Source organism: Hyperolius riggenbachi, chromosome 10, assembly GCF_040937935.1.
Source record: "Hyperolius riggenbachi isolate aHypRig1 chromosome 10, aHypRig1.pri, whole genome shotgun sequence".
In the NCBI taxonomy this organism is placed as follows: Eukaryota; Metazoa; Chordata; class Amphibia; order Anura; family Hyperoliidae; genus Hyperolius; species Hyperolius riggenbachi.
Window position 1 is genome coordinate 262,289,866 of NC_090655.1, and position 207,965 is coordinate 262,497,830.

Sequence of the window (207,965 nt, forward strand, 5' to 3'; positions counted from 1 at the left end):
AAAACAATAAAAGGCTTGAACTATTTCAGTTGTGTGTATTTGAATCTAAAATATATGAAAGTCTAATGTTTATCAGTACATTACAAAAAATAATGAACTTTATCACAATATGCTAATTTTTTGAGAAGATCCTGTATAACCCTGGTTATGAAAAGAGAAGGGTGAAAAGCATGCACTGAAATGCTCATAGGCTTGAAGGAGTGTTTATTTATCTTTGTATGTGTCAGAGTGGTGCAACTAAATATTTTAAATTAAAAAAATGTTTGGTTTGGGTCTGTTTTAAGTGATACAGCCATAGAAATATTATAGTAAGAACAAAGTAGCCAGGCATGTTGACAGAACACAAGCTAAAACAGACCATCTTAGATTATAACTAGCTTCGCTATGTCACCAGAAAAGTCCAGACATTCTCAATACAAAGGAAATCTACCAGGGCTCAGAGAGTATCAGAAGAGGTATATCGGGCATCAACCAAGGCCTAGCTCAGGCATGGGCAAACTTGGCCCTCCAGCTGTTATGGAACTACAAGTCCCACAATGCATTGCAGGAGTCTGACAGTCACAGTCACATGCATTGAGGGACTTGTAGTTCCTAAACAGCTGGAGGGCCAAGTTTGCCCATGCCTGGCCTAGAGTATTGAAATGATCTCATATAGAGGTATATGTGCACAGAGCAATTAAAAAAACAACCAGAAATGAAAGATGGCTATGAGCTAATTGTTACAAAAAGAAGTTCATGTTCTCCTTTTTCAGTCAAATTTAGTAATTCAGCTATTTTTACGCATCCCTATACGGCGTACGTTTTTCCGCATGGCAGCATACATGTACGCTTTCTTAAGCGTACTCTCGCGAGATGATCTCTTGCAATCCAGCATGGTTACGTGATGTGTTTGAGGCTTTTGATCTTTTCCGGCCTCTGTACATTAGTCGTTCCACCCTGATACTCTAACCCTTTGGTCACCTGACACAATCTACCTATCAGGGACCTTTGTTTTGTAACAATTAGCTCACAGCCAGCGTTTTTAAACCCTCTGGCTGCCATTTTTCATTGCACACTGTGTTTGCAGCTGATGAGTCATAACTGACGAAGGAGCTTATCAGGATGGGAGATGCTGGATTTTACTATATGCACATTTTTTTATGGAATTTGCAAGTGCACTACTTGTTTAAGCTTACTATGACTAAACAGTATTCCACTATGAGAGTGAAATCACTTGAACTGATAGAAAGCTGGCGGGTTCACAACTATAATGTGAGAGACGACACTATCTCCTCCCCTAGACATGAGGCATCCTCAAGGCTAGATTAGGGTTTGATATCACAGAACAAACATGTTGAAAGTAATAGTATCTAAAATCCTCCCAATAACATACTCGGATCATGCCCCAATTTGGGTGACATTAAGGTATAAACAACGTGAAATGCAGCACAGAATATGAAGGTTAGAATCTAGTATTCTATAATATCGAGGAGTTAAGGAATACATTTTCATGCCATTGATTTTTTTGTTGTTTGTATGGGATTCAAAGAAATGTGTCATAAGAAGGGTACTAATAGTAATTAAAAGTAGGAGAAAATAATGAAAAAAAAGACAAAAAAACCAAACAGAATTAGTAAACAAGGAAGAAAAAAAACAGTCAAAAGTGATCCCTACACAAAGGACACCAGACAATTACATCCCATCAGATTAGAACGAAACCAACTGCTTCATAAAAGCCGTGAACAGGACTTCTAAAAAACTAGATCCTTTTAGAAAAAAAGAAGACAGGAAAAAAAAATATTCGAAAAAAAAGTCAGATACAAAAGAGAATTTTTACAAGAAAGGATAAATGTTCACTTAACTATCTATGAAAAACTATATAACATAAAGAGGAATTGTACTGAAAAAAATTAGTAAGGGAAAAATAAATCAATGCCTTACAAAGTGAAAAGCTAAAAAATTGAAAAAAGATCAAGAAACAATTAAATGATTTGTCGTGTAATTTGTTTGTGTTATTTGACCCACAATGAACTTGTAGATCATGATCTTTATTACTGACAGACAAGAAGAAACAACAGCAAAGACAAAATGACTGGGTCTCCACCTGGATTTGTGCAAAAATGCTGGTTTATTGTACCATAGTTATAGAAAAAACACACGACGTTTCGGCCAGCGGCCTTTATCAAGTGTTACACACACTGAGTGAAAACTCACATATAAATCACAAATTTTATCCTAAAACACACCCCTAAGGGCGGGCACCTACTTAATTAGAGAGATTTAAAGCAACAGCACATGGAATACAGTAGGTCACAAAAAACATCTTAAATTCCAATCCTCATTAAGTCCATCTGGGACCAAAGTGTTCAAAGTGAACCTCCAGACTAAAAATTGACTCAGCAGCACTGGAAAGGCCTGGTGTTTCTTTAACAGTTTCACAGCATCAGAACTTTTTTTCTCTTATACAAGCCTCATTTTTAGCTGCACAGAAAAAAACTGCCCGGGCATTTTTCCCCTAATGCTGTGCAAAGCATGATGGGATTTCTGATGTTGTTGTTCTCGTTCAACTGTTTTGGTGCATTTTTTTTTTTTTTTACATTTTGAATTTGACATTTGAAGCCTAGGATGCGCAGCTGGGAGGGGTGATCAGGACACAGGACAGTTGGAACTGGGTCTCCTGCTCCTTGTCACCTGCTTTCAACCAAAAAGATGGCTGCCCCCATGACAAAGATGGCAGCCCCCATGAATCACAATCATTTGCCTGTTCTTTTAAAACAGGGTGTGTAAGAGATTATATTACCTATCTATTCTAATTAACATAACTAATGTAACTTAATGACAGTATGTTTGTTTAGGCTGAAGTTCCCCTTTAACCTACTGATCCATCTACTTTCCCTTCTTAGGAGGGTTGTTTCATTGTCCATTCCTTCTCCAGCTTTGACTTTCTCCAATACACACCATCTTAATTCGCTCACCATGTGGTTGCAATCATAAAAATGTTTACCTACAGGGGAATAACAATTCTTTTCAGGATCATTGATGTACTTCCTGTACAATCTTATGTCACTTCTATGCTCATTGATCCTTACTCTGATGGGTCTGGCTGGATGTTTGTCCAACATAGCCCATCCCACACGGGCACAACATAGCCCATCCCACACGGGCACAACATAGCCCATCCCACACGGGCACAACATAGCCCATCCCACATGGGCACAACATAGCCCATCCCACATGGGCACAACATAGCCCATCCCACACGGGCACAACATAGCCCATCCCACACGGGCACAACATAGCCCATCCCACACGCAGGGCCGGATTTGTACTTTTTACCACCCTAGGCCCGTTGTCAACTCCCCCCCCCCCCTTCCCTTTTCCTTCTGCTCATCCTAACTTCCTAAAGCATTTAGGCCGGTCATGGGACGTTTCTATCCCATCCCAAAGGTCCCCTCCAGTGCTGCCCTGTAGCCGCAGCTCAGATAAAACTTCAGAGTAGCACAGCAGAGCAATTTTAAAGGAAACCTGTAGCGAAAAAAATCTGCCATTGGGATAGATTTACCTCGGGGGAGGGGGGGTTGAGGGTGAAGCCTCTAGAATCTAATGAAGCTTCCCCTGTCCTTCTCTGCTGCCCCGATTCAGCACTGCCACCCCCACCCCCATCCCCTTTCCCAGTGAAATTAACAATATATTTACACTGTGAGCTTCATGCAGGCGCAGTGTCAGCTCCTTGCTCAGGCTCTGGCGTAAATAGCCGAGCCCGATTGGATCTGCTTTACAGCACAGACGCAAGCCGACCACAAGGGGGCACAGTACAGCAGACCTGATCGGACTACACTATTTCTGCCGGAGTCCAAGCGGAAAGCAGCTACTGCACCTGCACTAGGTGCACTATTCAGGGCGAACCAGCGGTGGAAGCTGTAGTGTACCTGGGCGGAGTTTCCAGGGGGCCAGAGCTGAATCAGGGGTTCTAAGGAGGATGATGGAAGCCTCAGTGTCTAGAAGCTTCCCCCTCCAGAGTAATATAACTCCCGGGGCACTTTTTTCATTACAGATACTCTTTAATGCAGTGGGGTGCTATGCAACAGCACACTTCTATACAGCACTTGACATGTCACATGATATGCAAGAACACCTGGGAGCTGTACAGAAGTATGCAGCATAAGGCCTGGTTCACATTGGAACTAAAAACCGCACTGTTAGTGGATGGTGACGGAACAGATTCTAACAGATCCAATTAACCTATTAATCCGTTCCCATTGCTCCGTTAGAATGGATCCGTTCCTCCGAACATACTGAAAACTTGTGTCTACAATTTTTCTGGATCAAAGGACACACATTGACCATGTGCTAACGGAACAGATAAATTATTGATACCTTTAAAAAACGTATCCGTTTTAGGCCTCTTGCACACTACATGCAATTACAATTTTTTATACAATCCAATTTTTGATTCTGATTAAAAACATAGCAGCACGCAGTACTTTTTTTAATCGGATTCATAAATTGGATCGTATAAGAAGAAAAAAAATCAGAATCACATGTAGTATACAAGAGGCCTGAGACGGATACATTTTTACAGGGATCAGTTTTTATCTACAGTGTGAGCCGAGCCTTAAAGTGACCAGAGATGAGTCATGTGGCTGTTTTTTTACTTACCCGGGGCTTCCTCCAGCCTCAGAAGCACGGATGCGTCCCTCGCCGTCCTCACGCGTGCCTCCCGCAGTCTGCCCGGAATCCTCGTTCAGCTGCAATAAACTGGTAGAAGGCTCAGTCTGACTGAGTGACGTCAGCCGCAGAAGGTCCGCGCATGCACAGAAGGCCTCCTGCTGACGTCACACAGCCGCTTACTGGAGAAGATTGCGGCTTAACGGAGGACCGCAGGAGGATGGCGAAGGACGCATCCATGCTTATGGAACTGGAGGCAGCCCCGGGTAAGTAAAAAAAAAACCAGCCACATGACTCATCTCTGGGTCACTTTAAAGTGTCTAGGTGTAATGAACAGAGGAGAGTTTGGATCTGCCATTCGAGTAGGTAGAATACCATGCTGTGCTGGATAGGGTGTCAGTGGTAAGGGATTTCACACACTGGTTTCTAGTTGTACAGCAATGTGCTGTAGTTGTACAGAAATGTGCTGCCTGGCTGTGAGCCTCCCCTCCTGCCCAGAGGAACGTAAACTTACTTTTCTTTCAAGGTCTGCACCTCTGCCCTGGGAGTCTATACATCACTCCCAGCGGCATAACAAACCCTCCCCACCACTATTCCTTAGGATGGAGTGCTGGGGAAGAGCAGACGTCATATCAACGAATGCAGCAGATGCTGCTCTAACAGTGTAGAAGCAGAAGGAACATGGCAGCGAGACACAGAACAGGAAGGGGGAGAAGCAGGGGGAGTGCAGCTATACATTACAGTCAGCTAGGTGTAGATTGCAGAGCTAGTTACCGTACACATGGTTAAGCTGAATTATTTTCCTGCACAATCTCCTGTATCCCCGCCCCTCCGAATTTCTGATAGGCAGGAGCAAGCAGGAGGGTGGGGAAACAAAGGGCTGGAAGCTGAAGTTTTTTTCTAAAGCCTCTTCTATGACTTCTATAGGCTGATTCTGAAGGGGGGCGGAGAGACAACCATTGAATGACAGCGGGCAGAGCTGCAATGATGCGGCCACTGCTCCTGTCATATTAGCAAAGCTACCCGCTCTGTCCCTGTCTGTAGCCACCGCTGCTGCACAAACAGATATGCTACTAGGTGCAAAGGAAAGCAGCAGGCGGCTGCAGACAAATTAACACTGCAGCATCATTGTAGGGAATAGCATGGGCGGCTATTAGGACACTGCTGTCTGTTTTTAACCCGCCCCTTCCTTGGCTCCGCCCTAGTCCCGAGCCTATTCGGCCTGCCCACAAATCCGGCCCTGCCCACACAGGCACAACATAGCCCATCCCACACGGGCACAACATAGCCCATCCCACACGGGCACAACATAGCCCATCCCACTCGGGCACAACATAGCCCATCCCACACGGGCACAACATAGCCCATCCCACACGGGCACAACATAGCCCATCCCACACCGGCACTTGAGAAAATATATGTCGTAATATGTCGGCGCTATAGAAATACTAAATAATAATACTAATAATTTGGAGTCACACAGGAAAAATTTCCATTGACCTTAATGGGCGTGCCCTTTGTGGGATGAGCTATGTGGTCCCCTCTAATGATACTCCCACAATTTTGACAACTCAAACATGGGAATGTTTTCTGACTGCAGACAAGAAGAAACAATACAGCACCACCCGTCCGTTATAAATAACCCCACCCACTATTACCATATTTTATCTAATACAACACTGTACAGGTTAAGGGCTCTGCCTCCGACACGGGAGGCCAGGGTTCAAATCTCGGCTCTTCCTGCTCAGTAAGCCATCACCTATTAAGTGAGGAGACCTTGTTCAAGACTTCCTAACACTGCTACTGCCTATAAGTGCGTCCTTGTGGCTGCAGCTCAGGCTGCAATATGTCACATGTGAACTCCTTGTGTACATCCCGAGTCCCAACCAGGGAATGCTTCATTCAGGAAAACTCTGTCTAATACTTCTGTGCAAAACCAAAGATCCTTAGTGACATTTACTGCAGTAACCAAGTAAGCTAACCAACCATTCATCAATGTGACCCCCTTATCTGGTGACTCCTCTACCTGGTAAAATGCCTCTGTACCTGTGCCAGGTACCATGCTCAGACCGGGCAACTAATGTCAGTTAGGGCGTGACAGGAGGCTGGTGTGGCCAAGAAAAGCAGTCCATGGAGCTCGACGGTATTAGTAAATCCAATTAAGCCAGGGAGTCAACCAGTCCACACCCAGATCCTTCAGGGTGCAATGATCCACAACAGCAAAAGAAAAAACGACTGGGTCTCTACCTGGATAAATGCAGTTATAGCACTGATTTTTATTGCACCATAGTGATAAAACAACACAACGTTTCGGCCGATGGGCCTTTATCAAGTGTTACAGCACAAAATCAATACTCACAAATATATCACACACCATGGATAAAAAACACGGGCACAGACTTAAAGAATACTTAAAGAACACTTGGCCAAAATTTTTAAAGGGGGCAGTACACTTCATGCAACGAATGTTCATAAAAGTTCATAAAAAGCATTTTAAATTGAATTCATTGTTCAGTCCATTAGGTGCTAAAGTACTTAGCTTATTAATCCATCTATGTTCTCGTCTCAATAACGATATCTCTCCATCCATTCCTTCTGCAGTAACGACTTTTTCAAGAACGAACCAGCGTAGTTCTCCCACCATATGATTACAATCATAAAAATGTTTCCCTATGGGAGAAACAAGTTTCCTGTTAGGATCATCATGGTACTTTCTATACAGCCGGATGTTATTCCGATGTTCATTGATTCTCACTTTCACCTCTCGGGAAGTTTGGCCCACATAGCCCATCCCACAGGGGCATTTTAAAAAGTAGATGACATTAGATGTAACACAAGAAAAATGACCGTTGATATTGATTTTATAGCCCCTGGTGGGATGTCTAATGTGGTCGCCTTTTATGGTGCTGGAACAGTTTTGGCAACAGGAAACAGTACCCATCTTTTTTGGCAGAAAGGTCCTCTGCTGAGCAATGTGTTTTTTAATATCAGCTTTCACTAGTCTGTCGCAAACATTTACCTTTACAATAAACAAAAGATGGAGGGAGGAGAATACTTTAGACAACAGAGGGTCTGCTTCAATAAGTGACCAATTTTCTGGTCACTTAGGCTGGTGTGGAGCTGCAAGCTCCGGGCATAGTACATAGGCATGCTGCCAGCTAGTGTAGGATTGTCCAGGTTAGGTGTCACACTGACATTCCATTGGTTAGCTTACCAAGTTACTGCAGTGAACAGCTAGGAATCCCTGATTTATAACAGAAGAGTATTGACAATCCCTGTATTTATGCAGAGGCAGCCGAGAGCATAATTTGGATTGCTTGTGATATTGTAACGATCGGTGAAGCACAGAGAGTATCTGATTACCGGTGATCTGCAGTATCACTGAGAATACAGATATATACCAGATTATAAGTGATCTGCAGTATCACCGATAATCCGATATACTAACTAACCTCTGTTCACCTGAGTAGAGTGTAGTGTTTGGTGTAACAGTAACACTTTGAGGACTAGGCCTCAGTGCAGCAAGGAGTACTGCACAGATTCCTTCTGCAGACCTGAGCTCTCCAAGACGGGAGAAGTCAGACTGACAGTAGGAAGGATGTCTGAAAGTGACCCTCAGGAGGAAGGGTCGCTAACAGAGCGAGGAACCGCCTCTAACGGTAAGGTCGGTTCTCGAGGTCTGACAAGCCAGGTCGTACACACACGGACAGATACAGTACAGGATCAGAAGACAAACGCGGAGTCTAAGTACAGGCAGGGTTCGGCAACGGGGTATCAGATATATCGAGGTACAGAATCAGGAGTCTGAGGCGGAGTCTAGGAACGAGCCGGGGATCGGCAACAGAGTATCAGAAATATCGAGGTACAAGATCAGAGTTCAGGAGGGTAGTCAAGGCAGGCAAAAGGTCATAACAGATAATCACAATCAAACTAGTACTTTAGCTATCAACAGAATCTAGCTAAGTGTAGGATTACAGCTCCAGCTGGTCCCGGCACACTTGCGGATCTGACTACGGATCTGGGTGCTCCCACATATGTGATCGCAACGCCAGACAAAGAGCAAGTGAACAGCCTGCAGTATATATACACAAGGACCTTTCCAGGACTTCCCTGATTGCTGGACCAATGAGAGTTGTGGAAAATGTCAGCTGACCCGCCTGGTCAGCTGACTCACTTTTGGCTGTTATTTAAACTCAGCCTCTGTGCGCGCGCGCGTGTCACTCTGAGCCTTGGTGGACTATCAGTCCCAGCCATACCAGTACTGTCTAGCAATGTATTTTGTGAACCGCTTGCGGGGGCCTTCTCCAATGCGGATTCCGCCGTTCTCAATGCGGATTCCGCAGTTCCCAATGCGGATTCCGCCGCTCTGCCTAAACGGCATGCGGCGGTTATTCCGCGTTGTGACGCCCTGCTGGACGCGGAAACAGCCGCCTCACTATGAGAGACGGTGGCTCTTCCGCGTTTCCTCACAGATATACCGTATTTTCCGCTGTATAAGACACACTTTTTCTCCCCAATAATGGGGAGAAAAAGTCCCTGCTTCTTGTTCAGCAATTGCAGAGAATCAGCGACTTACTAATGCCCGCTCATATGACCCGCCACAACGACGGGGATTCCCTGAATCGGCCCCCCATGGGATCTGCTCACCCCTGCCTTCACTTCCTCCCGCTGTCTCCTGCCCCCCGTAGAGATAATTTTAATGGCACAGACCCTTCTTGTTTCATGCGGCTCCCCCTAGTAACGGCTTGTGCTGATGATGCAATCAGCTGAAAGTGTAACTGTCGGGCATAAAATTAAAAATCAATTCTTTATTTTTATCTGGTAAACAAGTAAAATGGATGCTAACCAGGCAATCCAAAAGGTAAAAATCAGTATTACTTTTTTTGTTGATAAATGATCATTCCCCAAGTTACCTGACTCATATTTGGTACATTGCCGCACAAAGCAAGTTGCTGGGTTTTTTTTTTTTTTTTGCTTTTTTACCTTCCTCTCAGACTTGAAGAGACTCCGTAACAAAAATTGCATCCTGTTTTTTATCATCCTACAAGTTCCAAAAGCTATTCTAATGTGTTCTGGCTTACTGCAGCACTTTATACTATCACTGTCTCTGTAATAAATCAATGTATCTTTCCCCTGTCAGACTTGTCGGCATGTGTCTGGAAGGCTGCCAACTTCTTCAGTGTTGTGGTTCTGCTATGAACTCCCCCTTCCAGGCCCCTCTCTGCCCACTGCCTGTGTGTTATTTAGATTAGAGCAGCTTCTCTCTTCTCTCTTATCTTTTACAAGCTGGATAAATCGTCCTCTGAGCTGGCTGGGCTTTCACATACTGAGGAATTACAAACAAAGGCAAAGCTGTTTGCAGGAAGAAAAGAGCAGCCTGAAATTTCAGTGCATGAGAACAGGGGGAAAGAAACACACAGATGATCTCTTGAGATTCAAAAGGAATGCTGTATACAGCCTGCTTGTGTATGGATGTATTTTTTTATGTGTGGACATACTGTACATCAACCTACTTCCTGTTTTGGTGGCCATTTTGTTTGTTTACAAACAAAGTTTTTAAAACTGTTTTTAACCACTTTTAATGTGGCGGGGAGCACCGAAATTGTGACAGAGGGTAATAGGAGATATCCCCTAACGCACTTGTATGTTTACTTTTGAGCGATTTTAACAATACAGATTCTCTTTAACTAATGCAGCCTGATTGGCTGAAGCCTCTTTCCCTCCTTTTATCCCCTCCCACACCTCTGTTCCTCTCTGATTTGCCAATATTTCTCATGCTGAGACAATGCACTTTCTATTGCTTAGCTGGGTGGGAGTGCCTGAAGACTGGGAGGAGGGTGGGCAATGCCTACACAATCAGGCAGAGGAGAGTAAGGAAGGAAATTACATTAGGATTGGCTTCAAGATAGACACAGTTAAAATGAAGAAGCCTAAGAAGGCTTTTGTCTTTTTGTCTATAGAAAAATCACTAAAATCAAAAGGTGGACAGTACAATACATATGTTATGTAAGTAGAGCAAGTATTTATCTATTTATATATGTGATTTTGTTTTCTGAGATAGTATGGCTGACAGCTCCTCTTTAAGGCGTTAACTAGGGGGAGCCGTGCGGAAGGGAAGAGGTCTATGGTCCCTGAGGGCACCATAGATTAGGTAAGACACTGCCCCTATACACTTCTACTCACAGGGGAAGTGGAGACATGGGGGAGCGGAGACAGAGCGGTGGGGACAGAAGGGGACAGCCACTCTGGATTTACGATGTCTCCCCATCACGTAGAGTAGTCTGTGATGTGATGTATTAGCAGACTAGTGGTCTTATCTATTCTTCAATTCACTTTATTGTCATTGTGTAACACAACGAAATTACTTTTCATGACAACCCCACGGTGCATATAGGGAACATAGTGACAGTAACCAGGAAGAGAAGAAATTATACACATATGCCAGGTATTGCAGATATTTAAACAATTTGTACACAGTGTTAATTATTTCAGAGATGATTCAGAGTTCATCAAGTTTATGGCAGATGGGAAAAAGCTGTCTTTCAGTCTGTTTGTGTGTGTGCGGATTGATCTAAAACTAGGGGTGGGACGGCGAATCCGGCGAATCCACGAATCCCTCGAATATTGAGAAATATTCGAGATTCGTGGATTCGAATCCCGACGACATTTCCCCCTTAACTAATCCGCCGAATCCCGCTGCATCCCTGCGCGCAGCCGCCGATCCCCCGCTCGTCCTCTTCCGACCCCCCCCCCCCCCGCGCCTCCTCTGCTCGCCCCTTGCATAGATGTGAGCATCGGCTCACCTAACACCTGCCCTGGATTCTCTACCTGCCACCAGCGCAGAGCCGCAGACCTCTTGTTTCCTCCTCTGTTCCCTCTAGTAACCGCCCGGCGCTTCAGTGATGACGCGTATGCAAATGCCGATCACTAGGGGGAACAGAGGAGGAAGCAAGAGGTCTGCGGCTCTGCGCTGGCGGCAGGTAGGGAATCCAGGGCAGGTGTTAGGTGAGCCAATGCTCACATCTATGCAAGGGGCGAGCGGAGGAGGCGCGGGGGGGGGGTCGGAAGAGGACGAGCGGGGGATCGGCGGTTGTGCGGGGATGCAGTGGGATTCGGCGCTGGATCCCCTTGTTAGGTGAGCCGATGCTATTTTTTTATAAGTAGGGGGTGAGCAGAGGAGGCGCACAGAGGGAGGGGTACCCTGGCTAGCTATACTCAAGGCGCCTATACCTAACTAGCTACACTGAATGCGCCTATACCTAACTAACTACACTGAATGCGCCTATACCTAACTAACTACACTGAATGCGCCTATACCTAACTAGCTACACTGAATGCGCCTATACCTAACTAACTACACTGAATGCCCCTATACCTAACTAGCTATACTGAGGGTCCCTATACCTAACCAGCTATACTGAGGGTCCCTATACCAAACTAGCTATACTGAGGGTCCCTATACCTAACTAGCTACACTGAATGCCCCTATACCTAACTAGCTATACTGAGGGTCCCTATACCTAACTAGCTACACTAAATGCCCCTATACCTAACTAGCTATACTGAGGGTCCCTATACCTAACTAGCTACACTGAATGCCTCTATACTTAACTAGCTATACTGAGGGCCCCTATACCAAACTAGCTATACTGAATCCCCTTATACCTAGCTATACTGAATGCCCTTTTACCTAACTAGCTATACTGAATGCCCCTATACCTAACTAGCTATACTGAATGCCCCTATACCTAACTAGCTATACTGAATGCCCTTATATCTAGCTATACTGAATGCCCCTATACCTAGCTATACTGAATGCCCCTATACCTAGCTATACTGAATGCCCCTATACCTAGCTGTACTGAATTCCCTTATACCTAACTAGCTATACTGAGGGCCCCTATACCTAACTAGCTATACTGAGGGCCCCTATACCTAACTAACTTTACAGAAGGCCCCTATACCTTGCTAGCTATACTAAAGGCCCCTATGCTTTGCTAGCTTTATTAAAGGCATCTATACCTAACTAGCTATACTGAAGGCACCTATACCTAACTAGCTATACTGAAGGCACCTATACCTAACTAGCTATACTGAAGGCACCTATGCCTAGCTAGCTATACTGAAGGCACCTATGCCTAGCTAGCTATACTGAAGGCACCTATGCCTAGCTAGCTATACTGAAGGCACCTATGCCTAGCTAGCTATACTGAAGGCACCTATGCCTAGCTAGCTATACTGAAGGCACCTTTACCTAGCTACCTATAGTGTGAGCACCTAGCCTGCCTACCTATACTGTGGGCAACTATTCCATGGATCGCAGGATTCGTTAGATTCGGGATTCGAAAAGTTCGAGATATTCGAGAACCTTTTTAGATTCGGATTCGAAGAAATTGTGGATTCGTCCCATCCCTATCTAAAACGTTTACCTGATGGAAGGAGCTCAAACAAGGCATTTCCAGGGTAAGTGTTGTCCTTGATAATGTTTTTGGCCCTTCTCACGCTGCGAGTATTATACAAAAGTTCCAGTGATGGTAGTTCAGTGCCAATAATGGCTTCTGCTATTTTAACAACTCGCTGCAGGGCTTCTCTAGTAGCCTTCGTGCAGCTGTTGTACCAGGCCGTCATGCAATTGGCCAGAATGCTTTCTATAGTGCATCTGTAGAAATTAACCAGTAGCTTCTGTGGGAGGTTAGCGCTCCTTAGTTTTCTCAGAAAGTAGAAGCGTTGTTGTGCTTTGCCAGTTAGAGCTAAAGCATTGTCAGCCCAGGACAGGTTCTCTGTGATGGTGACTCCCAAAAATTTGAAGCTGGAAACTCTCTCCACAGCCTCTACATTGGTAGGTGAGTGGTCTTTTTGGTGGTCCTAAAGTCCTGAATAATTTCTTTGGTCTTCTTTGTATTTAATAACAGGTTGTTAATGTCGCACCATGCAGTCAGGTTCCTGACTTCTTCTCTGTATGCAGCTTCCTCATTGTCTGATATAAGCCCAATGACAGTCGTATCATCTGCAAACTTATTTGTAATACATTAGCTAGCATCTCTATGAGATCCTCCTGAAGTGGCAATTATCACATCTAATTACATTTATTTATGTTTGCAAAAAAAAGTTTCTTCTCTGAAAGTCCTTTGTTTATAAGCTGCGCTTTTTTTTAACATCTTGTCAACTTTCTGTCCAGATCACACCCCCTGATTCCATTGGACCATTTCTGTATTCCCCAAAAGGAAATGTTGAATCTGTAACTACCATGACACAAATTCATATGTTCTGCAATAGAGGTTTCCCTCTTATGTTTTATATCTCCAATGTTGATGTTTGGTGTATGCCAATACCTGTTGGTCACTGGGGACCAGGGAATAGTGACACCCCATCCCAGACTCATGAACATAGGGATGGTGGGGGATCGACCATGACCTCTCTGGTTATATCCCCTTAAACATCACTGGACACTGGATCTAAAACTCTAATGGGGGGACCCCCTCATGTCCCTATATTGGTTTGAGAACCAGGTGGTTCTCCTTTTATAGCACATGTGAATAAAGTTATAACTTTTAATTTGTATCATAGGGCTTGTCCAATTGGACACGTTTGTTGCTCTGACCTTTGATACTGGGGCAATCCTCTGCAAGTTTTGGTGAATAATATCAATTGTTATGTATAGAGTGCTTGGGGGGCCCAATGTAAAACTTGCACTGGAGCCCAGAGCTCCTTAGCTACCCCACTGTCACTACCCCCACTTTGATCTGCCTTAGAAAGTCTCTAGATGCATATACATAACTCAGGGCCTACATATGAATTGGCCGCCGGGAGACTTGGGAGCAGGATACAGCCGGTATATGGCTTATTCTGCTGCTGCACAAGTTCCCAGTGGTGTTAAATACTATTCCCCCTCTAGGTCGACGTGGATAGTGGGGAATAATGTAATTCGGCTTCCAGCTATTGCTGGAGGCCGAATTACAGTGTTTTAAACTTAACTTCTGCTCGGTCTTCTCATTGGCGCCAAAGTTATAGCCATAATTCCTATAATGGCCTATGGTGGCGCTGACTGCGCCCAAATCTCCTGCACTGTTATTACTGTGCTCGAACTCAGAAGCAATGGTCACTGCTTAGCTGAGCTCCCTGGGGCTTTCAGGCACATACAGTGGTGTGAAAAACTATTTGCCCCCTTCCTGATTTCTTATTCTTTTGCATGTTTGTCACACTTAAATGTTTCTGCTCATCAAAAACCATTAACTTTTAGTTAAAGATAACATAATTGAACACAAAATGCAGTTTTAAATGATGGTTTTTATTATTTAGTGAGAAAAAAAACTCAGAACCTACATGGCCCTGTGTGAAAAAGAAATTGCCCCCTGAGCCTAATAACTGGTTGGGCCACCCTTAACAGCAATAACTGCAATCAAGCGTTTGCGATAACTTGCAACTAGTGTTGGGCGAACATCTAGATGTTCGGGTTCGGGCCGAACAGGCCGAACATGGCCGCGATGTTCGGGTGTTCGACCCGAACTCCGAACATAATGGAAGTCAATGGGGACCCGAACTTTTGTGGTTTGTAAAGCCTCCTTACATGCTACATACCCCAAATTTACAGGGTATGTGCACCTTGGGAGTGGGTACAAGAGGGAAAAAAAATTTAGCAAAAAGAGCTTATAGTTTTTGAGAAAATCGATTTTAAAGTTTCAAAGGGAAAACTGTCTTTTAAATGCGGGAAATGTCTGTTTTCTTTGCACAGGTAACATGCTTTTTGTCGGCATGCAGTCATAAATGTAATACATATAAGAGGTTCCAGGAAAAGGGACCGGTAATGCTAACCCAGCAGCAGCACACGTGATGGAACAGGAGGAGGGTGGCGCAGGAGGAGAAGGCCACGCTTTGAGACACAACAACCCAGGCCTTGCATGAGGACAAGAAGCGTGCGGATAGCATGCTTTGTACCACCATGCAGTCATAAATGTAATAAAGATAAGTGGTTCAATAAACAGGGACCACGCGGCAACGCTAACCCAGCAGCAGCACACGTGATGGAACAGGAGGAGGCGCAGGAGGAGAAGGCCACGCTTTGTGAGACACAACAACCCAGGCCTTGCATGAGGACAAAAAGCGTGCGGATAGCATGCTTTGTACCGCCATGTAGTCATAAATGTAATAAAGATAAGAGGTTCAATAAACAGGGACCACGCGGCAACGCTAACCCAGCAGCAGCAGCACACGTGATGGAACAGGAGGAGGCGCAGGAGGAGAAGGCCACGCTTTGTGAGACACAACAACCCAGGCCTTGCATGAGGACAAAAAGCGTGCGGATAGCATGCTTTGTACCGCCATGTAGTCATAAATGTAATAAAGATAAGAGGTTCCATAAACAGGGACCGGCAACGGTAACCCAGCAGCAGCAGCAGCAGCAGCACACGTGATGGAACAGGAGGAGGCGCAGGAGGAGAAGGCCACGCTTTGTGAGACACAACAACCCAGGCCTTGCATGAGGACAAAAAGCGTGCGGATAGCATGCTTTGTACCGCCATGTAGTCATAAATGTAATAAAGATAAGAGGTTCCATAAACAGGGACCGGCAACGGTAACCCAGCAGCAGCAGCAGCAGCAGCAGCACACGTGATGGAACAGGAGGAGGCGCAGGAGGAGAAGGCCACGCTTTGTGAGACACAACAACCCAGGCCTTGCATGAGGACAAAAAGCGTGCGGATAGCATGCTTTGTACCGCCATGTAGTCATAAATGTAATAAAGATAAGAGGTTCCATAAACAGGGACCGGCAACGGTAACCCAGCAGCAGCAGCAGCAGCACACGTGATGGAACAGGAGGAGGCGCAGGAGGAGAAGGCCACGCTTTGTGAGACACAACAACCCAGGCCTTGCATGAGGACAAAAAGCGTGCGGATATAGCAGCAATGCTTTTTGCCGCCATGCAGTCATAAATGTAATACAGATGAGAGGTTCAATAAACAGGGACCGGAAACGCTAAACCATCCCAGATGTTCATCGGTCATGTTACTTGGTTGGGGTCCAGGAGTGTTGCGTAGTCGTTTCCAATCCAGGATTGATTCATTTTAATTTGAGTCAGACGGTCTGCATTTTCTGTGGAGAGGCGGATACGCCGATCTGTGATGATGCCTCCGGCAGCACTGAAACAGCGTTCCGACATAACGCTGGCTGCCGGGCAAGCCAGCACCTCTATTGCGTACATTGCCAGTTCGTGCCAGGTGTCTAGCTTCATGCCCGGTTTCAGGTCCAGCGGTGCCAGCCACAAATCCGTCTGTTCCTTTATTCCCCTCCAAATTTCCTCCCCTGTGTGCTGCTTATCCCCAAGGCAGATCAGCTTCAGCAACGCTTGCTGACGCATGCCAACAGCTGTGCTGCACTGCTTCCACGATCCTACTGCTGCTGGTGCTGGGTTAGCGTTTCCGGATGAGGTACAGCTTTGAGATGCGTTGGAGGAGAAGGAGTCAGAGAGGTAGGTGCTGCTGTTGTTATCCAGTGGGAGGGACGGCGGTGCAGCTGTTTGCGGCGTGGGCAACACCCGCGCCGTAGCAGGTGAGGAATCGCTGCCAGGCTCCACAAGGTTCACCCAGTGCGCGGTAAGGGAGATGTATCGACCCTGGCCGAACGCACTCGTCCAGGTGTCAGTGGTGAGGTGAACCTTGCAGGCAACGGCATTCTTCAAGCTTCGGGTTATTTAGCTGACCACGTGCTCATGCAACTCAGGCACTGCAGAGCGCGCAAAGTGGTAGCGGCTGGGAACCACGTAACGTGGGATGGCCACTGACATCATGCCCTTGAAGCTGTTTGTCTCCACCACTCGATATGGCAGCATTTCGCAGGCCAGAAGCTTGGCTATGCTGGCTGGCTGTTACTGCCACGGCCCGGGGGTCATTTGCTGGCAATTTCCTCTTGTGCTCAAACATCTCAGAGACAGACAACTCAACCGTAGCGCTGCACACCGAAGGGCTGTTGGTTGTTGTGTTTGATGAACACTGGGAGACCTCAAGAGCACTAGTCCGGAAAGTGACAGTGTCAGCATCGTCTGATGTTTGTGAATGTTGTGAACCACGCAATGGCTGGGCTACTGCTGCTGCTGAGGCGGGTCTGGTGGTGAGTCTGGTGAACCCAAGGGAGGCAGTGTTGCTGGTGGTACGGTGGTACCCTGTCCTGCCGCGTTTGCCCACAGAGTGGGATGTTTGGATAGAATGTGGCGGCTCATGCTGGTGGTGGAGAGGTTGTTAATACTTTTCCCCCTGCTCAGGCGGGTCTTGCACACCTTGCAAATCGCCATGGTAACATCCTCAGTGCAGTCTTCAAAGAAAGCCCAGACTTTAACTGGCTGAGGACTCGGACCTCGTGCGTGATGTGCTGGTGCTGCTTAACCCACTGCTGGACGCTTGAGAGGTCATCCAAGTAATTATCTGGTCCTGTTCTTTTGGATCTGTGAGGGTTGTTGTCCTGGACAACATGGGCAGTATTGAGTGGGTTTTCTTGGGTGCTCCCCTGTGGCCTGTACGTGAACCGTCAGGGGAAACACCTCTTCCCTTGCCCCTCCCTCTTTCACCGGATTTCTTCCTCATTTCACTTATCCTTAAAGTACACGCTGACTGGCAGCAGTACAGTGGCAGTACAGAAATGCTATACAGTGGTGGGTGAGCGGTGTACCACTATTGTCAGCAGTGACACAGAGCACAATGCTATACAGTGGCGGGTGAGCGGTGTACTACTGTTCCCAGCAGACACAGAGTGGAAGTAAACACAATGCTATATAGTGTGGCTGAGCCGTGTACACAGAGTGGCATTAAACACAATGCTATATAGTCTGCTATATAGTCACCCCGAACAGGGTGATGTTCTGCAGAACCCGAACAGTGGCAAACACTGTTCGCCCAACACTACTGGGAGGGAACGCAGATTTTAGTACCTAAACACACGATACAACATGTTTTCCGGGGTCGGACTCTGAGGCACATACAGATGGTCCCGATCATCATCCTCATCATACAACTCTTCTCCTGAGTCTGACCCACCCACCACCTCTGCCACCCCAACATCCCCAGACACAGACCCCTCATCGTCCTCAACATTAACTTGGGATGCTGGCCTGAGCCAGACCTCCTCCTCCACATCAGGCCCCATCATCTCCTCAATGGCAGCCCTCATTAATCGCTCTGGCGACGGACTGATGGACACAACGTTCTCCTCCGGGGAGGGCTGCTGCTGACCACTGGCTGCTGGGGTGGATGTTATAGCTTGCGTGGGGCGTTGGCTGTTGCTGTTGTTGGGAGTGCTGCTCACAGCGGAGGTCTCTGGGGAACTCATGTTGAGCTCATATAGTGGTTGACGGTGAGTGGAGTATTACTGATCCCAGCAATATACACACTGACTGGCAGAGTACGCAATGCTATATAGTGTGGCTGAGCGGTGTACACAGAGTGGCAGTAAACACAATGCTATATAGTCTGGCTGAGCGAGCGGTGTACTACTGTTCCCAGCAGAATCAGAGTGGCAGTAAACAATGGTATATAGTCTGGCTGAGCGGTGTACACAGAGTGTCAGTAAACAATGGTATATAGTCTGGCTGAGCGAGCGGTGTACTACTGTTCCCAGCAGAATCAGAGTGGCAGTAAACAATGGTATATAGTCTGGCTGAGCGGTGTACACAGAGTGTCAGTAAACAATGGTATATAGTCTGGCTGAGCGGTGTACACACAATGCTATATAGTCTGCTATATAGTGTCAGTAAACAATGGTATATAGTCTGGCTGAGCGAGCGGTGTACTACTGTTCCCAGCAGAATCAGAGTGGCAGTAAACAATGGTATATAGTCTGGCTGAGCGGTGTACACAGAGTGTCAGTAAACAATGGTATATAGTCTGGCTGAGCGGTGTACACACAATGCTATATAGTCTGCTATATAGTGTCAGTAAACAATGCTATATAGTGTGGCTGAACGAGCGGTGTACTACTGTTCCCAGCAGACACAGAACAGTACACAGAATGCTATATAGTGTGGCTGAACGAGCGGTGTACTACTGTTCCCAGCAGACACAGAACAGTACACAGAATGCTATATAGTGTGGCTGAACGAGCGGTGTACCACTGTTCCCAGCAGACACAGAACAGTACACAGAATGCTATATAGTGTGGCTGAACGAGCGGTGTACTACTGTTCCCAGCAGACACAGAACAGTACACAGAATGCTATATAGTGTGGCTGAACGAGCGGTGTACTACTGTTCCCAGCAGACACAGAACAGTACACAGAATGCTATATAGTGTGGCTGAACGAGCGGTGTACTACTGTTCCCAGCAGACACAGAACAGTACACAGAATGCTATATAGTGTGGCTGAACGAGCGGTGTACCACTGTTCCCAGCAGACACAGAACAGTACACAGAATGCTATATAGTGTGGCTGAACGAGCGGTGTACTACTGTTCCCAGCAGACACAGAACAGTACACAGAATGCTATATAGTGTGGCTGAACGAGCGGTGTACTACTGTTCCCAGCAGACACAGAACAGTACACAGAATGCTATATAGTGTGGCTGAACGAGCGGTGTACTACTGTTCCCAGCAGACACAGAACAGTACACAGAATGCTATATAGTGTGGCTGAACGAGCGGTGTACCACTGTTCCCAGCAGACACAGAACAGTACACAGAATGCTATATAGTGTGGCTGAACGAGCGGTGTACTACTGTTCCCAGCAGTGACACACAATGACTGGGGGGGACCCTGGCTAGCGTGGCTGGAGCGCGAACTACCCTGCCTGCCTACCCAAAGCTAAACCCACAGACAAATGGCGGAGATATGACGTGGTTCGGGTATTTATTTACCCGAACCACGTGACAGTTCGGCCAATCAGAGCGCGTTCGGGTCCGAACCACGTGACCCGTTCGGCCAATCACAGCGCTAGCCGAACGTTCGGGGAACGTTCGGCCATGCGCTCTTAGTTCGGCCATATGGCCGAACGGTTTGGCCGAGCACCGTCAGGTGTTCGGCCGAACTCGAACATCACCCGAACAGGGTGATGTTCTGCAGAACCCGAACAGTGGCGAACACTGTTCGCCCAACACTACTTGCAACGAGTCTTTTACAGCGCTCTGGAGGAATTTTGGCCCACTCATCTTTGCAGAATTGTTGTAATTCAGCTTTATTTGAGGGTTTTCTAGCATTAACCGCCTTTTTAAGGTCATGCCACAACATCTCAATAGGATTCAGGTGAGGACTTTGACTAGGCCACTCCAAAGTCTTCATTTTGTTTTTCTTCAGCCATTCAGAGGTGGATTTGCTGGGTCATTGTCCTGCTGCAGCACCCAAGATCGCTTCAGCTTGAGTTGACAAACAGATGGCCGGACATTCTCCTTCAGGATTTTTTGGTAGACAGTAGAATTCATGGTTCCATCTATCACAGCAAGCCTTCCAGGTCCTGAAGCAGCAAAACAACCCCAGACCATCACACTACCACCACCATATTTTACTGTTGGTATGATGTTCTTTTGCTGAAATGCTGTGTTACTTCTACGCCAGATGTAACGGGACCCGCACCTTCCAAAAAGTTCAACTTTTGTCTCATCGGTCCACAAGGTATTTTCTAAAAGTCTTGGCAATCATTGAGATGTTTTTTTTAGCAAAATTGAGACGAGCCTTAATGTTCTTTTTGCTTAAAAGTGGTTTGCGCCTTGGATATCTGTCATGCAGGCCGTTTTTGCCCAGTCTCTTTCTTATGGTGGAATCGTGAACACTGACCTTAATTGAGGCAAGTGAGGCCTGCAGTTCTTTAGATGTTGTCCTGGGGTCTTTTGTGGCCTCTCGGATGAGTTTTCTCTGCGCTCTTGGGGTAATTTTGGTCAGTCGGCTACTCCTGGGAAGGTTCATCACTGTTCCATGTTTTTGCCATTTGTGGATAACGGCTCTCACTGTAATTCGCTGGAGTCCCAAAGCTTTAGAAATGGCTTTATAACCTTTACCAGACTGATAGATCTCAATTACAGTACTTTTGTTCTCATTTGTTCCTGAATTTCTTTGGATCTTGGCATGTCTAGCTTTTGAGGTGCTTTTGGTCTACTTCTCTGTGTCAGAAAGCTCCTATTTAAGTGATTTCTTGATTGAAACAGGTGTGGCAGTAATCAGGCCTGGGGGTGACTACAGAAATTGAACTCAGGTGTGATAAACCACAGTTAAGTTATATTTTACCAAGGGAGGCAATCACTTTTTCACACAGGGCCATGTAGATTTGGAGTTTTTTTTCTCACTAAATAATAAAAACCATAATTTAAAACTGCATTTTGTGTTCAATTACGTTATCTTTAACTAATAGTTAACGGTTTTTGATGAGCAGAAACATTTAAGTGTGACAAACATGCAAAAGAATAAGAAATCAGGAAGGGGGCAAATAGTTTTTCACACCACTGTATGGTAATGGTTTTACCACATTCCTTTTTGTTAAAAGCATTTGTTTATTGTTAATTCAGACCACTGTGGGGAAGGGGCTGTGATCTATATGAATTCATATTATTCAAACTCTCAATCGCCTGAAGACCAAGAGGTCAATAAAATATAGTTAACTGGGGGGGGGGGGGGGCCCTTACCAGTTGCACAGTCATCTACCAAGTACATCATTTTTATCATTTCAATGACATCTCAAATCCTGAAACACATATAACACTAGCAATCACATGTGTATGTTTATAACACAAGATTAAATTTCCGGAGGTGTGAAAAAAATAGTTCTGCTTCATGGAGATTATTTGCATGAGTTTGTATGTTCTCTCTGTGTTTGCATGGGTTTCATCTGGGGAATCCAGTTCCCTCCCAGTCCCACATCCCATAAACAGACACAGATAGGTTTGTATTCTCCTCACCCCTTCAAAAAATAAAATAAGCGCTATAAAGACTACACTGGGAACATAAGTGGACATCTCAGGGTAGACAATTTCTCCGGTAATTCTGCCGCTTCCAGAAACTGACACTTGAAGTCCTATAACTATGCTACATCCAAATGGCAGCTACAACCTTTCTACCACCTATCAGGGGACTAATAATAATAATTAATGTTATTAATCATAAGGACATGGGATGCATATCTAGATGAAGATGTTGTTCTGTGAAAAATAATTATACTAATAGTATTAGATGGTTGAGTGCAGGTGATTCCTCAAACTAAGGCTGCAGTAAGTCTATTCACCACAAGATGGCGATCACACAGACAGGAAGTAATGAAACCACAGACAGGAAGTTATTTAACAAAGCAGGAAGAAAAGTTGGAGGAAGTGGAGAGAGCACGTTGCTGGAAAAGGTAATTGTGTGATTGTTGTTATATATTGAGCAGAGGAGAGGTCGGGGTGGACATACTTTGTTACAGAGGAGGTCATAGTACTCCTGTCACTATCCTGATCATCTACCTTCAAGTAATTGCTATACAAGAGACTTTTATATCACTGCTGTGACTTGTTTGCCAGTTTTCTAGTGGCCACCCTACATGTGCCATAGATTATGTCTGTCATCTCACCTCCCTAGTAATAATTCAGTCACATCACAGAGACAAGAGAAGATGTATATGGACTATAGCCATGTCCCTCCAGTGCCGGCATCTCACCTCCCTAGTAATAATTCAGTCACATCACAGAGACAAGAGAAGATGTATATGGAATATAGCCATGTCCCTCCAGTGCTGGCATCTCACCTTCCTAGTAATAATTCAGTCACATCACAGAGACAAGAGAAGATGTATATGGTATATAGCCATGTCCCTCCAGTGCCGGTGCTCCAACACTTTATCCTACACATCGAACTAACCTACATCCCATAGACTTTTCCTATCCCTTCCCCTCCCCCAACCCTAACCCTCCTGGTATACGTTTGATAGTGGATGTAGGCAATTTCGACGTGTAGATTATCACGTCGGAACACCGGCATCTCACCTTCCTAGTAATAATTCAGTCAAATCACAGAGACGAGGGAAGATGTATATGGAATATAGCCATGTCCTTCCAGTGCTGGCTTCTCACCTTCCTAGTAATAATTCAGTCACATCACAGAGACGAGGGAAGATGTATATGGAATATAGCCATGTCCTTCCAGTGCTGGCTTCTCACCTTCCTAGTAATAATTCAGTCACATCACAGAGACAAGAGTAGATGTATATGGAATATAGCCATGTCCCTCCAGTGCCGGCATCTCACCTTCCTAGTAATAATTCAGTCACATCACAGAGACAAGAGAAGATGTATATGGAATATAGCCATGTCCCTCCAGTGCTGGCATCTCACCTTCCTAGTAATAATTCACATCACAGAGACAAGAGAAGATGTATATGGAATATAGCCATGTCCTTCCAGTGCTGGCATCTCACCTTCCTAGTAATAATTCAGTCACATCACAAAGACAAGAGATGATGTATATGGTATATAGCCATGTCCCTCCAGTGCCAGCATCTCACCTTCCTAGTAATAATTCAGTCACATCACAGAGACAAGAGAAGATGTATATGGAATATAGCCATGTCCCTCCAGTGCCGGCATCTCACCTTCCTAGTAATAATTCAGTCACATCACAAAGACAAGAGAAGATGTATATGGAATATAGCCATGTCCCTCCAGTGCCGGCATCTCACCTTCCTAGTAATAATACACATCACAGAGACAAGAGAAGATGTATATGGAATATAGCCATGTCCCTCCAGTGCTGGCATCTCACCTTCCTAGTAATAATTCACATCACAGAGACAAGAGAAGATGTATATGGAATATAGCCATGTCCCTCCAGTGCCGGCATCTCACCTTCCTAATAATAATTCAGTCACATCACAAAGACAAAAGAAGATGTAAATGGAATATAGCCATGTCCCTCCAGTGCTGGCATCTCACCTTCCTAGTAATAATTCAGTCACATCGCAGAGACAAGAGAAGATGTATATGGAATATAGCCATGTCCCTCCAGTGCCAGCATCTCACCTTCCTAGTAATAACTCACATCACAGAGACAAGAGAAGATGTATATGGAATATAGCCATGTCCCTCCGGTGCTGGCATCTCACCTTCCTAGCAATAACTCACATCATAGAGACAAGAGAAGATGTATATGGAATATAGCCATGTCCCTCCAGTGCCGGCATCTCACCTTCCTAGTAATAATTCACATCACAGAGACAAGAGAAGATGTATATGGAATATAGCCATGTCCCTCCAGTGCCGGCATCTCACGTTCCTAGTAATAATTCAGTCACATCACAGAGACAAGAGAAGATGTATATGGAATATAGCCATGTCCCTCCAGTGCCGGCATCTCACCTTCCTAGTAATAATTCAGTCACATCACAGAGACAGGAGGAGATGTATATGGAATATAGCCATGTCCCTCCAGTGCTGGCATCTCACCTTCCTAGTAATAATTCAGTCACATCACAGAGACAGGAGAAGATGTATATGCAATATAGCCATGTCCCTCCAGTGCCGGAATCTCACCTTCCTAGTAATAATTCAGTCACATCACAGAGACAAGAGAAGATGTATATGGAATATAGCCATGTCCCTCCAGTGCCGGCATCTCACCTTCCTAGTAATAATTCAGTCACATCACAGAGACAAGAGAAGATGTATATGGAATATAGCCATGTCCCTCCAGTGCCGGCATCTCACCTTCCTAGTAATAATTCAGTCACATCACAGACAAGAGAAGATGTATATGGAATATAGCCATGTCCCTCCAGTGCTGGCATCTCACCTTCCTAGTAATAATTCAGTCACATCACAGACAAGAGAAGATGTATATGGAATATAGCCATGTCCCCCCAGTGCTGGCATCTCACCTTCCTAGTAATAATTCAGTCACATCACAGAGACAAGAGAAGATGTATATGGAATATAGCCATGTCCCTCAGGTGCCGGCATCTCACCTTCCTAGTAATAATTCAGCTACATCACAGAGACAAGAGAAGAGGTATATGGAATATAGCCATATCCCTCCAGTGCTGGCATCTCACATTCCTAGTAATTATTCACATCACAGAGACAAGAGAAGATGTATATGGAATATAGCCATGTCCCTCCAGTGCTGGCATCTCACCTTCCTAGTAATGACTCAGTCACATCACTGAGACAAGAGGAGATGTATATGGAATATAGCCATGTCCCTCCAGTGCAGACATCTCACCTTCCTAGTAATAATTCAGTCACATCACAGAGACAAGAGAAGAGGTATATGGAATATAGCCATGTCCCTCCAGTGCCGGCATCTCACCTTCCTAGTAATAATTCAGTCACATCACAGAGACAAGAGATGATGTATATGGAATATAGCCATGTCCCTCCAGTGCCGACATCTCACCTTCCTAGTAATAATTCAGTCACATCACAGAGACAAGAGAAGATGTATATGGAATATAGCCATGTCCCTCCAGTGCTGGCATCTCACCTTCCTAGTAATAACTCACATCACAGAGACAAGAGAAGATGTATGTGGAATATAGCCATGTCCCCCCAGTGCCGGCATCTCACCTTCCTAGTAATAATTCACATTACAGAGACAAGAGAAGATGTATGTGGAATATAGCCATGTCCCTCCAGTGCCGGCATCTCACCTTCCTAGTAATAATTCAGTCACATCACAGAGACAAGAGAAGATGTATATGGAATATAGCCATGTCCCTCCAGTGCTGGCATCTCACCTTCCTAGTAATAATTCAGTCACATCACAGAGACAAGAGAAGATGTATATGGAATATAGCCATGTCCCTCCAGTGCTGGCATCTCACCTTCCTAGTAATAATTCAGTCACATCACAGAGACAAGAGAAGATGTATATGGAATATAGCCATGTCCCTCCAGTGCTGGCATCTTACCTTCCTAGTAATAATTCAGTCACATCACAGAGACAAGAGAAGATGTATATGGAATATAGCCATGTCCCTCCAGTGCTGGCATCTCACCTTCCTAGTAATAATTCAGTCACATCACAGAGACAAGAGAAGATGTATATGAAATATAGCCATGTCCCTCCAGTGCCGGCATCTCACCTTCCTAGTAATAATTCAGTCACATCACAGAGGTAAGAGAAGATGTATATGGAATATAGCCATGTCCCTCCAGTGCTGGCATCTCACCTTCCTAGTAATAATTCAGTCACATCACAGAGACAAGAGAAGATGTATATGGAATATAGCCATGTCCCCCCAGTGCTGGCATCTCACCTTCCTAGTAATAATTCAGTCACATCACAGAGACAAGAGAAGATGTATATGGAATATAGCCATGTCCCTCCAGTGCTGGCATCTCACCTTCCTAGTAATAATTCAGTCACATCACAGAGGTAAGAGAAGATGTATATGGAATATAGCCATGTCCCTCCAGTGCCGGCATCTCACCTTCCTAGTAATAATTCAGTCACATCACAGAGGTAAGAGAAGATGTATATGGAATATAGCCATGTCCCTCCAGTGCTGGCATCTCACATTCCTAGTAATAATTCAGTCACATCACAGAGACAAGAAGATGTATATGGAATATAGCCATGTCCCTCCAGTGCTGGCATCTCACCTTCCTAGTAATAATTCACATCACAGAGACAAGAGAAGATGTATATGGAATATAGCCATGTCCCTCCAGTGCTGGCATCTCACCTTCCTAGTAATCATTATAATCCAGAAGTAATAAGATCCAGAAGTCTGTGGATCTTATGCGTCTCATTGCTGTCATACACGACCTGTGGGATGCGTAACACCACTCACTACCACACTGCGCACTTCCTCTTTTCGACAAAAGGAGGACGTGCGGTAGTGAGTTGTGCAACGCGTCCCATAGATCGCATATGACACCAATGAGATGGAAAATCATACAGGAAAATCATGACGATTCACAAGGTTGCCCAAACTTTTGCACCCCACTGTAGGTGCCCGCAGTATAGATATCCAGGTGGGGGAGTGGGTAACAGCAGCGAGGGTTAACAAATACTGAATTGCCGGGGGGTCCTGCATGTGTGTATTTACTTCTTTCTTCTTCCTGTTCTTGCATTCCATCTTGTGTCATGCACAGTCAAACCGCTATATAGCCCGGCAACCCTACTGCCGTATAACCATGTCCATTGTATCTCTGATGGGAAGAAGCCAATGTGGAGTCAGGAGCCACTGGTGTTGGGTAGTCCCACAGTGGGAGAGGGTGGAGTCTGCAGAAACATGATGGATGGTGGGTCACAGCTAGGGGTGGAGCCAGGTAACAGGGGGCGTGGCTGGTAGGGCAGGCAGAGGAGATGGAGGCTGCAGCTGGAGAGTGGTTGGGTGGCTTCTGCTGCTCTGGTCCTGGTATAGGCACTGCCACAGCTGGGAGGTTTGTTGCTATGGCTCTTGGAGGGTTTGGGGTTAGTAGGTGATGGACAGGTGGGCTCAGGTATGGTCAGGATATGGAGCTGCAGTCCCATCTGTCTAGTTCATCAGGTGCCAGGGGCATAAGTAATGATAATTTATAGCTAATCAGCTGCAGGCCTCTGCTCCTATCTTCCTCTGTCTCCAGCTGTTCTCTCCTCACATCCTCATCCATCTAACGCTGCCGGCACTGCTGTAACCTCCCAGGAATGTGTGCATGGAGAGGAGGAGAGAAGCAGCAGATGATGAGCAAGGCACACTGGGAGAGAGGACGGTGGTACTGAATGTGCAGGATACCACAGCTTATGGGATATTATAGTCCCCTAGCAAATTACGGTATGTTCTTTTCTGTGCTCTGTTTATTACTGCTAATATCTTACTGCTATAATTTATTCTTTTCAGAACTGAGAACTGAGCTCAAACAACAAGAGACATATATATGGAGTGATCAACAGTCTATTGAGGAGGACAAAAGGATGAGGACAATGAAAGCTGAAGAAGAGACATGTGAGGAGTGATCAGCAGTCTATGGAGGAGGGTGACATGATGGGGACAATTAAACAGGAAAAATCAGTCATTTGTGAGGAGTGATCAGCAGCCTATGGAAGAGGGTACATTATGAAAGTGATTAAAGAGGAAGAAGAAGAGATATATGTGAGGATTGATCAGAAGTCTATAGAGGAGGGTGACATGATGAGGGTGATTAAAAAGGAAGAAGAGACATTTGTGAGGAATAATCAGTTTATGGAGGAAGGTGATATGATGAGGACAAATAAAGAGAAAGAAGAGATGTATGTAAGGCGTGATCACCAGCCTGTGGAGGAGAATGACATGATGGGGACAATTGAAGAGAAATATGTGAGGAGTGATCAGCAGTCTATGGAGGAGGGTGACATGATGGGGACAATTAAAGAAGAAGAAGAAGAGACATATGTGAGGAGTGATCAGCAGTCTATGGGGGAGGGTGACATGATGAGGACAATTAAAGAGGAAGAAGAAGAGACATATGTGAGGAGTGATCAGCAGTCTTCAGAGAAGTGTGACATGAGGAGGACAAATAAAGAGGAAGAAGAAGAGACATATGTGAGGAGTGATCAACAATCTGTGGAGGAGGATGACATGATGAGGACAAATAAAGAGGAAGAAGAAGAGACATGTGTGAGGAGTGATCAACAATCTGTGGAGGAGGGTGACATGATGAGGACAAATAAAGAGGAAGAAGAAGAGACATATGTGAGGAGTGATCAGCAGTCTATGGAGGAGGTTGACATGATGGGGACGATTAAAGAGGAAGAAACATATGAGAGGGGTGATCAGCGGTTTATTAAGGAGGGTGACATAATGAGGACATTTAAAAAGGAAGAAGAGACATATGTGAGGATTGATCAGAAGTCTATGGAGGATGGGGGCATGATGGAGACAAATAAAGAGGAGGACCCACTTTTAGATGACAGAACAGGTGAGTAATCAAAATTACATGTTGACTATGTCATTAGTTGATATGATTGTGTCACTGCTCACACACTGGCCACATTAGGGGTTATCCTATGTAGGGATGATCAATGAGGTACAAAGTATTTTTTAGCGCATTTAAATTTCATGTAAATTATAAGCAGCTTGACATTGGACCAATCAGAATAACCTGTCATTCTTAATTGGTCCAAGTATAAGATGCATAACATTTACATGAAATTTGAATGCAAGGAGAGATTATTTGCACCTGATTAATCATCTCTAATCATACATACTGCTATTAGATCTCTCTCATATAAATCTATCATCCTTGATTGTATTTGGTGACAGCTTACTAACAACAGTGCAGACACCCTGATGGTTGGAGTATGTTCTGTTCTGTGGAGAGGGGATGGGTGAGTGAGAAGCATCCAGCTACATGTCACAGCAGAAGTACAATGCTGATCAGATGAGGACCTCTGGGAAAGAGCTTCCTCCTCTAAACCTGCAGTGCATCCGGAAAGTATTCACAGAGCAGCACTTCTTCCACATTTTATGTTACAGCCTTATTCCAAAATGGGTTAAATGTATTTTTTTCTTCAGAATTCTACACACAACACCCCATAGTGACAACATGAAAAAAGTTTACTTGAGGTTTCAGCAAATTTATTAAAGGGAAGGTTCAGGGACTATCCCAAAAAAATAAAAATCCCCATCCACTTACCTGGGGCTTCCTCCAGCCCGTGGCAGGCAGGAGGTGCCCTCGGCGCCGCTCCACAGGCTCCCGGTGGTCACCGGTGGCGCGCCCGACCTGGCCAGGCTGGCGTCCAGGTCAGGCTGCTTGTGCGCTCCAAAATGCGCCTCGCGGCGGCGCGCTGACGTCATCGGACGTCCTCTGGGCTGTACTGCGCAGGCTTAGTAGTCTTTGTAAGCACTCTGGCTCCCGAAGACCGGCAGCTCTGAACTGCACGAGTATGCGAGAGAGGGCGCTCGTGCGTGCGCAGTACGGAGTGGCCCGGCTTCGGAAGCCTAAGTGCTTCCAAAGACCGCCAAGGTCTCTCCAACCCGGAAGAGATTTGCAAAGAGAAGCAGGCACACTATTAATTGCTGGGTGTTTGATGCTGTGATGAAGGCAACATCACGTTCAATCATAAGTAACCAAGGCATCAGCACACCAGCCATAGTTTTCAATGCAACGCACACTTTATTGTGCACAATAAAGTGTGCGTTGCATTGAAAACTATGGTTGGTGTGCTGATGACCTTGGTTACTGAACCCTGAAGAGAGAAGTCCACGACCAATTGGTCATGGACCACCAATGGGGGGAGCCTGCGGGGGAACGTGGAGACTGGCAGAAGAAAGGGAAGGCTCTATAGGACCCAGAGCCATCCCTCTCCTTAGGTGAGTATTTTTTTTTTAATTCGCATCAGACTCCCTTTAAAAGCAAGAAGTAACAATAGTGCTCAAACAACAAATAGCAGCACAGAGCACCCACATCCCTGTCCCCGTCTGTTTTAGGCTGCTCCCCATCTAAATGTGCAGCTCCATCTTCTGAAAGTAAAGCTCGGTGGAAGGGTTGCCCCTGCACACTGGGAGATGTAGTTCATTAAAGAGAATCTGTATTGTTAAAATCGCACAAAAATAAACATACCAGTGCGTTAGGGGACATCTCCTATTCCCCTCTGTCACAATTTCGCCACTCCCCGCCGCATTAAAAGTGGTTAAAAACAGCTTTAAAAAGTTTGTTTATAAACAAACAAAATGGCCACCAAAACAGGAAGTAGGTTGATGTACAGTATGTCCACACATAGAAAATACATCCATACACAAGCAGGCTGTATACAGCCTTCCTTTTGAATCTCAAGAGATCATTTGTGTGTTTCTTTCCCCCCTGAGGGGGGAGTGCATAGCAGAACCACAACACTGAAGAACTTGGCAGCCTTCCAGACACAGGCTGACAAGTCTGACAAGGGAAAGATACATTGATTTTTTACAGAGACTGTGATAGTACAAAGTGCTGCAGTAAGCCAGAACACATTAGAATAGCTTTTGGAACTTGTAGGATGATAAAAAACAGAATGCAATTTTTGTTACGGAGTCTCTTTAATGTGATCACAGGAGATGTAGTCACATTAATATACTACATCTCCCAGCATGCATTGTGGTGGCCAGGGTGACACTTCCGCGGCTGTAGCTATAAGCTGCAAAGAATAGACTGTGGGGGGAGATTTATCAACACATTACAGACAGTTTTTTCTTCTTAGTCTGTTCTAACCAGCAGGGAGAACAGTTCTGCATGATAATAAGAACCTTCTTAAATCCTAGGTAATAGTGGCAATTTAGCATGAATTTCTAGAGCTACACTAGTTAAGAAAAGTGTAAATCCATCCCTAAACTGGTGCAGATTAAGACGTGCTTAATAGCAGTTCTACAGGCGTGGAACTGTAGGATAGATATGATTGCAGAGTGCAGGCTAGACATGATTTGTGATGTGCTCCTCCCCCCTGCTGAATTCCTCCTCCGAGCCTGCTGCTATCAATACAGCAGGTGTGTTGGTTACCTCAGCAAGAGCAATTCCCCTCACACACTGCACTGTCTGAGAGACCTTCCTAGCTCCTCCTATTATACAACAGTTTTAGAAGGAATCTGCACTACCTGTATCTAGTGATTTCTTAAGATGCCTGAGACAGTTCTGCATGGATTTCTAAAAACTTACCAATATTTGGTCTCAGACACTCTTGATAAATGTCCCCCACTGAGTCCAGGCTCATAAAGAATTTTCAGATGTAAGGGTGCATACACACACAATCTTGATTGGTTCATTGTACCCCTTCCATGTTACATAGTTACATAGTTATTTTGGTTGAAAAAAGACATACGTCCATCGAGTTCAACCAGTACAAAGTACAACTCCAGCCTGCTCCCTCACATATCCCTGTTGATCCAGAGGAAGGCGAAAAAACCCTTACAAGGCATGGTCCAATTAGCCCCAAAAGGGAAAAATTCCTTCCTGACTCCAGATGGCAATCAGATGTCATATGAGAGCCAACAGATTTTGAATATTTCCAACAGGTTGTGTAGGTAAGCTCTCATACTAAATCGATGTGGTCAAATTGGTCATTTGAGTGTGTGTATGCACCCTAAGAGCAATTGCTTCTGTTAGAACCTTCATTTGTTAGTGATGAGCTACTGCTGAGTGAAGGTGTTTGACGGATCTTCCTGTGCAAAAACGTGTAGGCTTGAGAAGAAACATTATGTGCCAAAATGAACTCGTCTTTCCAGCTTTGGATTATTTCTTGCTTACATACATCCTTGATCTAGCAAACAATTGATATTTCCATCAGGGAGAAACAGTTTGTCTCACCAAGTCTATAACCACAGCACAAATGTATGGGCAGCATTTAAAGGAAACCTTAACTGAGATGGAGATGTATGTTTCCTTTTAAACAATACCAGTTGCTAGGCAGTCCTGCTGATCTCTTTGGCTGCAGTAGTGGCTGAATCCAGTCTAACTTCAGTCAGACACCCGATCTGCATGCTTGTTCAGGGGCTGTGGTTAAAAGTATTAGAGACACGGGATCAGCAGGAGAGTCAGGCAACTGGGATTATTTTAAAAGGAAAAATCCACATCTTGCTCAGTTTAGGTTCCCTTTAAATCTGAACTTGCACATAAGGGTGCATACACACATCCAATTATGTTTGGCCAATGTACAACCTCCATGAAGCATGAAACTATGAGATAATTTCATGGTACATGGGAGATGTAAAATTGGGAGATAATTGGTCAATCCAAATTGGATGTGTGTACCCACCCTAAGCAGCTAAGCTATCTATGCTTCTTTACAGCAGCTCAGCAGCAAAATAAACAGTGTAATTCAATAAAAAAAATCAGAATTGTATAAGAGTGCAACAAGGCTTTTTTAGCAGGGAGAACAAATATACTTAATACGCACACCTACTCAGGACTTACCAAGCTGAATCAAAGTTAACTGAAGCAGATTTATCACAACCAAACGAAAAAAAAAACAGCACAAACATCTATTATTTAATGTCTCCAATAGTTTTCCCTCCATTCTGCATGCACTTGTGTTCATAAATCTGCCCCATTGTTCTGTACCTGTCTGTTATTAAAAGCCTGTCTTTAATTATTTTTGTCATATGCAGCAAACACATACCTGTGTGTGTTAGATGGCTGTGGGTGCAGCTAAACAATATGTGGGCAGATCTTGTCCTATGTGGCCTGAGCTTCTCTGCCTGCCATGTGCTTCTCTGCCTCCATGCCTGTGCGTGTTAGATGGCTATGGATGCAGCTACACTGTCTGTCAGCAGATCTTGCCCCATGTGCCTCTCTGCCTGCCATTGTGCTTCTGTGCTCCTTCCTCCAGCTTAGAGAACATGCCAGAATATTCTCTAGCTCTTGTCCAATCAAATATCCCCAGTCACTAACAGACCACGCTTTCCTCCTACACCTTCCCTTCTAACAGAGCATGGCCCAGTGATTTCTGGCCATCCATGAAAAACACATCTTCAGTCTCACACTGGCATGTTCCCAGTTATATGTACTTTTATGGGGGGAGGGGAGGTTTCAGCTTGAGAGCAGGAAGTAGTCTGCTAAGCAGCAGCAAACAAGTCAGCAAGTATTCTGGTCCCAGCATTTCTCACAGATTTTGGAAAGCAAAAAACACAGAATTGTCTTATGCTTGCTTATCTGCCCGCAACCCATTTAGAATCAATTCGGGTACCCGGACCGGACCAGCATTTCAGGTAACTCCCAGGTACTCGACCTGATGCAGGCCTCTAGATAACTGTACATTACAACAGACATATGAGTGACACGAGGATACAGGGGTAATAAGAATGTGTAAGTGACACCACACTGCTCTACAAACATAACACAGATCTCTTGCTATAAGTACATATAGGTCTGTTGTCACAGGAGTAACACATTGCTTCCACTGTCTCATCAAGCTCCACAACTTACTGCGTTCCCATGTATGGCCAATGCTTTAGCTGCAGGGATAGTCAATGAGATGCAAATAACTCTGACTTGTATGTAAATGTAATGCAAATTGTATCCAGTTAATCACAATTGTCAGGAAATGCATTTAACTGGCTGAATTCCAAGTTTTATAACATTTGCATGCAAGCCAAAGGTATAGTCATGTGATTGGCCGCCTGTAATGAGCCCAACCTTCTGCAGTTCTCTGTCAGGCTGATAACTAGTGATGCTCAGTAAAATGCCATTAACTCTGAGCTGGTGCAAATTGTATGCTAATTATTTGCAAAGTCATGCAGCTGCAACATTTCTTCTATTTCCAATCTGCATAAACTTTACATCAACTTGGAATTATCAGCAGCTCACTGACCATCCCTAATGATAATTCTTCCTTCCCTCAGAATTCTCTAACAGGAAGTGATGATATTTATCTATTTGCAGGGCGGAGTCCCGGCATCAGGAACCTCTCAGAGACTCGTCTCTCTGTATCCACAGACTGTACAGCGGATGATGATGTCACTGGACAACAGCCTCCTGCAGATATCCTGGTTACCCCAAATATTCCCCCTCACCTTTCTAATCCTGAGGGACCTCGTGCCCAGCACAGCTCTGCCCCTGCTGGATGGTCTCATTCCTGTTCTACATGTGGGAAATGTTTTTGTTGGAAATCACATCTTGTCATACATGAGAGATCTCACACTGGTGAGAAGCCCCATGCATGCGCTGAGTGTGGGAAATGTTTTATACGGAAATCACAGCTTGTCATACACAAGATATCTCACACTGGTGAGAAGCCCTATTCATGTGCTAAATGTGAGAAATGTTTTGGGCTTAAATCACATCTTGTCAGACATAAGAAAGCTCACATGGTCAGAAAGCCGTATTCATGTGCTGAGTGTGGGAAATGTTTTGTACAGAAATCATATCTTGCCATTCATGAGAGAACTCACACCGGTGTGAAGCCTTATTCATGTGCTGAGTGTGGGAAATGTTTTCAATTCAAATCAGAACTAGCCATACATGAGAGAGTTCACACTGGTGAGAAGCCCTATTTATGTACTGAGTGTGGGAAATGTTTCAGAATTAAAGCAGGCCTTGTCACACATAAGAGAGCTCACACTGGGGAGAAGCCCTATTCATGTTCTGAGTGTGGGAAATGGTTCAGGTATAAAGCAAGCCTTTTCACACATAAGAGAGCTCACACTGGGGAGAAGCCCTATTCATGTGCTGAGTGTGGGAAATGTTTCCAAAGAAAAGCAGACCTTGTCAAACATGAGACAGCTCACACTGGTGAGAAGCCGTATTCATGTGCTGAGTGTGGGAAATGTTTTTTAGATAAATCAAATCTTGTCAATCATGAGAGATCTCACACTGGTGAGAAGCCCTATTCATGTACTGAGTGTGGGAAATGTTTTATACGGAAATCACAGCTTGTCATACATGAGAGATCTCACACTGGTGAGAAGCCCTTTTCATGTGCTGAGTGTGGGAAAGGTTTTGGGCGTAAATCACTGCTTGTCATGCATGAGAGATCTCACACTGGTGAGAAATCCTATTCGTGTGCTGAGTGTGGGAAATGTTTTGTACGTAAATCAGAGCTCGTCATACATGAGAGATCTCACACTGGTGAGAAGCCCTTTTCATGTGCTGAGTGTGGGAAAGGTTTTGGGCGTAAATCACTGCTTGTCATGCATGAGAGATCTCACACTGGTGAAAAGTCCTATCTGTGTGCTGAGTGTGGGAAATGTTTTGTAAGTAAATCAGAGCTCGTCCTACATGAGAGATCTCACACTGGTGAGAAGCCATATTCATGTGCTGAGTGTGGGAAACGTTTTATAAAGAAATCATATCTTGTCAGTCATGAGAAATCTCATACTGGTGAGAAGCCCTTTTCATGTGCTGAGTGTGGGAAAGGTTTTGGGCATAAATCGCTGCTTGTCATGCATGAGAGATCTCACACTGGTGAGAAGCCCTTTTCATGTGCTGAGTGTGGGAAAGGTTTTGCAGGGAAATCACATCTTGTCAGACATGCGAGAGTTCACACTGGTGAGAAGCCCTATTCATGTGCTGAGTGTGGGAAATGTTTTGCACAGAGACCACATCTTGTCAGACATGAGAGAACTCACACCGGTGGTCAGTAAGGGTCAGTGAAACATAGCTCCGCCTTCAGTGAACCTGAACTGGCCACAACACACTGCTCTCCATCTCCCCAGCATAGCCGGAAGTAGGGAGGATGGAGAGTGGAGTCCAGCAGCCAATAACAGGCGTGTTTAGTTCTGCTTATCCGTCTCTCATCACTGGTGAGAAGCTCTATTACTGTGGAGTAGTTCACCAGCCTCAGGTTATTACCATGCAGATACAGGGGAGTCCTACTGGGATGAGGGGTCCATCACACCTCTCAATTTAAAGTCCACAGTCATACGAATTTCCCATCCAGGACTCGACCCACAGACTGTTGTGATGTACATCACAACAGTCTGTGGGTCGAGTCCTGGATGGGAAATTCGTATGACTGTAAGCTCTATTACTGCACTGAGGGTGGGGAATGTTTTGCCATAAATATTAAGGTGCCCATACACTCATGATTTTCTTATTTGATTTCTTGCAGATTTGATTTATCTGCTGGGAATTGATTCTCCAAAATGTCAGATAAATCAAATTTTGATCCATTTTGAACAATTAGTTTAAAGCATCAATTGGACAGCATGGAAAGTGTAAAACAATCGGGGGCGGGGCAACAGCATTGGCAGATTAAGGCCTTTAGCTTTGCACTGCATCGAATAGTGCAACTCTGCAGTTCGATCGATTTTCAATACACTCCCTGCTGGAATCTATTGGGGATTGATGTGCAGTGTATGGTAGGAATGGATTCCTTCTGAATTGAAACAATCATTTTGGAACATTGCGTGGAAATGTATAAGTGTATGGCCATTTCCAATGTTGTTTTTATATCTTGCTAGATGCACATGGCAGCATATTTACACAGAATCCTGAGGACTCTCTCATGCTGCTCAGTGCATTGGTTTGTAAAGCATTAAAGTCCCTGAACTGAGGTGACACGATGAGATAAACGTGGGTACATATAGTACTAAGGTACAGCAGCAGTGGTGTCACTGTGGGCCCACCTGCTGTCAGTCTGGTCAGCATTGCGTGTGTGAGGCTGAGTGAGTGAGCGGAGTGTTTGCATAACAGCGCTGTTATACTAATATGTGTTGTTGTCACTGGCATGCCACCATTTTTAATATTTTTGTATTCTGCAAAGATTTTTCACTGATCCATAAAAGTCCATGTTGTTCCACCTATAGCTGGCTTACACACTTTTATGTAGGCAAGGTCCGTGTACACTTAGCGTGCCAGCAGTTTTAATGGGTACCTTTGGGTGACAACTTGATCCTTTTGTATATGAGTTTTGTTCCCATTTATCCAAAATCCTCTTTTCCCCGTATACGTTTAATTTTAAGCTTAGTTAGCACTTGCCCGAGTTCACTTTTATATTTCTCATTGTAAGGGTTAATGAACAAGGTGCTTTGTCTATGCAAGTGAGGCAGGATTCTGGCTGAAAACGCCCTTCTGATAGCAAGAGAGTGCTGAAAAAATATTTTTTTGTTTTTTGTTGGAAGCTGAATGACCCAGATATTATGTCTCACTGACATGCCTGCTGTACACAATGCTGCCGCCTGCTGGACAATGCTGCCGCCGGCCGAATTGCTTGCCTTACCAATTCAGCTGACATTGCATCATTTTTCCTTGCGGGTGGCAGCGAATCCCATAGCCATGCATGGCATGGCTTCTGGGATTCATCTGTGTAGTTGCAGCACATGAAGTGCCACCGTGTGTCTCGCAGCCATGTGCGGCAGCCAGTGGAAACGAGTCCTAAAGATCCCTGAGCTGGAAAATGAACCTAGATTTTTTTTTTTTTTACAGAAGATACAATAACAAATCAACAAAAGAAAATAAAGAAAACCCTGACAATCTCCCATGAGGAGATGGGCTAGTCCAAAACCTGTCAGTAATGTCAGATTTCTACTACCTACTGTAAGTGACAGCAACATAGGAGAAATGTATGGTTCATTTTACTCTGGGAAAAATGTACTTCTTACTTGTATATATTCACATTAGGCCTAAACGATTTTAGGAAAAAATTGAATCACGTGATTTCTGTCTGAAATCGTGATTTCAATTCGATTCATGATTTCCTTTAAATCAAGCTTTGTTCCCCTCCTCTGTGCGCCTCTGTCCCTGTGTCTCTTTATGCACCATCTGTGCCCCCAAGCTGCGGTAGCGATGGACATAGCTTTCAGCAAGAGTCCAACGATGCCCATCTATCCACTTCGCCTCCTTCAGGCTCTAATCCATGGCATACTTCCTGTATGTCATGTGACATACAGGAACCAGGAAGTATGCTGTGCACAAGAGTCAGCAGATGACAAGAGAGGACGGACAGCGTTGGACTCATGCTTATTCAAACTCCCCCATGTGGAAATGACGTCATCACAGAAATTTTGACGATTCTGAAATTGTGATCTTGGTGATCGCGATTTTTGGTTTAAATTCCATTTATCTTTCAGGCCTAATTCACATTTACTTTAAAGGGGAACTGAAGAGAGAGGTATATGGAGGCTGCCATGTTTTTTTCCTTTTAAGCAATACCAGTTGCCTGGCATCCAGCTGATCCTCTGCCTCTAATACTATTAGCCATAGCCCCTGAACAAGCATGCAGCAGATCAGGTGTTTCAGACTTTAAAGTCAGACCTGACAAGACTAGCTGCATGCTTGTTTCTGGTGTTATTCAGATACTACTGCAGAGAAATAGACCAGCAGGGCTGCCAGGCAACTGGTATTGATTAAAAGGAAATAAATATGTCAGCCTTCGTATACCTCTTACTTCAGTTCCCCTTTAAATGTTATGATTTTAGTGATAGTTGTCCTTTAACCACTTAATGACAAGCAGACTTATAAAAACGTCCTGCTAGAGCCTCTTAATGGCTCCAGGACGTTTTTGTAAGTCAGACAGTGCTGCTGCCGATGTGCGTTTGCATTCCCGTGAACGGGAAAATAGTGAAAAAAAACCCACCAAAGAAAAAATACACCTTTATTTCCAAATACTATATTGTCACCATACTTTGTACTAGGGACATAATTAAAATCTTGTGACAACCAGGACAAATAGGCAGATAAAATGGGTGGGTTTTATGTACAGTAGCCATGTTTATATTAAAACTATCGGGGATAAAATTGGAGAAATGGTGTATTTTTTCCTTGTTTTTCCCTTTAAAATGCATAGAAAATTAGGTAATAACTGAAAACAAATATCAAACCCCAAAAGCCCAATTTGTGGGGAAAAACAAGATATAGATCATTTCATTGTGATTAATAGTGATTAACCACTTGATGACCCACCCTTTACCCCCCCTTAAGGACCAGCGCTGTTTTTACTGATCTGTGCTGGGTGGGCTCTGCAGCCCCCAGCACAGATCAGGTAGCAGGCAGAGAGATCAGATTGCCCCCCCCCTTTTTTCCCCCTATGGGGATGATGTGCTGGGGGGGTCTGATCTCTTCTGCCTGCTGGGTGTTGCGGGGGGGGGGGGGCACCTCAAAGCCCCCCTCCGCGGCGAAAATTCCCCCCTCCCTCTCCTACCTGCTGCCCCCCGGCGATTGAGGCTGCACAGGACGCTATCCGTCCTGTGCAGCCAGTGACAGGACGTCCCCTATCACATGGAGGCGATCCCCGGCCGCTGATTGGCCGGGGATCGCCGATCTGCCTTACGGCGCTGCTGCGCAGCAGCGCCGTGCAAATGTAAACAAAGCGGATTATTTCCGCTTGTGTTTACATTTAGCCTGCGAGCCGCCATCGGCGGCCGGCAGGCTATTTACGGAGCCCCCCGCCGTGAATTGACAGGAAGCAGCCGCTCGCGCGAGCGGCTGCTTCCTGATTAATTAGCCTGCAGCTGGCGACGCAGTACTGCGTCGCTGGTCCTGCAGCTGCCACTTTGCCGACGCACGGTATAAGCGTGCGGTCGGCAAGTGGTTAAGCTATTGGCAAATGAAAGGAATGAGCACTGAAAGGTAAAAATCGCTCTTGTCCGTTAGGGTAAAAAGCGCTTTGGGATGAAGTGGTTAATGAATAGGTGCAGCTTACTGAATCACTATTCAGCCACACTATTCGTTTAAATATAGACTCGGGATATCCCATATTGTGTTTGCAGGCAGACAGGAATGCCACAGATGTTCCCTCCATACAGGTGATTTTGGCTCTGGCTAATGACAACTTAAAGACGCTGAAGCGGAAAAAAAAATTATGATATAATGAATTGGTTGTGTAGTACAGATAATTACTAGAACATTAGTAGCAAAGAAAATACTTATATTTTTATTTTCAGTTAGTGTTGTTTTATAACATTGCATCATTCTCTAATATTTGCAGTTTACACACTACTCAGCATTCTAAATGATTTTACAGAGCAGTCCAGTGAACTATTGAACCCTTCTCTGCAGAGGAAAAGAAAATACGGTGACTGACAGGTGAGATAACAAGCTTCAGAAGACAGAGCTCTCTGCGACTTTGAAAGTCGTGGAGCTTAATGGCTTTTTTACATAGATAACTACTCGAGTTTCTTAACTCTTCCTGTACTGGAATCAATATTAGACTTATGTCTCTACTCCTAATGTTTTATTTCTTAGCTGTACTACACATTCAAATCATTAGGTCATAATTTTTTTTTTCTTTTTAGCTTCAGTGATTCTTTAAGCATGGAGCAGATCCCCACAGGGCGACTTTATAGTAGGGCAATTTCTATAACTGTGATCACGTAAGAAGGCAACTTGTCCTGTCTTACTTTGTCACATGATGTGTCCTCATCCAAGCTAGCCCTGAGCCCTCTATATTTATTGGAATATACTTGGAAACATTAACAGGTAATAAGGTATGTCTCTCTAGAAGATAACATTTCTTGGTTATTTAATTTACACCTCTCTCTGTTACCATGTTATTGTCTACTGCTTGTTATTTTAACCAGTTCCCCACTTCTGGTACGTGTAACTACGCTCATGGAAACTTCACTTAGCAACCTGGGACGTACAAACTCTTACCTGTTTGTTTACTTCTTTATCTCCCAGTCACCACCTAGCCGAGCAACTGTTTAGCCAGAGACTTGTTTTTCAGTGATCAGGGAATGAGAACAGCTTGTTCTCAAACCCGATCACAGTGCCTGTAATGAATGACAGCCAGCGGCAATGAGACGCAGGCTCTCATACACAAATCCCAAACAACACAGTTCAGTGTAGTGCCATCTTGTGGCCAAAAAGTAAAATGCAGCCTAACACACCATTACATTCATAAAATACATTTACATACATACATTTTTATTAATTATTTAACCCCATAAACCCCTACCCTATAGTTCCCAAAATAAAACACTTGTAAAATAAAAAATAAAAAAAGACACCATTAAAAAAAAACATAGTTACCTTATGGACGTTTTTTTTTTTTTTTTTACTATGTATGAATACACACTGATCCTGATTATTTGTTCTACACTGAGGGAGTTCCCGTTTATCTTTATTATGTCCATGTATGCTTGGATGAAAGATGAATCATAGCTACAGTGTGGAGAGGAGGAGGAATCTCCCAGGATTAGTGTGTATAAATATCAAGATAGATGGTGGAGCGCTTGTGCAGCAGAATAAATACTACTAACGTGTCAAGACTTTATCTGGGATTTGGTCTACCTGTGTGCAGCTGGTCAGTCTGATCACCATTGGAGGATGCCTATGCTCGTATTCTCTTCAAACTGTTTTTACTGTATATGTCATGAGGTTATATTACTGTTCATTTTGCAAATAAAGGCTTGTAGTTATTGTGATAGTATTATAAATTACAAAATGGAAAAAAATACACCTTTATTTTCAGATAAAATATTATCGCGATACGTTGTGCTAGAGGCACAATTGAAATGTTGTAATAAGCAGGGCAAATGGGAAATTAAAATGAGTGGGTTTTATGTATCGAAGCACATTTTATTTTAAAACTATAATGGCTGAAAACTGAGAAATACTGATTTTTTTTTTCGTTTTTGTTCTTATTATTCCCTTTAAAATGCATATAAAATAATTCTTTGCAAAAAGTGCCACTCAAAGAAATCCTAATTTGTGGTGAATAAAACAAGATATAGGTCATTTCGATGTGATAAGTAACAATAAACTTATTGGGGAATGAATGTAAGGAGCGAGATGTAAAAATTGCTCTGGTTTTTATGGGGAAAAAAACTGTGGTTGGGAAAGTGGTTAATATACAGCTGTAACTTATGACGGGTTTGCTAAGCTTCTAATAATAAACGCAGTCCTATTCTATTTGTTTATCCTATACTGAATTCCTGATGCAGCCTTGGTTGTTACTATGATGCAGTAATATCATATGCACTTTTCTTGCCTCTGGGGTTAATTCATAAAAGGCTGTGCGGTAAAGAAATCTGGTCGGGAAAATACCGCATTCGGTATTTTAGACTTTTGTGTGCTAATTTACAAACAATTTTTACAGCTGCGATAGAAATGCAGTGTTTTACCGAACTAAACTGTCGGTAACATGAGAAGAGTAGCTGGCTGAGTTGTTACATTCCTGTTCTCAGTGCAGAGACAGCATTACAATAAAAGAGGCATCCCCAACATCAATTTAGATGTGCATGTTTTGTTATACTGCCTCTGCTTGCTCTGAATCTGTCTATTAGTCTTTCTAAAGAATATATTTAATTGCCACAGCGTAGAAGAACTTCAAAAAACATGCCAGGATTTGTGATGTTCACCTCTAGCAAATACACATCTGAAAAACAGGTGCCGAAGAAGTTAAAAACACAGCCTAGGGTATTCAGGGAAAGTGTGATGATTTGCTCAGCTGCCTGTGCAGGCAGCCAGCCTTTTGACCATTGTGTAGGTTTGCATGTTGCAGGACTCTGGAAAGAAGAGCTTCTGTCAGTTTTGCAGCTTGTGCTTGCAGAGGAATTTGCATACGTTGTCATGCAAATTGCCTGGCCACATTCATTGGAGGCGTGTACTATAAGTACTATGTCTTTCCCACAATGCTTCGCTGTTCATAAGGATTTCGTCCTATGTAACACTCCTGGTGGGGTGTCAGCCTTGCTCTCTGTTTGAACATCAGCTTAGAGTAATTCCTAAATCTGCGCTAGGCAGATTTCCCTAGTGCTGTTAGGATTGTATTATCTGTATTGCCTGTTCTGTCTTGTCTTGCCTGTTTGCCATTGTCCTGTCCCTATGGTGGTTGACAGGAAATGGTTCTGATCTCTGTTCTTGGAGTATAGCTGGTGCAGCGGTTGCTACCAGCTATCTCTTCTGTTCTGTCTCCTGGGATCACACTAGCTACTTTTTGCTAGCGCTGGGGATCCTTCTGTTCTGTCTCCTGGGATCGCACTAGCTACTTTTCGCTAGCGCTGGGGATCCTTCTGTTCTGTCTTCTGGGATCGCGCTAGCCACTTTTCGCTAGCGCTGGGGATCCTTCTGTTCTGCTACTCTGTACTTGGATCGCGCTAGCCACTTTTCTCTAGTGCTGTGGATCCTATCTCTCGCTTGTCCCTGTTTTCGTGTGTTTGTCTGCTATGCTTGCTGGAGGCTCGGTGAGGTAACCGTTAAGCAAGCGCTCGCGTCCTCTGTTTCATGTTTGTCTGTAAATGGTTAGTTAGGCGTGCTTGTCTCTATTGTGCTTATCACGTGGAGACCGCGCATAACCGCGTGCACTGTTGCGAATGAGTGCGGTGTTCGCGGTTAGCTAGCATTTGTTATTTTCTGTATCTCCTCATTGTATTATTTGCTGTGCCTTTGCTAACCTCGTATTCTGTTCTGATCTGCCTTGTGTCTCGTCTGGCGATCGCACCTCTCGCGATCGCGTTCCTATTTCATATCTGCTGTTGTGTGTATGCGGTTGCGGGGTGGCGACTGGATTGGCACACACACATACAACCTGTCCCTTTGCTCATTCTCATTCGCAATCGCCTCTCTTGCGATTGCGTTCTGCGCTTCGTACAATTCCTGTCTGGCATTTGTGGAGGTACAGAGGATTGGTTCCTCTGCACTCCCCAGCGCCATCTGCCGACAGGAATTTTCCCTCTACGGGTGCGTAGCACCTTTTGCTGGGTTCCTGCAAATTATACGCTTGTGGAGGATTTCCGCCGTGTCAGCGCTCGCGTTGTGCGCTGATCACGGGGAAAGTTCCACAATCGTTACAGAAAGCCTTGTTTATTCCGATCGCTCTGCTGCTGGCTTGGGGTAGATCTCACTGCTTCTGCTTGTCAGTCTTCATTAACATCACACAGTCCTGAGCTCTTATCACTCTCCTATCACCACTTCAAAGCAGGCGGTATGTTCAGTGCCATTACTGCCTGCTCTAATCTTTATGAATTGACATTTACTGACATGTGTTGAGGTAATTTACCACACAAGTCGGTAATTTACCTCACTGCTCAGGAATTTCAGCTTTACATGCGGTAACAGCATTTATGAATTGACATTTTCCTAAGTGTTTGGTAAATTACAGCAAGTAGATAGGGCTGCGCTGCCTGTAAATATTGCTCAAACCAAAGCATACAGGAAAAAGAGAAGAGAAAAATTGCTGCAGCACAGTCAGACCTTACTGCAGTCCCCAGTCTGCACAATGATGTTTACAATAATAAGTCAATTCAAAACACTTCTCTCCATTCTATCAGACCTTACTGCAGCCAATGTATTATAGCAATGCAGTTCTCTCAATTATATTAGACCTTACTGCAGTCAGATCAATGCTCTCATACAGTTTGTGGCCAACTACACAACAGTCATTAAAGTTACTCCTTGTTTGGGATTGCTTCACTTTGCCAGATTTTGAGATAATGTCAATTGCTGAGCTGCGCTCACCAGAAAATCCTAAAAAACATAAATGTACTGCACATAGCGTAATTCCGTTATCAACTAGCAGACACCCAGGTGATAGTGCGTAGTGTGACACTCGTGAATCCACTCCCCAAAGTAGATTGCGCTCACCAAATTGCAGCCACCTCAAACATCATGTGGATCTAGCGTTTTTATGTTAAATCATCCCACTGGCAATTTCACTCTTGAACTTTGCTTTAATATACGAGTAAAAGTTTTCCTTCACATAAAAACATATAGAGCCATCATAGTGTGATACTGTTTGAACATTGCACATAGCTCCGCGGAGCTACGGCCAGCGCGTCTGACATCACTGCTTGCGGAGGGAAGCCGGCACTGTTAAGTATATCGACTGAGCGGGGACGGTAGCCTAGGCGGACGGAGTGAGGGGATACGGGACGCCGGATCCATCCTGAGGCCAGGGAAGACCCCATTACTGAGGCTGACATGATGTGCATTGAATCAAGTCTCCATACGTGAGTACTTTGGGGAGTGGATTCACAAGTGTCACACTACGCACTATCACCTGGGTGTCTGCTAGTTGATAATGGAATTATGCTATGTGCAGTACATTTATGTTTTTTAGGATTTTCTGGTGAGAGCAGCTCAGCAATTGACATTAAGTGCTTGGTAAAGTCAGCTGTTTTCAGCATTACTGCATGTGGTAATGCTTTATGAATTTGTGGTTATATTAGTAAGTTTGTTTATTTCATAGCTAAAGGACAACTGAAGTGAGAAAAATATGGGGGCTGCCATATTTATTTCCTTTTAAACAATACCAGTTGCCTGGCAGCCCTGGTGATCTATTTAGCCGAAGTGTGTTTCAATAACACCAGAAACAAGCATGCAGCTAATCTTGACATATCTGACAATAATGTCAGAAACACCTGATCTGCTGCATGCTTGTTCAGGGTCTATGGCTAAAAGTATAACAGGCAGAGGATCAGCAGGGCTTCCAGGAAACTAGTATTGCTTAAAAGAAAATACATATGTCAGCATCCATATCCCTCTCGCTTCAGTTATCCTTTAAATGCTTATTGATATTTTACAGATTAGCAATATCTGGAAAATGATCTATGCTTTTTTAGGTAGTTTTTTTTTGTGTGTGTGATTATTCTTGTTTAAATCATTATTGTTTGTACCAGATTGTATTTCTATTTTACTGTATTTTCCGCCGTATAAGACACACTTTTTCTCCCCCCAAAATGGGGAGAAAAGGTCCCTGCATCTTATATGGCAAATGCAGGGAATCCCCGACTTACGAACGGCCGCCGATACGAACCACGACCCGCCGCCATGTCAGGGATTCCCTGCATTAGCTTGCTGTGTGGTCCGCTCACCCTTCCCCATGTAATTAGTGTGGTGGCAGCATGTATGTATCAGAGTTGTTGCCGGTATCACTGCCTGGCTCCCTGTGCAGTCAGCTTGCCCAATCTCCCCTCCCCACATATGTGCGCCCCCCCTTGTGTGTCCGCTCTCCCTTGGGTGTCAGCATAGCAGCAGTCATACGTACTCCAGCCGCTCTCCGGGAATGCAGACCTGGTCTCCTCTCTGTCACTCCTCTAGTGATGGCTTCTGTAATACACGTCATTGATGAAGCCATAACTAGAGGGGCGACGAGAGAGGAGACTAGGTCTGCATTCCTGGAGAGCGGCTGGAGTAAGTAAGACTGCTGCTATGCTGACACCTGGGGGGAGCAGACACACAAGCGGGGGGAACGCGAACACCAGCAGGGGGAGCGCACATATACGGGGAGGGGAGATTGGGCAAGCTGACTGCGCGGGGAGCCAGGCAGTGATACCGGTGGCAACTCTGATACATACATGCTACCGCCACACTAATTACACAGTTGGGGATGCCTAAAGGCACATGGGGGGGGGGGCATCTGAGGGCACATGGGGAACACCTGGGGGCAACACAGGGAACACCTATGGACTCATGGGGGACACCTGGGGGCCACACTGGGAACACCTAAGGGCTCATGGGGGACACCTGAGGACTACACTGAGGACACCTACGTGCACATGGGGGATACTGAGGGCACACGTGGGATACCTGGGGGCAACACTGGGAACACCTAGGGGCACATGGGGGACACAGAGGGCACATGTGAGACACCTGGGGGCCACACTGGAAAGACCTAAGGGCACATGGGGGCCACACTGGGAACACCCAAGGGCCCATGGGGGACACCTGAGGACTACACTGAGGACACCTACGTGCACATGGAGGATACTGAGGGCACATGTGGGATACCTGGGGGCAACACTAGAAACACCTAAGGGCACATGGGGACACTGAGGGCACATGGGGGACTCCTGAGGACAAATGGGTACACCTGAGGGCACATGGGGGACTCCTGAGGACAAATAGGGACACCTGAGGGCACATGAGGGAATCCTGAGGACATTAATTGGGGTAGGTAGAACACCTACAAGACGCTCCTGGAATATAGACGCACCAGGTTTAGTCTCTATTCTTTTTTTCCCCTGGTTTTTGCCCTCAAAACCTGGGTGCGTCTTATATTCCGGAGCGTGTTATACGGCGAAAAATACGGTATTCCTTAGAGCCGGTTCACACGAACGCTTGGCGTCCGGGACTCGTTGGCTAAACGTTCCCATTCAAGTGAATGTGAACATGGAACATTGCACGGTTACCGTAGATTACCGCCGATTGCGCAAATGTGGCATTCCGATCCCGTCGTTTCAGCATGCGGCTTCTAGGGTCGCCTAGCCTCTGCGGGGACGAAGAACACTAATTGCGATGGGACGCTGACGATCGCCGCAGTGCCGCCCCCTGAACGAGACGTCACAGGACGGCGCTGGAAGCCACTTGCCGTCTGTGTAAACGAGCCCTTTAAACCATAAAAATTATTGAAAGATACATTTTATGATGGATTTTCTAGACAAGGTAAATAAGGTAGCATAAGAAACATTAATAATTGCACTTAGCCTATTTACCACAAGATGGCGACCTCACTCCTCCCAGGTGGGACGCACAGATGGGAAGAAATTAAGCCAAGGACAGGAAATGATGTAACAGCAGGAGGAGAAGTTGAAGGAGGTGGGGAGAGTACACGGCTGGAAGAGGTAATTGTGTTTATTGTTATGCAGCTTATTATACAGCAGAGCAGAGGTCCGGGTGGACATACTTTGTTACAGAGGAGGTCATAGTACTCCTGTCACTATCCTGATTATCCCCCTTGTAGTAATTGCCATACAAGAGACTTTTATAACTGCTGAGACTTGTTTGCCAGTTTTTTAGTGCCTCCCCCCCTATATGTGCCATAGATTATGGCTGGCATCTCACCTTCCTAGTAATAATTCACACTACAGAGACAAGAGAAGATGTATATGGAATATAGTCATGTCCCCCAGTGCTGGCATCTCACCTTCCTAGTAATAATTCACATCACAGAGACAAGAGAAGATGTATATGGAATATAGCCATGTCCCTCCAGTGCTGGCATCTCACCTTCCTAGTAATAATTCAGTCACATCACAGAGACAAGAGAGGATGTATATGGACTATAGCCATGTCCCTCCAGTGCTGGCATCTCACCTTCCTAGTAATAATTCAGTCACATCACAGAGACAAGAGAAGATGTATATGGAATATAGCCATGTCTCTCCAGTGCCGGCATCTCACCTTCCTAGTAATAATTCAGTCACATCACAGAGACAAGAGAAGATGTTTATGGAATATAGCCATGTCCCTCCAGTGCTGGCATCTCACCTTCCTAGTAATAATTCAGTCACATCACAGAGACAAGAGAAGATGTATATGGAATATAACCATGTCCCCCCAGTGCTGGCATCTCACCTTCCTAGTAATAATTCAGTCCCATCACAGAGACAAGAGAAGATGTATATGGAATATAGCCATGTCCCTCCAGTGCTGGTATTTACCCTGTATAGCCTCTTCTGCCCCTAGCATTGCCATTTTACCCCACAGTGTAGCCATATGACCTCCACAATATAACCCCCCTGGTATTGCAGCCCCCTCCTGAGGCCTCGGGTAGTTGTCATCTCTCTTCCCCTACATAATAGCTCAGTTAAGAGGTTTTCATATGTAATGTTGTTATGCTAAATGGGAGGGACTGAAGTGGATAAAGAATGAGGGTATGTACACACATTCAATTTAGATTTGCCAATCTTAACACTTCCATGTAGTATGAGAGCTCTCCTGCAATAGTCTCTTGCCCCCCCTGTACATGGAGGTGTTAAAATTATCCAGTTGTTTCACATCCTACGTCTTCCACATATTGAAACGAACAAGTAAGATCACCCGTTGAGCTACATTGCTATGTTATGAATGGCTGGAGTGACCCAGGTTATATGGCCGAGAGACGGGTGCTAGTCTAGTGTAGGGGACCCAGCAGGAAACCTCATAGGGAACGGTTATCCAATCACAGCACCCTCTACAGCATAGTTTACTACAACCTATTTCCACCCGAGTGGGAAGCCACTAGTGCACATGCCGACAAGGAGATCTCCGTGGGGTCACAGCACTGGATCCCCTCTTTATGATTCAGAGGCTTCCCACTCCTGAGGTAAGTACCCCCTAGGGGCAATTATTTAATTACAGATTTACTTGATCCACTTCCTTACTCTGCGTCTCTGGCCCTTAACCTCCTAATGACCACGGGCTTAAACCCCCCTAAAGACCAGGCCAATTTTTAAAAATTAGGCCACTGCAGCTTTAAGGGATATTATTGCGATACATTGTACTAGAGGCACAATTTAAATGGTGTAATAAGCAGGGCAAATGGGAAAATAAAATGTGTGGGTTTTATGTATGGAAGCACATTTCGCCGTCGTTTAACAGTCTCCTAGCGGTGATCGCTGCTGGGAGACTGATGGTGGAGCTCCATCATCCAAGATCTCCTGCAAAACACGCCCCATGGACTTTACGCCAATCGGCATTAGGAGGTCCTGGGGCTGGCGCCGTGTGCACGCCCATTGGCGTGACGCGGTCGCCTACTGGTTAAGGACCAGAGAGTTTATTTTCACAAATACGAGCTATGATCTCAGTGATTGGGTCACATATATTGGGGGTCAGGCGGCAATGAAATTGGCTCCTTCCCGAGATAAGGAGCTCTACTGTCAGTGTGACAGCAGAGCGGGCAGGTTGCAGGGGATTAGTATTAGCACAGACGATGGGAACGGCAAATACAAGCTAACCCGGAAGGTGAAATCTACGCCCTGGCAGTGATAAGCGGACATAAACAAGGCATAGATTTCAACTAGCCCGCTCCAGAAGAGGTTAAGGAAAGAATTTGCAGGGAGTAGTAGAATTACATTTTTAGAGTAGTAGGCCTGTAGTTCTGAGAATGGTACAAAGCATCTATATGGGGGATTAGGTTAGATAATTGCTCCTCAGGGATGGAGACATAGAGAGGAATATAATCTGTGAATAGTGCGGAGTGGAGCTGTGACTGGCTGATCTTGTATGCCATGGAATACTGAGCCCATAAGATCCTTGTGGAGCAGCTACCGCCTCACACGTATGCACACTCTCTGTATTACCTTATCTCTGGATTTCTATTACTTCTTATGCTATAAATCCAGGGCCAGCTCAGGTATGGTCAGGATATAGAGCTGCAGTCCCCTCTGCCTAGTTCATCAGGTGCCAGAGCCATGAGTAATGATAATTTATAGCTAATCAGCTGCAGGCCTCTACTCCTATCTTCCTCTGTCTCTAGCTGTTCTCTCTTCCCATCCTCATCCATCTACCGCTGCCGGCACTGCTGTAACCTCCCAGCAATGTGTGCATGGAGAGGAGGAGAGAAGCACCAGATGATGAGCAAGGCACACTGGGAGAGAGGACTGTGGTAGTGAATGTGCAGGATACCACAGCTTATGGGAGGTTATCACCCTTAGCAAATTATGTTCTTTTCTGTGCTCTGTCTATTACTGCTAATATCTTAAAGTTATAATTTATCCTTTTCAGAACTAAGATCTGAGCTCAAGAGAACAAGAGAAGGTTTGCAAGGGGTGATCAGTAGTCTGCAGAAGAGATTGTCATGATGGGGACAGTTAAAGAGGAAGAAGAAGAGACTTATGTGAGGAGTGATCAGCAGTCTATGGAGGAGGGTGACATGATGAGGACCATTAAAGAGGAAGAAGAAGAGACATATGTGAGGAAAGATAAGCAGTCTATGGAGGAGGGTGACATGATGAGGACAATTAAAGAGGAAGAAGAAGAGAAATATTTGAGGAGTGATCAGCGCTCTGTGGAGGAGGGTGACATGATGAGAGCATTTAAGGAGGAAGACATTATTACAAGGATGAGCACTGGTGAGTGAAAAACATTAGATATTCTAAAGACTTAATAATCTGACTAAGAAATATGTCCCATCTGGGCACAGTATTGGTCACATGATCCCTATAATTGGGCTAGGGACTATAAGAATGTGAGAGATGTTTGGGGGGAGGGGAGACTGAAGTGAAAAGTAGCTAAAATATCCCTCTAGGAAACAACTATGCCAAGTGCAACTATGCTAAACAAGTATTCATAAGAGTAAGAAGTTACCACCCATACTGCATGGATTTCAGACAGGGAGTGAATAGTGAAATGACAGATCTGGCAAGGGGGATAATTACCACAGCACAAAGTGGGGCAACTGATGTCATTTGAGGCATCTTATCCTGATAAAAGTGTGGCTCACATTAATAGCAAAACAAATGTGAGCAGTAATATGGATGCCATGTGTATACTGGCTACACAGCTACTATAATAATGCATTTTGTCAGGACAGTCAGTAACCATGCAAATAATTTCCTAATTTCTCTGACAATCCAGACACACATCCAGAAACACTGAGGTATAAAACATCAGCAGCTTATTCATGTTATAGAATCCTATAGAACAGCTGGGAAGAATTTCTTGTGTTTGGCTTTGTTGGTGTCGGCCAGATGCCCAACAGAGACTCTGACCAGGAGGGAGTGACACCCTCATAGCTGCAATAACCAGCAGTGTACAGATTGCTGCACAAATCACCAGAGCTGCCCAACAGAGACTCTGACCAGGACAGAGTGACACCCTCATAGCTGCAATAACCAGCAGTGTGTACAGATCACTGCTCCAATCACTAGAGCTGCCCAACAGAGACTCTGACCAGGAGGGAGTGACACCCTCATAGCTGCAATAACCAGCAGTGTGTACACATTGCTGCACAAATCGCTAGAGCTGCCCAGCAGAGACTCTGACCAGGAGGGAGTGACACCCTCATAGCTGCAATAACCAGCAGTGTACAGATTGCTGCACAAATCACTAGAGCTTCCCAACAGAGACTCTGACCAGGAGGGAGTGACGCCCTCATAGCTGCAATAACCAGCAGTGTACAGATTGCTGCACAAATCACTAGAGCTTCCCAACAGAGACTCTGACCAGGAGAGAGTGATTCCCTCATAGCTGCAATAACCAGCAGTGTGTACAGATTGCTGCACTATTCACTAGAGCTGCCCAACAGAGAGTCTGACCAGGGGGGAGTGACACCATCATAGCTGCAATATCTAGCAGTGTGTACAGATCGCTGCACAAATCACTAGAGCTGCCCAACAAAGACTCGGACCAGGAGGCAGTGACACCTTCATAATGGCAATAACCAGCAGTGTGTACAGATCACTGCTCCAATCACTAGAGCTGCCCAACAGAGACTCTGACCAGGAGGGAGTGACACCCTCATAGCTGCAATAACCAGCAGTGTGTACAGATTGTTGCACAAATCACTAGAGCTGCCCAACAGAGACTCTGACCAGGAGGGAGTGACACCCTCATAGCTGCAATAACCAGCAGTGTACAGATTGCTGCACAAATCACTAGAGCTTCCCAACAGAGACTCTGACCAGGAGAGAGTGATTCCCTCATAGCTGCAATAACCAGCAGTGTGTACAGATTGCTGCACTATTCACTAGAGCTGCCCAACAGAGAGTCTGACCAGGGGGGAGTGACACCATCATAGCTGCAATATCTAGCAGTGTGTACAGATCGCTGCACAAATCACTAGAGCTGCCCAACAAAGACTCGGACCAGGAGGCAGTGACACCTTCATAATGGCAATAACCAGCAGTGTGTACAGATTACTGCTCCAATCACTAGAGCTGCCCAACAGAGACTCAGACCAGGAGGGAGTGACACCCTCATAGCTGCAATAACCAGCAGTGTGTACAGATTGTTGCACAAATCACTAGAGCTGCCCAACAGAGACTCTGACCAGGAGGGAGTGACACCCTCATAGCTGCAATAACCAGCAGTGTGTACACATTGCTGCACAAATCACTAGAGCTGCCCAAAAGAGACTCTGACCAGGAGGGAGAGAGGCCCTCATAGCTCCAATAACCAGTAGTGTGCACAGATTGCTGCACAAATCACTAGAGCTGCCCTAAAGAGACTCTGACCATAAGGGAGAGAGGCCCTCATAGCTGCAATAACCAGAAGTGTGTACAGATCGCTGCACAGATCACTAGAGCTGCCCAACAGAGACTCTAACCAGGAGGGAGTGACACCCTCATAGCTGCAATAACCAGCAGTGTGTACAGATCACTGCACAAATCACTGGAGCTGCCCAACAGAGACTCTGACCAGGAGGGAGTGACACCCTCATAGCTGCAATAACCAGCAGTGTGTACAGATTGCTGCACAAATCACTAGAGCTGCCCAACAGAGACTCTGACCAGGAGGGAGTGACACCCTCATAGCTGCAATAACCAGCAGTGTGTACAGATCGCTACACAAATCACTAGAGCTGCCCAACAGAGACTCAGACCAGGAGGGAGTGACACCCTCATAGCTGCAATAATCAGCAGTGTGTACGGATCGCTGCACAAATCACTAGAGCTGCCAAACAGAGACTCTGACCAGGAGGGAGTGACACCCTCATAGCTGCAATAACCAGCAGTGTGTACAGATCGCTGCACAAATCACTAGAGCTGCCCAGCAGAGACTCTGACCAGGAGGGAGTGACACCCTCATAGCTGCAATAACCAGCAGTGTGTACAGATCGCTGCACAGATCACTTGAGCTGCCCAACAGAGACTCTGACCAGGAGGGAGTGACACCCTCATAGCTGCAATAACCAGCAGTGTACAGATTGCTGCACAAATCACTAGAGCTGCCCAACAGAGACTCTGACCAGGAGAGAGTGACTCCCTCATAGCTGCAATAACCAGCAGTGTGTACAGATCGCTGCACAAATCACTAGAGCTGCCCAGCAGAGACTCTGACCAGGAGGGAGTGACACCCTCATAGCTGCAATAACCAGCAGTGTGTACAGATCGCTGCACAGATCACTTGAGCTGCCCAACAGAGACTCTGACCAGGAGGGAGTGACACCCTCATAGCTGCAATAACCAGCAGTGTACAGATCGCTGCACAAATCACTAGAGCTGCCCAACAGAGACTCTGACCAGGAGGGAGTTAAGCCCTCATAGCTGCAATAACCAGCAGCGTGTACAGATTGCTGCACAAATCACTAGAGCTGCCCAACAGAGACTCTAACCAAGAGGGAGTGACACCCTCATAGCTGCAATAACCAGCAGTGTGTACAGATCGCTGCACAGATCACTAGAGCTGCCCAACAGAGACTCTGACCAGGAGGGAGTGACACCCTCATAGCTGCAATAACCAGCAGTGTGTACAGATCGCTGCACAAATCACTAGAGCTGCCCAACAGAGACTCTGACCAGGGCGGAGTGAGACCCTCATAGCTGCAATAACCAGCAGTGTGTACAGATTGCTGCATCAATCACTAGAGCTGCCCAACAGAGACTCTGACCAGGAGGGAGTGACACCCTCATAGCTGCAATAACCAGCAGTGTGTACAGATCGCTGCACAAATCACTAGAGCTGCCCAGCAGAGACTCTGACCAGGAGGGAGTGACACCCTCATAGCTGCAATAACCAGCAGAGTGTACAGATCGCTGCACAAATCACTAGAGCTGCCCAACAGAGACTCTGACCAGGAGGGAGTGACACCCTCATAGCTGCAATAACCAGCAGTGTGTACAGATCGCTGCACAAATCACTAGAGCTGCCCAACAGAGACTCTGACCAGGAGGGAGTGACACCCTCATAGCTGCAATAATCAGCAGAGTGTACAGATCGCTGCACAAATCACTAGAGCTGCCCAACAAAGACTCGAACCAGGAGGCAGTGACACCCTCATAATGGCAATAACCAGCAGTGTGTACAGATCACTGCTCCAATCACTAGAGCTGCCCAACAGAGACTCTGACCAGGAGGGAGTGACACCCTCATAGCTGCAATAACCAGCAGTGTGTACAGATCGCTGCACAAATCACTAGAGCTGCCCAACAGAGACTCTGACCAGGAGGGAGTGACACCCTCATAGCTGCAATAACCAGCAGTGTGTACAGATCACTTCACAAATCACTAGAGCTGCCCAACAGAGACTCTGACCAGGAGGAGTGACACCCTCATAGCTGCAATAACCAGCAGTGTGTACAGATTGCTGCACAAGTCACTAGAACTGCCCAAAAGAGACTCTGACCAGTAGGGAGTGACACCCTCATAGCTGCAATAACCAGCAGTGTGTACAGATCGCTGCACAAATCACTGGAGCTGCCCAACAGAGACTCTGACCAGGAGGGAGTGACACCCTCATAGCTGCAATAACCAGCAGTGTGTACAGATCGCTACACAAATCACTAGAGCTGCCCAACAGAGACTCAGACCAGGAGGGAGTGACACCCTCATAGCTGCAATAACCAGCAGTGTGTACGGATCGCTGCACAAATCACTAGAGCTGCCCAACAGAGACTCAGACCAGGAGGGAGTGACACCCTCATAGCTGCAATAACCAGCAGTGTGTACAGATTGCTGCACAGATCACTAGAGCTGCCCAACAGAGACTCAGACCAGGAGGGAGTGACACCCTCATAGCTGCAATAACCAGCAGTGTGTACAGATTGCTGCACAGATCACTAGAGCTGCCCAACAGAGACTCAGACCAGGAGGGAGTGACACCCTCATAGCTGCAATAACCAGCAGTGTGTACAGATTGCTGCACAAATCACTAGAGCTGCCCAACAGAGACTCTGACCAGGAGGGAGTGACACCCTCATAGCTGCAATAACCAGCAGTGTGTACAGATTGCTGCACAGATCACTAGAGCTGCCCAACAGAGACTCTGACCAGGAGGGAGTGACACCTTCATAGCTGCAATAACCAGCAGTGTGTACAGATCGCTGCACAGATCACTTGAGCTGCCCAACAGAGACTCTGACCAGGAGGGAGTGACACCCTCATAGCTGCAATAACCAGCAGTGTGTACAGATCGCTGCACAAATCACTAGAGCTGCCCAACAGAGACTCTGACCGGGAGGGAGGGAGACCCTCATAGCTGCAATAATCAGCAATGTGTACAGAGTGAATGCAAGTTCTTGCAGCGCTGAACAGCAACATCTCACCTTCCAAATGGTTCTAAGTCAATTGGAAGCTCAACTATCATGTTACGCCACCTTTTAAAACCACTTGTCAATGACAGTTTTTGCTATTCAGGGGTCTTCTCTGAAATACACCTCAGAACAAATGAAAAATGATACATATAACTGTTAAGGATATCAAATTATCTCCCCATGGTTGGCAATCTTGTGTACTTCCACCATACACAATACAATCTGTAATGCGCTCACTGATGTTTGTGGCTGATTCATCAACAGGTCAAAAATAGGCTTATTGATATAGCAAGATGGCTTCTGTCTCCCATCATTGGTATTGCACAAAGGTTCCCAAGGTATCACAGCAATAAAAACTGCGCCTCCACCGACATACATATATGGTAAATGCTCACCTGCATCAGTCACTGACCAATCACAGACCTGCTCTCCTCACTTATTTAAATTACTCTCCACACAGCAAAACAGCAGTATTCTGACCACCTTTAAACACAGCCACAGGGACAGTCTCCTCCTCTGTAATGCTTAAAGTGTAACCAAGGATTGAATTTCATCCCAATCAGTAGCCGATATCGCCTTTACCAGGGGAAATAACAGCTGTTTCCAACAACTAAAAAAGCACCATCTCCTTCCACAGAGATTACCTGCCAGCAGTAAAGATGTCCCCATGTGATACATTTCAGAATTAAAATCAGAGGAAAGAATTTACAATGGGCAAGCACTGACTAAATCATTCATAAATAATAATTGTAAAAACACCCATTCATTCATCTCTCCTCTGACGGTGGTGAGAACGGGAACGAGCATCCGCTGCAATAGACGAATATCTACTTCCTTGGGCGGGAACTGACGTCCTGCAGGGCGTAGATATACCGTCTTCAACCACATAAGTGGTTAAGCTCTCTGCAACCAAACATGCCAGACCCTGAATCTATAAAACTTGCAAGTGTAATAACGCTTTATTATAAAAATATAAAAGCAGTAGTGCACTCGCATGTAAATGAAAGTCAGAAAATTTGTACTTACCTTTGTAATTTTCCTTTCCTGATTCAACTCCACGTCTCCATACTTCCTGGGTTAGCTCCTCCCCTCTAACCCCTATAGGACCCGTTCTAAAACTATAAATAAAGGTCACGATCCCACACACCTCATTCTTGTTACTAGTACTCAGACACGTTCAACAAATAAGGGAGGGTCGTATGTCGACGTGGAGTTGTATCAGGAAAGGAAAATTACAAAGGTAAGTACAAATTTTCTGACTTTCCTGATACCTCCACGTCTCCATACTTCCTGGGATATAACTAGTAAAAAATAAACCAGACGGGTGGGTATAATGCAAAACACTCATTTATATAAATAGAATAATAGATCATTTATCTACAGCAGACAACACTTTTTCCCCAAAATTTACAGAGGTTAACACAGATGGGTCAATTCTGTAATGTTTAATGAACGTATTAGGAGATGCCCAGTTCGCTGCCTTGCATATCGTTGTGAGGGAGACCCCAGCAGAGGCTGCCCAGGAGGTTGACACGCTCCTAGTTGAGTGAGCTGAAGTTGCTGGAATTTCCATCGTTCCCTTAGCTCTGTATGTTGCCTTTATAAGCCTGACTATCCAAGTGGCTATAGTTCTAGCCGAAACGTCCTTTCCTTTCCTAGGCCCTGAAGGACAAATGAATAAGTGGTCAGAGTCTCTGAAGGATTCTGTAGCATCTACGTAGACTCTCAGGATTCTGGCAATGTCTAATTGATGACTTGCTGAACCTTCCTCCGCATTAGGAAAGGCTGGTAAGGTCCATTCTTGATTCAAGTGTCTCGTTGAGATTACTTTGGGCAGAAAATCCATTACTGGTCTCAAAACTACCCTATCAGGATAGAAAATTATGTATGGATCATAAACTCCCAGCGCTTGGATTTCTGAAACTCTTCGGCCAGAAGAAATTGCCACTAAAAAGGTTGTTTTTAGCGTTAGATTCCAGATGGAGCAGAATTCAATTGGCTCGAATGGTTCCGCTGACAGATACTCTAAGACGAGAGGTAAGTCCCAGGAAGGAAGCATCTTTTTAACAGGGGGTCTGATCTTCATTAATGCTTGAAATAATAATTGGATCAATCTATCCGCTGATAGTCTTTGACCTACTAGACTTGATATAGCAGAAACCTGACATCTCAGGGTACTAACACTCAAGCCAAGATCCACCCCGGTTTGCAAAAAGTCCAGTACATGAGAAATGGATGGAAATAGAAAGTTCACTTCCTTCAGAGATGAAAACTCTATAAATTTCTTCCATACTCTTTGATATGATTTATTCGTGGATATCTTTCTGGCTCTCAGTAATGTATTTATCACTGGCTGAGAAAAACCTGCTTCCGTTAAAATCCTCCTTTCAATTTCCATGCCGTTAGAGACAATATTTCCGGATTCTGATGAAACATTTGCCTCTGAGACAGTATGTCCTGCGTCATGTGTAGTTTCAGAGGAGGACAAAGCGACATGCTGATCAATAGCCGAAACCAAGGCCTCTTGGGCCAGTAAGGAGTCACCACTATTGCCGTCACTTGTTCTGTCTTCAGCCTCTTGAGAAATCTCAATATTAATGGAACCGGAGGGAATGCATATATCAGAGATGCCTTCCATGGGGCTATCAAGGCGTCTATTCCACTCGTCCCCGGTACCCAGCTTCTGGAAAGAAAAATCGGCAACTGGTTGTTGAGATCTGTCGCAAATAAATCTATCTGAGGAAGTCCCCATATCTGGATTATTTGCTTGAAAACCGCAGAATTCAATTTCCATTCGTTGTTGTCTATAACTTCCCGGGATAAAAAGTCTGCTTTCGTGTTCAATCTTCCCGGGAGATAAACTGCTCTGATGGCCAGAAGGTTCTTCTCCGCCCAATTCATTAATGGAGTAAGTTCCTTGATCAATGATAAGCTCCTTGCTTCTGGATGTATGCAACTGCAGCTCGGTTGTCCAGTTGTAGGCATAGAGCTGAATCCTTTACTATCTGTGCAAAGGCCTGAGTTGCCTGAAATGCCGCTCTTAGTTCCAATATATTGGATACTGTCCCCTGCTGATTCGATGGCCAACGGCCCTGTGCCCAATTTTGGAGACAATGGGCTCCCCAGCCAATCTGACTTGCGTCTGACGTAATCATGATCCAATTGTAAGGTATCAGGGAAAAGCCTTGACTCGGATTCTTCTGATCTATTCACCATAGGAGAGATACTCTGCATGACATTGATAACCTGATCCTTTGGTGCATCGATAACTGATCCCACTGCTTCAGAAAGTTCCACTGAAAGGTCCTCATACGCCATCTGGCCCATCTGACCATTGGAATTACTGACGACATCCATCCCAGTATTTGTAGACACTGTTTTGACGATATTTGTGACCGACGTATGGTCTTCTGTATTGATATCGAGAGATTCTCCACTTTCTCTTGTGGTAAGGATACTGTGTTGCTTACTGTGTTGAACAACGCTCCTAAGTAAGTTAAATCCTTGGTTGGAGTCATCTGGCTCTTTTTCCAGTTGATAATCCACCCCAGCTCTTCCAGGAATTTTATCGCCATGTCCCTGTGACTGATCAGCCTCTGTTCTGAATCTTCCAGTATCAAGATGTCGTCCAGATAATGGTGTATTCTGATACCCTTCAGTCTCAATTCTGCTATTGCAGCCACCAAGATCTTTGTGAATGTCCGAGGTGCTGTGGAAAGGCCAAAAGGTAGTGACGTGAATTGTAGATGTATGTCGTCTACACAGAATCTTAGGAACCTTTGGAACCTCTGGTCTATGGGTATATGGAGGTACGCATCTTGTAAATCAATCCACATCATCCAGTCGTTGGGCATGATTACCAGAATAATTGATTGAATTGATTCCATCTTGAAATTTCGGAATTACTATTGCCTTGTCCAGATACTTCAGGTCTATAACTGGACGAAATCCCCCACTCTTCTTCTGGACGAGAAATAGTTGAGAGTAAACACCCTCTCCCTTTTCTCCTGGAGGTACTAAACGTACTGCCTCTAGCTCTTGTAAGGAACTCACATATTCTCTTAATGTGTCCGCTTTCCGCTGATTTTTTTGAAATGTAAGTTCAAATAAATCTGTCTTTGGGGGTCCATCGACATTTCCACTTGTGACCGTTCGAAATTGTTGAGATTACCCAATTGTCCTTTATTCTTTCCACCCAAACATCCTTGTAGATCATCAGACGAGAGCCCACTTTGGACGTTAGGGTGGGCGTATCTTCAAAAGGACTGCTTTGCTTGTCCTTTGCTCTGAATATTAGTTTTGAGTGACCTTGCGAACGATGCCCGTGAGCTTTTCCAGTTATTTCTAAATGGTTTTCCCGGTGTGATGATTTGCTCAGCTACCTGTGCAGGCAGGCAGCTTTTTGACCATTGTGTAGGTTTGCATCGTGCAGGACTCTGGAAAGAAGAGCTTCTGTCTGTAATGATCGCTGCTGCAGCAGCTATTCCTGGAAGTAGTAGTGCTGCAGCTCAGGCAGTTCTGATCTATTTCCATGCAAGCTGCATAGCTTTGTCTGTCTTTCCCTGCTGTCAGCTTGTGACTGATTATCATTCACCTGTGTGGAAATCTGCATGTCTGCTCCCATTGGATGACCTCAGTATAAAGATCTGCTTCCTGCAGGGTTTCCTTGGGTTTTCATAGCTTCAGTTTAAGCCCGTCTTGCTGTCGCTTCAGCCCCCGATCGTGTTTCTTGTTCTAAAGATACTTTGCTGGTTTTGCATCATATATTGGTTCATTGCCAATATATATGCATACCAGCACGTTTATTATTTTCCTTGTATTCGTGTTACGTTGATACATCAGTGTCGCTGATATATACGTACACGAACTGTTTATTTCCTGTGTTCAGTTAGTCAGTTTTCCAGCACGTTTTGGTAGTTTGCGCGTACCGTGAGCACCCGTGCTGAGCTAATTATCCTGTTCCTGGTCCTGTTTGTGGATTGCGTTCATCTCTGCGAAGAGATAACGAATCCTTCTGAATCCTGTTCTGTTACTGTTTGTGGATTGCGTTCATCTCTGCGAAGAGATAGCGAATCCTTCTGAGTCCTGTTCCCTGTATTACTCCAGTCCTAGTCAGCGTTCCTGCTTATGTCATATATCGGTTCATTGCCGATATATACATATGTTAGTCAGACGTTACAAATAGTTTCATTGATAGCTGTAATTGTAATACGCTAGGAAAACATACTTATTGTATATTTATCTGTGTTACGTTCATCTATCTTGATCCTGCTATTTCCTGACTATCCTGTCCTGTCTTTGTGAGGCACGCCATCGCCGCAACGCATTGGCTGCCTCATTCCAGTCTGTCTGGTTTTGGACGCTTGCTGTCGCTAAGTAGCTGCTAGCTAGCAAGCGTTCATTCTGTCTACCTGTCCTGATCTCCTCAGTTCTGGTTTATGCGCTCAGCGCTACTTTGCGCTGAGACGTTATAACGAAAGCATTGTTTGTGGCTGTCAGATCTGCACCGGCTCTGTGCGCCACAATCTCCTATTGGAGTCAGTCCTCCCCTCCACTATACTAGGGATAGCCTGTTTCTTTGTGCTAGTGTGTGTACCTCCTCCACGTCAGCTCATGCGTTGCATGCTGACTGTGGAGAATACACCACCAAGCCTTACATTATGAAAACCCCCTTACCAATCCCCATTGTGGGGGGGATTCCCAGAAAGTATGACACAGTTAATTATGGTTCCTGTTCCTTTAAGAAATTTGAAGAACTTAACCCTGAAACAGAAAATGAGTTTTTCTCTGAATGTGCCAGGTTCCTGGCCAATCCCGATCTCCAAGCGACTCCTGTTTCAACCTGGGCACTCCAGCTAGTTTATATTTTGTTTAAAGGGCAATTGCTTCAGTGGGCATGTGATGTTCTCAATCATTCCGATTTGAATGAGAGACCGCTGGAATTTCTAGCGTTTGTGATCCATAACTGGTTACGCATAGATCCATTGCCTTTTCCTCTAAATGAACTCCTGGCAGCAGGCCAATCAGCTGCTCCTTCAATTGTTTGCAAAAATGATCAGCAAGCAGAGAGTGTTCCTGATAATTTTCCTGCAGCCTTGAATAAATCACCAAAAACAGCAGGGTCTAAGGCAAAACGCAAACGTTCTAAGAAACGTGTCCGATCTGCAGAGTCGTTATCCTTAGCGACTGAGACCTATAATGAGATTCTGCCATTAACAGATAATGAAATGCAATTGTCTTTCAGGGGAGTTAAATGGACTTATGAAACTACTAATGAACTTTCATCACTGGCTAGGGAAAATAAAGATTTTTGTTTAAAAGAATTATCTGAGTATGATTATGAGGAGATATTACAGAGTATTGAACAAATCAACTTATTTGTGAAGCAAGGAAAGTTTGCATACACTACAGTTAAACACTTGCTACAGGTATTAGAGATTCTTAAGAATAAGGAATCTGTCAATCACCTGCTAATTAACCCAATATATGTCCCTGCCACAATCATATCTGCAAACTGTGATCTGCCTGTTAAGTATGCTTGGAATCCTCCATTTGAGAAAGGAGAGATGGAAGCTCTGGTCAATGAATGGAAGAATGATTCAAGTTCATTTTGTCAATTTTACAGTGCAAAAAGTGAATTAGTATTGAATGCATGCATTAAGTCTGCCTATAACCTAATAAAAACTGGTGTGTGTGGGTATGACTTTGTGGCTCCATTGATCGATGTGTGGAAAATGATTTTGGATGATTTTTATGCGATTCAATCCGTTGATACCAGGGAAGACACACTGTCAATTGGAGAATGTCCCACTTCTCCAGTTACTGAGTCCCTGCCATGTCTTGTGAATGTTCCTGTAACTCCACCCTGTACCATGGATAACTCAGTGTTACTTCCCAGTAAAACAGAAGCCACTGATACTTTCTTAACTTTGCCCTGCACAAATTTCTCAGCAGAGAATCCAGAGGTCCTGCTGACTTCCGAGTCCAGCCTAGCCAGTACTCATGAGTCTTTGTTCAGTGAAACAGACACCAGAAAAATCTTGCCTGCCTCTGCAAACACTTCTGTAGAATTTACCTGTGTTAATAAAGTTCAACTCCTGTCTGATCCAGCAGATGCCAATAGATGCACTACATCAGTTTCCGAGTCCCAGCAATCCTGTCCAGAAACCTCAGAACCCCAGCATCTGAATTTTCCAATTTTCCAATTGAATGGTGATTCAGATGCGCAAACATTGTGTCTTGATCTTCCTGTTTCTACACCTCACTCTAGTTTCGTGAATAGCTCAGAGCATCTGCTCTGTGAACCTGAAATCGCAGAATTATTACCTTGTTCAGAAAATGTTCCAATAAATTTGTCCTGTACCATGAATTGTGCAGTAGATCTCTTCAATGAAACTCAGGTCACAGAATCATTATGCTGTCCAGCAGGTGCTTCCATGGTTTTGCCCTGCAATATGGACTGTTCAGTGATCCTGTCCAGTGAAGCTGTGGTCGCAGAGTCTTATGCTTCACCCAGTACTTTGGATATTTCAAACCCTCTAGCAGAGGAGTCTGAGGCACTGCTTACCTCAGTTGGTGTTGCAGTAATATTCACTTGTCTAGCAGCTGTTTTGGAATTACAGTCTGCTCTAATAAAACTTGATGAATTTCTGCCCAGCAAAGCAGAAGCCATTGAAATATTGTCCTCGTCAGCAAGTGTGTTAGATACCTTGCCCTGTACACAGTCTGATTTAACCAATGTTGTTGAGTCCCTCTCCAGTGTTGTAGCAGCCAAGGAACTCCAGCCCTGTCCTCTGAATGTTTCAGAAGTCTTGCCCTGTAACATGGATAATTCTGATTCTCTGGTCAAAATAATAGAAATCTCAGAATTTCAGTCCGGTCTGATGAGTGTTCCTGAAACCCAGCCCTGTATCCTGAAAGATTCTGGTTCTCTGGCCGCTGTGGCAGAGGTTCCAGAGTCCCCTTCCTGTCCAGGGAATTCCTCAGTTTTGCCTAGTCCAGTGGGGGCTGCTGCAATACTGACTTGTTCTGCAGCGCCTCATGAGCTCCAATCCAGTGTATTAAATGAGTCTCTGTCCAGTCCAGAGGTAGTTGTGGAGTCCCTATCTGGTTCAGTGCATACATCAGAAGATTTGTCCTGTCTTGTTAGTGCCCCTGAATCTGATTTGTTACTGACTTTGCTGGAATCAGCGACATCTAAGTCTGATCCAGCATTCTCGTGTAAAAGTCCAGTAGTTGCGAAGTTTAGTCATGATGATTTTTTTTTTGGCTGGTCCTGGTTTTGGTCCTGTCTTGGCTGACCCTGAGGCTCGCAGTTCCTTGACATGCCCAGAGGTTTCTCTTGTGCCGGTGTGCCCAGATGTTCTTTGTGTGCCAGAATGCCCAAGTGTGTCTAAGGTGTTAGCGTGCTCTGATGCTTCCTTAGTGGAAACACGTTCTGATGTTGCCAGTCTGCCTGCATGCCCAGAGATGGTTCTGGTCCCTGAAAGCCCTGATATTGATGTTTGTCCTTGTGGCCCTGACTCAGGAATTGCCCTAGGTTCCATAGGGGTTCTTGATAGTTCTCCATGTGAGCCTAAGGGGCATTCTGACCTATGGGGATCTCTTTGGAGCTTCAAGGTGTTCTGGGAGGTCTCTGAGAAAACTTGTCCTGGTGCCTTGGACTGGTTCAACAGTGGGTTTTGTGTTGGTAAAGACAGTACCGGTGGGCATTGCAAAGGCTTTGGCGTTTCTGAACGGTTCCTGGAAGGTGGTGGGTATCGCTCAGGGAATTTCGGAGGGCTTTCTTCTGGAAATCATGGTTCTGATGGGTGTCGCGCTGGGGCTTGTAGTGCTGATGGGCATGGTTCTGTAGGTTCTGATGGGTCCAGTCTTGTGGGGACTGATTCTGGAATTCGGTCTTGCCGGGCTGTCCCGGTCATCATGAATTATCAGTCAGACTGTTTTGTTGGGAATTTCAGTTTTGAAAAGCGTCTGGAATCCGCTTTTAAGGGCGGGGGTACTGTAATGATCGCTGCTGCAGCAGCTATTCCTGGAAGTAGTAGTGCTGCAGCTCAGGCAGTTCTGATCTATTTCCATGCAAGCTGCATAGCTTTGTCTGTCTTTCCCTGCTGTCAGCTTGTGACTGATTATCATTCACCTGTGTGGAAATCTGCATGTCTGCTCCCATTGGATGACCTCAGTATAAAGATCTGCTTCCTGCAGGGTTTCCTTGGGTTTTCATAGCTTCAGTTTAAGCCCGTCTTGCTGTCGCTTCAGCCCCCGATCGTGTTTCTTGTTCTAAAGATACTTTGCTGGTTTTGCATCATATATTGGTTCATTGCCAATATATATGCATACCAGCACGTTTATTATTTTCCTTGTATTCGTGTTACGTTGATACATCAGTGTCGCTGATATATACTTACACGAACTGTTTATTTCCTGTGTTCAGTTAGTCAGTTTTCCAGCACGTTTTGGTAGTTTGCGCGTACCGTGAGCACCCGTGCTGAGCTAGTTATCCTGTTCCTGGTCCTGTTTGTGGATTGCGTTCATCTCTGCGAAGAGATAACGAATCCTTCTGAATCCTGTTCTGTTACTGTTTGTGGATTGCGTTCATCTCTGCGAAGAGATAGCGAATCCTTCTGAGTCCTGTTCCCTGTATTACTCCAGTCCTAGTCAGCGTTCCTGCTTATGTATATATCGGCAATTATGTCATATATCGGTTCATTGCCGATATATACATATGTTAGTCAGACGTTACAAATAGTTTCATTGATAGCTGTAATTGTAATACGCTAGGAAAACATACTTATTGTATATTTATCTGTGTTACGTTCATCTATCTTGATCCTGCTATTTCCTGACTATCCTGTCCTGTCTTTGTGAGGCACGCCATCGCCGCAACGCATTGGCTGCCTCATTCCAGTCTGTCTGGTTTTGGACGCTTGCTGTCGCTAAGTAGCCGCTAGCTAGCAAGCGTTCATTCTGTCTACCTGTCCTGATCTCCTCAGTTCTGGTTTATGCGCTCAGCGCTACTTTGCGCTGAGACGTTATAATGAAAGCATTGTTTGTGGCTGTCAGATCTGCACCGGCTCTGTGCGCCACAATCTCCTATTGGAGTCAGTCCTCCCCTCCACTATACTAGGGATAGCCTGTTTCTTTGTGCTAGTGTGTGTACCTCCTCCACGTCAGCTCATGCGTTGCATGCTGACTGTGGAGAATACACCACCAAGCCTTACACTGTCAGTTTTGCAGCTTGTGCTTGCTGAGGAATTTGCATACGTTGTCATGCAAATTGCCTGGCCACATTCATTGGAGGCGTGTACTATAAGTACTATGTCTTTCCCACAATGCTTGGCTGGTCATAAGGAGTCTTCCTGTGAAACACTCTGGAGAGTGTCAGCCATGCTCTTGGTTTGAAGATTAGCTTAGAGTAATTCCTGGAAACTGTGCTAGGCAGATTCCCTAAGTGCAGTTAGGATTGTTTATCTGTTTGTTTGTTCTGTTGCTGTTGTCCTGTCCCAGCGGTGGTCGACAGGAAATGGTTCTGATCTCTGTTCTTGGAGTATAGCTGGTGCAGCGGTTGCTCCTGGGATCGCGCTAGCCACTTTTCGCTAGCGCTGTGGATCCTTCTGTTCTGTCTCCTGGGATCGCGCTAGCCACTTTTCGCTAGCGCTGTGGATCCTTCTGTTCTGTCTCCTGGGATCGCACTAGCCACTTTTCGCTAGCGCTGTGGATCCTTCTGTTCTGTCTCCTGGGATCGCGCTAGCCACTTTTTGCTAGCGCTGTGGATCCTTCTGTTCTGTCTCCTGGGATCGCGCTAGCCACTTTTCGCTAGTGCTGTGGATCCTTCTGTTCTGCTACTCTGTACCTGGATCGCACTCGCTTTTCGCTAGCGCTGTGGATCCTTCTGTTCTGCTACTCTGTACCTGGATCGCGCTAGCCACTTTTCGCTAGTGCTGTGGATCCTATCTCTCGCTTGTCCCTGTTTTCGTGTGTCTGTCTTGTCTGCTACGACCGTTTGCTGGAGGCTCGGTGAGGTAACCGTTAAGCAAGCGTTCGCGTCCTCTGTTTCATGTTTGTCTGTCGATGGTTAGTTAGGCGTGCTCGTCTCTATTGTGCTTATCACGTGGAGACCGCGCATAACCGCGTGCACTGTTGCGAATGAGTGCGGTGTTCGCGGTTAGCTAGCGTTTGTTATTTTCCGCATCTTCTCATTGTATTATTTGCTGTGCCTTTGCTACCCTCGTATTCTGTTCTGATCTGCCTTGTGTCACGTCTGGCGATCGCACCTCTCGCGATTGCGTTCCTATTCCGTATCTGCTGTTGTGTGTGCGCGGTCGCGGGGTGGCGACTGGATTGGCGCACACACATACAACCTGTCCCTTTGCTCGTTCTCATTCGCAATCGCCTCTCTTGCGATTGCGTTCTGCGCTTCGTACAATTCCTGTCTGGCATTTGTGGAGCTACAGAGGATTGGTTCCTCTGCACTCCCCAGCGCCATCTGCCGACAGGAATTTCCCTCTACAGGTGCGTAGCACCTTTTGCTGGGTGCCTGCAATTACACGCTTGTGGAGGATTTCCGCCGTGTCAGCACACGCGTTGTGCGCTGATCACGGAGAAAGTTCCACAATCGTTACACCCGGTCTGTATGCTCTTGAATCTTTGAAACGGATATTGTGTTGCTTTTTGGCGGCTGCAAAATCCCTCTTTTGTGGTCTATCCTGTGGGATTAGCCCCGATTTGCCGCCTGTCACTCTAGAAATGGCTTTATCCATCTCACTTCCGAAGAGCGATATTCCATCGTAAGGGATCTTCACCCAACCTTGTTTCGAGCCTAAATCCGCTCTCCACGGTTTCAACCACATCGCCCACTTGGCAGTGACTGAGTTTACCATGATTCTGGATAGGGACCTCAGAATGTCCATAGACGCTTCACCTATAAAATCGGCTGTGATCTTTAAATCTTCCATGGCTGATATGATTTCCGTCATCAGAATCAGAATCAGGTTTATTTCGCCAAGCATGACTGGGTCATGCCCGGAATTGGGTTCGGTACAAAAAACAGAGAACTCAGCGGCACGAAAAGGCAATAACAAAGACATTAAAAACAACCATGACAACTTACAACAAAAACAGTAGGAAGATGTACGCTAAAAGAGTGTAGCTTTACAGAAGTATGGCACTAATAAAGGCACTAATAATGACAGGGGTGGCAGGAAAACAAAAAGACACACAGTCAGTGGATGACCTATCGCTGATATCAATGGACCATATGATCTGGCAGCTGGCCTGAGCGAGGGAGCCTGTGAATGGAGTTCAAGAGTTTAACGGCAGCAGGGAAGAAGGAGTTCATATGTCTGGTTGTTTTGGTGGAAATGGTCTGTAGCCTTCTTCCGGATGGGAGCACATTAAAGTAACGGTTGCCTGGGTGTGAGCGGTCATTTGCGATCCTTTGTGCTCTGGAACGAAGTCTGGAGTTGTAGAGGAGGTCAAGCTATGGGAGTGATTTCCCAATGATTCTCTCCGCTGACCTGATGACCCTCTGAAGCTTGTATTTGTCCCTGTTTGAGGATCCAGCATACCACACCAGGATAGAGGTGCAGATGACGGATTCTATAGTGGCAGAGTAGAAGTTTGACATAAGCTCCTGTGCCATCCCGAACTTCCTCAGTTGGCGAAGAAAGAAGAGTCTCTGTTGGGCCTTTCTCTGTGTGGTGCTCGTGTGAGTCTTCCAGCTCAGGTCCCTGGAGATCTGGGTACCAAGGAGGCGGACACTAGATACCCTTTCCACCTGGGTGCCTTCAATGAAGATTGGAGGTGGGGTGGGGGCCTGCTTCCTGAAGTCAATAACCATCTCGACGGTTTTGGCTGTGTTGAGGACCAGCCTGTTTTCCTTGCACCAACGGCAGACTCTGTCGACTTGTTGACGATAGTCTTGCTCATCATTGTTGGTCACAAGACCAATGATGGTGGTGTCGTCCGCGAATTTGACGACCTTGACTGAGTCTGCTGTGGATCTGCAGTTGTTGGTGTAGAGGGAAAACAGGATTGGCGACAGGACGCAGCCCTGTGGGGCACCTGTGTTAGTAGACCTTGCATGGGAGGAGATCTTCCCAAGCTTGACGACTTGTGATCTGTTGGTCAGGAAGTCCGTGATCCAGTGGCGTAGGGACGAGTGGACGTCAAGTGCCTCCAGGTTGTTCTGGAGGATGCGAGGGCAGATTGTATTAAATGCCGAGCTGAAGTCGAGTAGGAGGATTCTGGTGTATGAGTCAGGTTTATCCAGGTGGTCACTGATGAGCTCTAGGCAGATGTTGATGGCATCGTCAGTGGACCTGTTTGCTCTGTACGCGAACTGAAACGGGTCTAGTCTTGTCTCTATCTTCAAGAATTGCTTGCTCTATATTTGATGTCCATACCTTTAGTGCCTTTGCCACTGAGGTAAGGGCGATAGCTGGCTTGCATGTGGCTCCAGCTCCCAGATACGACTTTCTTAGATCGTTATCTATTCGTCGTTCCAATACATCCTTAAAGATGGCTGAATCTTCCTTGGGTAATGTCACGTGTTTTACCAATCTGGATAGTGAAGCATCTATTGATGGTGGATTCTGCAGGAAAGGGACCTCTTAATCCCTCAAAGGATATAACTTTGAGAAACGATTTTGGAGCGAGGCTTTATTTTCCACCTTTTTAAATTCTTCCAATATTATATTTTTAATCTCTTTCATAATTGGAAAAGTAATCGATTTCTTCGTCAAGTAAGAATAATATTCTTTATTCTGTTCCTCTTCTCCCGGGGGATCTGTCCACTCCAGTTCCCTTTTTTATGGCCGTTATGAAGGGACCTGTGAGCTTAAAACCAAACAAACCAGGTGCATCGTCTTCTTCCCCTCGTTCCGTATCCACCATATCCTGATCTTGAGCGAATTGTTGAGATGTTGAGGAATGAGCCAAAACTTCCTTCCTTACCACCTTTCTTTTAATGTCTGATATATCTTCCGCCTTGTTCTCTTGTGATTTTGACAACTGACCAAAGCATGCTTCGCAAACAGTCTTATCCGCCATTGCCGGGTTAGGACATGCCCAACACTGATCCCTATTAGGAACATGTCTATGGGTAGGAGAACGAGATCTGCTTCTATACTGGCGGTAATGACTTGATCTGGATGAATGCCTCCTTCTTCTGGAGTGCGATCTTGACCGGGAAGACCTGGTGTTTTTTTGACTTATGCTTCCTTGGTCGTGACTTTGATCGTGAGCAAGGTCTACTTGATCTTTGACTTTCCTTTTGAGTTCTACAAGACATAAGCAATAATTTCATTGCTTTAGTAGTAGAAAGGAAAACCTCCTATCTAGATATATTTCTACCGTTTTTCTTACCCAGAAGTTCATGGAACAGAGTTATCAACTGGCTGAACTGTGGAGCGCAGTCTGTTGGATCTCGAAACTCCCTCTCCTGCATTATGATCTCTTCGGGATATAAGCAATAATTTAATTGCTTCTTAATAAATAGTTTTTTTGTTTTTTTTTAAATACACATGGCCCCTTTAAGAATATACAAAACAATGCCTTACCCCGACGGGCCAGGATCAATATTGTCGGCGGGATTCAATGTGGGGAATATCAAATACCTTTAATTACTAAACTTCTTCAATATCCAAAATTACATATAATTAAAACATGCATCCATATATAAGCATTATATATACATACAGAAATGCACCAACAAACTCATCTTATCGAGCCAAACCCTCATTAGGGGTTTATACACTTACTGGATAATGAGCCAGATAGGACTTGTAACTTAAACGGTGGCTGAAGTATCTGCAACGGCAGTCGCAGTAATCCACTCCTCTCTCCCTGAGGAGCGGATCTTACTGCGCTTAAATAGGCCACCCAGCGTGCGTACTGTACGCACAGTCGCATGCAAGGGCACGTTCGCCCATAACAAACATGGCCGCCGCCCGACCCGACCGAGTCTTTGTGTTCGGCCCATACTTCCGCATGCGCAGATACCACTTCCGGACGCGCGACCAGAAGTGAAGAAACCACGCCATAACTCACGATCCTAGCATCTCCGGCAGACATGTGGCGAGTCACACACAGCAGCTACGCTGACAACATACACAGAGCCCACAGGTAGGCTACAGCGCGCCCTGAAATGGGCACACAGCAATCCCTCCAAGCATTTAGCTTGGGTGAAGCGCCTCATTGATCCTTAGGAGGTCTATAAAGGCACATTTAGTAGCCGCAAACTGTGAGAATCCGCTCAGCTGCCTGCGCAGGCAGGCAGCCTTTTGACCATTGTTTAGGTTTGCTTTCTGCAGGACTCTGGAAAGGAGACCTTCTGTCAGTTGTGCAGCTTGTGTTGCTGAGGGATTTGCATACATTAGTCATGCAAATCCGTTACCTGCCTTCTTTTGATGACTGGCACTATAAAAGCATTCTGCTCCCAGAATGCTTTGCTGGACATTTCCCTTCCATGGTCTGTTCCTGATGGACACTGCTGGAGTGTCAGCCGTTGCTATGTAGTATACACTCCTAGTGAGTGTCAGCCATGCTACTTCTCGTTGAAGATTAGTTTAGAGTTATTCGTGGGACTGCGCTAGGCAGATTCCCTAGTCTAGTTAGGATTGTATTATTTGTATTGCCTGTTCTGTCTGTCTGTGGGGTGCTAACCAGAGCAGCGGTTGCTACTGGTAGGCCCTTCTGTTCTGTTATTATCTTCTCTGGATCACACTAGTCTCTTTGCGCTAGTGCTGGGGATCCTTCTGTTCTGTCTCCTGGGATCGCGCTAGCTACTTTTCGCTAGCGCTGGGGATCCTTCTGTTCTGTCTTCTGGGATCGCGCTAGCCACTTTTCGCTAGCGCTGGGGATCCTTCTGTTCTGCTACTCTGTACCTGGATCGCGCTAGCCACTTTTCGCTAGTGCTGAGGATCCTTCTGATCTGTCTTCCTGAATCGCACTAACCACTAGCGGTAGCGGCTGTGGATCGTTCTGATCTGTGTTTCTGCTTGGATCACACTTGCGCTGACGGAAGAGCGGTGGATCCTTTCTGCCTAGTTCCTGTTTCACGTTTGTCTGTCTTGTCTGATTCGAAACGCTTGCTGTAGGCTCGGTGAGGTAACCGTTAAGCAAGCACTCACGTTCTCTGTTTCGTGTTTGTCTGTCTTTGGTTAGTTAGGCGTGCTTGTCTCTGTTGTGCGTAACACGCGGAGACCGCGCACGAACGCGTGCACTGTTGCGAATGAGTGCAGTGTTCGCGTTCAGCTAGCGTTTGTTATTTTCTTTATCTTTCTCTTTGTATGATTTGCTGTGCCTTTGCTACCCTTGTGCTCTGTCCTGCTCAGTCTTGTGTCGCTATTGGCAATCGCCATTCTTGCAATTGCGTTTCCTACTTCGTTTCCGCCGTTGTGTGTTCGCCGTCGCTGGGTGGCGACTAATTTGGTGGGCACACATTGGTTCTGTCCCTTTGCTCTGTTCCCTGTAGGCTATCCAACCCTGCCTGATTGTACCTTGTCCCGGATCTGTACAATTCCCATTGGCATCTGTGGCTGTGCAGTGGCTGTGTTCGCCTGCACTCCACAGCGCCATCTGCCGGTGGGAATTGCCCTCTGCGGGTGCATAGCACCTAGCCTGGGTGTCCGCAATATACGCTTGTGGAGGAAATCCGCCGCGTCAGCGCACGTCTGGTGCGCTGACCACGGAGACGATTCCACAACCGTTACACAAACCCTACACAAAACACTTTATAGTGAAAAAACCTGGTATGGGGTAAGGTGCTCAATGAGCGAACAGTAAAAGATGTAAAAAGAGTATAAGAACAATGTAAGAAAATTATATCTACCAATCCACGGATCCTATAGTGTCTGAGGACAAAAAAGAGAATGAGGTCTGTGGGATCATGACCTTTATTTATAGTTTTAGAACGGGTCCTATAGGGGTTAGAGGGGAGGAGCTAACCCAGGAAGTATGGAGACGTGGAGGTATCAGGAAAGATAATGCGCATGCAAAATGTTTTTCCTCCGGACGTCCATGTGTAGGCTCTTCTCTACTGCCGCACTCAGGCTCGCCCTACCGGTTCCATCAATGATGACTCATCAGGGGCCTGTCTGAGGCGGGCCATAGGGATGCTATTATTGAATGCAAAATGCAAATAACCTCCGAATTGCAGTGGACGAGTCACCACTATGTAAAACTATAAGTGCTCTTAATGCCACTTGCGGTTACTGTATTACACATAGTTGAGAACCGCTAAAGACAGCAAAATAAACTTAAACAAAATCTGAGATTAATAAAGCACAATCATTTATACTCACCTGGGGCTTCCTCCAGCCCGCTGTAGTCCATCAGCTCGATCATCAGACATCCTGTGCCCGCGCAGCCACTCACCGATGCTCCGGCCCCGCCTCCAGTTCACTTCTGGAATTTCTGACTTTAAAGTCAGAAAACCACTGCGCCTGCATTGCCGTGTCCTCGCTCCCGCTGATGGCACCAGGAGCATACTGCGCAGACCAAAGACTATACTGGGCTTGTGCAATACTCTCCTGGTGACATCAGCGGGAGCAAGGATGCAGCTGCGCAGGCGCAGTGGTTTTCAGACTTTAAAGTCTGAAATTCCAGAAGTGAACCAGAGGCGGGGCTGGAGCACCGGTGAGTGGCTGCGCGGGCACAGGATGTCTGTGGGGGGCCATTAGAAGCCCCGGGTAAGTTCAGCTCATTTTCCCCCGACCCCCCCCTACAGTATCCCTTTAAGTCATAACTCACCAAAATATTTCAGAATAAAAGCCTGGTAGACATTCTGCATATAAATAAAAGACTAGAACACAAATTTGTTGAATTAATACATTTATGAATAAACTTAAAAATTGTGAAACTGTACAAATAAGGCAGGCAGAGTTGTCAAAATCCAAGCAGAGGTCAGTGCAGGCGGCAGGCAGAGAATAGTCAAAATCCATTCAGATGTTGGTGCAGGCGCAGGAAGAGAGTAGTCAAAATCCAGACAAAAATCGATAACAGTAAGGCAGAAGCACTTAGTGCAGAAGCATGTGGGAACCAAATGGCTATAACATCCTGTGCTTTCAAATGAGCTTATCTGCCATGGCAGTCAGGTGACACAGGAGAGAGATCAAATTATAAACGTTTAGACAATTGAAAAAGAATTAGATAAGCAAAACCCGCTAACTAAGCTAAAAGAAATACACACTGTATGTATATCTATATACATGAGATCATGTGTGTGTGTATGTATGTATTTATATATATATATATATATATATATATATATATATATATTTATATATATTTATATATATATATATATATTATATTTACACACATATGATCTCATTTATATAGATATGCATACAGGGCGCATCTCTCCAATGAATTGATTTATATCTTGTTTTTTCCACCACCAATTGGGCTTTCTTTGGGTGGTACCCTTTGCTAAGAATTATTTTTTTCTAAATGCATTTTCACAGGAATATTTAGAAAAAAATTAAAAAAATTCATTATTTCTGTTTTCGGCCATTATAGCTTTAAATTAATACATGCTACCATAATTAAAACCAATGTATTTTATTTGCCCATTTGTCCCGGTTATTACACCATTTAAATGTCCCTATCACAATGTATGGCGCCAATATTTTATTTGGAAATAAAGGTGCATTTTTTCAGTTTTGCATCCATCACTATTTACAAGCTTATAATTTAAAAAATGTTTGTGATATACCCTCTTCACATGCATATTAAAAAAGTTCAGACCATTAGGTAACTATTTTCTTTCTTTTTTTAACCACTTCAGCCCTCAGTCGTTTTCACTTTATGCATGCGAGCAATGTTCGCCTCCCATTCATTAGCCTATAACTTTATCACTACTTATCACAATGAATTAGGCTTTCTTTGGAGGGTACATTTTGCTAAGAGCCACTTTACTGTAAATGCATTATAACAGGAAGAATAAGAAAAAAATCATTATTTCTCATTTTTGGGCCATTATAGTTTTAAAATAATACATGCCTCCATAATTAAAACTCGCGTATTGTATTTGCCCCGATTATTACACCGTTTAAATTATGTCTCTATCACAATGTATGGCGACAATATTTTATTTGGAAATAAAAGTGCATTCTTTTCCGTTTTGCATCCATTACTATTTACTATTATTTTATAATAAAAAAATAGAAGTATTTAATCTTTACATTGATATTTAAAAAGTTTACCCTTAGGTAAATATTTACGTGTTTTTTTTTTGTTTGTTTGTTTTATTGTAATGCTTCTTGTTTTTTTTTTTTTTTTTAATTAAACATTTTATGTGGGTATTTTTGGGAGGGTGAGATGTAAATAGTATTTTTTTATGTAAATATATGTGTATTTTTATTTATTTTTTACATTTAGATGTAGTTTTACTTTTTGGCCGCAAGATGAGTTTGTTTACATGACGTCACTCTAACCGTAACATGTACACTTAGAGGGACGTAGGGGGACGCAAGAGGCAGAAAAAGCGAGGCTTCCAAGAGAAGCAGCCGCTTTTTTTGCATGGGAGAGGAATCAATCATCGGTCCCGAAATATTGATTCCTAGGCTAACAATCCGTGGACAGGAGCACACGTGCACGCGCGCGATCGGCCGCGGGAGTGCACATGGCCTCCTGGATGTAGCTTCTACGTCCAGGAGGCTTAAATGGTTAATTGTAATTCTTTTTTTTTTCATTAATTTTATTTGGGTAATTTTTGGTGTGGGAGGTAAACAGTTAATCTTAAATGTAATAAGATGGGTCTCTTTTATTAAAAAATGTATGTAGATATAGTTTTAATATTTTGCCACAAGATGGCCACTGTGTTTTTTTTTGTTTTTGTTTTTTTGCATATGGAGGACAGGAAACTTATTTTTGTCAGAAAGACTGCGGCTTCTGATGAGAAGCCGTCGGTCTTTCTAGCGGGGACTTACTATGTTCCATTCATTGATCTCCGGGACAATGGGGGGCGGCACGGGAGTGTTTGGGCGCGTGCACAACAGCACAGCAGCAGTCACGTCCAGGCGGCTTAAATGGTTAAGCAATATCAGCTGCATGGAAGCCCTGCTGATCTGTTTGGCTGCAGTAGTGTTTGAATAACACCAGAAACAAGCATGCAGCTAATCTTGTCAGATCTGACAATAGTTTCAGAAACACCTGACCTGCTGCATGCTTGTTCATGGTCTATGGCTAAAAATATTAGAGGCAAAGGATCAGCAGGAGAGCCAGGCAACTAGTATTGCTTACATGTATATAAATATGGCAGCCTCCATAACCCTCTCATTACAGTTGTCCTTTAAAGTGCACCTGAACCCAGAACTTCATCTCAGCTCTAAAAGATAAGCACCAGCATAAAATCCTTTAAAGAAAAACATGTCTTTGTTACAGCTGATACAAAGCCTATAAATAAATCTGCAGTGTATCTACTTCCTGCTTTCATGGAAGCAGACATATCCTATATTAACAAATAAGATCTCTGCTATAGCAGTCAGCTGATACAGCTAAGGGATCAAATTACAACTTGTGATTAGACCCAGATGAGGGGGAATTAGACAGGCTAAACTCTCTAAATGCACACAGGGTGCATTTCTATATGTTTTCCTCTGTCCAGTGCAAGAGTTCAGGTCCATTTTAAAGTGACTGATTGCATGGTAAACAATAGGGCATCATTGGTTTTAAAGTGCTAGGTGCATAGTTTTCATGTAGTTATTATAGCGTTAGGATTTGCTTTTTTTTTTTTTTTTTTTTTTTTTTTTTTTTTTTTTTTAAAGCTCATTGTCTTTTTTTTTGTAGCAAAAATTAACCAGGTCATAGAAAGGCTGAGACTGCACTGAATACTGTAGGTTGCAGAGTGTTTGTATAGTAATAATACTTCTAATAGTGTCATTGCTTATAATGCATAATACAATCAGTATTTCCAGTAGGATAAGCATACCGTCTTACCTTTGCCACAAGACTGTAAAGAGCGTGAGCACCTCTGTATGGGCCACTCCCACGCTCTCTGCTCGGTATGGGCCACTCCCACGCTCTCTGCTCTGTATGGGCCACTCCCACGCTGTCTCCTCTGTATGGGCCACTCCCACACTCTCTGCTCTGTATGGGCCACTTCCATGATCTCTGCTCTGTATGGGCTGCTCCCACTCTCTCTGCTCTGTATGGGCCACTCCCACGCTCTCTGCTCTGTATGGACCACTCCCACGCTCTCTGCTCTGTATGGGCCACTCCCACGCTCTCTGCTCTGTATGGGCCACTCCCACGCTCTCTGCTCTGTATGGGCCGCTCCCACGCTCTCTGCTCTGTATGGGCCGCTCCCACGCTCTCTGCTCTGTATGGGCCACTCCCACGATCTCTGCTCTGTATGGGCCGCTCCCACTCTCCCTGCTCTGTATGGGCCACTCCCACGCTCTCTGCTCTGTATGGGCTGCTCCCATGCTCTCTGCTCTGTATGGGCCACTCCCACGCTTTCTGCTTTGTATGGGCCGCTCCCACACTCTCTGCTCTGTATGGGCTGCTCCCACTCTCCCTGCTCTGTATGGGCCACTCCCACGCTCTCTGCTTCGTATGGGCCGATCCCACTCTCCCTGCTCTGTATGGTCCGCTCCAACGCTCTCTGTCCTGTATGGGCTGCTCCGACGCTCTCTGTCCTGTATGGGCCACTCCCACGTTCTCTTCTCTGTATGGGCCGCTCCCACGCTCTCTGCTCTGTATGGGCTGCTCCCATGCTCTCTGCTCTGTATGGGCCGCTCCCACGCTCTCTGCTCTGTAAGGGCTGCTCCCACGCTCTCTGCTCTGTATGGGCCGCTCCCACTCTCCCTGCTCTGTATGGGCTGCTCCCACCCTCTGCTCTGTATGGGCCACTCCCACGCTCTCTGCTCTGTATGGGCCACTCCCATACTCTTTGCCCTTTTAAACCATGTCCTAAATCAATCCCACACGTCCTACCTGCTACTTCTGGTTGACTATATCAGCCAGATTTTCTGCTCTACATGGCCTGACCTATATTCATCATGGGATATTATGTTAGTGGCTTGTATAATTAGCTGCTGCAGCAGGACTTGTAATTCCATTAGGAATAGTGGCCGTGTTGTTTGGCCTCGCTCTCCCTGACCTCCCCACACTGTAATCTTGGATTGCAGGTTACTTTTAGCAGTAAGCACTTTCTCCAACTAGAGTGGATAAAGCCATAGCCCCACCCCCTTGTCATAGTCTCTAAAGAAGCACTTGTGTGTAAAACTGCCATCAGGCTCCTAGCAACCAGCACCCACCATTATCCACCCCCGCAATGGTACGTGTTTAACCACTTGAGGACTGCAGTGTTAAACCCCCCTAAAGACCAGTCTAATTATTGCTAAATTGGCCACTGCAGCTTTAAGGCCAAGCTGCAGGGTCGCACAACACAGCACACGTGATCCCCCCCCCCTTTCCCCCCACCAACAGAGCTCTCTGTTGGTGGGGTCGGATTGCTCCACAGTTTATTTATTTATTTTTATAAATATTTATTTTATTTATTTTTAATAAATGTTTCTTTTTTTTTTTTTTTTTTTTTTAAATTTGTCCTCCCCTGCTCCCTCCCTCCCTCCCCCGCCAGCCAATCAGGGTGATCAGCTGTCATAGGCTTCTGCCTATGACAGCCGATCACACCCCAGCCTCAGGAGGGACAGCCGTGTCACACGGCTGTCCCCAGTACAGCGCTGCTGCCGATCGCAGCACTGTACATGTAAATAGACGGCGATCACTCTGTCTAACAGTCTCCCGAGCGGCGATTGCCGCTCAGAGACTAAAGAGGGGGTAGAGCTCCGCCCCCGAGCAGGAGATGCGCACGCAGCCTGCACGCAATCTCCTGCAAAATGCAGCCCCAGGACTTGACGCCAATTGGCATTAGGCGGTCCTGGGGCTGCCGCCGCAGTCCCCCCCTTTGGTGTGAGGCAGTCCTAAAGTAGTTAATAATAATAATAATAATAGTAATAATAATAATTCCTTTTTTGTATAGCGTTTTTTTTCCTGTCGGACTCAAAGCGCTTGTGAGGCAGCCACAAGAGCGTAGGCAGTAGCAGTATTAGGGAGTCTCACCCAAAGAACTCTTACTGAATAGGTGCTGGCTTACTGAACAGGCAGAGCCGAGATTCAAACCCAGGTGTCAGAGGCAGAGCCCTTAACCATTACACTATCCAGCCATCAAGTCTTCTTCTTGCCAAATAAAGGAAGTTGTACAGCAGTGCCGACCATCCTCTCTCCTTTCATCCCTAATGATAATTGTTCCTCCCCTCAGAATTCTCTAACAGGAAGTGATGATGTTTCTCTATTTGCAGGGTGGAGTCCCGGCATCAGGAACCTCTCAGAGACTCATCTCTCTGAATCCACAGACTGTACAACGGATGATGATGTCACTGGACAAGAGTCTCCTGCAGATATCCTGATTACCCCAAATATTCCCCCAGACTCCCCTCACCTGTCTAACCCTGAGGGGCCTCGTGCCCAGCACAGCTCTCCCCATGCTGGAGGGTCTTATTCATGTTCCCTGTGTGGGAAATGTTTTGTTTACAAATCAAATCTTATCAAACATGAGAGATTTCACACTGAAGAGAAGCCCTATTCATGTGCTGAGTGTGGGAAATGTTTTGGGTGTAAATCACTGCTTATCAGACATTATAGATCTCACACTGGTGAGAAACCCTATTCATGTGCTGAGTGTAGGAAATGCTTTCTTCAGAAATCACATCTTGTCATGCATGAAAGATCTCATACTGGTGAGAAGCCCTATTCATGTGCTGAGTGTGGGAAATGCTTTGGGCGTAAACCCCATCTTAATAGACATGTGAAATATCACACTGGTGAGAAACCATACTCATGTGCTGAGTGTGGGAAATGTTTTGGGAATAAATCTCATCTTTTCACACATGAGAGATCTCACACTGGTGAGAAGCCCTATCCATGTGGTAAGTGTGGAAAATGTTTTGGGAGTAAATCAAACCTTGCAATGCATGAGAGATCTCACACTGGTGTGAAGCCATATTCATGTGCTGAGTGTGGGAAATGTTTTGGACTTAAATCACATCTTGTCGATCATGAGAGATCTCACACTGGTGAGAAGCCCTATTCGTGTACTGAGTGTGCAAAATGTTTTGGAAGTAAATCACTGCTTATCAGACATTATAGAACTCACACTGGTGAGAAACCCTATTCATGTGCTGAGTGTGGGGAATGTTTTGTTCAGAAATCACAACTTGTCTTGCATGAGAGATCTCACACTGGTGAGAAGCCCTATCCGTGTGCTGAGTGTGGGAAATGTTTTGCACAGAAATCAACTCTTATTACTCATAAACAATCTCACACTGGAGAGAAGCCCTACTCGTGTGCTGAGTGTGAAAAATGTTTTGGAGAGAAAGGAAAACTTGTCAGACATGTGAGATCTCATACTGGTGTGAAGCCCTATTCATGTGCTGAATGTGAGAAATGTTTTGTTCAGAAATCACAGCTTGTCAGACATTTGAGATCTCACACTGGGGAGAAGCCCTATTCATGTGCTGAGTGTGGGAAATGTTTTGGGCAGCATTCAAGCCTTCTCAGACATGAGAGATCTCACACTGGTGAGAAACCCTATTCATGTGCTGAGTGTGGAAAATGTTTTGTTCAGAAACCACACCTTGTCCGACATGAGAGATCTCACACTGGTGAGAAGCCCTATTCATGTGCTGGGTGTGGGAAATGTTTTGTTCAGAAATCACAGCTTGTCAGACATTTGTGTTAAGTCAGGCAGGGGTCACACTTATTTGAATCGCATGCGTTTTGCCACAGAGTAAAAAATGCATGTAATGTTAGTTTATGGCTCGCACAAAAAACACATTGGTATATGATTTTCAATGCGTTTTAAGGTGCATGAAAAAAATGATCCACAATTTTGTTCTTTCTGCAAACTGTGTGCAAATCACATGCGTTCTACTGTACACACAATGGTTTCCTAGGTGAAATAAAAAATGCACATGTTTTTGAAAACAGAATTTTGTCACACTGAAATGGCTGTTTTGTACAATTCAGAGTCAGAATTTAACCCCTTAAAGTGAAAATAAGAATTTGAGGCTCCCGGAAAGTTTTATATAACCTTGTTATTATTTACCTCCTGTGATCTGCACATGTGGGAATATCAGAAGCTCCCATTCATTCAGACTGAACTGAGAAAAGGAGATTTCTCTCTCACTGTGTCTTCGTTTTGCAGTCATGTATACAGTAAAAGTATGAAAACCCGTCTTATTTATTTTTTTGTGTATTATTAGCTGGGCCTTTACACATGGTTAAAACTGAGAAAAAATGTTATAACAATAGTCAAAATAATCCATGTAACCCCCTTTCCTGAATAAATAGATCCTTATTTGTTCCCTATAGATAGCTTTTGTGCCCCAGCTTGTTGCTGTGCAGTAGGAAGCTAGCTCAGCCAGAGGCATTGTGGGTATTTGTATTATTCTGTCAGCCTGGTGGGAAAGTATGGGGAGAATTAGCAGTGGAGGAGAGAGAATCGCTGCTGGTCACCAGAGATCTGGGCATGTGCAGAGAGATGCACCCCTCATTCATTACATTTCATGCTAAATATCCCCCCAGCCAGGCCTCCTACAATCCCCCCATTTGTAGGGTACAGAGGGGACCCCCGTGCCACTTCTGTATCATAATGCAGACCTCCAGCACTGCTTGTTCCCGAGATATCACATACATACTGAACTAGGAATCTGCAGTTTGGTATAGCAGCAGCCCGGTGGTCCCCTTCTTACCCTCCACATTTGGGGATTGTAGGAGCCATGGTGGCAGAGATCCTGTGGCTGAAATGTAATACATTTAGGGTACCTATTTATTGTAACACTGAAGCCCCCCATTAGAAGCAGAGGCTTGCTTAGACAGTAATGTGGGGGGTTTAGACTTACTGTGAAAATTAGGAGACCCAGGAACCCTCCGGGCTCCTCAGGAACTCCTATAAAGTCTCCCCCTCCCCCCACCAGCACCAACACCTGCACAAGCAGAGGACAATGGCCTCAATTCACTAAGCTTATCTCCTGTCTTTAATAACGTTTCTAGAGTGGTCACCATGGTGATGAGGAATGTCGTATTCAGGAAACATTTCACCTCAGGCAAACCTAAAGTTAACTCTTCTGTCTTTAAGTTAACGCTTCAATCCTGAAAATAACTCCACTGTTAAAGACAGGCTGTTTATTAACTGCGTGTGAAAATAACTACAGAGGAGTTAAATTAACTACAGAGGAGGTAACTTAAAGGGATACTGTAGGGGGGTCGGGAGAAAATGAGCTGAACTTACCTGGGGCTTCTAATGGTCCCCCCCAGACATCCTGTGTTGGCGCAGCCACTCACCGATGCTCCGGCCCCGCCTCCAGTTCACTTCTGGAATTTCTGACTTTAAAGTCAGAAAACCACTGCGCCTGCACGCCCGTGTCCTCGCTCCCGCTGATGTCACCAGGAGTGTACTGCGCAGATGTAGACCATACTGGGCCTGTGCTGTGCGCTCTTGATGACATCAGCGGGATCGAGGACACGGCAACGCAGGCGCAGTGGTTTTCAGACTTTAAAGTCTGAAATTCCAGAAGTGAACCGGAGGCGGGGCCGGAGCATCGGTGAGCGGCTGCGCCAACACAAGATGTCTGCGGGGGACCGTTAGAAGCCCCGGGTAAGTTCAACTCATTTTCCCCTGACCCCCCTACAGTATCCCTTTAAGGAATGAAGAGATAAGATAACTCTCTTACTGTGTGGAGGTAAGTTTTCTCTTGCCTTATTATCTCCAGCATGATCTTAGTGAATTGAGGCCAATGTCCTTACTGTGCATGTATCTGCTTACACCGCCTCCTGTGTGCTGGTAACTCTCACCTGACCTGCTCAGGAGTGACTCTCCCTGTTCCCTAGGCAACATGTCATCACCTTCTACCCTGGGTGAGACATAAATTATGCAAGGAGGGAGGGAACAGAAACAAAGATCATGAACAACAAAAAAAGGGAGGAAGTGATGTCAGTTTTAGGCCTAGTTCACAGTGCTCAGTTACATTGCAGAATAATTCTGCATGTCAGCTCACAGACCATACAATGTATGGGCCTGTTCACAGTACTGCGCTGTAACTGATCACGTTATTCGAACTCGCTGCATGCAGGCTTTGTATTAAAGTCTATGTCCAGTCTCTATTGCAGTTCACACTCGTAACGTTTGTGTTATGTGACTACAGCCTCAGCCTCACTGGGGAGCAGTCAAGATAGAAAAATAAACAAAAAATTATTACATTTTATTGATCTTCTAAATGTGCCAGAGAAAAACACTGAAGAGTGGATAGGAAAGGGAGACAATTCATTTTTTATTGCATCTGATTACTATTTTGTATTTTCCTTTTAATTTATGTAACACCATATGGTAATAATATTTTTGCAGAGAAATGGAGTGTATTGATTTAACAGAAAATAGTATGCAATATACATCATAACAAAATAAGGGGCATAAATGTGGGCACCCCAACAGAGATATTATTTGGCAGCATCCTCCCCCACCTTCCCCCCGAAAAACACATATTTCTCCAGTGTTTTCCCACAAAATACACATTATTAGGCAGCAGTTAACCCCAAAATATGTATAAGTAGGCAACATTTCCCCCTGTAAGAACACATAAGGCAGCAATAACCCCCTATAAGAACACATAAGGTGGCACTTCCCCCCCCCCCCCTTAAAGGGAACCTTAACTGAGAGGGATATGGATGTTTCCTTTTAAACAATACCAGTTGCTTGGTAGTCCTGCTGATCTCTTTGGCTGCAGTAGTGGCTGAATCACACACCTAAATCAAACATGCAGCTAATGCAGTCTGAATTCTGTCAGAGCACCCAATCTGCAGGCTTGTTGAGGGGCTGTGGCTAAAAGTATTAGAGACACGGGATCAGCAGGAGAGTCAGGCAACTGGTATTATTTTGAAAGGAAAAATCTATATCCTTCTCAGTTTAGGTTCCTTTTAAACTCATTTAGACAATGTTTCCTCATAAAACATATTAGGCAGAGTTCCCCTTTCTGATTCCCCCCCCCCCCCCCCAATAAGTACCCGCTAATATCCCTGGTGTCAGTGGCAGCACCTGAAAATAAAAATAATGTACTTACCTGGCAGGTGACTCCTCTCCTGTCCTCCAGCGCTGCTCCCCAATCTTCATTGCAGCAGCTCCAGCTGCACACCTCCTGCACTATGCTGACAGGCAGGGCTGGGCTACAGGAAAATGGTGGTCACTGCTATAGACAAAGTCTACATCTCCAATTAAAGCTGCTAATAAAGTTATTCCTCTGGATAATGTGCTGAATATCAGCTGTATATTGTTCCCACAGTGTGACGTGTTCTGTTTCTCTGCATGGAATGTAAGATGTACTGTTACCTGCATCACTCAGATTTACTGTAATAAATAAAAGTATATAGCTGATGCACTCCCATACCACAAGCCCTGCACCCAGGCCACATCCACCCACCCCCTCATCTACTACCAGCTCTACCAGCACTAGACCACACCTACCACTTCCTTCTCTTCTACCAGCACCAGGCCACACCCACCACCTCCTCTACTACCAGCTTTACCATAACCAGGCCACACCCACCACCTCCTCCTCTACTACCAGTTCTACCAGCACCAGGCCACACCCACCACCTCCTCCTCTTCTACCAGCTTTACCAGTACCAAGCCACACATCTCCCACTATTGGCCAAGGTGGAGGGATATTATGGATGCCCTGATAAATCTACTGTGATGACCTAAATCACTGGGTTATATCTAACAACAATAACTAGACTAGTGGCACACAATCTAGGTTACATTGTTGCTGGTGATGAGGCATGTCTGGGCAGTGGGGAACCCATACTGTTTTGGGCAGTGCAGTTTCTAGGCTAAAATGCACCCAGGTAGGTTAGCTAGGTCTAGTTTCACTCAGTTTAGGTCCCCCAGTATAGGTAGCCAGGAATAGGTACCCCGGTATAGGTAGGCAGCTATAGGTGTGTGTCCCCCCCAGTATAGGTGGCCAGGCATAGGTGAGCCAGTAAAGTTGCCCCCAGTATAGGTTAGCCAGGTAGGTGCCTCAGGTATAGGTAGCCAGTATAGTTGCCCTCAGTATATGTTAGATAGGCAAGCACCCCCCGGTATAAGTTAGATAGGTAGGTGCCCCCAGTACGGGTTAGCTAGGTAGGTGCCTCCAATATAGGTAGCCAGTATAGTTGCCCCCAGCATAGGTTAGATAGGTAGGTGCCCCCAGTATAGGTTAGTTAGGTAGGTGCCTCCAATATAGGTAGCCGGTATAGTTGCCACCTGTATAGGCTAGCTAGGTAGGTAGGTGCCCCCAATACAGGTTAGATAAGTAAGTGCCCCCAGTATAGGTTAGAGAGGTAGCTGCCCCCCAGTATAGATTAGATTGGTAGCTGCCCCCAGTATAGGTTAGATAGGTAGCTGCCCTCCAGTACAGGTTAGATTAGGTAGGTGCCCCCAGTATCGGTTAGATTAGGTAGGTGCCCCCAGTATAGGTTAGATAGGTAGCTTCCCCCAGTATAGGTTAGATAGGTAGCTGCCCCCCAGTACAGGTTAGATTAGGTAGGTGCCCCCCAGTACAGGTTAGATTAGGTAGCTGCCTCCCCAGTATAGGTTAGATTAGCTAGCTGCCCCCAGTATAGGTTAGATAGGTAGCTGCCCCCGAGTACAGGTTAGATTAGGTAGGTGCCCCCAGTATAGTTTAGATAGGTAGCCTCCCCAGTATAGGTTAAGTAGGTAGGTGCCCCCTCATAATGGAGGGGGGAGCCAGAGCCGCGCAGAGGGCAGCCCGACCTCTCCCTCACTCTTCCCGGGCCGCCCTCCATGCTCCCCCCTTGGACTGCGCAGGGAAGCGCTGCTATACACAGTTACTCACCTCCCTGGTTCCGATCGCCGCTCCCGCCCTGCTGGTCTCCTCTCTGCATAGCCGCTGATACACACGCTGCTTCCTGTCAGGAAGCAGCATGTGTATCAGCGGCTATGCAGAGGAGGAGACCAGCAGGGCGGGAGGAGGAGGAGGAGACCAGCAGGGTTGCTGGTGATGAGGCATGTCTGGGCAGTGGGGAACCCATGCCGTTTTGGGCAGTGCAGTTTCTAGGCTAAAATGCACCCAGGGCGAGGGTGTAAAAATTGCGCCACACCCACCACCTCCTCCTCTACTACCAGCTCTACCAACACCAGGCCACACCCACCACCTCCTCTTCTACCAGCTCTACTAGCACTAGGTCACACCCACCACCTCCTCCTCTACTACCAGCTCTACCAACACCAGGCCACATCCACCACCTCTTCCTCTTACCAGCGCTACAACCACCAGGTCACACCCACCACCTCCTCCTCTACTACCAGCACCAGGAAACATACACCACCTCTTCCTCTACTACCAGCAACAGGCCACACCCACCACCTCCTCCTCTACTACAAGCTCTTCCAACCACCAGACCACATCCACCACCTCTTCCTCTTACCAGCGCTACAACCACCAGGCCACACCCACCACCACCTACTCTACTACCAGCGCCACCTCCTCTAGTACTAGCTGTACCAGCACCAGGCCACACCCACTACCTCCTTTTCTAGTACTAGCTGTATCAGCACCAGGCCACACCCACAACCCGCTCCTCTGGTACCAGCTCTACTAGGACCAGGCCACACCCACCACCTCCTCCTCTACTACCAGCACTAGGTCAAACCCACCACCTCCTCTACTAGCACTAGGCCACACCCACCACTCCATCCTCTACTACCAGGACCAGGCCACACCCACCACCCCCTCCTCTACTACCAGCACCAGGCCACACCCACCACCTCCTCCTCCTCTACTACCAGCACCAGGCCACACCCACCACCTCCTTCTTTACTACTAGTCCACACCCACTACCTCCTCCTCTAGTACTAGCTGTACCAGCACCAGGCCACGCCCACCTCCTCCTCTACTACCAGCTCTACTAGCTCCAGGCCACACCCACCACCTCCTCCTTTACTACCAGCACTAGGTCACACCTACCACCTCCTCTACTAGCACTAGTCCACACCCACTACCTCCTCCTCTAGTACTAGCTGTATCAGCACCAGACCACACCCACCCACCCCTCATCTACTACCAGCACTAGGCCACACCCACCACCTCCTTCTCTTCTACCAGCACCAGGCCACACCCACCGCCGCCTCTACTACCAGCTTTACAAGCACCAGGCCACACCCACCACCTCCTCCTCTACTACCAGTTCTACCAGCACCAGGCCACACCCACCACCACCTCCTCTACTTCCAGCTTTACCAGCACCACACCCACCACCTCCTCCTCTACTTCCAGCTTTACCAGTACCAAGCCACACATCTCCCACTATTGGCCAAGGTGGAGGGATATTATGGATGCCCGGATAAATCTACTGTGATGACCTAAATCACTGGGTTATATCTAACAACAATAACTAGACTAGTGGCACACAATCTAGGTTACATTGTTGCTGGTGATGAGACATGTCTGGGCAGTGGGGAACCCATACCGTTTTGGGCAGTGCAGTTTCTAAGCTAAAATGCACCCAGGTATGTTAGCTAGGTCTAGTTGCACTCAGTTTAGGTCCCCCAGTATAGGTAGCCAGGAATAGGTGAGCCAGTAAAGTTGCCCCCAGTATAGGTTAGCCAGGTAGGTGCCTCCAGTATAGGTAGCCAGTATAGTTGCCCCCAGTATATGTTAGATAGGCAAGCACCCCCCGGTATAAGTTAGATAGGTAGGTGTCCCCAGTACAGGTTAGCTAGGTAGGTGCCTCCAATATAGGTAGCCAGTATAGTTGCCCCCAGCATAGGTTAGATAGGTAGGTGCCCCCAGTATAGGTTAGTTAGGTAGGTGCCTCCAATATAGGTAGCCGGTATAGTTGCCACCTGTATAGGCTAGCTAGATAGGTAGGTGCCCCCAATACAGGTTAGATAAGTAAGTGCCCCCAGTATAGGTTAGAGAGGTAGCTGCCCCCCAGTATAGATTAGATTGGTAGCTGCCCCCAGTATAGGTTAGATAGGTAGCTGCCCTCCAGTACAGGTTAGATTAGGTAGGTGCCCCCAGTATCGGTTAGATTAGGTAGGTGCCCCCAGTATCGGTTAGATAGGTAGTTGCCCCCCAGTATAGGTTAGATAGGTAGCTGCCCCCAGTATAGGTTAGATAGGTAGCTGGTTAGATTAGGTAGGTGCCCCCCAGTACTGGTTAGATTAGCTAGCTGCCCCCAGTATAGGTTAGATTAGCTAGCTGCCCCCAGTATAGGTTAGATAGATAGCTGCCCCCAGTACAGGTTAGATAGGTAGCTGCCCCCGAGTACAGGTTAGATTAGGTAGGTGCCCCCAGCATAGGTTAGATAGGTAGCTGCCCCCCCAGTATAGTTTAGATAGGTAGCCTCCCCAGTATAGGTTAAGTAGGTAGGTGCCCCCTACCTCTCCCTCACTCTCCCCGGGCCACCCTCCATGCTCCCCCCTTGGACTGCAGCAGAGTTAGCGTGCAGGGAAGCGCTGCTATACACAGTTACTCACCTCCCTGGTTCCGATCGCCGCTCCCGCCCTGCTGGTCTCCTCTCTGCATAGCCGCTGATACACACGCTGCTTCCTGTTTAACATGTATGGCTATGCAGAGGAGGAGACTGGCGGCCAGTGAGCGGCGATCGGAACCAGGGAGGTGAGTAACTGTGTATAGCAGCGCTTTCCTGCGCGCTAACTCTGCTGCAGTCCGAGGGGGGAGCATGGAGGGCGGCCCGGGGAGAGGGAGGGAGAGGTCGGGCTGCCCTCCCCGTGGCTTCAGCTCCCCCCTCCATCACAGCCCCCCCCCCTCCCTCTGCGCTCAGGGCAGCTACACGGGCCGCACGCAGGGTCGGACTGGGACACCAAGGGCCCACCAAGGAAGTTTCAGCCTGGGGCCCGCCCCCCTCTCCTCTTCCCCCCCTCTCCTCTCCCCCCCCCCCCCCTTCCCAATTTGGGCTCACATACACATGTACTCTAGAAATTTTGCATGACTTTATGGTAGGGAATACATTGTGAGCAATTCTGAGGACAGTCTCCAATAGGGATATGTCTAAATGCGGCGCGCCGCAGCGAAACTAAATGGGTGTCACCACGCACTGGAACATTGGCGTGGTCATGATGAGTCATGGGCAGCCTTAAAAAAAAAAATACAAAACACAAAATAAGTAGCGGTGTTATTCACAGAGATTAGGTCTGACCAGATACATTTTAGATAAAATATTCAAGTAGTTACATGCCTCATGATAATTCATACAGTAGTCAAATGGCAGCAGATACCCCCACAAAATGCAATCAGGTTGCCGACAGATGCCCCCACAAAATGTAATCAGGTTGACGGCAGATTGCCCCACAAAATGCAATCAGCTTGGCGGCAGATACCCCCACAAAATGCAATCAGGTTGGCGGCAGATACCCCCACAAAATGCAATCAGGTTGCCGACAGATGCCCCCACAAAATGTAATCAGGTTGACGGCAGATTGCCCCACAAAATGCAATCAGCTTGGCAGCAGATACCCCCACAAAATGCAATCAGGTTGGCGGCAGATACCCCCACAAAATGCAATCAGGTTGACGGCAGATACCCCCACAAAATGCAATCAGGTTGATGGCAGATACCCCCACAAAATGCAATCAGGTTGGCTGCAGATACCCCCACACAATGCAATCAGGTTGGCTGCAGATACCCCCACAAAATGCAATCAGGTTGGCTGCAGATACCCCCACACAATGCAATCAGGTTGGCTATAGATACCCCCACAAAATGCAATCAGGTTGGCTGCAGATACCCCCACACAATGCAATCAGGTTGGCTGCAGATACCCCCACACAATGCAATCAGGTTGGCTGCAGATACCCCCACAAAATGCAATCAGGTTGGCTGCAGATACCCCCACACAATGCAATCAGGTTGGCTATAGATACCCCCACAAAATGCAATCAGGTTGGCTGCAGATACCCCCACACAATGCAATCAGGTTGGCTGCAGATACCCCCACACAATGCAATCAGGTTGGCTGCAGATACCCCCACAAAATGCAAACAGGTTGGCTGCAGACACCCCCACAAAATGCAAACAGGTTGGCTGCAGATACCCCCACAAAATGCAATCAGGTTGGCTGCAGATACCCCCACAAAATGCAATCAGGTTGGCTGCAGATACCCCCACACAATGCAATTAGGTTGGTGGCAGATACCCCCACAAAATGCAAGTGACCCCCAGCTTGGAAGGGTGGTCAGCGGGCACAGATCAGCGGGGAAGCCTCCCCCCCTCCCTCACCTAGGGCCCCCCGCTTCCGCGCACCCCCCTCCTCCAGAAGTGCAGCGACCGGAGAATAGCTTACCGAGCTTCAGATGATGCTAGCTCCGCTCCGCATTGGTGTTGTCCGGATCATGGACGATTCGGATCTTTGATCCGAATCTATTTTGTGAGTCGAATCATCCGAATCATCAAAATGAGTGATTCGGATCGCAAAGGGGGCGGGGCCAGGAGCGACACGCCCCCTCTCAGCGGGCAGCGGGGTCCTGGAAGCAGAGCAGAGATGGATCGCTCTGTTGAAGGGGAGGCACAAAATGCAATCAGGTTGGCTGCAGATACCCCCACAAAATGCAATCAGGTTGATGGCAGATACCCCCACAAAATGCAATCAGGTTGGCTGCAGATACCCCCACACAATACAATCAGGTTGGTTACAGATACCCCCACACAATGCAATCAGGTTGGCTGCAGATACCCCCACACAATGCAATCAGGCTAGCTGCAGATACCCCCACACAATGCAATCAGGTTGGCTGCAGATACCCCCACACAATGCAATCAGGTTGGCTGCAGATACCCCCACACAATGCAATCAGGTTGGCTGCAGATACCCTCACAAAATGCAAACAGGTTGGCTGCAGACACCCCCACAAAATGCAAACAGGTTGGCTGCAGATACCCCCTCAAAATGCAATCAGGTTGGCTGCAGATACCCCCACAAAATGCAATCAGGTTGGCTGCAGATACCCCCACACAATGCAATCAGGTTGGTGGCAGATACCCCCACAAAATGCAATCAGGTTAGTGGCAGATACCCACACAAAATGCAATCAGGTTGGCTGCAGATACCCCCACAAAATGCAATCAGGTTGGCTGCAGATACCCCCACACAATGCAATCAGGTTGGTGGCAGATACCCCCACAAAATGCAAGTGACCCCCCAGCTTGGAAGGGGGGTCAGCGGGCACAGATCAGCGGGGAAGCCTCCCCCCCTCCCTCACCTAGGGCCCCCCCCTTCCGCGCACCCCCCTCCTCCAGAAGTGCAGCCAGCAGCGAGCGGAGAATAGCTTACCGAGCTTCAGATGATGCTAGCTCCGCTCCGCATTAGTGTTGTCCGGATCATGAACGATTCGGATCTTTGATCCGAATCTATTTTGTGAGTCGAATCATCCGAATCATCAAAATGAGTGATTCGGATCGCAAAGGGGGCGGGGCCAGGAGCGACACGCCCCCCTCTCAGCGGGCAGCGGGGTTCTGGAAGCAGAGCAGAGATGGATCGCTCTGTTGAAGGGGAGGCAGCCTTGCACAGCCACAGGTAGATGAGAGAGAGGGGACATTGGTGCCACTGCCAGATATGTGTAGAGCACACATACTGGCTGAAATGTGCTGCTCATTATAGGCTGTCTGTTCCGCAGTTGTGCACAGTGAACACATTGGAAACTTTTGGCACAGCTCAGTAACGTTACAGGCAGTGTGCTGGGCTAGGACAGGGCAGGCACTGTGATTGCTGTGCAATATGATCCTCCTGCACTGCTCTAAACAGCTGCACTTTACTTCTGGGAATGCTTTGGGGAATGGGAGTTGGGAATATACAGATGCACATAGAGGTGAAATATATCTAAAGCATATGATTGCAACATGTGGGTATTGTGTTCAAACAAACATTTCTGCTCTCTGCTCGTTCCTCCTCCCTTCTCTGTCCACTCCCTGCCCTCTGTCCATCTTCTCCCCTTCTCTGTGTGTCCACCCCCTCCCCTTCTTCTGTCCTGCTAGTCATTTCACCCCCGAATGCTTCCCTTGTAAAATGATCCGACATTCGGATCAAAGATCCGGATCTTTTCAATGATCCGATTCGAATCATCCGGATCATTGAAAAGATCCGAACTTCGCATCTCTACTCCGCATGCCGCTGCTGCTGCCCTGCTGGTCTCTGTCTCCTGTAGTGACGCTGTCCAATCACGCTCTCGCAGGAAGTGCTGCGAGAGCATGATTGGACAGCGTCACTGTAGGAGACAGAGACCAGCAGGGCAGCAGAAGCATGCGGAGCGGAGCTAGCATCATCTGAAGCTCTGTAGCTATTCTCCACTTGCTGCTGGCTGCACTTCTGGAGGAGGGGGGTGCGCGGAAGGGGGGGCCCCTAGGTGAGGGGGGGGGGCTTCCCCCCCTCCCCGCCGCTCTGTGCCCAATTTCCCCCCTTCCAAGCTGTGCCCCCCTCCCTCTTAGCTCTGGGGCCCACCGATGGGACCATCGGTGGTTCGGTGGCTCAGTCCGAGCCGGGCTGCACGGCCCTAGAAACGGCCATGGTTTTGGGTGAATGGTCCTGACATCTGCCCACAATTGGCACAGAATGCTATTCAAGTTCCTTCTTGCCCGGCATCCAGTGATCTATCTGAGGACTCTTCAGTGTTGCTGGGGGTGTGGACACAGACTACTGAATCACCACTTTGACCAGATAATGTCAATCTCATTTTCCAAAAATGAATAAGGTGGGTCACTAACAGCTACCAGCTTCCCTCCACGGATGTCACAGACAGATGCCAATTCATGCTGCTTCAGTTCTCCCAGACACTGGCTGCCAACACAACCTCCACAGTCTCAGGTGCTGCTGCATTGGTGGAATGTTTCCGCTGTCCGCTATTTAGCGTCAGACTTTTTTTCTGCCGTTTCTGTTGTCATAAGTCAAACTAATATTCTAAAAATAAATAAAAATGGAATCCTCTTCCTCCTCCTCATTATAATTATTATTATTATTATTCATTATGGAATGGGATGCAACTGTAGATGAAAATGTTATTCAGTGAAAAAGAAAATTGTAATATTAATTGCATTAGATGGCTGAGTGCAGGAGATTCCACTAACAGAGGTTGCAGTTACCCTAATTAACACAAGATGGCGACATCACACCTCCTAGGTGAAACGCACAGATAGGAAGAAATGAAGCCAAAGACAGGAAATGATGTAACACAGTAGGATGAGAAGGTGCAGAACGTGGAGAGGAGACGTTGTTGGAAGAGGTAATTGTGTGATTGTTGTTGTATATTGAGCAGAGTGGAGGTCGGGGTGGACATACTTTGTTACAGAGTAGGTCATAGTACCCCTGTCACTATCCTGATCATCCCCCTTGAAGTAATTGCAGGGCGGATTGCTCAAACTCAGTCCTATCACGCGAACAACAGTCTGTACACACGCCCGATTTAGCGGGCGAACGACGGGACGTTCAAACGACCCGTCGTTCGCAAAAATCAGACGTGTATGGGCCTTAAGTCTCCCAGATAATGAAATTGACAAGATGACCCCTTGAGCTACATTGCTATGTTATGAATGGCTAAAGTGACACAGGTTATATGGCTGAGAGCTGGGTGCTAGTCTAGTTTGGGGGACCTAGCATGAAACCTCATAGGGAGCCGTTATCCAATCACAGCAGCCTCTACAGCACAAAGCATTGTGATTGGCTGAATAGTGTGGGCATACTTTACCACAACCTATCTGAAACCTAGCAGTTTGAGAGAGTGCTGTCCACCCAAAATAAGTTAGCAGAATTTCTCTATGAGGTTTCCTGCTGAGTCCCCTAAACTAGACTAGCGCTGAGAGCTGTCTGATTGGAATTTTATACCAGGTAATAGGTGAATGTTTAGTGATATGAAGGCTGTGAGCAGGAATCCAGGGACATACATCTATAAAGTAAACCTGTAGGTAGTAAAAAAAAACCCTGGGGGGGGGGATACTTACCTCGGGAGGGTGAAGCCTCTGGATCTTAATAAGGCTTCCTCTGTCCTCCTGAGTGTCCCCGATACAGCGCTGGGGGGAAAAAACAATAACAATCCTAGTTGCTGCTGCGCGCATGTGCGTTAGTGGCTCCTGGCTTCAGCAGAAATAACGGAAAATTGTTATGTACCTATCGGTAATTTTCCTTTCCCAATGCTTACATGTCACAAACACTTGGGTAGATGTCCCGCCCACTTCTACCCCATAGGACCTTGTAATTATAGATTCTAATCGTTCACGCCCCCCCCAGTCTACGTCCGCCTCCAGCTCACCGAGGCGAACATAGAAGGGAGGGCTAGTGTTGTGACATGTAAGCATCGGGAACGGAGAATTACCGATAGGTAAGTAACAATTTTCCGTTTTCCCTATGCTTCCATGTCACAAACACTTGGGATCTAACTAGGAAGAATGAAGGGAAGGCACAATATTTGCAGAATATACAATTTTTAATTTAGGAATTTGTAGTAGTCAGTACAGCTTTCCCAAATACCAGTGAGGATTGCGCCGCCACATCAACTCTGTAGTGGCGCATAAATGTATGAATGTTCGACCAATTCGCAGCTTGGCATATTTTGTCTGCAGGAACCTTATTATAGGCTGCCCATGAAGTAGCCATTCCACGTGTGGAATGGGCTCTGATTTGTTCCGGTGGTTCCAATTTGAGAATTTTATAGGCAGTTTGGATAGTTTTAACTAGCCATGAGGCTATGGTTCTGGCCGTGGCTGCCTGCCCCTTTCTGTAGCCAGATGGTATAACCCACAATCTCTCTGTGGCCCTGAATTGTGACGTTATTTCTAAGTAAGTTTTGAGTGCTTGAACCACATCCAGGGGGTGTGGCTCATTGGAATCCTCAATTGTAAAGGAAGGTAGAGTCCAGTCCTGATTGAGGTGGAAAGTTGAAGTCACCTTTGGGATAAATTCCTGTATTGGTCTCAATACCACTCTATCTAGGAAAAAGGAGAGATATGGTTCCTTTGAACCTAGGACCTGGATTTCTGAAACTCTCCTAGCCGAGGAAATCGCTACTAGGAAAACCGTTTTAGGAGTCAGATGCCACACGCTACACTGTTGTGCTGGGTGAAATGGTTGTTTTGTAAGTGCCTCCAATACAAGAGGTAAATCCCATTTAGGGAATAAGTTCTTTATTGGCGGTCTCAGTTTTAGTACCCCCTTGGTAAATTGCTTTATTAGTGGGTGAGTAGACCAGGAAATTCCAGTGAGAGCTGTAAGAGCTGATATGTGACTCTTCACGGTATGGTAACCGAGTCCCTTTGAAAGGCCATTCTGTAGGATATCCAGGACTGAATTTGGTTCCGGTTTTAGAGGGTCAAACTGTCTTTCATTAGCGAAGAGTTGGAATCTTTTCCATACTCTACTATATGTGACATTCGTAGTTGGTTTTCTAGCACTTAATAGTGTTTGTATTACTTCTTCTGAACACCCGGATTGTTTTAGCCTTTCCCTTTCAACACCCATACCATGAGTCTCAATTTCTCTGGATTCTGATGATGTACCTTGAGTCAGCAGGTGTTTGTGGTATGGGAGAGGAACTGGAAACTGTAATTTCAATTCCCACAGGAGGGGGAACCACGGTCGTTTCGGCCAGTATGGAATAACTGCTATAATCGTCACTTTTTCTTGGTAAAGCCTGAGAAGTAGAGGCCGGATTATAGGTGTCGGAGGATAAACATATGCTATCGGAAAAATTCCATGGGATGGACAGCACATCCACTCCTGCCGACTGCTAGCATTGGAACCTGGAGTAGAAAGTCCTGCATTTCGTATTCTCCGGGGTAGCCATGAGATCCACCTCCGGCATACCAAATTGGCTGCAGATCCATTATTATTATTATTATTATTATTTTTTATTTATATAGCGCCAACATCTTCCGTAGCGCTGTACATAGTACAAACAAATAATGGGGAACAAATATACATAAGAAATACAAGACACTGTACAGTCATGACATTGAATAGAATAAATACAGATACATACATCGTTGATATGTAGTTGGTACATATACATATGTTAAAATTACAGCAGTATGAGAAACACTAGGAGGAGGTCCCTGCCCTTGCGAGCTTACAATCTAGAGGGTAGTGGGGAGGAAACAAAAGGGAAGGAAACACAAGGATTAGTGGGTGAGCCAGTGTGCCTTCAGTGCTGCCTATAGCAAATTATAGGCTTTTCTGAACAGGTGTGTTTTCCGTGATCCATTGGAACGTCTCCTGGGATAAACTCCATTCGTTGTTGTTGAATTCCCGTCTGCTCAGATAGTCTGCTGTTTGGTTCTGTTTGCCCGGTATATATAAGGCTTTGATGTTCCACAGGTTCGTCTCTGAGAACTGAAAGACTGCTGCTGCTTCCTGCAGCAATGACATACTCCTGGTGCTGCCTTGTCTCTTTATGTAGGATACTGCGGTTTTGTTGTCCATCTTCATGAGTACAGTTTTCCCCTGTAATAAGTGCTGGAAACTGATAAGTGCATGATATGCTGCTCTCAGCTCTAGGGTGTTTGCTGGTATCCGATAGGTTGAGTGAGTCCACTGACCCTGAGCGTACCGGCCCTCGCAGTGGGCTCCCCATCCTCTTTGACTGGCATCCGAGGTAATGATGGTCATTACATTGTCCTGAATTAAATGATACTTGCTGAGGTTGTCCTTTGACGTCCACCATGTTAGGCTGTTTTTCATGAGTGGTGTAAGTATGATCTGTTGATTGAACGATTTTTTGTTCCACTGGTTTAGAAACCCCCATTGTAATGGCCTCATGTGCCAGTGTGCCCAGCGCACCATTGGTATGGTAAATGTCATCAAGCCTATCAAACTGAGGCATTGTCGTGCTCGCATCCTCGACCTGGTCAGTGTTAGTTAGACCCTCTATATTAGGTTCTGTGCCTTCTGTAGTGGTAAGGCTAGTGAGTTTTGGACTGTATCGAATAAGGCTCCTAGGAAGATCATTGTTTGCGTAGGTTTCAGCTGGCTCTCGCGATAGTTTATTTTCCATCCGAAATGTATTAATGTTTCTATTAGTATCTTTCTGTGTTGCAACAGCGTTTGTCTGTCTGACGCTAGAAGGAGTAGGTTGTCTAGGTAATGATACAACCTTAGTCCTTTCTCTCGTAATAATGATACCACAGCCTGTAGACCTTGGAGAACGTCCTTGGCGCTGTGGAGATTCCGAAAGGTAGGCAGGTAAACTGGAAGTGGTCTTCCGCAATCGCAAATCTTAGATACTTCTGGGACCTCGAGTGTACTGGGATATGCAAGTATGCGTCCTCGAGGTCCACAGAAAGCATCCAGTCTGACTTCCTTATGGCTTGACGAATTGATTCTAGGGTCTTCATCTTGAATCTCATGAGTCTGATTCTTTTGTTCAGTTTCCTGAGATCCAACACTGGACGCCATTGTCCCGTTTTTTTTAACACGAAAAATAATGGGGAATATACCCCCTTGCTCCTTTCTTTCATAGGTACTGGTATTATTGGTTCTTTCATTATCAGTTCTTGGATGTATTGTTCCAGGATCAATCTCTTGTCTACTTGTGTTGGAATGTTCGTAATCTGGAAACAGTGTCGGGCCGCCGATGTAAAGCTCCATCGATGACCCCGAGAGATTGTCTTTAATACCCATTGGTTCTTTATGTATTCTGCCCAAACTTGCCTGAAGTGACAAACTTTCCCTCCGACTGGGTAAGCTTGGACGGGTTTCCCGTCAAAAGGGCTTCTGTTGTGTTGTTTAGGAAGTGGTTGTTCTCTGTTTGTTCAGACGTAAATTAGATTGCGAACTTTGCCAACTTCTTTTGAACTCCTTGCCAGGTCGATAGGATCTTGCATTTCTGTATCTAGCTTGTTGCAGGCGGTTAGTCTGTTGATTAAAAGGTTTTCTTGGTTTCCTGTCTTGTGGTATTAACCCCGACCTTCCGCCGGTTACTCTTTTAATCGCGTCATCCATTTCTCTGCCGAAGAGATTAGTGCCATCATATGGTATCCTGCACTAATCCTGTTTTGATGCGGGATCGGCTGCCCAGGATTTTAGCCATAAAGCCCGTTTGGTGACGGCGGAGGAAGCCATTGCTCTGGAGCTGCATCTGATTACATCTACTGCGATCTCTCCAACGAAGTCAGCCGTGAGGTTGAAGTCATCTAATGCGGCTATTATCGCATCCCTGTCTGTTCCCACTCTTAGTGCTTCCTCTATATTCGATGTCCAAGCTCTCAATGCTCTAGAAATGGACGTTAAAGCAATAGCTGGTTTGAGTGCGTTACCAGTAATTGTATAAATTTTCTTTAATTCCGCATCCATTCTCTTTTCCAATACATCTCTGAATGATGTGGCGTTTTCCCTCGGTAACGTCATTGGTCTTGCAAGGCGTACTACTGAGGCATCCACAATTGGTGGGTTATCTAAGGATTTAGTTTCCTCCGCTTTGAGTGGGTATAATTTTAAGATTCTATTGTTTATAGGTGCTCTTTAGTCTAGCTTTTCCCATTCTTCTTCCTTGATTATATCCGCGATTTCATTCATCACTGGAAAAGTGGTTGTCTTCTTCTTTAAGTGTGTAAAGTATTCTTTATGCTTAGTGCCACTGGTGGACGGCTCTTCTGTATCCTCAGCGTCCCATTCTATTGCTTCTCGCATAGATTGAATATACGGTTGTACCAGTGCGAAATCGAAACCGCCAGCGATGTCGTTGGGTTCTGTCGCTGTTTGTGTTTGGTTCTGTTCGACTGATTGCGAAGGTATTCTGGGCAATGTTGCTAAATACTCCTTCATGGAGTCTTGAACTGCCTGTGTAATCATCTGTGAAATGTCCATGGGAGTTTGTTCTCTGTCTCTAGCCATTTCACTGAAACATCTTCCGCAGATCAGGAAGAGCTTTTCTGTGGCAAGCCCAACATTTTTTATAGCGAGGTGGAGATCTTGATCTGCTCCTGTATCTAGGAGTAGGGCTTTTTCTTCGAGATCTTGACCTCGAGCGATTACTCTTTTTCTTCCGATGTTTCCTAGGACTAAACAATTGTTCAGCTCCTGAGCGAAACATAGGAATCGGGTAAGAACCTACCTTGTTGCCCATACCTTTCAACCCGACGCTGGTCTACTGGTGGCGCAGTGGGAGGAATAGAAGCAGCAGAAGTGGCTGACGGAATGAAGAAAGAAAGATAATAAGCCCCCCTGATATGGATAGCTACCTCAAGCAATAACTATAAGTTACTTATGACAGTTTATAATCAAAATTTGCACTTACTCTGTCTGGGAGCATCCGGAGGTGCTATATCTGGACCAGTCTCGCTGGGAGCATCAAGCCCGGGGTCAACATCCATACTGTACTGCCAGGTAACTACAGAAAATTTGGCAAAGGCAATGTGGTAACGCACAGATACCACGCTATGGCCGCCGGACGCCATCCCGAACGGCATTAAATGCCTGCACCAAGTGTAGCTCCACCCCCTGCCACTGCTCTCGAACAGGGAGCCAATCGGAGAGAGGCAACGCGCTGCTCCGCCCATTCAGAAAACGCCCGGAACCCAATCCGAATAGGGGATCGCTGGGCGGAAGTGCGCGAGTGGAAGTGACGGATGCGCTCCAAATCCGGCTGGACGAGATACGCATTACCCGGAACTAATGCAGAGGAAGGAAAAGGTATTAAACTCCCACCGCGCAGATACAGTGGCATATTTAATGCTTACACAAAGCAAAGTCGGCACATGATACGCAGCATAAGATGCCTTTAGACTACCGCTGCGGAAAGCCGCCCTCCGAGACCAGCAGATACGAGGGGGACCCATGCTAATTTATAGCTTAAAAGGTCATGCATAATAACAAAAATAAATACGGCTGCTATTTAAGTAGCCAGGTAGGGCGTATAAAATTAAAAATTGATAGGCAAATCGTGCCCCTCTAGCGATGGTCCTGTGAGGTGAGGTGAGGTGGAGGACAAAAAAAAGACTGGGGGGGGGGGGGAAGCTGGAACGATTAGGATTTATAATTACAAGGTCTTATGGGGTAGAAGTGGGCGGGACATCTACCCAAGTGTTTGTGACATGGAAGCATAGGGAAATCTGAGCCTTATTGGGTCTGCTCTACTGTGCAGGTGCGAGACATTTGTGCCTATGCAGTAGAGAGGATCCGATCAGGCTCGGCTAATTCTGCCAGAGTGGGAAGCAGCAAGCGGCTGACGAGATCTTTGGAGGTCCCAGCACCAGGCCACACCCACCACCTCCTCCTCTACTAACAGCTCTACCAACACCAGGCCACACCCACCACCTCCTCCTCTACTACCTGCTCCACCAGCACCAGGCCACACCCACCACCTCCTCCTCTGCTACCAACTCTACCAGCACCAGGCCACATCCACCACCAAGGTCTTATGGGGTAGAAGTGGGCGGGACATCTACCCAAGTGTTTGTGACATGGAAGCATAGGGAAATCTGAGCCTTATTGGGTCTGCTCTACTGTGCAGGTGCGAGACATTTGTGCCTATGCAGTAGAGAGGATCCGATCAGGCTCGGCTAATTCTGCCAGAGTGGGAAGCAGCAAGCGGCTGACGAGATCTTTGGGGGTCCCAGCACCAGGCCACACCCACCACCTCCTCCTCTACTAACAGCTCTACCAACACCAGGCCACACCCACCACCTCCTCCTCTACTACCTGCTCCACCAGCACCAGGCCACACCCACCACCTCCTCCTCTGCTACCAACTCTACCAGCACCAGGCCACACCCACCACCTCCTCCTCTACTACCAGCTCTACCAACACCAGGCCACACCCACCGCCTCCTACTCTACTATTAGCTCCACCAGCACTAGGCCACACCCACCACCTCCTCCTCTACTACCAGCACCTGGCCACACCCACCACCTCCTCCTCTACTACCAACTCTACCAGCATCAGGCCACACCCACCACCTCCTCCTCTACTACCAGCTCTACCAGCACTAGGCCACACCCACCACCTCCTCTTCTACTACCAGTTCTACCAGCACCAGGCCACACCCACTACCACCTTCTCTAGTACTAGCTGTACAAGCACCAGGCCACACCCACCACCTCCTTCTCTAGTACTAGCTGTACCAGCACCAGGGCACAACCCTCTCCTCTACTACCAGCCCTACCAGCACCAGGCCACACCCACCACCTCCTCCTCTAGTACTAGCTGTACCATCACCAGGCCACACCCACAACCCTTCCCCCTCTGGAGGTAGGTACCTCCAGGGGCACTTTTTTAATTACAGATTTACTTGAACCACTTCTTTACTCTACGCCTCTTGCCCTTAAAGTGTACTCAAGGCGACATATGACATAATGAGATACACATGTGTATGTACAGTACTAAACATATTAATAACCGGGGTGTTTTACTTGTTTTATTTTGCTGCCTGAAAGAGTTAATTTTTAAGGATGGAAGTGGCAGCTTTTGTCTTGTCAGCACCTTGTCAGGAATATAGTAAACATCACTGATAAGCAAATCACAGCCATAAATGTTTTCCTGGCAAAATACATTTTTCTACATACAGTATTTTTGAGAGCAGAGGGAGAGAAAGGGTCAATAGTAGTTCATGTATTTTCATTTAGGGACACTTAATAGACTGCAACTGAGCAGAGACAACAAAACATTCAATCTACTTTCTAAATGTCTAAATATAAAATAAAAACCTGGGATGTCTAAAAAAAAAGTCATTTTTGGGAGTAGGAGGATAAATATAATTGTTTATCTAATCAGTTTATTTTCACCTCGGGTTCACTTTAAAGCAGGAGGATTAGCCATACTATGCCAGGGAAAAAAACACATATATAAGTAGATAAATACTTGCTCTACTATTGTACTGTCCCCATTTTAATTTCAGTGAATGTTATATAGTAAATGAAGAGAATTCCGTTCCTGGTGGAGACAATGTAATTTTTCCTACAGTTTGAGGCTAAATCCTGATGTACCGTAATTTCTTCCGTTAACTTGTTTTTCTTTTCTCTTCATATCGCTAAGTCACCTCAGCCTTTCTTGTAAACACGAGTGAGCAGAGGATCATGTTTCAGCTAGGCAGCTTCACACTGCAGTCTGCTCAGCCAATAAGTGAGAAGCAGGAAGGCGGGAGGGAAGACGACAAGCTTCCCTTCTCTCACTGTCCTTGGCGATGGTATAGAAAAGAGCCTGGGGACTTAGAGAACATAATAACAGCACAGAGATTCCTGAATAGATTGGAGAGCTTGTACTGCAGGGTGAGATTTCTTGGCAGGGATAAGTGGACATAAACGGCATAGATTTCGCCTAGCCTGGACTGGAAGCAGTAAAAGGACAACTGTAGTGAGAAGAATATGGAGGCTGCCATATTTATTTCCCTTAAAATAATGCCAGTTGCCTGGCAGCCCTGCTGATATATTTGGCTGCAGTAGTGTTTGAATAATACCAGAAACAAGCATGCAGCTAATCTTGTCAGATTTCATAATAATGTCAGAAATACCTGATCTGCTGCATGCTTGTTCAGGGTATACGGCTAAAAGGATTAGAGGATCAGCAGGAAAGCCAGGCAACTGGTATTGTTTAAAATGAAATAAATATGTCAGCCTCCATATTCCTCTTGCTACAGTTGTCCTTTAAGGAAAGAACTTGCAGGGAGTAGTATAATTGTATTTTTAGGGTAGTAGGCCTTTATTCCTGAGAATGGTACAAAGTATCTATGTGGTGGGTTAGGTTAGATAATTGCTCCTTAGGGATGGAGACATATGGCCTCAATTCATAAAGCATTACCGCATGCGGTGATGCTGAAAACAGCAGACTTTCCCGAGCACTTGGCAAAGTGTCAATTCATAAAGGCTGTTACCGCATAAAAAACTGAAATTACTGAGCAGTGAGGAAAATTACCGACTTGGCTGTAGTTACCTCCAACACATGTCAGTAAATTGTCAGAAAATGTCAATTCATAAAGCCTTCAACAAGCGGTAAGCCAGACGATAATTACCGACACCTCTGGTGAGGTCTTAACAATGCACAGTGCAGGGAGCCAAAAGTCTGAGCAGGGAGCTGAAGTCTGTGTGAGTCATCTGTGCAGGGAAAGTCTGTGTGAGTCATCTGTGCAGGCAAAGTCTGTGTGAGTCATCTGTGCAGGCAAAGTCTGTGTGAGTCATCTGTGTAGGGAAAGTCTGTGTGAGTCATCTGTGCAAGGAAAGTCTGTGTGAGTCATCTGTGCAGGGAAAATCTGTGTGAGTCATCTGTGCAGGGAAAGTCTGTGTGAGTCATCTGTGCAGGGAAAGTCTGTGTGAGTCATCTGTGCAGGGAAAGTCTGTGTGAGTCATCTGTGCAGGGAAAGTCTGTGTGAGTCATCTGTGCAGGGAAAGTCTGTGTGAGTCATCTGTGCAGGGAGCCATCTGTGAGTAATTTGTGCAGGGAGCTGTCTGTGAGTCATCTGTGCAGGGAGCCAAAGTCTGTGTGAGTCATCTGTGCAGGGAGCCGTAATTATAGCTTGTAACAAAAGAGAGATATTGCCACACTTCTGCTCTACCGCTCAATGGGCTGTGGTAATTTATCGAAGTTCAAAGGCAGCTGTGAAAATCTTTCTGAATTAGCACACAAAGGTCTAAAATACAGAATGCATTATTTTCCCTCCCATATTTTTTTATCGCACTGCTTTTATGAATCAAGGCCTTAGAGAAGAATATAATCTGTGAACAGTGTGGGGTGGAGCTGTGACTGGCCGATCTTGTATGCCATGGAATACTGATCCCATAAGATCCTCGTGGAGCAGCTACCACCTCCAGCTGGTGCCTCACACGTATGCACACTCTCTGTATTACCTTATCTCTGGATTTATATTACTTCTTATGCTATAAATCCAGGGCCGGCTCAGGTATGGTCAGGATATAGAGCTGCAGTCCCATCTGCCTAGTTCATCAGGTGCCAGAGCCATAAGTAATGATAATGTATAGCTAATAAGCTGCAGGCCTCTGCTTCTATCTTCCTCTGTCTCCAGCTGTTCTCTCCTCACATCCTCATCCATCTACCGCTGCCGGCACTGCTGTAACCTCCCAGGAATGTGTGTATGGAGAGGAGGAGAGAAGCACCAGATGATGAGCAAGGCACACTGGAAGAGAGGACTGTGGTACTGAATGTGCAGGAGACCACAGCTTATGGGAGATTATCACCCCTAGCAAATTATGTTCTTTTCTATGCTCTGTTTATTACTGCTGATATCTTACAATCATGTGTTTTTCTTTTCAGAACCGAGATCTGAGCTCAAACAAGAGACGTATGTGAGGAGTGATCAGCAGTCTATGGAGGAGGGTGACATGAGGAAGACAAATAAAGAGGAAGAAGAAGAAGAGACATATGTGAGGAGTGATCAGCAGTCTATGGAGGAGGGTGAAATGATGCGGACAATTAAAGAGGAAGAAGAAGAGACATATGTGAGGAGTGATCAGCAGTCTGCAGAGGAGGGTGACATGATGCGGACAATTAAAGAGGAAGAAAAAGAGACATATGTGAGGAGTGATCAGCAGTCTATGGAGGAGGGTGATATGATAAGAACAGTTAAAGAGGAAGAAGAAGAGATGTATGTGAGGAGTGATCAGCAGTCTATGGAGGAGGGTGATATGATAAGAACAGTTAAAGAGGAAGAACAGGCATGTGTGAGAAGTGATCAGCAGTCCATGGAGGAGTGTGACATGATGGGGACAATTAAAGGAAAAGAGAAGTATGTGAGGAGTGATCAGCAGTCTATGGAGGAGTGTGACATGATGAGGACAATTAAAGAAGAAGAAGAAGAGATGTTCGTGAGGAGTGATCAGCAGTCTATGGAGGCAGGTGACGTGATGGGGACAATTAAAAAGGAGGAGGAAGAGACATATATGAGGAGTGATCAGCAGTCTATGGAGAAGGGTGACATGATAAGGAAAATTAAAGAAGAAGAAGAGACATGTGTGAAGAGTGACCAGCAGTCTATTAAGGCTGAGGATGATACGATGAGGACAATTAAAGAGGAAAAAGAGACGTATGTGAGGAGTGATCAGCAGACTGTGGAGGAGGGAGACATGATGGGGACAATTAAGGAGGAACAAGAGACATATGTGAGGAGTGATCAGCAGTCGATGGAGGAGGAGGACATGGGTACAATAAAAGATGAAGTAGACATGAATGTGAGGAGTGATCAGCAATATTCAGAGAAAAATGACATGATGGGGACAATTAAAGGGGAAGAAGATACGGAAGTGAGGAGTAATCAGCAGTCTTTGAAGGCGGGTGACATGATGGGGACAATTAAAAATGAAGAAGAAGAGACATATGTGAGGAGAGATCAGTCTATGGAGGAGGGTGACATGATGAGGACAACAAAAGAGGAAGAAGAGGAGACATATGTGAGGAGTGATCACATAAAGGAGGAGGGTGACATGATGAGAGCATCTAAGGAGGAAGACATTATTACAGGGATGAGCATTGGTGAGTGATAAACATTAGATATTCAAAAGATTTATTGAGTTGACTAAGAAATATGCCCCAGTTGGGCACAGTGTAGATCACACGATGCCAATATTTGGGGGAGGGACTATAAGAATGTGAGTGATGTTTGGGGGGGAGGGGAGACTGAAGGGAAAATTAGCTAAAATATCCCTCTAGTAAACAACTATGCCAAGTGCAATTATGCTAAACAAGTATTCACATTCACAAGAGCAGGAAGTTGCCCCCATACTTCAGGAATATCAGGCAGGGAGTGAGAAGTGAAATGACAGATCTGGCAAGGGTGATAATTACCGCAGCACAAAGTGGGGCAACTGGTGTCATTTGGGGAAACTCTGCCTGATCAAAGTGTGGCTCACATCAACAGCAACACAAATGTGAGCAGTAATATGGAAGCCATGTGTATACTGGCTGCACAGCTAGTATAATAGTAGTGGCTGAATAGTGTAATGGTTAAGGGCTCTGCCTCTGACGCAGGAGACCTGGGTTCGAATCTCGGCTCTGCCTGTTCAGTAAGCCAGCACCTATTCAGTAGGAGACCTTTGGCAAGTCTCCCTAACACTGCTACTGCCTATAGAGCGCGCCCTAGTGGCTGCTGCTCTGGCGCTTTGAGTCTGCCAGGAGAAAAGCGTGATATAAATGTTATTTGTCTTGTCTTGTCTTGTCTAATAATGCATTATGTCAGGACAGTCAGTAACCATGGAAATAATTCCCTCATTTCTCTGACAATCCAGACACACATCTAGTGTACTGGTTAAGGGCTCTGCCTTTGACATGGGAGACCAGGGTTCGAATCCTGGCTAGGTCAAGTACCTATTCAGTAGGGAGTTCAAGGCAAGACTCCTTAACACTGCAGGGTGGCCTCTTGAGTGCGTCCCAGTGGCTGCAGCTCTTGAGCGCTTTGAGTCCGACAGGAGAAAAGCGCTATACAAATGTTCAGATTATTATTATTATTATTATCTAGAAACACTGAATTATACTTGCCTCCACAACAGGTCCACCAGGAGATTACCCCGCTCATCCCTGGGACAGGAAAAACAGAACAAATTTAAACGCCACCTCCTACTACCTACTTCAGTGTTCTCCCTGTCCCCTGGACAGACAGACGTAATTCCTGGCCTGCCGGGGAGGCCAGAGGGTGAGCGATGGGAGTCCTGCTGCCTGCCCGGGTGAACCTGAGTCTGGGGATCCCAGCGGCTACTGAAGGGCGTAGTAGTAAAGAAGAAAGCACTGTGCACCAAAGCGTTTGCTTACAACTTTATTCCAGCAGGATCACATACAGACAGCAATAGCAGAGGGGGTAACTGATGGCCTAACAGCCGTTTTGTGGGATAAGCAGCCCGCTTCCTCAGAGTCTCGCGAAACAGCTGTTAGGCCATCAGTTACCCCTTCTGCTATTACTTTCTTCCTTACTACTATGATGTAAATCTGTATGAAAGTGGAGACATGTTTTTTTTTTTAAAAGAGAATTTTTATTAAAGTTTTGTGCATACCAAACATAACAACATTCCCATCCCAAATCCCACCCTTTCCCTCCCACTAAGAGAGACCCCAGGGCCCATACAATACATCACAGTACACTTTTCGCCATTTAGGCTCATTTATCACAAACAGCTACATCATAAGAAAAACCAGACATGTTAAATTACCCACTACGGTTAGACACTCTTAGAGGATTGAGAATTATAGATATAGGTCTGATACACTGACTGTAATATCCAGGTTGGAGACAACAGAAGCACCATTCTTAACCCAGCTGCCCCATACTTTATCAAATTTTTTTGGATGGCCCCTGGTCTGATAAGTAAGACAATATAAGGGCAGATTTTGATTAATTAGGTTTTTAAAGTCCTCCAGTGATGGAGCAACGGCAGACTTCCATTTAAATAAGATGCATTTCCTAGCATAGAAGAAGGCTATCCTGAGAAATAATTGCTTATATTTACCGCATGTTACATTATCAATTATACTCAGCATGGATGCTTTAAATGAGATATCAACGGGTCTTTGCAGGATTTGGGCAAGAAGCTGTGCCACGTTATTCCAGAATTTCTGAATAAGAACACAGCTCCAGACACAGTGGATAAAGTCTGCCTCCGGACATCCGCATTTATTACACCTCGAACTGATATCCCGTCCCATTTTAGAGAGTTTTAAAGGAGTATAGTATATTTGGTATAGCCATTTGATCTGGATTAATTTATCATTGGCGCTAATCACGCTGGACATATAATGCCCTTCTACTTCAGCCCAGTCTGCTGCTGTGAGTTCGCAGATGTCCGTCTGCCATTTTGATTTGGCCATCTCAAATCTTTGGAAACCCATTTTTTGTGATAGTGCTGAATAGTAGCTGGATATTTGTTTGGCAGTGTCTTTCTTTAATACGAGTAGTTCTAACTCGGAGGGTATAATGCGGATGCCCGATGTGCCCATCTGAGCCCGTATAGCATCACGGAGTTGAAAGTAGCGGAATAGAGAGTGACGTGGAATACCACATTCAGATTTAAGGATGGTAAAAGATTTAAATTCACCCTCTACAAAAAGATGATTAAGATATTTGATCCCATGATGAGTCCAGAAATGACTATCTTCCATTTTGAGTAGCTCAGGTAAGCGGGGATTTGCCCATAGAGGAGTGCTAGGTGAAATTATTTCTTTTGATTCTCGGAACATTTTAGAGGTGGAGGTATATATTTTTAAAGATGTTTTTAGAAGCAAAGATCCCTGTTTGGATGGAACCTCCCCTCTGTAAATAATGTTGGCTAAAGCTTCGTATGAGGTGGCTATGTCTGCGTCAAGATTCATGGCGGCGTCGTTTCTGTCTGCGCTCATCCATTTTTGTATATAGGTAAGTTGTGCAGACAGGTAATAGAGGCGAAAATGCGGAAGTGCAAGACCTCCCAGCGTAGTTGGCAGGCGGAGGGTAGAGAGAGCTAAGCGAGCTGGAGAACTACCCCACAGAAAACTAGATACCATAGAGTCTAATTTATTGAATAAGCGCTTGGGAATATAGCTAGGTGATGCCTGGAAGATATATAAAAGTTTCGGGGCACATATCATTTTGACTATTGTAGCTTTGCCTACCAGATTAAGCGGGAGTTTACCCCATAACTTAAACTTTCCTCCCAGGGAGCCCATTAGTGGCATCAAGTTATATTGAATAAAATCTTCTACTTTCCTTGTCACATTTATCCCCAGGTATTTAAAATTCTCTGCCACCATTAGTTGAGAAGTAGGATGTATTGCATGAGTTGCCATTGGATCTAAGGGAAACAGGACTGACTTAGACCAGTTCACTTTTAGACCCGAAATCTTTTGGAATGAGTTATAAATCTTGAATACCTCCACCAGCGAGGGGCCAGGGTCTGCTAAATACAAAAGAACGTCGTCGGCATACAATGAGATGCGTTCCTCCAATCTGTGGACCCGAAGTCCCTTGATAGCCGAGGACGATCTAATGTGTTCCGCAAGGGGCTCCATTGCTAACGCAAACAAGAGAGGGGATAAAGGGCACCCCTGCCTTGTGCCTCTGTAAATCTTGAAAGGCTCCGAGATATAGGAGTTGACCCTTATTCTTGCACTGGGAGAAGCATACAGAATGTCAAACCATCTCCTGAATACCTCACCAAAGCCCATTTTGCACAAAACCGCCCTCAAATAAGGCCATTCGACCGAGTCAAAGGCCTTATGTGTATCTAGGGATAATATGACTCTAGTTCCTGAGTTGCTATGTGGAAATTGGACATTTGAAAAGAGACGTCTGATATTAGATTTGGTGGATCTGCCAGGAATAAACCCCGTTTGGTCTTCATGAACCAATGAGGGGATATATTGATTCAATCTGTTGGCGAGAACTTTTGCTAGAATTTTTGCGTCCGTATTTATTAAAGATATAGGCCTGTAGGATTCACATAAATCTAGGTCTTTGTTAGGTTTTGGCAGTAAGATAATCAGGGCTTCATAAAGTGACTCAGGAAATGATCCAACCTCCAACGCATGAGAAAACATAACAGCCAAATTAGAAATAGAGGAAGCTTTGCTTTTGAGGTACCATTCCATTGGAATGCCATCTGGGCCTGGTGTTTTCCCTTTTTTAAAGGATTCAATGGCTATCAGAATTTCGGACTCTGAAATGGGCAAATCCAGCGCCAACCTGGCCGTCTCATCCAAGCAAGGCAAGTCTACCTCGTCCAAAAAAGCGACAGTGGCAGAGGTGCATTCTCCAGTAGTACTTGTATATAAATTTGAATAGAAAGTAAAAAATTCTTTAGCTATATCAGATGAAATTGTGCAAAATGTTCCGGAGTTTGTCATAATTCTTGGGATGGCGTTTGTAGAATCATTTGATCTCAGCATGTACGATAAAAGCTTACTGCATTTATTGCCGAACTCAAATGATTTTTGCCTGTGAATAATTTCTTTACGCTTTGCCCGCCTCACCAATTCTAGCTCGAGTGATCTCCTGGCCAAAGCCCAAGCCTCATAGGTTTCTGTGCTAGGGGCAGATATTAACTGTGCTTGTGCTTCTTTAGCTTTTCTTTCTATAAATTCTTGGGAGGCCTGATCATTCTGTCTGATAGTTGCCATGGATGCTCTAAAAGCCCCCCTCAGTACTGCCTTGCTGGCATCCCAACATATACTCGGATCAGCCGAGCCAGTATTTTCTATCCAGTAGTGCTCCATTGCCTCTTTACATGGCGTTAGTACCAGTGGATCCTCCAGCCACCAGGGGCCCATTCTCCAATGGCCTGATTGCCGCGCATCAAGGTAGCGTAGATCACAGACCATCGGAGCATGGTCCGATATACCATGAGGGAGATATCGGATGTCTTCCACAAGTGGTAACAAATCCTTGGTGCCTAGACACATATCTATCCGCGACATAGATTTGAATTGATCCGAATAGCATGAATATTCTGAACTAGTGGGAAAACGCCACCTCCAAATATCTGTTAAGTTTAATCTGGTCATCCATTCTATAAGGTGCGGATAAGCACGAGAGGTTTTAGACAGTTTATCTAGTTGTGGGTCAATAACTGCGTTGAAATCACCAGCTATCAGAATTGGGTTGTCAAGTAGATCGCGGATTTTAGTAGTCAGGGCATCAAGGACTGAAACAGAAAAGGGGGGTGGAACATATAAAGACACTATAGTGAATTTGTTCCCCTCTATAACTACCGTGACTGCCGTAAATCTTCCTGCAGTATCTACCCGGACTGCGCATACTGACCCAGGGAAATTTTTACTGATTAAGACTGCTGTGCCTCTCGAGAAGGAAGAGAAGTGTGATACATGATAGCCTGCTATCCATGGTTTCTTTAAGGAGAGTACTCTGCCACCTGTCAGGTGCGTCTCCTGTAAACAGATGATGTGGGGTGAAAGCTTTTTAAGGTAGTCGAATACCAGTCTACGTTTTATAACATTATTCAATCCTCTAGTGTTCCACGAGATTATGCGCAAATTAACCATGGTCGAGTAGTGGTATAAATTTAAGAGCTTCTGTGCTGCTAATTCTTAAAGCCAGAAATGTGGTAATGTATGTAAAGTAAAGTAGGGCCCTACCCCAAACTAGTCTACCCATCCCAACATCCCCTAGCCCACCCCACTTCCTGATTTGAACTCCAGGTAGTTTCATTCCCCGAACTTACTTAGCTTGGGTACTTACGGTGGCCAGCCCTCCCCACCCGCGCTAAGTAGGATATACATAAACTAGCATTTAGTAAACTGAACTTAGGTTGTAAATGGCTGTAAAGCCTATAGATTAGAGCTGTTGAGATGGCCTGCACTACCAGTGCGTTAGGTTGAGTCATTGGAGGCCCATGACCTGGAATAAATCGGTTGCATAAACACACATAATAATTGACAAATGATTAACATCTGCTCGAACTGGTGATAATAAACATAACGAGCGCATCATGTGAGCAGTAACTTAAATAACTGTGGCACAATATTCAAGGTATAAACAATCTTGTATGATAGGTTGGTGGAAAAAAATAGATAGTTCCAGTGAACCATGTGTGGGGTGCACACCACCATCCGAAAAAGGAAAAATATATAGTCTCGTATATTTTCCTGAGGTGGATTGCTTATAGCTGTAGCTAGGATTTACACTTCGTGTGGTGTGTTCAGTAATGAAGCAGATATGTATGTGCCCCAAACACAGTAGTATTAACTATTAATGTCCCAGTCCCTATTGCATATATTACCAAAGTCACGTGCTCTCAAATAAAAGCATATATAGCCAGCACTGGCACTAACCCGGTCATCATGAAATTCAAGGTTATTCTCTCCTCACATCGGAATTCCTTTGCCGTCTAGCCATTGTGAAACTTCGTCAGCTGTGAAAAAGAAATGAGCCCTGCCCTCATGCATGACTTTCAACTTAACAGGGAACAACATGCTGTATTGTAGCTGATTGTCACGCAGACGCTTTTTAACATTGAAAAAGGTGGCCCTTTTTTTCTGAATTTCCAGCGAAAAGTCTTGGTAAATTGAGACTTTAACTCCATTTATAGTGAGGTCAGGGATATTTCTGGCTTCACGCAAAATTGCTACTTTATCTCTGTAGTTAAGGAACTTCATCACGATGGGACGCGGAGCGGCTCCTGGCTTTGGTGGGCCTCCTGGCACTCTATGTGCCCTCTCTATAGCATAGGCATGTGAGACGGATAAATCAGGTAGGGCCTCTTTAAACCAGTTTTCAAAGAACATTTCAGGATCAGGGCCTTCCGCTTTTTCAGGGACCCCTACTAATCTGAGATTACATCTGCGGGCCCTATTTTCTAGGTCGTCAAGTTTAGCTGAATGTGTGGAAGAAGTACCCGTTATCCTCTGGACGTCCTGCCTTAGGGGAGCGACAGAGACTTCTAGGTCACTGACTCTGCGTTCCACCTCAGTGGTGCGGTCTTTGACCTTGGATAGGTCATGTTTAACAAAAGACAAGTCAGCTTGTATGGAGTCCAATCGTGTGGTCAAGGATGTATGAAGAAATTTTATGGCCTCCATAATTTCAGCTCTGGATGGCTCCTCAGTGACCTGTGCCTCCTCATCCATGGCCTCTGTATTATCTTCCTCTCCTGCCTGCCCATTCTGAGCACCATTAACGACCCCCCTGTTGGGTGACTGTGAAAGGGCAGAGTTTGTGGCAGACTGTGAGTGAGGAGAGTCCCACACTGACTCCTGCTGCGGCTGTGAGCCGGCGCTGTCTGTCTCCCCTGTAGTCTGCGTCACTCCCTCCATGTTTTCCTCCTTGTGCTTTCCCTCCTCCTGTGTGGCTTTCTTCCCCTTAGTTTTGTCCCGCTTGGGGAGAGGTGTGTGTGCGGGGTGCTGCTTACCGGAGGGACTTGCGGGGCTTGTAGGAGCTGTATCGGGCGCATGAAAGGCGCTTGTACCTGGGGATGCATCTGCCGGGTCCTCCGCTCTCTCTCTCACTGTTACAGGGCCGCCGGCGCCATCTTGGCCAGACCCACGAGCGAATCTCGCTAGCCTGTCTGCCGGCCCAGCTAGTTTCTGGGTGTTTTTTGAGGCCATCCCTCCGCTCTGCCGTGTCTCCCTCAGCCTTAGGGACCAGACCGAGGACGGTTTGGCTAGTTTGGATAGCAGGATCTTGCCGGATTCAGCGCGGGTAAGGGAGAGCTGGGGATTCTTGCTTCCTCACAGCTCCATGGCCGGCCACGCCCCCACAAGTGGAGACATGTTTAACCACTTGAGGACCGTAGGCCTACACCAGCCTAGTGACCAGGCTATTTTTTTACCAATTAGGCTACTGCAGCTTTAAGGCCTCGCTACAGGGCCGTACAACTCAGCACACAAGTGATGCCGCCCCTTTCTGCCAGAGCATTCTGTTGGGCTCTGATCTCTACTGGGATGTTTGTTTATTTTTTTTACAAATATTTATTTCCTTTTTTTAGTAAATATATCCCTTTTTTTCTTATTTTTATTTCCCTCCCCCCACCATCCAATCACAGGGATCGGCTCTCATAGACATCAGCCTATGAGAGCCGATCGCTCTCTGTGCCTCCAAAAATCGCAGCGCTGTACCATGTAAATAGACTGCGATTGCCGCTGAGAGACTGGTGGCGGAGTGGAGGTCTCCTGCGATCTCTTGCAAAACTCCGCCCCAGGACTTGACACCAATTGGCGTTAGGTGGTCCTGGGGCTGCCGCCGCGTTCATGCCCATCGCGTGATGTGGTCGTTAAGTAGTTAAAGACATGTTGTCTGAATTTCAAGATCAGCTGGCTGAAAAGTTTTTCACTGCCGATGTTCCTTCTGCTTTACCGTCCCCCTCTGCGGTATCTCAGCCTATTGAGGCTAGCGGTATTCCTAGAGTATTTCAGGTTCCAAGGGTTTCGGGATCCTCCTTGCAGGAAGTGGAGCCAGCTGGGGGGGTGGGGGGGGAGGGGTCCTCTGGTCAGGAAGATGAGAAATCCAGAAACTCCTCAAAGGGGGAATTTAAATTGCTCCCTGATCAATCAGAGGAATTGTTAAAATGTGTATGCTCTGCATCAAATATTCAGACGGGGTTCCGAAACCCTCTACACTAGAGGAGGAGATGTTATCGGAACAGATGGCTGCTAAAGGGTTAGTGTTTCCAGTTCATAAATCCATGCATGAATTGATTGAATCTGAATGAAAAGAGCCGGATAAAAAGTTGTTTGTTTATAAATCTTTCAAAAGATGATATCCCTTTAACCTCCTGAGTGGTATGTCCTACACTGTGTCAGGCAGGTTTTGACAGCCTTGAAGTGCGTACACACATGCGACTATAGTCGTTTGTAACGATCGTTCCCCGATCTTTACCAACCACGATCGTTACAAAAAACAAACCACCGACTATTAAGGCAAACGACGAACGAGCCAAATCGTTACAAAAGAAAGTTCTGTCTCGGCGGATTTTAACCAACGACGATCGTTTGCAAAAGTAGTACATCATTGGAAACGGTCGTTCGTACTAGGCTTGACATGCGCGTTTCACTATTTCTCTGTGAATCTTCTCATTTTTATGCGCAGGCGCAATAGTTGCTTTACGTGATGTAACGTTCGTTCTAACGATCAGATCGTTACACACCTTTTAAAACTATCTTTACTTAGGTCGTTCTTTCATCAATTAAAAGTTCGTTTGTCGTTCTTAACGAACGATCGTTGTTGCATGTGTGTACGTAGCATTGGGAGTCCCCCAGGAGAAATCTATTAGATTTAATGCCTGCCGAATATGTTAGCTAGCACTAGGCTAGCTAGTGTAGGTGGCCAGCCCCCACCGATTGCCCTCCCCCCCCCCCCCCCCCCCGAGCTTATACATTACCAAGCCTGGCTCCAGCGATCGCCGCAGCCTCCCTGCACAGCTCCTTTCTTCTCTATGGTCATGACTTCCTGAGTGGCATAACGCTCAGCAGGTTAATGAAGAGAAAGTGTCTAAATTCCCTAAATTAGACTTAGCCATTTCAAATTTATCCAAAGATTCACCAATCCCATGTGAGGACACAGGAACAGAGATTTATCGGATAGGAAAATAGAGGCACTACTTAAAAATTTATGGGAGGCTGTTTCAGCCTCGTTTGCACCTAATCTAGCAGCCACCTGCCCGGGTATGTGTATAATTATCTGGTTACAGGAGCTACAAGCTCTGTTGAAAAGTGGGTCTCCAATAGAGACTATATCCCAGACAGTTGTGCATGTTTTTTTTTGTGTGTGTTTTTAGTGCGTGTTTTGTAGGTTTGCATTTTTTTCCACACATGCGTTTTTCTAGCATTTTGCTTGCGTTTTTACGCATTTGCGGTTCACATATACAAAACGCATATACGTTTTGCATGCGTTTTACAATTGCGTTTTATGCAAATCACTAGAGAGACAACAGGAAGCGGAAATACATCAGCAAACATTTTTTCTTTAAAAGAACGCATGCAGAACGCAATACATTGCGTTCCCATTGACTTTCATTATGTGTTTTTGAATATTATTATGCAGTGGTTTTAAAAACGCATGTTTCAAAACACATATAAACGCTAGCGTTTCTGCTAACTGTGCACCTAGCCTAAGACTTGCAGCAAAGTTTCTTGCTGATGCTTCTAGTGAAGCCGTTAGAATCTCTGCGCAGAGTTTGGGATTAATTAACTCGGTTAGAAGGTTTCTGTGGCTAAAGAAGTGGGATGGGGATGCTACGGCCAAAAATAAACTTTGTGGCCTCCTGTTTGAAGGGAATTTGCTTTTTGTCTCTGCTCTGGAAACAGCGTTAGAAAGAGCAGCAGAAAAGAAGAAATTATTTTCCAGCCAGTAAGAAAAAAATGAGAATTTTCATTTCTTTGGGAAAAAACAGAAACATAAAGAATCTGGAAAGAAATGGCAAGGCAAGAAAAGGTGTTAATGCAAAAGGTTTCCTTGTCAACCCAAAATCCTCTGACACCCCTAACCAACCCCAGCCTCAACAATGACTATGTTCAGGTGGGAGGCAGGTTAAAAAACATGTTTCCAGCATTGCAAAAAAATTCAAAAAACAGGTACATCTGCCAGAGCATCAAAAATGGTTACAAAATTCAATTTACTTGAGTTCCCCTGAGATCATTCAAAGTAACGAGTTCTCTTCAGTCTTCAGTTCAGCAAACAGCAATGGGAAAAGCTGTGGGGTCTCTGTCCCAGTAGCGAGTTGGGGAGGAAGTTCCTTTGCAGGAGAGAGAGAAAGAATTCTATTCCACTTGAAGAGGGATAGATCGGTACCAGATGCTGGACTGACAGGCCTCTGGGGGTCAGGTGGAATACTCACTGTGCCTCCAGAGAGTAGACAATGGTATGTATTGAAGAGAAACAGGAAGATCCGGGCACCAGATGAGTATGCAAAGATTCCACCACTTTATTTCATCCCCAGACAAGACAAGATATACATGATAGCAACGATCTGACAGCTGTTTTGCAAGCTGAACGCTTGCTTCCTCAGAGATCAAGTGCCACTGACACAAACATACATATATATAGCCATATTAAACGTAATCAGAGGACTCAACGCTACCACGCACAGCCCATTACCGAGTGTACGTTCCCAAACGAACACCGCTCCAAGCCACCCAAGCAGGAAACGAGAGGAGGATCCGCCCCTTTCGGGGACAGACCAGGCAGGAGTTTCCTCCAATCACCATCACGGTCGTCCAGACACGTGAATGTATCAACTCTCACGTAACTTTGCTGCTGGGGGCATCAATGGACAGTCTTCCGCGCTCCAGTGTGGCTAGTTGCCATGGTAGCGTGCATGGCATTGTGAAAGTCCGGATCTATAACCTGCACGTAAAGAGGAAAAAGAAAAAAACATATACAGTATATATATATATAAAGCCATAAGATTAAAACCAACATTAGTTGAGTATACATCACATCTAATTACGAACTATGGAAGTTACAAAAGCTACATAATCGGCACCAGCCTATCAGTAAAACAGACCACAATTCCCACATAAGCAATTAAAGGGAGAGTCACATATAGTTTCATCAGCTCTACAAAACTGGTCTTAAAGAGGAGCTGGCAGCCATAAGATCTCAGAAAAAAAAACACATGTATAAGTAGATAAAGACTTGTTCTACTTACATAACACATGTATTGCACTGTCCACATTTTGATTCTAGTGCTTTTTCTACAGTAAAAAAGAGAAAATCCTTCTTAGCATTTCCCATTTGAAGTGTGGCTATTTTGAAGCCAATTCTTATGTCATTTCCTCCCTTAGTCTCCTCTGCCTGATTTGTCTGCCTTTCACTATAGAAAGTGCATTGTCTCAGCATGAGAAATATTGGCCAATCAGAGAGAAACAAAGGTGTGGGAGGGGAAAACAGGAGGGACAGATGCTTCAGCCAATCAGGCTGCATTAGTTAAGTCTGAGGGGAAGTACAGAAGCAAAAAAGGACATCCCAGCATGCCCTGCAACTTCCTTTGTGTGTAGCACATTTTGTGTGTACCAAATAAGAGCCAGGTAAACCGGAGAATGATAATTTATCAACAGGAAAAGTAATAGTGATTGTAACTTTTGGATTGCCTGGTTAGCATCCTTATTACTTGTTACCAGATAAAAATAAAGAATTGATTTTATGCCCGACTCTTTTAACCACTTAAGTACCAGCGTTCTCTGCCCCCTGCGAAGGGTTAATTGATTTTTGCTGTTTTCTGGCCACACCCCCTTCAGCACCTCCCTTTCCTTAATAACTTATATAATGTCTGTAATGGATTGCGGAGATGCCGCCGCGCGGTCTAGCGGCGGGGCGGCTATCTCCGCGTTCAGACCGGCAGTTTCCGCACAGCAGCATGCGTCTGGTTTGTCTGAGCCTTCTAGTGCACACAGATGGAGAGCTACGTGCGCGCGCGCGCGCTGGGAGGCAGGACCTTTATGCCAGTAGGAGAGGGATCAGCTGATCAGGTTGATCAGCTGATCCCAGCGCAGTCCGTGATTGGCTGAGTGGCGCTGGGGACCGCTGCACTATATATAGATCTCGCTGGTCAGTCTCAGGTTGTCTGCCGTTGCGAATACTTACGTGTGAGCACTCAGACCTCAGTCAGATCCCACAGTGTGTAAGAACCAGGTGGACCTGGGAATTCACACTTAGCCAGATTACTGTGTTATTACTGTGTTATACTTTAGACCAGTTCTGGGGTGTTGAGACCAAGGACCTCACACCCAAGCTTAGGATTACTGTGTCACTGTTGTGTTATACTTTAGACCAGTTCCGGGGTGTTGAGACCAAGGACCTCACACCCAAGCTTAGGATTACTGTGTCACTGCTGTGTTATACTTTAGACCAGTTCCGGGGTGTTGAGACCAAGGACCTCACACCCAAGCTTAGGATCACTGCGTCATTACTGTGTTATACTTTAGACTAGTTCCTGGGTGTCGAGACCACGGACCTCACATCCCAGACTAGGATTCTTCTCGTTGTGACTATTTGCTCTGTCGACTTCTCTATTGCTTTCTGATTCGGTACCTCTGCATATCTGCCTACCTGTTGCCAAACCCTGCCTGTACCCGGTTACCGAATCAGTCTTCTGTCTCTGTACCTTATCTGCCCGTGTGTTGCCGACCTGGCCTGCCCGACCCTCCTGGCTGTCACTCATTCCGAGAGTGTACAGTCTCTCTATACTACTTGTGATACTATTCCACCAAGTGTCTGTTAGCTGCTGGGACCCCCTGCTCCTCAGGGAGTCTTCCCGCAGTACAGCCGGGGCCTCTATTCCCTAGGAGTCTCCTGGCTGCAGTATAGTCTGATTCCCCATTCTCTAGGGAATCACGGGTTGCCAGATTATCTCTACCTCCTCTCCTAGGAGATGGTTCTCACACAGCCAAGTGCCACCTGCACCTCAGGAGGTACTTGCTCACCTGTGTCTCCCGCCCCTCGGGAGATAGCCTACAGTTGCACTAAACACTTACTCACTATTAGGTGTCCAGAGGTTAGTCATACTTGTATTATTAGTGATTCTGCAGATCATCAATAATCAGGTATTCATCTGTATTGTTGGTGATACTGCAGATCACCAATAATCAGATTCTCTCTGTGTGCTGACACCAATCGTTACAGAACGGCAGACCTGAAAAACAAAATGGACGCACTTCACAGCCGTCTTGATGCACTCACCACCTCGGTGGAGAATTTCATCAGAGTGCTGGACGGTCATCAGACCCAGATCACTGCCTTGTCTGGGTCCATACAAGTCCTTCAGACAGCTGTGAATTCAGTGCGATCTCCTCCAGTTACAGACTTGCGTATGTCTGTACCCGAAAGGTTTTCTGGTCATAGATCTGACTTTCAGAACTTTAAAAATCGAGTAATGTCATATTTTGAGTTAAGACCTAATTTATCTGGAACTGAGGCACAGAGAGTTACATTTATTAAGACCCTTTTGTCAGGAGTCATTCTCAGTCATGGGCGTATAGCCTTCAGGCAGGGCATGAGGCTTTGACGTCAGTTGAGGATTTTTTTAAGGCCATGGCCATAATTTATGATGATCCGGACATTGCCTCCACTGCTGAGCGGAAGCTCAAGACTTTGCGGCAAGGCAAGGATCCGGTAGAAGTCTATGCAGCAGAGTTCAGGAAGTGGTCTGTGTCAGCTAGGTGGGGGACATTTGCATTGCTGGACTGTTTTTTATCAGGGTTGTCAGACGCTGTCTCTGATTTGATGCTGGGACACCCTGAGCCAAAAACTGTTGACGAGGCAATCGCCTTAGCAGTACGGGTTGACCGTCGCCTCCGCTATCAGAGGCAAACCCGGGGTAAAAACACTGTAAGATATGTCTCTTACGCCTCTCCTCCACCCGTTCCACCTCCACCAGAGCCAATGCAAATTGGGCAGTCTAAATTGGCACGTGTGGAGAGGAATCGCAGGAAAACAGAACAGCTCTGTTTATACTGTGCAGAGGAGGGTCATCGGGTGCTGAATTGTCCCAAGAAGTCGGGAAACGCTGCCACCTAGGTGTAGTCAGAGGTAATACCCTAGGCGTGCAGTCATTACCTCTTAACGATAATCGTCTGCTCCTTCCCTGTTCTGTCACATGGGAGGGTCAGACTGTCTCCACTGAAGCTTTCGGAGACTCTGGCTCAGCGGCTAACTTTATGAATTACGAATTTGCAAAGAAATTGGGGGTTCCCATACTTCCATTAGACCAACAGGTTTTGGTCACTGCAATAGATGACTCTCCTCTGCAAAGTACTCATCCCCTGTCTCGGACCCCTGAGTTAAGATTCAGTGTTGGGGTACTACATAGAGAGAGTCTACAGTTTTTGGTTCTGCGTATGGCAACCTCCACCATCATTCTTGGCATGCCATGGTTACAACTTCACTCACCTCAGATAGATTGGGTTTCAGGTCAGCTAACGAGCTGGTCTAACCAATGTTATCATCACTGTTTAGCGAAAGTAACCGTGGGAAACACCAAGGTTCAGGTTAAAGGTGTGCCAAACCAATACGCAGAATTTGCTGACGTTTTTGTCCCAAATCAGCAGATAAACTTCCCCCTCACCGTACCTTCGACTGTCCCATCGATTTACGATCTGGTTGTATGCCTCCTAGGGGTCACCTCTATAATCTATCTGGGCCAGAGAAACTGGCAATGCAGGAATATATTAAAGAAAATTTGGCAAAGGGTTTCATCTGCCCGTCCCGTTCACCAGCAGGGGCCGGATTCTTTTTTGTAAAAAAAAAAAAAAAAAAGATGGAGGCCTTCGTCCCTGCATTGATTATCGGGGCTTAAACAAGATTACAGTGAAAAATTGGTATCCTTTACCCTTGATTGACGATTTGTTCACTCAGGTTACCAAAGCCAAGATTTTCTCAAAACTAGATTTGAGAGGTGCGTACAACCTAGTTCGAATTAGGGATGGTGACGAATGGAAGACGGCCTTTAACACACCCGACGGCACTACGAGTACCTGGTGATGCCCTTCGGGTTGTGTAACGCCCCGGCCGTCTTCCAGGAGTTGATTAATGAGGTGTTCAGGGAGGTGTTGGGGAAGTTCGTCGTAGTATATTTGGACGATATACTGATCTTCTCGTCCAGTCTCTCGGAACATCGGAAGCATGTCAGGTTAGTCCTAGGGAAGCTAAGACAGAATCTGCTTTACGCCAAACTAGAGAAATGTCTTTTTGAAGTAACCGCTGTTGCCTTCTTGGGGTACATTATCTCTACGTCTGGCCTCTCTATGGATCCTGGGAAGGTTTCTGCTGTCTTGGAGTGGCCTCAGCCTGTGGGACTGAAGGCACTCCAAAGATTTTTGGGCTTTGCCAACTACTACAGGAGGTTTATAAAGGGGTACTCTACAGTGGTCTCGCCCCTCACCAGTCTCACCAAAAAAGGGGCTGATACTTACCACTGGACAGCAGAAGCACATACTGCCTTTTCCACATTGAAGAAACTGTTCTGTTCTGCACCCATATTGAGACATGTGGATGTCACATTCCCCTTCATCGTGGAGGTTGATGCCTCAGAGGTGGGGGTGGGGGCTGTATTGTCTCAGCGGTCAGGTTTACAGGGTAGACTCCACCCATGCGCCTACTTCTCTCGTAGGTTTTCACCCACAGAGAAAAACTACGACATAGGCTTTCAGCTATCAAGTTGGCCTTTGAGGAATGGCGACATTGGCTAGAAGGTGCAGAACATACTATCACAGTTTATACAGATCATAAAAATCTGGAGTACATAGAGGGCGCCAAGAGACTTAGCCCCCGTCAGGCTCGGTGGTCTTTGTTCTTTTCTAGATTCAGATTTGTGATTGCGTACACCCCTGGTAGTAAAAACATCAAGGCCGACGCCTTGTCCAGGTGTTTCGAGCCCGAGACAATACAGCCTTCAGCCCCTGAGACCATTTTGCCTCAGAGGATAGTTCTGGCAGCCACTGAGACCTGGAAGGATTGGACAGTCACTCTGACTCCTTACCAACAGGATGTTCCAGAAGGTAAGCCTGATGGGGTTATGTTTGTGCCACTACCTTTCCGGCTACAACTTTTACAACTGTTTCATTCCCACAAGAATGCTGGTCATCCTGGGGCCACCAGAACCCACTAGCCAGATGTGCCTGGTGGCCTGCGTTGGCAACAGACTGTAAAGAGTTTGTAAGAGAGTGTGCAGTGTGTGCTATAAGTAAACCTTCTCGTCAGGCTCCTGTTGCTACTTTACAACCCTTGCCAGTCCCAAGTGAACCATGGACCCACCCGTCCATGGATTTTGTGGGAGAACTCCCCAGGTCTGAAGGGAAGACGGTCATTTGGGTGGTAGTAGATAGATTTAGTAAGATGGCTCATTTTGTTCCTTTGAAAGGACTCCCCTCGGCCCAGGAATTGGCTGATCTCTTCATCCAGCACATTTTCCGGCTGCATGGCATTCCGGAAAATGTAGTGTCAGATCGGGGAGTCCAATTTGTATCTAAGTTTTGGAGAGCCTTTTGCCATCAGCTGGACATGGACCTTGCGTTCTTATCAGGCTACCACCCACAGACCAATGGCCAGACCGAGAGAGTTAACCAGTCCCTGGAACAATTCCTTAAATGTTATGTTGCAGATGCGCAGTCTGATTGGGTAAAGTTTTTGCCGTTCGCAGAATTTGCGCACAACAATCTGAAAAGTTCATCTTCAGGGTTTTCCCCATTCCAGGTGGTGTCGGGAAGATCACCCAAGTTTGCCCCATTACCAGTGGCATCTACACCATTCCCGGCCCTGGAAGATTGGCAGAGGGCGTTGAAGGAGATTTGGGGCATGGTTAAGAGAAACTTGGGAAAAGCTTTTCAGACCCAGAAAAAACAGGCAGACAAAAGGCGCTCTGTAGAGTGGAAATTCGCTCCAGGGGACTTGGTGTGGGTGTCCACTCGGCATTTGGCCCTGAAGCAACCGTCACCCAAACTGGGCCCTAGATTCATTGGACCATTCCCAGTGACCAGAAAGATTAATAATGTCACTTATGCGATTTATCTCCCGGCCAGCATGCGTGGTGTGAGATCATTCCATGTGTCTCTGTTGAAGCCGGCAGTGCACGTGGATTCCTCCCCCCCCCCCTGTGATGGTTGAGGATCAACCTGAATATGAGATTGAAAAGATTCTGGACTCGATTAGTTCAGAATTCTGTGCAGTATCTGGTTCACTGGAAGGGATATGGTGTGGAGGAAAGAACTTGGGTGCCAGATTGTCGCATGCATGCGGAAGAATTGAAGAAAGAATTTCATGACTGACATCCTGGGAAGCCTGGTGGGAAGTGTCCGGAGTCCACTCCTCAGGGGGGGTACTGTAATGGATTGCGGAGATGCCGCCGCGCGGTCTAGCGGCGGGGCGGCTATCTCCGCGTTCAGACCGGCGGTTTCCGCACAGCAGCATGCGTCTGGTTTGTTTGAGCCTTCTAGTGCACACAGATGGAGAGCTACACGCGCGCGCGCTGGGAGGCAGGACCTTTATGCCAGTAGGAGAGGGATCAGCTGATCAGGTTAGCTGATCAGGTTGATCAGCTGATCCCAGCGCAGTCCGTGATTGGCTGGCTGGCTGATTTTTCTACAGTAAAAAAAGAGAAAATCTTTCTTAGCATTTCCCATTTGAAGTGTGGCTATTTTGAAGCCAATTCTTATGTCATTTCCTCCCTTAGTCTCCTCTGCCTGATTTGTCTGCCTTTCAATATAGAAAGTGTATTGTCTCAGCATGAGAAATATTGGCCAATCAGAGAGAAACAAAGGTGTGGGAGGGGAAAACAGGAGGGACAGATGCTTCAGCCAATCAGGCTGCATTAGTTAAGTCTGAGGGGAAGTACAGAAGCAAAAAAGGACATCCCAGCATGCCCTGCAACTTCCTTTGTGTGTAGCACATTTTGTGTGTACCAAATAAGAGCCAGGTAAACCGGAGAATGATAATTTATCAACAGGAAAAGTAATAGTGATTGTAACTTTTGGATTGCCTGGTTAGCATCCTTATTACTTGTTACCAGATAAAAATAAAGAATTGATTTTATGCCCGACTCTTTTAACCACTTAAGTACCAGCGTTCTCTGCCCCCTGCGAAGGGTTAATTGATTTTTGCTGTTTTCTGGCCACACCCCCTTCAGCACCTCCCTTTCCTTAATAACTTATATAATGTCTGTAATGGATTGCGGAGATGCCGCCGCGCGGTCTAGCGGCGGGGCGGCTATCTCCGCGTTCAGACCGGCGGTTTCCGCACAGCAGCATGCGTCTGGTTTGTCTGAGCCTTCTAGTGCACACAGGTGAAGAGCTACGTGCGCGCGTGCTGGGAGGCAGGACCTTTATGCCAGTAGGAGAGGGATCAGCTGATCAGGTTGATCAGCTGATCCCAGCGCAGTCCGTGATTGGCTGAGTGGCGCTGAAGAGTGCTGCACTATATATAGATCTCGCTGGTCAGTCTCAGGTTGTCTGCCGTTGCGAATACTTACGTGTGAGCACTCAGACCTCAGTCAGATCTCTCAGTGTGTAAGAACCAGGTGGACCTGGGAATTCACACTTAGCCAGATTACTGTGTTATTACTGTGTTATACTTTAGACCAGTTCCGGGGTGTTGAGACCAAGGACCTCACACCCAAGCTTAGGATTACTGTGTCACTGTTGTGTTATACTTTAGACCAGTTCCGGGGTGTTGAGACCAAGGACCTCACACCCAAGCTTAGGATTACTGTGTCACTGCTATGTTATTCTTTACACCAGTTCCGGGGTGTTGAGACCAAGGACCTCACACCCAAGCTTAGGATCACTGCGTCATTACTGTGTTATACTTTAGACTAGTTCCTGGGTGTCGAGACCACGGACCTCACACCCCAGACTAGGATTCTTCTCGTTGTGACTATTTGCTCTGTCGACCTCTCTATTGCTTTCTGATTCGGTACCTCTGCATATCTGCCTACCTGTTGCCAAACCCTGCCTGTACCCGGTTACCGAATCAGTCTTCTGTCTCTGTACCTTATCTGCCCGTGTGTTGCCGACCTGGCCTGCCCGACCCTCCTGGCTGTCACTCATTCCAAGAGTGTACAGTCTCTCTATACTACTTGTGCTACTATTCCACCAAGTGTCTGTTAGCTGCTGGGACCCCCTGCTCCTCAGGGAGTCTTCCCGCAGTACAGCCGGGGCCTCTATTCCCTAGGAGTCTCCTGGCTGCAGTATAGTCTGATTCCCCATTCTCTAGGGAATCACGTGCTGCCAGATTATCTCTACCTCCTCTCCTAGGAGATAGTTCTCACACAGCCAAGGGCCACCTGCTCCTCAGGAGGTACTTGCTCACCTGTGTCTCCCGCCCCTCGGGAGATAGCCTACAGTTGCACTAAACACTTACTCACTATTAGGTGTCCAGAGGTTAGTCATACTTGTATTATTGGTGATTCTGCAGATCATCAATAATCAGGTATTCATCTGTATTGTTGGTGATACTGCAGATCACCAATAATCAGATTCTCTCTATGTGCTGACACCAATCGTTACAATGTCCTAACTAGAGGCGATGTGCCTAGATATATGTGTTTTTTTTCAAGAATTGATTTTATGCCCGACAGTTACTCTTTAACCACTTAAGTACCAGTGGTCTCTGCCCCTTTAAGGACCAGAGACCACTGGTACAGAAACGGTGGAATCCCGACGAATCGCCGCGCTTACCCACCACAACTGCCGTCACCTCCGCACGCTGGGATCCTCCAGACATAGACTCTGCCATCTCTATGACGGCAGAGTCATGTGAGCCGGTCAGGAGCCGCTTTCATTGGCTCCTGACCATGTCTATCAATGCCCATAGGGCTAGACCAATATGTACAAAATGTGATCACCAAATGGGACCCGTGTCATGTGCGTGACGTAGTCTCACTTAAACACACGAACGATTTACTGTTTATAAAGATGAGGACATAAGGATCTTAATGATGTGGTCTATATAGTGTTAACAGTAGCCAGGAGATGAGGGTCTTTGCTGATCCCCCCCCACTGGAAGGTACAGGCAGTGGGGTGTAGCTATCTCATCCCTGGTCTGCTCACTGAAGACCTATGAATTGATCCTATTTGCCTCAAATGATAATTACACACTTAAAGGGGAACTGAAGAGAGAGGTATATGGAGGCTGCCATGTTTATTTCCTTTTAAGCAATACCAGTTGCCTGGCAGCCCTGCTGATCCTCTGCCTCTAATACTATTAGCCATAGCCCCTGAACAAGCATGCAACAGATCAGGTGTTTCAGACTTGAAAGTCAGATCTGATAAGATTAGCTGCATGCTTGTTTCTGGTGTTATTCAGATACTACTGCAGAGAAATAGACCAGCAGGGCTGCCAGGCAACTGGTATTGATTAAAAGGAAATAAACATGGCAGCCTCTGTATACCTCATACTTCAGTTCCCCTTTAATATGTAGCGGCAAGACTGAGTGTGCGTCGCCCTGATTTCAGGGCATAAATGTCTCGCACACACCTCTATGTAGAGTAGACCGCATGAAAGAGGACCCCATAGGGGTCATGAAGAAGATAATACCCCTTCACGGAAGGGAACTGGGGTCTATGGTACACAGTGAGTGATATGGTGCCTATATATACAGTGCTCTCAACAATTGTTTCACCCTTGAAGCAGGGCGTCGTCAGGAGAAATTAGTGCACAACATAAATACAGTAAAGGCAATCCCCACACCAAGTGTCAAAATGTCCCCCAGCAACAGCCCAAGTCAGAGCTGCCCGACTGTTCAACTCCCTGAGTTTAAATAGCTGTCTGCATCATCCGCCCCCACAGCCAGCTCCACCCCTGGGGTATGGCTAATTCAGGTTACCTGTGAATGGGTGGAATCCTATCCCCATCGGTAGCCAGCCTTATCTGCCCCCTCATCTGTGTATACGAACGGCAGCACTTTGTCTCCCTGCCGCTCGTCCGACCTCCTTGCGGCCACCGACGTCACGTCCTGTGACGTCAGTTCCTCCTTGTTGCTAAGCGTCCCTGGCAACACACACTCAGCCATGGACGGGAGTGCGTGATGATCAAAGACGCATTCCTCGCTTCCACCAGCGTGGTATCACCATGGCAACCGCGCTGGCTGGTCTCGCAAAAGGATTTTACATCATAGTTCGCAGCATATGCTCACATATGCCCACTGAGACACGTAGAGTCCATGCAATAGTCGTGCTTCCAATGCGCCCCTTGTGTACGTATCCCTATCAATAGTTTGGTCCTGTTAGCACACATGAGAAGGGGGGCAGCATCTGGGCGACACTATTGATGCATTAAACATCACTGTACATGATCATGTCCCCAGTGAGCTGGTGAGGGACTTTGTCTTGATGCATAAAACCTAGTGATGCATCTATCCATAGGTATATGTGTGATGGGACTGGAGGGGGAAGGGGCGGGGAGGGGGGAGGGGGGGGGGAAGCCAGGATGGGGATGGGAGATGAGACCAGCTCACGGAAGGGAACTAAAATATAGAGGCATACTGGTATTGAGGCAATCTAAGCCCATAACACAAAATAATGATAATGGAGGGTAAGTATGAGGAATGATTCAGTTTGTCATTATAAAAAGCTTTTTACTGAAAAGTCCTCATTTAGTCCCTTTGGGGCCAGAGTGTCTAAACGAAAGATCCATCCTACTTCTAGCTGAAGCAGTTTTTTATCCAGGTCACCCCTCCGGGCTCCACACTTCCACTGTTGCAGACCCCAGAATGAAATAGCAAACGGGTCAGCAGCATGTTGTGAATTCATATGTCTCGAGATGGGAGTATCCCTCTTATGTTTAATATCTCCCATATGTTCGAGGATTCTATCTTTCAAAGCCCTAGTGGTTTTCCCCACATACAATAAATCACATCTACACCCGGCCACGTATACTAGGCCCTTAGTATTACAGTTAAAAAAGGATCTTATCGAGAAGCTTCTGTTCACAGTTTTAGAGATGAAAGTCTTCACTGTGGGCATATGACTGCAGGCCTTGCAATGGCCGCATTTGGATGACCCATTTGGCTTCGGGGGTAACCATGTGAGGTGAGTATTGTTCACTTTTTTCTCTGTATACGTGCTATGCACCAGAATGTCCCTAAGATTCTCACTGCGTCTGTATGTCACTGATGGTTTGAATCTTAGATTCTTTGTCAGGTCCTTGTCCTGATGTAAGATCGGCCAATACCTTTCTAGTATAGTGAAGATTTGATGGGATTGATTAGAGAATGTACCTATCAATCTGACCGTCTGTCTCTCACTGCTGGGGATTTTATTTTGATTTTTTGATACTAAAGTCTCAGTCCGATTCGTGTTCTTGGCCCTCTTGTATGCTCTTTCGATTACATTTTTGGGATACCCCCTCTGGGCAAATCTCTTGTCCAGTAGGGCACTCTCCTCCTCAAACATATCCTCTGTGGAGCAGTTCCTCCTCGCTCTGAGAAACTGCCCCACTGGGATCCCTGCTTTCAGGGATCTGGGATGCGCACTATTCCAGTGCAGGAGTGAGTTTGTTGCAGTACTTTTGCGAAAATTTTTTATATCCAGGCCCCCACTCGAGTTCTTTCTAATCTCAAGATCCAAGAACATAATTGTTTGCAGGTTGATCTCAAAAGTGAAGTGCATCCCAATGTTGTTATTATTTAATATATCGACAAAGGCTATAAATAGATCTCTAAGGCCCTCCCACAGTATCAAGATGTCATCTATAAATCTTCCCCAAAATGTGATGTGGGATGTGAAAAACACAAGGTCATCAGTGAACACTCTGGTGTCCTCCCACCAGCCCAGGAACAGGTTGGCATATGAAGGGGCACACGATGTCCCCATGGCACTGCCCCTGAGCTGGTGGTAGCACCCATCTCCAAAAATGAACGTGTTGTGTGTCAAGATGAATTGCAAGGCCTTGATCAGAAAGTTTGAATGTGCTGTCAAATGTATTCCTCGCGATCGGAGAAAATATTCGACTGCCTGGATCCCAAAATCATGTCGTATGTTACTGTAGAGATATTCTACATCCAGGCTCACTAGAAATGTTGTCTCAGAGACATGGACATCCTGTAATCTGCAGAGCACGTCTTTGGTGTCCTGCAAATATGATGGTAGGGCTTCCACAAACGGCTTTAAAAAAGAATCAACATACTGGCTAAGGAGATCTGTTAGATTTCCCCTCCCGGATACCAGGGCTGTGGAGTCGGTCCAAAAATCCACCGACTCCGACTCCTCAGTTTAGGATTCCACCGACTCCGACTCCACGACTCCGACTCCTCTAATTTGCATATTACAATTTTGTTGATTAAAAGTATGTAACATGAAATTCGTCTCATAACTGCCAACGCTTAGGAATTTTACAAGACAACTCAAGTGAGAAGGATATGTAGAATACTATATTTATTCCCTTTAGACTAAAACTAGTCCTTGGTAAGAGTACTTGTAAAAGGTACAAACCGGAACAAAGAACATCTATCAGGCCCTAGGCAATGTAAGTGTGGGTACATGTAAGAATGATGTGCAGGTACTCTGCAAGGGAATGAGGAGATTGTAAACAGACAACACCTCTGTGTTCAATGTGCACAGCATTTTCAGTGGATTCCCTGCAGCTCTGTGGGGAGTGCATATGTAGAGTATAGTACTACTGTGTAACAAAGTAAACCTGAGACAGATGAAATTAAAGTTTTATACATACCTGGGGTAACCTCCAGCCCCCTTCAGGCTAATCAGTCCCTCGTTGTCCTCCTCCACCACCTGGATCTTCTGCTATGAGTCCAGGTACTTGAGCCAGTCAGGCGTAGTGCGCATGCACACACTCCGCCGCCAGGAGCATACTACACCTGTGCAGCACTATTGCGCAGGTGCAGAATGTTCCTGGCTGTGGGAGCCGCTGACTGACTGAATTACCGGGACTCATAGCAGAAGATCCGGGTGGTGGAGGACAGTGAGGGACTGATTAGCATGAAGGGGGCTGGAGGAAGCCCCAGGTATGTATAAAACTTTACTTTTCATCCGTCTCAGTTACCCTTTAATTTGTAGTCACCAAACCAAATTTTAATAACATATCAAATTATTTTATTTCATCAGCAAAGGGAGTGCATACATTTGCATAAATCAGCATCAATGCAGAATTATTTCCATCTTGTTGACCATCTCTATTAGTGACACAGCTACACATCAGGCTTTATTCTTACAGCATAGATGTTATTTAGTATATATAAGAGATTCCTGTGTACACATCATATATACAGTCACAATCAGATATGTATATCTGACCTTAAAAATACGTGGACTGCTTTATTGAAGCAGCACAAGGAACTAATTTTGATTGGTTTATTTCATTTTTGTATACTAAGCACAGCTATTACTGTATATATACTGTATATATACATTATTTTTAATGACTATTATCTGAGAAATAGAACATTTTATCATATTTTCTATTTTAATTACAGTTACAAATTCATTAGGAGTCGGAGTCGGTGCATTTTTTCCCGACTCCGACTCCGACTCCAGGCACCCAAAATTGCCCGACTCCACGACTCCGACTCCACGACTCCGACTCCACAGCCCTGCCGGATACAATCGGTCTACCCGGAGGGTCAACCTGGTTCTTATGAATTTTTGGTAGTGCATAAAAAGCCGATATGATCGGATGTTTACTTGAATTCTTAAGCATTTCAAAGTCATCTTTGTCTAGAGCTCCTGTGACCAATCCCTCTTGTAACAGTGTCTCTAATTCGTTCCTATGAGTGTTCAACGGGTTTGATCTCAGCAACCTGTATTGTCCATGTGTATCCAATATTTTCCTGCACATGGTCACATATTTCTCTGTGTCCATCACAACAATATTTCCCCCTTTATCAGCGGGTTTTATTATGATATTTTTGTTTTGTGTCAAATTTTTGAGGGCCGCCCGTTCTTCCATTGTCAGATTACTATGTTCAATCTCGTTTTTCTGATGTATTTTTTCCCCCAATTCACGTAAGTCCCTAGTTACCATATTTACAAATGTTTGTATATGGGTAAACTGTGAGAAGGAAGGACAATATGTGCTTTTGTTATACAGGCTGCTCATAGAGGTCATTTCCCTTTCACCCGCATTCTCTGATAGAAGTTCATTGAGAGCATCCAGGGCTGCCCTGTCCAACCGGTCAGATTTTCTATCCCTGGATGCTTGTGTTTCATGTGTTTTGATTAACGCCAGTTTCCTGGCAAACAGGTGTACGTCTTTTACCCATTCAAAGGTTGAAAAATTATTGGTTGGCACAAATGACAGACCTTTCGTCAGCACAGCAATCTGAGTCTCACTTAACGTTTCCTTAGATAAATTGATGACTTTCAAAACATTGCTCGGGTCCCCCTCTTTATTTACCATTGATGTGTGATTTTCTCCCTCCTCCTCCCTGTGTAACCCCATTTGTCCCTGTTTCTCAGTACCGGTTTCCGAGTCTGATCGGATGTTATAATTGCACTGTCTAGGGCGTCCACAGTTTGTTCTAAAAAACTCGCCCCCTGATTCTCTACAGGGCGGGGTTGGGAGTTCGGGGGATTTTTCTTGTTTTTATTCTTATTTTTGTATCTATTATTCGGGGTGCCTCGGCCTACTGGAGTAGGGTGCTTTTTGTTTGGATGTTTACGTTTGTTTACTGATGAGTCAGATTCGGTTTCTGATTGTATTTCACTCTCAGACTGTGATTCCTCCCTGTCCGGTGTGGGATCTTTTTTCACAGCCCAGGAGTAAACTTTGTTTTGTTTAAAATCCTCGCGGTCTCTTTGTATCTTACGTTGCTTCCTAGATTTAATCTCTTCCCTGTATAAATTAATTTTTGACTCCAGTTTGGCCTCTAGCCGGTCAAAATCAGGGTGCCCGGAGGCCTCAAGTATCAGTCTTTGTTGTTGTTTCAATTTTGTTTTAGTTTTCTCTAAAAATTTATTTTCAAAGTCCCTCAGAAATTGCATTTGCTCAAGTGTCTGTTTTGTTTTTAGTTCCTCCCACCCCTTCATAAAATCAGTCTCTTCTGTATGTGAGTGGGGTTTTGTGAGGTTCCTCAGACCTCTCACAGTGATATGTTCATCAAGGTAAACATCAAATGTGGCAACTTCCCAGGATGATCATCACGCACTCCCGTCCATGGCTGAGTGTGTGTTGCCAGGGACGCTTAGCAACAAGGAGGAACTGACGTCACAGGACGTGACGTCGGTGGCCGCAAGGAGGTCGGACGAGCGGCGGGGAGACAAAGTGCTGCCGTTCGTATACACAGATGAGGGGGCAGATAAGGCTGGCTACCGATGGGGATAGGATTACACCCATTCACAGGTAACCTGAATTAGCTATACCCCAGGGGTGGAGCTGGCTGTGGGGGCGGATGATGCAGACAGCTATTTAAACTCAGGGAGTTGAACAGTCGGGAAGCTCTGACTTGGGCTGTTGCTGGGGGACATTTTGACACTTGGTGTGGGGATTGCCTTTACTGTATTTATGTTGTGCACTAATTTCTCCTGACGACGCCCTGCTTCAAGGGTGAAACAATTGTTGAGAGCACTGTATATATAGGCACCATATCACTCACTGTGTACCATAGACCCCAGTTCCCTTCCGTGAAGGGGTATTATCTTCTTCATGACCCCTATGGGGTCCTCTTTCATGCGGTCTACTCTACATAGAGGTGTGTGTGAGACATTTATGCCCTGAAATCAGGGCGACGCACACTCAGTCTTGCCGCTACATATTAAGTGTGTAATTATCATTTGAGGCAAATAGGATCAATTCATAGGTCTTCAGTGAGCAGACCAGGGATGAGATAGCTACACCCCACTGCCTGTACCTTCCAGTGGGGGGGATCAGCAAAGACCCTCATCTCCTGGCTACTGTTAACACTATATAGACCACATCATTAAGATCCTTATGTCCTCATCTTTATAAACAGTAAATCGTTCGTGTGTTTAAGTGAGACTACGTCACGCACATGACACGGGTCCCATTTGGTGATCAAATTTTGTACATATTGGTCTAGCCCTATGGGCATTGTGTAACAGATTATTTATTACCAGTACTCCTAATTCGGTAGTGAGACAGCATGTCTATCAATGTAAGACAATGGGAGCGGCTTACATTGATAGACACGGCCAGGAGCCAATGAAATCGGCTCCTGACCGGCTCACATGGCTCTGCCTGTCTCTATGACGGCAGTGAGCTGTGGCGAGAGACGTTGGGTTTGAGCGGCGCGATTGGCGGGTAGCGACGGAAACGGCAGATGCGTGCTGCGGGCGGGGAATGAAATCTACGTCCTGCCAGCCAGGAGCCCACCAAAACAGGGCGTAGATTTCAATCACCTCGGTCCTAAAGTAGTTAAGTAGTCAAAAATCTAGATTATTCTCCAACCAAGTTACAGGCAAGCCCTGCGGTCTATATAAGCTGGCCTACAGGACTAAAAGACGGGAGAAAAAGAAGAAGAGAGGATTGTGATGAGAATAACAGGGATTGGTTCAGAGGAAGGGGCAGGAGAGGAAAGGAGAGAGGAAGGAGAGGGGGATGACAAATGGGGGGATGGAAAACAGGGAGTGGGACCCCAAAAATAGAGGGGAAGAGGGGAACTAAAAGTCAAAAAAAGGACATTACATACTGGAAGTTATTCATCAAATCCATAACGATCCAGGAAACAATGTACCTCCTTGCGTTAGTTGAGTCCTAATTTTCCACATGCCTCTGTGATGGAGATCAGTTTTGCCTCCTCTCTTCGTAAACATTTGTCCCCATCTTCTCCCCTGTGTGGGACGTGAACACTTTTCAACCCCATTAAACATAATACATCAGCATCTCCACCATGCTCATCCCTTATATGTGCTATTAGTCTTGCTGCCCCCTTACCTCTTTCTATCAAGTGGTAATGTTCCTGAAGATGAGTACCTAACGGTCTGGTTGTTTTTCCAATATAAAATCGGTTGCATGGGCAGACCACTGCATGCACGACGAATTTTAATTTACAGTGCATGAACTTGCGTTTCATCAAATTGACTCCACCTAGGCAAACCCTCTTGCCTGGGATGAACTGGTTGTAATGTGTACAGTTGAAACATTTAAAATTGCCCACAGGGCGCATTTGTTCCAACCAGTTCATAGTCCTTGGAGTCTGGAACTCGCTCTGCACCAAGACGTCGCCTATTGTATGCGGTGTGCGAAAGGACACCAGTGGTCTATCTCCTACAATCGACCTCAGATCAGCACTCTCACTCAAGTCAGGCCAATTTTTGTGGACACTACAGCATATTTCACATGCATGGGTGAATAGTTAAACACAAAGGGGACATTTTGATTCTCCCCCAACTGTTATATGGGTAACTGGCTAGTTTTTTTTCCTTTTCACGAGAGATTCCCATGACAGGTCATTTGCACTGTTGTAGGCCTCTACCAACAAGGGACGCGGGTAGCCTCTTGCCAACAGTCTGTAACAGCCTTTCTCAATCTTTTTACCCTGGAGGAACCCTGCAAATAATTTTTTGATCTCAAGGAACCCTTGCAAATAATTTTGTGATCTTGAGGAACCCCTGCATTTATTTTTGCAGCAGGCATGGTCTTTAAAAGTAGGTGAGGCTTTTTATTTCACTACCCTTTATTACACTGCCACACACTGTACTGTCTCCTTATCCGAGTGCTTTTTTATTAATGTGCTCATTATTATTCTGACCCCCGATTTAGTGATACTTGTTACAGTACCCCCTATTATAATGTGCTCTATTATACTTCCTCCACAATGCCAAGGAACCCCTGCAGAGTACTCAAGGAACCCTGGTTGAGAAAGCCTGGTCTATAACCTAGTTCCCCACCTTGTGACTCAAAATCCTCCTGTTTGCTATTATTCCTTTTAAGCCTAAGGAACTGGCTATAAGGAATGGAATCCGGAACATGATGTGGGTGGAAGCTGGAATATAGTCAAATAGAATTGGTAGCTGTTGCTTTCCTGTACCCCCTACTCAGCAGTTTGCCATCCTCTGCATAAATCACCAAATCTAAGAACTCGAGCTGTTTTCCACCCCACACACCAGTATATAGATGGTTGGTGCAGAGCCAATCCACGAACTCCAGGAACTGAGCCTTACTCCCCGCCCAGACCAATAGGATGTCGTCCATATGTAGTGTACTGGTTAAGGACTCTGCCTCTGATACAGGAGACCAGGGTTCAAATCTCGGCTCTTCCTGTTCATTAAGCCAGCACCTATTCAGTAAGGAGACATTGGGCAATTCTCCCTAACACTTCTACTGACTATAGGGCGTATCCTAGTGGCTGCAGCCACTAGGATACTCCCAGGAGAAAAGCGCGATATAAATGTTCTGTGTCTTATCTATCAGCTCAATCACCCTCCTCCCGGGCCATTCCATCGTCCCGCAGTGTGGCCCGGTAAATTCCCTGACTGGCCCAGTCACGCTGCACTGCGTATGCATGGTCCCGGCAATATGCGGCACTGCATCGCAATTCTGTAGCTGGGAGCGTTCTGCAGTTACAGTGTTAGTGAGCTGTGCATGTGCAGAATGCTTGCAGCTATGGGAACGTGATTGTGGTGCATTCAGGCAACGTATCCGGGCCACACTGCGGGAGAATGGAGCGGCCCTGGAGGATGGTAATCGAGCTGATGGACTAGAGGGGGCTGGAGGAAGCCTCAGGTGAGTATAACTGCTTGTGCTTTATTAATCTCAGGAACCACTTAAAATTCAAGGGAATTCTTGTGAGACTGCCAAAGGCGTCCGAGCTCATCCTGACATATGAGTATGAGGTGGTCTCTGCACCCCTCTCACTGGAAAGGGAGCTCTAATCACAGCCCCTCCCCCTCTGTGTCGGGCTGTCAAGAGGAGGGAGGGGCTGTTATAGGCTCGGGGGGGGGGGGGGGGGGGGGTTACAGGATTGGGGAAGCAGAAGTATTACTTATATATGTTGTGGAGATATAAAACCACTAATATTCTTGTAACTGGCTAAAAAAGCTTCTCAGTAGAAATAATGCAAAGCACAATTTCCTCTCCCTAATACAGAGCATATTCCCAAGTGTTCAGCTTCATGTGAGCAGGACGTCACCCCACAATGCATCATGGGTGACTATGCAAATCATCTGGCCCCTACAAAATCCTAGTGGTTCTAGCCCTCTGTGACATTACTGGGTACTTTAACTCCTCCCCCTTTTGTATAAGTAGTGGTCAGGCATGATTACCATTGCCCAACACAGGGGACACTGGTTTCATTCCACACAACTTTCCCCTAGAATAAAACATTGCTTCCATTGTCTCATCAAGCTCTACAGTTTACTGCATTTCCATGTGTGGCCATGCTTAGATGTAGGGAAAGTCAATGAGATGCAAATAACTCCGATTTGAATGTAAATGTAATGCAAACTGTATGCAGCTAATCACAATAGTCAGGGAATGAATTTGATTGTCCAATTTTGAAGATGCATAACATTTGCATGCAAGCTATTGACATGTAGTTGGCCGCCTGTAATGAGCACAACTTAACATAGTTTGGTTGCGAAAATAACAATAGGGGGTGGAGGCGCCCGGTATATAAATAATTTAGCTGAAAAACTTTTATATCAAACAGGAGAGGCGATTTTTACCTCTCCAGATCAAAAGGGAACTCCAGATCAAAAGGGTTATTGCTCGCTTCCTTTGGGTCCATAAACATTATATACTAAAATACTAATGTATGTCTCTTTACAAACTCATATCTAGATATAACGTAGATATAACCGTTTCATAAAATCATTAAATCATTTCGTTACAATTTAATATTAACTTCGAAAACTTCAGAAAACTTTTTCATTAACCTATTAATACCTAAAAACTACCATGAATGCAGGATAATAGTCCTAGAAAATTAGAGGTGAACAAGGATGAATCATAATGTTTTGTTTCATGGTGAATGTTAATCGTGCTTACAGATGTATCCTGATAGCCCTTATCACTTGTATCCTGATAGCCCTTATCACTTGTATCCTGATAGCCCTTATCACTTGTATCCTGATAGCCCTTATCACTTGTATCCTGATAGCCCTTATCCCTTGTATCCTGATAGCCCTTATCACTTGTATCCTGATAGCCCTTATCCCTTGTATCCTGATAGCCCTTATCACTTGTATCCTGATAGCCCTTATCACTTGTATCCTGATATCCCTTATCACTTGTATCCCGATAGCCCTTATCATTTGTATCCTGATATCCCTTATCACTTGTATCCCGATAGCCCTTATCATTTGTATCCTCATAGCCCTTATCACTTGTATCCTGATAGCCCTTATCACTTGTATCCTGATAGCCCTTATCACTTGTATCCTGATAGCCTTTATCCCTTGTATCCTGATAGCCCTTATCCCTTGTATCCTGATAGCCCTTATCACTTGTATCCTGATAGCCCTTATCACTTGTATCCTGATAGCCCTTATCACTTGTATCCTGATAGCCCTTATCCCTTGTATCCTGATAGCCCTTATCACTTGTATCCTGATAGCCCTTATCCCTTGTATCCTGATAGCCCTTATCACTTGTATCCTGATAGCCCTTATCACTTGTATCCTGATATCCCTTATCACTTGTATCCCGATAGCCCTTATCATTTGTATCCTGATATCCCTTATCACTTGTATCCCGATAGCCCTTATCATTTGTATCCTCATAGCCCTTATCACTTGTATCCTCATAGCCCTTATCACTTGTATCCTGATAGCCCTTATCACTTGTATCCTGATAGCCCTTATCACTTGTATCCTGATAGCCTTTATCCCTTGTATCCTGATAGCCCTTATCCCTTGTATCCTGATAGCCCTTATCACTTGTATCCTGATAGCCCTTATCACTTGTATGGGGATAACCTTTGAGTGCTTATTGCTTCTTGCCCATTAGTTAAAGTGACTGATTGTTTGGTTGAACAACAGTGCATCATTGGTATTAAAGTGCTTTGTTTTGTTTTTTAATAGGTCACTATTTTATTTTGTGCCAAAAATTAACCAGTGCATAAAAAGGTATATAAATTGCTACCCTGAGACACCCCTGTATAGGTTGCAGTCTGTCCATATAGGGAAATAAACTCCTAATAGTGTCACTGCTTTCTTTAAGTGCATAATACAATCAGTATTTTCAGACTGTGAAGAGCGTGAGCACCTCTGTATGGGCCACTCCCACGCTCTCTGCTCTGTATAGGCCACTCCCACGCTCTCTGCTCTGTATGGGCCGCTCCCACTCTCCCTGCTCTGTATGGGCCACTCCCACGCTCTCTGCTCTGTACGGGCCACTCCCACGCTCTCTGCTCTGTATGGGCCGCTCCCACTCTCCCTGCTCTGTATGGGCCACTCCCACGCTCTCTGCTCTGTACGGGCCACTCCCACGCTCTCTGCTCTGTGTGGGCCACTCCCACACTCTCTGCTCTGTATGGGCCACTCCCACGCTCTCTGCTCTGTATGGGCCACTCCCACGCTCTCTGCTCTGTATGGGCCACTCCCATGCTCTCTGCTCAGTATGGGCCGCTCCCACGCTCTCTGCTCTGTATGGGCCACTCCCATGCTCTCTGCTCTGTATGGGCTGCTCCCACTCTCTCTGCTCTGTATGGGCTGCTCCCACTCTCTCTGCTCTGTATGGGCCACTCCCACTCTCCCTGCTCTGTATGGGCCACTCCCACGCTCTCTGCTCTCCACCTGGATTTATGCAATTATAGTTTGGTTTATTTGTAACACAGCCACTAAACAGCACAACGTTTCAGCACGCAAGCGTTTATCAAATGCATTGAATGAAGGCCTGCGTGCCGAAACGTTGTGCTGTTTAGTGGCTGTGTTACAAATAAACCAAACTATAACTGCATAAATCCAGGTGGAGACCCAGTCGTTTGTATCTTCTTCATTGGATTTGACAACTTGTGCTGGGATTTGGGTGTTGGCTGGTTGACTACCTGGTGGTAAAAAGGTTGGTGGTTTGAACGATTGGGACAAATGTTTTGCTGTCCCAGCAACCAGCACCCACCATTACCCACCCCCGCACCGGTACGTGTTTAGTCTCTTCTTATGGACTGTGAGGTGATGATGTAACACACAGCCTACTTGTCTGCACATTGCCAAATAAAGGAAGTTGTACAGCAGTGCCGACCATCCTCTTTCCTTTCATCCCTAATGATAATTGTTCCTCCCCTCAGAATTCTCTAACAGGAAGTGATGATGTTTCTCTATTTGCAGGGCGGAGTCCCGGCATCAGGAACCTCTCAGAGACTCGTCTCTCTGTATCCACAGACTGTACAACGGATGATGACGACATTGGACAAGAGTCTCCTGCAGATATCCTGGTTACTCCAAGTATTCCCCCAGACTCCCCTCACCTGTCTAACCCCGAGGGGCCTCCTACCCAGCACAGCTCTCCCCCTCCTGGAGGATCTCATTCCTGTTCCACGTGTGGGAAATGTTTTGTGTGGAAATCAAGTCTTGTCAGACATGAGAGATCTCACACTGGTGAGAAGTCGTATTCATGTGCTGAGTGTGGAAAATGTTTTGCCGAGAAATCAATACTTGTCACACATGAGAGATCTCACACTGGCGTAAAGCCCTATTTATGTGCTGAGTGTGGGAAATGTTTTGTTCGGAAATCACACCTTGACATTCATAAGAGATGTCACACTGGTGAGAAGCCCTATTCATGTGCTGAGTGTGGGAAATGTTTTGCTGAGAAATCAAAACTTGTCAGACATGAGAGATCTCACGCTGGTGAGACGCCCTATTCATGTGCTGAGTGTGGGAAAGGTTTTGTTAAGAAATCACACCTTGACATTCATAAGAGATGTCACACTGGTGATAAGCCCTATTCATGTGCTGAGTGTGGGAAATGTTTTGCTCAGAAATCAAAACTTGTCACACATGAGAGATCTCACACTGGTGAGAAGCCCTATTCATGTGCTGAGTGTGGGAAATGTTTTGTTCAGAAATCACACCTTGTCAGCCATAAGAGATCTCACACTGGTGATAGGCCATATTCATGTGTTGAGTGTGGGAAATGTTTTGCTGAGAAATCAATACTTGTCACACATGAGAGATCTCACACTGGTGAGAAGCCCTATTTATGTGCTGAGTGTGGGAAATGTTTTGTTCAGAGATCACACCTTGTCATTCATAAGAGATCTCACACTGGTGAGAAACCCTACTCATGTGCTGAGTGTGGGAAAAGTTTTGCTGAGAAATCAATACTTGTCAAACATGAGAGATCTCACACTGGTGAGAAGCCCTATTTATGTGCTGAGTGTGGAAAATGTTTTGTTCAGAAATCACACCTTGTCATTCATAAGAGATCTCACACTGGTGAGAAACCCTACTCATGTGCTGAGTGTGGGAAATGTTTTGCTGTGAAATCAAAACTTGTCACACATGAGAACTCTCACACTGGGGAGAAGCCATATTTGTGTGCTGAGTGTGGGAAATGTTTTGTTCAGAAATCACACCTTGTCATTCATAAGAGATGTCACACTGGGGAGAAGCCCTACTCATGTGCTGAGTGTGGGAAATGTTTTGCTGCAAAATCAAAACTTGTCACACATGGGAACTCTCACACTGGTGAGAAATCCTATTCATGTGCTGAGTGTGGGAAAAGTTTTGCACAGAAATCACATCTTGTCACACACGAGAGATCTCACACTGGTGAGAAACCCTATAAATGTGCTGAGTGTGGCAAATGTTTCGGGCATAAATCACTGCTTGTCAGACATTTGTGTTAAGTGAGGGGTCACACTTAGATGAATCGCATGCGTTTTGCCGTAGAGTGGAAAACGCACGTAATGTTAGTTTATGGATCACACAAAAAAACATATTGGTGTATGTTTTTCACTGTGTTTTAAGGTGCAAAAAAAAAAAGGTCAACAACTTTATTCTTTTTTTACATGCAATGGTTTTCTGTGGAAATACAAATTGTATGCGTTTTGCATGTGTTTTTTGAAAACATGAGGAAAAATTATCTTAAAGTACAGTTAAGTGAATTAATTGAGTAACTTAACAAATTATGAATATTAATGAGAAACGCAAATAAAAAAACACAAACACAAGAAAAAACGCTGAAATGCTCATGGAAGAAAAATGTTGCTTTTCTGCATGGACAAGTGTGACCCGGCCTGAGGGCAATGTCTTGGCCAGAAGTGTTTCTTTACAATGTTTCTTATTTCTTGCAAACTGAACAAGGTAGCACATTTACACAGAATCCCGAGGACTCTTTCATGCTACTCAGTGCATTCGTTTGTTAAAGCATTAAAGGCCTTAATGGGAACCAGAGGCCCCAGGAAAAAGATTCTATACATACCTGGGGCTTCCTCCAGCCCCATACGCACGGATTGCTCCAACGCCGCCGTCCTCCGCTACCTGGATCCGCCGGTACCGGGTCCCGTCATGGCCGGCAGACGCGGGCAATTGTCCGCATCAAACGGGGCTCCCTCCATATACGTACGCGTGAGGCTGCTTACTGCGCAGCCGCATGCGTACTGGTATGGAGGGAGCCCCTGTGATGCAGACAATTGGCCGCGTCCGCCGGCCGACTGGCGGCCATGACGGGACCCGGTACCGCTGATCCAGGAAGCGGAGGATGGCGGCATGGGAGCGATCCAGGCTTATGGGGCTTGAAGAAGCCCCAGGTAAGAATAAAAGCTTTTTCTTTTCTTTTTTTACGTTCCTCTCTGGTTCCCTTTAAACTGAGGTGGCTTCATGAGATAAACGTGGGTACATATAGTACTAAGCCTACACAGGGGCATGTTTTCTGCCTCATGACATGCCTCTGTGTCCCCACACCGCCACTTTCTGCCCCCCTACCGCTGTACTATAGCCCCCTGAGATTAGTGACAATATTTGTCGCTATCTCAGAGGTAAACACAGGGGAGAGGAATTCCCTGTTCAAAACGCCCACCAGGGCGTTTCTGCAGGGTTTCCAGAGCTGCCATTGGGCAGCTCTCTCTCCTTGACCACGCCCCCTGCTTCTCCTCTGCCTCCCTGTACACAGCGAGAGACACACAATATCTCCTTGCAGCGTCATGACCTATAGGTCACGGAATTGAAAGTGGGCTAGTGTTGCCTACAGGAGCGGCAGGGAGATGCGTTTTTTGGGGCTACCTGATTCCCTCAGCCCCCCGGATCGGGTAACCTACTTTTTTTTTCTTTGAGCCCACCTCGTGCTCTCTTTAACCACTTACTGACAAGCTGACACATTAAAATGTCCTAAAAGAGCCTGTTAACAGCTCCAGGACATTTTAATGCGTTGCTTGCTCCCGCTGCGACTGTGCATGTGTGTGCGCCTCCCCCGCCACCATAAATAGTTGCCTTAGGGACTTAGCTTTTATTTTATGAGGATATATTATTATTACTTTACTACATAGGGGCTTATAATTATGGATCAGACAAAAAAGACAGAAAAAATTACACCTACTGTATATTTCCCAATAATATATTGTCGCCATACATTGTCATAGGGACATAATTTAAATGGACTAATAATTGGGACGAATGGGCAAATAAAATCTGTGGGTTTTATCCACAGGATGTTTTATTTTAAAAGCTATAATGGCCAAAACCTGAGAAATAATGATTTTTTTCCATTTTTTTTAATTTTCCCGTTAAAATTCATTTAGAAAAAAATTCTTAGCAAAATGTACTACCCACAGAAAGCCTAATTGTGGCAAAAAAACAAGATATACATCATTTTGTTGTGATAAATAGTAATAAAGTTATTGGCGAATAAAAGGGAGGAGCTCTGACAGGTGAAAATTTGCTCTTGTCCGGTAGGGTAAAAACCGCTATGGGGTGAAGTGGTTAAGGCGACAGGAAATGTCTATATACCATTGTAATTTACCTTCTGTGAGCTGCACGTGTGGGAATATTAGAAGCTCCCATTCATCCAGACTGACCTGAGGAAAGGAGATTTCCCTCTCTCTGGTGAAACTCAGAAAATTAGAAGATCGTGCAAACATTCATTTATATCATTAAAGTGGATCCGAGATGAAAAACTAACTATAACAATTAACTTGTCTTATATATCTTATCTAAAGTTTAGATAGTTTACACAGCAAATCTATCTGCAAACAGTTTTAATAGAATATGATTATTTCTTCCTATGATACAACGACAGCAGCCATGTTGTTTGTAAACATTACACAGAGGGAGGCTTATCTGCATCTTGAGCAAAAATGCCTAATCCCCCCTCCTCCTCCCTCCTCCCCTCTGCCTCTGAAATCTCTGGCTAGTAATACCTCCTCCTGCCCAGACTGAGCTCCCATGAGCCCTTGCTACTGTCTGAAAGTGCCTTGGATCTCTGAAAACCTGTGGGTGTGGCTTGTTTAGTTTATAGGGAATTAGAGTATTAAAACAAAAACAAAAAAGTATTTGGCTTGAGGAATGCCCTATAAACAATAGGAAAGGAACACAATTATGCAATGAGTAAAAGTTCATCTCGGATTCACTTTAATTCAACTTTAAAGGTAAAACTAACATATGAAATAGACTTAATGCATGCAAAGCAAGCTATTTCAAGCCTTTATTTGTTATAATGTTGATGATTACAGCTTACAGCTTATGCGAACACCAACATCAAAATCTCAGAGCTTTAGAATATTGTGAAAATCGTCGCCTCAAAGTGTCAGACTCTAATCAGCTAATTTATCCACAACTCCTGCAAAGGTTCCTATTTCATATATCAGTTTCATCTTTTAAGTTGAATCACTGAAACTTTTGCACGATATTGTAATTTCTTGGAGTCTTACCTGTATAAATATATATTTTTTTGTGTGTGTCATTAGCTGAGCCTTTACACAGGGTTAAAACTGAGAAATAAATGTAATAGTCAAAATAATAAATGTAATCCACTTTCCTGAATAAATAGATGCCTACTTGTGCCCCTAAAGTTAGCTTTTGTACCCCAGCTGTTATGGATTTTGTTGCTGTGTAGCAGCAAGCTAGCTCAGCCAGAGGCATTGTGGGTATTTGTTAAAAATGTTCTACTTGTACCCTTATATATTTCATGTTATACCAAAAGCTGTACACTTACTTTAATGAAAATTCAATAAAAATGATTGAAAATAAAAATGAGAATCCACAATTTCTTCGAATCCTAGTCTATAAGGTTCTCAAATATCTTGAACACATTAGACACTGTTTCCCCATAAAACATATTAGTCAGAGTTCCCTTTAGGGCCCTTTTCCACTAGAGCGATTGTGATTGCTGAATCGCAAAATCGCAAATCGCTAGTGATTTTTACATCGCTAGAGTTGTTACTTTATCATAGAAATCACGAGAAGTATTTTCCACTACAGTGATTCGATTTGGAAATCGCTAATCGCAAATCGCAATAGGCTTGCTGGAGCGATTTTTACAATGATAATGCAATGCAAATGAAAATCACAAATCGCAATCGCATAACAGAATTAATGAAAAATCGCAATCGCTGGCGTTTGTGATTTGTGATTGCGATTGCTAGTGGAAAAGGGCCCTTAAAGTTGTTATTTCTGTTTCCCCCCCAGTTAGTGCCCCCCTAATATCCCTGGTGTCAGTGGCAGCACCTGAAAATAAGAATAATGTACGTACCTGGCAGGTGACTCCTCTCCTGTCCTCCAGCGCTGCTCCTCGAACTACATTGCATCAGCTCCGGCTGCACACCTCCCGCACTATGCTGACTGGGCTACAGGAAAATGGTGGCCGGAGCCCAGCAATGGAGACACAAATAGACTCCAGTGCTGGGCTTCAGATGCCATTTTCCCATAGCCCTCCTGTCAGACTGCCGCTGATACTCCTGCAGCCGTGCCGGACACCTCCTGCACATCCTGGAGGCCAGATCTACCATTTTCTCGGTGGCCCCTGGGGGACCCCTGACAGCTACCAATGTACCCCCAGGTGTCTGCAGAGCCAGGATCAGAATCGCTGCTATAGACAAATGTGAAAAAACGTTGCTGGAAACAATTTTGTGTTATGTAACAGAATAAATCTTATTAGAATGGAAATCTGATGCATCTCCAAGTATCTCTGTGCTGCAGGGGGGGGGGGAGGGGAGATCTGGAGGGGCTGTACTGTATGTTCATTGTCTTGTTTGTTCTCATTCCTACATCTGCGAGTGTTTGGAATGTGGTTTGCTTCTTTTGTTACTTGCAAAAATCAATATAAAGAAACTTAAAAAAAAAAATGAAGAATGACTCAACTTCATATACAGAATCAGAGAGAGAAGTGGCGCTGTCACTGGTAGCACAAAAAGTACATTATTTTTTTATGATTTTGTATTGCAATCTTTATAGGTATGATAAAACATATCCAACTCAAAGGCTCCAATCTTTCCTGACAGGCCTTCAGCTTCCCAGGTCACCTGCCGAGTCTGTAAACCTGTTAATAGCAACGTTCCACACAGGACTCAACCTCAGTCCTGCACATTACTCCCCCAACAAGCTTGACAAGAGGTGACATATTTACCTACCGTGATCCTGCGCAGGTGCACTAGCAGCTCTTAGTTCGGGCTAGGCGAAATTAGCAGAACCCGATCGTATCTGCTCTACTGTGCAGGCGCAAACGACTCGTGCCTGCGCAGTAGAGCAGATACGATCAGGTTTTGGCTATTTCCTCCTTACACTAATGAAGACCCCCTAGTGCGCCTGCACAGGATTGTGGTAGGTAAATATTTACCTCGCTGCACATTGGAGGGTCCCGGCGCATGAAGGTCGGGCCTGCTTGGATTACTAAGATGGGAGGTTCTGATGTTCAGTCTGCGCTAGCCAGTTACAATGTTTTGCTAAAAGCTATCCATAACTGAGTACTACAACTCTGTAGGTCACTCTGTCCATATCATATTTTATTAGCCAATTTTAATGTTTACTTTTTCAAGTTCTCTTGTGTTTAGTCATTTGTTGTGACTGTTATATGTACTTTCTGGAAACCCCCTCTACTAAGTGGAGCTGTGTTGTAACTTTTAAGTGTGCCTTTTTTACAAACCAATAAAAACCTTTGAAACTAAAATATCGTATATGATTATATTAAGCAAGCAGATTTTTAAAATGCCAGCTATCGGGAAATTGCGGAAGAGTAATTTGAAGTGAAACAGCCTCACCTGACCAGAGTACTCTGTGACCGGCTGTGTGAGGGTTCCCCCACCACAATCTACACAGGGCAGACTCCGCCTTCTCTACTACCAGCTCTAACAGAATCAGGCCACACCCATCACCCCCTCATCTACTACCAGCTCTGCCAGCACCAGGTCACACCCACCACTTCCTCCTCTACTACCAGCACCAGGCCACACCCACCACTTCCTCTTCTACTACCAGCTCTACCAGCACCAGGCCACACCCACCACCTCCTCCTCTACTACCAGGACCAGGCCACACCCACCGCCTACTCTACTACCAGCACCCGGCCACACCTACCACATCCTCCTCTACTACCAGCTGTACGAGCACCAGGCCACACACATTTCCCACTATTGGCTAAGGGGAAGGGATCTTATGGATTCCTGGAAAAATCTTGTGAGACCATTTGAATCATGGGGCCATATCCACCAACAACGGCTAAACAAATGCCACACAATCTATTTCTTTGTTGCTTGGGGTGATAATAACGAGGCATGTTTGGGTAGGTATAACCGCATACAGTTTTGGGTAAAAGGGCTTGATATCTGCCCACAATTAACACAGAATGCCATTCAAGCTCTTTCTTGCCCAATATCCAGTGATCTGTTTGAAGACCCTTCAGATCTGCTAGTGGTGTGGTCCCAAACAGCTGGATTGTGACTGTTGCCAGATAATGTTAATTTAATCCTCAAGTAAAAAAAAATGAATGAGAGGTGGTGGTTACTAATGCTGGGTACACAAGTTGCGATTTCCCGCTCGATCCGCGGGATCGATTCCATTATTTCCAACATGTTCGATCGGATTTCGATCGATACAGCCGTCGATTTTGCATATTAAGTATGCAAAATCAACGGCTGTATCGATCGGAACCCGATCGAACATGTTGGAAATAATCGAATCGATCCAATAGATCCCGCGGATCGAGCGGGAAATCGCAAAGTGTGTACCCAGCATAAGAGCTACCAGCCGCCAGGGCAGTCTCTAGGCTAACTTGCACACAAGTCGAGAGTGCAAAAATGCCCCCCCCCCCGCAGTCTCACAAATGTTATTTGCGGTGTGGCGTTTAGCCCACCCAGTATAGGTAGCCAGGCATAGGTGCCCCCAGTATAGGTAGCCAATTATAAGTGCTCTCAGTATAGGTAGCCAAGTATAGGTGCCCCCAGTATAGGCAGCTAAGCATAAGTGCCCCCAGAAAAAGATAGCCAGGCATAGGTGCCCCCATAATAGGTTAATCAGGTATAGGTGCCCCCAGTATAGGTAAGCCAGGTATAGGTGGACCCAGTATGGGTAGCCAAGTATAGGTGTTTCCAGTATACAGTAGGTAGCCAGGCAGAGGTGCCCCCAGAATAGGTGGTCAGGCTTAGGTGCCCTCAGTATACATAGCCAGGCTTAGGTACCCACAGTATAGGTAGCAAGGCATAGGTGGCCCCAGCATAGGTAGCCAGGCAGAGGTGCCCCCAGAATAGGTGGTCAGGCATAGGTGCCCTCAGTATACATAGCCAGGCTTAGGTACCCACAGTATAGGTAGCAAGGCATAGGTTCCCCCACTATAGGGGGCACCTATGCCTGGCTGTGCTCTGTCTGGGTGGACATCTGCCTCTCTTGCCCCTAGAACCTAAGCTGCCAGCACGCTACCATAGATGTCTAGTGATGTAGCGAACGTCAAATTTTGAGTTTATGAATTTACCACAAATATTTGCAAACCAGTTGTTTGCAGCGGGCTCCATAGCCTTAAATGGTAGGCCAATAGCTGCCTACCTTAGCGGTTATTAGCAAAGCCCTGTATGTGCTAGAAACACCAAATTTGCAGGTATGTTAGAAGAGTATAAACAAGTGGGAAAAAAATTCAAAAAGACTATATATAGTTTTTGAGAAAATCAATTTTAAAGTTTTTGTTCTGAGTGTGGGAAATGTTTCAATGGCCGCTGATTTTAGCGGTTAATAGCAAAGTCCCCGAACATGCTAGAAACATCAAATTTACAGAGTATTTTAAGAATGGCAATAGGAACAAGACAAAAAGTATTTTCAAAAACACCTTATAGTTTTTGAGAAAATAGATGTTAAAGTTAGAGGAAAAAAGTAGCAACGTTACTGCGGTAAAATGACAGATAATGTATAATAAAAGTATTTATTTTACTTTTGTGTATATATGTTCAGTGTGTGGGAAATATATAAATAACTCCCTAGTCTTTTTAACCCCTTGTCCCCCATGCAGGCTGGGATTGCCAGAATGAAGAGCCCCAGCCGCCTGGGGCTTCACACACTGAGCTATACCAGCCCGCATGGCCCTCTCCCCCAGAGCCCTTGTCCAATTCATGGACAAGGGGCTCTTCCTCACATCTAGTGCCCCAGGAGGAGGTAGGGGCAGACGAAATTTCATAGTGGCATCTGGGAGTCCCTTTTAAAGAGGAGCTGTTAGGTATAGGGTCTCAGAGAAAAAAAAACATATATCAGTAGCTAAATATTGGCTGTACTTACATTACATATGCATTTCACTGTCCACATTTGGCTTTCACAGAATTTGTATATAGTCTTTGCAGAGAATGGTGCTCCTGACAGCTCATGGCAGGTTCCATGTTTGTCTGTCTTGTATGAAGCAAATTGTGATGTCATATCCTCCCTCACCCTGCTTCCTGATGGTTTGAATCACAAAAAAGATCCAGATCAAAGATCCTAAATGGTTCATGATCCGGACAACACAGAGGTGCAGTGAATATTAATTAGCCATGTGGCTAGGAACAATACCGGACTGGTGCAGTATACTCTAACTGTCTAACAGAACATGTGCCCTGTGAACAACACTTGATTTTTTAGAGCTGTGAGCTTGGCTGCAAGATACAGGCTGCTGTAACATGAGCCTGTAACTGCTCACTGTGAAAACAGCCTTAGGGCGGGGTAGGGAAATTAAGGGGAGGACCAGGGAGAAGAAGCAGCCCCAGAATGCTAGGCAGTATCATGCGGCCTCCTTAGGAGCTTGGGAATAAACAGGTTTGCTATTAATCCAACAACAAAGTAAGAGAGATTTTTAACTTCAGTATTGCCTTTTTGGCTTCCTTGTAAACTGTTTAACACAGGAGAATAGAGGTTTAAATTTGCTTTTTTAGCCTGACAGTTACTCTTTAAGAAGGGGACCCCCAGATATCAACCCCCTCCCCAGGAGAAATGAGTATAGGGGTACAAAGTACCCCTTACCCATATCCACAAAGGGCGGAATGAAAAAAAAAAAAGTCCCCATGCCAATATCCTCTGATTACCTTGATCGAAGATCTCCGCTGGCCACAGCCACACGCGATGTTTCCCGGCTGCAGCTCTCAGCTGTACTGTATAGTTGAGATCCCTGTCCTGTGCGGAGGCTGCACTGTGGGCTCCCGCTGTCCTCCCCGCCCCCACACCTATCACCCCCACTCATGCTGGCACTTTGTTTCTACTCTCTCCCTTAACATACCCTGCAAATGTGGGGTTTCTAGCACATACAGGGGTTTTGCTATTAAGAGCTAAAATTGACTTTAATGAAAAATGTGAACAGTGAACAGCCCAAGTTCACCATGAACTGTCTGCCGGTGGGATGTTCGCGCCATCTCTACTGATGTCACAGACTGATGCCTGAACAGATGCCAATTCCTGCTGCTTCAGTTCCCCCAGAAACTGGCGGCCAACACAACTGCCACAGTCTCAGGTGCTGCTGCATTGGTGGAATGTTTCCGCTGTTAGTGTCACATGTTTGGGTGGCATTCATGTCATCCTCATCAAGCTGCCATCTATATGTCTCTCATGCACAATACATGGAAGTGTAATAATCTGTTATTACTCAGCAGTGCATTACACAGAGCTCTGTTATTATGGTGTGATGATGCAGCGTGCTGACCATTCATGCTGTGTGACATTTCTCTGCTAGTTACTGTCAGAAGTCTCTGCCATTCATGTTGTCACAAGGCAAACTAGCAATAACACAACATTCTATGAATAAAAGTATTATTAATAATAATCAGTATGGAATGGTATACAACTGTAGATGAAGATGTTGTTCAGTGACAGAGAAAAATGGTAATACTAATAGTATTAGAAGGCAAACTCGTGAGTAAACAGAGGGGCCAGCAGGGTAAAAACAATCGTTACAAGTTTAAAAATATGCTGGGAGGTAGTGGTGGACTTACCTCCAAAAGCAGACTAGATAACTGTCTGACATAAATAAATACTTTATTGGAACCCCAATAGATGCTGTATCTAGCTATGTAGCATCTATTGGGGCACCAATAAAGTATTTATTTATGTCAGACAGTTGTCTAGTCTGCTTTTGGAGGTAAGTCCACCACTACCTCCCAGCATATTTTTAAACTTGTAACGATTGTTTTTACCCTGCTGGCTCCTCTGTTTACTCACGAGTTTACTAGTATTCACCCTTGGTGGAAGGGGGACCCACCCCTACCTTTCTTCCTTTCTACAGAGAGCGACATCTTAATCCTGAGTGAGGACAGGTCTAATCTCCTCACCTGCATCTACAGTGGTTGCCTAAGAGGTGACCCTTGTTTGTGAGTATAAACTTCTCACATTATACTTTACCAACTTACCCTCCGTATACTACACTATATTGGGCTCTCTGTGTCTCCTTATTTTAGTATTAGAATGCAGGTGGTTCCACAGAGGCTGCAGTTAGCCTACTCCCCACAAGATGGCGAAATCACATCTCCCAGGTGGAACGCACAGATAGGAGGAAATAAAGCCAAAGAAAGGAAATGATGTAACAGCAGAAGTTGCAGGAGGTGGAGGGAAAGCACGGCTGGAAGAGGTAATTGTGTGATTGTTGTTATATATTGAGCAGAGCAGAGGTCGGGATGGACATACTTTGTTACAGAGGAGGTCATAGTACTCCTGTCACTATCCTGATCATCCACTTAAAGTAATTGCCATACAAGAGACTTTTATATGACTGCTGTGACTTGTTTGCCAGTTTTTTAGTGCCCCCCCTCCCCCCCACGTGTGCCATAGATTATGGCTGGCATCTCACCTTCCAAGTGATAATTCAGTCACATCACAGAGACAAGAGATGATGTATATGGAATATAGCCATGTCCCCCCAGTGCTGGCATCTCACCTTCCTAGTAATAATTCAGTCACATCACAGAGACAAGAGATGATGTATATGGAATATAGCCATGTCCCCCCAGTGCCGGCATCTCACCTTCCTAGTAATAATTCAGTCACATCACAGAGACAAGAGAAGATGTATATGGAATATAGCCATGTCCCTCCAGTGCCGGCATCTCACCTTCCTAGTAATAATTCAGTCACATCACAGAGATAAGAGAAGATGTATATGGAATATAGCCATGTCCCTCCAGTGCTGGCATCTCACCTTCCTAGTAATAATTCAGTCACATCACAGAGATAAGAGAAGATGTATATGGAATATAGCCATGTCCCTCCAGTGCTGGCATCTCACCTTCCTAGTAATAATTCAGTCACATCACAGAGACAAGAGAAGATGTATATGGAATATAGCCATGTCCCTCCAGTGCTGGCATCTCACCTTCCTAGTAATAATTCAGTCACATCACAGAGATAAGAGAAGATGTATATGGAATATAGCCATGTCCCTCCAGTGCCGGCATGTGAGTATTCCTAGTAATAACTCAGTCACATCACAGAGACAAGAGAAGATGTATATGGAATATAGCCATGTCCCTCCAGTGCCGGCATCTCACCTTCCTAGTAATAACTCACATCACAGAGACAAGAGAAGATGTATATGGAATATAGCCATGTCCCTCCAGTGCCAGCATCTCACCTTCCTAGTAATAACTCACATCACAGAGACAAGAGAAGATGTATATGGAATATAGCCATGTCCCTCCAGTGCTGGCGTCTCACCTTCCTAGTAATAATTCAGTCACATCACAGAGACAAGAGAAGATGTATATGGAATATAGCCATGTCCCTCCAGTGCTGGCATCTCACCTTCCTAGTAATAATTCAGTCACATCACAGAGACAGGAGAAGATGTATATGGAATATAGCCATGTCCCTCCAGTGCCGGCATCTCACCTTCCTAGTAATAATTCAGTCACATCACAGAGACAAGAGAAGATGTATATGGAATATAGCCATGTCCCTCCAGTGCTGGCATCTCACCTCCCTAGTAATAATTCAGTCACATCACAGAGACAAGAGAAGATGTATATGGAATATAGCCATGCCCTTCCAGTGCCGGCATCTCACCTTCCTAGTAATAATTCAGTCACATCACAGAGACAAGAGGAGATGTATATGGAATATAGCCATTTCCCTCCAGTGCTGGCATCTCACCTTCCTAGTAATAATTCAGTCACATCACAGAGACAAGAGAAGATGTATATGTAATATAGCCATGCCCTTCCAGTGCCGGCATCTCACCTTCCTAGTAATAATTCAGTCACATCACAGAGACAAGAGAAGATGTATATGGAATATAGCCATGTCCCTCCAGTGCCGGCATCTCACCTTCCTAGTAATAATTCAGTCACATCACAGAGACAAGAGAAGATGTATATGGAATATAGCCATGTCCCTCCAGTGCCGGCATCTCACCTTCCTAGTAATAATTCAGTCACATCACAGAGACAAGAGAAGATGTATATGGAATATAGCCATGTCCCTCCAGTGCTGGCATCTCACCTTCCTAGTAATAACTCACATAACAGAGACAAGAGAAGATGTATATGGAATATAGCTATATTCCCCTGTGTAGCCTCTTCTGCTCCTAGCATTGCCATATTACTGCGCAGTGTAGCCATGTGCCCTCCACAATATCGCCCCCTCCCGGGTATTGCAGCACCCTACTGAGGTCTCGGGTAATTGTTATTTCTCTTCCCCCTCCACAACAGCTCAGTTAGGAGGTTTTCATATGTGATGTTCTTATGCTAAATGGGAGGGACTGAAGTGGGTAGAGGGGAGGGGGTAAAGATCCCACTGTATAAAGCATTAGGGTGTGTACACATATCCAATTTTAATTGGCCAGTATTTCCACTTCCTTGTAGTATGTGAGCTCTCCTACACATTCTGTTCATAGTATTCAAAATGTGCTAGCCCTTGAGGTGGTAAAATTGGCCAATCAAAACTGGATATGTGTGTTCACCTAGTCTTCCAGATATTGAAACTTGACAAGTAAGATCACCCCTTGAGCTACATTGCTATGTTATGAATGGCTGGAGTGACACAGGTTATATGGCTGAGAGCCGGGTGCTAGTCTAGTGTAGGGGACCCAGTAGGAAACCTCACAGGGAACAGTTATCCAATCACAGCACCTTCTACAGCACAAAGCATTGTGATTGGCTGAATAGTGTGGGCGTAGTTTACTATATATACATGTATACATACCTGAAACCTAGCAGTTCAATAGGGTGCTGTCCACCCAAACAAGTTATCAGTTATATTCTATAAGGTTTATTTCTGAGTCCACTAAACTAGACTAGTGCTGAGAGCTGTCTGATGGAATTTTGTACTGAGGTAATGGGTGAATTTTTATATATATCAAGGTTGTGAGCAGGAATCCATTCACATACATCTCTAAGGAAGGAACTTGCAGGGAGTAGTAAAATTGTATTTTTAGGGTAGTAGGCCTGTATTCCTGAGAATGGTACAAAGCATCTATATGGTAGATTAGGTTAGATTATTACCCCTCAGGGATGGAGACATAGAGAAGAATATAATCTGTGAATAGTGCGGGGTGGAGCTGTGACTGGCTGATCTTGTATGCCATGGAATACTGAGCCCATAAGATCCTCGTGGAGCAGCTACCACCTCCAGCTGGTGCCTCACACGTATGCACACTCTCTGTATTACCTTATCTCTGGATTTCTATTACTTCTTATGCTATAAATCATGCAGCTAAATACATCTGTTATCTGTGTATTTTACACAGGAGGTTTATGTCCCGCAGTGGGAGAGGTTGGAGTCTGCACAAACGTGATGGCTGGTGGGTCACAGCTAGGGGGTGGAGCCAGGTAACAGGGGGCGTGGCTGGTAGGACAGGCAGGGAAGATGGAGGCTGCAGCTGGAGAGGGGTAGGGTGGCCTCTGCTGCTTTGGTACTGGTATTGGCACTGTCTCAGCTGGGAGGTTTGTTGCTACGGCTCTTGGAGGGTTTGGGGTTAGTAGGTGATGGACAGATGGGCTCAGGTATGGTCATGATATGGAGCTGCAGTCCCCTCTGCCTAGTTCATCAGGTGCCAGAGCCATAAGTAATGATAATTTATAGCTAATTAGCTGCAGGCCTCTGCTCCTATCTTCCTCTGTCTCCAGCTGTTCTCTCTTCCCATCCTCATCCATCTACCGCTGCCGGCACTGCTGTAACCTCCCAGGAATGTGTTCATGGAGAGGAGGAGAGAAGCACCAGATGATGAGCAAGGCACACTGGAAGAGAGGACTGTGGTACTGAATGTGCAGGAGACCACAGCTTATGGGATATTATCACCCCCTAGCAAATTATGTGCTTTTCTGTGCTCTGTTTATTACTGCTGATATCTTGCAATCATGTGTTTTTCTTTTCAGAACTGAGATCTGTGCTCAAACAAGAGACATATGTGAGGAGTGATCAGCAGTCTATGGAGGAGGGTGACATGATGAAGACAAATAAAGAGGAGGAAGAAGAGACATATGTGAGGAGTGATCAGCAGTCTATGGAGGAGGGTGACATGATGGGGACAATTAAAGAGGAAGAAGAAGAGACATATATGAGGAGTGATCAGCAGTCTATGGAGGAGGGTGATATGATAAGAACAGTTAAAGAGGAAGAAGAGGTGTGTGTGAGAAGTGATCAGCAGTCTATGGAGGAGTGTGACATGATGAGGACAATTAAATAGGAAGAAGAAGAGATGTTCGTGAGGAGTGATCAGCAGTCTATGGAGGAGGGTGACATGATGAGGAAAATTAAAGAAAAAGAAGAGACATGCGTGAAGAGTGACCAGCAGTCTATTAAGGCGGAGGATGATGATACGATGAGGACAATTAAAGAGGAAAAAGAGACGTATGTGAGGAGTGATCAGCAGTCTATGGAGGAGGAGGACATGGGTACAATAAAAGATGAAGTAGACATGAATGTGAGGAGTGATCAGCAATATTCAGAGAAAAATGACATGATGGGGACAATTAAAGGGGAAGAAGAGACGGAAGTGAGGAGTGATCAGCAGTCTTTGAAGGCGGGTGACATAATGGGGACAATTAAAAATGAAGAAGAAGAGACGTATGTGAGGAGAGATCAGTCTATGGAGGAGGGTGGCATGATGAGGACAAGAAAAGAGGAAGAAGAAGAGACATATGTGAGGAGTGATCAGCAGCCTATGGAGGAGGATGACATGATGAGAGCATCTAAGGAGGAAGACATTGTTACAGGGATGAGCACAGGTAAGTGATAAACATTAGATATTCAAAAGATTTATTGAGTTGACTAAGAAACATGCCCCAGCTGGGCACAGTGTAGATCACACGTTGCCAATATTTGGGGGAGGGACTATAAGAATGTGAGTGATGTTTGGGGGGGAGGGGAGACTGAAGTGAAAATTAGCTAAAATATCCCTCTAGTAAACAACTATGCCAAGTGCAATTATGCTAAAGTAGTATTCACATGAGCAGGAAGTTGCCCGCATACTGCATGAATTCCATGCAGGGAATGAGTAGTGAAATGACAGATCTGGCAAGGGTGATAATTACCACAGCACAAAGTAGGGGAACTGGTGTCATTTGGGGAACTCTTCCTGATCAAAGTGCGGCTCACATCAACAGTAACACAAATGTGAGCAGTAATATGGAAGCCATGTGTATACTGGCTACACAGCTACTATAATAATGCATTATGTCAGGACAGTCAGTAACCATGCAAATAATTCCTTCATTTCTCTAACATTCTAGAAACACTGAATTATACTTGCCTCCACAACAGGTCCACCAGGAGATTACCCCGCTCATCCCTGGAAAAACAGAACAAATTTAAACGCCACCTCCTACTACCTACTTCAGTGTTCTCCTTGTCCCCTGGACAGACAGACGTAATTCCTGGCCTGCCGGGAGGCCAGAGGGTGAGTGATGGGAGTCCTGCTGCCTGCCCGGGTGAACCTGAGTCTGTGGATCCCAGCGGCTACTGAAGAGCGTAGTAGTAAAGAAGAAAGCACTGTGCACCAAAGTGTTTGCTTACAACTTTATTCCAGCAGGATCACATACAGACAGCAATAGCAGAGGGGGTAACTGATGGCCTTACAGCCGTTTTGCGGGATAAGCAGCCCGCTTCCTCAGAGTTTCGCGAAACGGCTGTTAGGCCATCAGTTACCCCTTCTGCTATTACTTTCTTTTTTACTACTATGCTGGAAATCTGCATGAAAGTGGAGACATGTTTAACCACTTGAGGACCGTAGGCTTACACCAGCCTAGTGACCAGGCTATTTTTTTTACCAATTAGGCCACTGCAGCTTTAAGGCCTCGCTGCAGGGCCGTACAACTCCACACACAAGTGATTTCCTCCTCCCCTTTTCTGCCCAGCAACAGAGCATTCTGTTGGTGGGCTCTGATCTCTACTGGGTTGTTTGTTTATTTTTTTTACAAATATTTATTTCCTTTTTTTTATAAATATATCCCTTTTTTTCTTATTTTTATTTCCCTCCCCCCACCAGCCAATCACAGGGATCGGCTCTCATAGACATCAGCCTATGAGAGCCGATCGCTCTCTGTGCCTCCAGAGATCGCAGCGCTGTACCATGTAAATAGACGGCGATCGCCGCTGGGAGACTGATGGCGGAGTGGAGGTCCGTCATTCAAGCAGAGATGCGCGCGATCTACTGCAAAACCCCAATCTACTGCCGCCGCGTTCATGCCTATCGGCGTGATGTGGTCGTTAAGTAGTTAAAGACATGTTGTCTGAATTTCAAGATCAGCTGGCTGAAAAGTTTTTCACTGCCGATGTTCCTTCTGCTTTACCGTCCACCTCTGCGGTATCTCAGCCTATTGAGGCTAGCAGTATTCCTAGAGTATTTCAGGTTCCAAGGGTTTCGGGATCCTCCTTGCAGGAAGTGGAGCCAGCTGGGGGGGTGGGCGGGGAGGGGTCCTCTGGTCAGGAAGATGAGAAACTCAGAAACTCCGCAAAAGGGGAATTTAAATTGCTCCCTGATCAATCAGAGGAATTGTTAAAGGAGTTATCCGGGAAATTTGAATAAAATAAACGCTACTTACCGGGGGCTTCCTCCAGCCCCAAGCTCCCAGGACCTCCCTCGCCGCATCTCCGCCCACAGCCGTTTGCCGGAGCTCCGACCCGGTCCCCGGCGATGACGTCAGAGCGACCTGGAGGTGGGCCGGAGCGGACTGCGCGTGGCGGCGATTGACAGCGCCGATCGTGCAGGCGCAGTACAGAGTGACCTCCAGCGTTTATTTTATTCAAATTTCCCGGATAACTCCTTTAATATGTGTATGCTCTGCATCAAATATTCAGACGGGGTTCCGAAACCCTCTACAGTTGAGGAAGAGATGTTATCGGAACAGATGGCTGCTAAAGAGTTAGTGTTTCCAGTTCATAAATCCATGCATGAATTGATTGAATCTGAATGGAAAGAGCCGGATAAAAAGTTGTTTGTTCATAAATCTTTCAAAAGATGATATACCTTTCACCTCCTGAGCGGTATGTCCGACACTGTGTCAGGCAGGTTTTAACCAGGGCTGTGGAGTCGGTCAAAAAATCCACCGACTCCGACTCCTCAGTTTAGGATTCCACCGACTCTGACTCCGACTCCTCTAATTTGCATATTACAATTTTGTTGATTAAAAGTATGTAACATGAAATTCGTCTCTTAACTGCCAATGCTTAGGAATTTAACAAGACAACTGAAGTGAAAAGGATATGTAGACTACTATATTTATTCCCTTTAGACTAAAACTAGTCCTTGGTAAGAGTACTTGTAAAAGGTACAAACCGGAACAAAGAACACCTATCAGGCCCTAGGCAATGTAAGTGTGGGTACATGTAAGAATGATGTGCAGGTATTCTGCAGGGGAATGAGGAGATTGTAAACAGACAACACCTCTGTGTTCAATGTGCACAGCATTCTCAGTGGATTCCCTGCAGCTCTGTGGGGAGTGCATATGTAGAGTATAGTACTACTGTGTAACAAAGTAAACCTGAGACAGATGAAATTAAAGTTTTATACATAACTGGGGCTTCCTCCAGCCGCCTTCAGGATAATCAGTCCCTCGTTGTCCTCCTCCACCACCTAGATCTTCTGCTATGAGTCCAGGTATTTGAGCCAGTCAGGCGTAGTGCGCATGCACACACTCCGCCGCCAGGAGCATACTACACCTGTGCAGCATTATTGCGCAGGTGCAGAATGTTCCTGGCTGTGGGAGCGGCATGCGGCCGGACAGCGCTGACTGGCTGAATTACCAGGACTCATAGCAGAAGATCCGGGTGGTGGAAGACAGTGAGGGACTGATTAGCCTGAAGGGGGCTGGAGGAAGCCCCAGGTATGTATAAAACTTTACTTTTCACCCATCTCAGTTTCCCTTTAATTTGTAGTCATCAAACCAAATTTTAATAACATATCAAATTATTTGATTTCATCAGCAAAGGGAGTGCATACATTTGCATAAATCAGCATCAATGCAGAATTATTTCCATCTCGTTGACCATCTCTATTAGTGACACAGCTACACATCAGGCTTTATACTTACAGCATAGATGTTATTTAGTGTATATAAGAGATTCCTGTGTACACATCATATATACAGTCACAATCAGATATGTATATCTGACTTTAAAAATACGGGGACTGCTTTATTGAAGCAGCACAAGTAACTAATTTTGATTGGTTTATTTCATTTTTGTAGACTAAGCACAGCTATTACTGTATATATACTGTATATATACATTATTTTTAATGACTATTATCTGAGAAATAGAACATTTTATCATATTTTCTATTTTAATTACAGTTACAAATTCATTAGGAGTCGGAGTCGGTGCATTTTTTTCCGACTCCGACTCCAGGCACCCAAAATTGCCCGACTCCACGACTCCGACTCCACAGCCCTGGTTTTGACAGCCTTAAGTCACACATGATACAATAAAATGATCCGATTTTACGGCAATTCATTTAAAAACGATCGGATCTCCCAAAAAAATTTGAAAGCTTTTTTTTCTTTCGACTGAAAAATCCGATCGGATTTCCCGTTTTTTTTCGATTTTTAATGCCAGATATTTTTCTTCAATTTCTCTAAAGATTGTATGGTGTGTGTTAGATTGTCTATTTATTAATATACACACCCATGCAATTTTCTCAGTTTCCAATCATTTTTATCATAATTGGGGAAAAATTGAACATAGGTGTGTGGTACATTGGTCATATTTTTGAAATGTTACAATCAGTCAGAAAAAAATTGATTGCAATTCTTAAATTGAACCGATATTTAAAAAATTGTATGGTGTGTGGCCACCTTTAGGAGTCCCCCAGGAGAAATTAGATTTTATGCCTGCCAAATATGTTAGCTAGCACTAGGCTAGCTAGTATAGGTGGCCAGCTCCCACCGATATAATTATCTAGTTACAGGAGCTACAAGCTCTGTTGAAAACTGGGTCTCCAATTGAGAATATATCTCAGACAGTTGTGCATGTTTTTTTGTGTGTGTGTTTTTAGTGCGTTTTTTGTGGGTTTGCATTTTTTTCCACATATGCGGCTTTCTAGCGTTTTGCTTGCATTTTTACACGTTTGCGGTTCGCATATACAAAACGCATATGCATTTTGTATGCGTTTTTGAATTGCGTTTTATGCAAATCACTAGTAAGACAACAGGAAGCGGAAATACTTCAGCAAACTTTTTTTTTTTAAAGGAACGCATACAAAACGCAATACATTGTGTTCCCATTGACTTTTATTAACCCTCCTGGCGGTCTATTAAAAACCGCCAGGGGGCAGCGCAGCCATTTTATTTGTGATTTTTTTATTTTAAATCATGTAGCGAGCCTAGGGCTCAGATAGCGCTGAATCGGCTGCGGATATTGCTGAATCGGAGCGGAGCGGCGGCGATCGGTGTGCTGGTGCAGCTAGCAAAGTGCTAGCTGCGTGCAGCAAAAGAATAATTTGTGCAAATCGGTCCAGCGGGGCCTGAGAAATCTTCCTGCGCGGCCAGGAAGGTTAAGTGTGTTTTTGATGTGTTTTTGAATATCATGCAACAAAACCAGCGTTTTTAAAAACGCATATTTAGTAGTAGTGCATTGTGGGTAACCACAAATGTTCATTTATAACTGAATTATTGCAAATTTCCTTCTGTTTTAAGAAGGCAATTACACCAAGCTTTGCTTTTTTAGTAGGAGGGCTTTTTGGTTCCTTTTATCCCCCTATACATTCCTAGTAGTTTGGGTCACCCTGAGCTGCTTGGTTACTCTGTTGTACTGGTCCAAGCCCTATTTCATACAGCCTTATCAATCCCTGCCATGTACTGATGAGGACCAAAAGTCCGAAACAGGCTGTCTACATGTGGGTTTGATATGGCTGTGTAAAACTTAAAGCTATAGGCTTGCTATACACCAGCGGTTCTGGATGCTTGCTTGGCTTAACAAGGGCGAAAAGGGATAATTTGCATATTTAGTAGTAGTGCATTGTGGGTAACCACAAATGTTCATTTATAACTGAATTATTGCAAATTTCCTTCTGTTTTAAGAAGGCAATTACACCAAGCTTTGCTTTATTTTAGTAAGAGGGCTTTTTGGTTCCTTTTATTCCCCTATACATTCCTAGTAGTTGGGGTCACCCTGAGCTGCTTGGTTACTCTGTCAAAACGCATACAAAATGCACATGTTTTTTTTTATATGCATTTTGTCATGCTGCCCATAGACTTCCATTAGCGGCAAAAATGCAGCGTTTTCCGCACCGCTAGCGTTTCTGCTAAGTGTGCACCTAGCCTAAGACTTGCAGCAAAGTTTCTTGCTGATGCTTCTAGTGAAGCCGTTAGAATCTCTGCGCAGAGTTTGCCATTAATTAATTCGGCTAGAAGGTTTCTGTGGCTAAAGAACTGGGATGGGGATGTTACGGCCAAAAATAAACTTTGTGGCCTCCCGTTTGAAGGCAATTTGCTTTTTGTCTCTGCTCTGGAAACAGCGTTAGAAAGAGCAGCAGAAAATAAGAGAATCTTTTCCAGCCAGTAAGAAAAAAATAAGATTTTTCATTTTATGGGAAAAAACAGCAAAATAAAGAATCTGGAAAGAAATGGCAAGGCAAAAAAAGGTGTTAATGCAAAAGGTTTCCTTGTCAACCCAAAATCCACTGACACCCCTAACCAACCCCAGCCTCAACAATGACTATGTTCAGGTGGGAGGCAGGTTAAAAAAACTTTTTCCAGCATTGCAAAAAAATTAAAAAAACAGGTACATCTGCCAGAGCATCAAAAATGGTTACAAAATTCAATTTACTCGAGTTCCCCTGAGATCATTCAAAGTAACGAGTTCTCTTCAGTCTTCAGTTCAGTTCAGCAAACAGCAATGGGAAAAGCTGTGGGGTCTCTGTCCCAGTAGCGAGTTGGGGAGGAAGTTCTTTTGCAGGAAAGAGAGAAAGGATTCTATTCCACTTGAAGAGGGAAAGATCGTTACCAGATGCTGGACTGACAGCCCTCTGGGGGTCAGGTGGAATACTCACTGTGCCTCCAGAGAGTAGACAATGGTATGTATTGAAGAGAAACAGGAAGATCCGGGCACCAGATGAGTATGCAAAGATTGCACCACTTTATTTCATCCCCAGAAAAGACAAAATATACATGATAGCAACGATCTGACAGCTGTTTTGCAAGCTGAATGCTTGCTTCCTCAGAGATCAAGTGCCACTGACACAAACATACATATATATAGCCATATTAAACGTAATCGGAGGACTTACCGCTACCACGCCCAGCCCATTACCGAGTGTACGTTCCCAAACGAACACCGCTCCAAGCCACCCAACCAGGAAACGAGAGGAGGATCCGCCCCTTTGGGGGACAGACCAGGCAGGAGTTTCCTCCAATCACCATCACGGTCGTCCAGACACGTGAATGTATCAACTCTCACGTAACTTTGCTTCTGGGGGTATCAATGGACTGTCTTCTGCGCTCCAGTGTAGCTAGTTGCCATGGTAGCGTGCCTGGCATTGCGGAAGTCCGGATCAATAACCTGCACGTAAAGAAGAAAAAGAAAAAAACATGCAGTATATATAAAGCCATAAGATTAAAACCAACATACATCACTTCTAATAACGACCTATGGAAGTTACAAAAGCTACAAAATCAGCACCAGCCTATCAGTAAAACAGACCACAATTCCCACATAAACAATTAAAGGGAGAGTCACATATAGTTTCATCAGCTCTACAAAATTGGTCTTAAAGAGGAGCTGTCAGCCATACGATCTCAGAAAAAAAACACGTGTAAGAAGATAAATATTTGCTCTACATACATAACACATGTATTGCACTGTCCACATTTTGAGTCTAGTGATTTTTCTACAGTAAAAAAAGAGAAGATCCTTCTTAGCATTTCCCATTTGAAGTGTGGCTATTTTGAAGCCAATTCTTATGTAATTTCCTCCCTTAGTCTCCTGTGCCTGATTTGTCTGCCTTTCACTATAGCATTGTCTCAGCATGAGAAATATTGGCCAATCAGAGAGGAACAGAGGTGTGGGAGGGGAAAACAGGAGGTAAAGATGCTTCAGCCAATCAGGCTGCATTAGTTAAGTCTGAGGGGGAAGTACAGAAGCAAAAAAGGACATCCCAGCATGCCCTGCAACTTCCTTTGTGTGTAGCAAATTTTGTGTGTACCAAATAAGAGCCAGGTAAACTGGTGAATGATCATTTATCAACAGGAAAAGTAATAGAGGTTTTAACTTTTGGATTGCCTGGTTAGCATCCTTATTACTTGTTTACCGGATAAACATAAAGAATTGATTTTATGCCCGACTCTTTTAACCACTTAAGTACCAGCGTTCTCTGCCCCCTGCGAAGGGTTAATTGATTTTTGCTGTTTTCTGGCCACACCCCCTTCAGCACCTCCCTTTCCTTAATAACTTATATAATGTCCTAACTAGAGGCGATGTGCCTGGATATGTTTTTTTTTTGTTACTGACCCCTGTGGCTAGGGTTTTAATTCAGTGCACTCCCTCCTTCCCCTGTATGTTTTTTTTTGTCAGCATGCACACAGCTTACGCTGGTGTATGTGCATGGTGCGCATGGATACATTATGTTAGCTCCCTTGTGCGATTGGTAAGATGCACTATCTGTCCGAGGAGAGGACGTCAGGATGTGTGCTCCTAATCCCTAGATAGGTTTGATGCAATGAATGTTTGCATGTCTGCACTATGCATGTTACAGGGCCAGAGTTAGGACACCTATGTTTACCTGGGTACTTCTGCGCAGTATAGGTGACTAAGCATGAGAATGCATTCTTCTGTGAACTAAGACCCCGGCTTTTAACTTAGCTGTAGGGATAACTGTGGTGCCTGGATGAGTGAATCTGTGAATGCATTTGTTTGAACATTTGCATGCGAGAGTGCGAAGGGTTAATTGATTTTTGCTGTTTTCTGGCCACACCCCCTTCAGCATCTCCCTTTCTTTAATAACTTATATAATGTTCTAACTAGAGGCGATGTGCCTGGATATATGTATTTTTTTTCAAGAATTGATTTTATGCCCGACAATTACTCTTTTTAACTACTTAAGTACCAGCGGTCTCTGCCCCCTTAAGGACCAGAGACCACTGGTATAGAAACAGCGGAATCCCGACGAATCGCCGCGCATACCCACCGCATGCCATCACCGCTGCACACCGGGATCCTCCTGACATAGACTCTGCCATCTCTATGACAGCAGCTCATGTGAGCCGGTCAGGAGCCACTTTCATTGGCTCCTGACGGTGTCTATCAATATAAGCCAATGGGAGTGGCTTACATTGATAGACACGGCCAGGAGCCAATGAGTCATAGAGACAGGCAGAGCCAGTGAGCTGTGGTGAGAGACGTCGGGTTTGAGCGGCGCGATCGGCGGGGAGCGACAGAAATAGCAGATGTGCGCTGCGGGCAGTGATTGAAATCTACGTCCTGCCAGCCAATATCCCGCCAATACAGGGCATAGATTTCAATCACCTCGGTCCTAAAGTAGTTAAGTAGTCAAAAAATCTAGATTATTCTCCAACCAAGTTACAGGCCAGCCCTGCGGTCTGTATAAGCAGGCCTACAGGACTAAAAGATGCGAGAAAAAGAAGAGAGGATCGTGGTGAGAATAAAAGGGATTGGTTCAGAGGAAGGGGCAGGAGAGGAAAGGAGAGAGGAAAGAGAGGGAGGAAGGAGAAGGGGATGACAAATGGGGGGATGGAAAACAGGGAGTGGGACCCCAAAAATAGAGGGGAAGAGGGCAACTAAAAGTCAAAAAAAGAACATTGCATACTGGAAGTTATTCATCAAATCCGTAACGATCCAGGAAACAATGTAACTCATTGCGTTCGTTGAGTCCTAATTTTTCACACGCCTCTGTGATGGAGATCAGTTTTGCCTCCTCTCTCCATAAACATTTGTCCCCATCTCCTCCCCTGTGTGGGATGTCAACACTTTTCAACCCCATTAAACATAATACATCAGCATCTCCACCATGCTCATCCCTTATATGTGCTATTAGTCTTGCTGCCCCCTTACCTGTTTCTATCGAGTGGTTCCTGAAGATGAGTACCTAACGGTCTGGATGTTTTTCCAATATAAAATCGGTTGCATGGGCAGACCACTGCATGCACGACAAATTTTGATTTACAGTGCATGATCTTGCGTATCATCAAATTGACTCCACCTAGGCAAACCCTCTTGCCTGGGATGAACTGGTTGCAATGTGTGCAGTTGAAACATTTAAAATTGGCCACAGGGCACATTTGTTCCAACCAGTTCATAGTCCTTGGAGTCTGGAACTCGCTCTGCACCAAGACATCGCCTATTGTACGCGGTGTGCGAAAGGACACCAGTGGTCTATCTCCTACAATCGACCTCAGATCAGCACTCTCACTCAAGTCAGGCCAATTTTTGTGGACACTACAGCGTATTTCAGCTGCCATGGGTGAATAGTTAAACACAAAGGGGACATTTTGCTTCTCCCCCAACTGTTTGGGTACCTGGATAGTTTTTTTTTCCTTTTCACGGGAGATCCCCATCACGTCATTTGCCGTGTTGTAGGCCTTTACCGACAAGGGAAGCGGGTAGCCTCTTGCCAACAGTCTGTAACAGCCTTTCTCAATCTTTGTACCCTGGAGGAACCCTGCAAATAATTTTTCGATCACAAGGAACCCTGCAAACAATTTTGTGATCTTGAGGAACCCCTGCATTTATTTTTGCAGGAGGCAAGTAAGTAGGTGATGCTGTTTGTTTCACTACGCTTTATTACATTGCCATGCACTGTACTGTCTCCTTATCCGATTGCTTTTTATTAATGTCCAAGGACTATTAACCGATTTGGTGATACTTTTTACAGTACCCCCTATTATAATGTGTTTCCTCCACGATGGGGGGGGGATGCCAAAGAACCCCTGCAGAGTACTCAAGGAACCCTGGTTGAGAAAGCCTGATCTATAACAAGACAAATAGACAAGACAAATAACATTTATATAGCACTTTTCTCCTGGCAGACTCAAAGCGCCAGAGCAGCAGCCACTAGGGCGCGCTCTATAGGCAGTAGCAGTGTTAGGGAGACTTGCCTAAGGTCTCCTACTGAATAGGTGATGGCTTACTGAACAGGCAGAGCCAAGATTCGAACCCTGGTCTCCTGTGTCAGAGGCAGAGCCCTTAACCATTCCACCATCCAGCCATCCACTAGTTCCCTACCTTGTGACTCAAAAATCCTCCTGTTTGCTATTATTCCTTTTAAGCCTAAGGAACTGGCTATAAGGAATGGAATCCAGAACATGATGTGGGTGGAAGCTGGAATATAGTCAAATAAAATTGGTAGCTGTTGCTTTCCTGTACTCAGCAGTTTGCTATCCTCTGCATAAATCACCAAATCTAAGAACTCAAGCTGTTTTTCACCCCACACACCAGTAAACCTCATATATAGATTGTTGGTGCAGAGCAAATCCACGAACTCCAGGAACTGAGCCTCACTCCCCGCCCAGACCAATAGGATGTCGTCCATATGTAGTGTACTGGTTAAGGGCTCTGCCTCTGACACAGGAGACCAGGGTTCAAATCTTGGCTCTTCCTGTTCATTAAGCCAGCACCTATTCAGTAAGGAGACCTTGGGCAAGTCTCCCTAACACTGCTACTGCCTACAGAGCGCGTCCTAGTGGCTGCAGCTCTGGCGCTTTGAGTCCCCCAGGAGAAAAGTTCAATGTTCTGTGTCTTGTCTATCAGCTCAATCACCCTCCTCCCGGGCCGGTCCATTCTCCTGCAGTGTGGCCCGGTAAATTCCCCCGACTGGCCCAGTCATGCTGCACTGCGTATGCATGGTCCCTCCTCCCGTGCCGTTCCATTCTCCCGCAGTGTGGCCTGGTAAATTCCCCCGACTGGCCCAGTCACGCTGCACTGCGTATGCATAGTCCCGGCCATATGCGGCACTTTATCGCACTTCTGTAGCTGGGAGCGTTCTGCAGTTACAGTGTTAGTGAGCTGTGCATGTGCAGAATGCTTGCAGCTATGGGAACGTGATTGTGGTGCATTCAGGCAACGTATCCGGGCCACACTGCGGGAGAATGGAGCGGCCCTGGAGGATGGTAATCGAGCTGATGGACTAGAGGGGGCTGGAGGAAGCCTCAGGTGCGTATAACTGTGTGTGCTTTATTAATCTCAGGAACCACCCAAAATTCAAGGGAATTCTTGTGAGACTGCCAAAGGCATCCGGGCTCATCCTGACATATGAGTATGAGTTTGTCTCTGCACCCCTCTCACTGGAAAGGGAGCTCTAATCACAGCCCTCCCCCTCTGTGCCGGGCTGTCAGGAGGAGGAAGGGGCTGTTATAGCTTCGGGGGGGTTACAGGATTGGGTAAGCAGAGGTATTACTTATATATGTTATGGAGATATAAAACCACTAATATTCTTGTAACTGGCTAAAAAAGCTTCTCAGTAGAAATAATGCAAAGCAAAATTTCCCCTCCCTAATACAGAGGATATTCCCAAGTGTTCAGCTTCATGTGAGCAGGACGTCACCCCACAATGCATCATGGGTGACTATGCAAATCATCTGGCCCCCTACAAAATCCTAGTGGTTCTAGCCCTCTGTGACATTACTGGGTACTTTAACTCCTCCCCCTTTTGTATAAGTAGTGGTCAGGCATGAATACCATTGCCCAACACAGGGGACACTGGTTTCATTCCACACAACTTTCCCTAGAATAAAACATTGCTTTCATTGTCTCATCAAGCTCTACAGTTTAGTGCTTTTCCATGTGTGGCCAATGCTTAGATGTAGAGAAAGTCAATGAGATGCAAATAACTCTGATTTGAATGTAAATGTAATGCAAACTGTATGCAGCTAATCACAATAGTCAGGGAATGAATTTGATTGGCCAATTTTGAAGATGCATAATATTTGCATGCAAGCTATTGACATGTAGTTGGCCGCCTGTAATGAGCACAACGTAATATAGTTTGGTTGCGAAAATAACAATAGGGAGTGGAGGCGCCCAGTATATGAATAATTTCGCTGAAAAACTTTTATATCAAACAGGAGAGGCAATTTTTACCTCTCCAGATGAAAAGGGAACTCCTGTACTGTAAATAGATTTTATTTAGCACAATGCAAGACGACAACACGTTTCACAGGTTATTGCCCGCTTCCTTTGGGTCCATAAACATTATATACTAAAATACTAATGTATGTCTCTTTACAAACTCATATCTAGATATAACGTAGATATAACAGTTTCATAAAATCATTGAGGCACAGACTAACCAGCAAGCTCATGGTGACCCAGAACTCATTGGAGTGTGTAAGGGACTACAATGGTCCTAAAAGCCCACTTACTAAGATGTTAATAAAAACAAAAGTTTGCTTTCCTAAAACAGAAAGAATTTGCGATAATTCAGGTTGGAGTGAGCTCGAGATGTCTCCCAGGCACCACTGCTGAATATATGCAAATTAACCATTGTACCCTTAGAAGCTAAACACACCTCCAGAACCGCTGGAATGCAATGATGTGTCAGCTTGTTAACGTGTACAGAGCCATGATAATCCAACATGCATACAGACTGTTTCGGATTGTTTGATCCTCATCAGTGCATGGCATGGATTAATTTGGCTCTATGGAGTAGGGCTTGCATTCCAGCGGTTCTGGAGGTGTGTTTAGCTTCTAAGGGTACAATGGTTAATTTGCATATATTCAGCAGTGGTGCCTGGGAGACATCTCGAGCTCACTCTAACCTGAATTATCGCAAATTCTTTCTGTTTTAGGAAAGCAAACTTTTGTTTTTCTTAACATCTTAGTAAGGGGGCTTTTAGGACCATTGTAGTCCCTTACACACCCCAATGAGTTCTGGGTCACCATGAGCTTGCTGGTTAGTCTGTGCCTCTCGGATTTACAAGCCCTACTCCATAGAGCCAAATTAATCCATGCCATGCACTGATGAGGATCAAACAATCCGAAACAGCCTGTATGCATGTTGGATTATTATGGCTCTGTACACGTTAACAAGCTGACACATCATTGCATTCCAGCGGTTCTGGAGGTGTGTTTAGCTTCTAAGGGTACAATGGTTAATTTGCATATATTCAGCAGTGGTGCCTGGGAGACATCTCGAGCTCACTCTAACCTGAATTATCGCAAATTCTTTCTGTTTTAGGAAAGCAAACTTTTGTTTTTCATAAAATCATTAAATCACATTTCGTGAAAACTTTTTCATTCCTATTACTACCTAAAAACTACCATGAATGCAGGATGATAAATTAGAGGTAAACAAGGATGAATCATAATGTTCTGTTCCATGGTGACTATTAATCATGCTTACAGATGTATCCTGATAGCCCTTATCACTTGTATTCTTTTTTTTTTTTTTTTTCACAAATCAATTTTTATTTTGAGAAGAACAAAAAGAAATACATTACAAGACATGGCACTCTGCACCCACCACAGGGAGTCCAGAGCCAGTTATCACGGTACATAGCATTACCACAGGGGAGGTTATTATACATGCCTTATACATAGGTATATATGTAAACAATCATTGTGATAATTAAGATGAGCATAGACCAATAACCTAAACTACCTGTGCCGCCATATGTATACTCCACGCAGTCGGAGCATTGCGCCATAGAAGCGGAAGGAAGAGAAAGGTGGAGCAGAGGAAAGAAGAAAAGAGGAGGAGCTATAGACAGAAGGAGTAAGAAAGAGCAAGAGAAAAGGGGAGAAGAGAGAGAGAGAGAGACTCCAGGCTCAATCCCCAGCCAGCACCCACAGCACCACAACATCAAGGCACTGATAACCAATATAAGAATTGGATCAGGGTTCAAGATCCGAACCAGACGTCATGATATTATTATACCAAGGTGCCCAAATTTTATTGAACCGTTGTGGACAGTTACGATTTTTGTATGTCAGTTGGTATAATGGAAGGGCAATATTGATTGTGCGCTTCCAATGGTTCACAGAAGGCTTAGTGTTCCCTTTCCAGACTCTTAGGATTTCTTTTCTAGCATAAAAGCATAGTATGCGAATTAAATACTGAGTATGCTTACTGCATGTTTGTTCATCAAATAAACCCAAAAGGGCTAGTTTAGGTGTGCAGTCAAAGTGAGAATCTAAAATCTCATTGATGATGGCAAAGATGTCTGCCCAGTACGTCTGGATTTTAATACAACTCCAGAACATATGTAAGAATGTGCCTTCTTCAGCCGTGCATTTCTGACAGGTTGCACTATTGGAGGAACTGATTTTATGCATCCGAGACGGTGTGAGATATGTTCTATGTAAAAATTTGACCTGGATTAGCCTATCTTTGGCTGAGATGGGAGTCCTAACGAAATCCTCTAATATGTCTTCCCAATCTGTGTTATCTATACCCTGAACATCTGCATTCCATTTTTCTTGTGACCGGGTGAGTTTTTCGTTGTTTTTGGCTAGTAGCACCGAATAAATAACTGAGAGAGGTTTATCAAGATGTTGTGTTAGAAGTGTTTTTTCAAGATCACCGACGGTCAGATCCGGTGCCCCCTCAGGGAACTGTGCATAGAATGCGTGGCGGAGTTGTAAATAGCGAAAGAACATCTTGTTCACAATGGAAAAAGTTTGTTTAAGTTCGTTAAATGTTAAGAGTGAGCCATTGTGAACAATGTGTTGTAGATTTTTAATTCCGGAAGAGGCCCAGAGTCTGGGGTCAGGGATCTGAGTGAAGTGCAATAGCTTAGGATTATCCCAAATAGGAGTATATGGGGAGGTTAGATTACCCACACCCAAATATTTCCCTGCCTCCACCCAAACTTTGCAGACTGTTTGCATTGGGACAGTACAGCGGTCGTCGTTTGACGTGCCTCTGTATGGCAGCAGTGTAAGCCTCTCATACGATCCCAGACGGGCTGCCTCAGACACAACAGCAGGGTTATACCTGTCTTGTGCAAACCACCAACGGGCAGTAACTAGGATTGCAGCGTAGTAATATAGTTGCATATTTGGGAGAGCCAGACCTCCTTGATCTATAGAAAGTTGCAAAGTATTCAAAGCTATTTTAGGAGTCTGACCCGACCAAATAAAGGTAGAGATTAGAGAATGGAGGATTTTAAAGAATTTTTTTGAGATTACCGCTGGTGAATTACGAAAAACATACAAAAATTTTGGTAGAAATATCATTTTAAATATATTAATTTTCCCAATGAGCGAAAGAGGCAATTGTTTCCACGTCTGGGATCTGCTGCGGAAGGCATCCATCACCGGCTGAACATTTAACTTGAAATAGTCATGTATACAGTTAGTAATCATAATACCCAAGTACTTGAATCGGGAGACCCATTGCAATGGATGGGACGTCCCATGAGGCTGAGAGTTGTCCAGGGGCATGATGACAGACTTATCATGATTGATCTGAAGGCCAGAAAATGATCCAAATGTTGTAATAATATCAAGTGCAGCTGTTAGAGAATTTTCTGGATCATTTAGGTAGAGAAGTGTATCATCTGCATATAATGAAATTCTTTCTTCTATGCAACCCACTGGGATTCCTTGGATTTGAGTAGATTCTCGTATCAGGATGGCCATGGGCTCAATTGCAAGGGCAAAGATGTATGGAGAGAGCGAGCAACCCTGGCGTGTGCCTCTACCCAATTGAAAGGGCTGTGAAATATTATTTCTAGTGCGAACTCTAGCCGTGGGGTTTTTATAAAGAGCTTGTAGCCACGTGACAAATTTAGGGCCGAAGCCATATCACCGCAGTATCTCCCACAAGTAGAGCCACTCAATCGAATCAAATGCCTTCTCGGTGTCCAGCGAGGCAACTACCCTACGACCGGACACCGAGGAGGCCACGGAAATGTTGGTGAAGAGTCTACGCAGATTAATGTCTGTCCCTTTATTGGGCATAAAGCCTGACTGGTCCCCATGTATTAAGGAAGTAATAATTGGCTTAACCCTGTTTGCTAGAATTTTAGCCAGGATTTTAGCATCTGTGTTAAGTAAAGAGATTGGTCTAAATGACCCGCATAGTGTAGGATCCTTCCCGGGCTTGAGAATTAGGATAATTATTGCTTCTGAGAAGGACACAGGTAGGGGGTTACCCTCCAATACATCGTTAAATAATGAGCATAGTTTAGGAGCCAAAATATCGGAATAGCATTGATAAAACTCAGAAGGAAGGCCGTCTGACCCAGGAGTTTTATTGGGTTTAAGTTCTCCAATGGCGTCCTGGACCTCCTCAATGGATATTGGTTGATCAAGGATCGTCTTATTACGCTCAGAGAGAGCAGGTATATCAATGTCATCAAGATATTGATTTAAATCATTGGGGGTGTATTTAATTCTAGAGGAGTATAATGTTTTATAAAACACTCTAAAAGCAGTATTGATTTGTTCAGGGTCAACCAGAGGGAGGTTGGCGTGGTCAAGGACAGTTGGTATAGTTGTAGGGATCGTAAAGTCCCTAGATAGCCAAGCTAGCAGTTTACTGTTTTTATCACCATATTCAAAAATGCGTTGTGTTTGATGTAGTAGGGCATTTTTAGTTATAGAAACTTGGGCAAGTTTCCATTGTCTAATTAATTGCTGCCAGTTTCTCCAGTTTTCAGGAGTAGCGGCCTGTGCAAAGATTTTTTCAGCCTCTGCAGCCTGCCTCTCCAGATTGGCTATATGCATTCTAGTATTTGTTTTGAAGGCCTTAAGTTCAGTCATATACTGCCCTCTGACCACCGCCTTGCCAGCATCCCAGACAATTGTTCGGGAGGCAGATCCGGTGTTTTCCTCCCAGTAGTTACCTATGGCCCGTGAGATTTGAGACTGGATATGGGGCTCATTAATATGGTAGCGAGAGATTCTCCATAGTTTGTCTTTAGCCTTAGTTGTAATTACCAGTTTAAGTGAAATAGGAGCGTGGTCAGATATACCTGATGGCAATATGCTTACAGACTGCACCTGAGACAGCACCGGGGGTGAAGCAAAGGCTATATCGATTCTGGACATAGAGCGATGTGCTGAAGAAAAGCACGTATAAACCTTCTCCCTAGGGTTTTTCCATCTCCATAGATCTTGCAATTGATATCCCTCTGCCCAGGTTTTGAGATCACGGCCATCCCTAGTAGAGCTTCCAGTCCTATCCAACAAGGGATCCATTGTAAGATTAAAGTCACCCATTACTATAAGTCTGTCACCATGCCACCTGGAGGATTTAGCCATAATATCATACAGCAGTTGTTTATTGGCCGGAGGGGGGACATATACACCCGCCATGATATATTCAAGTCCGTGAAGTTCAAAGTTGAGCAAAACAAATCGTCCCTGGTCGTCACAGCATGAATCAAGGATTTTAATCGGAACAGATTTATGAATGAGTATGGAGACTCCTCTTGAGTAGGAGGAGTACGTAGAGTGATAGTGCTGTGATACCCAAGGGCGCCTAAGTGATAGTATTTTATTACCTAATAAATGTGTTTCAAGTAGGATACATATATGTGGGGTATATTGCTTTAAGAAATTAAAAACCATAGACCTCTTGATTTTAGATCCTAAACCTCTTGTGTTCCAACAGATACAATCAAGTGTCTCCATTGTAAATTACTAGTAAGAATAACAGCAGTATTGCAGCGTATACAAAAGGAGCCAAGCATAGGGCTGGTAGTACCGCAGGGCACGGCCGGGAAAGAAGCCCAGAGTCAAGAAAGAGAAAGGAGAAAGAGACAGAGAGAAAGAACAAAACCCCAACAACCCCCCGCCCTACACCTCTTACCAGAACCAAGGGAAAGAGCATGTCTGCACCCTAACTATTAACTTCTGTTGCAGAGGCAAAGTGACAGCAGCTAACTTGCTTGCTGAAGAGTGCTACTAAAGAAATGCCTCTGAGGGGAAGCAGACAGCGTGAGGAACCCCACTGCCCGAACACCCACCTCGAATGAGGAGGGGGTACAATCTTATAGTGTTGAACAACGTATTAAACATATAACCCATGTTGGTATAGCCATACATATTACAGATGTGCCCCGTCCAAGGAGCAAGACTTGGAATATTGACAGAAGTCTATCCCACTGCCCACTGTATAATTGTCTGGACCATCGCTGCGGATGGGAGAAGAGAGATCAACATTATTAAGACTATGCAGCAGGGAGATCCGTAGTGTGTTGTAAAAGGTCCTGAGACACTGTGTATTCTCACAATAGCTGGATAATCGTAGAGTAATATCTTTATTATCTGATGCCTTAGATATTGGCTGAGGAGGTTATCATATGAGATAAAGAACGTAGAGAGGGAAGTATTCCCTCCACCTCAAGTTCTATTAATAAATTTGTATGAGGTAAAGGAGAACGGATGGTCACCATGTCCTCCCAGTTTATAATAGTAAAGAGGTTTACACAGTGTGCTCGTATATTAGGCAACAGTGACCCCTACTGGATATACCTGGCTGCATAAGATCATTTTGACGTACATTTGTATCACACAGCGATGTAAGAGAGGGCATAGTGCCACTCCTTTAATTAGTGTTTTGTCCCCATCCGTTATATGTCTTGCCATCAAAGGTCTGCGTGACCATCCGCATCTCCAGAGCAACAGAAGGCCTTGAGATATATTTACGCAGCAGAGTCTGCGCATAACTAAATAGTTTAAAAGAGGCATAGTATTTATTCTGTGAAGGGTTCTAGCACTTCCAGAGACGCAGACGACAACACAGACCTCACTAAAACGTGATACATAAGCGGATAAACTACCAATACACAGTATTGACCCATATGCGTTTGGAGTTCCCCATAGGGGATATAGCCTGCAATAGAGAGCCCCAGGGAAAGGGCATCACAATGCCAACACACCTTACTGTATTGATTAAGGGATCAAGGGGGGAGAAAGCCCACCACCATCCCCCCCAGGAGACCAGCACATCACACAGGAGGATTTAGGCACAGTATAAATATAGAACGCGCGGGGCCCCAGGAGGAGAGCAGCAGCAGGCCCATCCCCGAAATCAACGTCAAGGACACAGTGACCAATAATCCCCCTGCGGTATAACCAACTATCCCATCTCGGAGGCACCAAGCTAAAAGTATCGGGGAATGACATATAGTATATAACATTTGCTGCCCGTTAGAACTTAGTGACAACCCCTCCCTGGGCAGTATGATAACACGCTGTTTGGTATAAATGCAATGGGGTATACGTTTAAAGGAAGTATAACAGTCTGGGTCGATCCCGGAGGGCCGCTCTCCGCCTGTGACCATGTGGCAGGGGAAGGAACATGCGTGAGTCAGATGCGCACAGTGTGTACAGCCGTTAGGGTAAAATGGCGCGGGCGCGCTTCTTGAAGCATTAGCGGCAGATTCAAATATAAACGACTTTCTATAACATATCTTACCCCATATATTAAAATATATAATAACAATGTGCATCAACTGAACTAATAGATCATGGTAAGCGATCCACGGGGAGCATTAGCTTAACATATAGAGGGATACAGAGCACAACTACCGATATAAATGCAGTATACAGCATGCATAATAGATATGAGACTTTATGATGAGGAGTTACAGCTAAGTTCACTTAAGGGTGAGACTACAGAGCAGTATTCGTCAGCGTGATAGGAGTCTCTTAACCCCGGACAGGGGCACATCCTCCGTCTTGTAGAACATAGGCCATTACCAACATAACAGTAACAATCCCAGAACAGTAGGTTAACCACCAGACAATAAAGAACATCAAATGATCTTGAGTAGGCTTTGTTAAAGCAAAAATGAAAATTAACAGAGTTTATTTTAGCAGGTATCGGACCATTTAAGTCTCCACAAAGGTATGTAGTAAGATATCGTGGCAGTGGCCTCATTTCGAGCTTCATTTATTAGGATAGTGGAGGCAGCCATAGAAGAATGGGGAAAAGACGCCAGTCTTGGGACCGATGCCATGGAAACATATTAAGCACAGTTACTTACAGTTTGAAGGGATATTTAATCGGGCACTTAACTTGAAGTTGCAGGTAGCGCTTCTATCCAGGACATTGCGGCCCCGGGTGTATCAAAAAACAGAGTTTCTTCACCGGACTGGACTCTGAGCTTTGCCGGGAAGAGCATTGCGTATGTAATGTTGCGTTCCCGTAGCTTGGTTTTGACTTGAATAAAGGAGCGACGTTGTTTTTTGCGTCTCCGCAGTAAAGTCCAGGAACAGCATCAGGCGCTGGTTTTCATAAAATAGATCGCCCACTTTCCTTGCAGCTGCGAGGATGTTGTCCCGTTCCTTAAAGTTTAAGATCTTGAATATTAAGGCACGAGGCGGCGCTCCGGGCGGGTTCCTCTTGGCGGTGATCCTATGGGCCCGCTCGATAACAAAAATTGGGGAGAAGGTATCCTCCGGGAGCAGGCGCCTCAGCAGCTTTTCCACAAACTCGGGCACATCTTTCCCCTCACTGCCTTCCGGAACACCAAGAAGGCGCAGGTTATTGCGCCGGTTTCTATTTTCGGAGTCTACCGACTTATCTTCTAGGCTTTTGATCTGTCTCTTCAGTGCTGGTATATCTTCGCCATGTGCTCGCACTGTGTCCTCCAAGTCTAAAGTGCGCCTCTCCACCCCCGACACTCTCTCGCGGACAACAGCCATATCCTGTCGCAGCAGACCCATACCAGCGTCCACATGGTCGATCTTTAAGGTGAGCGTACTTTGGCAGGTCTTTATAGCTTCCATGATGGTGTGTACATAAGGCGGGAGAGGCTCTTGTTCTTCCTCCGCCATGTTGGGAACCAACTCTTTATCGGTTTGAGACTTTGATTTTGAGGTGGACGGAGTTGACCCCGGCTGTTCAAGTAGTTTAGCCTTGTCTCCCTTCTCTTTTTCTTTATTTTGCTTGCTACGCTGAGACATGTCTGGAGTCACGTACGGGTGGTAGCGTGCAGAAGGTTGTCCGACTCGGGCAGGGCCCGCGGTATCGTCCCAGTCAGGAGAAGCCGGATCAATTACTTCAGATCCCTCCGGTGGAGAATTACACCCGTCCTCCAGTTTGTGAACAGTGGTGTAGCCGACACTTTAGAAGCCTTTCTGGGAGGTTTTCACTCGTGTTCAAGCAGCAAACACTAGGTATAGCAGATTCAGGCAGCAGAGCTCCTCTCACCACGTCTGCTCAGGTCGCCATGTTGACCACACCCCCTTATCACTTGTATTCTAATAGTACTTATCACTTGTATTCTGATAGCCCTTATCACTTGTATTCTGATAGCCCTTATCACTTATATCCCGATAGCCCTCATCACTTGTTTCCCGATAGCCCTCATCTCTTGTTTCCCGATAGCCCTCATCACTTGTTTCCCGATAGCCCTCATCCCTTGTATCCAGATAGCCCTTATCGCTTGTATCCTGATAGCCCTTATCCCTTGTATCCTGATAGCCCTTATCCCTTGTATCCTGATAGCCCTTATCCCTTGTATCCTGATAGCCCTTATCCCTTGTATCCTGATAGCCCTTATCCCTTGTATCCTGATAGCCCTTATCCCTTGTATCCTGATAGCCCTTATCCCTTGTATCCTGATAGCCCTTATCCCTTGTAGCCTGATAGCCCTTATCCCTTGTAGCCTGATAGCCCTTAACCCTTGTAGCCTGATAGCCCTTAACCCTTGTAGCCTGATAGCCCTTAACCCTTGTATCCTGATAGCCCTTATTCCTTGTATCCTGATAGCCCTTATCCCTTGTATCCTGATAGCCCTTATCCCTTGTATCCTGATAGCCCTTATCACTTGTATGGCGATAACCTTTGAGTGCTTATTGCTTCTTGCCCATTAGTTAAAGTGATTGATTGTTTGGTTGAACAACAGTGCATCCTTGGTATTAAAGTGCTAAAGTACATAGTTCTTCCGTAGTTATTATAAGGCTATTTTTTATTTTTTTTAATAATTTTTTTAAATAGCTCACTATCTTATTTTGTGCCAAAAATTAACCAGTGCATAAAAAGGTATATAATTGCTACCCTGAGACACCCCTGTATAGGTTGCAGACTGTCCATATAGGGAAATAAACTCCTAATAGTGTCACTGCTTTCTTTAAGTGCGCACCTCGGTATGGGCCACTCCCACGCTCTCTGCTCTGTATAGGCCACTCCCACGCTCTCTGCTCTGTATGGGCCGCTCCCACTCTCCCTGCTCTGTATGGTCCACTCCCACACTCTCTGCTCTGTATGGGCCACTCCCATGCTCTCTGCTCTGTATGGGCCACTCCCATGCTCTCTGCTCTGTATGGGCCACTCCCACGCTCTCTGCTCTGTATGGGCCACTCCCACGCTCTCTGCTCTGTATGGGCCACTCCCACGCTCTCTGCTCTGTATGGGCCACTCCCACGCTCTCTGCTCTGTATGGGCCACTCCCACTCTCCCTGCTCTGTATGGGCTACTCCCCCGCTCTCTGCTCTGTATGGGCCACTCCCACGCTCTGCTCTGTATGGGCCGCTCCCACGCTCTCTGCTCTGTATGGGCCGCTCCCACGCTCTCTGCTCTGTATGGGCCACTCCCACTCTTTCTGCTCTGTATGGGCCACCACCACGCTTTCTGCTCTGTATGGGCCACTCCCACGCTCACTGCTCTGTATGTGCCACTCCCACGCTCTCTGCTCTGTATGTGCCACTCCCACGCTGTCTGCTCTGTATGGACCACTCCCACGCTCTCTGCTCTGTATGGGCCACTCCCACGCTCTCTGCTCTGTATGGGCTGCTCCCACTCTCTCTGCTTTGTATGGGCTGCTCCCACTCTCTCTGCTTTGTATGGGCTGCTCCCACTCTCTCTGCTTTGTATGGGCCGCTCCCACGTTCTCTGCTCTGTATGGGCCACTCCCACGCTCTCTGCTCTGTATGGGCCACTCCCACGCTCTCTGCTCTGTATGGGCCGCTCCCACGCTCTCTGCTCTGTATGGGCCGCTTCCACGCTCTCTGCTCTGTACGGGCCGCTCCCACGCTCTCTGTTCTGTATGGGCCACTCCCACGTTCTCTGCTCTGCATGGGCCGCTCCCATGCTCTCTGCTCTGTATGGGCCGCTCCCACTCTCTCTGCTTTGTATGGGCCGCTCCCACTCTCTCTGCTCTGTATGGGCTGCTCCCACGCTCTCTGCTCTGTATGGGCTGCTCCCACGCTCTCTGCTCTGTATGGGCCGCCCCCACGCTCTCTGCTCTGTATGGGCCACTCCCACGCTCTTTGCTCTGTATGGGCTGCTCCCACTCCCTCTACTTTGTATGGGCTTCTCCCACGCTCTCTGATCTGTATGGGCCACTCCCACGCTCTCTGCTCTGTATGGGCCGCTCCCACGCTATCTGCTCTGTATGGGCCACTCCCACGCTCTCTGCTCTGTATGGGCCACTCCCACGCTCTCTGCTCTGTTTGGGCCACTCCCACGCTCTCTGCTCTGTATGGGCCACTCCCACTCTCCCTGCTCTGTATGGGCCGCTCCCACTCTCCCTGCTCTGTATGGGCTGCTCCCACGCTCTCTGCTCTCCACCTGGATTTATGCAATTATAGTTTTGTTTATTTGTAACACAGCCACTAAACAGCACAACGTTTCAGCACGCAAGCGTTTATCAAATGCATTTAATGAAGGCCTGCTTGCCGAAACGTTGTGCTGCTTAGTGGCTGTGTTACAAATAAACCAAGCTATAAGGTCATAAATCCAGGTGGAGACCCAGTCATTTGTATCTTCTTCATTGGATTTGACAACTTGTGCTGGGATTTGGGTGTTGGCTGGTTGACTACCTGGTGGTAAAAAGGTTGGTGGTTTGAACGATTGGGACAAATGTTTTGCTGTCCCAGCAACCAGCACCCCCCATTATCCACCCCCGCACCGGTACGTGTTTAGTCTCTTCTTATGGACTGTGAACTCACAGCCTACTTGTCTGCACATTGCCAAATAAAGGAAGTTGTACAGCAGCATCATCCCTAATGATAATTGTTCCTCCCCTCAGAATTCTCTAACAGGAAGTGATGATGTTTCTCTATTTGCAGGGCGGAGTCCCGGAATCAGGAACCTCTCAGAGACTCATCTCTCTGTATCCACATACTGTACAGCGGATAGTGATGTCACTGGACAAGAGTCTCCTGCAGATGTCCTGGCTACCCCAAATATACCTCCAGACTCCCCTCACCTGTCTAACCCCGAGGAGACTCATACCCAGCACAGCTCTGCCCCTGCTGGAGGGTCTTATTCCTGTTCCACGTGTGGGAAATGTTTTGTGTGGAAATCAAGTCTTGTCAGACATGAGAGATCTCACACTGGTGAGAAGTCGTATTCATGTGCTAAGTGTGGAAAATGTTTTGCCGAGAAATCAATACTTGTCACACATGAGAGATCTCACACTGGCGTAAAGCCCTATTCATGTGCTGAGTGTGGGAAATGTTTTGTTAGGAAATCACACCTTGACATTCATAAGAGATGTCACACTGGTGAGAAGCCCTATTCATGTGCTGAGTGTGGGAAATGTTTTGCTGAGAAATCAAAACTTGTCAGACATGAGAGATCTCACGCTGGTGAGACGCCCTATTCATGTGCTGAGTGTGGGAAAGGTTTTGTTAAGAAATCACACCTTGACATTCATAAGAGATCTCACACCGGTGATAAGCCCTATTCATGTGCTGAGTGTGGGAAATGTTTTGCTGAGAAATCAAAACTTGTCACACATGAGAGATCTCACACTGGTGAGAAGCCCTATTCATGTGCTGAGTGTGGGAAATGTTTTGTTCAGAAATCACACCTTGTCAGTCATAAGAGATATCACACTGGTGATAGGCCATATTCATGTGTTGAGTGTGGGAAATGTTTTGCTGAGAAATCAATACTTGTCACACATGAGAGATCTCACACTGGTGAGAAGCCCTATTTATGTGCCGAGTGTGGGAAATGTTTTGTTCAGAGATCACACCTTGTCATTCATAAGAGATCTCACACTGGTGAGAAACCCTACTCATGTGCTGAGTGTGGGAAATGTTTTGCTGAGAAATCAAAACTTGTCAAACATGAGAGATGCCACACTGGTGAGAAGCCCCATTCATGTGCTGAGTGTGGAAAATGTTTTGTTCAGAAATCGCACCTTGTCATTCATAAGAGATCTCACACTGGTGAGAAGCCCTATTCATGTGCTGAGTGTGGGAAATGTTTTGCTGCGAAATCAAAACTTGTCACACATGAGAACTCTCACACTGGGGAGAAGCCCTATTTGTGTGCTGAGTGTGGGAAATGTTTTGTTCAGAAATCACACCTTGACATTCATAAGAGATGTCACACTGGGGAGAAGCCCTACTCATGTGCTGAGTGTGGAAAATGTTTTGCTGCAAAATCAAAACTTGTCACACATGAGAACTCTCACACTGGTGAGAAATCCTATTCATGTGCTAAGTGTGGGAAATGTTTTGCACAGAAATCACACCTTGTCACACATGAGAGATCTCACACTGGTGAGAAACCCTATAAATGTGCTGAGTGTGGGAAATGTTTCGGGCGTAAATCCCTGCTTGTCAGACATTTGTGTTAAGTGAGGGGTCACGCTTATTTGAATCGCATGCGTTTTGCTGCAGAGTGGAAAACGCACATAATGTTAGTGTATGGCTCACACAAAAAACATTATTGGTGTATGTTTTTCAATGTGTTTTAAGGTGCAGAAAAATAGGTCAACAACTTTATTCTTTTTTAAATGCAATGGTTTTCTGTGGGAAATACGAATTCTATGCATTTTGCATGTGTTTTTTGAAAACATGAGGAAAAATTATCTTAAAGTACGGTTAAGTTAATTAGTTGAGTAACTTAACAAATTATGAATATTAATGAGAAACGCAAATAAAAAAACCACAAACACAAGAAAAATCGCTGAAATGCTCATGGGAGAAAATGTTTGATTTTCTGCATGGACAAGTGTGACCCGGCCTGAGGGCAATGTCTTGGCCAGAAGTGTTTCTTTACATTGTTTCTTATTTCTTGCAAACTGAACAAGGTAGCACATTTACACAGAATCCCGAGGACTCTTTCATGCTACTCAGTGCATTCGTTTGTTAAAGCATTAAAGGCCTTAAACTGAGGTGACTTCATGAGGTAAACAAGGGTACATATAGTACTAAGCCTAGTTAGAATTTGCCTGTGATCACTTTAGTATATTTCTCATTTTAAGGATTAATAAAAGAGGCGCTCTATCTATGTAAATGAGGTAGTATGTGCAGTCACATGCAGCCACGGCTCTCCTGATAAGTAAATAGAAGCCAAAACAATTTTACCTGGCTGACCAAACATCCCTGATGAGAAAAAAAGTGCTGAAAAGATAATATTATGTCTCACTGAGATGGCTGCTTTGTACAACTCAGTCAGAATGTAACCCCTTAAAGTGAAAATAAAATTTTAAAGAGAACTTAAGGATGGCAGATGGGACACAAGGGCATTTTTTCTGCCTCATGACATGCCTCTGTGTCCCCACACCGCCGCTTTCTGCCCCCTCCGCTGTGCTATAGCCCCCCGAGATTAGTGACAATATTTGTCGCTATCTTAGAGGTAAACACGGGAGAGGAATTCCCTGTTCAAATCGCCCACCAGGGGCGTTCCTGCAGGGTTTCCAGAGCTGCCATTGGGCAGCTCTCTCTCCTTGGCCACGCCCCCCTGTTGCTCCCCTACACAGCAAGAGACACACAATATCTCCTTGCAGCGTCATGAAAGTGAAAGTGGGCCAGTGTGGCCTACAGGAGCGGCAGGGAGCTGCATTTTTTGGGGGGCTACCTGATTCCCTCAGCCCCCCGGATTGGGTAACCTACTTTATTTTTTCTTTGAGCCCACCTCATGCTCTCTTTAACCACTTACTGACAAGCTGACACATATTAAAATGTCCTAAAAGAGCCTGTGAACAGCTCCAGGACATTTTAATGCGTCGCTTGCTCCCGCCGCCACTGTGCATGTGTGTGCACCTCCCCCGCCACCATAAATAGTTGCCTAAGGGACTTAGCTTTTATTTTATGAGGGTATATTGCTATTTCTTTACTACATAGGGGCTTATAATTATGGATCAGACAAAAAAGACAGAAAAATTACACCTACTGTATATTTCCCAATAATATATTGTCGCCATACATTGTCATAGGGACATAATTTAAACGGACTAATAATTGGGACAAATGGGCAAATACAATCTGTGGGTTTTATCCACAGGATAATTTTTTATTTTAAAAACTATAATGGCCAAAACCTGAGAAATAATGATTTTTTTTCCCATTTTTTTTTCATTTTCCCGTTAAAATTCATTTAGAATAAAAAAATTCTTAGCAAAATTTACTACCCACAGAAAGCCTAATTGTGGCAAAAAAAAACCAAGATATAGATCATTTTGTTGCGATAAATAGTAATAAAGTTATTGGCGAATAAAAGGGAGGAGCTCTGACAGGTGAAAATTTGCTCTTGTCCGGTAGGGTAAAAACCGCTATGGGGTGAAGTGGTTAAGGCGACAGGAAATGTCTATATACCATTGTAATTTACCTTCTGTGAGCTGCACGTGTGGGAATATTAGAAGCTCCCATTCATCCAGACTGACCTGAGGAAAGGAGATTTCCCTCTCTCTAGTGAAACTCAGAAAATTAGAAGATCGTGCAAACATTCATTTATATCATTAAAGCGGATCCGAGATGAAAAACTAACTATAACAAGTAACTTGTCTTATATATCTTATCTAAAGTTTAGATAGTTTACACAGCAAATCTATCTGCAAACAGTTTTAATAGAATATGATTATTTCTTCCTATGATACAACGACAGCAGCCATGTTGTTTGTAAACATTACACAGAGGGAGGCTTATCTGCATCTTGAGCAGAAATACCTAATCCCCCCTCCTCCTCCCCTCTGCCTCTGAAATCTCTGGCTAGTAATACCTCCTCCTGCCCAGACTGAGCTCCCATGAGCCCTTGCTACTGTCTGAAAGTGCCTTGGATCTCTGAAAACCTGTGGGTGTGGCTTGTTTAGTTTATTGGGAATTAGAGTATTAAAACAAAAACAAAAAAGTATTTGGCTTGAGGAATGCCCTATAAACAATAGGAAAGGAACACAATTATGCAATGAGTAAAAGTTCATCTCGGATTCACTTTAATTCAACTTTAAAGGTAAAACTAACTTATGAAATAGACTTAATGCATGCAAAGCGAGATATTTCAAGCCTTTATTTATTATAATGTTGATGATTACAGCTTGCAGCTTATGCAAACACCAACATCAAAATCTCAGAGCTTTAGAATATTGTGAAAATCGTCGCCTCTAAGTGTCAGACTCTAATCAGCTAATTTATCCACAACTCCTGCAAAGGTTCCTATTTCATATATCAGTTTCACCTTTTACGTTTAATCACTGAAACTTTTGCACGATATTGTAATTTCTTGGAGTCTTACCTGTATAAATATATTTTTTGTGTGTGTGTCATTAGCTGAGCCTTTACACAGGGTTAAAACTGAGAAATAAATGTAATAGTCAAAATAATAAATGTAATCCACTTTCCTGAATAAATAGATGCCTACTTGTGCCCCTATAGATAGCTTTTGTACCCCAGCTGTTATGGATTTTGTTGCTGTGTAGCAGCAAGCTAGCTCAGCCAGAGGAATTGTGGGTATTTGTTAAAAATGGGACCAATCCACAATTTCTTCGAATCCGAGTCTAAAAGGTTCTCAAATATCTTGAACACATTAGACACTGTTTCCCCATAAAACATATTAGACAGAGTTCCCTTTAAAGTTGTTATTTCTGTTTGCCCCCAGTTAGTGCCCCCTAATATCCCTGGTGTCAGTGGTGGCGCCTGAAAATAAAAATAATGTACTTACCTGGCAGGTGACTCCTCTCCTGTCCTCCAGCGCTGCTCCCCGATCTTCATTGCAGCAGCTCCGGCTGCACACCTCCCGCACTATGCTGGCAGGCAGGGCTGGGCTACAGGAAAATGGTGGCTGGAGCCCAGCACTGGAGACACAAATAGACTCCAGTGCTGGGCTTCAGATGCCATTTTACCATAGCCCTTCTGTCAGACTGCTGCTAATACTCCTGCAGTTGTCGGACACCTCACATCCTGGGGGCCCGATCTGCCATTTTCTCTGAGGCTCCTGGGGTACCCCTGACAGCTACTAATGTACCCCCAGGTGTCTGCAGAGCCAGGATCAGAATCACTGCTATAGACAAATGTGGGAAGCTGCTGCTGGAAACAATTCTGTGTTATGTAACAAAATAACTCCTATTAGAATGGAAATCTGATGCATTGCCAAGTATCACGGTGCTGCAGGGGGGGCGGGGGGGGGGGGGAGATCTGGACGGGCTGTACTGTATGTTCATTGTCTTGTTTGTTCTCATTCCTACATCTGCGAGTGTTTGGAATGTGGTTTGCTTCTTTTGTTACTTGCAAAAATCAATAAAGAGAAACTTAAAAAGAAAATGAAGAATGACTCAACTTCATATACAGAATCAGAGAGAGAAGTGGCGCTGTCACTGGTAACACAAAAAGTACATTATTTTTTATGATTTTCTATTGCAATCTTTATAGGTATGATAGAACATATCCAACTCAAAGGCTCCAATCTTTCCTGACAGGCCTTCAGCTTCCCAGGTCGCCTGCCGAGTCTGTAAACCTGTTAATAGCAACGTTCCACACAGGACTCAACCCTCTGAAGTGTGATATACAGCAACATATTTATTTGTGCATAGCGGTCATACAGCACACTGAACAGCACAACGTTTCTGGCTGAGGCCCTTTCTCAAGTGCTTCTCAAGTGGGCAACCTGCTGTTCAGTGTGCTGTATGACCGCTATGCACAAATATGTTGCTGTATATCACACTTCAGAGGGTTGAGTCCTGTGTGGAACGTTGCTATTGACTGGACTTTGTCGTGAGGTGTGATGGGCCTCCAACCACACTAGACTCCCCGTGTGTCATTAACAGTCTCTGTGGCCGGCAGGTTCACACTACGTTGCATTGAGTCTATAAACCTCCCTGGCGGTATAATTATTTTCAGATTTTAGGATCTAAAAGCGGTGCAATTTTTTCACATGCTTTTAGACCCTAAACCTCATAACGCTAGATAGATCTTGCGCAGTTTTGCACATTACTCCCCCGAAACCTCCCCCAACAAGCTTGACAAGAGGTGATATATTTTTCGGGCTAGGCGAAAATAGCAGAACCCGATCGTATCCGCTCTACTGCGCAGGCGCAAACGACTCGTGCCTGCGCAGTAGAGCAGATACGATCAGGTTTTGGCTATTTCCTCCTTACACTAATGAAGACCCCCTAGTGCGCCTGCACAGGATTGCGGTAGGTAAATATTTACCTTGCTGCACATTGGAGAGTCCCGGCGCATGAAGGTCGGGCCTGCTCTGATTACTAAGATGGGAGGTTCTGATGTTCAGTCTGCGCTAGCCAGTTACAATGTTTTGCTAAAAGCTATCCATAACTGAGTACTACAACTCTGTAGGCCACTCTGTCCATATCATATTTTATTAGCCAATTTTACTGTTTACTTTTTCATGTTCTCTTGTGTTTAGTCATTTGTTGTGACTTATGTACTTTCTGGAAAACCCCTCTACTAAGTGCAGCTGTGTTTTAACTTTTAAGTGTGCCTTTTTTCAAACCAATAAAAACCATTGAAACCAAAATATCGTATGTAATTATATTAACCTTCCTGGCGGTAAGCCCGGGCTGAGCTCGGGCTATGCCGCGCAGGAGGATTTCCCAGGCCCTGCTGGGCCGATTTTACTCACTTTTTTTTTTTTTTGCAACACGCAGCTAGCACTTTGCTAGCTGCGTGTGCATTCCAATCGCCGCCGCCCCGCACTTGATCGCCGCGCCGTGCCACTCCCCCCCCCAAGATCCGGTGAGCTGCCTGGCCAATCAGTGCCAGGAAGCGCGGAGGGGTGGATCGGGACTCCCTTAGACGTCACGACGTCCATGACGTCAGTGGCGTCATCCCGCCCCATTGCCATGGCGGCAGGGGAAGCCCTTCAGGAAATCCCGTTCTTTGAAGCGGGGGGTATGCCGCTGTACAGCGGCTATCATGGCTCGCTACATGATTTAAAAAAAAAAAAAATTAAATAGTGCTGCGCTGCCCCCTGGCGGTTTCTAATAGACCGCCAGGAGGGTTAAGCAAGCAGGTTTTTAAAATGCCAGCTATCGGGAAATTGCGAAAGAGTAATTTGATGTGAAACAGCCTCACCTGACCAGAGTCCTCTGTGGCCGGCTGTGTGAGGGTTCCCCCACCACAATCTACACAGGGCAGACTCCGCCTACTCCTCTACTTCCAGCTCTACCAGCATCAGGCAACACCCAACATCTCCTCCTCTACTACCAGCTCTACCAACACCAGGCCACACCCACCGCCTCCTCCTCTACTACCAGCTGTACCAGCACCAGGCCACACCCACCGCCTCCTCCTCTACTACCAGCTGTACCAGCACCAGGCCACACACATTTCCCACTATTGGCTAAGGTGAAGGGATCTTATGGATTCCTGGATAAATCTTGTGAGACCATTTGAATCATGGGGCCATATCCACCAACAATGGCTAAACAAATGCCACACAATCTGTCAGAATTCTAGCGGTTTTATTTATGCAGGAAAAGATGTCATAAGTATATGGTTTAAGCTTTAATGTTCTATGCAAAATTTCAATGTGAACTGTAAAGTTATAGTACTTCTTTAATATTGCTAAGTGACTGAGCATATTCCAGGCTCTAAAGCTTAGAAGATTTTAACTTGCAAGCTGGAAGATTGTTGATGTACTGGTTACAAGAAGCCAAAACATTCTTTGTTAATGTCAAGGTTAGACTGCACAGTATGTGTTAGACAGAATGCTAGTTTAAAACTCACATTACTGCAGCAATTATAAATGCACATAATTATTACACATAGATATTAATCTAAATATTAATGATCAATACAGTCCTTCTAAAGAAAAGAATAGTTATTGTTAAACCCTATATAATAGAATCTATTACTCTGGAAGATATTTAAAATCTGTAGTCTACCCGTGGAAGATTAGAAAGTAAAACTTTTATAAGATTGTTTCAACTTGTAAGCTAGACAATTGTTGACGTGCTCTAGTCTCAGAAAGCTGATAACACATGATGTTTTGGGAACAAGTTATATAAATATTAAACAAAGAAGTTGTTTTCCCAATTAGTTAAAGATCATTCCATGATGCCACCTGGCGGTCTTATGAAATCAACATTATTAATACTGTTTGTTATTTGTTATGAAAGCCTGACCTCTGCCGGTTGAAATTAGATATTTATTTCTTCATCAGAAAGACAAATATATGGAAAAGGATTTTATATTATCAAGATTTAATATGCAATTATTTCTTATATGATTAATTGTTTTAAGAAGAATTATATAATAAGCTTTATATTTAAATAAGTATATTAGAAGCCCTGTATGTTTCAATAAGCCTTAAATTGCTGAAGGCTCTCACAGGTCTGGTTACAGTGTCAACCTGACCAATCTCATGTCTGGGGAAGTACCAAGACATTCCAACATAATTAGCAGCGAACACTTTATCAGAAATGCGTCATGAATGACATTGTTTAGTCTCCATGTCTGGGTCAGCCAACAGACAAGATGGCTGTTGACGTCCATTTTTAATTACGTGCGTCAGAAATGACCTAAACAAAATGTCAAGCACTCCAAATGACGTTAATTCCCACAAGATAAGGTGATTAAGAATTTATAAACAATAATATTGTGACTTAGGTAATCAAAACATGATAAAGCATTGACGCACGAAAGCTTTAGCCAATCAGAGCCTGGGATTCAGGGAAAGTCCAGATTAGGCAGCCATATTGCCTCCAACCCCTATAAAGGTAGAAGCGGAAAGCTCATAGTTTGCAGAAGCCCAGCAATCTCCTGAGAAGACACATGAGGCAAAAGCTACCTTCCCACAAGTGGTTCTAGATGCTGAAGAGATGACAGAGAAGGGGTAATATGCTTAATATTCTGGTGATTTACTTTATTAATTTTTCAGCATTAAGTTTTATTAAGATGTTAGCAAGAAGTTTTTTTAGAAGCTATTTTTTATGCTATTTCTTTAAGAAGATTACTACAAGTTTTACACAGCTACTAGATACACAGCTACTAGATACACAGCTATTGATACAGATGAGACTACTTTTGATCTAATTCTACATAACACAACTGTTATATTCTTTTTTGAATGTACTTAGAAGATTGATGATCACTTGGCTATAAAGCCTTGATAAGATGGAATACTGTTATAAGGAAACACTACTTGGAACTGTTCATATTTTGTATATATGCTGTATGATAAGCAAATACAATTTTTTATATAAAATCATATACTGAGTGCTCTGATTCATTTCAAGGTATACCGTCAATCTATAATTACTGTTATAGAGGGTTCAGACCCCACTATGCCGGATTTATATGATAGCAACGCTTTAAGGGCTGGTCCTTTACTGAGTTGGCAATCATGAAAAAGGCAAAAACCGCTCAGGTTTTTGACAAATCCGTTTCTTTGTTGCTTGCGGTGATAATAACGAGGCATGTTTGGGTAGGTATAACCGCATACAGTTTTGGGTGAATGGGCTTGATATCTGCCCACAATTGACACAGAATGCCATTCAAGCTCTTTCTTGCCCAACATATCCATACACACGTTGCGATTTCCCACTCGATCCGCGGGATCGATTGGATCGATTCCATTATTTCCAACATGTTCGATTGGGTTTCGATCGATACAGCCGTCGATTTTGCATATTAAGTATGCAAAATCGACGGCTGTATCGATCGAAACCTGATCGAACATGTTGGAAATAATCGAATCGATCCAACAGATCCCACGGATCGAGCGGGAAATCGGAACGTGTGTACCCAGCATAAGAGCTACCACCCGCCAGGGCATTCTCTAGGCTAACTTGCACACAAGTCGAGAGTGCAAAAGTGCCCCTCCCCCCCCCCTCCCCCGCAGACTCACAAATGTTATTTGTGATGTGGTGTTTAGCCCACCCAGTATAGGTAGCCAAGTATAGGTGCCCCCAGTATAGTCAGCCAAGCATAAGTGCCCCTAGAAAAGGTAGCCAAGCATAGGTGCCCCCAGAATAGGTTAATCAGGTATAGGTGCCCCCAGTATAGGTAAGCCAGGTATAGGTAGACCCAGTATGGGTAGCCAAGTATAGGTGTTTCCAAAATAGGTAGCCAGGCATAGGTGGCCCCAGCATAGGTAGCCAGGCAGAGGTGACCCCAGAATAGGTGGTCAGGCTTAGATGCCCTCAGTATACATAGCCAGGCTTAGGTACCCACAGTATAGGTAGCAAGGCATAGTTTCCCCCACTATAGGGGGCACCTATGCCTGGCTGTGCTCTGTCTGGGTGGACATCTGCCCCTAGAACCTAAGCTGCCAGCACCCTACCATGAATGTCTAGTTATGTAGCGAACGTCCAATTTTGGGTTTATGAATTTACCACAAATATTTGCAAACCAGTTGTTTGCAGTGGGCTCCATAGCCTTAAATGGTAGGCCAATAGCTGCCTACCTTAGCGGTTATTAGCAAAGCCCTGTATGTGCTAGAAACACCAAATTTGCAGGTATGTTAGAAGAGTATATAAGCAAGTGGAAAAAAATTCAAAAAGACTATATATTGTTTTTGAGAAAATCAATTTTGTTTTTGTTCTGAGTGTGGGAAATGTATCAATGGAAAACTGTCTTGAGCGGTTAATAGCAAAGTCCCCGAACATGCTAGAAACATCAAATTTACAGGGTATGTTAAGAATGGCAGTAGGAACAAGACAAAAAGTATTTTCAAAAACACCTTATAAATTTTGAGAAAATCGATGTTAAAGTTAGAGGAAAAAAGTAGCAAAGTTACTGCAGTAAAATGACAGATAATGTATTAACATGTATAATAAAAGTATTTATTTTAATTTTGTATATATATATGTTCAGTGTGTGGGAAATATATAAATAACTCCCGAGTCTCTTTAACCCCTTGTCCCCCATGCAGGCTCGGATTGCCAGAATGCGGAGACCCAGCCGCCTGGTGCTTCACACACTGAGCTATACCAGCCCGCATGGCCCTCTCCCCAAGAGCCCTTGTCCAATTCATGGACAAGGGGCTCTTCCTCACATCTAGTGCCCCAGAAGGAGGTAGGGGCTGACAACGTTTCATAGTGGCATCTGGGAGTCCCCTTTATCCCCTTTAAAGGACTTACGAGGCCAATACTTCAGAAAAAAAATAAAAAAAGTTATCTACCTGTGTCAGCTTGTCAGGCACGGAGGACACCGTCCGCGCCCTCCGTGACGTTCCGCCGGGTCCCTGCCGCTCCATAGCCCCCCGAACGGTCCCCGACCGCGCGGCCCGGGTCGGGCTCTCCAGCCTGTACTAAGATGGCGGCCGGAGCTGGCCGCGGCTGCGCAGTACGCATAGCCGCGAGTGCGGCTGCGCAGCTCTAATGCCAACCCCCCGATCCACGTAACAGTAGCGTGGATCGGGGGGGTTGGCCTTAGAGCTGCGCAGCCGCACTCGCGGCTATGCGTACTGCGCAGCCGCGGCCAGCTCCGACCGCCATCTTAGTACAGGCTGCAGAGCCCGACCCGGGCCGCGCGGTCGGGGACCGTTCGGGGGGCTATGGAGCGGCGGGGACCCGGCGGAATGGCGCGGACGGCGTCCTCCGTGCCTGACAAGCTGACACAGGTAGATAACTTTTTTTATTTTTTTTCTGAAGTATTGGCCTCGTAAGTCCTTTAAGAAGGGTACCCTCAGATATCAACACCCTCCCCAGGATAAATGAGTATAGGGGTACAAAGTACCCCTTTCCCATATCCACAAAGGGCTGAATAAAAAAAAAAAAGTTCCCATGCCAATATCCTCAGAAAAATACCACACCAATATCCTCTGATTACCTTGATCGAAGATCTCCGCTGGCCACAGCCACACGCGATGTTTCCCGGCTGCAGCTCTCAGCTGTACTGTATAGTTGAGGACCATGTCCTGTGCGGAGGCTGCACTGTGGGCTCCCGCTGTCCTCCCCGCCCCCACACCTATCACCCCCACTCATGCTGGCACTTTGTTTCTACTCTCTTCCTTAACATACCCTGCAAATGTGGGGTTTCTAGCACATACAGGGGCTTTGCTATTAAGAGCTAAAATTGACTTTAATGAACAATGTGAACAGTGAACAGCCCAAGTTCACCAGGAACTGTCCGCCGGTGGGATGTTTGCGCCATCTCCACTGATGTCACAGACTGATGCCTGAACAGATGCCAATTCATGCTGCTTCAGTTACCCCAGACACTGGCTGCCAACACAACCGCCACAGTCTCAGGTGCTGCTGCATTGGTGGAATGTTTCCGCTGTTAGTGTCACATGTCTGGGGACATTCATGTCATCCACATAAAGCTGCAAGCTGCCATTTATATGTCTCTCATGCACAATCCAATACATGGAAGTGTAATAATCTGTTATTACTCAGCAGTGCATTACACAGAGCTCTGTTATTGTGATGTGATGATGCTGCGTGCTGACAACTCATACTGTGTGACATTTCTCTGCTAGTTAGAGTCAGAAGGTTTTCTGCCATTCATTTTGTCACAAGGCAAACTAGCAATAACTAGAGATGTCGCGAACCTCCGATTTTTGGTTCGCGAACCGGGTTCGCGAACTTCCGTAGAAGGTTCGGTTTGCGGAAAAGATCGCGAACCGCAATAGACTTCAATGGGGAGGCGAACTTTGAAAAATAGAAAAAATTATGTTAAAGTGATGGAAAAGATGTTTCAAGGGGTCTAACACTTGGAGGGGGGCATGGCGGAGTGGGGTACATGCCCAAAGTCCCGGGGAAAAATCTGGATGTGACGCAATGCAGCGTTTTAAGGGCAGAAATCACATTGAATGCTAAAATGCAGGCCTAACATGCTTTCAAACATCTTGCATGTGTATACATCAATTAGGGAGTGTAATTAGAGTTCTGCTTCACACTGACACACCAAACTCACTGTGTAACGCACCGCAAACAGCTGTTTGCGTAGTGACAGCCGTGCTGGACTAGTGCGCACCGTGGCCAGAGTGTAGGCCGTGGCGTATTTCAAGCCCATATGGTCGCCGGGCTGTGGTAGCTCAATGATAGAACAACAGTGACTGTCCAGCTGATCAAATTTGGTCTGACCACAATGAAGCAACGACCTTATTATCTTTTGTGTGCCACCCCCACCCGAGACACTCAAATAGCCGGCGGTCATTGCTTCATTGTGATACGCAAGCCCCTTCACCGCGGCAAGGTAATGATCACGAAGGGGGATGGGCACATGTACATGCCTTTTGTTTTTTTGTTGCAGCCGCCGCAGTGCAGCCAGAAAAATTAGGCAAGCATGTACACGCACCAGAAAAATTAGTGTAGCGGCCGCTGCTAGCAGCGGCCTTAAAAATTCAGGAATCCGCCTAGAGTCCTGGACCCTGTTGGTGGTGGCGGAGAAGGCAAACGGCCTGCAGGCAGAGATGCTGTGTGTGGGGACTGACTTAGTCTTCGGTCGTGCAGTAGCCCATTCCTCATTCATTTTGATAAAGGTCAGGTACTGAACACTGTCGTGACTTAGGCGACTTCTCTTCTCAGTAACTATGCCTCCAGCTGCACTGAAGGTCCTTTCTGACAGGACGCTTGTGGCAGGGCAAGAGAGAAGTTGTATGGCAAATTGGGACAGCTCTGGCCACAGGTCAAGCCTGCGCAACCAGTAGTCCAAGGGTTCATCGTCGCTTTTCGCAGAGTCTACATCCACACTCAAGGCCAGGTAGTCGGCTACCTGCCAGTCCAGGCGTTGGTGGAGGGTGGATCAGGAAGGACTATGGCGAGGAGTTGGACTAAATAACGTCCGCATGTCCGACATCACCCTGAGATCGCTGGAGCGTCCTGTCCTTGCCTGCGTGGACTTGGGAGGAGGAGGGTTACTGCCAGTGGTACCTTGATTGCGTTGTGCAGCCACATCACCCTTAAATGCATTGTACAGCATCATCGACAGCTTGTTCTGCAAGTGTTGCATCCTTTCCGCCTTGTGTTGACTTGGTAACAGGTCCGCCACTTTGTGCCTGTACCGAGGGTCTAGTAGCGTGGCCACCCAGTACAGGTCATTCGTCTTGAGTTTTTTGATACGGGGGTCCCTCAACAGGCTGGACAACATGAAAGAGGACATCTGCACAAAGCTGGATGCAGCCGTACTCTCCATCTCCTCTTGCTCTTCCTCAGTGAAGGGATGCAACTCCTTTCCTCCCCCCAGCCACGAACAATACCACGGGAACGTGGAGCAGCAGAAGCCCCCTGTGACGGCTGCCGCTTCTTCCGCCGCCTCTTCCTCCTCCACAGAAACACCTTCCTCATCATCACCATCATCAGAGTCTGACTCCTCTCCTTCCCCACACGACTCCTCTTCTTCCTCCTCCTCCCCCCTCTGTGCTGCCGCAGGTGTTGTGGGAACATCGGGTTCGTGTGTAAATGGCTCCCACGACTCCTGCTGCCGTAACTCTACTCGTTCACGCTCCTCCACAGCTGTATCCACCACTCTACGCACGGCACGCTCCAGGAAGTAGGCGTAGGGGATCAAGTCGCTGATGGTGCCCTCATCACGACTCACCAGTTTGGTCACCTCCTCAAAGGGCTCCATGACCCTGCATGCATTTCGCATCAGTGTCCAGTTGTTGGGCCACAACATCCCCATCCTCCCAGATTGTGTCCTTGTACTGTAATGATACAGGTACTGGGTGACGGCTTTCTCCTGGTCTAGCAGGCGAGAGAACATCAGCAGGGTGGAATTCCAGCGAGTCGGGCTATCGCAAATCAGGTGTCTCACCGGCAAGTTGTTTCTACGCTGAATGTCCGCAAAGCGTGCCATGGCCTTGTAAGAGCGCCTGAAATGCCCACACAACTTCCTGGCCTGCTTCAGGATGTCCTCTAAGCCTGGGTACTTGGACACAAATCTTTGCACGACCAGATTCAGCACATGTGCCATGCAGGGTATGTGTGTCAGCTTTCCCAAATTCAACACAGCAATGAGATTGCTGCCGTTGTCACACACCACGTTGCCGATCTCAAGCTTGTGCGGGGTCAGCCATTGCTCCACCTGTTTGTTAAGAGCAGCCAGGAGAGCTGCTCCAGTGTGACTCTCCGCTTTCAGGCAAGACATGTCTAACACTGCGTGACACCGTCGTACCTGGCATGCAGCATAGGCCCTGGGGTGCTGGGGCTGTGTAGCTGGAGAGGAGATCGTGGCACCAGCCAAGGAGGAGGAGGAGGATGACGGCAGTGAAGCGGTGGTAGCAGGTGGAGAGGAGGTGGCTGGAGGCCTGCCTGCAAGCCGTGGAGGTGTGACAAGTCGGTCCGCTGCGCAGCCACGTACTCCCTGCTTGCTGCCATCGGTCACCAGGTTGACCCAATGGGCTGTGTATGTAATGTAGTGGCCCTGCCCGTGCTTGGCAGACCAGGCATCCGTGGTCAGGTGGACCCTTGACCCAACGCTGTGAGCCAGAGATGACACCACTTGCCTCTCAACTGCACGGTACAGTTTGGGTATGGCCTTTTGTGAAAAATAATTGCGGCCTGGTATCTTCCACTGCGGTGTACCAATGGCCACAAACTTACGGAAAGCCTCCGACTCCACCAGCTTGTATGGTAATAGCTGGTGAGCTAATAGTTCCGCCACGCCAGCTGTCAGACGCCGGGCAAGAGGGTGACTGGCAGACATTTGCTTCTTACGCTCAAATACTTCCTTCACGGACAGCTGGGGGCAGAGGAGAAGGAACCACTGAAGGGAAGAGGCGGTGTGGAGGAGGGTGGCTGTAAAGGTGCAAGGGAGAAAGTGGATGAAGACGATGCACCTGAAGGAGGAAGAGGAGAAGGAGGGTGGCTTGTCTTTTGAGGGGTGCTGCTTTTCCTCAGGTGTTCTTGCCATAGCTGTTTGTGCCTTCTCTCCAGGTGCCTTCGTAAGGCACTTGTCCCTACGTGAGAGTTGGCCTTTCCACGGCTCAATTTTTGCTGGCAGAGACAACAGATGGCTTTGCTCCGATCTGAGACACACACGTGAAAAAATTTCCAAACCGCTGAGCCCCCCTTGGGTGATGGCGCTACGGTGGCATCAGCAGCTGACGTTGAAGGGCATGTGTGCTAGCTGGCCATAGCTGGCGATACATGGCGCCGGACACTGCCCCCAGCTGTTTCTGAGGACAAGCTCCCTCTGCTTCTATCATGGAGTCGTCTCCTCCTACTCCTCTCTGACTCCTCCTCTGAACTGTCCCCCTGGTCATCTCCTCTACCGGAAACATATGTGGTATCCGTATAATCGTCATCATAATCCTCCTGGCCAGCTGCGCTTTCCTCAGACACCTCCTCAAGTGCACCAACTTCAGATGGTCCACAATCATCCCCATCCACACACGTTATGTCCATACTATCGCCACCTAACTCAGACGTATGAGGTGGTGTACCTGCGCCTTCTTGTTGTTGTGACAGTAGTGGCTGGGAATCAGTGATTTCACCATCACCACCAAATAACTCCTGCGAAGTGTCAAATGCAGTGGATGTGGTGCTTGTTGTAGCGCTGGTGGCTGCGGAAGATGAGGTGTTCTGTGTTAAATACTCAAGCACCTCCTCACGATTTTGGGAAGTGATGGCACGTGCCTTCTTCTGAGCACTGTATTTTGGGGCAGGTCCGCACGAAATCAGAGCAACACCACCTCGCACAGACCTGCCGGTGCCTGGTGGCCTTCCTCTGGGTCTGCCTCTACCTCTTCCTCTACCTGGTTTGTCCATTTTGTTCATCTCGGGGGGCTGCTAGCTATATGCAGTGAGGTGGGTTCTCACTCAACACAACAGGTAGTTAGATGCAGTGAGGTGGCCAGGTGGGTTCTCACTCAACACAACAGCTAGTTAGATGCAGTGAGCTGGGTTCACTCAACACAACGCTAGGTATATGCAGTGATGAGGTGGGTTAAGTATACACAACAGGTACTGGGTAGTTAGATGCAGTGAGCTGGGTTCACTGAACAGTAAAGGTACTTAAGATGCAGTGAGGTGGGTTCTCACTCAACACAACAGGTAGTTAGATGCAGTGAGGTGGCCAGGTGGGTTCTCACTCAACACAACAGCTAGTTAGATGCAGTGAGCTGGGTTCACTCAACACAACGCTAGGTATATGCAGTGATGAGTGTTATAATTTAAGTAGGCCTCAGTTATTTGGACTGAGTTAGTCAAAAAGGCTTGAGGAGCAGACCTGCCCTTTAAGGGGATTTTCTCTTAGAGAGAAAATCTGCAGTTCTGTCAGCAGAACTAGAACATACCAAGAAGCTGTTCTATGGACAAGGCCACAGGTCTCCCTGACCTGGGCATGTACGCCACTAGAACAATAAACATCAGCCATGTTTTATAAATATCCACATTCCTGTATGTATGTCAAAAGCCTCATTGAATATTAATCGAGTAGGTGTGTATGATGACACCACGAGTGGATCCACCAATAGTCTGATCTAGGGGATGGCGAAGATGATGTCATATTTAACTCTTTTCTAGTCGGTATTAAAAGGCGAGGGAGCTATGGGAGCTCACTCTGCTTCTTACTTTCGCACTAGCTCGCAAGGCTGACTGGGACCTCTAAGTATGTTCATTCCTTTCTGTAATCTGATATGATGTATGCTGTACATAGGTAGTCTAGTGTAACATAGAGTAGATATAAGAATACCTGCCTAACTTATGCAGGGAGTTAGGCAAGAGCTGCAATGCGTAAGGATATGATGAACTGTATCTATCTGTATTTCTGTTTCCTGAATAAATAACGTAAATATTGAAGAAGCCTGAGGAAAGTCTATCTCCTGGTTGCTGTGTTGAGAGTCAAGTTATCTCACAGTCCGTGAGATGCAACTATAAGAAGTTGCTGGTGCCGGAAAAAGGTGATTAGAACAGTTTATAACAATGGTGCCGAAACCCTTCGCTGCCAAGCAGAAAAGGCAGGCAAGGACCGGGCCAGATGTCAGTCTGTTATCTAGTTTTCCAGGACTTCCACAGTAACAAGCGGAGGAGACGCTGAGACGCTCGCTAGAAACTTATCGAGAAGAGATAAGTGGTGCTGCCAGGCTGCGAGGAAGCCGGGCGCACGGAATGACGTTCGAGTAATTACAGTGGCGAAGGTTCGTGGACTGAATAATATAGGTGTGATTGTACACACACCTATCGCCAGAATCCAGATCGTGGGCTGTCCCGGGCGGCGGCTTGGGGTACAAGTGCCGTAGTGGTTTCGATCTGCTGAACGAAGGAATCAGTAGCCCGAGGGGGACCAGAACTTTGCGAGCAAAACTTGTCCAATGCTGTAACGGATGGTCATTTGGGGAGAACGTCTCAAGACACTGGCAAGTATAGTGTTTCCTTTGTTTAATTCTAATGCAAGTGTTTGGTATTACATGTTGACAGTTTGTTCCAGCAGTGCTTTCTCTCTAAGTTTCCCAGCTGTGTGTTATCTTTCTGTGTTATGCTGGTAGCAGCTAGCAGTTAAAGGGTATATAGTTTCGTTTTCTCTCTGGGCAGTTCTGGGCTGGGAGGGATGCCAGCGGTGTTTATTTTTCTCTCGTGCTCTGTCAAGCAGATGGTGGATAGTGGGGAGCGGCGTTTGAGTGAGAAATAGAGAAGGTCTGTTAGTGTAGCGAGAGCCCAGAAGAGTGAGAAAACTGGTTCCAGTTCAGTGCTATTAGTTAGTGCTATGTGATGTTTCTGTAATCTCAGCATAATTCAGTGTCATGGGTTTTATTGTTTTTTTTCTTGCGGATCGCAGAGCGTAAGTTTAGTGGGAAGGGGGGCCAATACAGTGCGTCCTCCCACTCCCCCTCTATAGATTGGGGGAAGCACGGTTAAGGTTTGTGTCCGCGGATATCTGCTAACAGCTGGAAGATTTGTTCAGTTTCTGTCACTCCGCATTCCAGGCAACGGTTTATGATATGAGTACAGTTTCGGTGTAGTTGTGGAGAATTATTTTTGTTCAGGATGTTTTTTTCAGCCGTCATAAGAATCGGAGTTCTGTGGAAAGAGTTTGAGTGCACGGAGTGGAGTGCATGTTTTTTTTCCCTCCGTCTACATGTCCAAGATAGGAAACTTCTCAAACTGCTGTGCTATTGGTCTGTTTCTTGTTAGTGTGCATATGCATTGTATGTTCTAACTGGTTTTTTTCCTAATGTGTATAGGATTAAGAGGTTGCTATGAGGGATTGATAGCAGCCATCTTGGCTGGCATGCCATGACTCAACATGGAGTCGTAATTCTGAGAAAGCCACTCCCATCTTCATGATGTATCAGGAGGGGAGGGGAGGGGGCGGGAAGCGCCCACTGATAGGCACGCCCCGATGGCAGGGGGGAGGATGTGCTGGGGGGGATCCCACGTCCCACGTCACAGCTGTGCACAAGGCGCCGTGCACGGAAGCAGCTGGTGGGAGGGGGGTCCAGAGTGGGGACAGAAGAGAGATTCTACTGAGTTTCTCGGCTTCCAGATGATTTCCTCAGAAGAAGTCTGGGCACAGGGAGTGTCCGCATACGTGAGCCAAGCAAGTTGCAGGCTCACGGATAGGAAGTGTTTCCCAGCTAGGAATACACGTATAAGTCAGATAAGTCCCCAGGGATTGATTTGCAAGTGCTGCGCAGATCAGGGAAGTATCTGTACGGGGTTGCTTATGGGATTATTCCTTTAAGTGAGGCACCTTAAAGTGCGGTGCAGCATGTGTTCCCCATGGAGATAGGGGGACAATGCATAGTTGGAGAGGGGGAGAGGAAAAGAGAGAAAGAAAGGAGTTGACCAATCCAGGTGTACTCGCTGTGACTGCAGAGTGTTTGTTTCGGGGGTTTTTTGTGTCAGGGACAGGACCAGAGATTGACAAATATGTAATTGCTGGGCTGTTAGCGTGTTTTTCCTCGCCCACCGATTGGTCAAAAATATATTTTTTTTTTTTCTCTTCTTTTCTCCAGCTCTGATTCAGTTTAGCACAGAACAGAACTGGAAGCAGTTCAAGGGGCAATTATAGAGATGCAGCAATTGCCATTACAGAGTGACAGTGTATCAGTACGGTGTTTGCCATGTGACTACCTACCACGTGGGCATTCAGGGATCTGCATACAGGCATGTGACGCTGGTATGCTTAGCCCTGCTCCCTGTGTAGTTTAAGTGCAAAGTGCTCCTTCCTACAGGGAGGCAGCCATTTTTTTTGTAGTCTGGGGGTAGTGGCACGGCAAACATTGATCAGACGGTACAACACACAGAACTTCTAGCAGAGCTGGTATCGCAATGAGGTTCTAAATAAGTAAATGCGAAAATGAGTAAGAGCATTGCAGGCTCACCTGCAAAGCAGCAACAGGTGTGGCATCCATAATCTGTGCATGCGACGGCCGCGTATGTACAGATAGGGGGGGATGTGGAAGGAGCCTGCAATAAGGGGAGAGCTTCCAAAGGTGAAGTCTGCGGGAGCATATTTTACACAGGTAAGTACTGAGGATAGTACTTAGGTAGGGGAGAGAGGCAGGGATGAGCAGAAACTACGCTAGTGCGAATTTACGCATCGTAGTTCGCATCTACGCATCGTAGTTCATAGGCGAAGTTTCAAACCTACGCTTACGAATTTACGCGTAGCGAAGTACCGCTACGCGTAGCTTACGCCCACTATGCGTATTTAACATGTGTATTGCGTAGTGAACTACGAATGCGTTACTCGCGTCTAATTTTCCGCATGCGATTGTATGCATACAAATTTACGCATTGGAAAGGGGAATGTACGCATAGAAGGGTTCCCAGTATATGCATTTATAAAGAAATTAATGCGTACAATTTTCTGCATACTGGCATAAGTATACGCATACACTACGCTTCGCACTACGCGTAACTGCGTATTTTAACGCGTATTCTACGAAATGCATACGAAGCGAATATTTGTTTTCGAAGCCGTAGTTTGGCGAAGCGTAATTGCGTAAAACTACGCGTATTTCCAGCGTAGCCAAGTTGGCTGACTACGACCATCCCTGGAGAGAGGTTGTAACTTCAATCTACCAATAAGAGTAAACAGAGTTCATGAGAACCATAAAGCAACGAGATCAATTACGGTATATATTGATCAATTTAAAGTGTACAGAGTACAAGCCGCAGGGCGAATCCCAAATCATTAATAAGAATTGATTTGTTTGTATTTCGATTTCAGGAGTTGGGCAATATGGAATCGAGACGACTGCAGTGCTGTCAGCAAAGCTGGAGATGTCAGTCGGATAAGCGAAAGGTTCCAGATGCCAATCTGAGTTTGGAGAACAGCGAGATTCCTGAGATGGGAAAGAGACTAAAAAACGAGATTCCTGAAATTGGAAAGAGACTAAAAAACGAGATTTTGGAGATCGGAAAACGACTAAAAAAAACTGACTGAGCAAAGCATAGTGCAAATTGCTAATGTTTTTCTTTCCCAAGGTGGTGCTTTTATAATGAAGAGTACCGTGCTGATGGTGATCCTAGGTTGCCATTTCGTCCTAGGAGAACGAAGAGAGGACATTCTCTTGAATAATAAGGGGTTAATGAGAATGCAAGGCCCAAGCATGTTAATGTTTGGTGACAAAGGTACGGATCCTTTCACACCTCCCTCCGCTTGGCACAGATGGACCAAGCAGGGATGGAGGAAAAGAGCACTTGTGCCAGGAGAAAACAAATTTCATGGCACAATGTGGGTGAAAGGTCTGAAGGGTCAGGTGTGCAGGCAGTGGGAATTGAATGGCAGTGTAAATCTGCTATTGAATGCCACACTCCCAGAATCGATGCACCGATCCAAAGTTTTGTTAAAAGGTACATTGCAGTACAATGGGTACATGCAAAAGGTGGAGTGTGTGATTCAGGGGTACCTTGTCTTGGTTATCCAGAGCGAGATGGTTCCAGATTGGAGAGGAACGAGCAGAAGGCGTCAATTCTCCGGCCGGAGAGACGCGGGGGACAACATCACACTCTGGAACTACCAACAGAGAGTGCCACTGAAACAACTATACACACGTAAAGGCTGGAAAGCCGAGGGGTGGTGGTTCTCGAAACAAGAAGTAAAAATCGAGATCGAGCCACATTTCCAGGTGACAACGAGGGTGGGGAGAGCGGTCCCGGGGGAGGGAAAGCCAACACAGGGAACCCCATCCACACTACACGGGTCACAACAGGGGACGATATTACACAGTCCATATGCAGCCGCTTATCCTCATGCTAGTTGGGTAAGTGAAGAGGTACTCTTAATTGAAAGATTGCAGAGAGTACAGTCTTCCCAACCTCTGGTACATATTGTGCCTCAGGACATAAGGGGGGGAAGAGGTCCAATCAGGACAGTTGGGGACATATTTTGTCAGGGAGATGCTTAAAGATCCTGTCCAACTGAGATTGGACAAGGGGAGGTATATCGATTTTTCTGGAGAAGGATCTTTTGCATGGAAGCTTCAAGATGTTTGGGTGAACAAATGGAAACGGTGCAACATTCCTGTAGGCACCGCCACTTCCTTAGTTCCCACCTCAACACATGTCTTACACCATGACCTGAGAGGTCAACTTTTTTTGGTGCTAGACGGGGAGGTGAAATGAGTAGAGTTGTCCTCATGCGGGCAATTCTCCCAGAGGTACCTGTGTTTGCCGGGGCAAGTAAAATTTAGTGAAAAAGCCTGCAGGCTCAATAACACAGAATGCGAGGCTACCATTCAAAAGATCCACCCTGAAGCCAAACCGATAGTTTCGGTGGCTGAAGGAAAGGTTTGTTTTTTTAGCATCATGTCTAAGGACACATTCAAGGTACATTTTCATAATTGTTCCGATAAGGGGGATCTGTCAAGGGGAACATATTGGGTGAGCGGAGATCCCATATGGATCCAGTCATCTAGGTTGGAGGGCGTTATGTCTCAAATGGTTAAGAGAACTCTAAAGTTCAAAGTTTCACGGGAAGTTCCCCTCCTAAAAGAGAACACGACATGGGACAAAGGGGAACAGGGGTTGATCCAAGAAGACCACACGTTGATACAACGGTTAAAGAAACAGTACACTAAGTTAGAGGTAAGATTTCACCATGATCCAGGTGATCTTAACGAGGTAGAACACAAAAATAAGCAGGTGAGTTCCAGTCTGACCTGGTGGAAAAGGTTTCCGGTGATGTTCCAGGGACACTCGGACTGGGCCTCTGCAGTTCAAAAGTTCTTCCTACACCCACTGGTCGTCTGGATGGGGATGACAACTTCAGGCATCATTATCCAGGTGAGGTTGTGTGTTAAAATTACGTAAAACAAATTAACCTGGTCAAGAGATTGGTGCCTCATAAACAATCTCATGAACCAATATTTTCAAATTAAGGGATATACAGGGTTACGGGTATAGGTTTAGTAGTACCGGTGATGGAGTTGATAGTATAAAGGCGCTCTTTTAGAAGGCACCTGGCACTGCTCCATTGAGTAACAAACAAACGAGTTTCACTTTTCTGTGGTCATGCAAGTTTGTGAGTGATACGCAAGTGACGCAAATGCTGAGCATGTGGTATAGAGGGACTTAGAAGTAGGGCCTCCCCAGAGAGCCTGGTTACAGGAAGACCAAGAGGTCTTGCTCTCTCTCTTCCAGTGATAACCGCCTAGAGTTGTGTGAGCACGAACATCGAAAAGTGAAACATAAAAAAAGGAACCAGGTACGGGTGGGTTCAGAAGCTGGGATCTGCGGGCAGGGCCGGCCCGCTCATGAGGCGGGGTGAAACTTTTGCCTCAGGCGGCACATTTCTAGGGGCGGCATCCGCCCGTTGGTGGGTGCGGGGAGCCAGCCGCTGAGCTGGAGGGGTAGCGGGCAGGACGGGGGTATTGGGCCTAGCGGCGGGGAGGGGGGTCGGACCCCCCCTCCCTCGCCTGGGTCCCCCGTCCTCCGATCCCCTCCAGCTTTAAATAGATCAGAAGCGCTACTCGTAAGAGGCAGTGGGCGGGGAGGACTCACCTCTTCCTCGATCCAGCGTGCGCTCCACTAATGTCACTTCCTGCAACGCCGCCCACTGTATTGCAAGTGGACGGCGTTGCAGGAAGTGACGTCAGTGGAGCGCACGCTGGATCGAGCGAGGAAGAGGTGAGTCCTCATACGAGTAGCGCTTCTGATCTATTTAAGGCTGGAGGGGAGCGGAGGACGGGGGACCCAGGCGAGGGAGGGGGGGGTCCTACCCCCCTCCCCGCCGCTAGGCCCAATACCCCCGTCCTGCCCGCTACACCTCCAGCTCAGCGGGGGCGTCAGCAATAATTTTTTCAAATTTGCCTCAGGCTGCAAAAAGTCTAGGGCCGGCGCTGTCTGCGGGTCAAGCCTTTTTAGGGGGGATTGTTATAATTTAAGTAGGCCTCAGTTATTTGGACTGAGTTAGTCAAAAAGGCTTGAGAAGCAGACCTGCCCTTTAAGGGGATTTTCTCTTAGAGAGAAAATCTGCAGTTCTGTCAGCAGAACTAGAACATACCAAGAAGCTGTTCTATGGACAAGGCCACAGGTCTCCCTGACCTGGGCATGTACGCCACTAGAACAATAAACATCAGCCATGTTTTATAAATATCCACATTCCTGTATGTATGTCAAAAGCCTCATTGAATATTAATCGAGTAGGTGTGTATGATGACACCACGAGTGGATCCACCAATAGTCTGATCTAGGGGATGGCGAAGATGATGTCATATTTAACTCTTTTCTAGTCGGTATTAAAAGGCGAGGGAGCTATGGGAGCTCACTCTGCTTCTTACTTTCGCACTAGCTCGCAAGGCTGACTGGGACCTCTAAGTATGTTCATTCCTTTCTGTAATCTGATATGATGTATGCTGTACATAGGTAGTCTAGTGTAACATAGAGTAGATATAAGAATACCTGCCTAACTTACGCAGGGAGTTAGGCAAGAGCTGCAACGCCAAGAAACATGAAGATCTGCTTTGCTTGCTAGGATATGATGAACTGTATCTATCTGTATTTCTGTTTCCTGAATAAATAACGTAAATATTGAAGAAGCCTAAGGAAAGTCTATCTCCTGCTTGCTGTGTTGAGAGTCAAGTTATCTCACAGTCCGTGAGATGCAACTATAAGAAGTTGCTGGTGCCGGAAAAAAGGTGATTAGAACAGTTTATAACAATGATGTGGGTTAAGTATATACAACAGGTACTGGGTAGTTAGATGCAGTGAGCTGGGTTCACTGAACAGTAAAGGTACTTAAGATGCAGTGAGGTGGGTTCTCACTCAACACAACAGGTAGTTAGATGCAGTGAGGTGGCCAGGTGGGTTCTCACTCAACACAACAGCTAGTTAGATGCAGTGAGTTGGGTTCACTCAACACAACGCTAGGTATATGCAGTGATGAGGTGGGTTAAGTAAACACAACAGGTACTGGGGTATATGCAGTACTGGGTAGTACAATGTGCAGCACACACAGGTAGTCACTGAATGTGCTGGGCTGCTGGCAGTGGCAAACACACTATCAATAAGCAATGCTGTGCATGCAACAAAAGTGTCAGTTTGACACACAGGGAAAAAAAAAAGTACAGGATGAGCTCTGACAAGAGCTATTGAGGGGTGCTATAAAAGCAATAACTATCAGCCAGGAGCAAGCTAAGCAGCCAAGAACCTAACTAATCTGTACCTAGAAGAACAAGTCTGCAGCAGCTCTCCCTAGTCTGTCTAATAGCAGGCACACGAGTGAGGCTAATGGCCGCCGGAGGCTGCCTTATATAAGGGGGGTGGGGCTCCAGGGCTTAGTGTAGCCTGAATGGCTACAATGTGCCTGCTGACTGTGATGCAGAGGGTCAAAGTTGACCCTCATAGTGCATTATGAGGCGAATCGAACTTCCGCAAAAGTTCGCCTGGTGCAGGCGAACGCGAACCCCCGAAGTTCGCCTGGAACCGTTCGCCGGCGAACCGTTCGCTACACCTCTAGCAATAACACAACATTCTATGAATAGAATTATTATTAATAATAATCAGTATGGAATGGTATACAGCTGTAGATGAAGATGCTGTTCAGTGACAGAGAAAAATGGTAATACTAATAGTATTAGAAGGCAAACTCGTGAGTAAACAGAGGGGCCAGCAGGGTAAAAACAATCGTTACAAGTTTTAAAATATGCTGGGAGGTAGTGGTGGACTTACCTCCAAAAGCAGACTAGACAACTGTCTGACATAAATAAATACTTTATTGGAACCCCAATAGATGCTGTATCTAGCTATGTAGCATCTATTGGGGCACCAATAAAGTATTTATTTATGTCAGACAGTTGTCTAGTCTGCTTTTGGAGGTAAGTCCACCACTACCTCCCAGCATATTTTAAAACTTGTAACGATTGTTTTTACCCTGCTGGCCCCTCTGTTTACTCACGAGTTTACTAGTATTCAGGGCCGGATTTATACTTTTTACCGCCCAAGGCCAATTATACCATCTGTATGGTTGTTACAGGGCCGGCCCGCCCATGAGGCGGGGTGAGGCGGGTTCCTCAGGCGGCAGGAAGTGGAGGGGCGGCACCAGATGAAGTGGCTGACTGGCTGTGATAGCGGGGGAAGCCAGAGCCGCGGTGAGGGCAGCCCGACCTCTCCCTCCCTCTCCCCGGGCCGCCCTCCATGCTCCCCCCTCGGAGTGCAGGCAGCAGAGTTAGCGCGCAGGGAAGCGCTGCTGTACAGAGCCTGTTACTCACCTCCCTGGATCCGATCGCCGCTCCCGCCCTGCTGGTCTCCTCTCTGCCTAGCCGGCTGATACACACGCGGCTGCTTCCTGTGTAAACAGGAAGCAGCCGCGTGTGTATCAGCGGCTACATTGCAGAGAGGAGACCAGCAGGGCGGGAGCGGCGATCGGATCCAGGGAGGTGAGTAACAGGCTCTGTACAGCAGCGCTTCCCTGCGCGCTAACTCTGCTGCCTGCACTCCGAGGGGGGAGCATGGAGGGCGGCCCGGGGAGAGGGAGGGAGAGGTCGGGCTGCCCTCACCGCGGCTCCGGCTCCCCCCTCCACCATTATGAGGGGGCACCTACCTACTTAACCTATACTGGGCAAGCTACCTATCTATCCTATACTGGGGGGCACCTACCTAATCTAACCTATACTGGGGGCCAGCTACCTATCTATCCTATACTGGGGGGCAGCTACCTATCTATACTGGGGGGCAGCTACCTATCTATCCTATACTGGGGGGCAGCTACCTATCTAACCTATACTGGGGGGCAGCTACCTATCTAACCTATACTGGGGGGCAGCTACCTATCTAACCTATACTGGGGGGCAGCTACCTATCTAACCTATGCTGGGGGGCAGCTACCTATCTCCTATACTGGGGGGCAGCTACCTATCTAACCTATACTGGGGGCAGCTACCTATCTAACCTACACTGGGGGGCAGCTACCTATCTAACCTATACTGGGGGCAGCTACCTATCTATCCTATACTGGGGGGCACCTACCTAATCTAACCTGTACTGGGGGCAGCTACCTATCTATCCTGTACTGGGGGGCACCTACCTAATCTAACCTGTACTGGGGGGCAGCTACCTATCTAACCTATACTGGGGGCAGCTACCTATCTATCCTATACTGGGGGGCACCTACCTAATCTAACCTGTACTGGGGGCAGCTACCTATCTATCCTATACTGGGGGGCACCTACCTAATCTAACCT

General features: G+C 45.7%; 3 protein-coding genes across 5 annotated transcripts; all 3 read left to right on the plus strand.

Moving 5' to 3' along the window:
* Positions 1-22,879: 22,879 nt before the first annotated feature.
* LOC137535373 (zinc finger protein 665-like) lies at positions 22,880-36,860 on the plus strand. Its single transcript, XM_068257204.1, has 3 exons — positions 22,880-22,946; positions 28,407-29,463; positions 34,894-36,860. Exons 2-3 carry the CDS (start codon positions 28,623-28,625, stop codon positions 36,591-36,593), a joined length of 2,541 nt encoding a protein of 846 aa, XP_068113305.1. The 5' UTR covers positions 22,880-22,946; positions 28,407-28,622; the 3' UTR covers positions 36,594-36,860.
* Positions 36,861-48,398: 11,538 nt separating this feature from the next.
* On the plus strand, positions 48,399-181,975 carry LOC137535379 (zinc finger protein 585A-like). 2 transcript variants are annotated; one of them, XM_068257209.1, is made up of 5 exons: positions 48,399-48,452; positions 51,316-51,662; positions 105,050-106,264; positions 139,871-141,352; positions 180,881-181,975. In XM_068257209.1, the coding sequence occupies exons 2-5, from the start codon at positions 51,389-51,391 to the stop codon at positions 181,843-181,845; spliced, it is 3,936 nt and encodes a 1,311-aa protein (XP_068113310.1). In that variant the 5' UTR covers positions 48,399-48,452; positions 51,316-51,388; the 3' UTR covers positions 181,846-181,975. The 2 variants fall into 2 exon arrangements, with proteins under 2 accessions (XP_068113310.1, XP_068113309.1); XM_068257208.1 differs by lacking the exons at positions 105,050-106,264; positions 139,871-141,352; positions 180,881-181,975 and adding an exon at positions 80,093-81,781.
* On the plus strand, positions 151,499-180,364 carry LOC137535380 (S-antigen protein-like). Of its 2 annotated transcripts, XM_068257211.1 has the most exons (4): positions 151,499-151,541; positions 155,281-156,132; positions 156,668-156,803; positions 180,323-180,364. In XM_068257211.1, the coding sequence occupies exons 2-3, from the start codon at positions 155,604-155,606 to the stop codon at positions 156,775-156,777; spliced, it is 639 nt and encodes a 212-aa protein (XP_068113312.1). In that variant the 5' UTR covers positions 151,499-151,541; positions 155,281-155,603; the 3' UTR covers positions 156,778-156,803; positions 180,323-180,364. The 2 variants fall into 2 exon arrangements, with proteins under 2 accessions (XP_068113312.1, XP_068113311.1); XM_068257210.1 differs by lacking the exon at positions 180,323-180,364 and having other exon boundaries at positions 156,668-156,944.
* Positions 181,976-207,965: the final 25,990 nt, after the last annotated feature.

Excerpts from the sequence above, each read along its gene's own strand:
- LOC137535373 (XM_068257204.1), top strand. The coding sequence starts at position 28,623 with ATGAAAGTGATTAAAGAGGAAGAAGAAGAGATATATGTGAGGATTGAT. Across the intron at positions 29,464-34,893 it reads ACTTTTAGATGACAGAACAG|GGCGGAGTCCCGGCATCAGG; the intron begins GTGAGTAATCAA and ends ATCTATTTGCAG.
- LOC137535379 (XM_068257209.1), top strand. The coding sequence starts at position 51,389 with ATGATGGGGACAGTTAAAGAGGAAGAAGAAGAGACTTATGTGAGGAGT. Across the intron at positions 106,265-139,870 it reads TATTACAGGGATGAGCATTG|GGCGGAGTCCCGGCATCAGG; the intron begins GTGAGTGATAAA and ends CTCTATTTGCAG. Across the intron at positions 141,353-180,880 it reads ATGTGCTGAGTGTGGCAAAT|GTTTTGTTAAGAAATCACAC; the intron begins GTTTCGGGCATA and ends AGTGTGGGAAAG.
- LOC137535380 (XM_068257211.1), top strand. The coding sequence starts at position 155,604 with ATGTTCGTGAGGAGTGATCAGCAGTCTATGGAGGAGGGTGACATGATG. Across the intron at positions 156,133-156,667 it reads TGTTACAGGGATGAGCACAG|GTCCACCAGGAGATTACCCC; the intron begins GTAAGTGATAAA and ends CCTCCACAACAG.